The sequence below is a fragment of the Notothenia rossii genome (assembly GCF_949606895.1).
Source record: "Notothenia rossii genome assembly, chromosome: 1".
NCBI lineage: Eukaryota > Metazoa > Chordata > Actinopteri > Perciformes > Nototheniidae > Notothenia > Notothenia rossii.
The window spans coordinates 5109166-5374931 of record NC_136912.1 but is presented as its reverse complement, the minus strand read 5'-3'; the positions used below and the strand labels follow the sequence as shown (position 1 = coordinate 5374931).

General features: G+C 39.1%; 9 protein-coding genes and 3 long non-coding RNA genes across 17 annotated transcripts in view; 6 read left to right on the top strand and 6 right to left on the bottom strand.

The window, feature by feature from the left end:
* Nucleotides 1–35814, bottom strand: part of slit1b (slit homolog 1b) — a 59930-nt gene extending 24116 nt beyond the window's left edge. Inside the window, exons 1-5 of the mRNA XM_079690903.1 lie at nucleotides 34467–35814; nucleotides 33349–33546; nucleotides 13087–13158; nucleotides 10412–10483; nucleotides 10247–10318 (exon numbers count right to left, since the gene is read on the bottom strand). Coding sequence (XP_079547029.1) covers nucleotides 10247–10318; nucleotides 10412–10483; nucleotides 13087–13158; nucleotides 33349–33546; nucleotides 34467–34468 — 416 coding nt within the window. The 5' untranslated portion in view covers nucleotides 34469–35814. The remainder of the gene's footprint in view (nucleotides 1–10246; nucleotides 10319–10411; nucleotides 10484–13086; nucleotides 13159–33348; nucleotides 33547–34466) is intronic.
* A 2512-nt stretch (nucleotides 35815–38326) lies between these two features.
* Nucleotides 38327–52179, bottom strand: arhgap19 (Rho GTPase activating protein 19). 4 transcript variants are annotated; one of them, XR_013803852.1, is made up of 13 exons: nucleotides 52081–52179; nucleotides 50909–51186; nucleotides 48964–49044; nucleotides 48463–48672; nucleotides 46412–46638; nucleotides 45453–45539; nucleotides 45270–45335; nucleotides 44806–45000; nucleotides 44475–44582; nucleotides 43501–43614; nucleotides 43208–43306; nucleotides 41173–41403; nucleotides 38327–39470 (listed from the first exon to the last, which is right to left on the bottom strand). XR_013803852.1 is itself a non-coding variant. In XM_079658009.1 (12 exons), exons 1-12 carry the CDS (start codon nucleotides 52122–52124, stop codon nucleotides 41344–41346), a joined length of 1569 nt encoding a protein of 522 aa, XP_079514135.1. In that variant the 5' UTR covers nucleotides 52125–52179; the 3' UTR covers nucleotides 38327–41343. The 4 variants fall into 4 exon arrangements, 3 of the variants coding, with proteins under 3 accessions (XP_079514135.1, XP_079514136.1, XP_079514137.1); XM_079658009.1 differs by having other exon boundaries at nucleotides 38327–41403; XM_079658010.1 differs by having other exon boundaries at nucleotides 38327–41400.
* Nucleotides 52180–53256: 1077 nt separating this feature from the next.
* LOC307045315 (B-cell receptor CD22-like) lies at nucleotides 53257–60210 on the top strand. The gene is made up of 10 exons (XM_079690889.1): nucleotides 53257–53312; nucleotides 54260–54610; nucleotides 54894–55124; nucleotides 57083–57352; nucleotides 57628–57888; nucleotides 57983–58243; nucleotides 59198–59285; nucleotides 59371–59428; nucleotides 59649–59746; nucleotides 59841–60210. Exons 1-9 carry the CDS (start codon nucleotides 53258–53260, stop codon nucleotides 59742–59744), a joined length of 1671 nt encoding a protein of 556 aa, XP_079547015.1. The 5' UTR covers nucleotide 53257; the 3' UTR covers nucleotides 59745–59746; nucleotides 59841–60210.
* LOC307040860 (lysozyme g-like) lies at nucleotides 59933–62922 on the bottom strand. Its single transcript, XM_079684040.1, has 5 exons — nucleotides 62845–62922; nucleotides 61885–61962; nucleotides 60759–60955; nucleotides 60523–60673; nucleotides 59933–60450 (listed from the first exon to the last, which is right to left on the bottom strand). The coding sequence occupies exons 1-5, from the start codon at nucleotides 62846–62848 to the stop codon at nucleotides 60317–60319; spliced, it is 564 nt and encodes a 187-aa protein (XP_079540166.1). The 5' UTR covers nucleotides 62849–62922; the 3' UTR covers nucleotides 59933–60316.
* Nucleotides 62923–70750: 7828 nt separating this feature from the next.
* Nucleotides 70751–187191, top strand: LOC307040802 (uncharacterized protein). The gene is made up of 21 exons (XM_079683912.1): nucleotides 70751–70862; nucleotides 74875–75219; nucleotides 75337–75564; nucleotides 75709–76065; nucleotides 76267–76491; nucleotides 77475–77819; nucleotides 77938–78165; nucleotides 78309–78665; nucleotides 78867–79091; nucleotides 82837–83106; nucleotides 90273–90539; nucleotides 90814–91083; nucleotides 93947–94216; nucleotides 96179–96439; nucleotides 110748–111017; nucleotides 114090–114350; nucleotides 184763–185023; nucleotides 185284–185365; nucleotides 185472–185532; nucleotides 185826–186007; nucleotides 186116–187191. The coding sequence occupies exons 1-21, from the start codon at nucleotides 70808–70810 to the stop codon at nucleotides 186168–186170; spliced, it is 4875 nt and encodes a 1624-aa protein (XP_079540038.1). The 5' UTR covers nucleotides 70751–70807; the 3' UTR covers nucleotides 186171–187191.
* On the top strand, nucleotides 121748–145450 carry LOC307040824 (B-cell receptor CD22-like). 2 transcript variants are annotated; one of them, XM_079683971.1, is made up of 16 exons: nucleotides 121748–121885; nucleotides 123063–123410; nucleotides 123528–123752; nucleotides 123896–124249; nucleotides 124450–124659; nucleotides 125074–125328; nucleotides 125580–125840; nucleotides 126973–127233; nucleotides 128574–128670; nucleotides 128752–128797; nucleotides 139449–139554; nucleotides 139725–139814; nucleotides 140273–140356; nucleotides 142272–142352; nucleotides 142533–142680; nucleotides 144258–145450. In XM_079683971.1, exons 1-16 carry the CDS (start codon nucleotides 121831–121833, stop codon nucleotides 144400–144402), a joined length of 2766 nt encoding a protein of 921 aa, XP_079540097.1. In that variant the 5' UTR covers nucleotides 121748–121830; the 3' UTR covers nucleotides 144403–145450. The 2 variants fall into 2 exon arrangements, with proteins under 2 accessions (XP_079540097.1, XP_079540098.1); XM_079683972.1 differs by lacking the exons at nucleotides 139449–139554; nucleotides 139725–139814; nucleotides 140273–140356; ... (1 more) ...; nucleotides 142533–142680; nucleotides 144258–145450 and adding exons at nucleotides 130277–130476; nucleotides 130844–131632.
* LOC307040878 (uncharacterized protein) lies at nucleotides 148588–153694 on the top strand. Its single transcript, XM_079684087.1, has 5 exons — nucleotides 148588–148720; nucleotides 149062–150823; nucleotides 150930–150990; nucleotides 151350–151525; nucleotides 151645–153694. The coding sequence occupies exons 2-5, from the start codon at nucleotides 150705–150707 to the stop codon at nucleotides 151709–151711; spliced, it is 423 nt and encodes a 140-aa protein (XP_079540213.1). The 5' UTR covers nucleotides 148588–148720; nucleotides 149062–150704; the 3' UTR covers nucleotides 151712–153694.
* On the top strand, nucleotides 155807–156662 carry LOC307040911. Its single transcript, XR_013808633.1, has 2 exons — nucleotides 155807–156342; nucleotides 156560–156662. It is a non-coding gene; the product is annotated as an uncharacterized lncRNA (long non-coding RNA).
* LOC307040888 lies at nucleotides 156855–158884 on the bottom strand. Its single transcript, XR_013808626.1, has 2 exons — nucleotides 158435–158884; nucleotides 156855–157565 (listed from the first exon to the last, which is right to left on the bottom strand). It is a non-coding gene; the product is annotated as an uncharacterized lncRNA (long non-coding RNA).
* On the top strand, nucleotides 161895–167543 carry LOC307044841 (sialic acid-binding Ig-like lectin 10; the record flags this gene model as incomplete). The annotated part of the gene is made up of 8 exons (XM_079690254.1): nucleotides 161895–161964; nucleotides 162915–163292; nucleotides 163386–163595; nucleotides 164339–164599; nucleotides 166045–166305; nucleotides 166480–166567; nucleotides 166666–166720; nucleotides 166960–167543. The coding sequence occupies 8 exons, from the start codon at nucleotides 161895–161897 to the stop codon at nucleotides 167041–167043; spliced, it is 1407 nt and encodes a 468-aa protein (XP_079546380.1). The 3' UTR covers nucleotides 167044–167543.
* A 5273-nt stretch (nucleotides 187192–192464) lies between the features above and the next one.
* On the bottom strand, nucleotides 192465–202747 carry LOC307038824 (B-cell receptor CD22-like). Of its 2 annotated transcripts, none has more exons than XM_079680502.1 (10): nucleotides 202632–202747; nucleotides 196846–197196; nucleotides 196512–196724; nucleotides 195080–195421; nucleotides 194779–194988; nucleotides 193937–194197; nucleotides 193680–193767; nucleotides 193510–193567; nucleotides 192827–192892; nucleotides 192465–192729 (listed from the first exon to the last, which is right to left on the bottom strand). In XM_079680502.1, the coding sequence occupies exons 1-10, from the start codon at nucleotides 202678–202680 to the stop codon at nucleotides 192718–192720; spliced, it is 1650 nt and encodes a 549-aa protein (XP_079536628.1). In that variant the 5' UTR covers nucleotides 202681–202747; the 3' UTR covers nucleotides 192465–192717. The 2 variants fall into 2 exon arrangements, with proteins under 2 accessions (XP_079536628.1, XP_079536627.1); XM_079680501.1 differs by lacking the exon at nucleotides 202632–202747 and adding an exon at nucleotides 200854–201238.
* A 25236-nt stretch (nucleotides 202748–227983) lies between these two features.
* On the bottom strand, nucleotides 227984–231018 carry LOC307040883. Its single transcript, XR_013808625.1, has 3 exons — nucleotides 230818–231018; nucleotides 229129–229265; nucleotides 227984–229034 (listed from the first exon to the last, which is right to left on the bottom strand). It is a non-coding gene; the product is annotated as an uncharacterized lncRNA (long non-coding RNA).
* Nucleotides 231019–265766: the final 34748 nt, after the last annotated feature.

Here is a 265766-nt window from a genome sequence, read left to right as displayed (position 1 = left end):
AACTGTCAACTCCATGATTTATTTCTCTTTCCATCATCCATCTACAGGGGAGCAGAGCGCTTCATTGAAAAAGGACAAAACAATGGAGAAATAAAATAAAAATTCAACATGGTGATGTTTGACTGTGATCGTCCGTTTTCTCTCACTAATGTCTGTCCTAGTATCAATCTAAGTTTAGTGCCTGACTATTTGAGCAGTTTTTCTTCCCATAATGCTTTTCTGTCTCTCTCACTTGCCTCAAATCAGTTACTTCCTTTAAGCCGGCGTCACACTGTCCTGAAATTGACACAAGATGGACACACGATAAACGAAATGTTAAAATTCGGCTCTGATCGTAACAACATCGGGCCATTCGTGAGGGCATGTTAAGCCATCGTATGACCGCCGGTGGAGTTTCTCAGGCTCCGGCAGCAACTTTGTTAGCGGTGGCAAAATCTTTGGCATGCCAAAAAATTGCAGAAGGAACTTGCGAAGGTTAATTTTCGTGTTGAATTTGTGTGTTCTTTTTGCCCTTCGTAAGGCACCCGTGAGGGCATCTTGTCAAATCGTGTCATCTTCGTCTTTACTTCGGGTGATCTTCGGTGCCATCGGGCATTTTTCGCCTCACCAAGACAAAACGAAGGAAACAAGAAGCTGCCCGATTGTCTTAGGAAGGCAACACGACAACGTGAAGCCCTCGCAATGCCGTCATGTAGCCATCGTATTATAGTACAATGTGTTCTTTGAAACTGAAAAGGATACTACATTGTTTTTGTTACTTTCGTTGCAGTTCTATATCTTAAATGTCATTTACGTTAACTTCCTGTTTTATTTAGATGCTTTTATTTTTGAAGGCGAGTTTACGCTGTTGACAGGAAATTGTTGTTGCTATGGAAACAACATGACGGAGTGTGTGGTTCGGGTGCCATCGTGTGGCCTTCTGTAGGCATCGTAATTGCTTTGGCTGTTGATTGGCTGTTGACCAAATTCGGGGCCATCTTTGTGCGAAATTCACAATTCCATATTCTTGTGTCCATCTGGTGTCAATTTCAGGACAGTGTGACGCCAGCCTTAGTAACCTACCATCGCACAGCGGTACCAAATCATTACTGACGGCTCAATTGATCCTATAAATTAATGCAGGCTTCTTTTCGACATCAATGTAGTGGTACGTTACTTAAATTGTGAACAAAAACTGGTGTGATTGTGGTGTGTCCACCAGAGCAACCAAAATCGCTAATCGTTGCACAAATTCCATCATGTAACCCAGATGAAAAAAAATCTAAGGTACAGAAATGATTTGAGACATTACATTACATTGCATTTAGCAATTTACACTTTTATCCAAAGCGACTTACAATAAGTGCATTCGACCAAGAAGATACAAACTTGAAGAAAACAGAATCATATAAGTACATCAGGTTTCATAGAGCCAAACATTTCAAGTGCTACTAACTCAACTGGCTTTAGATAAGCCAGCCCTTTATTAGTATATAAGTGCTTTGTTAGTAATTCTATCGCGGGAAGTGGAGATGAGTTTTCAGTCTGCGCCTGAAGATGTGTAAGCTTTCTGCTGTCCTGATTTCAATGGGGAGCTCATTCCACCATTTCGGAGCCAGGATAGCAAACCCACGTGTTTTTGCTGATGGGAACTTGGGTCCCCCTCGCAGTGCGGGTGCAGCGAGCCGTTTGGCTGATGCAGAGCGGAGTGCACGTGCTGGGGTGTACGGTTTAACCTTGTCCTGGATGTAGGAAGGGCCAGATCCATTCACAGCATGGTACGCAAGTACCATTGTCTTGAAGTGGATTGCAGACATCCACTGAGAGATGTCAGCTAGACAAGCAGAGATGCGTGCGACGACCTGGGTCTCTGAGCGGGGAAAGGACAGAATGAATTGGGTGTCGTCAGCGTAGCAGTGGTATGAAAAACCATGCGGGCTAATGACTGATCCAAGCGAGTTTGTGTACAGAGAGAAGAGGAGGGGACCAAGAACAGAGCTCTGAGGGACCCCTGTAGTTAATTGACAAGGGTCAGACTCTGACCCTCTCCAAGTTACCCTGTAGGTGCGGTCTTTGAGGTATGAGGTGAGGAGGGAAAGTGCAGTGCCTGAAACTCCAAGTTCTTGGAGAGTGCGAAGGAGGATCTGATGGTTCACCGTGTCGAATGCAGCAGACAGGTCCAGAAGGATGATGACAGAGGAGAGGGAGGCTGCTTTAGCTGTGTGCAGTTCCTCAGAGACAGCGAGGAGGGCAGTTTCTGCTGAGTGACCTGCCTTAAAACCAGACTGGTGCGGATCCAGAAGGTTGTTCTGATGGAGATAACAGGAGAGTTGTTTAAAGACAGCGCGTTCAAGTGTTTTAGACAGGAACGGGAGGAGAGAGACAGGTCTGTAGTTTATAACATCAGACGGGTTGAGAGTGGGTTTCTTTAGGAGAGGGTTTACTCTTGCCTCCTTGAGACTGTTTGGAAAGTGACCAGAAGTTAGAGAAGTGTTGATGAAATGGGTGAGAAACGGTAGAATATCAGGAGCGATAGTCTGAAGGAGGTTTGAGGGGATAGGGTCCAGAGGACAGGTGGTAGGACGGGCAGAGGTAATGATGGTAAGAACCTCACTTGGAGAGAGAGGGGAGAAGGAGGTCAGTGTGTGGGTGAAGGGAGGGTCTGGTGACCCAGTGGTGAGTAACGGCCCGTCCACACGGCGGTGTGCGTTGAAGCTTCAACGCTTCTGCCCATTCACTTTGAATGGGGTGACGTCACTCTTTGCCGGACTGCATTGTGGGAGCGTTGCTTCGCTTTGCTCGCGTTGCTCGCTTCAAAAGTTGAGCAATGTTCAACTTTTGAAGCGTCAGCCAATCAAATCATATGCCAGTACAAGCTCTAGCCAATCAAACCGCGTGCTTGTGTGTCCGGGGCGGGAGATTCATGTGATTGGTTGTTGGTCGAGCTTCCGACACGCCCGCCGGCAAGCTTTAACGCACACCGCCGTGTGGACGCTGCGTAATGGTGAGTCGGAAAAAGAAGAGCGATATCATCAACCTTTTTTTCAAAGTAGTTAACAAAGTCGCTTGGAAGAAGGGAGGAGGGGGAGGGGGCTTTGGGGGGGTCCAAGAGGGTGGAGAAGATAGAAAATAGTTTTTGGGGATTGGAATAGGAAGAATAGATCTTATCTTGAAAGAAAGTGCTTTTTGCCTGAAAGATTGAAGATGAGAAAGAGGAGAGGAGAGCCTGATAGGTTAGGAGGACGTCACAGTGTTTGGATTTCCACCATTTCTGCTCAGCTGCCCGTAGGATGGTTCTGTTAGCACGCAGTGCGTCATTTAGCCAGGGAGCAGGAGGGGAATGACGAGCCTGCCGAGATGTGAGAGGACAGAGAGAGTCCAGAGAGGATGAAAGCGTCGAGAGGAGACAAAGCTAATCGGTCGTCTTTACTTTGGACAGACATAACAGGGAAGATCACTGTTGCTGGTCTAACATACCAAAACACACCCACCCACCCACCCACCCACCCACCCACCCACACACACACACACACACACACACACACACACACACACACACACACACACACACACACACACACACACACACACACACACACACACACACACACACACACACACACACACACACACACACACACACACACACACACACACACACACACACACACACACACACACACACACACACACACACACACAGGGCTGTAGAATAACAGCTGAGCAGGTTTTTTCGGAGGGGAGAGAGGTGTCTTTCCTCGCCACAGATCCTGTTATCCAGCGTGAAGCTGTTGCCGCACGCAGCAGGGAGCGTCCTGCATTCCCAGCTTTGGGAAAACAAAAATTCCGGGGAAAATCCTGCTCCTGTGTGTTCAGGGATGGCGGATTTGAGCCCTGGAGATAATGTAAATATAGAAACGCATGCATGTGCAAATGGCCTGAACACACGCAGGCATATCTGCTGTCGGCTGGAACAAGCTCTTTCTGTTTGTAAGGTTATAGCACGTGAAGCACTATTTGGGATGAAGTACATTTGAAAATACCACAATGAAACATAACATCTTGCATGTTTCTTTTTCTTTTTTGTATTTACCCTGAACCAAATGGCCACACGTGTTGTAAAGAGATGACACAGAAACGTATCCCCAACTCTATTGAGATTGTTGGCACTCTCAGCGCTTTGCTTTGATGGCACATATATTGTATTGCATGTGCACTTTCATCAACCTTGTTTTTTATCTGCACCATGCAACTGATTCATCCACGGTACACTACCTGCCGACTATCTAGTTAACTGAGGTGCAAGCATCTAGTAGTGCTCTTCAATATGTCAGTGAAAACACTTTAAGGGAGCATGAATGGAGTCCTGACATCTGATACGGATTCATGAAGTTATAAAAAAAAATGAAAATACAAGAAGAGATGAAGACATTTCACACGCCTGTTAACCTTTCTGCAGATGCTTTTTATTAACATCCCAAACATCAGGTTGTGATAACGGCTGCCCGACATGTTGTTTCAGCATCGACATATGGCAAAATGGGCGATAGTCATATTGCAGGGCGTGCAATGTCAAGTAAGGTTCATTAATGCATCACTAAGATGTTCTTTACAGAGTATACGTGGTGGCTACTAATTTATACATCCAGTTAGTGTATGTGCTTTGGAATTAATTATTAAAAGCTTACATTTGACTGCTCTTCAGGTTTAAGCAGAGGACACAATCAGACACTGCAAATATCTAAATGCATCCAATCATCTCACAACACAGTGAGACAGCAGACACTTATTACAACTGCAACAATGCAATAATGGCCCCCAGGAACACACAAAAATGTTAAATGCATATGGACGGACATTCTTTGTTCTCACTTTATCTCACACACAGACAGCAGACACTATAAATAACCATCTAACCTAATCACATACTAAAAAATATAGCTGGACAGATGTTAATGTAAGTAATTAGCATGTGTAAATGCAGTCACACAGACACACAACAACTGAAAATGATACTGCAAATGTAAGCAATTATCACACACACACACACATGCTCACACACACACACACACACACACACACGCTCACACACACATGCTCACACACACACGCTCACACACACACACACACACACACACACACACACACACACACACAAATAATCCTCCAGCGTGCTCTTCCCCTCTCTCACAGATACAAACAGACAGGCACACACACACACACACACACACACACACACACACACACACACACACACACACACACACACACACACACACACACACACACACACACACATGCTCACACACACACACACACACACACACACGCTCACACACACATGCTCACACACACACGCTCACACACACACACACACACACACAAATAATCCTCCAGCGTGCTCTTCCCCTCTCTCACAGATACAAACAGACAGGCACACACACACACACACACACACACACACACACACACACACACACACACACACACACACACACACACACACACACACACACACACACACACACACACACACACACACACACACACACACACACACACACACACACACACACACACACACACACACACACACACACACACACACACACACACACACACACACACACACACACACACACCTCCATCGTGCTCCTCTGCTCACACAGTAAATTAGTCGGGTAAACGGCGAGGTCACGTTCCGGGTTAGCCTGTATACAGCCGCCGCTAATTAGCCTCTCAGATGCCAATCAACTGCTCTAATGAGGACAGCTCTGAATGTGTGCCTAACGAGAGAAACTCTTCAAGTGTCTGATGGGAAAGTTACTGTAACCGCACGGACACACTCGAAAAAACACATTAAATCAAACCTGCACTGAATTTCCAAGTACACTGTCACGGTGGATTGGAATCAGAGAGGTCTTGTTAGAGTATATGATGTTCAAACAACAAAAGAAATGTAGATACTGGACGCTTTGACTTGATTTTTTTAAATATTTCATAACGTGTACTTTTTCACCAAAATAGGGTTAAAAAAACTGCTACCATTGATACATTTTTTGAATTGGATATGTTTGCTGATTTGTTATATTATTCGACACAAACCAGCAACAGCAAGCCATTCAAGCTAAAAAACTGAAGCTCCACATTAAGCAGAAATGTCATAATAGAACGTATTAAAGATGTCAGAAAAAAACAGATACTAATTCTGGAGTAGAGTTAAAAAATGACATTATTAGGTTATAGTTTTTCTTTTACAGTGACTTGGGTACTTTCAGAGACAGAACTAAGAGCATCTCGTCTTCCCAGGCAAGGTAGAAAAATGTATTTCGGACATCGTTAACTCACTTGTGGCACACCCATTGATGATGCCACGTGTGATCAACACATTTGTGACGAAATTGGCTGAAGGGAAGCAATTTGATGATAGTTGCTAAGTGTTATTAGCCAGTAGTATTTGAAGTGCACAATAAAAAAAAATCCTGGCGCTTTTCTCGTCCAAAGCATTTCCAACATGCTCGTGCATTTCCCATCATACAGTACATATTTAAAAACATTGCTCCATAGTTTCTAATAGAGGTTAATAATTCGACATGGCACTTTAAGAACATTTCACACGGGATCACATTAAGATGTTTGCAGCTTAAACATCAATATGTCAGATCACCGCTTTGCATGGGGCACTGTTTATCCAGCATACATTGACATTAACTTTTATTTTACATGTTAGCATTATTTCTCCTTAAAAAACTAAATTGACAGGAAGTAGCATGAGTCCAACAAACTGTGTGTCTGAAGGAGTAAATCCCATTAGCGCAGCGTTCACTAGCTGAGCAGACAGTTCACCTCCAGGTCAAGGTGAGTGTGTGTGTGAGTGAGACATTAAAACTACACTCCCATAATTCTTGCGCTCCCCTGGGCTAAAGGGAGGGGGCACTTCACACATCCAGGCAGCCTCTGGGTATCATCAAACACACAAAGGGCTGTTACAGGGTGTGGAGAGAACCCTTCACAAAAACAGAGGCGTAAGGAGAAGAGGCAAAGAGGGATGGAACATTGAAAAGCTGACAGTAAAAAACGTGAGTGTGTGTTGCCTGTATGTACATGTTACATGATGCAAATGAAGGAAAGCCATTACAGGAATGCACTAGTGATTTTGAAATGTTTTCCTTCTGTAAATGAAACTGCATTTCGTTGAGAAACCCTCTGACCCAAAATCACGATAAATGTATGATCTGAAATTCAGCTAACTATTGAAGAAGGGAAGCGTAAATTGGCCAATGAGTAAATAAATAAATCAAACAAGCGATCCAAAATATTTTCTGGAGATAAATGAGGAAATGGTGAAACTCCCTTCCCTTTACAAGACAGTACATCAATCCTGAGGAGGAAGCTTTGATCATGGTGACGGAAGAAACATTGAGCAGATGTTGATTAAACTGTTAAACCTGACTTATGACTGTATGAAGAAATTCAACATGATATAGGATCTTTAAATACAGCGGAGCATACAGTAGTCCCCTTTAATAGTACATGGCTATGACCTTTGCCACACAGTTATTCACCAGGACCACTGTACATACGGGCAGCAGAGGACATTTACAGTGAACCGTTGCAGCCACTCACACGCAGCAACCAACATATGATCGTTAGATGTGTGAGTACATAAAATAGGATTAAAAGTCTGAACTCCCAAGAAATACAATTCTATGAACACACTCGACTATCAAAACACAAGAAAGATAGATTTGACTATAAGCAACTAATTGATATGTAGGGCGAAGAATGTAAATTGAAGTATGAGAGGTAATTTGGCTGAAGAGAGAAAAATGCACAGAAACAAAAATAAGCTGTGTGTGTGTGTGTGTGTGTGTGTGTGTGTGTGTGTGTGTGTGTGTGTGTGTGTGTGTGTGTGTGTGTGTGTGTGTGTGTGTGTGTGTGTGTGTGTGTGTGTGTGTGTGTGTGTGTGTGTGTGTGTTTCCGAGGCACACCAGGCTTTATAGAGTCCATCAACACAGCGGGAGGAGAATAAATCACTCCTGGTGGAGGAAGTGCTAATGGCTCTGAACTGCTTTGTGTGTGTGTGAGTGTGAGTGTGAGTGTGAGTGTGAGTGTGAGTGTGAGTGTGAGTGTGTGTGTGTGTGTGTGTGTGTGTGTGTGTGTGTGTGTGTGTGTGCTGATTGATCGAACATGCCAAGTCCATCTCGGCATTCCCTGATGGGAGCCAGAGTGTGAAATTGCCAAAAAGGCAAACAGCAAATAATCAGGACAGACACACACATCTACAAATGGACCAACACACACACACACACACACACACACACACACACACACACACACACACACACACACACACACACACACACACACACACACACACACACACACACACACACACACACACACACACTTTCGTTTATGTATCGCTCTCAGACCTTGTCTTTATCTCTCTATCTCATACAAACACATCCACTTGTTCATCCGCCCCTTGCTTCTGTAATTAGTTGTACTTTCCAAAGCTGTTATCCACTTTACTCCCTTTGAGGAAAAGCAAGAGTGTGTCTTCGTAACTGCACATTTTTCTGTCAACCACTTCAATGAAAACACTTACAAACACACACACAGGTCCAAAAAGACATCAGTGTCATAAATGAATCAATCATTGAGAAAAGTTAATTAAAGAGTGTTTGTTTTTCTTTCCCTCTCTGCAGCCGTGTTTGTGTGTGTGTATCCCGGCGTCTCCAGGCAGTAGCAGATACATTCCCCGTGCTGCACTACAAACACACACTCACAACAAAGACTAGAGAGCAGCGTGTGTGTGAGCAGCGTGTGTGTGAGCAGCGTGTGTGTGAGGGACGTTTAGCCGCATAGTAACCAACTGCTTCCAAGCTTGCAGTTATTAAAGCTCTGTGTGTGTGTGTGTGTGTGTGTGTGTGTGTGTGTGTGTGTGTGTGTGTGTGTGTGTGTGTGTGTGTGTGTGTGTGTGTGTGTGTGTGTGTGTTTAGTTGTCAAATTAAAGTGTTTAGCTGCGCCTCCCGCTCCTGTGGGATTGTGGGAAGTATTTGCGGTGCCTCTGCTGTCCAAAGGGAGACTATGTGAAGAGTTTTCTAGGTGAGAGAAATGGGTCAATGTTTGATCTGAAAACTGGCAAGCACTAAAGCATCAAAAACAGTCTCTTCTGTACATGACATGCTTTTTGACTAATTTCAGTAGTTACAAAATATAAATATATGAGCTACTTTAGCGCCAGGGTATATAGAGTGTATAGACTGTAAGGTGTAAGATTATTGTGGGTTTATCGGGTTTTGGTTCTCTTAGAATTCAGATTGAATGTACCGTTTTAGAAAAATCATTTGGTACAGTTTCTGATCTTCTGCTACATTTCGTCCCCAAAGTCAAAACTAAACATGGAGAAGCTGCGTTTGCTGTTTATGCTCCAAATATCTGGAGCAAACTCCAGGAGAACTGCTGCCTTTTATTGAATCTAATAACTATTCATATCCTTTACTACACAGTAGCTTTAAATCATGTGTTTTAAACATGTCAGATTTAGCTTGTTTAAATGCTTTTAACGTGTCATTTTGAATTGCGTTGTTTTTTAAATACACTTGACTTGCCTTAAATTTACACACAAAACAAAGTGGTTGAAATATGTAAAGAAATGGAGAAAATGCATTATGGCCTTCTTCCCCATCTGCGTGCTTTTTAAAAATATATATTTATACAAATACCCTCCACCTATCTGCTGACACAACAAACATAAACATGCTATTCCTCACCAGAGTAGAGCAACCGCAGTTCAGGCTTCAAGGGGCGTCACATAGTCCTCCTAAATCCAATAAACTAAATTGGCTACTTCCCGTGTTCTAAAATTAGCCCCCGCTCCTCTCCAAACGACAGTAAAAATCCATGTTGGCAAATAAAATAAATGAGGTCAACGGCCCTTTGGCAGGTTGCTGAGATAGACCTACTTCACCACAAAACACAGAGCCACTGGCAGATAAACCTAAAAGTTCATTTAGGACCCTGTTACTCCATCAGCCATGGCATTATATGTTTAGTTTGAACTGTGAGAATCAAATATATGTATTTTAAATTAGAGCATGCAGCAACTCGAACACCAAGCACAGAAATAATTGTTATTCCAGCTATCAACAAAAACTGGCCAAATGCATGTTGATGCTAACTTCGGGTCGGTCTACAGAAATGCGTCATCACTGCAGGACTTTAAAAGGTTGAGAGTTAAGCAGAGATGTTGGACACTTACAGTCGAGAGAGGAGTTCGTTCTTCTGAAACAGCAGCTCTGGAAATTGGCTGAGATGGTTTTTATTGAGGCGACTGGAGGGACAAAGAAAACACAATCGATAAGTTAATGTTAAAGTCTGTTCAGTGGACATGCATGCACATTAATGTGAGTGTGTGTTCTCTCACAGTCTCTCCAGCTCCTTCAGCTCATCAAAAGCTCCTCTCTCCACGTTACTGATCTGGTTCTCCATCAGATGACTGCAATCAAAAAAAAACATTTTAAAAACAAATATTAAAATGACACTAAAACACATTGAGAAGAAATGCAATTTGGAGAACATCACAATCAATGTGTTAGTTATTATTATTATTATGTATTATATTTTGTCATTCTTAATGTATTATTGTGTTTTTAATGGAATAGCTATTTGTCAAATTATAACTTTGTTCCTTTTATAATAATATCAAATCAAATCAAGTTTTATTTATATAGCACGGTTTTTGGTGGAGCCAAAGTGCTGTACAGTAAAAATACTTTGCAATAAGGACACTTTACAACAATTATATATATAATAGCTGAATGGTTTGCCATTACATAATTGTCCTATTCAAAGACTTTAAGCTAAGTATAACATCAGGATATATTACAACAGACATCAGTGTATATAGGAAGGTAGGAACATGTGAAGTGTGAAAAAAGGATATGGACTCGAATTCCAAAGATGTAACATTTTTCCCACTTTTCGAATTTTCGATCTTAAAATGCCGGGTCGATTATCTTCCCTGGAATAAAACAGTGTTTGGTTGCATCTGTTAATAACATGTTTCTTATTGAGTTTAAAATAAATCCCTGCAGGAATGCACTACAGCTTCTTCTTCTGCTTAGTCATCTTTTCCCTTCTGTAGTAAAAATGTATTTTTTTTATTTCCAATCAAGAATATTTAATTCTTGATTTGACAAAATGCTACTTATTATGTAAAAACGTCGTAGCAGCATCTAGCTATATTGGGGTGTTACAGGGCCGGCCCTGACCAATTTGCTGCCCTAGGCAAGATTTTAGCTGCCCCCCCCCCCCAAAATGCAGACACTCACTATGACCTGCGCATGCATGCACGGTTGTGGCATGACCACCAAAACAGGAATATATGGACACAAGATGTGTGTAAATGTATTTAGTATCCTATCCATTTGAACATGATTTAAGTGAGGGGTGGACCTAACCTCCTCTTGGGGGGTCCGGGGGCATGCATCTTCCCCTGGGAAGATTTTTTTTTTTAATATTGAAGTTAAAAGCATCAATCTGGTGCACTTTGAGAGCAACATTAAGAGATCTATGGATACATCTCTCAACACCCAGATGAAACAGAACTGTCAGCAGATTTTATTTTTATTTATGGTTATTTTACAAATCACTCCCCTTTTAAACTGTATTCTATCAATAACAACTTTTTTTTACTGTCATATAGTATTTTATACTATAAGAGAATAGATGAAAATCTATTCTCTTATTTTTGTATAACTATAATGATCATTTAAAGGTGTGCCTTTACCTCACTGAGCTGAGGTTATCAGAGCCTCTCAGTCTTTCAGGAGAGAGCTCTCTAAAGCTCTCCCCCCCCGCGGCCGCTTACACAGTAAATTCCAGTGTTAATAAAAGCTGTATACGTTTTTTGGGAGTTTGATTTATTTTAAATTAACACAAATACAAAATGAAAACCTATAATTGCACACTAAAACCATGATTTCAAAAAAAGAACTATTTCACATAAACCTCTGGTTTTTACTGGGGCTGGGGCGGTTCAACTTGATTTGGGGGGGGGGGTGCGCCATAGTGTATGGGCGCTGTACACAATATAGGCGTAGTTCTGTTAGTATAAGATAATAAGATGGACTTTGTTGATCCAAAATCGGGAAATTGTGTTGTTATGAAATAGAAAATATAAAAAATTTTTTTTAATTTCTAACTTTTTATTTTTTATTTTCGGCGCCCCTCATTGATTGATGCGCCCTTATTATTCGCCTATACTGCCTATGCCAAGGGCCGGCCCTGGGGTGTTATAATAGACAAAAAAAGGTGATTTCTGACACCTTGCAAAAAAAAAACTGAAACTAAAACTCTGCTTAAAAATACATCTTTACCCTCCTATTAATCAAACTGGAAACCCAAATCCCCATCACTCATTGTGTCTCCCACTGTGTCCGCTGGGATCTGTACGTTTGGTAAAAGCCCTCTGCAGACTTCCACATTATAAACCTCTGGTGTAACACTCAATCCCCTCCTGACAGAAACGACCCGGGGCTCCCAGCATGCTGATAATCTGCTCTGAGCCTCAGGAGATGTCATTACTTCCCGGCATGTCATCCTTTCTCCACCTTAATGTCCCTCCCTGACACCCAGGTAAACACAGTAAACTCCCATCACTGCTGCCCCTCCCTCAGGGCACTGTGTTTCCAGGTGAAAAGGTCACAGATAAACCCCTCCCTGTTGTAAATCAGACTGACACTGACACCCGGCAAGCGCCTCTGGGTGGCTCGGGTGTGACTGCAGAGCTCTGTTCCCTCTGGCTGCTGATGGTGCCACCACAGCCAGGATTCCCACATTCCTCACACATAAAACTAGCAAAGAATTGTGGGAAAGAATCTGCTGAATACATGCAAGCTGCTGCACCGTCAACAAAGACCCTGACAGCTGTGAAAGAAGCTTACAGCTCTTTATTTTACAGATATAAGAGTGTTACGAACCAAACGTAGATAAGTAAAAGGCACATTTTGAATTAAAAGACGTTGATTTAAAGATGTTATTGATACTATGGGCATGTAAAAGACGCAAATGTATATGTAGGTGAATGAGTAAACTTACAGGACTCTGAGGTGTTTGAGACCAGAGAAGTCTGCCTTGGTGATCGCTGTCAGGTTGTTCCCGTTCAGATCCCTGAAATAAACAAACAAGAAAACAGATTAGAGAACAGGCAGTGCACGGAGGACTGAGGTACTTTGAAATTAGCAATAGGCGCTTTCACACCGGAGTACTTTTCCCGTTTAGTTCCGACAGTTCCTGGGATTTTGCGTTCACACCAAAAAGAGAACTTAGTTCATGAGAACTTCTACCCCCTTTTCAGTGCCTGATAGAGAGCTGGTACTTTCCTGGGGAGAAAAAAGCTCCAATTTCTGATTGGCTGGGCGGATTGAAAACCACGTCCCGTAAAACTCTGAAAAGTTTTGTGAAGCCGCCATTGTATTTGCTGGCATAGCATTATTAGCATTAGCATTAGCCCAACGCACCAACGGAGAGAGACTAACTTATGGCAACACAAAAGAAAACATGGGAGCGATGGAGATGAGGAGGTGTCGGCGTTCTGGCGATTTACTCGGAAGGCTTCAGTAGAAGCTGCTGGGAGTCCCAGGGAACTTATTACGGTGTGAACGCGATCTGTACTTAGTTCCATGGGGGAACTAAGTGCTGGGAACTAAGTACGGCAAAGTACTTGGTGTGAAAGCGGCTAATGGCATATGCAGAGTAAAGTCCAAAAAGTCATATCCAATAATACAAACGACATATAGGTTCATATTTTAAAGAAATGTTGACTTACAAAATGTACAAAAGTTCAATTAAATGAATGAATTGTGTATGAAATGTCTATAAATTAAAGCACATTGCAGACACAGTCACATGTTTTAGGTTAAGGTTTGTGTTAACATTTTAAAGCTGCTGTACGTGTTGGTGGGAAATTCAAAATGGCAGAACATCCGAATATGCCTATCCGAACTACCATCGCCAGCTCTTTAAAAGAACAAAGGACGTAATAAAGTCAAATTTCCCTGCTTGATTGGTATATCTCAGTTGCAATGAATATCTTTAACCTCTCATAGAGTGCCACAGTGACGCGTCCTAAAACCCCGAAGTAAACTTCTTCCGGTTCCTTCCACAACAAACCAATGCAATTTTTCCATAGGATTTTGGAAAATAGCTGGAAATAAGGTCTGTGGTTGAAACACATTTAAGAGACGGATCACGTTTTGTTCAGCCGGATAATCTCCACATGTCTACCCTATTTTTATAATTTTCTAATCATAAATCTAGTCGCCAGAAGCAAAATGCTAACGTTATGCTATAAACGAACTACAGCAGGGTCGCTGCTTCAACGTCACGCCAACTTAAAGGTGGGGTAGGTAATTTTGGAGAAACCAGCTCGAGTGCGCTAGAATTTGAAAATACACAAAATCTGCCACTTCCTTACAGAGCCCCTCCTCCAACAAACACGAACGCGCACATGACCAATGAGGGCACGAAATAAGTTTGTGCACAGATGGAAGGCTGACAGGCAGGTAGGCCATCCAGTTACTTTAGCCGGGCCGGCTCAGATGATTGGTCGTGCTTTTTACAGTACAACGGCTTCCACAGATGAAATGTATGTATTTATTGTCAAAGCATTTCATATATTCATTGCTATCGGGATGTTAAGAGCATTCCATGGAATATAACAAAAAGTGTTTCTGAAATAAATGACATACCCCACCTTTAAGATCCATATTCAAACATACAGATTCTAAATGGTACAAGTTGAAGCGTTTGTTTGAACAGTCTGCAGGAGGCAGGGACTTGCTTTCAAGCAGAACAGGGCAAACAAACTTAGAGGAGTGTTTACGTGTTCGGTGTAATGACGTACAACGTCCTCGACAACTTCTGTAGTCCTATTCAGCCACTTGGTAACAACCATCGTTTTTCAGACACGTAAACTCTTCAGAAATCACCAGTGGGGTCACTGCTGATGTGTTTAATGTCGTAGAACAAAACGTGATCCGTCTCTTCAATGTGTCTCAACCACAGACCTTATTTCAGCTACTTTCCTAAACCCTATGGAGAAAATCCCATTGCTTTTTTGTCGAAGGAACCGGAAGTGGTAAAATGTTAACTTACTTCCGGTTTTTAGGACGCGTCACTGTGGCACTTTATTGGTCTACTAGGGAACTTGTTTTACTGAACCATTCTTCTGTCTGTCTTCAATTTTGAGATTGTTCCTGGCCAGCTATGAAATAATAGCAAAGTTATATCAAAAATGTTTAAATGGTTAGTATTCCCTTAAACAACTCAATTGGATGTCAAAGCTTTCAAGCCAAACAAGCGGTAAATCTGCATTAATTAATGAAAGCAGCACATTCCTCTCCACTGGAAGTCCCTGTCTGCTAGCACAGCACTCATTAAAGTATTCAACTCTTTCAAGTGAGATCTTTCCTCAAGGATATTTACTATGAATACACACTGTATAAATATCCCTCTACTGTACGGCACATTGTTTCTGCCCTTTGAAGTTATTTTCACTCAGTGTGTAGAGCAGGAGGACTTCAGTGGGAGTTCATTTTGAGGACGAGACGCATTTTTTTCAATGTTTGTTTTACTGTAAATCAGCCAACGTCAGCTTAGAGTTGCCAGAAACAGTTTCTCTGCAAAGTTTTTTAGACGTACAGTAAAGATTCCTTACAAAATGAGCAGGCTTGTAGAGTAACAGACTACGTGTAACAGGATTACGTGTAACGGATTACGTGTAACGGGATCACGTGTAACGGACTACGTGTAACGGGATTATGTGTAACGGACTACGTGTAACGGGATTACGTGTAACGGGATTACGTGTAACGGACTACGTGTAACGGGATTACGTGTAACGGACTACGTGTAACGGATTACGTGTAAAGGATTACGTGTAACGGATTACGTGTAACGGACTACGTGTAACGGACTACGTGTAACGGATTACGTGTAACGGACTACGTGTAAGGGATTACGTGTAACGGGATTACGTGTAACGGGATTACGTGTAACGGACTACGTGTAACGGGATTACGTGTAACGGACTACGTGTAACGGGATTACGTGTAACGGACTACGTGTAACGAGATTACGTGTAACGGACTACGTGTAACAGACTACGTGTAACGGATTACGTGTAACGGGATTACGTGCAACGGGATTAATCAGGATACTAATCAGATAACTGTTACATTTCTAAAAATGGTGGATTACAAGCAGGATGTTAAAAGAGCATATAGTGTTTGTTATGAGAGGATCAGATGTTATCTCTTCTCTGTAAGCTGTTCTGTTCTGTAGGATAATACTTTAATCTATACTTCTACTGCCTGAATCTGCTTCATGGTTTTCACTTTCTTTGCTTCATTTGTTCTGCTTTTGATTTAGTAGGTGAAGCTATAAATTCATAAAATAGTGTGTGTGTGCTTAACTGTGTGTATCTCAGATTCTTCCATAAGTGGGTCAAAAAGAATAATATGTGTTTTTATGCCATTTTTGTTAAGAAAAAAATCACTTGTATAATATTTGGTATTATATTTTGATTCACACTAGAAATATTTTATATTTAATTTTTCACTATTTATAATTTTAGACGTTTTTTTTTACATTTAAAAAAAAAGACGTTTTGAACATATTGTCCCAAAGATCTCCGCTATTCTGAGACCCTCACAGTATTCCAGTCCCTTTTCAAAACTCATCTCTTCTCCTCTTGTCTACTCATAGCCCACCCCCCATCAATCCATGCCGGTTGATCAAGTTTCCCCATAACGATGTTGTTTAACAACCGGCGTAAACGGACCTCCGCGCGCTATCAAGCAGTGAGCGTGCGATGTCCTGTTCAGATGGCGTCAAACCCAACGGGATGCCATAAATAAACTACACAGAATCACACTCCACACCTACGCAATGATTACATTCAGGCAGACTGTAGAATACAACCTCTTTGGACAATTTATATACTTATTGAAAACAAGCTACAAAATATAATACCTTGGAGAATGCCCTTTAATACTTTTTAATAGCCTTCATTGTCGCTAAATTGATTTATCAACTTTTAATACTTTATAAGAACCCACGGACACCCTGTTATTATTATTATTATCATTATTTAAGTAGGTATTATTTAGTAGTATTATTTATCGTAAGGTATCAGATCTTGCTGTGTAAAATAATCTTCCTGAGAGGTGTCACTTGTGATGTATTCTGTGTGTCCTACAGTGAATGTATTCCTGACAGCAACAGGTGATAAGAATCAAAGGTTCCCATTGGATCCCATAGAAAATGCATGCGGGTCATTTTTGACCCACTTATGGAAGCTTGGGGTAGAAATACCAAAACTACAAAAAAAATGTATTTAAATTTAAAATGTGAATGGCATGATATCCAAAACATGTTTTTTGAGGAATAGCTGGAATATGAAATGATAAAAAAAAGTTTTTCTCTTGGGTTTATTCGCATTGCATTTGATATTGAGGTTATCCAAAAGTGGCGGGGAGCAATAGCTTACATTTAAATTATATTGTGAAACTCAGATTAGATTTTTACTGGTAACTAGCATTTTTACGAATAAATACCTCTTTTTTTTTAAAACCCTCCCAACACAGAAAATGACCCAGTTTCTGTTTTAGTATAATGTTCATTACATTTTTTAACAGCTATCTAAAAAACGACTCCCATTGCACTCATTCCAAGTCACTCACTGTAGAGGCTTCAGACATTTTGAACACATACTTTATGTAAAAAATGTTAGTGTCAGTGTGTGTAATGTGATATTCCACTTAGACATGCTCTCTTTTCAACACAGTGGAACAGGCTGCTCCATCAGGAGAGATTTAACCCTTCAACCTCATTGTCTGCTTTGATTGACAGCTGCGGAGAAAGAGAGGGGATGATGTCATTCTTCCCACGAGGCTTTGTAGAAAGAGAGGTAACTGAACCCTGTGTGCGTACCTGTGTGTGTGTGTGTGTGTGTGTGTGTGTGTGTGTGTGTGTGTGTGTGTGTGTGTGTGTGTGTGTGTGTGTGTGTGTGTGTGTGTGTGTGGAGTGTCATGTTCCTGTACTACTGTAAAGGGTGGAGCAGAGTGTGACCTTGTCCTTGTATAAAGGAGAGAGAGAAAGAGACGGAGAGAGAGTGCATGCTGTGGTTTGGGTGTGTGAACAGGATCTGTGCAAAGAAAACACCTGACAAAGAAGATTTTGGCATTCAATAAATACTTTCCCCCTATGTTCCCATTTCTCTTTAATTAATTTGAGGTAAAGGCTAAGGTTCACAATGTATCAATGATTCTAGTACAATAAAAATGTAACCGTTTGAACCTTGAAAGATATTATATATTTCTATTTAAGACAAATTATGCTGGGACAAATCCACAGTTAGTGAGAAAAATAAATGTTTGGCTGACGATAACTTTCGAGTAAAAATTAAATGTTTAACCTTTAACCTACCCCAAGTTTTTCCAATCATTGTTTCTGTGCATGGCTACTTTACAGGGTATATGCAGGAATCCTGAAGTCAAACGTAATTCCTTTTTTAAAGCCCTTTCCATACATTTTAAGACCTCATCGCCACTTGGAGTTTTAACCGGTTACCTTGACGACACACTTCACCTCACATTGACTATATACAGTATTGATTGTCCTTCCTCCTTATCTTCCAACCATTTGGACGCAGACTTGCATTTCCCCATAACGATGTTGTTTAACAACCGGCGTAAACGGACCTGCGCGCGCTATCAAGCAGTGAGCGTGCGATGTCCTGTTCAGATGACGTCAAATCCAACGGGATGCCATAAATAAACTCCACAGAATCACACTACACACCTACGCAATGATTACATTCAGGCACACTGTAGAATACAACCTCTTTGGACAATTGATATACTTATTGAAAACAAGCTACAACATTTAATACCTTGGAAAATGCTGTTTAATACTTTTTAATAGCCTTCATTTTCGCTAAATCGATTTATCAACTTTTAATACTTTTTAAGACCCCGCGGACCCCCTGATTTAGAGCAAGGAGGTGATTTTGTGCTAAAAAAAACGAATTTGACCACCTGAGAGTGTGTCTGCACAGTTTGTGTGTGTACTAGAAAGCCAATTTGGGTCAAATCCGCACCACAAAGTCCCCCTGAGAAGTTCCCATTTCGCTAGGAAGGCAATTAAAAATACATTTAACGTAATGAATTCATTTCCTATTATTTGGTGTTGGAAAACACTTAACTTCTCATTATACTTTTTTATGTTGAACAGCTTTGTATTTGTTTCTTTCTGGACCTGATAAGCTGCTCCCACCCTTGGGTTTGACTGTATTTTACAAACCAGTTGTGCTCAATTCACCAAACCAATGCACTAAATAAATACAGGTAGATACAAAAAGGATACACAGTAAGTAAAAGTAGTGAGGTTTATCAGAGCCTAGAACTAGAATAGTAAAGACTATACCTTGGGTAAATCTGACTTTAATTTGGATTAACCTGCCATCTCCTCCTTCGTATGAGGAATGAGCTACATAGGAGAGTTAAGTAGCACAACGAGAAGTCACTACTCAACAGTATAATAGGTACTTATTGATTGGCAATGGACTCATGTAATCCTGCCCAGTGTGTCTACCAAAAGTGTTCAATCTAGTTGAAGTTTGGCATAGAGAATCATGGCATGGTTTGCTTTGGCTCTCACTTCAAGTAATGGCCTTGTTCTGCACAATGTAACTCGCACTGGCACGGCAGATTGCTCCTCTACAGTCGATACAAAGACATTTGGGAATGGAAAATGTTTCAAGGTAAAATCATTTCATCCCACTGGGAAAAAAATAACATATGTGGAAGTCTTACAGTCTGAAGCTGGTAGAAGAGGTTAGAGACTAAGGGGGAGCAGAAGCAGGCGATTGGCTGGGATCGAGGGAGGGAAGGATGGATGGAGACAGGTCGTCGCGGGGGGTCCAGAATCACTGCTTGGATGTGTGTGAAATTACACTGACAGTTAGACCGCTTAGGCAAAAAAAGCCAGAGCAGGGAGAGAGGTATAAAGCGAGCGATGGCCATATTGTCACACACTATCAAAGCAACCCTCGGACACACACTAAGTCAGGAGAATATCAGCCACTTATTGCAGAATCCTCATGACATTGGTCTGAGGGGAAGAGAGGAGACACGAGGCGGAGGGTGAACACAAACACAGCGCTGATGAGGCGTGGTTAATCGAGTTTTGTGCAGCATGGCGGGGTCAGGGGGTCAGCTGAGCGACAGACTCCCCTCGAGTGGCGACTCTGCCAAACAATAGCTCATTAAAGCAGAACGCGTCTCACTCACACACACACACACACACACACACACACACACACACACACACACACACACACACACACACACACACACACACACACACACACACACACACACACACACACACACACACACACACACACACACACACACACACACACACACACACACACACACACACACACACACAGTGGGCAGCGAGGCAGTTGATCCGCTCGGCTCTCCACTGTTAGATCGGACATGGAGGGAGAACAGGAGGGGGCCACGGAGGAAGATGATGAGTTACGTGGTGTGGTTAGAGAGAGAGAAATAAAGATAAGAGACAGACAGAGAGTAGAAGCACTGATTCAGGACAAGAGACGGGTATCTAAACTCAACCCGGTAGCAACAGAAATGTGTCAAAAGGGTTGAGTAAGTATCATAAATGGCAATGCCTGGTGAAATGTCAAGTCTGTAACCCTAACCCTATATTTTAAATATTTTTGTGTCAATATAGCGCTAAAAAATGTATGCATATTTTTCTGAATACAACAAGTGGGGTTTGTAGGAAAGCATGTTAATGGTCCTCATAAGTAATGAACTGAAAGTAGAAGTCATTTCACAAGAGGAAGTCAAGGCTTAGCAAAACATGTTTACAACATTTTGCAACACTCAAAGACAGGATTGTACAACTGTAAACAGATATTATGGCAAAAAAAATCTTTCACCAAAGCAGATGTGAGCCCTCTGTCATCGCATAAATGAATGAGGTGCTTACGTCTTTTCAAACGCTCGGTCTTAATTCAACCTGAATATCATCATAGCCTATAGATCAGGGGTGTCAAACTCAAGGCCCGTGGGCCAAATCCGGACCCCGACTTCATTTGATTTGGCCCGCAAGAGCAAAATATATAATATGTTTACTATAAGGTTTCATGCCACTTTAGAGAAGCACGATGTCCATAAACGACTTGCCCCACAATGCATCTCATTTTGTGACATGCGCACTGAAGAGATTTGCAATTATTTGCCCCAGACTTCTGCTCTCAGACGTAGTTAATTATGAAGTTATTCCCCTATCCGATAATAATCCAATGCAGAGGCAATAATGTAATATAAACCATTATTTTATTTGTATATTTATATAGGCGTGTGGCGCAGTGGGCTAGTGCGTTGGTGTTGGGATCAGAGGAGCACAGGTTCAAACCCCACTGCAGTCAGCATGTCGTTGTGTCCCTGAGACACTTCACCCCAAATTGCTCGTGTGGGGATTGTCCACAGTATTGAGTATGTAAATCGCTTTGGATACAAGTGTCATGTACTGTATCTAGTCTTAAAGCTACAACCGGCCCTTTGAGTGCAACCTTAATGCTGATGTGGCCCGCGATGAAATTGAGTTAGACACCCCTGCTGTAGATATTGTACGTCTGCAGGTCTCAAATGCTGCTTCTCTTACTTGATTATTGGTGGTGCAGTTTGGCAGGTATAGAGCTGGTCTGACAAAGGACTGTGAGTGAAATCTTGAATCTAAAAACCTTGTTTATGTAGTTGGTTTGGATTCAGTCCTGACAGAACCATGATCCAGATCACATCCTGTCAGGGTAGTGAAACCCCAGTATTAAAATGGCAGTTCTCAAACAAAGTCAAACACACCATAAGGACAAAAAACGATTAAGTCCATGGTAACTGCTCCAAACCCACTAACCCTTCTCAATACATATTCAGAGCCATTCTGGGCAACTCCGGGGTGGTTGGTTCCTTTGTTTGGTCACATGAGAAGAGAGCAATCAGTACAAGATGTGACCGAGCGGGAGGGTTTGTAAATGGTGCTTCGTTTGGACCGACATCTGACCATGGCCAACATCCCTCCAGGACACAGCAGATACCCTCCTGCTCTGAACGGAGTCATTTCCTGACCAGCAAAGAGAACTCCTGTAACGTGCTGTGTGAAATATTACCGAGTCAACACAAGGCTGCAGTGCAGATGTAAAAGCAATCTTCCTTTCCTCCTCCCCTCCCTTTCTCCTCCAACACCTCTTTCCTATTATCATCACCAGTTCTCTTCTTTATGTTCACCCCTCGTCTTCCTCATTTCCCCCCCTGATAGCCTCAAACAACTCTTCCTTCCCCTCCGCCTCCTCCTCCTTTTCCTTTTCTTTGCGTTCTCCTGATGCAGCACAGTGGATGTGACTGATATTAGAGACCACACACACACACATTCAGGTCTAATGGCACTTCATTAGCGGCGTCTTCCCCACTGAGAGGCTGCAGGGGAAATGGTGAGATGATTACAAGAGAGAGATGGACAGAGAGAGAGAGAGAGAGAGAGAGAGAGAGAGATGGGAGCGAGAGGCCGAGGTGGCAGTAATTGCTAATGGAACTGGGAAACAAGTGTGTGTGTGTGTGTGTGTGTGTGTGTGTGTGTGTGTGTGTGTGTGTGTGTGTGTGTGTGTGTGTGTGTGTGTGTGTGTGTGTGTGTGTGTGTGTGTGTGTGTGTGTGAGACTGAGAGAGAAAGGGAGACGAGGACTAGCGAGCGATAGAGAAACAAAAGACAATTATTTAGCTACTTCACAACTAACAAATGTGGAAAAGTATTCTACCAATTAGTACTGGCGTTTCCCCACTTCTACTAAATGATTTCAAGGAATCTTAGTTTCAATTTGTTGAGCTTTAAAGAAATGTAAACCATGTCTTTCTATTAAAACAATGTCCAGGTTTCTCAGGGTAGTTCACAGATCTGACCGTTGATGGTTAACGATGAAAGACATTCACATCTGTGGATCATCTTGAGCAAAATGGCCGTTTCATGAAGTTCTGTTTCCGTTTTGTTTTTCAAATTCATTTTTAGTAGTGCTTTGAGTAGAATTCAGAGCATACCTAAGACTGAGGGATTGCCTCCTCACAGTTCTCATGATGGAGGTGTAGCTGACCCGGTGGCTAGCAGCTAGCATTGCTAACAGTGACAAAGAAATACAACGCTGACATAAGTGTGTACATCTTTAACCTCAGAAGGGCTTTAAGGGGTGGCCGCTACATTTTGGGGACAACACCATCAGTCGGGAAAACGTTTTTATCAGTAACTGCAACATCACATTGCATTTAGCTGACGCTTTTATCCAAAGTGATTTACAATAAGTGCGTTCGACCAACAAGATACAAACTTGAAGAAAACAGAATCATATAAGTACATCAGGTTTCATAGAGCCAAAACATTTCAAGTGCTACTCAACTGGATTGAGATAAGCCAGTCCTTTGTTAGTATACAAGTGCTTAGTTACTATCTAAGTGCTTTGTTTAGAAATTCTTTGTTAGTAATTCTATCGCTCGAAGTGGAGCCGAAAAAGATGAGTGTTTAGTCTGCGCCGGAAGACGTGTAAGCTTTCTGCTGTCCTGATGTCAATGGGGAGCTCATTCCACCATTTTGGAGCCAGGATAGCAAACCCACGAGTTTTTGCTGATGGGAACTTGGGTCCCCCTCACAGTGCGGGTGCAACGAGCCGTTTGGCCGATGCAGAGCGGAGTGCAGATGTACAGTTTAACATAGTGTAACGGCCCGTCCACACAGCAGCGTTAAAAACATCTTGAAAATCTTGGAGGTGGGCGTGTCTGAAAGCTTGGGGATTTTTTGCGAGTAACGCGACCAACAACCAATCACATCAATATCCCGCCCCCGACATACAAAGCAAAAAAACCCGGGGATTTTATGCGAGCAATATATATATATATATATATATATATATATAAATATATATATAAAATCCCCAAACAGGGGAAAACCTACCAGTTTCACCCACTGTCTCTGCCACCTCCCTCCATGCCTGGTTCCTCCGGTTTGTATCCCGGTAAATAGTTCTGGTCGTAAAGAACCGGGTGATTTGCTACCGTAATTTCTCGTTTGGAATATGAGGAAATGAACTGCGGTCTGGCTCTCCCAGCTTACACGCAGTTTGATTGGCTAGCGCTTGAACTGTCAGATTTACATAAACGGGATTTGATTGGCTGACGCTTCCACCTCAGCTTCAGAAGTTGAACATTGCTCAACTTTTGAATCCTGAAAATTCTGGAAATCTTCGCTTTGCTTCCCACAATGCAGTTCGGCGAGAAGCGAGGCAACGTGACGTCATCCCATTCAAAGTGAATGGGCAGAAGCGTTGGAAGATTTTTTAACGCTGCTGTGTGGACGGGCCGTAAGAGTGGGAGAGTGGCGACCATTAGCTCTACATTGGAGCCAACACACATGGACTCGCATGCATACATGGCTATATTAATGGCTATATTAACCGAGCACATAAAAACTCGGATTACAATACCCAGAGAGAGAAAGACTTCAATCTCTACTCAAAAGGACATTACTATATCTTTAAATTGCGAATAGTTGTTGGGCTTTAATAAACCAGGTGACGTCAACAAATGAACCACTTGTTGATTGCCAGTACTTAGTTAGTCCAGTAATTAGTTGCCTCATTGGCGGCTAAATATATATAATGGAACCCAACACAAACACACATGTAGCTTCATAAATACTTTTCTAATGAGGCGTATAGGAAAATAAATAGAGAGCGTTTGAGTGTGTTTTTTCAGTTTGCAGTGTGTGACTGACTGCTGTGTGTAGCTCTGATTCACGCTGCTTCAGATATTTATGTTTGAGGTGTGAGTTTCCAGGAACTCTGCATTGATGGAGCACACACACCTCTCTCTCCCTTAGATACAGGAAGATAAAAGATCAGAGTCCGACACAGACCTCGACCTGCACTTGCTCACACTTTCAGAGGCAGACACAAGTCGACAGTCTGTTTAAACATTTCCTGTCCATGTCCTACATTCAGAGTCAAGCAGTAGGAGGTCAAACGGGAAACGCTTGAGTCTCAAAAATGTACATATGTGTTTATTTAATATCACATCGAATAAACTGTTCACTTTATACATTACTTTATAAATATTGAACTGCTTAATCCAACGAAGCATTGAAAGTGTTGACCTTAAAATTCTATGACGTGAAACAAATCTATTGTGCATCAAGAAAAGCAGTAGTGCAAGTCATGCACGCCCATATAGTCTAATCATTAATATATGAGGCTAATACTACTACTTCCTAAACCCAAGCAAACCACAGGAGATTTTAAAAGTATATACTGTATTTCCCAGAACACCAAGTAGTAATAATTGTAGTAAACTTTTGACTTATTTAAAACTGCAGGAAATGTCTTCTTGGTATAAGAATAGTTTACTTTTATAATAAACAAATATATCATCGCAAAGGTCCAGGCGACAATCAAATGTAACTTTTTCTACCTGAACGTTTTTTTTGGTCCTATGGTAGTCAACTATATAAACAGGTTAAGAGTGTGGTCTCTGAGCAGGAGACATAATATCTGGGTGAAAAAAGGTTAAACGAGTCTGGGTTTTATTCCAAAACTTCCTAGCAATGATAAATGTATGATTTTTCATGAGTTCAACATAAAGGATTGATATGTAATTGAGAAGAAACGTTGGCTTGAAGTCCATTCTTTCCTCGAATACCAGTGCGCTCACTTCACAGATTCTCTCACACTCCCTTTCTCACACACTTTCCCCTTTTTCTCGGCTCAAATAACCATGCTCATCATGGCCCAAAGGGGCATCCATTTTTCAGTGTTGCCATGACAATCCAACGAGGAGGGGGTGTTTGGTTTGACTGCAGTCACCTTGACAAACGACCCTCTTATTGCTGCCCGTCTCCCAGGGAATACTGTACACACACTCCGTTTCTCCCCCTCTCTCACACACACACCACTTGCTCTCCTTCCCCCAGTGGCTAGCTGTCCAGCTGACACACACACTCAGATCACTTTACATGCTAATTGGGAGACAAGCCCTCTAACAAATAGCTATTTAATGAGTTACTGCAGGGCAGAGGCAGTCTGAGTCTGCAGGATGGTAGACCGCCTGAGCAGAGGTCACACTGGCTGTGTTCACATGCACGGAGTAACCCGTCATTGGCCATTTGCTCATGTAGGACTTGTACTTTTAAAAGGGTCAGTTTACACACACATCGCAATGGGAAGGTTTTTGAGATAACTGTCTCGGAAATGTCTGTTGCCATCCCAATACCATGGGGTTAAAACGGAATTCCAATGCTGCAGGAATAAGTCTTAAAACCCGGAGATGATTTAGTGTTTTGTCACTTCTGCTCTATTGTTGGTTAGTTGGTTGAAATAAGGTCTGTGGTTAACGCAAGCTGAAGAGATGTTAACGTTTTGTTCTACAACATATACTATACTTCATTAAATATCCCGCTGGTGGTTGCTAACAAGTGTCTAAATGTCATCAAGATGAACATGAGTCCGCCTTTAGCTCAGCGGTGGTGACTTGGAAGTCATGTGATCTAGACGTAGGTCATAGTGTTTATAACGTCACCTGATGACTGCATTTACATTTGAAAATACACAAAGTGGTTTTCACATGTGGAGATTATTCTGCTTAACAGATGTGCAATGCAGCGTCCACACAGCGGCGTGCGTTGAAGCTTGCCGGTGAGCGTGTCTGAAACTCGACCAACAACCAATCACATGAATCTCCCGCCCCTGACACACAAGCACGCGGTTTGATTGGCAAGAGCTTGTACTGGCATATGATTCGATTGGCTGACGCTTCCGCCGAAGCTTCAAAAGTTGAACATTGCTCAACTTTTGAAGCGAGCAAAGCGAAGCAACGCTCCCACAATGCAGTTCGGCAAAGCGTGACGTCACCCCATTCAAAGTGAATGGGCAGAAGCGTTGAAGCTTCAACGCACGCCGCCGTGTGGACGGGCCGTAAGTATCATGAAAGTGTGTTTGCCAAAGAGCTTATTTTCTGCAATATTCAATGGAACGGAAGATTCCCATTGGACTTATGAGGCAGCCATCACTGCACTGTCAAAGCACTGAAAAACTTTCCAGAAACAATGGGTCTGTTTCTTTTAGACAGTTCACAGATCTCACTACGAGTTTACTTTGGAAGTACTTTCTGCCATAGCCTTTTGACAAATGTAGAACATGTGTTATGTAGATTATTAAGAAGACTAGAGACATGGTTTCCGGAGGACCAGCTTCTGATCCGTGGGAAGTGTTTTTGCAATATTTGGAGCATACTAATTCAGGCCCCTTGTATAAGGAGGGAGGCTGAGTTGTCTCCGAACCTTTATGACTAAATTCAAAAAATATCTGAATGTCTAGATAACACCGAAGAAGCTTGAAAATATATTTTCGGTGTACTTCAATGTAGTCACTACTCCAGTTTATCCGACAGCAATCCCTCAAATTCCTGCCATAGTTATTGACGGCGTTTCCGGCAGGGGGGCGTGTTGCCGTCATTTTTATGCTCTTATTCAGCTCGGAACGCCTGACGTCCAGAAAAAAAAAAAATTGAGAGAAGATCGAGAGTTCTTATCGCTTGAAATGACGAAAAGGAAAAAGGACAAGGATTATTTTCGCCGCCAGCAAAGCGCGTTCCTGTGACGGAAAAAAACAAAACACCGCCGCATCTTCCAAGGACCATGCAAGGAGGGGTGTCCCTGTCGGCATGGAGACGTAAAGAGATAGTATAAGGGACAGCACGATTCAAAATGGTGTGTGTGTGCATATGTAAAAAGATAGTAGCCTATCTATAAGGGACGGCTCAATTCAAAAGTCAAGTCACGTGACACGAAGTGACGTCCCCGTCCCCCCCGCTCTCGGGGTGGACGCCCTCTCAGCCCTGGTCTGGCGGAAACACTGTTTATTGACATACAAAAGGTCACACTGCAGCACAGGCCAATCATTGCTTGTGATGTTCACAGGTGAAGAAGTAGGATGGGACTTCCGTGATCACGAATGTCAACAAAAATGGTGCCAAATGCTAACAGTTGTCAACTAGGAAGGGGAAAGCAACAATTCTGGTGTGCAAGTCTTTCCATTTGGGACTCAAAGTGTGTCCTCAATGTTTTTTTTTTTAAATAAAGTCTCATGCCAGATGCTAATTTCTGCCCGATTGGAGTCTGATTACACACTTGTTGGATCCAGCCAGTACTGTGCTGGTATGGATCCTGACATATCGAATGTTATGATTTAACTTTGATGTTATTAACGGAAATGTCCCCTTTCTGCTCTGCTAAATGAAACTGGAGCTACATGTATGCCAGTTAGACTTATGTCAGCAGATGAAACTAGAAATGCAACGGTATTTTTTTCAGTTTTTCAATTCGTTAGTTTTCTTTTGGCTGTACAGAAAGAAAACCTTTAGCGTAGGAACAGGTACATCTCAGCGATATAATAAAAGACAAACGAGCGGGTGGGTTTGCAGGCTCAGAGTTTTTTCCAGGCCATTTCTCTTTGACCAGGGGGGGCCTGAGCCCTCTTCCCTGGTCATAAAGCTATCAGCCTCAGAGGGGAAAACATCCTCCACGCTCAGGATAATGTATCTCTGCCGGCACCCTCTGACTATCATCAATTATTTACACACAGGCACTCGAGAACCTGAAGTAAACACACTACACTCACAACGTACAAACACATACATGCACCGACAGCCCCCATGCAGTACATTTATAGAGGGACAGAAACAGATGAAGTGTTTACTTTTTTATATATAAGTCAACTCTGCAAGTCTTTAGGTTTTTTTTATAGGAGAGCACAGTTGTTGAAGTGAAATCTCCAATATATTGGTGACGTGCATTGCAGTTCTGGAATTATTTTTGGATGCATTTGGTCTGTTTTCTGTGCCGAAAACAAAACATGGAGAAGCAGTTTTTTTATTCTCAATATCTGGAACAAAATCCCAAAAATCTGCAGGTCTGCTGCAACTCCAATCAAAGCAACGGCACTCCGCTTAAGATGTTTTTTTTGGGAAGATTTTTCTCTTTCTTCACTTGCCTTTTATTAAATCAAATAACTTCATATCTTACACTGCCCTATAACATGTATTATTGTTCTTTAAAACTGTCTTGTCCGTTTTAAGCTAATTTTATTTCTATTCTATTGGCTTTATCTGACGTATTCAGATTTGATTATATTATCGGTTTCTGTTGCAGAATATATCGTAAAGCTCTTTGAACTGCCTTATTGTTGAAACAAGCTTTATTAGTGAACTTGCCTTGCCTTTCGTTTGCTTGGACATACTTGTGAAAAAGGTAGATAACAGACCCTAATGCCACACCTAAATATGTCAGTCGGCTACAGCGGAGTTTCAGAGCAGAGATAGTCCAAAAAGCGTCAAGCTAGCGAGGGCTAATGTCTAGCCCCCGATGTGCACCAACACTTAGCTCTTACATAAAGAATAATGTGCAGCATTGTATCATCGAGGAAATATATGTAACTTTCAACATGTATAAACCGGAAAAATGCATTTGTTTCGTGCTGCTTCTCTGGCAGCTTTAGGCAGTTTTGGACACCTCCTACTGAGACAGAGCAGCTGGTGTAACTGCAAAGATGATCCAAGCGCTAGTTTCAGTGAGAGTCAGTGATGATTCCTGGACGTTTCATCCAAATGAAATCAGTAGGGCAGCAATGACAGGCGTTCAAAGTTATAAATAGGGATCTAGTGAATATAGCAACACGTCTCATTCTCACCAAACTGGCGTGAAATTGCATGGACAGCGCCTCAGACTGGTTATCTAGTTCAAAATGTTGACTTGTATCATTAACCTAAAACGCAAACCAATCTGATTGTAACATCCCAAATGGCTGTCTGGACTGTATAGGGTTGCCGTAATGGGAAAGTATAGAATGGAGAGAAGAGAGAAAAGTGATGCCATCAGACGTTAAAATGTAAGACAAATCAACCAACTGATTTTTGTCATTGACGCTAGGTTCCTCCATTCGACAGAGAGTCTCAACCATATGAACAGCTAGACATATGTAGTTGTATTGTAGGGTATCTTAGGCTTAACCGCAACGTCAGGGAAAAACATCCACAAAAACCTGAATGAATGTTTGCAGTTATTCTATATAAGCTGAAAGTAGATTCATAGATTTGACCAGTGTGTGTGTGTGTGTGTGTGTGTGTGTGTGTGTGTGTGTGTGTGTGTGTGTGTGTGTGTGTGTGTGTGTGTGTGTGTGTGTGTGTGTGTGTGTGTGTGTGTGTGTGTGTGTTATGAAGTTAACCAGACTGCTGGTAAAAGGAGCTGTAAGGAGCATGGCACTGAGTCAAACCAGGCATTTGTATGTGTGTGTATTTGCACACACACACAAATATGTAAAATCAGCCGCACTGATAATAAAATGTAGCACTTCTGACTCATTTTCCCCTACATACAACACATATCCATCAGATACATGCATGATTGATGATACGTGTGAGGACCTTCACACCCTAATCTATAAACCGAAGTTTAACATGATCCTGAATAATCCTGGAAAATGTTGGAAAGCCATAAAATCGATATCCACCGGTGATATCCGTAATGAGCTACCTCCGTGCATTACCACAGCATCTGGCTCTATATCGGACAGGTTGATTTTGTCACTAACTCTGCTTCTGTGAACACCACAGTCTGTGACTCTGAACAATGTGTTTTGGAAAACCCTTTTAGTTTTACTCCTTTTACTGTTGATGTTGTTCGTGAAGCTTTAACTAAGTTAGATCCAAAGAAACCGGCTGGCCCGGACAACTTAGAACCTTTCTTTTTGAAGATAGCTGCAGATTTTATTGCTCCACCTCTCACTATTCTTTTTAACCTCTCCCTCAGCACAAACACAATTCCAAAATTGTGGAAGTCAGCGTATGTCCTGCCTCTACTAAAAGGTGGGGAGGCCACTTTATTAAATAATTATAGGCCCATCTCTAAATGATCAGTTCTGGCTAAGGTGCTCAAACGCCTAGTGAGTGAACAAGTAAAGGTGTTGTTATGTACAAATGATATCCTGTCTAAACATCAGGCTTCAGAAAGCAACATAGCACCATCACTGCCACAATGAAGTGGTGAATGACATTACGAGTATTTGAGATAATAAGCAGAGTTGTGCAGCTCTATTTATTGACCTGTCCAAAGCGTTTGATACCGTCGATCCTCGCATCTTAAAGCAGAGGCTACTCAGTATTGGTACATCCAGCCATGCAGTGGGGTGGTTTGTGAACTACCTCTCTGAAAGGTCCCAATGTGTTCATTTTGATGGGCTGTCTTCTGAGTGGTTAAACATTACTAATGGTGTTCCTCAAGGTTCCGTTTTAGGTCCACTTTTATTCTCCATCTACATCAATAGTTTAGGTGCAAATGTCGAAGGAGCAACCTTATATTTTTATGCGGACGATACCGTGATGTACTGTTCAGGTCCCTGCTTTAAGGAGGCTGTTGTTAAATTACAAGCTGTTTTTAACATTATTCAGACTCAGCTCTCTGAACTAAAGCTTCTTTTAAATGTTGATAAAACCAAGGTAATGCTCTTTTCAAAAGCCACAAAGACACCAGAGCCTGTTGTAGATATTGTAACTACGTAAGGAATATAAATTGAAGTGGTTACCTGTTAAAAACACCTAGGTATCTGGCTTGGTGATTGTCTCACTTTTAAACGTCATGTCAATAACCTGCTTAAAAAACTGAGGGTTAGGCTAGGTTTCTTCTACAGGAACAAGTCCTGTTTCTCACTTGAGGCCAGGAAAAGGCTAGTCACTGTGACCTTTTGACCTGTGCTGGACTATGGTGATTTGATGTATATGAATGCACCTGCAAATTGCCTGGTCAAGTTAGATGCTGCCTATCACAGCGCACTGAGATGTGTGACAAACTGTAAAGCATTAACCCATCACTGTACCCTGTATGCAAGAGCTGGTTTGCCTTCGCTAACTGTAGGGAAACTTCCATCTTATATCTGCTCCCTGATCTCACGGCGAATTGTAATTGGCTACTGCCTGAGATCGACTGCCAACTGCTAGGACTGTCTTAGGGATAGCATTTAGATGTGCAGCTCCTCTGTCTTTGAATAGTCTGCACCTGAAAAGGAAACTGAGCGATCTGGTGCCACTAAATGTTTTTAAAGCTCGGTTGGATGCTACTCAGTCGGAAGCTGTTGGTACCTGTTCATGTGGATAGTTATGTCAATTGTAATCCCTGTCATGATGCTGTAAGATGTCCTTTTGTTGTTCTGTTTTTTATGTTTCATGTGGAACCTACTTGAGCAGGTCTCCCTTGAAAAACAGATCAATGATCTCAATGGGATACACCTGGATAAATAAAGGTTTGAAATGAAATGAATCCTAATCTGAGGTTAGAAATGTAATGATGAGCAATATGCCCACTCTGAGGCATTCCCTTCATCTATGCGAGATGCTGTGTCAGTGGCTCAAAGGACTCGTATTGCCCGTTTTCTTTCCATTTCTGAGGTTTCTATAAATATATGTTTATTCTATTCGAGTGCATCTGACTCGAAACCTAATTTACCCTGGGATTGATAACGTTTCTTAGAAGTACACTAAAACTGAGATTTACTTGCTAGGTGCAAAAGTGGATTTTAAATATTAGTATATTTCTGTTTTTAGGTACTCATCTGCATTTCACACTAAAATGTCTGTCTTTGTAAGTAAGTTTTACTCAGTATTGTATGTTTTCACTTAAACTACCTCTGCACTTAAATGTTTACCTTTTTAGGGTGATTTTTCATTTGCTATACTTTACTTTTATTCCATAAACATTTAAGTAATATTAACAAATTGTTTCTTCTACACTTCTCTATCATGCATTTGTTTAATCATGATCATCATAATCAGAGACAGCCGCTCTGCAGAAGCTTTTTTTAAAAACAGCTGAAGACCCATCTGTTTACATTGGCTTGTATTTCTATTTGAGATGTGTTCTGTTCTCATGTGTGTTCCTTTCAGGACTCCACGTGGTCTGTGTTTTGTTTTTATGTTGAACTTACATTTCTGCCTCATGTTGTTATTGTATTTATGTTTCTGTGACCTTCATTTTATTTCTGTGAAAGGTGCTATGCTGCTAAATAAACGTATCATCATCATCATCATCATCATCATCATCATCATCACCACCACCATACGTTCTGCACAAACCCTACTGTAAAAAAACGTCTGACCACACACGTTGTGAGTGAGTGTATGACTACTCACAGCCTCTCGGTGCCTCTGGGGATGTTTCTGGGTATGGAGTGGATCCCCAGGCCGTGGCAGTCCACCGTGTTCCCCAGGCAGCTGCAGGGGGTCGGGCAGGCCTCCACGGACCCCCATCCTGCCACCAGCACCAGGACGCCCCACACCATCATCGCCCCGCAGCCTCCTGACCCGGCCGCATCCCTGCTTCCTGGCATCCTGCGGCACACTGCAGATCAGAAACCTGCCTGCAGAAACCTCTGCCGTACTACCCTTCCCTCAGGGGGTGATTGAGCACCAGCAGCTGCAGCACAAGCCCCTCCAAAAGTGAGTCAAAAGGCTTAAAGAGGCTGAGACCAGGTGAAGTTGAGCTCGGCTGCCACTTGATGCCAAAGTGGCTTTTCAGAGAGAGAGAAAGGACAGAAAGAGACAAGTATATCCACTTCTTCTTCTCCTTCTTCTTCTTCTCCCCGGCTATAGAGCTCCTTCCAATTGGCTTCTCTTCTTCTACTCTCCTGTGTGTTCTCTGCTCTCCCTCTCCTCTCTCGTGCAGCCGTACAGTGTTTGCCTCTCCCCTCCACTTTTCATTGAGTCATTGTGCAGTGAACAGTGAGGAAAAAAAAGCAAAGAAAGGGGGGTCTCCCTCACTCACTCCCTCTATCTCCCACACACACAGAGCAATCATCCATCAAAAGCTTTTACAAATAACAGCAGAGACTCCTCCCACACACACACACCCCCCCCAGTTACACACACACACACACACCCCCAGTTACACACACACACACACCCCCAGTTACACGCACATGTACACACACCCCCAGTTACACACACATGTACACACACACACCCCCCCAGTCACACACACACACCCCCCCAGTCACACACACACACACACACACACACACACACACACACACACACACACACACACACACACACACACACACACACACACACACACACACACACACACACACACACACACACACACACACACACACACACACACACACACACACACACACACACACACACACACACACACACACACACACACACACACACACACACACACACACACACACACACACACACACACACACACACAGCAGCAGCAGCACCCGGAGTGAACTCACATCTATTCAGTGACTGCAGAAGCAGCAGCAGCCACCTCCAGTGACGGCAGCCCTATTCTCCCTCTCTTCCCCTTTTTCCTTGTTTCTGTCTATTTCTCTCGCCCACATGCGCTCTCCTCCCTTGGGGGAGAACAAGAGCCCGAAGGCTGCAAGGACATGATGAGAGGAGAGGAAGGAAGAGAGGAGATCGTGATCACTGTGGCGCATCCGACCGGGAAGCTCCATAAGAGACGGAGAAACAATTTGAAGAAGCAAACAATTGTAAATGTGAAATGGAAACGGGGAGTTCTGCTTTTGATGTGATGATATTTGTGTACGAAGGCTCAGTGCCAAGACAGCGCACAGGAAGTTGTTTTTGGGGGGAGAGGGGGGGTTTCTTGAGAGATTGGCATAACTGGAATGCCATAAGCTGCCACAGAGCTTACTCAGGAGTCTATGAGGAATTCAATGGCTCTGAAATTCAAACGGAGCGTGGCTGAGGTTTTTTTTTTTTTTGTGGTTAATCTCCAAAAGAAGCACTGGCTTCAGCTTTGCCATTTTACCGAGGGAAAGAGAAGAGAATCTGAATGATAAGAAGTGTGGAGAAGAAAAAGACATGAGAGCTACATTTACCACTGAAAGAGAAAAACAACTAAAACTGTAGGACTGAAAATATTGTTTTTCTCTTTATCATTAAGCTGCTTTTATCCCAAAAGATAAGGCTATTAATGGTAAGCAACCCATTTTCCAGAGCCCAAAGATTAAACCTGTCGAACCAATTATTAAAAAATAATAAGAATCTGAAGCCTGCAAATATTTGGATTCGTTGCATCATCACTGAATTTAGTAGTTATTGAAAGTATAGTGGCATTGGAGGTCTTCAGTAATCAGGAAAAAGGCAGAATGTAATGATTTGGTTGTTTGTAGTAATGTCTTATACCATCAGGGATTTCTACGATATAGATGGGGTTATGTGGAGTATAATACCATTTGTTTTTAATAACAGATTTGATTTAGTATCTGTTTGAAGTATGACAATCTAAAATGTGATATTGTGCTCAAAATGAAACCAGGTTTTGTCTAACTAACACAAATATATTAAACTTACACCAATACAAAACAAAGGAAATCAGCAGAAAGTTATATTTGGGAATCTGAACGCTGCAAATGTTACTAATTGTGTTTTAAAAAATTACTGATGTATTGGAAAGTATATTAGAGGTACTTAGAAATAAATGTGTAATGGACTTGTTGTTTCCTGTCATATTATCCCATCAGGGATTTATGGAACATATGATGGGGTTATGGAGTATAATTAGATTTGATTTGATTTAGCGGCGTGACGACCAACAACTAGAGGGCACAGTTTACCCAGCTTTTTATTTACCTCCTCACATGAGTGATTATTGCTGGCGGCCTCACTTTGTCTCCTCCCTGCGGACTCGCTATGTCTCCTCCTTGCGGACTCGCTATGCCTCCTCCCTGCGCCTCCTCCTTGCGGACTCGCTACGCCTCCTCCCTGCGGACTCGCTACGTCTCCTTCTGCGGACTCGCTATGCCTCCTCCTTGCGGACTCGCTACGCCTCCTCCCTGCGGACTCGCTATGCCTCCTCCCTGCGGACTCGCTATGTCTCCTCCCTACGGACTCGCTATGCCTCCTCCCTGCGGACTCGCTATGCCTCCTCCCTGCGGACTCGCTATGCCTCCTCCCTGCGGACTCGCTATGTCTCCTCCCTGCGGACTCGCTATGACGGGGTAATTTAACCAGGCGCTCCTCACAAGTGATGGAAAACAAATTGGCCACAGGCAGCGCCCGCCTGCAACTGAATTGAATGAGTCATTCGGGTGATAATCTGCAACAAAGGGAGGGAAGACATGTTGACATCTCCATGGGGGAGGACCCCTCGTTTCTGGGGACCATAATAGCTTTCTGAAGCAGGGGTGAGGTGGGGGGGTTACTCCAGACGCGTCTGAATTGATTTCTGAAACGACAGAGCAGATGCTTTTGTCTCTAACGCGTCAATTCACAACACCTTCAGATCAGGTCCCTGCTTTTTATATCATTTGGCAAAAAGAAAACCTTTTGATCCAACGAACAAACAAGAGGAGGACTTTTCTGTTAGCAATGCAGATAACTGAATCATTTGATTGATTTGATCAAAGTAGACTTCAGATCTAAATGGGAACAATTTAGCTGATTTTTCTTTTTTTTAAAGAAACGGTTGGAGCATGGAAAAACAATATTTACACATGGACTGTTTTGAATGCAGGTTAGGAGATACTGCTTATGTTCTAGCATGGCAACTAGATGTAACAAATGTCTAATGCCAAGAGAAGTAGTCGATTCATCAACTTGATATTCACACATTCAAGTGCATATGTTTAAGAAAACGAGCCAACTATGACTTAGTTCAGATTCAATGACGTGAGGATGTATTCGTCTCCGTTACACAATAGAACATTTCGTGTTTGAGTATTGGTTGGAATGAAAGCAATTTGAAGAGGTCACCATGGATTGTGGTACATTCTGACTATAGCATAGACTTTCTGACATTTGATACAAAAAATAAAAAAAGCAATGAAAGGATTAGATCATTAAGAAAGCCTTTAACATTTACTCTGCACTTCTAATCCTTGCGACCAACGACACAGGTTCAAGTATGATGTGGTCCTTTCTGTTCAGACTTAAGTGTAAACCTCAAAGACATAACTAACCAAAGGAGAATATTGAATAAAGTGGATATCACATATGTATGCACCACATATACAAACTCGTATGTGTAAACCTACTTGGTGATAAAAAACGATTCTGATATCAATATATTCACAAGGAAGTCAACTGTTCTTTAACTGTGTACCTTTCTCCAAATCTTTGTATATATTCATCCAATTAATGTTCCTTTGGGCTCGTCATTAGATCATCATTTCAAAGTACACTGGTCATTTAGTAACAGGAGTTTCTTTGGTCATGTAGATGTTTTACTAAGCAATGCATTGACTTGAATAAAGCATTCAAACTGTTTTAGGGGAGACCTAATACCCAGACCTCATTAAGGTACCTGTCATATCAAAATTCCTTTCCAAACATATCGATTTAATAAGATATAGACCGTGTAACTCATCGTACTTAAACCTTCCTCAACTGATCCCATCGTGTTCTGTTCTCTAGAGATGTGTATTCTTTTAATACATCACAAGTTGAAGTAGGTTGGGAGGAAGCTTAAGGCTGCTATCTAACCCTGAGACTCACTCTGCCTGCACTGCTGAATCCCTACCAGCTGGGACACTTCACTGCCTGACCTCTGACCTCTGAGCTTCCTGCAGGAGAAAGAAAGAGTTTCTCAAATGGGAAACGACGAACATTTAATATAACAATATTTTAAATGGTGATAAATAGTAGCTGTCAAGATGGGCAACAGAGTAAATGATAACTAAAACTTAATCAAAATAGCAAAACAAGCAAAGTATATTCTGTACCTTTGGAAATGGCTTTAAATTCATGATGAATAACGGAATATATTTGTGTTAATGCAATGTGAAATCCATCTTATTGACAGTTTAAATTAATAAAACTGAATCAAAAAGCAAAGCTATAGTTTCACATCTACTTGTGATGGCTTTCGTGACACAAGAAAGAACTACATTAACATAGATTAAACTAATTTAAAAACATTTTTGCAATATTTTTCCTTCAACTTTCTCCTCCGTGTTATCTGACAGCACCCTCTAGTGGCCACACGACACATTGAAGGAACGTCAGTTACAGTTGGCTGCTATACGACTACTTCTGGGCATTTATTTCCCCATACCAACTTTATAATGCATTATAAAAATTAAGAAATAAACATAATCAGTGAAAAAATAATTCAAACATGACAGACTTTGTTTATGAAAGATAAAAAAAGTTTTAATCCGAAGCGGCGGGTTCACCAGGGAATCCAATGCACTGTACAAGGTTAACTTATTTTACAATAAAATACAAATAAAAAAAGGTTACCACAGTTTAAACCAGGCGGAACAAAAGTCACAGATAGTTCATTATCACACTGGAAGAACAGAGCATTGACACATTTGAATAACAGTGTTTTTGATGAACCCATAAAACTCGTAACAGTGACATATCTCCTGTCTCTATGAACCTCCTTAACATACAATCATTTAGGTACCTTACACAACATGTATTCCCCCTACTTGTGTCATATCATGCTATTCTGTTGTTCTCAGTGTTAAACAAACTTATCAGTGACCATGTACAGATAGAAAGTAGAAATCAGTAACTAAAGGTTTCACATTTATGTATAGAGAAAAACAAACGAGACAGACTTAAAACAGGAAGGCTCCGGAGACTTCTGTGTTACAAATAAAACAGCATATCCACATCATACAGAAGGCAACTGCTCTCATCTGCTTGACAAGGTCACAAAAAGAAAAATGTAAGTACCTTAAATCTGGCCCAAAGACTTGTTTCCCAAAAGGCAATAAATAAAATACAATTCTCTCCCTTCAAATAAAAACATGTTGGTAGAACTGCAGCCTAGAGAACTGAAAAGGACTTCATGAAGAAAACATGACGTCCAGAGATCCCAGTTCAGTTTCAAAAGGCTGCCGAGATGAATTCAGTCAGGGTTATTTAGAAATCAAAAAAGTTATTGAGAAAACCAGAGTACAAAGTGACCTTCAGAATATGACAATTAACAAAAGGAGGTAATGTCTTCGAGTGTCCATCTGACATGTCATGCACGTTCAATCGCCTTCAACAAACCCATCGTTTCAACACCCACAACTCTTTCAAAGCAGGATGCACCAGTATCAGATTCCTATGTATGTCCAATTAGACCATGAAGCAACAACACATGAAAAACTTGAGGATTTCTCCTTGGCATGTCCAGATTCTATGAACACAATGTAGCACAGGAGGAGGCTAGTGAAGTAGTTGGAGAAGTCCACAGTTGCTTCCTGAAGGGCAGCACCGTTTTCAAAAGTTATTTAGTTGTAGAAATGTTGATACCGGTGCATGCGTACTCCCTATACAACGAAATGAGCAGATGTCAGTCAAATCAAGCCATGACAAGTAAAGCTGGAGGAACATACATAGGAAGTGTACATACAAAATGGCCGACCCACAAAATGTAGAAAAGGGGCTTTAAGTACGTAACATTTTCTGCAAAATAAACAATTATGCACGTGTCATTTTAATATCTAAGTACCTTAATCTGTTTTCAACAACAGGGCCTTCATCAGGTATAAGTGCTTCTTGAGTGTTGCCCAAATATACCCAGATACTGGCCATCACATTAGGGCTGGGCAATATATTAACATGTATCCATATCGTCAGATTGTGTTAGATTTGGGATATCGTAAAATAGTGTTTCTTGGCTTAGATGAGATTTGATTTTCTACATCTATTAGTTGTAATTACGAATGATTATTTATCAAAAAGCACCATCAGTACACCTTACAATTGTCAAAATATCTGTATATTTGGTAAGGAATATTGTGATATACTCTATATAACCCAGCCTTACAGTACACGCTCATGTTAAAAAGATCAGACTGTAACATTACTGCTCATTTCAACCTTCTCAAAATCGTACAAAAACTTTCTTTCGACTTTCCTTTAAACCACCACCATATCATACCACCCTCACCACGTCACACTTCCATCATCCAGCTGACCAAAAAGTTAAAAAAAAAGTAAAGTATTTAAAGTCCCGTTAGACTGTAACATTTCATATTTGACGGATTCGTTAAGAGTGGGTATTTTCACAGTCTGTGAGAGTAGTGATTATCAAATGAACGCTATTTTTCATATCCGGATTTAAAAACATTTGAAATATAAAAGTGACCTGCTCACTGACTCGGCATCAGCGGCACAACAAAGAGAGAACATCACCCAAAAATATCATCCGTTAACCAACATATCGTACCGTATCACATCTCCCAGTTCAACACACGTTATAAAAAACACACACACTTACAAACACACTGTACAAAATATATACATATCCTACACTTACTAGTGGTCATAGAGTTTGATACAGTAGCTACAAATACAAGTTTCAATAAGCAGGTCTGAGCCAGTGGAGCCAAAGCAAAGAAACAGGAAGAGCTAAACAATAACGTGTAGTGGTTATTCAAAACAGAGCAGCATGCAATGTGACGAGCGTTCATGCTTTTACATTTAAACTGATCTCTGAGCAGATCTTATAATGCAGACTTGTTGATAAATCCATTCAAAAAGTCACAATGGAATTTGAATAATTCAGAGTCAAATGCATAACTTTGATAGCTGATCAATGTAACAACATTATTGAAACCTGACAAATAAGTGGTATAAAAACTAAATTAAGAATGTTACAATAAGTTCGCATAGACTCTAATATTAAAACAAACTAATTATCCGTGCACCCAGTTCAACTTAAAGTGTTTCTCGTCATCATTACTTTATTCCGTTTATTTCAGATATGATTACTAAACTAAATCACGCTCAAAGAAATACTGTCCAACCTGATGCACCATTATCTGAATACTACAAGTACGAGAAATCTGGGACTTGTCTGAAGTATTTCTGAAAGTAAAAAAGGGGGTTTGAGCTTCAGATATCACGTATTGAGGTCATAACTGTTTTGCATGTTTGGAAGCAAAGTCATTTTTTCCCCATTAGGCATCTTTACATTAAGGGTATCTAAGAGGGGGAGGGTTGAAATCAACTGGAAGTACCACTCACGTCTAGTTGTCTGTCCAGCAGTGATTTCCTGGCTCTGGCTGAGGCTGAATGCTGCTTTATATTAGTCACAGTTAAAAGAGACTGACTACGATGAAAACATGATGACAAGCAAGAGGAATATGAATACTGCTCGAGTCCTGTCAGAGACAAGGAGGAGGAGCTGTTGGGTTTTTACAGCGAGATCTCCTGAGCGGGAGAGAAACACATCCGGGTCACAGAGGAGGAGTTCTGCTGGAGAGGGAGGAGGAGGGGAGGAGAGGAGGAGAGGAGGGGAGGAGGATGGATGGATGGATAGATGGGGAGATTCATAAATACAGTTTACGCTAAGAAGTATCACATTTGTCCAACATGTTAAACTAAATGAGGATGTGGTGGAGCAGTTTCCCACTAAACCGTTTCTACATTTGAAAATATATATATTTTTTAAAAACAGCTTTAAAAAGATCTTCACCGTATAGTTCTGCCAGATTCCATTTCATTATGATAGCCCCTTATTATTATTATTAAAGTCACAGGAAACTTCTGTGCATGACTGGTATAATAATAGTCTATAATAATGTATAGAGTGCCACAGTGACGCGTCCTAAAAAACGGAAGTAAGTTAGCATTTCACCACTTCCGTATCCTTCGACAAAAAGCAATGCAATCTCTCCATAGGGTTTAGGAGAATAGCTGAACTCAGGTCTGTGGTTGAGACACGTTGAAGAGACGGATCACGTTTTGTTCTACGACATTAAATCCATCAGCAGTGACCCCACTGGTGATTTCTGAAGAGTTGATGTGTCTGAAAAACGATGGTTGTTACCAAGTGGCTGAATGGCTTGATACAGAAGTTGTCGAGGACGTCATTACGCCGAACACGTAAACACTCCTCTAAGTTTGTTTCTGTTCTGCTTGAAAGCAAGTACCTGCCTCCTGCAGACTGTTCAAACAAACGCTTCAACTCGTTCCATTTAGAATCTGTATGTTTGAATATGGATCTTAAGTTGGCGTGACGTTGAAGCAGAGACCCTGCTGTAGTTCGTTTATAGCATGACGTTAGCATTTTGCTTCTGGCGACTAGCTTTATGATTAGAAAATGATAAAAGTAGGAGACATGTGGAGATTATCCGGCTGAACAAAACGTCCCTTAAATGTGTTTCAACCACAGACCTTATTTCCAGCTATTTTCCTAAATCCTATGGAGAAATTGCATTGCGTTTTTGTGGAAGGAACCGGAAGAAGCTTACTTCGGGGTTTTAGGGCGCGTCACTCCATTATCATAGGTATTTAAATGATAACCAACATTGATCTTCACAGCTGACCTGTTTCTCAAAAGTTGAAATAGCTTTTTTCGGGGTCGGTGTGTAGCGTGCTGCAGCAGCAGTCTGCTCTGCACGCAGGCTTCCTCCAAGTTTACAGTAAAACAAACTGGTGGTGTGACCAATGGCCATTTACAATTATTAATACTATTATTAGCATTAGTCTATATTTTGGTTGAAACTAAGCCAGAAAAAATAATAAATAAAAAAATATATAAATAAAATTGATTTTTAAAAATAATATTCGATTATGGAGACTGTAACGAATATTCCAATAATCACTGGCATCCCTAGTTGGTACACAATAGAATAAACCGTTCATGCTCTTAAAAAGGTAGGGTAAGTAATTCACTTCAGAAACACTTTTTGTTATATTCCATGGAATGCTCTTAACATCCCGATAGCAATGAATACATTAAATGCTTTGACAATAAATACATCAATAAATGTCATCTGTAAAAAGCACGACCAATCATCTGAGCCGGCTCGGCTAAAGTAACTGGATGGCCTACCTGCCTGTCAGCCTTCCATCTGTGCACAAACTTATCTCGTGCCCTCATTGGTCATGTGCGCGTTCGTGTGTGTTGGAGGAGGGGCTCTGTAAGGAAGTCTGAAGGAAGGGGCTTTTAAACTCAAGCGCAATCGAGCTGGTTTCTCCATTCTTACCTACCCTACCTTTAATGTATGAGCATTATTTGGACAGTGATTTGCTTTGTTTGGAAGCCGTGTCATACCTTGGAAACCTTCAGAACTCTGTCCTTAAAAGAAAAGTCCGGGTTCTTGACTATCAGCCCCCCCTTCCCCAACATGTGACCATTTAATGGGCTGTTCACCTGTACACACAAACAAGAATATTATTACTTTTTTTAAAACAAGATTACACTTCTGGGTGATTTGCTTATTTTTGGCAGATAGAAGAAAAAAATAAAACTCTTAGAGAAAAGAATAGAAAGTACAACAAAAATACAAAATGCATTAGATAGTAATCCTAAGACAATTTCTAAAACAAAAGAATACCAAGTCTTACCGCCTGTAGGATGACGTTCTCTTTACCAGCTTTTCTTCCCGACTTGGAGTCGATATCTGGGGAGATTTGTCGGAGCCGCCTCTCCCCCGTCAGCTGCTCACCGCGAGCTTTGCGCTGTTACCAAAAGTATCAGGTGGAGAGAAAACAGTTATAAGTTTAGTTAAAAAAAATATAAGTCATGTTTCTGAAATATTCGACACAAAGAGATGCATGGGTTTATTTAAGGACTCCAATCACAGTTAGACCACCTGTTGGACCGTGCAAATGTAAGCAAGCGTTTGTTTTAGATGTGTTTAACTTGCAAGTGTTAAGAAGAAATTAAAACAACTTGTAATAAATGTTCAGGCACATTTGAAGCTTGCAACTTGTTGACTAAAAGGTATACTCAGTATCACCGGAATCACTATCGGCCGATACGCACAACTCTTACCCCCAGATTCCACCAGGTCCGTCTGCGTCGCGTTACGGCTGTACCGCGGTGTCCGCAATGATCGAGGCCACTCTAGTCAATGGGTGCTATTCCACCAGACGCCCTGCGTTACGGCTCAGAAGCGTCTCGCCGCTGGGCTCCGCTCAAAATAGGATTGAAGTCTATTTTTCGACGCGACGCGTTGCATAGTGCCGGGCAGGAAGTGGACCGGTCAGAGCATCCGGCCCATCCCCAAAATAAACTAATTTTGCAGACCCTATCCCTCCGTAGTCTTTCAAGTAGGAGGAGAAATGCCAGCGTTCTCCTCCGGTTTACAGGCACTGTGTACATTATATATAGAATAATTATGATGATGAATGCATTTTTTTACCACTAAAATACAGCAACACATCTTTGATTCATGTCGTTTATAACTGGGATATTACAATTATTATGATCTTGGTTCCATATAACATAATGCTGATAAAAAATTAAAATCATATATTTTTTGTTGTGCTTAGTCTTGTTCTTCTTGTCATTGTGAGTTTCCCGGATGGTTAAGTACCTTGATGAGGCCTCCAAAGGAGCGGGAACGTGGGTGTTTCTTGCTGGCAGTGGGGGGGAGCTGAAGCCGGTCGTCCGTAGGCGTCCCTGAGGTTGTCTGTTTGACTAACTGCACATAGAAAGAAGAACACTTAATATCACATTTCACACACACACGCACTGAATCATAGTGACATGCAAGCTGTCTTTGGCTCTTTCAGGCTGTAACAAAATGTAAATGTCCGCTCTGTGGGAAGAATAAAGGTATTCTGATTCTGATGCATTCAGGATACACATGTTTTCAGTTCATCTAGCAGAGCTTTAAGACGGTAAAATAAGACCCCAAGTTGAACCTGTCGGACGAGTTTCTTCTTCTTGGCGGAGTCGGGCATGCTGTGGTTGACGTGTCTGAAGAGGTCCTTCAAAGCCTCCTCTGTGTACTGCTGGGCCGGGGACTGGCATTGCTCCTGGGGGGGAGCCGACCTCTTTAGGGGCAACACGGTCCGCTGAGCAGGAGATCTGCTGGCTGCAAATAGCTCCAGATCATCCTGAGAGAGAGGGGGGGGGGGGGACTTTGAGGATGGAACTGCTGTGTTGATATTTGATTCAGACACTTGTTTGCAATTGTACCGTTTCAGGTACCGCTCAAAAACACACCCGTTTTCTAGTGGCTCTTAAATGGTGGAATTTGACATCAGGACAGCAGCAACTCTGCATGTCTTCTGACGCAAACTGAAAACCCATCTGTTTCAATTGTACCTTCTCGTGTACCCCTAGGGGTCCACATACCCCAGGTTGGGAACCACTGTTTACTAACCTTGGTCTGCAGAGCCTTGGTGCCAGTGAAGTGCATTCTGGCGTATTCCCGCAGGTAGACTGGAGCCTGAACAACATGCAGCAAACAGTCACTCATCCACAGGGTAAACATTTAACCCGTCACATGTTACGTTTCTAAAGCCACATGTGTTTCTGTGCTTGAGTAAAGGAGAATAATAATCACCCTGAAGAGCTTCTGTGAGTGTTTGATGAGGAAGGCCATGCTGTTGTTCAGTTTCTTCAGATTGTCTTTCAGGTCACAAGCGGTCATCTACAGCAGGAGAGAAAACGGAAGACATGAAGTGCTATTCAGAGATTTGTACCACAATCTTGTTTTAAGTATGTTTCACCAACAGATAGCAGGGCAGCACATATGAGTTATTTTCTTTATAAAGAATAGGATTGCTTTATTCCGGTTCAGGTTTATTTGTACTACCAACTGCTTCTAAATTCGACACAGAGTAGCTTTAAAGACAATGTTTAAATGGCCGTTTTCATGTAATGTATGAATATTATACTTTACTCTGTTTCCCACATATTGTGTAAATATTGTATTTATTTTTTCATTTGTCAAAATTGTCTTTAAATCGTTTTGTTTATAGCTTTTGTAATAGTAATGCAATTTGTTTTGCTACATATTCTGCTTTCTGTATGCACCATTTATAATAGGGCTGCTCGATTATGGCAAAAATCATAATCTCGATTATTTGGGTCAATAATTGATATCACGATTATTAAAAAAGATTATTATTATTATTACTTTGAAAACATCCATTTATTGAAAAGAAAATGTGAACAGTATGTTTTTAACAGTTGATTACCCTGAACTTTAAGTAGAATTCAACTGAAAAACCAATAAAAAAATTGAATCTTTTTATTTCGATTACGTTGTTTTCATAATCGTTGCAAGCCAAAATCGTAATTACGATTAAAATACGATTAATTGAGCAGCCCTAATTTATACCAAAGTAGATTCCTCATATGCGTAAACCTACTTTGTAATAAAACAGAATCTGATTTGTGTTAAATAAGTCTGATCCCAAATCGAACAAAAATAAAAGATGCCTAGATCTACGATTTCGGTCAATGTGAAGCCCCTTGGTCCTTGAACCCATGCCATGTAGTTCCAATGATAAATCTTACGTTTCTGGGCCAGACGACGTGCGGCGCGAACATGAGGGCCAGGTTGAAGGCGGACATCTTGTTCTTGTCCTGCTGCTTGGCGGTGTGGTAGAGCAGGTCCAGGAGCAGTTTGAGCAGGGACCGGCTGGCCTGAGGTAACAGCAGGAAGAGGAGCTGCAGGGCTTCTATCTGGCGCTCCTTGTTGGGCAACGCAGTCTTGTTCCCGAGTTCGTCAAACAGAGTCAGATCTGGAGGGGAAAGAAGTAAAGTCATGAATGAGTTTTAAAAAAAAATTTTTTTTAAAAACTCTATTGAGGGGAGCAGGGGTCGGAAGGTAAGTTTGGCCCAGATTCTGAGCCACTAGATGGCGGGCCATTACATAATCAAAGGCTAATTTAAAGTGGACCTATCATGCTATATTTGATTAATATAGTGTAGGACCATACCTATATAAGGCATATTTATACTTTTTATTTTTCAAAATACCAAACAGATCATGCATTTTATCCATTCCTCATTTCGCTCAATTTAACACTGTCTTTGCATCATGGGCTGATTCTGTGAGAACAGCACCATCTGGTGGCCTGAAATATGTACTACAGCGTCTCCAGCGCTTTCGAACGGCAATGTCCGTGGCTGTCTCCTCCTGATTGGTGGAGTTGGCCCAATAGCCGTAGCGCCACCGTCCTGACGTCAGGACAGTGTTCAAATCTGGATCAGTCTGTATCAGATCCGTTGCAGCCCCTTTTTAAGAGATTTGGGTACGGAGGAAAATAGAGACGGTTGTGTTTTCTGATACTTGGTGAGGTCCCTGGAACACCGGGGACACATAGTCATGTATAAAAGACGTACAAAAGTGCATTTTGCATGATAGGTCCCCTTTAAGTAATTGATTGTTAAAATCGCTGCAGTTATTATCCAGTGGAAAGCCCTTACCTACTGGCAGACCCCCACTAAGAAAAATAAATATATACACACATAAGGTCATCATCTTAACAGTTGTTTATGCTCATCGAGTCATGCGTGAGCAGAGCATCAAGCTGGCATGTCTGTAACAGCTGAATGCGGCGATTACTATCTTGTTCAGCAAAACGCCTCACAAACGTATTAAGATCCAAAGCTTTAGTGCGTTTTGATTCAATACAGCCAAACTTCACAGTTTCTTCTCTGTCAGTAACAGCTGAATGCGGCGATTACTATCTTGTTCAGCAAAACGCCTCACAAACGTATTAAGATCCAAAGCTTTAGTGCGTTTTGATTCAATACAGCCAAACTTCACAGTCTCTTCTCTGTCACCGTCCCGTTCAAATGAAATCGCCGCCAATCACATTTCCAAGCTCGCGCCAGGGGGAGGGGTTACAAGGATCGAGTCTTGCGCTGCATTCACTTGCACTCGGACATTAGGGATTTTCTCTCATAAATGTCCGATGAGCCAAAATGTCTCTAATTCAGATAATTTTCCGGGCCAAATATTATTGCTGGCGAGCCAACAATAGGCCGTGGGCCGCCTGTTGCCGACCCATGGAGTACAGTATCACAAAATGCAACCAGGGAAGAGATAAAGTCACCCCAGAAGATGAAAAAATGTGTACTCTCTGTGGGCTCATTTTGATTAATGTTGGGTTGATTTGGAGGATCTGGACCATTTGTGTTGGACAGATTGCTTTTGAAAACATAATTGTCCATAGTTGAGATAATTGTCATCTTGTGCTCTCTATAACAACTACTCATGGTAGTCAAAAGATCAGCCCACTGAGTACAAATATTGCCACTTTCTGGTTAAAACTGCCATTTGTGATCCTGAACATTTCAGAAATGGACTCCGCATCCTCAATAAACCCCAAAACCACAACATTTTTCCAAATCGGCAAAGTGATTATTAACTATTGGTTACATAGGCTATAAGGCCATTCATTTTAATTAAGACAACTTATGTTAATTGCCCAATATATGCAAGTTAGCATCCAGCAGTTTATATGTGCTGGGGACCCAGAATATACATTTCTAACATAAAATGGTTCAGTATTCTGGAAACGAGACTAAAATGTGATTGCATGTTTGTGTATTCATACCGGCTATCTTGAGGTGTGCGTGAAAGTGTCTTTGTGTGAGCAGGGGCTCGGGCAGCTCTCCCAGGAAAGTCTTGAGCAGCGTGGCCACATCATTGGGGTGAAAGTCTCCAGACTCCAGGTCCACATCCACCCCGCTGTTCAGGAGCTCCTTCAGCGTCTGCTGCCGGACGCTGTTCCCCGGCACCCGAAACAGACCCTCCACGTGCAGATCTGAGTGAGTAAGAGCAGGTCAAAACCTAAAACATCTGATCAATTATTTCTGTTTTTTTTTTATTTCAAAGCTAGGTAGGACAAACGGAAAACATGCCACCCACACAATTTTAAAACAAAGAGAAGGAAATGCTGTCCGGGTTGATCACTGGTGCTGAATTACTGCATTACTGTATTATCTATTATGTGTAAAAAAAAAAAAACATATTTTTTCAGGAAGTTGTTCTCTTTAAACATCACTAAGCAGTTACTGATAAACTTGTATTCATGTATTTATTCAAAATAACTTACTTTTGCTGAGGTACTCAATGAGCTGGTAGATCTGGGCAATGCAGATTTCTGTTAGCGGGGTTCCAAACACAACCCCTTTATCTGGGAACGTGACAGAGACATGAGTGATCATATTATATCCAGGGTTCATACACTTTTTCACCAATGATTTTCAATGACTTCTCCATGACTTCTCCAGGACCTTCACCTAATTTTCCATGACCAAAAAAGTACTCTTTTTCAGCGGTACCACTGAAAATGCTTTATTTTAACATGGAACAGGAAAATAAGCTCTGCATATGAAACATGTTGTGCCTATCTCAAACAAATCAAATATTAGGCTTACTAGCTTCTACACGCTAAAGCAGGGGTATTCAAATAAAATTCAACAAGATCCAGTTAGAGAAAATCTCCCTGTGCAAAGGTCCGGAACATCAAAATGTCTAACTTGCTTTATGAATGAATGTGATATATATTGAAGTAGCCTGTAGCTTTATCAACGTCTGCATGTAATCAACAACTGACTGCCAATCAAATAAAGAAAGTACAATTCATAAACAACAACATTTATTGTCAATTAACATTGACCTATACAGATATACAGTAAATACTGTGGATATGTGTCGTTTTAATTTTGATCCTGGTGGACCGATCATATGAGACTGCTTATTTTTTGTGACCTCAGTTCTGACTTGAGGGAATGTTTGGTCGAACACTTTGTGTTTTGGCACTTTTAATGAGCGCCACGGTCTCTGAACAAATGAGACACACTGGTTCTGTGCTCCCAGTGGGCAGGATGAACATGAATGAGTCCACTCCGGGTTAAAAGCTCTGTTCTCACTGTCCACTTTCCTCTTCTTGGAGAGCGCCATGTGTCATTATTTGTCTCTCCCTGCCTGCCGCTAACACGCCTGTTCACTCTCCTCTCCTCTCCCTGTATCGCTAATTATTCTCTTCACTCACTTTCCTCTCCGCTTCTCTCTGCCGCTCTCTCGTCTCTTCTTCTTTGTTTCTCTCCCTGTATCGCTCACTCGTCTCTTTCGCCCCCTGTCGGCGGCGGTTAGAATAGAATCGCCCGTCAAAATTTAAATCCCCTATTAATGTATTGATTATAGGTCCGGGTCCGTATAGGTCGGCGTCTGGGTCCGGATCGCGGTCCGCCTGTTGCCGACCCCTGCGCTAAAGCAACTCAAATCTCTCACCAGCAAAACACCTCGTCAGTTAAATGCCATTTTACATTTCATTACTATACGATACAGTATTTATTATCATTATAGTATTACTATTTCGGCGATTTGGTAAAATATAAATTATATTTGATGCAACTTTAGTTATATTTCCATGACTTTTCCAAAACTTTGGGGAAAATATTGTTTTCCATAACTTTTCCAGGACCTGGAATTAGCATTTTGAATTTCCATGACTTTTCCATTGACTGCGTCGACTTTTTAATGACCGTAACCCTGTATAAGTTAATAAAATAGTTATTCTATTTCTGGTACAAAGACAACACAAAGGCCCCCATCACATACAAGCTGGTTAAAGCAGCTGACCTTAACACCAATGACCATCTCATCTATACATCCCATTGAAGGACAGATTAGTAGATGACATTTGATAGACTTTATTCACAGCAAATTGGGAATTTTATGAATGGTTGTGAGGGAAATAATGCAAAAAAGGGCTTGAAAGCTTGCATGAAAAGTAAAGATGATTCGCTTGTTTGTTAAGCAGCTGTTGAACTAAACATTTGTTTGACATTTTCCCTTCATTATAGGTAAATGTTAAAACTAAGAACAACGAACCAACAATTACTAGTTTACAACTGTTGGGAGGGTTTTCAGATTACAACAGCTCTTATAAAAAGTTCTGTAAATATCAAATTGGGAGTAGAAAAACAGAGAGGGGCTTTCACAGTTCCTATTGCAAGAGTTAATTTCTAGAGGTCACATAGTTGACCTTTTACCTTTGCGTTTCAGGAAGTTGAAAGAGCGAAAGAAGCCTCCATTTCCACCTGTTGGGGTCTTCGGGCCCGCCTCCTCACCAAGGAGCTGTGCAAACTCTGTCCCGGGAAGATCTATGAGGCGAGTGATGTTACTTAGTACCAGCTCCAAGAATATATCCGGGTTCTCATGACGGAGTTTCTCCACAAAAAAGTCTGGGTTGAATATGACTGGAGGTCGGCTGGGACGAGAGCCACCAGGTGATTCTTCATGATTGATCACCATACTGCTCACTGGACCTCTGAGGGGAGACACGGGAAATAGGTTAGAAACTGAGTATTCCTACACTCTGGTACTTCTACATTTACTAAAGTACAAGATCTGAGTATTACTTCCACCTCTTTAACTCAATTAACTTTTAGTTACTTTGCAGATATGGATGACTAATGTGAAATATAATCAAGTGTTAAATCAGACTTTAGTTCCACTTGGAGTAAATTCACAAGATACCCTGCAGTATACAAAGTCATTCAAAGTAGCTGCACCTTTACCAGCTTTGAGAACACTTTCATGATCAATCATTATAAAACATATCATATCTATTATTCTGAAATGGACCAATCTGCACAATGACTACTTTTACTGTCGCTACTTTAACTATATTTTGATGAGAATACTTTTCTACTTTCACTTGAGGAACATTTTTGAATGCAGGACTTTTACTGAAACAGAGTATTCCTACACTGGTACTTCTACTTTTACTCAAGTACTTCTCTGGTCTGCACACAATGCTTAAAACTAGCTAACCTACATTGTATTTAGCTAACGGGTATAGTCAGTTGGTAACGACAACAGTGCTAACGTTAGCTAATACAAGCTAAACATTCCCACCAACGTTGCTCAACTTATTTCCAAAGTAAACAGTTGAATAAATAGCAACAATGTATTGCCACAAGGTTGTATTTGACCAAACTGATTGTCATTTTGTTTACGGTACGTTGAACAGCTAACGTTAGCTAGCTAGCAAACAAATGACTTTGTTGACGGCTAACGTTCGAGATTGACAGCCCTTTGTTATCAGTGTCACACACGTATGTTCCCCACTTTAAAATGTCTCAAGTTTATTTTAGCCCTTGAGTAAAGCTGCGTTAATGCAGATAACATTATAATATTAATGTTTGTGTTTTTTTCTTACCTTCTATTTTGTGTGTTTTCATCGACATCCTTGCCCGCAGCCATGTTCGGTTTGAATCCTCCGCTGTTATCGTGTAGGCCCCGCCCTCCTAGTGGCCGATTGGTCAGTTGCCGGATGTGGGCGTGACGTAACGGGTCTGATTTGCATGTTCCTCACTGTGATTGGTCGGTTTGAATTCGGAAGCTTTATAAAGAGGACAACAGCTTCTTCTTCTGCATGTAACATCCTTATAAAGACAGTCTATCTATTGTAACATCTACCTAAATGCTATTCATGAATAAAATAAAAAAACTGCAGTTATATTTACATGCTAAATCGCAATTCCTTACTGTATTTCAGTTGAAGGGTTATTTGGGGAATGTCACACACATATCTAAATCTCCTTAATAATCATGTTGTCTCCTACTTTTGTTGGGGCACATTTGGAAAAAGGGGTAGAAAAATTATCAAGTTAAGTACAATGCAGAGAAACAGACAGTAGTGGTGGTAAAAACGACATTTACTCAAGAACTTTACTTAAGTATTATCGTATTAAGTACAAGTTAGAGGTCCTTGTACTTCATTGAGTATTTTGATTGTGTACTACATTCTACTTTAATTTATACAGTCTATGCTTTTACTCCCTATACTTTTTATAGGGACATATTGTCAATTTTGACACCTAGGCCTACATTCATTTCAGAGTTTAGTTGAGAGATACTTTGCTTTTTCTTTTTTAGATAGATGGATAGATAGATAGTTGAATAAAAGATGACAAAGTTAAAGACCTACAAAACAAAAAAGAATAGAAAAATAAGAATTTAAAACAAAAATATTAACATAATGTCAATATTAAGCAATTATTTAGAAAAGCAAGTCAAGTATATGTTTATTTTATGGAACGTTTTTTGATTGAAACCATCAAGACAACACTCTTAGCATGTAGGGCCCAAGGATCATTTCTTCTTTCTACGTGGGGATTAACATGCATCCACCTGTTCATGCACATTTATAACGTAAAGGGGAAGAAAGCCTGGCCAGTTTTAAACAGTTTCTTTTTTAACGCAGTCGAAAAAGAAACTTCAAAGACCACATCCTCCTTTTGAATATAGAAAGGTTTTTTGGTGACTTACTTACATACAGTGTTTCTTATGTGCTTGATCTACCAGCTGATTTATTAGAGACGTGAGGAGCAGCTATGAGTTTAACTGCAGCAACGAGAGGATTTGTCGTCTTCCTGCTCTCTGTGCAAGGTAATGTACATCTACACTGTATACAAAGATTTGATCAATAATTTATCGTTATTTTTTTCTTTAAGTTACTTTCACTTCATATAACAATTATTCAATTTCTACTGAATTCCATACGTTGTTATTATTTCAACTCAGCTTTAAAAGCCAGTTCAAGGACTTATAAATTGCAGTGTATGTTTTCAACTTAGCACAACAAGAATTGGGGTCTTTCAGTTTTCAAGAACATGTTTTTTTCAACACAAGCAGCATCTTTGTACGCTTCACTCTCTATAAAGTCAAGTATTGTGCACCTTTAAAGGTAATAAAACTGTGTTGGTGTGGATGAAAGTAATGATTGTAAATAGCTTCATTAACAGAAAAAATAACCAACTAAATAAATTCATCGTTCAGTGGAACTTCCTCCATCTACCTGCGGTCATTAACTCATCTTAAAGGCAGTGTTTTTTAGATCTCTGATTTATAATGATTAATAATACATTAAACATAAAATACATTAAAAATAAAATAATGCAATAAAACACAAAAGATAGAGATTTCTTATTGCAGAAGATGCAGATTAATGAGATTAGCGTGGTGTTCAAGTAATCTTTACTTTTTTTGTAGATTCAATTTCAGACACAGATTTTTTAGGTTTGAGTAGAGCAAAATTACAATTCTGTGTTTAGGGTTCACACAAATAGTTATCATTAATCTTAATTGTATGTTTGCGATGACTTCTGAAAGCCATTACCAGTTAAATGCTTACAAATATACAGGTACAATTTACGTCAATGCAGGACACAGCATTCATTTTAAGTTAAAAACAGATAGTTGCATCACCAAAGTTAGAGAAGGCAGTCTCAATAAATTGCTGTTCCTTTAGTTCCCCACACACACACACACACACACACACACACACACTGTTGTTATGAGTCTGATTCTAGTTTCTGATGTGCTCTGTGTTTCAGTGGTTCAGGGCCAGTATGTCTGGGGAGTGACTTACACTTCCACTGAGATCTGTGCAGTGAAAGGATCAACAGTGGAAATAGGCTGCAGCTACACATACCCATCTAGATCGTATTCCAGTTTTAAAAAAGAAATCTGGTTTACTAAAATGAATAATGGTGAATTTGTAGATCTTAGTTCAGACTCAGACTATGCAGGTCGTGTGCGGTACATTTATAACAACAACAAAGACTGCACTCTGAGAATCTCCGACCTGAGAAAGAGCGACTCAGCCGAGTACAAGTTCAGGATTGAATCAATGCAAGAAGCTTTAAAATATACCGGTTCACCTGGAGTCACTTTGTCTGTTACAGGTAACATTTTCATTTATGTTAATTATTTCCAAATGTTTATTTATTTATTTATTTATTTTTTCGAGCGTGTAAAACCAAAGAAAATACAAATGAAACAAAAGATGATACAGACATGATACAGTACTATACAAATGAATGCAATAACAAAACGAAATATTTAATTAATAATTGAATAATCTGTAGTATCATTGTCTGATATCAATAAACAATAAAGCTTTTGCTAATTACACGTCCGAAAAGGACATAGAAACATAACATTCCTGTTTTCTCTTCATGAATCCAGGTGTCATGGTGCATGTGCCTGTGGAAGTCCAGAGTAGACAACGTTTCGTCAAGCCAGAGCTGAAGTGTCAAAGCAGTTGTCGTCTACCTGATAGTTCTTCCTACGTCTGGTACGAGAACGAGAGAGTTCAGAATGGAAGGACATCTTCTTCTTATTCAATTTACTATAATGCTGGAGACAACTATTCCTGTGCTGTAAACGGACATGAGAACCACCGTTCTCCTTCAGTGTGTAAGTACACTCAGTACGGACACATTTTCACACAGTACAATCACAATAAGACAGAGTCATTTCAATTGACTTTCCAAACTTTAATGTAGACACGGCAGCATTAAGTATTACAACAAAAAGCTAAATTACCAAAAGAAATGCAATATTGAGATACACGTTGTGATGTGCTGCAGAGAAGCTGAACAATGACACGAAACTGGTCGGTAACATTTGCAAACAGCAAGTGATGCAACAGGAATTTTGACAGGGTATTTGTTGCATTTTTCAAATTAATTGCAAGAGCCCAACGAAAATATTAACGAGAACCTTTTTCCAAATCAACCTTAAGGTTTACTGTGCATCCTGTTACGGATTGTGAAGGAAGCAGGACCCAAATGCAGATATAAACTGAAAAAACTCCGTTATTTCAAGGCTATGATATAAGCAAAGACAAAACAGAACACTCACCGCAGAACTAGTCAAGGCAAAAGACGAACCGACAAAGACAGAAAACCCAGAACTTAAATACACAAAAGACTAATCACACAAAAAGACACAGGTGAGGAGGAAATACAGGGGCCACAGGTGAACACAATCAGAGAAAGAACTACCAGTATGGCGCATTGGCGCATAGTCCAGAATTATTTTTGCAAGATATCACTCAGACTCAACAATCATATTTACAGATGGCTCCAAAGATCCAGAGACAGGGCGTGCTGGGGCAGCAGTATACATCCCAGTGAGTAATACACATATCAAGAAAAGGGTAACAGACCATGTGTCAGTATACACCACAGAGTTGTTGGCATTGGTACTGTCATTGAAATGGATAGAGGAGAAAGGAATACATAATAGTGTAATTGCATCTGACAGCTATTCAGCTTTATCGAGTATACGATCAGGCAGATCTTCATTTAGAATGGACATAATAAATGAAATATATCTAATTTTATATCAAATGCAAATCAAAGGCATAGCAACTCGTTTCATCTGGGTTCCTGCTCATGTTGGTGTGGAGGGTAATGAACAGGTGGATATTCTGGCCAAACAAACACTCAGAAGTATGAACATAGATATAGAAGTTCCACTCAGTAAAGCAGAGGTTAAAACATTCATACAGAAATATGCAAAAACAACATGGCAAGATCATTGGGACCTTAGTGATACAGGAAGACATCTTTATAAAATTCAAAGGTATGTGGGGGATGGAAGGAAGGTGGGGTTTAAAAGAAGGGAGGAAAATGTCATTTCTCTGATAAGAATAGGTCATACAGGTCTCAATCATACTTTAAGTATAATAGGAAAGCATCCAACCGGAAAGTGTATGCACTGCAGCCAGCCAGAAACTGTTGAGCATGTTTTACTGCTTTGCAGGAAATATAGTACTCAGAGAAATGTGCTTTTCCAGACACTGAAGAAAGCAAAATTCCATGACTTGTCGCTATCAGGACTGTTAGGGAAAACATCAGGCAATATATATTGTGAGATTATTAAATTTCTAAGAGAAATTGATACATTTAAAATAATCTAGAGTTTTGGTTCTTTGATTTGTTTCTTTTGTTTCTTGTTTTCTGCTTAGTCTCTTGTCCACACTTCAGTCCAGTTGGTGGCGGTAATGCACCTACAAGTTGGTTTGCCAACCGCCAATAAACACGAAAGAAGAAGAAAAAGATGAACATAATCAGACAACTAGACACACCAGGGAAACTAACGACAGATGAAAAAAACACAGGGAAAAGGACCAGACAATAAACAGGAGGAAAACATGACAGGGAAAACAGCAAAACACCCAAACCTAGACATAGAACGTGACATAACCCAAACATACAAAACTACCAACGTGACATGAGCCTAGGAGTGTGACACATCCCCCAATAGACTTTAATCACATGTTTTCGGGTCTAAGATGTGATGGGTCCAGGATCTGCACTTTCAAACACACTAACCTGGAAAAATGTATGTTATTATTTCTCCTCCAGATGCTCCAAAGCTCCCCTCTGTGTCAGTGAGTCCCTCTGCTGAGGTAGAGGAGGGCAGTTCAGTGACTCTGACCTGTAGCAGTGATGCTAACCCAGCAGCTAAATACACCTGGAACAAGTGGATTGGCACGCCAATCCTTACTCCTTTCAAGAAAAGACCACAGCTTGTCTTCAGCTCCATCCATTCCTCTGACTCTGGACAGTATTACTGTACAGCTCAAAACAATCTGGGGATGAAGTCATCTAAAGATATCTTTATTCATGTGAAATGTGAGTGCAGTTTTAATCTCTCCAGTGTTTGCAGAAGAAGATTCTAATAAGTATAACTTCTTTCTTGAACTCTGCTTGTTTTACACATGCACAGTCTGCTGTAATTCTCTGAGCAGCTTCTACAGATTCCAGGTGTTTTGGGATCAAACATTCAATTGTCAGACCAGCTTCTAAATCTAAATTGCAGCTAAACTAAGCTCATCACAGTTTGTAAGACCACATGTACTGTAAAACAACCTAAACTTAAAATAACCTTTGTAGCACTTCTCCTGCAGATCCTCCAAAGCCTCCCTCTGTGTCAGTGAGTCCCTCTGCTGAGATAGAGGAGGGCAGTTCAGTGACTCTGACCTGTAGCAGTGATGCTAACCCAGCAGCTAACTACACCTGGTACAAGGAGAACAGAAAAGTGTTTCTGGGAGCAGTAGGAAGTTATCATTTCACCTCCATCAGCTCTGAGGACAGAGGGAACTACTACTGCAGGGCTGAGAATCAATATGGAGAGGTCAACTCTACGTCTCTATTTGTAAATGTCCAGTGTGAGTAAAAAAAATAAGTGAGTTTTCCTGTAGGGGGCACTAAAGACAACCTAGCCTGCCTTAAATATAACTATTTGTACACCCTTTCTTCCAGATCCTCCAAAGCCTCCCTCTGTGTCAGTGAGTCCCTCTGCTGAGAGAGAGGAGGGCAGTTCAGTGACTCTGACCTGTAGCAGTGATGCTAACCCAGCAGCTAACTACACCTGGTACAAGGAGGATGAAGACTCTCCAAAAGCTTCAGGACAGATCTTCAACATCTCTGACTTCAGAGCTGAACACAGTGGGAGTTATTCCTGTGGAGCCCAGAACAAGTTAGGACGTAGTAACTCCACTTTACATCAGATTATTTTGGCAGGTAAATTCTCCACCTGACTTTTTGATTGGATGATTAACAGATCGCATCACCCAGCAAACTAGGGAAGAGATTCTCAGATCCTCTGGAAACACCTACCACCTTTAACCAGTGGTGGAAAGTAACCTAGTTCATTTCTTTAAGAACAGTACATTTTAGGAAAGGTATTAACTTTACTTGAGAATAAACGTAAATTGAGTATAAACTTTATTTTAGTATTTGTATTTTCTGTAGCTGTACAGTTTACATCACATTAATTGTACATCTTGAGAAACTCACTACTTTACAGATTTTGAAAATCAACACAAAAAAAGATGTAAGGGATAATGTGTAGCGAGCCGGTCATTCATGAACAAAGAAAACCAACAGGTAGATCAGGAACATGATGCGAAGTGGTTTAATACATGGCTACGTACTGAATAAGCAATGATTCACAAAATAGTTATAAAACTGATCGTATGGCCTCCGCTACGAAAAAAAGTGTTTGTTTACTTCCTGTCTGTCTTCTTCTGCTGTTCCCTTTAGTGTTTACTTCCTGTCTGTCTTCTTCTATTGATATCTCTGTTATCCAGCGCCCTGTGTCTTTAAACCGCTTTCCTTCTCTTGCGCTACTTTTTTTTACTCGGGACAGTTTAGCCATGTTGAATCTAAAGTGTTGTGCCCTCCACAAAAATACTAATGATTATTCAAAAAGTACTCCATAGTGATTTCTGATGGACAAAATGTTTGGTGTCCACAGCTAATGTTAAATTGACCAGTGAACTTTCTGTGGATTCATATGTCCGCACATAGTCCCTTATCATCGGTCTGTTCTCCTTAGAAAGAGTCTCTTAGCAAAAATAGCAGATATTTGGAATGTCCAAATTGGCCAATCAGAATTGAGTATTTAACCTACACGTGAAATTCAGTAGGTAAATAACAGTACAGTATCTCACAACTGTTTCTCTCCATGTCTAGATAAATCCATAATGATCATGAACATCACCAGGTTGACTCTGATGGTTGTGATGCTGATTCTTCTTCTTCTTTTCTGTCTCTTGATGAGGTGAGAAAAAAACCTTAAAATATTTACTTACTTTTAGAGTTTTTCGATGAAATGTTTTGATGTTTTTGTTTTTTATTTAATTCAGGAAGGAGAAAGCTGTGAGCTTCAACACTGAACTGAATGAACCCATAGAGACTTGGGAGGTGGGAGAGAGACTTGTGCACTTATTCTGTCCTTAATGTTTATGGTCATAAAGAGAATTGAAATGTAACTTGATGAGTAACACCTTTCTTAATAGATGCACCATTGTGTATTTACCTTTTAAAGATTGTCCAACTAGATGTTGTAGCAGAAAGCAATTTAAGGAAACAGTTTGAAAAAACAGTTTGGCCTCTGACTCTCCTCTCGTTGTCTCTCCATCAGTTAGACCCTTGTTCTGTGTATGAGAACGTTTCAGACCTGAACATGGTCTCTGCAGAACAGACAGAAGAACCAGAGGAGCAGGAGGACCTGGTGTGAAGGTCAGCAAGCTCTCACTCAGCTGTATTTATGAAAAAAAAAAAAAAAAAACTTCCTGAGAAATAACTCACCAGAACTTTATGTGATTTATTTTAGACGCATCAAACCAGAGGGAGACTCACCTGGATGAAACAGCAATTAGAAGTAGTGGGAGGAGTTTGCAGTAAAAGTCAGAAACAATCAGAGAATATAATTATAATGCTTTATTTAACTTGATGTCCAACATGCTTTTTCATTCAGATTTTAATGAAATAAATTGCTTTTAAACCATTTTTTGTGTCATCTTAAATGGAGTTTATATGATATTCAAAATCAATGAAAATGTAATCACAGTTTCTCTTCTTCTTTATTTCCTCTTCCATCAAACAATTGTAATTCTAGTTTTGGCATCAGGAGTAAGAAAACTATGATTTATAAATGTTTGTGACCCCTGTAACATCTCTGTAATAAACCTACAGTATTTCAAGTTTTTATCACATTTGGATTTTACTGACAGGCATTGTTATTGTGAGTCTTTAATAACATGATGCAAGTAAAACAGGAGAATTTCTATTTGTTGGCAGCTTCCGTGTTTAAAAGCCATTGTTTTTATACCACTGAGCTCTGGCAACAACATCGTTGGAGTAGTCTCCACCAGTTGTGTTGGCATCCACGCTATCGTAGGAGTGGACATTTCCATCACCCATATTGTAGGCTGCGATCCCTCCTGTAAAGATAAACACAAATGAGAAACACAGCAGAAAATTGTGACGAGAATTTCTGATCCAGTGAAACCAACCTTTCAGCTTCTGCTCGCTGCTCCAGCTCGGAAATTTCTTACTGATCCGATCGATAAAATTAACCAATATTCCCGTGGCTTGGCTGAGGTGCTCCACACTGTCCCAACTACCGCGTGCAGTGTGCCCACCTCCATTTGGATTCACATCAACCTAAAGTAATGGAAACGTTTTTATTTTTATTGAAATGTGAAGCTCTACTAAGACGATGCGATAAAAAACAAGAAGTTCTAACAACCTGCATCAGTCCCCAGGCGTTACCATTGTCTCCCCAGCCATTCTTTAATGCATTTCCAGCCCTGGACTCTCTGGAGATGATGGCAGCGATGAGAGCTGGCTCAATTCCAGATTGACCTCCCACACTGTTGATTTTAGACCTGTATTTTGCCATTCTTCCACTATCAGTTTGTGCCATGGTGTGAGATGCCGCCACACCTTTAGAAAGAAACCAAAATATGCCCTTAGTGCAACACATCTATTTCCATGTGAACATACAGAAAAGTTTATACTATGTTCAGCCCTGAGCCTGTTTTTTCAGGTCTCAGGCTCGAAAAAATGACATTCTCAGAACAAATGACTATATCTTCATTTCTAAAAGGGATGAATTAATCATATTTTTTATCAAAGCAATGATAAACCTATGAGTTGGATGTAGAAAAGTCAGAATCAATATAGAATTTTTTTATTTTAAAGCAAATTGAGATTGAACATATTTAAAAAAAATGTAAATGATAGTGTCCGTCCAAAAAAAAACATTACTTATAGTGAAAACCACCCTTGAATGATGGGATAGTAGACTAAAAGCTTGTTACGCTCTGAAAACTGAAAACTGAAACCTAGGCTTAGGCCATAAATATGAAGATGGATTATCAGTAATAATTTCAAAGTGACAGACACATTGGATTAACCTATGGATTAACCTTCAGCAGCGTTTTTATCGTTTTAATGCCATTGAACACAACTTTTGATCAGAAAAACAGCAAAGGTAAGACATATTGCCATTTTGGCTACCTAAAGCTACGTTGTGTGGTGTCTTGATTTGCTTTTGCTGCGGTGAGTTTTGATCGCACAGTGATGATACTTATACCTATAGAATCTGTGGAATCTCAGCTTTAATCAGATATATTATTTGTGCAGATCCGATAAGTTCAGAGGCTTGGTTTTAGAGTTGTGTTTTGTTTCGGTAAAAATGGTTCATATCGTCAGTTAGCAGAGTTTCTTCCCGTTAAGTGGGCATGACACATTATTAGGTTGTTAAATGTTAAGAAGCCAAAAAGCAGACTACGATCCCCTTAAGATGGAGATATATGATAACTTTTTATAGAATTTCTGATTATTCAGCTTGTGTGTTTTGTAGTGATTACCTGAATATCCAAGTTTGTCCTGCTGAGATGTTGACCAGGAAGCCCCACTAGTTTCAACACGCATTACGCTGGCGTAACCTGGTAATGACACGCTTATTAGATCAGTTTTCATTCACATAAGCATGGTTGGAGGAAGAGTTTAAAAGCTTTTACTTAAGTTATAGTACTAATACTACACAGTATAAATTCATTCTTACATTTAAAATGTTAAATTATAAGTACAAAAAGCTAAATCTACTCAAAGTATTACAAGACATTTTTTTTTCAAAAGCAAGATTAAAACTCGATAATCATTCAAAAATAAACAAGACAATTATTTGATTGTTTAAAGATGGAAAATCATTTCCTGTCTGTTTATAATATATAATATTATGATGTTTAAATAAAACATCAAAACAATATATTGTAAACAACAATCTAAATGTCTAAAGTAACTAGAGCTGTTAAAAAAGTAGTCGAGTACAAATTTCAATATTTCTTTTGAATTGCAGCGACGTAAAAGTCCATAAGTAAAGGAAATACTCAAATAAAGTACGATTACCTCACATTTGTACTGCATATGCAAGTTAATTGCATTCCACCACTGGACACATTGACTTGAGGGGACTTTTCAGCGGTATGGGAATATAATACATTTACTCCAGTACTTAAATAGAATTTTGAGGTAATTACTTTGCTATTTTATACTTTACAGGTTCAGAATATGAGCTAATACTAAATATACATGAAGTACTAAATCACAATTTACATATGATTATAATGAAGTTATCCAACAATCATAATCCAGTTCTTTATAACTCTTTAAGTGAATATCTACTGTGAACCACTTCCTTTGCATAGTAAGTACAATATACGAAGTACAAATGAAACAATTATAAAAGACAGGTGCAGTCGAGGTCTGTGTTACTATATTACACTTTTTGAATGAAGTTGTACAGAAAAGTATATATTAGCACTCACCCATTTTGCTTGTTATCTCTTCTGATGGTTTCCTTGAAATTGGAAAGTGAGTGAAGAACACTGAGCTCCCTCTGAGCTTTTATTCAAGCTCACAGAAAGTGAAAGCAAAGCAGCCAATCACACGAGAGCAGCTGATTTACAAGAAACAGTCCACAGTTACTGTAACAAGGGCAGGGAAAGACATAGTGCTGCCCATTATGTAGTTGATTGGAGGATGCTGTGAACCAGTTAACAGGAAATGTAATTTTCAGAAAGCATGCTGCATGAATCATACATATTCCAAGAGGAAAGTCCCAATAATTTGAGGAACTTAGAGAATTGCAAGTTCAATATTTACTCCTTGCTGTGTCTCACATAGATACTGCAGGTCCTTCCTTCCTGCAGTGGTCATACTTTAATGAGCACCATGGCACCTGGTAGACCACCACACAATACAGACTGTTACAATGTTTTAATATAAATAAGAATCTGAATCAGAAACCGGTTTATTGCCAAGTAGGTTAACACATATGAGGAATTTAACATGGTTTATTTGGTGCATACATAAACACAGTTAAAGAAGATACATTGTAAGAAAAGGACCATCAAATAAAACAATGATAAAACTATGTTAAGAAAACTAAAATAACATTAAAATATAGCAATATTTACATTGAATATGGATGAAATATAGATATACCCGTGTGCAGTTACAATGGGCAAAATTCGAAGGGTTGGGCAGTACTGACTGTGATAAGATGAACGAGATAAAATAAGCCTCTTCTGCAGTTACATAAATAGTGCAATAATGACTGTTATGTGCAAAACATACATTTTTAACATTCACCTTTATATGTTTACGTAGCCTTGAAATGCTGGTACTAATGTCCAAACATGTATGTGTACTTAGTTGTCTGTATTTGTATTTCTACTAACATGTGCTTCTCTATATTGAATATGTTAGCTTTTTGCCTTTTATCTGCAATATCACTTTTGCTGTAATGCTGTAAAAATACCCTGTGATTAAAATGTGATTTCTGGTTTCTGAGTAACTCATTTTTGTTAGTTCAAACATTAATAACATTTGACTATTTGTTAAGCCAACATAAGTCTCACAAGACACACAATGCAAAAAAAAATGTTAGGCTGTAAAATAACCTCACAAGCCATAACACCAAAGAACTTAAAGGAGTTATAGTCATAAAGTTGAGATGAGACACAGCTGTTTTCAGTTTCAGTTTTAGCTGGCTGATAAAAACGTCTATGAGTTGTTGCTTGGACTTTGAGACAAGAAACAGAAACCCTGTTTTAATATACTAAAAATAAAATGTGCGTTATGCTAACCAAAAGTCTTTTATCAGGTGAAACTCTTGAGATACAAACTGTCACAATCTGCAAAGTGTAACCTAAAAATGTGGATTTAGAGGAACCAAACACTACTCACAGGAAACAGTGTTTAGCCAGAACAACAAGGGGTAAAACATACTATTAAATAAAACTGGACCAAAGAAGAAATTCAAGACAATATTGCACATTTTTCCAGGAATGAAATGAGGCTTATTTTGTCATTATTCAATATGAGTCAGACTCATGTGCTGCATATGAAACGCCTCAGACTTTGACACTGCAGCATACTCCGAACACACAATCTTTATTGCTTGGATGTATAGAACCATTCATTATTGAATAGTAAGAACACTTCTAAACAGGGTCAACACACTTTATTATCAGTTTCACTATATCGAACAAAGTTGTGTAAGGGTTTGGGACTCCTGACCTCAGGAGACGCCTCTATAATCACCGTTACTTTCCATTCCAGTCAGTTCTTCCTACCTGGCACTTGGATCTTGTTCCATTCTTTTTGTTTTTGGATTTTAATGAAAGGTGAAACTAAACAACTACAATAAGACACACTGCATTAATACAATTATTCAAGAAGAATATCAAATGACTCTAAACGATTACAACCAGAATAAAATAAGATAGAAGAGATGAAGAAATGGCCGCAAAGATATTCAAAAGATGAAATCCACCCCTCATTTCCGTGTAAAATGACCTTTTACAAGTCTGTTTCCAGGGGCCCATTATCCCATAATCCATTCATAAGCATAAGGACCTGAATGTTATTTAAGTCAGCAGGAGCTACATAATTACTTGAAACAGATGTCAGTATATTTTAGAGATATTATTATGAGCCTTATTCGATAACCATTAGGCAACAAGGCTGTGTCAGGTCGAAGAATACATGTTCAAAATTAAGTAATTGGTCATATGATTAGGGTGACATAAGAAACAGCTTTAGATAAACAATTTTGTTTCATTTTCAGTTTTAGCTGGCTGTTTGTGAAATATGACCTGTTGCTTGGACTTCGGGACCAGAATGAAATGAATGAATAAAATATTCTGACCATGAAATGTGCTTAAAGAACTTACTTAAAAGACTAGAATCTGAAAAGAGTAACCTAAAAATGTGGGTTAGGAACAAAACCCTACTGGGAAGCATATTTGTATAAGAACAAAGTCATATTTCAGTTCCTGTGTACAGTATATGACATCATCAGAATGTGCCTGAGTGTGAAAGAAATGTGGTGATGCTAATGAGCATGCGCAGATGCAATAAACGGTCAGTTCTCCAGGCCAAACTCAGCGCGATGTGGTCGTGTGTTTTGTCTGTCCGTTACAATAACCATGGAGGTCCACCGGAAGGGGAGGGACTTCGCCACAAGTGGTGCAGTGACGCGTCCTTAAACCCGGAAGTAAGCCGCGCTCGGATTCCCTCGACAGAAAGCAATGGGATTTCTCCATAGGATTTTGGAAAATAGCTCGAAATAAGGTCTTCGGAAAACGAACCTGTTTGATAAATGCACGTTTTGTTCAGCCGGATAATATCCACATGTCTTCCCTACTTTTATTATTTTCGAATCCTAAATCTAATCGATAGATTTATGATCGATAGATTTATGATTAGCATAAGTTCGTTCATGATGGCTCACTTCAGTGATAGTGATGACATCGTTGCGAAATTATTAACCGAGTCATTTTCAAGATTGAGTTACAATGATAAACTGGAGTGGCAAAGGATCAGCTGAATGACCCGCAAGTGCTTCATCCAAAAGGACAGGAGGATGGACTTTGTGTTTAAGGGATCTGATCATCAAAGGTCATTTTCAATGTGGGCCGCCGTGCCGACTTAATTCATTTGTAATTGTTAATTGGCTGTGGGTGCCATGATAGGTGTTTATATAAATGGTGTTGTTTTGTGTGGTAGAGGGTCGCTGTCATTGATGCGTTTTGCACCAAGGGCCGCTGTTTTGATATTCCGCTGAAGTATACGCTGTGACGCAGGGGCGGATCTAGAAAAATATTCATGGGGTGGCAAGAGGGTGGCAGGAAAATTTCAGGGGTGGCATCCCCTGGCAGAAGCATATGCTGATCTAATCACAGTCATATCAATCAACGTTAACTTGGAAAGCCACAATATTGATATTTTAACTTAATAACATTAGGTGACATTATTGTGGCACATCAGTAAAGCCTTAAATATAAATATATAAGGTGGCACACGTAATTTAATGAATTTTAACTGAATGAGTTGGTTTAACTCTTAGACCAGCAGGGGTACCAAATATGCAGACTGCTGCAATAAGTACATTAATTAACTGTCTCATCGATGTGTGTCTGTATGAATATGATAATATTAACAATCATATTATTCCTATCAGCTGTCAATCACTGTTATGATTCACATATTCAGTGTTATTATTAAATAAACTATTTTTTTTGGAGGAGTTAATGATGAACGTTCCTCAAGATGCTTGCTCACCCTCCTTCAAATTTGAAAGACCAGTAATTACTATCATAATTCAAAAGAATCAAAGGAACAGTTCAGCGCCCCACGACTTCATTGCAAACAGTTACAACCTTGACTTTACATCAGAAAGAACAAACATTAAAGAAATGACTAACTGCATCAGTTAGGGTTAAAAAACGTGTATTCAGCTAAAGCATACATCGCTGCAGTTATTATCCAGTGGAATGCCCGTACCTACTGGCCTAGTTAAATCAAAGTGGTTACTTTTTTTTGGCTGGGCAGTGAAGTTTTAGACACCGTCTTATTTGGCTTTCTCAGGACTTGAAACTGTTTTTTGGGGGCAGACCCCCACAAAGAAGAAAAATATATTTAAACATGTAAGGTCATCTTCTTAAACAGTTTATTATTCTCATCGACTCATCCGTGAGCAGAGCATCAAGTTGGCATGCCTATAACAGCTGAATTTGGTGATTACCATCTTGATCAGCAAAACGCCTCTCAAACTTATTAAGATTTAAAGCTCTGGTGCATTTTGATTCAATGCTGAGTACAGCCAAACTTGACAGGCTCTTCTCTGTCATAGTAGACCGCAAACAGTTGCGGCGCCAGAGTATTTGTGTTGGGTAATCTATGGTAGGGCTAACCCATACAGTGGTGGGGCTCAAGTCAGTATTTGCAATGTAATTACATACACGCCCCCCTTGACAGTGAAACGCCACGCGTGAGGTTTAGATTATTTCCCTGTCTCAATCCAAATTAAACTGTATGAAATAAAAAGGCACATTTGTCTTGTAGTAAATAAAAAGGGCGACCTGGAGCGAATCCTGACATTTCCCCACAGGTGAAAGAGTTGACATGCTGAAAACCCAACCCCTGCAGGGGGGTCTGGGGGGATTCTCCCTCAGGAGATTTTTTGAAATACTAACATGAAATACACATTCTGGTGCTCTCTTGAGAAGAAAAATAAATACATCTATTACTCCACGACAAATGAATGCCATTTTAGTTTTTTGTTACTTTGTTCTGAAAGCTGAACCTGCTGCTCCTCACAGAGAGGAGAGGAAAGAGGCTGTGAATTACTTTACTTTGTGGATAAGGGTGGATAGCCCCCATTGTTCTGTGTGTCAAAATGAAAGACAGCCCACACACCTATCAATCATCAAACCGTGGGGTCTTATTTCATTACGTGTTGATTTCTATCAACACGTAATGTTGTACCGATGTATATAGAGATGTACTACAGCAAAAGTATTCTCCGTCGGGACTTCCTGCAACAACGCCACGCCGTTATCGTGATTCTGATTGGCCAGAAGACATTATCAAAGAATAGTTCTATTGAGAAGACGATCACTACGTGACAAAAGGTTTCAAAACCGTTTCTAGTCTTCGGTATTTCCAGACAAGTGGCTACTGAAATCAATCTTACTAACTGCTGTCTGTGCAATTTACTCCGCGCGAGTTGGCAGACTTTATTTTGCTTACTTTAACATCATGTTTCATGGTGGGGCTAAGCCATTTATTGGTATGGCTGTAGCCTACCCCAGCCATACCCTGACCGCAAATACCTCATTCCTTCTGTCTACTTGTATCCGAAATGCTTCTCGTTTTTCGCTGTCCTCCCGTTCAAATGAAATCGCCGCCAATCATATTTCCAAGCTCGCGCCAGGGGGGGGGAGGGGTTACAAGGCTCGCGTCTTGTGCTGCATTCACTTGCACTCGGACATTAGAGATTTTCTCTCATAAATGTCCAATGAGCCACAACTTTTCTTTCAAAACAAAGCTGCCAACTGGGGTGGCAAGTCATTTTTCTGAGGTGGCAGCTGCCACCCCGTACCACCCCGTAGAACCGCCACTGTGACGTAATATCTCTTTTTTGTAAGAGGGAAGGGGGAGGGTCAGAGGGCCTAGGTATAAAGGTCACGGCTCGCCACTGCTAGTGAGATACATTTAAATTCAACTAGTGAACTAGTGAGGCTTAAAATGTTCACTAGTAGTACTAGTGGGTCCCAAATGTGCACTAGTCACACTAGTCACACAGATTGCTAATGAGGAGGAGGGGAAATAATGCATCGAGGTCTCCTGTTGGCCATAAGCTATAGAGCGCCACCCAGCCCAAATAGTTTCTTTAAGAGCTTAAATACACTGTGTCTTAAAATACAGTCATATGACCATATACAAAAATATCCAAAAGGTATTTTTGTAATTATGATCATATGACTGTTTATCAAATTAGGTAAGAACATAGAAGATTTTGTTAAAATTAGAAAGTTGCTTAAATAAAAATATGTAATAAATCTAAATCCAGGAAGAAGAAAACTCTGGACTCCCCAAATGAAGCGAATGACCCTGTGCACAGTGTGAAGGTTAGAGAATCATGAAAGATGGTTTATTAAACGTATAACACATTTTTAGATCAAATCTAACAGAAAGCCTGTTTTAAATTGAGTCATCAGCAGCACAGACTGAAGACTCTGAGCGACAGGAAGAGCTAATGTGAAGCATCACATTTTACAGCATGCACTGTTAAAAGTTATTGTAAACATTTCAAAGACACCTCACCAGATGGAAAACTTTAGATGTTGCAGTGGCTGATTGGAAGAAACGGAGAGCTTTCCTAATAACTTGTGTTAGTTCGAACATCATTTCAGTCCCCTTTCACTCCTGCAGGAGGCGCCACTGTGCAGAAAGACAAAATGTTTCTGAACAGGTAAATATATTTGGCAAGCAGAAAACACTGAGAGTGAACAACACAGCTTTCACAGGTTGGAGAGGAAAGAGCAGAATAGGTGTTAGGAGATGGAGACAAATCATCTTCAGAGTCACAGTATGACTCGAAAACGTTGTACAGTGCTGTGGAGTTAGCTGAATACTAATCTTGCCATGAGACTAATATTTGAAAGCTTTTATATTGTCCATAATAGTAATTTGATGCAACCTAGGTCTGGTCTGCACTGTAAGCCATTGACTCACTGTGCGTTTGCATATTTTCATTTGAGTTGTTATATAAAAACATTGAATATGTGAATATTTCTATTTATATGTCGCCCTTGGCTGAATGTGTCGTCTGTATGAATTATGATGCTATCAGTACTAGAACTCTATAGAATAAAGCATCTTAAATCATCCACGTGATGTTTTAACACTCTGTAAATCATCTTTAAAATAATATATATTTATAAATAAATTACAAATTGATGTGCTGATGATCAGTAATTTCTTCCCCCACATGCAGTTCCTTAAAATCAGAACCTGAATCCTTCAATGTTGAATAATTACCCATCTCTATTACTCCCTTTATATTATGAAGCTGATTTAAAAAAGCTCAATAACTTTTGAGCATAAATGACATTTTATACATGTAATAATCTGGCTTCAGACTCGTCATGGTTCTGAAGTGAAGACTCCTGTGAAACGAGCTCATCATTATTTGCTATTTATTACATCTGTGTTTAACTCATGCCTAAACCCTGCACCTTGTATGTGTATACAGTACATGTACATCTAAATCTGCACCCAATTATCCAAAGTTACTTAATTATATTTAAACATTTATGTACATTACTTCAACACTGTTATGTGAATTTACCGAACCTCATTCACTGAATGCATACATTTTGTTGTACTCATGTGCAATGACATTAAAGTTGAATCTAATCTAATCTAATTATCTGTACGTGGACGGCATCTTCACATTCAGTGAGGCACCAGGAGTTCGTTATTTCCCAATTATTAAAATATAGGATTTCTCACACATCATTACAAAGGTTTGACTGTAGAGGGCAGGGGAACATCTTTGAAAAATATATTCTGAATATAGTTTATCATGTGCTCTGTGTTTGTGAAAAAGGACCCAAAGTGATAAATTAGTGTTCTGTTGGCAATGTTGAGCTGTCAATCACCCGTTTTCATACTGTATAAGTTTACAAGTTAATGCATTGTTTGCAAAAACCAAAGAGTTCTTCATTTGAACTATGTTTACCGTCTCTTGTATCTTGTAACTGTTAAGAGGAAGGAAGCAGTTTTCAACATGTTGATATATTTTTAACACAGCTGCACGAGTGACAGAGAAAAACCCCTACTCGATGTACAAACGTTTTTGATGACTCACTGACAAACAGTATTTCTCCTGCATGTGATCTACCTGATGGTTTATCAGAGACGTGAGGAGCAGCTATGAGTCTACCAGCAGCAGCGAGAGGATTTCTCGTCTTCCTTCTCGTTGTACAAGGTACTGTACATCTACATTTATATTGTAAGATAGTTGATGCAGCTCAGAAATAGGGTTGCAAAATTCCGGGAATTTTCAAAGATGGAAACTTTCCACGGGAATTTATGGGAATAAACTGTGAATTTTCCAAATTGAAGGTTGGCTCTTCATAGGGAACTTCAATATAGTTGGGGAAAGTATATTTTAGCATAATCTTGACTAAAACAAACAGATGCCATTCAAGTACACTTGAATATCCATGCCATAGCACACTGCTTACTGCATGGCTATGGAGACCACACAAAGGTTCGCAACAGGCTCACAAATGTGAGAGTGGAAAAACTGGTTGGCATTCGGGCAAACCTAAGTCTCTTTGAGCGTGACACAGAGCTATCCTCAACAAGGCTGGACAGTGACACTGAAGAGGAAGACTCAGAGTGTGATGTTGATGAGGCCCAGGAAGAGCCCGTTGACTGAAAGGCTTTAGCAAAAATGCAGAGGATTGCTTGAAGGAACATTTGCATGTTTAATGGGACTTTTTGGAGGGAGAGGGGCTCTTTTCATTTAACATTTTGAATGGGACTTTGTGGGGATTTTTGGATGTGGGTGCATTTTTGTTCATTTTTTATTGAGTGGGGTTGGGGGGGATGAGTAACATTTAACTCAACATTCCTGTTTTCATTCTTCAATGAAACAAATAATTGTTCAGTAAAATAATTAAAACTTGTTCTGTTCTACTTTTTTTTTTAAAAATCTAAAAAAATCTGTTGAAATGTCCTGTTTTTTTGTTTAATTTTGCATCGAATATTTCCAAAATTCCCCAGCTTAACTTCCCATGGAAACTTTCCGGAAATGTACCGGAAACTTTCCGCCCCTTTGCAACCCTACTCAGAAATACAGAGTGTTTGCACCATTTGGCATGGTACAACTATGTCTGTGTTGATGGAAATAATGACAAAATATACAAAACATCACTTTTTTAAATTTAAATAATTGTTAATTAAGATGAATTGCTCTGTTGAACTTCCTCTTTCATCCTGCAGTCCTCACCACTTAACTTTAGCAATTTGTGTATTTGATAATTTAATTAATATAAGAAATTTACGGTAGGAGTTGCAACGTGGATAAAAAGTCACAAATGAATAATCATCTGACTTCAATCATCTCATCTTTTAGCGTATTGTTTTTCTTTTATTGCCAACAACTTTACTGTTTGTAGCTGCGTGCAGCAACGGATCGCTCTTTCTCTCTTTATGGTGTCAACAGTTTTGGCCCTAGGAGCCCGACATTTTGCATGCAGGTCAAGTGTGTGTGAAGCTGTGTGCCCGTGAATGCATGAACGTCAGTTTGCATGCATGTACATGATCGTAGCTTTTGCATTTTCGTCATTTCTTGCCTCCATTGGACGGTGAAAAGTGTAAAGACTTACTGGAAACAGGAAGAGAGATCTGGGTATGACATGCAAAAAAGGAACCGGGGCGATCACAGTAACAAGTTAGCGCTGTAACTCCCGATCAACGCAAAGTGCTATATGCAGCTTTTTTCAATTAAAAGCCTCTCAAAGCTCTACACTTCAGACATCACCGAAATAAGGATAGACAAAGTTACTGCAGCATGAAGATGGGGACATAGCAGTATTTATCTGACTAAACAAGACTGAACATTGGATTTATGTTAAGAGTCATTTAGAAACATGACTTTATATAAATACTCATGGGGTTTAGTGGATATTGTTGCTTTGATAAATATCTAATTTCTGCAGAGAAGTCAGATGCTTTCTTTTAACTGACGATGAGGAGACCTAGGTGCAACATGCAACGTTTGTGTTAACCTTTGTAAGCAATTAGCAGTCCAATAATTAGAAATAAACTCTCTGTCAGTCATTTGTTATCTTAATATCACACGCCTCAATGTTCTGCTTTTCTTAGAAGTTTCCATTCACGCCCTGCAGCAGCCTGATCACTGAGAGAAAAGCAAGCCAGAAAGAGGACTCATTGTTATGATCCACACCCTCTGATATTTGATTCTCATATTTTTCTAAGGTTTGAAATCTAAGTATGTATCTTCAGGGTGTCCGCGGGGTCTTAAAGTCCTTATCTTACATTAAAAACTTTTTTTGGCAGTTGATTTCTGGGGGGTGTATGCAACAGATATTCAATGTATGTTTCTTTATTTCATACTGAATAATATGTAAAAAAAGGAAAAATATTAGGTCCAATAAAAAAACTTTGCTTCTGGAAGCAGGCCATTTCGTGACGTCACGTGTGGTTCCCGGCTGCCGCTGTCTGGCTCCCTGCTGCCGTCCGGATCGCACAAATCGCTCCCATTTCTCCCGTAAAACCTTCTCTTTCGGGAACAAATGAACGGTAAAACCATCCCGATTGGTGTTGCTACACCCGCCAACGACACACCTCTTCACCATGATCCGGAAAAAACAAGACAAACTCGGAGATAAACACTGATACACAAAGTTGACATGCGGCTATACCAGCAATGCTACACTGTGTGATGCTGGGACGGGCTGAACTCACCAGGATTCGCGGAACCACACGTGACGTCACGACACAGCACCAAGCAGCGGCAAGTTTGAATCCAGACTTTTCTGGATACCTCTGAATTTGACCCATTTTCCCGATATTAACAAGTGATTTACAGCAAATAGGAAACGATATTCGATCTATATCACGTGTTACTGGAATAAGACCCAACAAGTTAATGCATTTTGAAACAGTTCTATGATCTTTCAGCTACAGTAAATTACGCAAGATAAGGACTTTAAAAAGTATTAAAAGTTGATAAATCAATTTAGCGAAAATTAAGGCTATTAAAAAGTATTAAACGGCATTTTCCAAGGTATTAAGAAGGTTCACAGCAACAACAACATGAAACACCCTTTAATTTACTGAAACGACATGTCGGGGAAACCCCACAAGGCGGCCCCATGCATAGCGCGCCGTAAAATGCTGCTTATTATTTTAAGTTTCGTTGCCTTGCTCCGCTCTGTGTGTGTGGGAGGGGGGGGGGGGGGGGGAATAAACGACTACGGTAACGGGTCCCAAGGTGGGTAGACCGGCATACGCAACGCTCTGGGGGTCCAACGGCTCCGTGTGTGCCCTATATGATCATTTTCTGATAATGATGAAATAGCCCGCCTCCCTCTCCCCACGTCTCCTGCTGCTGCTGGGCTGTCAGAAGAGGGGGAGGAAAGGAGAGGCAGGCACCGTTTATTAAATATTATTATATTATTATACAGAGAACAGAGTCGTTATCAATTTGTTTTAAAGCTCAATAAATAACAAAGAAGACTTCTGACCGGCACTTTCCTAATTTTGTACGGAAGATTTAAACTTTAACGGACATGTTGACCGGCGGAACATTTTTTTTACGGAAACTGCCGCACGGTCCCCTCGTTCCTTGGAAGAAGCAGAGAGGTGGGTCTTTTTCATCTGCTGGTGGACTACCTGAGAGATACAGCAGGAGAACACGCCGTCCACCGCGGAGAATAAACAGAAGGGCAACCATGGCAACCATGCTCCGGGGTCTTCTTCGCTGCTTTTGGTGTATTTCGGGCGGCAGCAGCGCCACTTACAGGCCTGACATATGTACTACATCGTTTCCAGCATTTCCAGCGGTCTAGTGTGAACGGACACGTTAATGAATCGAATGCGTGTGAACGGAAGCCTTTTTAGGCGCTTGCGTATGCGTTTTACCGTGTGGGGCCGGGGTCTAAGCCATAATCATTTGTATTTTTCGTCAGAATGTATTATGGCAACCCTGTCTCCTAAAGATACGCTCCCACAGAACTAAACTGCATTCTCAATTACGTTTAGCTAGAAACGTATTTTCTCCCACGTTACGTTCGTTATGAACGAATCTCAAATACGTTTATTTTCTACATATCTTTGCCATTTATTGTCTTGCTTATAATAATGATAATAGTCATTTATAAATATCATTTTAGAGCACACATTTGAAATCGACAATCGACCAAAAATGAGTCTAATGAAGGTTTCTGATGTTCTCTGTGTTTCAGTGGTTCAGGGTCAGGATGGCTGGGGAGTGACTTTCTCTTCTACTGAGATCTGTGCAGTGAAAGGATCAACAGTGGAGATAAGATGCAGCTACACATACCCATCTACATGGAGAGGCAGAGTTAACAGAGTTAAGAAAACATTCTGGTTTAAACAGAAAGATGGTGAACCTGTAGATCTGACCACAGACTCAGAGTATAGAGGTCGTGTAGAGAATCTCTGTGAAAACAACACCTGCACTCTGAGAATCAGAAACCTGAGAGAGAGAGACTCAGCTGAGTACAGGTTCAGGATCAACACAAACCAAGACGTTTATGCTAGTGAACCAGTCACTCTGTCTGTCACAGGTAAGACTTTGTTTGTAAGTTAGCTCAACATTTGGTCAACACTGCAGTGAATGTCAGTGCATCTACTACACGTACAATGACAGTTCAGTTTAACATGTTTGTTCCGTACAAATCCAGGTCTCCAGGTGAAGGTGAACAAAACAGGTTCCTGCATAGGAAGCTGTATATATGCAGACCTGGAGTGTCTCAGCAGTTGTCCTCCAACTTCTCGTCCTTCCTACATCTGGTACAAGAATGGACTGAAATCGCCAAAACAAGGAGATTCTTTCAATTACTATTTCTATCCTGAAGAAAGCTTTGCCTGTGCTGTTAAAGGATATGAGAATTCCCCCTCTCCTTCAGTGTGTGAGTTCACTTACAGTCTTCCACCAACATGATGCCATACCTTATTACATAAAAGGGAGACACTGTCCACATTAATTCATTCAGCCCCGAGTTAAGGCAATTACATTTTTTATAATAATTAACCAAAGATATTTCATTTTTCAGGTGTTCATGGTCAAACCTGCAATACAGTGGCTTACAGTGAAAGAAGCATCTGCGCCCCCAAAGGATCCTCAGTGAACATTTCCTGCACGTACAGCAGCTTTGAAGACAATGTTAAATCTAAGTTCTGGTTCAGTCCTGAACGTAGTCATCAGGGACAGAATCCCTCTCAACCTGAGGACCTTAGTGAAGACTCCCAGTATGCAGGTCGTGTTCAGATCCTTGAGACAGAGAGAGGACGCTCCACTCTGAGGATCTCTGACCTGAGAGACTCAGATTCAGCTCAGTATCTCTTCACATTCAAAACACCAAGCTTTGAATGGAGGAGTGATTTACCTGGAACAACTCTGACTGTCACAGGTACTGATCAACACACTGATGTATACTGTATACACCAACACATTACAATTAGAGAATACTGGAAGTTGAGTTTGTGTGATTAATGTTGGATGAGTTTATTTGTTCAGCTACTTTAGAATGTTGTGTTAATGGTTATATATATTTATCATCAGTTTCATTTTAGACCTTGCTTATAATATTGTTTATTTTTCTCATATCCAGCTCTGCAGGTGCAGGTGATCACAGCAACAGTCCAGCAGTCTGATACCTCAGCAGAGCTGAAGTGTCACAGCAGCTGCAGTCCAGCTGGTGTTTCCTACGTCTGGTTCAAGAACGACGAGAAAATCCTGACGACGGTGACATCTTCTTATAAAGGCTTGTTTCACCACGCAGACAGGATCTCATGTGCTCTGGAAGGACATGTAGGCTTCCCCTCTCCTGCAGTGTGTGAGTTTACTCACACACACACACACACACACACTGACATTACATACTTCTGTCTGCATTCAGTCTTCTGAATCTGACTACAGATGCCACAGTTATATCGAAAATGAAAGCTTAACTACAGCCAGTAAAAAAGCCATTTTAGGTAAAGAGATATACAGATGACATGGATTTTGGTGGAGACCTCATTTTGAATAGAGAAGAGTTACAAACAAAACTAAATATCAACAATAACAGAAAATCATTTAGGCACCAAGATACCCCACAAAGAAAGATATCACAAATTAGGTCATTCAAGGTTGCTGGTCCAAGATGTGAACATTTAGATTTTGCAAGCACCTGCAACATAATGTAATCATGATGAGAGCCCACAAGATCATTTAAGGAGGTGAAAAAACAAAAGCAGCAGCTATGAGCTTAACTCAACCTGATCTCACCAGAATGCGTGACTCCACCACGACTCCTTAACACCGCAGTACGTGGTGGAGTCACAAACTTTGCTACATTTACGTGTCTGCACCCCGCCAACAACCCCAATGTAAAGTGAATGAGGCTCCTTTGTCGTGGTGCACACACGCATTTCTTCAACGTCCAGCAGTGAGCTTTTATTCTATAAAACGTTTTTCAAAATCTACTTTATAGCTTGAAGTAACTCACGGGAGGCTTCTTTTATTTTATTTGTATTCATAATCATTTGTATTTTTCGTCAGAATGTATTATGGCAACCCTGTCTCCTGAAGATACGCTCCCACAGAACTAAACTGCATTCTCAATTACGTTTAGCTAGAAACGTATTTTCTCCCACGTTACGTTCGTTATGAACGTATCTCAAATACGTTTATTTTCTACATATCTTTGCCATTTATTGTCTTGCTTATAATAATGATAATAGTCATTTATAAATATCATTTTAGAGCACACATTTGAAATCGACAATCGACCAAAAATGAGTCTAATGAAGGTTTCTGATGTTCTCTGTGTTTCAGTGGTTCAGGGTCAGGATGACTGGGGAGTGACTTTCTCTTCTACTGAGATCTGTGCAGAGAAAGGATCAACAGTGGAGATAAGATGCAGCTACACATACCCATCTACATGGAGAGGCAGAGTTAACACAGTTAAGAAAACATTCTGGTTTAAACAGAAAGATGGTGAACCTGTAGATCTGACCACAGCCTCAGAGTATAGAGGTCGTGTAGAGAATCTCTGTGAAAACAGCACCTGCACTCTGAGAATCAGAAACCTGAGAGAGAGCGACTCAGCTGAGTACAGGTTCAGGATCGAAACAAACCAAGACGTTTATGCTAGTGAACCAGTCACTCTGTCTGTCACAGGTAAGACTTTGTTTGTAAGTTAGCTCAACATTTGGTCAACACTGCAGTGAATGTCAGTGCATCTACTACACGTACAATGACAGTTCAGTTTAACATGTTTGTTTCCTCACAAATCCAGGTCTCCAGGTGAAGGTGAACAAAACAGGTTCCTGCATAGGAAGCTGTATATATGCAACCCTGGAGTGTCTCAGCAGTTGTCCTCCAACTTCTCGTCCTTCCTTCATCTGGTACAAGAATGGACTGAAATCGCCAAAACAAGGAGATTCTTTCAATTACTATTTCTATCCTGAAGAAAGCTTTGCCTGTGCTGTTAAAGGATATGAGAATTCCCCCTCTCCTTCAGTTTGTGAGTTAACTTACAGTCTTCCACCAACATGATGCTATACCTTATGACATAAAAGGGAGACACTGTCCACAGCAATACATTCAGCCCCGAGTTAAGGCAATTACATTTTCATAATAATTAACCAAAGATATTTCATTTTTCAGGTGTTAATGGTCAAGCCTGCAATACAGTGGCTTACAGTGAAAGAAGCATCTGTGCCTTCAAAGGATCCTCAGTGAACATTTCCTGCACGTACAGCAGTTATAAAGACGATGTTAAATCTAAGTTCTGGTTCAGTCCTGAGCGTAGTCATCAGGGACAGAATCCCTCTCAACCTGAGGACCTTAGTGAAGACTCCCAGTATGCAGGTCGTGTTCAGATCCTTGAGACAGAGAGAGGACGCTCCACTCTGAGGATCTCTGACCTGAGAGACTCAGATTCAGCTCAGTATCTCTTCAAATTCAAAACACTAAGCTTTGAATGGAGGAGTGATTTACCTGGAACCACTCTGACTGTCACAGGTACTGATCAACACTCTGATGTATTCTGTACACACCAACACATTACAATTAGAGAATACTGGAAGTTGAGTTTGTGTGATTAATGTTGGATGAGTTTATTTGTTCAGCTACTTTAGAATGTTGTGTTAATGGTTATATATATTTATCATCAGTTTCATTTTAGACCTTGGTGATAATATTGTTTATTTTTCTCATATCCAGCTCTGCAGGTGCAGGTGATCACAGCAACAGTCCAGCAGTCTGATACCTTAGCAGAGCTGAAGTGTCACAGCAGCTGCAGTCCAGCTGGTGTTTCCTATTTCTGGTTCAAGAACGAAGAGAAAATCCTGACGACGGTGACATCTTCTTATAAAGGCTTGTTTCACCACGCAGACAGGATCTCATGTGCTCTGGAAGGACATGTAGGCTTCCCCTCTCCTGCAGTGTGTGAGTTTACTCACACACACACACACACACACACACACACACACACACACACACACACACACACACACACACACACACACACACACACACACACACACACACACACACACACACACACACTGACATTACATACTTCTGTCTGCATTCAGTCTTCTGAATCTGACTACAGATGGCGCAGTTATATCGAAAATGAAAGCTTAACTACAGCCAGTAAAAAAGCCATTTTAGGTAAAGAGATATACAGATGACATGGATTTTGGTGGAGACCTAATTTTGAATAGAGAAGAGTTACAAACAAAACTAAATATCAACAATAACAGAAAATCATTTAGGCACCAAGATACCCCACAAAGAAAGATATCACATATTAGGTCATTCAAGGTTGCTAGTCCAAGATGTGAATATTTAGATATTCTATACCTCAGACACTATGGCATAACATGGAAACAGCACTAAAGTTATATTCACAATACATTTAACCCATTAAGGTAAATTATTATAATATGAACAATGTAAGAAAAACCTTTAATAGTGAGTTTTGTAGAGTTTCCCCAAGCTCCTCAACCCAAATACAGGTTAAGGAGGTGAACAAACAATAAGATAATTAAAAATAAATAAAACAAGGTTCTCATACAGAGAGATGTACAACATTATAATAATCTTCAATAATACATTTTAGTTCGTAGTGATTAACATCACAGTCTTCATTCGTTGCGCTGTATAGACTAAAAATGAAGTGTACCTTATTGTAGCCTAAAGTTTCAATGTTGTGCACCTTTTGGACAAAGGTTAAATCCGTCCAACAAGCATTTTGTCAAACCATGTTCGAAGTCCAAAATAAAGCAACAGTTCATTCAGCGTTCAATAATGTAGATACCCTTTGTGCTAATCTGTGTAGGAGTCAGCACACACTCAACCACATTATAAAGTTTTCTGATGACACAGCCATACTTAGTCTACTGACTAGAGACTCAGACATTTCTATTTATAAACTTGAGATTGAAGAGGAACAAAGGAAATGATCTTTGACCCCAAGTCAGAAGGTGATCACAGCCCAGTCCTTATCAACAGGGAGGGAGTTGAGCAGGTTACAAGTTTTAAATATTTGGGGATTTATTTTGATGCTCAGTTAGGCTGGGCCCATCAGGTGGATCAGGTATGCTCAAAGATAAGCCAGCGCCTGCATTTTCTGCGTAGGCTCAGGGTTCATGGAGTGGATACATGTCCTCCTCACCCTGGTTCACACCCGCACTGCGTAAAATGAAGCAGCGAGGCCGCCAACTTGAACGTCTTTCAAATAAATCATCCCTCACAGTCCATTACATAAGCTACAAACTCCATCTCAATGCATACAGAGATGCTCTTATTGCCGCTAAATCTGCCTACCTCTCCACCATCTTCACTGACCCCTCCCGTAACCCTAGGACCCTCTTCTCCACAGTTAACAAGCTCTTCAAACCTCGTGCTGATAACCTCCCTACTTCTACTTCCGCTACTTGCAGCTCATTCCTCCAGTTTTTCGCAGACAAAATTAACGCCATTAACCACTCCTTCTCAGCTCCATCTGATATACAAGCATCTCCCCCAACCTCCACCGCTACCATTTCTCCCCCCATCTCCCTTGACCTCCTGACTCCTCCTCCGCAGCGCCGCCTTTCCCAGTTTAACCTCGTTACCCCACTTGAAATACTCCATCTGATTGGTTCCTCAAATCCCACAACCTGCTCCCTTGACCCTCTACCCACTCCTCTCCTGAAGTCCTGCCTCCCCGTCCTCTGCCCCTATCTTGCTAACCTTTTCAACTCCTCGCTGTCCCATGGAACCGTCCCCTCTGCCTTCAAAACTGCTGCCGTTACTCCAATCCTCAAAAAACCTGGTCTTGATCCCCCTCTGCCACAGCTTCAGTCACCCAAGGCGTTCCTCAAGGATCAGTACTTGGACCCCTCTTCTTCATCATTTACATCCTGCCCCTCGGTCAGATACTCCGCCACTTCAACCTGGACTTCCACTGCTATGCTGATGACACTCAGATCTACCTCAGCACCAAATCCCTCCATAACCCACCCCTTACCCACATCGATTCCTGTCTGACAGCTATTAAAACTTGGATGCAACATAACCTCCTCAAACTGAACAGCAACAAAACAGAACTCCTCCTAATTGGCTCCAAATCCACCCTCAGCAAGGTCACTAACATAACACTCACCATCGATGGCACCATTGTTTCCCCCTCCAATCAGGCACGCAACCTTGGCGTAATCTTTGACCCCACCCTCTCCCTCGAACCTCACATCCGCCAAACAGTCAAAACCTCATTTTTCCACCTCCGCAATATTGCAAAAAATCCTACCGTCTCTCACCCGCCCCGTAGCCGAACGACTAATCCATGCCTTCATTTCCTCCCGCCTTGACTACTGCAACTCACTTCTTTACGGCATCAGCACTACATCCCTCAACAGACTCCAACGGGTTCAAAATGCAGCTGCACGTCTCCTCACGCATACCAAATCATGGCATCACATCACCCCAGTCCTCAAAGACCTCCACTGGCTTCCTGTCTCCCATCGCATCAATTACAAAATGATGGTCCTCACCTACAAAGCACTCCACCATTTGGCCCCCCCTTATCTCACAAACCTTCTCACTCCTTATCAACCCCCACGGTCCCTCAGATCCACCGCAGCCGGACTCCTATCCATTCCCACATCCACACTGTGCAGCTTTGGGGACAGAGCCTTCTCAGTGGCAGCTCCTAGGCTCTGGAACTCCCTTCCCCAAGATCTCCGTGTCTCTGAGTCCCTCACAGTCTTTCAGTCCCGCCTCAAAACACATCTTTTCAACTCTGTCTACCCATAAGCCCCCCTCCTCTCAATCAATTTCCTCTTGACTGCCTTTTTATTTATTTTACTATACTTACTTGTTTGCCTGTCCTTGTTTGTCTACCCTCCCTCATATTGTAAAGCGTCTTTGAGTTGTGAAAAGCGCTATATAAATAAAATGCATTATTATTATTATGTATCATGTTAATGTTCTACAAGGCAGCAATTGAGTCTGTTATTCGTTATGGCATCAAAACATGGTTTGGTAACTTTTCAGTTAAATCTAAATCACAACTCCAGAGCTTGATAAAAAGGGCTGGAAAAAGAATTGGCTTGCTTCCACCATCCTCTCTTCAGGAGATATTTGAGGAGATGGTGAGAAAGCAAGGCCGTAAAATCACATGCGACCCCAAACACATCCTGTATAGAGAGTTTGAGTTGCTGCCCTCGGGCAGAAGGTATAGATTACCAAACTGTAAATTGAACAGGTAGAAGTTTTCCTTTGTTCCGCTGTCAATCAAGCTGCTGAACAGTCAGCAACAATTGTGATTATGCTGTGTTAGGAGTTGTTGGGAGATGCAATGTTTACAGTGTAGTATGTGCAATCGAGAAGGTTAAATAGGGGAAGTGCATTATGTGTAAATAGGTATGGACACAAAAGGGATATGTGCAATTTGACGGACACTATGCATAGGTGCAATAGGGAAAGTGCTGTACCTGTATGTTTCTTTTTTGTTTCTTTGCCATGTGATATGTGATCTCTGTTCTGTATCTATGACTGATTGACCTGAATGTTTTATGTGTATTATCTCGATGCCCAAGACACATTTCTCCTAAGGGAGACAATAAAGCTCTATCTTATCTTATCTTATCTTATCTAGTGAGAAACACATTCTCAATATTTTCTCTTCACACATCTCCTCCAGATGCTCCAAAGCCTCCCTCTGTGTCAGTGAGTCCCTCTGCTGAGATAAAGGAGGGCCGTTCAGTGACTCTGACCTGTAGCAGTGATGCTAACCCAGCAGCTAACTACACCTGGTACAAGAGGAATAGAAATGCAGACGTTCCTCTTCTCAGTGAACGACCACAGCTTTTCTTCAGCTCCATCCAGTCCTCTGACTCTGGACAGTATTTCTGTAGAGCTGAGAACAAGCTGGGGAGGAGCACATCTGCAAACACCTTTATTGACGTGAAATGTGAGTAAGACAGTTTATTTAAAGATAACAAGCTTATATCTGTCTAGTTGTTTCTAGAGAAGATGTTACTTATCATCACTACTTTCTTCAGCTCAGCTTGCTTTACATTACATGGGATCCAGGGAACAAGTGGGTAATGAAAAGTGAACTGGCAGTATCTTCAAATCACATTTTATAGAGTTGCTAATGATGACATCATTGAGAAACGACTGTTAAATATTGTTATATTTAACTAATATTTACTGGTATTAACAAGGCTATCTCTAAATCCTTAAATTCCATCACTCAATTAATTGTTTTGACTTGATTATGTAATACACAAAACGGCATTTAACAAATGTCAAATCATTACTTTATTATGAATAATAACAATTCAGAAATACCCATGAACAATTATTTATAGTAGATATGAATTCATTTACATAATATCTAACGGTTGTTTCTTTAAAATATATTCCTTAGCTACAGTGAAAAAACTGAAACGTTGACTTTAATTAAATGTATTATGTCAACAAATTACACATAATTGTATTAGGTTGGTTGAAAGCAATAATATACATTTGAAATGAAAAATATTAGGTTCAACTTAATATTATTGCTTTCAACTAACCTAATCCAAAACATAGTTTTTTATTGAAATTATACATTTAATTAAAGTCAATGTTTTGGATTGTTCAGTGTACTCTACAAAATGTGATTAGTAAATACTCAACAACTGTCCTTCAAGTTATGGTTATTTTGGAATTAGTTCCTCATTCAATGGTCTGTAATGACTCGAAATGCAGCTTCATTCAGTGTGTGGTGTTATTGTGCTGTGTGTGTGTGTGTGTGTTAGCCAATAGTAGTGAAGCATTACGGGCACGGTTCAGTGACATCATAGGGAGACGAGATGTTATGGTAACGGGGCATGTGAGCTAGGAGTGTTCTAGCATGTGGGCTGCCAATAAAGAGACACGTAATTGTGTCAGTTGAACTCAGGTGTATTATTAAATAACACGACATGGTGTCAGAAGTCCTGTTGACATTACGTGGAGTCTGACCGGACAAAGTATTATTTGGAGCCAATTGACGGTGAAAAGGAAGGAAAGTGGACATGGCAGACGAGAATGCTAACAGAGATGCAGCGCGACCCGGGGCGGGGCCGATTGCTACGTTTAGCCTCCAGCCACCGGAGTCTTTCGACTTTTCAAGACCGCAGGAATGGGCCAAATGGATACGGCGGTTCGAGAGATTTCGCCCGGCAAGTAATCTGAACAGTAGCTCAGAAGAAAATCAAGTCAACACATTGATATACTGCATGGGAGATGAAGCAGATGATATTTTACGTGGATTGACTCTCACTGCAGCTCAGAGAGACACTTATGGCCCGTCCACACTACAGCTTCGACAGCTTCAAAAACGGCCCGTCCACACTACAGCTTCGACAGCTTCAAAAACGGCCCGTCCACACTACACCTTCGACAGCTTCAAAAACGGTTTCCAACGTTTCCAACATTCACTTTGAATGGGGTGACGTCACGTTGCCTCGCTTTTCGCCGAACTGAATTGTGGGTAGCAGAGCGGAGCTTTCCTGGCGTTTCAGGCTGCAAAAGTTGAACAATGTTCAACTTCTGAAGCCGGAGACGCCGGAGTAGCCAGCGTCAGCCAATCAAATCCCGTTTATGCAAATCTGACAGTTCAATCATTACATTACATTACATTACATTGCATTTAGCTGACGCTTTTATCCAAAGCGACTTACAATAAGTGCATTCGACCAGGAAGATACAACCTTTAAGAAAACAGAATCATATAAGTACATCAGGTTTCATAGAGCCAAACATTTCAAGTGCTACTCAACTGGCATTTAGAAAGCCAGCCCTTTATTAGTATATAAGTGCTTTGTTAGTAATTCTATCGCTCGAAGTGGAGTCTAAAGAGATGAGTTTTCAGTTTGCGTCGGAAGATGTGTAAGGTATCTGCTGTCCTGATTACAATGGGGAGCTCATTCCACCATTTTGGAGCCAGGATAGCAAACCCACGTGTTTTTGCTGACGGGAACTTGGGTCCCCCTCGCAGTGCGGGTGCAGCGAGCTGTTTGGCTGATGCAGAGCGGAGTGCAATCAAACCGCGTGCAAGCTGGGAGAGCCAGACCGCAGTTCATTTCCTGATATTCCAAACGAGAAATTACGGTAGCAAATCACCCGGTTCTTTACGACCAGAACTATTTACTGGGATACAAACCGGAGGAACCAGGCATGGAGGGAGGTGGCAGAGACAAAAATATCCGGGGTTTTTTGCTTTGTATGCCGGGGGCGGGACATTCATGTGATTGGTTGTTGGTCGCGGTGCTCGAATAAAATCCCCAAGCTTCAGACACGCCCAGCTCCAAGCTTTTTTTGAAGCTATAGTGTGGACGGGCCGTTACCAAGGTGTGCGGGATGGCTTTCAAGGCTTCTTCGTTGTCAAGAAAAATGTCATATATGCGCAGACAGGGAGAAGGTGAACCAGTGGACTCGTTCGTCACAGCTCTATATGCACTAGCGGAGCATTGTAGCTACGGCGTGCTACATGATGAACTCATTCGAGACAGGCTTGTTGTCGGATTGACGGATAAGTGACTGTCTGAACGGATGCAACTGGACTCAGACCGTACCTTGGGAGAAGCTATTACCATGGCTCGGCAGAGTGAAGAGGTGAAACGGCAACAATCTTGCAGAGTGTTTAAGAGCAGTAGCAAATATGCTAAAAACAAAGCTCAATCTGCTAATAGCTGCCAAGCCACAATACAACAAGGGTAATGATGCAAAGTGTAATAACTGTGGTTGTTCTCCTTCACATGCAAAGACTGAGTGTCCAGCCAAGGATGTAAAATGCCATGCATGTGGGAAAATGGGACATTATATGCGCGTGTGTGTAAAACAGCTAAAAGCGTGCATGAGATCAATGAAGAAGAGGAAAGTTTGTTCTGAGGCAGCATTGAGGCCGACAATGATCCGTGGATGGCAGACATTGACATTAACAACAAAAGCGTGCAGTTCAAAATTGACACTGGGGCTGATGTTACAGTCATTCCTCACTCCGTGTTTAAAGAGGTCTATAAGCACAAAGCTCCACCAGCTCTTCAAAAGCCAAGGAAGCCACTTTGGGGTCCAGGGAAAAATCCTTTAGACATAGGGGGCTTTGCTAGTATGCTGCTGAAGAAAGGAGAGAGAGAACTTATGGAGGATGTGTATGTCATTCGACGCTTGCAAACAGCATTGCTCGGGAGGCCTGCCAGTGTAGCGCTGAAGCTAGTGGCACGACTAGACAACGTCATTATGGACACGCTAAAGACTAATTACCCAACAGTATGCAGCGGTCTTAGAGATGTGCGGCAGCCATATGCCATTAAGCTGAAACCAGGGGCCCAACCGTTTTCTCTGAAGACGCCTAGAAGGATTCCACTGCCACTGATGGACAAAGTCAAAGAGGAACTGTCCCGCATGGAAGACCTGGGGGTGATCAGCAGAGTTGAGGAGCCTACAGATTGGTGCGCTGGCATGGTGGTGGCGCCTAAAAAGACAGGGGCTGTTCGCATATGTGTGGATCTAACAAAACTGAATAAGTCTGTGTGTCGAGAAAAGTACATTCTACCTTCAGTGGAAGAAACACTGGGAAAGCTGGCTGGAGCCAAAATATTCAGCAAGTTAGATGCAAACATGGGGTTTTGGCAAATACCTCTAACAAAAGGCTCAGCCAAGTACACAACGTTCATCACACCCTTTGGCCGATACCACTTCAATCGGCTACCTTTCGGCATAGCCTCAGCCCCTGAGCATTTCCAAAACAGGATGACAACTGAGGTAACTGAGGGACTAGTGGGGGTTGTCTGTCACATGGACGATGTACTGGTGTGGGGCCAAACACAGGAGGAGCACGACGCTCGTCTGTATGCTGTGCTGGAGAAGATCCAAAAGGCAGGAATCACCTTGAATGTGGAAAAGTGTGACATATCCAAACAGGAGGTGACATACCTGGGCCATGTGATCACTGCTAGCGGCATTAGACCAGACCCGAGCAAGACAGAGGCGGTAAGGAAAGTGAAAGAGCCGAAAAGTGTGAGCGAGCTGAGGAGCTTTCTAGGCATGGTCAACCAGCTGGGGAAGCTCATACCGCAGCTAGCAGAGTGAGACAAGCCACTTCGAGACCTGCTCTCCAAAAAGAACTGCTGGCTGTGGGGCATCGATCAGGCCAGAGCCTTCCAAGATCTGATAGACTCTCTGATATCTCCACCAGTGCTAGCCATGTATGACACAAACAGAGAAACCAAAGTCTCGGCAGACGCATCATCATACGGCTTGGGGTGTGTGCTTCTGCAGAAGTGGGAAGAGTATTGGAGACCGGTAGCCTATATGTCACGTTCTCTCACACAGACGGAGCAGAGATACGCACAGGTAGAAGAGGAAGCTTTAGGCTTAACCTGGGCGTGTGAAAGGATCATAAACCTCTACTGAGTCTCCTGGGCCCAGGAGTTCAAAACTTTTAATCCCTATCTGATCAGATCAGATTTGGATTTTGGGGAGTTCAAAACCAAAAAACAGGATTAGGATCACTTTGATATCCGATCAGATCAGGAAATCCAATCCAAGCTTTAATCTGGATCAAATCTTCAAAACGGGTAGTTCAAACCAACAACACAGGATTGGGATCAGTTTGATCCCAACAAACTGGATTATCCTGATCCCACCAGAGGGGTGGATTTCCAGTGGATTACCAGAGCAAAATGTACTGTACAATTTATTTTAAAATATGTTTCAATTGAAATAAGATGGCAACGTTTGTTAACTGAAATAATACACAATTTTTAGCCTTCATGGGAAATCAATTTTATTTTTCATTTTTTGGTCACGTTTGTGGTGGCCTATTTTGTTTTCAACCAAATGTTGATGACATAAATGTTTATGCTCATAAAAGTATCACAGCAAAGATTGTCAATCACAAATGTAATTTAGATTAAAGAAATAATATCTTCAACAAAAATAATGTCCATTAATTTGTCATCACCTTTCAAAAGTAATTGCCGTCAACTGATGTCTCTGCAATGTGGTCTCTTGTCTTCCTTGTATTATTTTTCATGTCCACTAGATGGCGATCGGTAGGATTAAAGCACTGATATTCAGGATCAAATCATCTTGAAAAATCGTCATCTGGAACAGGCTGATCCTATCCTGAATTGCTTTGAACTCCAGGGACAAAATTTGTCCGACTTGTCTGATCCTGGATCACAAAAAAATGGGATTTCAAAATCTGATCAGATCTGATTGAGATGAAAAGTTTTGAACTCCTGGGCCCTGGGGTCTCAGGCATTGGATGCGCTTCCCCCACGGATTCGACTTTTCCGGATGCGCCTTATGCGTTATCTCTACTCAATCACACATGTGCCAGGGAAAAGCCTGTGGACGGTCGAGACACTGTCACGTGCACCTGTGAAAAGAGACTCCACACCAGATGAAAAAGAGTTCCTCGAGAGCACGAATATCTATGTGGACATGATTATCGATAGTTTGCCAGCAAGCACAGCTTACCTGGAAGAGCTAAAAGAGCAGTTGGCAAAGGACAGTGTGTGCGGAAGAGTGATGCAGCTGTATGAAGAGAAATGGCCAGAATGCCGCAGCTGCGCTCCTACATTCTTTAGGGACCTCATGGGACAGTCCGGCGTAATCGCCATCATCTCATCCCCATGTACTCCTCGTCAGAGCAGAGCGGCAGGGATGCAGCTGAGCAGCATTCAGGAGGTGTTCCAGAGCAGCGTATTGCAGATCCTCCGGAGCCCAGTGCTCAAGATCTGCCACCTACCCCGAGAACCAGGTCTGGGAGAGCCGTGGTGAGACCGGCTAGGTTGGACTTGTAAACAAACCAGAAGCCGAAGAGATATGATATAGAGTTTTATAAGAGAGTTAAAAAAAATTGTTATTATTAATGTTGTGCATTAATGTTGTGTAATACACAAAATATCATAGGGTTACATATAGTTCATGAAGGTCTGGAGTTATCTATTATTTTATATCTGGTTCAGATAGGAACAGACCTTCCACCCGACAGAGGCAGAATAATCCTCTAAGGTCTGTCATAGGGAGACGAGATGTTATGGTAACGGGGCAAGTGAGCTAGGAGTGTTCTAGTATGTGGGCTACCAACAAAGAGACACGTAATTTAGACCCTCCAGAAAAACGCGTGCAAAAATCCTTGATTATGCGGGCTAAAATCCTTGATTATGTGGGCTAAAATCCTTGATTATGCGATTAAACATGCAGGGTTTTTATGTGATTTTATGCGGTGAAATTGCGGGAAGTTGCGAAATATGCGGAAAGTTGCGAAATATGCTAAATATGCGGGGAAAAAGAATAAATGTTTTTTAAAATATTGGGCTGTCTTATTTATTCTCTCTCACACACAACCTGCCACTAACGTTAAACCCCTTTACTATTCAATTAAACACATTCAATGCTTATTTATTGTAAAAGCAATTGGGCTATTTTAATCTCACACACCCCCCCAACACACACACACACACACTTCTCCGCCTCATTCTGTTTTCATTTACTCGTTCGTTATCTAACCAGCTTCAATCTTGTAGGCTACCCACTTCGTTTCTTGTAGCCCTCGAAAGGGTTTTGGAGGTTGATGTTCACTGTCGATTTTCTCTTTTGCTCCAACCAATATACAGTCTATGGCTCCAACATACAGTTGCACGGGGTGCAGAATAGTTTCCCCCCACATTTTGCCCGGTCTTTAGTAGAAATGTTCGTCTGTAAATGAGAGGGATTAGATTTTTTCATCTTGGTGTTTTCTCTATCTTGTGGGCTCCACACGTATACAGTGTTGTTTACATTCTGTGATGCGCGAGCTGATGACGTCAAGACGAGTTAACTTTTTTTTTCCTCAATTTTGTGTGGAAAAATGCGGGGATTATGAGGCCTTTTGATAAATATGCGGCCTTTTAAAAATCTGCGCCATTTTGCTGATTATGCGGTAAATTCTGCGATCGCAGAATCGCGTTTTTCTGGAGGGTCTAGTAATTGTGACAGTTGAACTCACGTGTATTATTGAATAACAAGACACAGCGTTCAATAATGTAGATACACTTTGTGCTAATCTAGTGAGAGACACATTCTTAATATTTACTGTTATCACATGTCTTCCAGATGCTCCGAGGCTCCCTTCCTTGTCAAAATCCTCTGGTGAGATAAAGGAGGGCCGTTCAGTGACTCTGACCTGTAGCAGTGATGCTAACCCAGCAGCTAACTACACCTGGTACAAGAAGAATGGAAATGTAAACGTTCTTCTTCTCAGTGAAGGAACACAATTTGTCTTCAGCTCTATCCAGTCCTCTGACTCTGGACAGTATTACTGTAGAGCTGAGAACGAGCTGGGGAATAGCACATCTGTAAACACCTTTATTAATGTGAAATGTGAGTAATCATAACTTCTTTCTTACATCTACTTGATTTATATTTACAGTCTGCTGTAAAAGACTGAGCAGCTTCAGGAGATAACAGAGGCTTAGTGTAGTTTAAGGACCTAGATTTAAATCGTGAACCACCCATTGGTCAGACCACCTTCAAATTATACAATGCAGTTACACATAGCTTCTCACATTTTGTGATTTAGAATATCCTGAACAACATGTAATGTTAAAACACTAATTTAAACCTAGAAAATTATTTGTTTTCGCATCTCCTGCAGATGCTCCAAATCTTCCCTCTGTGTCAGTGAGACCCTCTGCTGAGATAGAGGAGGGCAGTTCAGTGACTCTGACCTGTAGCAGTGATGCTAACCCAGCAGCTAACTACACCTGGTACAAGAGGAATACAACATCAGGCCTTCCTCCTCTCAGTGATAAACCACAGCTTGTCTTCAGCTCCATCAACTCCTCTGATTCTGGACAGTACTACTGTTCAGCTGAGAACAAGCTGGGAAGGAAGACATCTAAAGACATCTCTATTGATGTGAAATGTGAGTATCGGTTATTATCGATGTAATTTACAGGCAGTTGTAATTCAGCTTACATCTGTCTTGTTCTGCATGAGAAGATTTGAATGGTCATAAATACTCTGTAACAACTGTCCGTTAAGATCCGGATATCCAACCCAGTCTCACAAAAAAACGTGAATTAACTACGTTGGTCCACAACTTGGGACGTAGTATTTCTACAAAAACGCCTCTGAAATTGTAGGATCCCTACATTTTTTATCACCATTCATTCCACTGGCTGGCGTCTATGTCACGTGATCTTCAAATTTCTCCCTGCAGAAAAAAAAAACATGGCCGACCATCGTTTTATTCTCGGTGGAAAATGCCTATTTTAAAGTTAGTTTGGCCATTAAAATGCGTTTTGATGTCATTTGATGCGAGAAATATGAGTTGTTATTTCAGATTATGTGTGCAGTGGATGTACATGATCTTTAGTTTGCTAGTTATTGCGAAGATTACTTCAGGAAATTGTGTCTATACAACATTTTCATTGTTACCAAGGTGGTTGCTAGGGACGCTGCTATCGATATTATTTCTGTTATGTTGTGTAACTGTTTAATGGTGTTATCTTTATTGCTACCCCCTTCCCCGTCAATGTATAGTGTTGGTCCACAGCGCAAACGTATTAGTTTAACAAAATCCGCATCTAAAATTGTGGCATAGATAGGTTATTTTATTATTGGTAATCTTTGTTAACACATGTTCTCCTCAAGAACTGGAGCAGAACTTTCCCATAACTGGGTTAAAGTGTAAATCCAAGAAAAACTAATGCACAGTACTGCCCCCATGGAAGAGGGCTTCTCATCCTCTTTTGACCTGAGGCTTCAGTAAAACTGACTATTGCCACTCAACATCACCTGGGATTGACCCAACTGGGTTTAACTGATTGGACGCGTGTAATCTCCATGTACGACGAAGTTTAGCTTTCAATATCTTTTATTTTCCAAGAAAACAGCGTGTTCACAGACACGACAGACACGCTCTAAAAATTATTGCTCTCCCAGTCACAATCAATGCACCTGTGCCTGGAGATCACTTATATGCTGCTGACCCATTACGCCATCTAGTGTTCAAATAACAAAACATATAAACCATTCCAATGGGCGCAACACATTATGTTAATCAGGCATGTCTTATAAATATCCAAGCATACAGTATACTAATACTACAAATGCAAATACTGTGATTCTGGCATAACATGGGCTATGGACTAGTGCTTACATTTAATATGTGCTATAGATGAATATTCATCCTGACCGTGGCCACTCAACAACTCATTATTTCAATGTATATTTGGAAATGTGTCTTTCTTATATCTTTCCAGTTGTGTGTATAAAACCGCAGGAGGTCAGTCTCCTAACTGACCAAGCTTGAATCCATGTTGACACATTTAATGCCACTGGTGCGGTGTAAAAACATGTGAAGTACATGCAGCGTCTTTCTAAGTAAAGCCATAACAAATTGCAGTCACTTTTGTTATTGCAACATTTGAGGTCCCTGAGGCACATTGCTACACAAACTGTGGAGAAACGTTGTTTGTCTAGACTCTAGAGTGTGAGAAGATTTTGAGTCACTTAACATTGTTGTGATGCATCTTCCTCAAAAAGAGGACATGAAGAGAAAACTTGACCAATTTCATCATCAGGTCCATCAGGAAATATTTTAATCTGCCATCTTTGCAGATGTTATAACACCCTGTGTTTCTCAATCGCGAGTATACGCTTGCTTGGTAGCACATGTCTTCCGAGCGTCTTGCTTCAGAAGCGAGGCAAGAATCCTTCCTGGCATTCGGAAAACGAAGAGTGGAACAGGCGAGCAAGTGTGCAGGTGTGCGTCATATGAGAGGCCCTGTCTTACATTTTCCGCCACAGATTTGGGGAAATTGGTCCGTGCGCAAAGCATTGTGGGGATTTTAAGACCGCGGAGTAGTAGTGCAGATATCACTGTAAAATCAATCGACAGTAAGGGGAATACTTACTTCCGGGTGTACAATTCTCCGTTATCCAATGGGAATGGACGCTCACATTGCCTTTTAAGGGCAGCCGACACAAACGAATGCCGTGCTTCCATGAGCGTCAAATCCCGCCGCAGATGGGAAAACATTGCAATCAGTTGAAAGCTATTTACGTTCCTTTATAAAGCTGAAGGAGCCTAGGAGCGTCACAACTGCACGCCACGGGACCCTGACCAAACGTCGCTCCTGGACGATTATGGAGTGAGAGTGTGTTGGAATATACTGTAGTCAACTTCATTAAAACGTTATTAACGTGCCTAAACTCAGTAATTCACCATTTCTACGCATGACAACACACTTTGTCCGTGTTTGGCTCTCCCGCCGCACAGTGAAGCGTTCCCGCATTGACGTCACTTCCGGCTTCCAACAAAACTTCAAAATGAGTCGAAGGAATTTCACCGCGATGTTCGAAATTATTGATATTTATCGGAACAGTATCGCACCTTCTTTTTTAAACTGACGGTTCGAGATGACTAGTAGCCCAATATTTCATTGCACAACAGTTGTTGGGAGGCTGTCACAGGCTCTTTAAGTGATACTCTAAACAGCATTTAACCAATGACAAATCATTACTTTATTATGACTAAAGAATTCATAAATACCCATGAACAATTATTTACAGTACATATTAATTCATTTACATAATATTTAACAGTTGTTTCTCTATAATGTAATCATTAGCTACACTGAAATATGTGATTAGGAAATACTCAACAACTGTCTGTCGAGTAGTGATTAAATTCAAGTGTACTTTATTGGATACCCTTTTTGCTATCTAGTGAGCAACACATTCTTAACTTTGAATATTTTCTGTTAACACATCTCCTCCAGCTGCTCCGAAGATTACTTCTTTGTCAGTGAGACCCTCTGCTGAGATAAAGGAAGGCAGTTCAGTGACTCTGACCTGTAGCAGTGATGCTAACCCAGCAGCTAACTACACCTGGTACAAGAGGAATGGAAATGCAGACCTTCCTCTTCTCAGTAAAGAAGCACAGCTTGTCTTCAGCTCCATCCAGTCCTCTGACTCTGGACAGTATTGCTGTTCAGCTGAGAACAAGCTGGGGACGAAGGAATCTAATTACATCTCTATTGATGTGAAATGTGAGTAATTGTAGTGAGTTTCTTATATATATATAGATGCTTTACATTCACAGTCTGGTGTAATAACTGAGAAGCTTCAAGAGATTATAGAAGCTTTGTTCCGTCTAAAGTCCCAGAATCAAAAAATGACCCATCCATTTGTCACTCCACCTTCAAAGTCTAAAATGCATCTACACAGAGCTATTCACATGTTGTGATTTAAATACCCTGTACAACATGTACTACATGAGAAACAACATCACCTAGGGTCATCTTTGTTAACACATTTCTCCTCAAGAACTGGAGCAGAACTTTCCCATAACTGGGCTAAAGTGTAGATCCAAGAAAGATCAATGCACAGTCCTGCCCCCATGGAAGAAAGGCTGAATATATTATTAGCAGAAGAAAGTCCGAATGAGCAGCTGCAGTGGGGCAAGCCTCAGTAACATCAGTAATCATAGGAGGGCTTCTCATCCTCTTTTGACCTGAGGCTTCAGTAAAACTCCGGTCTGTGTGTAAGGACAGCTCTGTCGGATGTCTTATTATGGTGTCAGTTATTTCAGTATTTACAGTGGGTGTCAGTTAATTCATTATGTGGTGACTATTGCCACTCAACATCACCTGGGATTGACCCAACTGGGTTTAACTAATTGGACGTGTGTAATCTCCATGTACGACGAAGTTTAGCTTTCAATATCTTTTATTTTCAAAGAAAACAGCGTGTTCACAAACACGACAGACACACTCAAAAAACGATTGCTCTCCCAGTCACAATCAATGCACCTGTGCCTGGAGACTACTTATATGCTGTTGACCCATTACGCCATCTAGTGTTCAAATAACAAAACATATAAACCATTCTAATGGGCGCAACACATTATGTTAATCAGGCATGTCTGATAAATATCCAAGCATACAGTATACTAATACTACAAATGCAAATTACTGTGATTCTGGCATAACATGGGCTATGGACTAGTGCTTACATTTGAAATGTGCTATAGAGGAATATTCATCCTGACCGTGGCCACTCTACAACTCATTATTTCAATGTACATTAGGAAATGTGTCTTTCTTATATCTTTCCAGTTGTGTGTATAAAACCGCAGGAGGTCAGTCTCCTAACTGACCAAACTTGAATCCATGTTGACACATTTAATGCCACTGGTGCGGTGTTAAAACATGTGAAGTACATGCAGCGTCTTTCTAAGTAAAGCCATAACAAATTGCAGTCACTTTTGTTATTGCAACATTTGAGGTCCCTGAGGGACATTGCTACACAAACTGTGGAGAAACGTTGTTTGTCTAGACTCTAGAGTGTGAGAAGATTTTGAGTCACTTAACATTGTTGTGATGCATCTTCCTCAAAAAGAAGAGGACATGAAGAGAAAACATGTGACCAAATGTCATCATCAGGTCCATCAGGAACTATTTTAATCTGCCATCTTTGCAGATGTTATAACACCCTGTGTTTCTCAATCGCGAGTATACGCTTGCTTGGTAGCACATGTCTTCCGAGCGTCTTGCTTCAGAAGCGAGGCAAGAATACTTCCTGGCATTCGGAAAACGAAGAGTGGAACAGGCTAGCAAGTGTGCAGGTGTGCGTCATATGAGGGGCCCCGCCTTACATTTTCCGCCACAGATTTGGGGAAATTGGTCCGTGCGCAAAGCATTGTGGGAATTTTAAGACCGCGGAGTCTACACATGTGCAGCCTCGACATTTCTCCAAACGGATTACGCCGGGCTCGATAGAATTCCAAGTATGCTGGACATTGGAACAGTACTTCGGCGGCACTCGATTACGTATATGCTTGAAATAGTGGCTCTGGAGCAGCTTTACTCGACACTGAGAAACACCCCCTGTCTCATGAAGCAGGGTTTCTATTGCAGATGGAAGTGAAGTGAGCTTAATCATTGTGTTGCTGCTTCTGGTTTGTTGTAGCCATATGCCCAAACAACTGGTTTCTCTCTTTTGTCCTCCAGATGCTCCAAAGACTTCCTCTGTGTCAGCGAGTCCCTCTGCTGAGATAGAGATTGGCAAATCATTGCAGCTGACCTGTAAAGGTGGCGCTAATCCAGCAGCTAACTACACCTGGTACAAGGACAACCAAACACTGCCTTGGGCGTCAAATGACATTCATCAACTCGCCTCCATCACCTTAGAGGACAAAGGGAACTACCACTGTGCATCGAAGAATAAGTACGGCCAGATCAACTCTACATCAGTACACATAGATGTCCAATGTAAGTCCAACACATCAACAAGTCACCTAATATACATGTGTTGAGTAGAGATAGTGAATGTTAACATGTGATGATCTTTCCCTGGTTAAAACATTATCTGAAATAAATTCATAGAGGACGTCTATCACCTTCAACATATTCACATGCCATGTGTACGTTAAATAAAGGTTTGTGATCCCTTGACTCCTTCCTCCAGTCCATGCCAGCTTGGAAGCAATACCTCTAAAAAGAGTTGGATTTCATGTAATGCTAATATGTTACTGTTACTTCTAAGGTTTCATTTGTTTTAGTCCAAAATGCCTCTGTGTTTGATAAAGGGATGACTCTTTATTGGCTGCAGCTGAAGGATTTGGGCCATTCGTGACATGAGCTCTCCATAAGTTACTCCGTGATTCGCCTACTTGGCTTTCTTTATGTAAATCTTAGGGATGAACACATTTTTTAGAATTTTTCAAGCAGCTAGTTTTAATCATTCGGTCCACTTATATCTGCTGAGAGAGTAAACCAACGTATCAATCAAAGAAACAGTGGCTTTCAACTTAGGATACGACTCGAGCTAAGTGGCACAATCTCAATACATTGGTTTTAACAAGCCAACATTTTGCTTTGCAGGAACAATGTACACATCGTGGGATCAAGAACATGTGTTTGCTGCTAATAGATTGATTGACCAACGATCTTATCAATCTCCTAAAATATTGCATGGTACACAATCTTAATTGCAGTGCTCAGGTCACAAGCAAGGCCACAGGGGGATATGTCCACTTTGTTTCCCCTTCCGCACACCTTGATGATATCAAGTGGGGAATTAGTAGATCTACTTTACTAAAGATTCACTTCTGCACATTCTCCTTCAGATGCTCCAAAGCTTTCCTCTGTGTCAGTGAGTCCCTCTGCTGAGATAGAGGAGGGCAGTTCAGTGACTCTGACCTGTAGCAGTGATGCTAACCCAGCAGCTAACTACACCTGGTACAAGGAGGATGAAGACTCTCCAAAAGCTTCAGGACAGATCTTCAACATCACTGACTTCAGAGCTGAACACAGTGGGAGTTATTCCTGTGGAGCCCAGAACAAGTTAGGACGTAGTCACTCCACCTTTCATCTGATTGTTGGGGCAGGTAAATCATTTCGCACCACAGGACCTCCCAAGAGGCAAAGCAACTTCCAAGTTCATATCATGCATGTAGAAAAGTCTCCGAACAACTACAGTTCTTTGAAGAGCCAAGATGCAATTTACTGTTACACTCTCTGGACAGAATTTCTACAACACTCCCTCCTTCACATTCACAATCTGCTGCAGCTTTAGGAGATGTTAGCAGTTTGAATGCAGCTTTTGGACCCAGATTCAAACCTTAAAACATCCATTAGTCAGGACATCTTCAAAGTCTAAAATACAGCTTCACAAAGCCATAACCAATTTGTTATTTAAATTAGTAGAGATTAAATAGGACAAGATAAACTCCACATCCATACATATCAACACAAATGTGCAAATCTCTTCAACATACAGTGAGTTTAACTTGAATTGAGGGAAACTGTTATAAATATTTTCTTTATATTTCATTACGTTTAGCTCACACTTTGTCCAAGTGCAATCAACCCTGAGGATATAACAACATACAAGTATCTGACAAAGACTCACAGGAGACCAGGACTTAAATACTAACATAATGTTGAATCTTCTTCAAAAACACAAAGGTAGCAGGTTAAATAATCAGGATGGGGCGGACAAACACACAGGCGGGAAAACACAAAGCCAGGAAGTGAAAACTAAAAAAGTTGACCAAAATGGGAAGTTTAAAGAATGTCATGTCCTAGGTTCAGTGGACACAGATTTGGTTTTCAGTCTATGACTTTCTGCTGTTCTGATAGCAATGGGGAACTCCTTCTACCAGTGTGGAGCCAGGATAGCAAACAGGCGTGTGTTTGTTGAGGGGTTCCTGGATCCCACTCACAGTTAAAGTATCTGACAACTGTTTACCTCCTTTTCTAGATACATCCCCAATGATGGTGAACATCACCAGGTTCTCTGTGGTGGTTCTGATGCTGATTCCTCTGCTCCTTGTCTGTCTCTGGATGAGGTGAGACTATTCAACTTCCGCATTGACATTTATCATTTGGGGTACTTAGAGAAACACTTTTACTTATTGATCTGACTATGATTGAACACAATTCAGGAAGAAGAAGGCTGTGAGCTCCACCACTGAAGCGAATGAACCCATAGAGACTGTGGAGGTGAGATCCAACTCCAGCAAAGTGATATTACAGAATTGTTAATAATTGTGTTCACAAGGAGAATGTAATAATTCCTTGCTTCTTGATATACAATGACCAATATGTACTAATCCTCCTGTCATTCGAATCAAAAGAGAAATATATAAAACAGTCTTTCCGTTATTGAAAGGTTTAATTGTATCCAAATGACTTGAACGTTCATCTTTTCTTGTCTCGACTCTTCAGTTGGACCCTTTTTCTGTGAATGAGAACGTCTCAGACCTGAACATGGTCTCTGCAGAACAGTCCGAAGAACAAGAGGAGCAGGAGGACCTGGTGTGAAGGTCAGCCAGCTATCAGTCAGCAGCATGGGGTGTTGAGTCATCTTTTAGTTAATTCCTATCTATTTGTGTAGACACATATGTTCAAACTTTAGAGGTTATAGGTCTTTCAAAACTCCTTAATGCTTAATACCAACGTTTTCCGACAGAGGAAAACATGTACTTTTTGTCCATTGCTGACGTTAAATTGACCGGACTTCCATCGGCGGATTGATTTGACGGCACTTAGTCCCTTGATCAGAGCGACCAAAGCAAAAAAAGAGCAGAACTCAGAATGTTTAAAAGTGTCCAATCAGCATAGAGTATTCAACAAAGCCAGTTTATTTATATAGCACCTTTCAACAAAAGGCAATTCAGAGTGCTTTACAAAAATGAAAAACATTAAGAGCATTCAGAAATAGTGAATCAGAAACACATTCAAAATACTCATTAAAAAGCAAAGAGAATTAAAAACAACAATAGCAGTTTAGTCACATGACCAAATTTGACCCAACATGCCTCCTGTAATTCCAGCAAGGACTTTAACACGAATGGAATGGCAGTAAAAAGGCCAATAAGAAGCTACATGTCGAAAAACAAACTCAAAACAACTACTCAGGTCCATTACTGAGAAATAACTCACTAACATTCGCTCATGCTTTTCTTCTGCTGCTTTAAACCAGAGGGAGACTGACCTGGATGGAAACAGAAGGAAGTGAAACATTGAAGAGGAAACATTTACCTTCAATTATGAGAGTTTTCATTGTTAGCGGCAGGTAGGAGTCAGCAGTCACAAACAGCAGGAGATTTACAGGCATGAGTAGATTGCAACTAGTTATACTGTAAATATAAACACATGTTACTACAGTAATGTGCATGTGCTAACGTCCACCATCCTGAATGCCTATCATATTTACAGCATTCCTTCATTGTGTATACATGTCATAGTCAAAAGGTTATAATATTAGTGAAGTTGGGAAAATATAAAATAATAAAGAGATAACAAAGGAAAATAAATGAGATGATCTTTTTCTAAAGAAGGTGTATAAAAACTTGTTCAAATTTACATTTTCTTAATTTTTTTTTGTATATGTTATTGTTTCTGGTTCTAAATTTATGTTCACATTTGACCTCTTGTTGTTAAATGATGGTTGAGTTGTAATCAGTTAATTTTTCTTAGCTCTACTTCTTTATAAATAACTGTAACATGTTTCTTCCTCTTTCAACAGAGTCTTAACCTCAGCCTCTTGTCCTTCAGCGTACCACAAGCCTTATTTTATGTGTTTTTGGAAATGTTATTATTATTTGTCCTTATGAAACATGTTTAATCATAGATCTTGTAAAGGGGTATGCTCTTGGTTGCTTTCTCTTTTTTAAATTGTTAAAGTCTTTTTTTAATTTGTGAATTGTCTTTTAATTCTGAATGAGTATTTGTAAATACATTTGCAGTCCTTTTGAACAAACCTTTGTCACATTGTCATTATTATACATTTATGTTTTCATATTGAGTTGTGTCAGGGGTTCCCAAACGTTGCCATGCCAAGGACCCCCATATAGCATTATCCTCTGGCGGGGACCCCCCTGTTGCAATTGTCTTTTTAAATGATGAGTACATTCTGATGGAAAATATGACAAATTAATCATACAGCTTAATACATTTTTTTAATATATATTTGTGTTCATAATTAATAATCAGTTATTCTTTTAAACATTTTTTGTGTTTATCTTTTGTCTGTCAATCAATACATTCATAGTGTCTTCTGTTATAAACATTCTTAAAACAATATTAAACAGTGATATCAACAGTAAACATATTTTTAAAGCATTTTTAAAGTGATTTCTGTCTTTATAATATTATATAATTTTGAACAGTAATATGAACAATTAACATTTATTTTTAGAATTTTTGAAAGCTACTTATGCCTTAATAATATTATATATAGTATTCAACAGTAATATTAACAATAAACATATTTATATTCATATATATAAACAACAATATTTGCTACATCCATGATCTCATCCAGCTGCAGAGCGAAATATTCACTTGCTCTCACTTGCTCCAAAAGCTGAGCAGATACTCAGTTTCACTCTCAGTAGCGGCAGCTCGATTCTGATTGGCTTGAAGGGCGGTTGTCTGATTTAAATCTTTTTTTTTTTTTTTTTTAAAGATTGGCATCAAATGACACATTGATAGATATGCAGTTATTAATTACATACAAAAACTATGCGTGACCCCCCTGGCGCCCCCCCCCCCCCCCCCGGGGGGTCGGGGCCCCCACTTTGAAAAACACTGGTATAGAGTATGTCTATTCCCTCTGTTTTGCCCTTTCGAGTGTGCAATGTCTTTTCTATCATAGAGCGCTTAGCTGTTATCATTACTCCATTGTATTGCCTATGTGTTTGGTATATGAAATAAAGAAGTTAAAGGAAAGACCTTTTTAAAGTGTATTTATTTATAAACCATCAAACCTTTTCACTGGTAACCCCCCCAGTGTCAGACTCTACCAACCAGCATTAGTCTCAGTTAACTCCATGTCCCAATGAGGCGTGTAGTAAAATGCGAATATTATTGACCTCTGCTGGTGACCAGCAGGTGTTACAACATCAAACAGACTAGTTAGTCTAAGCAACTCTGGTTTAGGCCTTCAAGTCCCTATTAGAAAAACCAAATAATTAAACATTTGTTCTACTAATGTCTTACCTTTGAAACAAAGCAGTGTGGGGAGAAGTACTCACATCCTCTACTTAAGACAAAGTAGATTTACTATGAACTTGATTACAAGTTAAAGTTAGGAATTGAAAATGAGACTTGAGTAGAAGTACAGAAGAATCAGTTAATTGTAATTAAAATAAAAGTAGTCATATTGCAGAATTGTCCTTTAACAGTATTGAATCAGCAAAGTATTTTAGAATATTATAATTGGGTTTTCATCCCCAGTGTACTATTTCAATGTTAAGCAATTTTAAAAGTACTCTTGTCGCCAAGTAGCACAGTACTGTATCATGTCATATCAAGTGTTTATATGTAAATAGAAGCTAAAACTGATAAATAAATGTTGTTAAATAAAAGTAAAGGTAGCATAAAATGGATGCTCTCAAAATGAAGACAAGCATGTGTCAACATAGTGCTTGAGTACAATACGTCAGTAAATGTATTCAATTACATTCCACCGCCGGAACGATGTTATTTTAACAATTTGTTAGCCGAGATTGTCCCTGTTTTGTCACATGTTAGCGTGTGTAATGCAATATACAACAGGCCTATACTTATCTTAAGCTATTAATTGTGGTAACTGCTATACAGTATACCAAATACTAGCCAGCTAACACGTTAAAATGAATTGTTAAACGTGGTAAACAATAAGCCTACTAACCACCAGGATGGCAGCATTGTCATTGTGAGTATGTTAGCATGCTGATGTTAGCATTTAGCTTTAAAGGTCTACTGTTATACAATTTGTAGACATATATTATAGGTCTCAGATATAATAAAATATATATGAAGTGTTTTGCTCAAGATACCAAACAGATCACCCATTCTAGTCATGCCTCATATCCATACTTGCCAACCTTTAGACCTCAGAAATCGGGAGCATTTCAAAATGCAAAATTGGGGGGGGGGGGGGGGTGCTAGTGGATCGCCGGAGCTGTTAGATTAACATTAACATGCTTGTTGTAGTTGTAAATGCACTGCCTTGCGGCCTGTAGCACCGTCCTTGATGGAGCATATGTTTGGGCTGGACCTGTATTTTACAGGAAAGGAGAGAGTAGAGTAGTTGTCGATTCTTGTTCTGTTTTCTGTGAATATCTGCCTCACCCTCTCAGACTTTGAGTTGCGCGCGCTTCTAAAGAGACGTGTTACCATGGAAACCAAACAATGGTGTAGCTGTATTCAAGTCCGAGTGGAAACAGTCGTGTGTAAATCTGATTTTGTCAGAAATCGGTAGAAATGCGGGAGAAATATGACCCCGGGAGGAAACCGGGAGAGGGCAATGAAATCGGGAGTCTCCCGCGAAAATCGGGAGGGTTGACAAGTATGATCATATCCCTCTATTTCAGCTATTTAAGTTAGCATTTAGCTTTAAAGGTCTACTGTTATACAATTTGTAGACATATATTATAGGTCTCAGATATATAATAACATGTCTATGAAGTGTTTTGCTCAAGATACCAAACAGATCACCCAGTCTAGTCATGCCTCATATCCCTCTATTTCAGCCCTGTTAGAGAACGGCTGATTCTGTGTCCGTATAGCTTTAAAAAGAAATAGGGTAGAGCTCATGCAGGAGAGTTCTTCCCAGATTCTCAGCTAAATGCTGCCGTGATATAACGCCATATTATGATCCAAACCACATCAAAGATTATTTCTGAAACAGTATGGAGCTCAAATGCTTTCTCTCTCTCAGGTTAACCACAAGGTGAGCTGTTCCAGTTCCTTTAACATCCTGCTTCTTCACACATGCTCTCTCCAGTACAGGTTAGCTCTGAGTGTTAGCGATGCTAATGTAAACAAAGAGCATATTACTTCAAAAACACGACGCACATTGTTTCTGATAGCGACGTTTCTGATAGGGCCGTGGGCGTAAAGCCAGCCCACATTTTTAGTAATGTCGTCATGACCGCAGCAAATCTGGATCAGCTCCATCGTACCCCCGTTTTTAGAGATGTGGGTCAGGAGGAAAAGAGAGGGTTGTATTTTCAGACACTTTGTGAGTCTCCTGTCACCAGCGGCACATATTTATGTGTAAAAGACATCAAAAGGTGCATTGTGCTTGATAGGCAACCTTTAAGCTCTACTGTTGAGTAACCCCACAGAGCACATTTGTATCAGGTGGTTTGTTTAATACTACTGGATCATCTATCAACAAGGATTTGTCATGTTGACAGATAGTACGTTTCTCACTTTGTAACTTCTTTCTCCTTATTCAGTCGTTTTATCTCAGTATCTATACAACGATGCAACTATTTTGATGGCGTTGTTCTCGAGGGACACGTCTGTCTGTAGTAATGATGGTAGCAGGTGAGTTGTTAGAGTACACCTCCCACCTCAGCTGTGACCTCCCACCTCAGCCGTGACCTCTCACCTCAGCTGTGACCTCCCACCTCAGCTGTGACCTCCCACCTCAGCCGTGACCTCCCACCTCAGCTGTGACCTCCCTCCCACCTCAGCTGTGACCTCCCGCCTCAGCTGTGACCTCTCACCTCAGCTGTGACCTCTCACCTCAGCTGTGACCTCTCACCTCAGCTGTGACTTCCCACCTCAGCTGTGACCTCCCACCTCAGCTGTGACTTCCCACCTCAGCCATGACCTCTCACCTCAGCTGTGACCTCCCACCTCAGCCATGACCTCCCACCTCAGCCATGACCTCCCACCTCAGCCATGACCTCTCACCTCAGCTGTGACCTCCCTCCTCAGCCATGACCTCTCACCTCAGCTGTGACCTCCCGCCTCAGCTGTGACCTCTCACCTCAGCTGTGACCTCTCACCTCAGCTGTGACTTCCCACCTCAGCTGTGACCTCTCACCTCAGCTGTGACTTCCCACCTCAGCAGTGACTTCCCACCTCAGCTGTGACCTCCCACCTCAGCTGTGACTTCCCACCTCAGCTGTGACCTCTCACCTCAGCTGTGACTTCCCACCTCAGCAGTGACTTCCCACCTCAGCTGTGACCTCTCACCTCAGCTGTGACTTCCCACCTCAGCTGTGACCTCCCACCTCAGCAGTGACTTCCCACCTCAGCTGTGACCTCTCACCTCAGCTGTGACTTCCCACCTCAGCTGTGACCTCCCACCTCAGCTGTTCCTTTTCTAAAAACCACAACCACAAGTCTTTCTGAAACTCTAACAGGAAGCTCTGATGATGTATAGACGCAAACCACATCCAAACGTCTGCTCTCAAACATTCTCTCTACAACGTGCACTCTGTCTACCGCCTTAATGTTAACATTGAGAAAGCCATGAGGTATAAATAAAGTAAATGTGGTTGTCTTTTACTTTACACGTACACTCAGACTACAATGGCCGTCAGGCTTCATGTTTATGGCACGAATATCTTTTGTACCTGGGTTTTAAATACACTGATCCTTACTTTTAATAGAAGGTAAAAAGAGATACATTAGGGGTTAACCTTGTTCTTTTATATCCTTAAGAGAATTGTGAGATGCCCTTGAGGGGACAAAAGGAGTCCCTGCTTGTCATTCCCATTAACTTAATTTTTATTTGGGGATTTACAGTAATCCATGTGCTCATATATATTAATAATGTAAAGAGGAAGGAAACCAGGCTGGCTTTAAACAGCAGACGCAGAAGGAACACACTGTCTTCAAAGACCACATCCTCCTGTAGAAATGTTTCTGGTGATATACTGATAGAGTATCTCTCATGTGTGATCTACCTGCAAATCTAACAGAGACCTGAGGAGCAGCTATGAGGTTAAATGCAGCAGCGAGTGCATTGGTGGTCTTCCTTCTCTCTGTGCAAGGTACAGTACATCTACATTGATATAAGTCAGTTAACGCACCTCGGACAAACTGAGTGTTTCTCTGTGGATAGAAATGATGACTGTTCATAATAATTGCATTAGCAAACAAAACATGCTTTGAATAATTGCAAATTAGAATTCATCGCCCTGTTGAACTTCCTCTGTCGTCCTGCAGTCCTCAACACTTAACTTTAGCGAGTCGTTCTCCGCATTAGAATACATTTAGAACTATTTGATCATGTAATAAATCAGAAACATATCATGAGCTTGTGTCATGTCTTTAGTGTTTTAAGAGATAACTTATGGTGGGAGTTGCAACGTGGGTAAAAAGCTTCACTAATGAATAATCTTGAAATGAACAATGAGTCAAAGGAATGAGGGTCTGCTTGTAGAAATGAAAACACAATAATAATCACCTCACTAAAGTTTACGCTTCTTTTAGAGTACTGTTTGCTTTTATGGCCAAAAACTCTGTTTTTCAGCTGCGCCCTGCAACTGAACGCTCTTTCTCTCTTTTATGCAGGCCAGTTTTAGCCCTGCAGGTCAAGTGTGTGTGAAGGTGTGTGTCCGTGAATGCATGAACGTCAGTTTGCATGCATGTACGTGATCGTAGCTTTTGCATTTTATTCATTTCTGGCCTCCATTGGACGGTGAAAAGTGTAAAGAGTTACTGAAAACAGGAAGAGAGTTCTGGGTATGACATGCTAAAAAGGAACCGGGGCGATCACAGTAACAAGTAACTCACTATCAACGCAAGGTACTATGCAGCTTTCTTCAATTAAAAGCCTCTCAAAGCTCTACACTTCAGACATCACCAAAATAAGGATAGACAAAGTTACAGCAGCATGAAGATGGGGACACATACTCATGTGGTTTAGTGGATATTGTTGCTTTGATGAATATCTAATTTCTGCAGAGAAGCCAGATGCTTTCTTTTACCTGACAATGAGGGGTTTGTGTTAACCTTTGTAAGCAATTAGCAGTCCAATAATTATAAATAAATAAACTCTCTGTCAGTTATTTGTTATCTTAATATCAGACGCCTCAATGTTCTGCTTTTCTTAGAAGTTTCCATTCACGCCCTGCAGCAGCCTGATCACTGAGAGAAAAGCAAGCCAGAAAGAGGACTCATTGTTATGATCCACATCCTCTGATATGTTATTCTCATCTTTTTCTAAGGTTTGAAATCTAAGTATGTATCTTAGTATTTATCAGGTAAACACTGCGTTAAAGGTTAAATAAGCTGCAGCATGATGTCCTACGTCAACATTATATATGTTTTCCTGCCTCTGTTCACTGGAAACAACATTAAAACTTTTTAAAAGTATAAACCCAGTTTGAAACAAACATCAAAACATTCCTCTGTATGTAAATTAATATAATATGAAATGGTAAAAAGATGTGTTTGATAATGCTAACAAAGTCTAATGAGTCTAATGAAGGTTTCTGATGTGCTCTGTGTTTCAGTGGTTCAGGGTCAGGATGACTGGGGAGTGACTTACTCTCCTACTGAGATCTGTGCAGTGACAGGATCAACAGTGGAGATAAGATGCAGCTACACCTACCCAAAAAGCAGTGCTACCACAGTTGAGAAAACATTGTGGTTTAAACAGAAAGATGGTGAACCTGTAGATCTGACCACAGACTCAGAGTATAGAGGTCGTGTAGAGAATCTCTGTGAAAACCACATCTGCACTCTGAGAATCAGAAACCTGAGAGAGAGAGACTCAGCTGAGTACAGGTTCAGGATCAAAACAAACCAAGCAGGAGGAAGATATAGTGGTTCACCTGGAGTCACTTTGTCTGTCACAGGTAACACCAATCAGTTCCAAATGTTCAACATTAAGAAAAACAATAATATAAATGTGATGTGTTTTTATATTCATGAATGTTGAGAGTTTATTCTTAAATAACCTTCCTGTTCCTTCTTCACAAATACAGATCTCTCGGTGCAGGTGGAAAGCAAATATCTTAGCAGTGCTAACCTGAAGTGTCAGAGCAGTTGTGATTTACCTGGTAATGATTACGTCTGGTACAAGAACGGAGGAAACACTCTGTCAGGAACATCTTCTCTTCTAGTCGACTTTAATTATCTAGACAGCTATTCCTGTGCCTTGAAAGGATTTGAGAACTCTCCCTCCCCTTCAGTGTGTGAGTTCACTTCACTACCTTATTCTAACTTAACACCATCTAGTGGAAGCCTTAGCTAACTGTATGGTTTTGTGACTTCTCATCAACTCTGGTAAAACAATGGTTTAAAAATGAGTTTAAATGTTTCAGGTGTCACTGGTCGAGACCGCAACACGGTGACTCACATTAAAGGAAGTATCTGCGCCCCCAAAGGATCATCAGTGGACATTTCCTGCACGTACAGCAGTAATGACTGTATTACATCTAACTTCTGGTTCAGACCTGAGCGTAGTCATCAGGGACAGAATCCCTCTCAACCTGAGGACCTTAGTGAAGACTCCCAGTATGCAGGTCGTGTTCAGATCCTTGAGACAGAGAGAGGACGCTCCACTCTGAGGATCTCTGACCTGAGAGACTCAGATTCAGCTCAGTATCTCTTCACATTCAAAACACCAAGCTTTGAATGGAGGAGTGATTTACCTGGAACAACTCTGACTGTCACAGGTACTGATCAACACACACTGATGTATACTTTATAAACCAACACATTACAATGAAACATACTGGAAGTTGAGTTTGTGTGATTCCTGTTGGATGAGTTTATTTGTTCACCTACTTTAGACTGTTGTGTTAAAGTTAAGTTCATTTATCATCAGTTTCATTTGAGACATTTTAAATTATTCTTTTTCTCATATCCAGCTCTGCAGGTGCAGGTGATCACAGAGAAGTACGAGCATTCCTATACCTTAGCAGAGCTGAAGTGTCTCAGCAGCTGCAGTCCAGCTGGTGTTTCCTACGTCTGGTTCAAGAACAACGAGAAAATACGAGACCAGACAAGATCTTCTTACAAAGGCTGGATTCAACTTGCAGACAGGATCTCTTGTGCTTTTGAAGGACATGAGAAGTTCCCCTCTCCTGCAGTGTGTGAGTTCACAGAAAGCTGAACTACAGCCAGTAAATAAGCCATCTTAGGTGAAGCAACATACAGATACAATAGATTTGAGTAGAAACCTCATTTAAAAAGAAAAAAAGTAAAACAATAACAGAAAATCCTTTAGGCACCAAGAACCATCACAGAAGAGAAATATCATAAATGAGTTTAGTCTAATTTTGTTCTTCCTGTTATTTAAGGTTGCAGCAGAAAGATGGGAAAAACTTGATTTATAAATAAAACAAGGTTCTCATGCAGATGTTCAACATTATAATAATCTTCAATAATACATTTTAGTTCGTAGTGATTAACATCACAGTCTTCATTCGTTGCTCTGTATCGACAAAAAATCAAGTGTACCTTATTGAGGTGTAAAGTTTCAATGTTGTGCACCTTTTGGACAAAGGTTAAATCCGTCAAACATGCATTTTGTCAAACCGTGTTCAAAGTCCAAAATGCAGCTACAGTTCATTCAGCGTTCAATAATGTAGATACTCTTTGAGCTAATCGAGTGAGAAACACATTCTAAATATTTACTGTTAACACATGTCTTTCAGATGCTCCGAGGACTCCTTCCTTGTCAAGACCCTCTGGTGAGATAAAGGAGGGCAGTTCAGTGACTCTGACCTGTAGCAGTGATGCTAACCCAGCAGCTAACTACACCTGGTACAAGAAGAATGGAAATGTAAACGTTCCTCTTCTCAGTGAAGGACCACAGCTTGTCTTCAGCTCCATCCAGTCCTCTGACTCTGGACAGTATTACTGTAGAGCTGAGAACGAGCTGGGGAGGAGCACATCTGAAAACACCTTCATTAATATGAAATGTGAGTAATCATAACTTCTTTCTTACATCTACGTGCTTTATATTTACTGTCTGCTGTAAAAGACTGAGCAGCTTCAGGAGATAACAGAGGCTTAGTGTAGTTTAAGGACCTAGATTTAAATCGTGAACCATCCATTGGTCAGACCACCTTCAAAGTACACGATGCAGTTACACATAGCTTCTCACATTTTGTGATTTAAAATATCCTGTACAACATGTAATGTTAAAACACTCATTTAAACCTAGAAAATGATTTGTTTTTGCATCTTCTGCAGATGCTCCAAAACTCCCCTCTGTGTCAGTGAGACCCTCTGCTGAGATAGAGGAGGGCCGTTCAGTGACTCTGACCTGTAGCAGTGATGCTAACCCAGCAGCTAAATACACCTGGTACAAGAAGAATAGAAATCCTAACGTTCCTCTTCCCAGTACAGGACGAGAGCTTGTCTTCAGATCCATCCAGTCCTCTGACTCTGGACAGTATTTCTGTAGAGCTGAGAACGAGCTGGGGAGGAGGACATCTGAAACCATCCGTATTGATGTGAAATGTGAGTAAGACAGTTTATCTAAAGATAACAAGCTTATATCTGTCTAGTTGTTTCAAGAGAAGATGTTACTTATCATCACTACTTTCTTCAGCTCAGCTTGCTTTACATTACATGGGATCCAGGGAACAAGCGGGTAATGAAAAGTGAACTGGCAGTATCTTCTAATCACATTTTATAGAGTTGCTAATGATGACATCATTGAGAAACGACTGTTCAATAGTTTTATATTTAACTAATATTTACTGGTATTAACAAGGCTATCTCTAAATCCTTAAATTCCATGACTCAATTCATAGTTGTGGCTTGATTAAGTGATACACTAAACGGCTTTTAACCAATGACAAATCATTACTTTATTATGACTAATAACAATTCAGAAATACCCATGAACAATTATTTACAGTACAGTATATTTTAATTCATTTACATAATATCTAACGGTTGTAATCATTAGCTACACTGAAAAATGTGATCAGGAAATACTCAACTACTGTCTGTCAAGTCGTGGTTAAATTCGAGTTTACCTTATTGGATTATAAAAGTGACATTTGATGCACCTTTTGGACAAAATGCAGCTACATTCTGCTTTCAACTCACCTAATGCAAAACAATGCATTTATTGACATAATACATTTCATTAAAGTCAATGTTTTAGTGTTTTCAGTGTACTCTACAAAATGTGATTAGTAAATACTCAACAACTGTCCTTCAAGTTAGGGTTCTTTTGAAATGAGTTCCTCATTCAATGCTCTGTAATGACTCAACATGCAGCTTCATTCAGCGTTCAATAATGTAGATACCCTTTGAGCTAATGCAGTGAGAAACACATTCTAAATATTTACTGTTCACACATCTCCTCCAGATGCTCCAAAGCTCCCCTCTGTGTCAGTGAGACCCTCTGCTGAGATAGAGGAGGGCAGCTCAGTGACTCTGACCTGTAGCAGTGATGCTAACCCAGCAGCTAAATACACCTGGTACAAGGAGGATGGATATCGTAACGTTCCTCTTCTCAGTGAAGGACCACAGCTTGTCTTCAGCTCCATCCAGTCCTCTGACTCTGGACAGTATCACTGTGCAGCTGAGAACAGGCTGGGGAGGAGGAAATCTAATTACATCTCTTTTGATGTGAAATGTGAGTATTGGTTATTATCGATGTAATTTACAGTCTGCTGCAATTCACTGGGCAACTCTAGGAGATAGAAGCTTTGTGCAGTTAAAGGTCCCAGATTAAAACCATGACCAATCCATCTGGATAGTATTACTGCAAAGCTATGCCTGAGCTGGCGTGCGGTGCATCTAAAAACATCTTTAATGATTTGAAATATGAGTAAAACAGTTTATTTAAAGGTAATGAGATTCAATCGGTCTAGTTTTTGCATGAGAAGATTTGAATGGTCATAAATACTCTATACAACTCCACCTGCTTCACATTGCATGGAATCGAGAAAACAAATGGGTAACAAATTGTTTACAGACCGTAACTTCTGATCAGATCATCTTTACTTGATTGCGAAACACCTAATGAATATTTAGTAAATTAACTAATATTTACTTTAATTAATAGGGATCTCAAATTCCTTCCTTCATAACCTGCTTTCACCATTATCATTTTTTAAGACCCAACAATTGTTTATATATTTGTCTTATTGGTGGTAACATACTCAGTAACAACCAACAAGTCAGTACTGTGCACCATTTGACTGGAGGAGAGGGAAATACAAAATAAATAGTGGTTCATCATAAAGTCAGGATTTGTTATTGGTTAGGAGCTGTTTAGTGCAGTACACGGAAGCAATTGAGAACTATGCATTTCTCAGGGGATACTCAACAACTGAGATTAAGATCCGGATATCTATGAGCAGTGGGTTCCTCACTTCTTTCCTTTTAAAAACTAAACATTTAGTGCTATGTATCGTGGTTTAAGGGTGACATTTTATGCAGATTTGGGACCCAGATTTAAACCGTCAAACATGCATCCCGGGAAGATCTGGTGCACTTTGAGAGCAAAATGAAGAGATCTATGGATACATCTCAACACCCATATGAAACAGAACTGTAAACAGATTAACTTTTTCTTTATGGATATTTTACAAATCACTCCCCTTTTAAGACCGAAATGTCATGCATAGCAGAAGATGGCATCTTTTTTACAGGAATATTCCAGCCAATCTCTGCTTTGAAACCATGATCTGCAAAATGAGCGCCTTACCCCACTGTACAGGCGAGTTGAATACTTTTTTAAATATACCTGGGCAGGCTCTGTTTTGCCGAGGTCCTCTGTCCTCTGGGGTGGCGGCGGTGTTTGGGGCAACGAAGACGGCTGCGGCTGCTTCGCCTCCGTGGGCGAGGAGGACGTTAGTGTCCACGACAGTGGCCGCGGGTAACGTAATGTCCCCATGATCTGAACTGTTATTACCTGCAGTAGATGCAGTGTTACTGCTGGCGATAAGGGCTGGTTGTTTTAACCATTTTCTGATGTCCATCACTGACTGCTGTGTAAGCACTTTGCAAATGACGAACGCGCAGAGGCACAGGTCCCGCGCACCTGACATAATAACGTTACTTACCGTTTAAATTGACCAAATACATGCAGCAGACAATGTTATTTAACCACAATTACAATTTATTTTATTTCAACTATATTCTTCTCATTATTATTATTATTATTATTATTATTATTATTATTATTATTATTATTATTATTATTATTATTATTATTATTATTATTATTATCTATTGTTATTATATATGTCATATTTTTCACTTTTAATATATATTTTTTAATTTCTTTATTTTTTCCACTTTTAATTTTTCAAATGAGGGTGCATAACGACTCAACTGAGGGTGCAATGCACCCTTATGCACCCCCGTAGAACCGGGTCTGTTGTCTTGGAATAATCTCTGTTATCACATCTCCTCCAGATGCTCCGAGGGTTCCTTCTGTTTCAGTGAGTCCCTCAGATGACATAAAGGAAGGCAGTTTAGTGACTCTGACCTGTAGCAGTGATGCTAACCCAGCAGCTAACTACACCTGGTACAAGAAGATAAATGCAGATATGTTCTCAAAATAAGACAAAAGCTTGTCTTCAGCTCCATCAGTTCCTCTGATTCTGGTCAGTATTGCTGTACAGATGGGAACGAGCTGAGGGCGAAGGCATCTGAAGACATCTCTATTGACACTTATTTCAGTATTTACAGTGGGTGTCAGTTAATTCATTATGTGGTGACTATTGCCACTCAACATCACCTGGGATTGACCCAACTGGGTTTAACTAATTGGACGTGTGTAATCTCCATGTACGACAAAGTTTAGCTTTCAATGTCTTTAATTTTCAAAGAAAACAGCGTGTTCACAGACACGACAGACACGCTCAAAAAACGATTGCTCTCCCAGTCACAATCAATGCACCTGTGCCTGGAGACCACTTATATGCTGCTGACCCATTACGCCATCTAGTGTTCAAATAACAAAACATATAAACCATTCTAATGGACGCAACACATGTTAATCAGTCATGTCTGATAAATATCCAAGCATACAGTATACTAATACTACAAATGCAAATACTGTGACTCTGGCATAACATGGGCTATGGACTAGTGCTTACATTTTAAATGTGCTATAGATGAATATTCATCCTGACCGTGGCCACTCTACAACTCATTATTTCAATGTACATTTGGAAATGTGTCTTTCTTATATCTTTCCAGTTGTGTGTATAAAACCGCAGGAGGTCAGTCTCCTAACTGACCAAACTTGAATCCATGTTGACACATTTAATGCCACTGGTGCGGTGTTAAAACATGTGAAGTACATGCAGCGTCTTTCTAAGTAAAGCCATAACAAATTGCTGTCACTTTTGTTATTGCAACATTTGAGGTCCCTGAGGCACATTGCTACACAAACTGTGGAGAAACGTTGTTTGTCTAGACTCTAGTGTGAGAAGATTTTGAGTCACTTAACATTGTTGTGATTTATCTTCTTCAAAAAGAAGAGTCCATGAAGAGAAAACTTGCAGCCAATTTTCATCATCAGGTCCATCAGGAACTATTTTAATCTGCCATCTTTGCAGAGGTGATAACACCCTGTCTCATGGAGCATGTATTGCAGATGGAAGTGAAGTGAGCTTAATCATTGTGTTGCTGCTTCTGGTTTGTTGTAGCCATATGCCCAAACAACTGGTTTCTCTCTTTTGTCCTCCAGATGCTCCAAAGACTTCCTCTGTGTCAGTGAGTCCCTCTGCTGAGATAGAGATTGGCAAATCATTGCAGCTGACCTGTAAAGGTGGCGCTAATCCAGCAGCTAACTACACCTGGTACAAGGACAACCAAACACTGCCTTGGGGGTCAAAAGACATTCATCAACTCGCCTCCATCACCTTAGAGGACAAAGGGAACTACCACTGTGCATCGAAGAATAAGTACGGCCAGATCAACTCTACATCAGTACACATCGATGTCCAATGTAAGTCTGAAACATCAACAAGTCACCTAATATACATGTGTTGAGTAGAGATAGTGAATGTTAACATGTGATGATCTTTCCCTGGTTAAAACATTATCTGAAATAAATTCATAAAGCCCCTGTCACACTGTCCCGAAATTGATACCCGATGGACAGACGAATATGGAATTGTGAATTTCGCACGAAGATGGCCCCGAACCACACACGAAGGCAACATTTACATTACATTTAAGACATACAACTGCAACGAAAGTAACAAAATCGATTATGTTAAAGTACTCTGATACTGTACTGATATTTTCAGACTTTGTTCTTTACTTTCTCCGTCTTTATATGTAGAAGATATTAAGTTTTCTCCGTCATGTTGTTTCCATAGCAACAACAACTTCCTCGCCTTCAAAATAATATATTATATGCTTTTTAGTTTCACAGAACACAAATTGGGTTATTTACATAATATGTTTACATGATTTTGTTGTGCAATAAAACAACCAGATGGACACACGATAAAGGAAATGTGGGCCATTGGTGAGGGCATCTTAAGCCATCGTATGACCGTCATACGATGGCTTAAGATGCCCTCACCAATGGCCCGATGTTGCTACGATCAGAGCCGAATTTGAACATTTCCTTAATCGTGTGTCCATCTGGTGTTAATTTCGGGACAGTGTGACAGGGGCTTTAAGGACGTCTATCACCTTTTGATGTCTAACATATTCACATGCCATTTGTACGTTAAAAGAAGGTTTGTGATCCCTTGACTCCTTCCTCCAGTCCATGCCAGCTTGGAACCAATACCTCTAAAAAGAGTTGGATTTAATGTAATGCCAATGTGTCACTGTTACTTCTAAGGTTTCATTTGTTTTAGTACAAAATGCCTCTGTGTTTGATAAAGGGATGACTCTTTATTAGCTGCAGCTGAAGGATTTGTGCCATTCATGACATGAGCTCTCCATATGTTACTCCGTGATTTGCCTACTTGGCTTTCTTTATGTAAATCTTAGGGATGAATGTTTTTTCATTTTTCTAGTTTTATTTTGTTTGGTCCACTTCCACAAACCAACGTTTCAATCAAATAAACTGTGGTTTTCAACTAAGGATACGACTCGAGCTAAGTGGCACAATCTTTGCAGGACCAAAGTACACATCGTAGGATCAAGAACATGTGTTTGCTGCTAATAGATTGATTGACTAACGATCTTCTCAATCTCCTAAAATATTTCATGGTAACAATCTAAATTGCAGTGCTCAGGTCACAAGCAAGGCCTCAGGGCATATTTCCATATGTTGGCTTTTTTGCCGTAGATGGTAGTTTACACTGCCAAGTTGGGCCCCTTCCGCACACCTTGATGATATCAAGTGGGGAATTAGTAGATCTACTTTACTAAAGATACACTTCTACACATTCTCCTCCAGATGGTCCAAAGCTTCCCTCTGTGTCAGCGAGTCCCTCTGCTGAGATAGAGGAGGGCAGTTCAGTGACTCTGACCTGTAGCAGTGATGCTAACCCAGCAGCTAACTACACCTGGTACAAGGAGGATGAAGACTCTCCAAAAGCTTCAGGACAGATCTTCACCATCACTGACTTCAGAGCTGCTGAACACAGTGGGAGTTATTCCTGTGGAGCCCAGAACAAAATAGGACGTCTTAACTCTACCTTTCATCTGACTGTTGTGGCAGGTAAGTCATTTCGCACCACAGGACCTCCCAAGAGGCAAAGCAACTTCAAAGTTCATATCACACATGTGGAAAAGTCTCTGAACCACTGCAGTTCTTTGAAGAGCCAAGATGCAATTTACTGTTACACTCTCTGGACAGAATTTGTATTTTGTTTTCTAAATCTGAGGTTTGCTGCTCAAAGTTGCCGGACTTTTTGTGATACCCCGATCATTTCAAGCACACACATAGTCTACTTCCCCTCTCTGCTAGGCCACAGGCATCGTCCACAACCTCTGCATTACTCTGTGTTGGGTTGTCAACCATTACAACCAATCAATAAAGTGTTTGGCCTTACCCCTTGTCTTTTTGACTACTTGCAAGTCTTCCAACACTCTCTGCTCTCACAGTCGAGGTCAGCACTTCGTCACTTTTGACAAGATGCTAGGAAAGGTCTTGCCTCCCTTTTTTTTCAGTCACCTGACAGATTGCCAGAATATCTTCGAGTCCCTCTCTTTGGCATCGAAAACTATAGTTTCCCAAACTTTCCATGAAATATGTATTTGGAGTGGGCAGCATTCCTGATAAGGTGATTAACCTCATCACTAAGTTAGGATCAGCTGACTGCTCTGCTAAAGAATCCAAGACAGAGATTTAAACATTTGAGTAAGGCAAGGCAAGGCAAGTGTATTTATATAGCACTTTTCAACACAAGGCAATTCAAAGTGCTTTACAAAAAATGAAAGACATTAAGAAAATGGCATTTAAAATCAGTCATTACAAAGAAAAGTTAATAAAATAAACATTAAAAGAAAAAAGACATGGATAAAAGTTACAGTGCAGTCTAAGATATGAATAGTTCAATTAAAAGCAGCGACAAAAAGAAAAGTCTTCAACCTGGATTTAAAAGTAGTCAGAGTTGCAGCGGACCTGCAGGTTTCTGGGAGTTTGTTCCAGATATTTGGACCATAATAACTGAACGCTGCTTTACCATGTTTAGTTCTGACTCTGGAGACAGAAAGCTGACCCGTCCCTGAAGACCTGAGAGATCTGGATGGTTCATAATTTAGCAGGAGGTCAGAAATGTATTTTGGACCTAAACCATTCAGTGCTTTATTAACCAGCAGCAGTATTTTGAAATATATTCTTTGACACACAGGAAGCCAGTGTAAAGACTTCAGAACAGGAGTGATGTGATCCACTTTCTTGAAGTTAGTGAGGAACAAGAGTAAAGACTTCAGAACAGGAGTGATGTGATCCACTTTCTTAGTGTTAGTGAGGACTCGAGCAGCAGCGTTCTGAATCAGCTGCAGCTTTCTAATAGATGTTTTAGTGAGACCTGTGAAGACACCATTGCAGTAGTCCAGTCTACTGAAGAAAAAAGCATGGACAAGTTTTTCCAAATCCTGCTGTGACATTAGTCTTTTTATCCTAGATATGTTCTTTTGGTGATAGTAAGCTGGTTTAGTAACTGTTTTAATGTGACTGTTGAAACTCAGGTCAGACTCCATGACTACACCTAGATTTCTGGCATTATCTGTTGTTTTGAGCATTGCAGACTGAAGCTCAGCGCTAACTTTTATACCTTCTGCCTTGGCTCCAAAAATCATTACCTCAGTTGTATCTTTGTTTAATTGGAGAAAGTTCTGACACATCCAGTCATTGATTTGTTCAATGCACTTACTCAGTGTTTTAACTGGAGCATAGTCTCCTGGTGAAATGGTTACGTAAATGTGTGTGTCATCTGCATAACTATGGTAACTTATTTTGTTGTTCTTCATTATCTGAGCCAGTGGTAGCATGTAGACGTTAAAGAGAAGAGGCCCCAAGATGGAGCCTTGAGGAACCCCACATGTCAATGATTAATCTTTAGTCTGAGGAGCAAGGCTTGCCACAATCAGACCCTCAATTGTCAAAGCATTAGGGACCACCAATACCAATGGTTGTTCCCGGTTTGAAAACAGCCTTGTGCTGTTGATCATTTATGGGACGCAAAAGCAAAAAAAACTGTCACGAGTATTTTAAATGCTTCTCTCTTAAGATCTCAGATGTAATGACTTATCATCACATGTTAATGAACTCAAAAATAGCTGTAATAGAAAAGCTAATTGTCACTGTTTCCCAGGTGTAATGAAATCAGTCGCTGCTGGATCAATAACTGCTGTTATTATGGGTATCATATTCCTCATTGCCTTTCTGTTGATTAGGTAAGCAGTTCAGTTTTACTTTGATTACGTTCAGTAAGGCCACAGTTAATACATTTTAAGATTCATTTCTTTGTTAATTCACTTTGTTTTCCAGAAGAAAGAGGTCCTCGAAACCAACCACGGAAGCTGGAGAGAGACCAGACAACGACGCTCAGGTGAGAAAGAAGATTTCAGGTATCACTTAGGGTCAACCTTCACCTGCAAACTCATTTGTACAGTGCATCATGTCCCGGTTTGGAAACGTCCTTTTCCCAAACTAAATATTTTACCTTAGGGAAACGTGACTCAGGAGGTAGAGTGAGTCATCCATTAATCACAGCGTTGGGGCTTTGGTCCCCGTCTGTGTGTTTAAAGACCAAAATAAACGTAATCAAGATGCTCTTCATGGGCCATGTAGTACTTCTTCTGTGAAGCTTTGTCGCCATCTGTGTGTGAGTTTGGTGAATGGGTGAATGAGAGGCCTTTTTGCAGTCCTTACCAGTGTGCAGGCGATTCCCATTCCTGTCCCTATCATACTTTCTTTTTTCCTTCTGTTAAATTCAATCTGATAAATCCATAGCTATGCTTTTGTCATACCTTAGTTTGCCTTTCCTCCGTCATTCTGCGGTTATCAACATTATGTGTAAGGCGTCTTTGGTCTTTCCGTTGCTTGGGATGTAAACCTTTCCATACATGTAAGCATTTTTTAAATATCGGGGGATACAATGACAATAACAGAAGTGATCTCAAAGCAAGCAGCCACCTCAGGTCTGAAAGATGAAGCCAATGCCAAAGTGCCTTAAGGCTGCATTCTTTCCAACGGCCAGCAGAGAGCGAACCCACTGGCTATAACACAGAATCTGATTGTGTAGAATTCTATGAGAAAATGACCCTACTTTTAACATGATTGATGACCTGAGTAAAACAACTCCTGATGAGTTTATAGTCTTTCTTGCTGGTTTAAAGTCTTCTCTAATCTTGGGCAACTTGTTATCAAAAAAAGTAATGTTGTCCACATTGTTTTCTTTGTACAACTTGAACCAATTTGCAGTCCTAAATATAGTTTTTTCAACATGTTTTTTATTCTTTGCTAAACCTTTTCATGTCACTAACAGAACATTGAGGTGGCAGTGGGCAAAATACCAAATTCAAGGCTTCAACACCATAATTAGCCAAATTAATATTGATCATGTCAACTTCTTAAATACAGTCTATGCCTCAAACCTTTTAATCACTTTTAGGCTTTGAAAATTCAGCTTGACCCTAAAAGATGAGGACATTTAATAAATCGAGGAGTTTTTGGTGCCTGATTTGGAATTTTTTTAAAGTACTGAAATTGCAAAGAAGCTCTTTTCCTTAAACAGTGCAAAAGCAATTTTGTCTTAAAGGCCAATCTAAACAACTACAAATATATGTTGTGTTTGTCTTTGTGATGTTTCCTTCAGGTACGCATGTATGACCGCCCTTCAGCTGCAGTACGGGGTGCAACACCAGAGCCGGAGGCCGAGGTTTGCTATGCCAGCGTGAGATTCATTCAAAAGCAGGAAGATGCTCTCTACTCCAACATCAAGCCCGCTCATCTCCGCAGACACAAGAAGGACGAGAAGGACATGGAGGAAGATGTTGTGTACTCTACTGTCATGTTTAAAAGTCACAGTGCTACTGCAGAGTGAGTAAAAGATCATTTTCCTTTGCTACATAAAGTTATTCCGGCTGTTTCATCCTTCTTTACAAAAACATGTTCTGAGTCAGTAATGTGAGTTTATATTTTGCTTTATCAACAGATCAGAGCATCATGAGGCTGCGGAGGATCCATCTGCGTTGTACAGCGTAGTTAACAAAAAACCAAGAGTATTGAAATAACATCTGTGTTCTCTTCAACAGTGTTCAAACTGTTTAAACACACATGTATAAATATAAGGTCTGCTAGATTACTATTATCATGTAGCTAACGTATGCTGAAGCTTGTAATTTATAAATTCCAAGACAGAAAAGTATTTGAAGCTTGTCAAAGTAGCCTACATTTCTCTATGTACAATATATATGTACCACAATCTTTTTCTGCTCTGATGTTCAGATTAATTGCCGTTTTATTGTTTAACATTTTGATAATATTCCTTTTATTCATATTTAACTTCTGCTTCATTATAATCATAAGTTAGTGTTTTGTTAAAGTACTCATCCCATAACTTAACATTGATTTGTTTGTAATTTGTAAAACTGATTTGATTTCACTGATTTGTATTGTTTGTAAGTAACCATATCATTAAATAAAGTTATTCAGTTAATTACCTGTTACTGATTGTCAACATTTCTAAGCCAGGTGTTTAATGTTTAAGTGACGAGGGAGCCAGAGGGACATCCTAATAGTTTCATAAGGGGCTTCATCTCAAAACAGTGTATTATTATGAACTCCTAATGTGGCTATGACTACATTGGTGAGAGCTATGGCTCATGGATGTCTATAAATCAAAGGATCAGAGGTTCAGTCCCCTGCAGTCAACATGTCAAACTGTCCTTCGGCAAGATGTATAAGCCACATTGGGTCCTGCATGTCTACCGTATTGAAGTGTAGGTTGCTTTGGATACAAGTGTCAGCTAAATTACATTTAACGTAAGTAATACTAACAGTATTGGCATCACAGTATACTTGAAGAACGAAATAAAAAGTTCTGTACTTAGGGGAGAGTTGGGTAATATGAGCCAATGTTTTACTTATATTGTCCTCTAGGCAAGGAATAATTTGATTAAAGTAAAATGAAAACAACTGCCTACTCAACTCCCTCAGCATTTACATCCTCAGCTTCCTCGGCCTCAACTCCCTCAAAATGTACAGATAAAAACTTCAAATTACACTCTAATAATATAAGTATATTGATTTACAGCCCAGAAAGTTACTGCACATGAAGTACTTTCAAAAGCAACAGTAGCAGTAACTGTATGAATTGTAGTTCAAATATAGCCAGTGATTCATGACGTCCACTTTAGTGGACTGATGATTAATCATAATTTCCTCCCAACATAAAATCACTTCTTTGACATGTTATGCATTATATGATTCCTTAGTTGTTACTTGATGTCACAAACATTTGTATACCTCCAAGGGTAGCTTTCCATTGAAGGATTTGCAAGATATTGATGAGTGACTGGGTCAGTCATCAATAGGGTCTGGCTGTCTGTCGACTATCTTGGTTTTGATAAATGGATCCTGCACTTACAGCGACTTGCCACTGAGTGGCAGTGTATGGGATGATGCCATAGCGTCCACTGTAGTGGCTGATGCAACTATACCATCAAAACCCATGCATATACAAGAAAACATCTTTTGAATATCTGTCCACTGTAGTGACCTCTATCCGTAAAGGGCTAGAATAAGCCAGTAACTGTATGGAAAGTTTGCAAAAAAACATAATTTCATCATTTCAACTTGGGGATTCCCAGCATCCAGCATACTAATGAAGTAAAGAGGAAGGAAGCCAGGCCTTCTTCTATCATCTGTCTAGTAATGTCACCAGATAACAGAAGTTTTGTTTCAACACCACATCCTTCTCTGTTCTGAGTAGAGCAGATTTCCATAACAGGTAACACACAGTGCCTTCTGACATGTTTATACACACAAAGAGAGGAGTTGAGCAGCGATGAGTCTAACAGCAGCAGTGCGTGGGTGTATTCTCCTTCTTATCTCTCTACAAGGTACAGTACATCTTCATTTGTATTTTTAAAGATCTATTCTACAGGACTTGTTGTTCCTTTTTCATATGGTACATTTACCTTAATTAAAGGACCGTGAGGTTAGTTAGATTTAAGCTGAGAAAGGTTGAGTGATTACCCGTAATGAGTCACTGGAGCCCCTATAGATTTGAACATCCATTTGATCTTAACCTTTAAAATCAAGCAACACAACACAATCGTTTAAAAATGAACTTATTTGAATTGTATGTATCTTAGTGGAGGAAGTGATCAGTTTTGGTTGTTTAGAAACAAATTACAATTCCATTAGTATAAAGCAACATGTCTCTTTAGCTTAGATCTAGTTTGGGTCTGCCACGCTCACACGGAGAAGGAACAACATGTGTTCATAGACAAAAGGCTCAAAACAAAAGGCTTCAAAAATGTAAAATGCTGATTTAAAAAAGAAGTGCTTGAAAGGCAGACAATCCAGACAGTGCCATTGACCTCATTGAGCCATTTATGCTCCCCTAATAAGACATTATATTAAAAAGATTACGGGCAGTAAAAGTTTCACATCTCTTTTTGTTGCATGTCTCTTTTCTTTTGCTGCTATGACACGCCACGCCCCACTGACAACTCATTCTCTGCTTCTTCTTTTCTGAAAAGCACTTTCCTGTTAACTCACTGATCCTTCAAACACTATGATGCCCTGTTTCATTGTTACTCAGATAAATAACTGAAGAAATGCACGATGCTTAAAGGAATACTTTAAATGGAAATGAGCATTTGTATATCAATGTAAAGTCAGGTAAAATGGAAGTGAATGGGGGGCTGCGTTTAACAAAAGACAAAACTGAATAAAAACATTGATTTATAAGCTTCAGACAACTCGTGCATTATAATCAAAGTTTATTCATTTGGGTGCTCACTACTTCCAAAAAGCTTGTATACTTGACTCTTAATCACACTTCTGCAAAAACATTCACGCTTGAGCCGATGTGCAACAGTCCATAGTAAGAAAAGAGTGTTTTAGAGAGCAGTGAGCATAGAACCTTTTTTAGAGTAAGTGTATCAAAGAGCTGTGACGATGTGAACAATATTCTGTTTTCTTTTATTAAGCTCAAATACCTGCACATATTACAGTCAAATGATATTGTTCTGAGTCTGATTGTAGTTTCTGATGTGCTCTGTGTTACAGTGGTTCAGAGTCAGGATGTCTGGGGAGTGACTTTCACTTCTAGGTGGATCTGTGCAGTGAAAGGATCAACAGTGGAGATAAGCTGCGGTTACAGATACCCATCCAGATGGAAAGATAAGGAAAACAGAGTAGAGAAAACATTCTGGTTTGTTGAAAAGGAAGGTGGTGAACCTGTAGATCTGACCACAGACTCAGAGTATTCAGGTCGTGTAGAGGATCGCTGTGAAAACAACGTCTGTACTCTGAGAATCAAAAACCTGAGAGAGAGCGACTCAGCTGAGTACATGTTCAGGATCATAACAAACCAAGACGTTTATGCTAGTGGACCAGTCACTCTGTCTGTCACAGGTAAGATTTTGTTTGTAAGTTAGCTCAACATTTGGTCAACACTAGAGTGAATGTCAGTGCATCTACTACACGTACAATGACAGTTCAGTTTAACATGTTTGTTCCGTACAAATCCAGGTCTCCAGGTGAAGGTGAGCAACATACATGTCTACACAGGCTCTATATGGGCAACCCTGGAGTGTCTCAGCAGTTGTCCTCGAGCTTCTCGTCCTTCCTACATCTGGTACAAGAATGGACTGAAATCGACAGAAACAAGAAAATCTTTTAATGAATTTTTCTATCCTGAAGAAAGCTTTGCCTGTGCTGTTAAAGGATATGAGAATTCCCCCTCTCCTTCAGTTTGTGAGTTCACTTACAGTCTTCCACCAACATGATGCCATACCTTATTACATAAAAGGGAGACACTGTCCACAGCAATACATTCAGCCCCGAGTTAAGGCAATTACATTTTCATAATAATTAACCAAAGATATTTCATTTTTCAGGTGTTAATGGTCAATACTGCAATACAGTGGCTTACAGTGAAAGAAGCATCTGCGCCTTCAAAGGATCATCAGTGAACATTTCCTGCACGTACAGCAGTAATGAATACAATGTTCAATCTAAATTCTGGTTCAGTCCTGAGCGTAGTCATCAGGGACAGAATCCCTCTCAACCTGAGGACCTTAGTAAAGACTCCCAGTATTCAGGTCGTGTTGTGGTTCTTTCACCATGGAGAGAATCCACTCTGAGGATCTCTGGCCTGAGAGACTCAGATTCAGCTCAGTATCGCTTCAAATTCAAAACACCAAGCTTTGAATGGAGGAGTGATTTACCTGGTACCACTCTGACTGTCACAGGTACTGACCAACACACACTGATAATGTTGTTAATATAGCAGAATTACATTTGTTGTTAAAATATATGTATTTGTCAGGGAAAGATATTCCTAAGAGTGCTTCTGTGTTTTAGACCATGTTTAGATCATGTGTCTTTAGGAAAGTGTTAATATGATTTATTCAATGATCTAAAAAAAAGAATCCCTGTCTCTTCTTCACAGAACGAGAATTAGAGGTGAAAGTGATCAAGTCTTCCTCTGGTCCAAAGCTGGTTTGTCTCAGCAGCTGTCTTCTTACTGGTCATCCTACATTCGTTTGGTACAAGAATGAAACGGAGATTCAGGGAGAAACGTCTGCTTCTTACGGCAAATACGTTGATTCTGCAAACAATTATTCCTGTGCCTATGACGGTCACCGCTCTCGCCTAGTGTGTGAGTTTTACTCCACGTTATCACAAACTAAATCTCATCTGGTGAAGTACAAATACCCTAAAGTCCGCTCAATATTTAGGGATAATGTCCTTATTGTCTCTCACAGCTATAGAACTGCAGCACAGTAAACTAAAAGCAACATTTAAAGGCACTCTATGGAGATTTTGACCACTTGGCGCAATGGAGCATTGTTATTTTTACGAGTGATTTTGTGAACATGCATTCAGGCTTCTCAATTAACACACTGCTGTTGAATTCATTCTGATACCACTGATCAACGCTTGGCTGTGGTAATGCTGAAAAAAGCTTAAATATGTGACAGCATAGAGAATGAAACACATGGATGTAGTTTGTACTATTGGTGTTTGTAAGTGTATGACTAACACTCACTATTGTTCATTTGATCTCCTCCAGATGCTCCAAAGCTTCCCTTGGTGTTGGTGAGTCCCTCTGGTGATATTATGGAGGGGAGTTCAGTGACTCTGAACTGTAGCAGTGATGCTAACCCAGCAGCTAACTACACCTGGTATAAGAGGAACCAACAACTGTTCATTGAGATACCACAGCTTGTCTTTAGCTCCATCAATTCCTCTGAATCTGGGCAGTATTTCTGTACAGCTGAGAACAAGCTGGGGAGGACATCTAAAAGCTTCTTTATTGATGTGAAATGTGAGTTAAAAAACGTATTTTAAAAGGCTTTACTCTCTCAAATGTTTTGCATCTAGATCACAAAGGACAGGTTTAGCAGATTTTGGCTGTTCTCTTTATATTCACAGTAGCTGTCGTTCATTGATAAGTTCCAGTAGAAGTTGAAGACTGCACTGTTCAGGGAATTAAATCGTCTTTTTCCTCACAAGCCCTTGTCCAAAGTTTCAAATACTGCTATATGAATTCATAAGAATCTAACTATTCTCCCCCAGATGCTCCAAAGCTTCCCTCTGTGTCAGTGAGTCCCTCTGCTGAGATAGACGAGGGCAGTTCAGTGACTCTGACCTGTAGCAGTGATGCTAACCCAGCAGCTACATACACCTGGTACAAGGCGAACCAAACAGTGTTTCAGGGACCAGAAGGGAGATACAATTTCACCTCCATCAGCTCTGGGGACAGAGGGATCTACTACTGCAAGTCTGAGAATCAATATGGAGAGAACAAGTCATCTCCTCTATCAGTAGATGTCCAGTGTGAGTACAGAACATAAGCTAATCAGACATTCCTGTGACCCATAAACAAACGATGTTAGCCTTGTAGCTCAGTTTTCCTGAAAAATCTATTGAAAATCACCAGAGAAATGAGAATGTAATGTTAGTGTCTCGATAGATAGATAGGTAGGTAGGTAGGTAGGTAGGTAGGTAGGTAGGTAGGTAGGTAGGTAGGTAGGTACTTTATTGATCCCAAATTGGGAAATTATTTTGTCACAGTAGCAGCAGTGTGTTCATGCATTAAAAAACCTTAAAGGTGAGGTAGGTAAGTTTCAGAAACCGGCTCGAGTGCACTAAAATGTGAAAATACGCAGCCAAAAAGAATCCGCCCCTTCCTTCAGACTTCCTTACAGAGCACCTCCTCCGCGAGAGCAGGCTGCAGTAACGTTACATATCAGGCAAAGCTAAACACATCTATAGGTTAGCAATACTACACAGCCAAAGCAACTCCGATATTGACTCTGGTTTGACTTCTCCTAGTTTCCACTTTCTTTTTGTTCTTAATTTGCTCAGTTACATTTTTTTTCTTTTGCGACCAGTCGACGATGTTGAACCTAACTGTGCCATGGTAAAAGTGGCCGCCTGTTGCTGGCGAGTCATTGAAGTACTGCTGCAATGCACGACCAATGAGGGCACGACATACATTTGTGCGAGCACGAGATGGAAGGCTGACAGACAGGGCGGCAATCCAATCAGTTTAGCCGGGCCGGCCGGATTGGTTGTAGTTTTTACAGTATTACGGCTTCCACAGATGACATTTTTTAATGGATTTTTTGTCAAAGCACTTAAGATATTCATTGCTATCGGGATGTTAAGAGCATTCCATGGAATATAACAAAAAGTGTATCTCGAGCCGGTTTCTGAAACTTACCTAGCCCACCTTTAAAGACGGAAAAAAGGTATAAACTTAATTAAATACAATTAAAAACAATAAACAGCATCAGTATATATACAAATATACAGTAGCAAGGACTCAATACTTTAGTGTATATAAATGTTCTCGATAAGTTAAACAAAATATATAACCTTAGTCCAAAATGAGCGTTGTTTGCAAAGTAATGTTAACATTTAAAACGTACTTCACCATCTGATCTGGGTTTCTCTGAATCTGCAGATGCTCCAAAGCTCCCCTCTGTGTCCGTGAGTCCCTCTGCTGAGATAGAGGAGGGCAGTTCAGTGACTCTGACCTGTAGCAGTGATGCTAACCCAGCAGCTAACTACACCTGGTACAAGGAGGATGAAGACTCTCCAAAAGCTTCAGGACAGATCTACAACATCACGGTCGTCAGAGCTGAACACAGTGGGAGTTATTCCTGTGGAGCCCAGAACAAGTTAGGACGTCGAAACTCCTCCTTACTTATACTTTTTTGGAAAGGTAAGATATTTGAATGTATCTATATACACCTCTTTACTACAGATGTATCTGTGACAGGTGGTTGCAGAAACCCCTCTCACATCCTTTCCCTTAAACCAGGAGTATCTAAACTACGGCCCGCGGGCCAAATGCGGCCCGCAGAACATTTTAAATCAGCCCTCAGCTAATTGTAAAAGTATAATGTAATACGGCCCCTAAATGAAACTTGTGCTTGTCTTATATTGTACTTCTTAAATATATATGTAACAAATATATTACACAGTAGTATTCATGTGTTAATAAGACCACTTTTCAAATAAATTCAGTCAATACAAATTGGTAACATTTTCTAACATATCTTAGTTGATAAAAAAGGCCCAATAACTTATTTACCAAACAAGCTTGAAATACACCCATATTTCAGCAAACTGAGGAATGCGCTGCCAACAAAATAAATGAAACCCTCTGGAGAGCTGTGATATAGGCTGTTAAGCATAATTGACCTACATTTGATGAATTTTGCTGACTTATAACTTAACTTATGAGGCAATATACTTCGTCTCTAGTGAGTGGCCCAGCCCTTCGTATATTTTTCTGTATGTGGCCCTCGGTGAGAAAAAAGTTTAGACACCCCTGCCTAAACCTGTAGTACCATTTATGAACCTAGACTGTTTTTATGTGAAGCGTTGAATGTTGAAGCTATTAACCAAGTAAATGTGTCTGCCTACGCTCAAATTAAATGCAAACAGATTCAACTTAGCTTGCTCAAAGTGGCAAAAAGATACATGTGAAAAAACACAATCATGACCCGTCTAGTGAAGATAATTCGCAGACCTTGTTGCGAGCATGTTCGTTTAGGAACTACTTTCTTGTTATCATATTTCCGTGAAGAGGAAGAGTACATCTACAAACCTAGATAACATTACAGCTCAGTCGAAGAGGAAGCAACTCATTTTGAACTCTCATTCATACCACCAACAGCAGGAGCGTCATCCATGTGTAGATGCACGCTTCTTTTTCTGCAGTGACTCGGTTGGTGGATGTAGAAAGACAAATATACTCTCATCAAAGTCTACCGAGGTGTCTTTCTTCTGCGGAGAAATATTGATGTTGATTTTTTCAAATGTTGGTTTTGCTGCTTTGAGCATCACAAGCTTTTAGAAAAGGCCGACTTCCCTACGGTAGATATTTACAACACTCTGCAAAAGGCACCTAACAACTGTCTATTCAATCAAAGTAAAATAACGTCCTGGGAAAAACCAATGTAAATTAATTTCTTTGCAACACTTTTAGACAATCTTGGTGCAATGTAATGAGTTGTCAATACTCAAACGTCTTGTAATTTCCTTCACTATTTTCAGAATTTGAATATTCAGGTGCATGGAAATCAGCAGCTACAGGAACAATCACTGTTGTCCTCCTGGCTATCATCCTCATCGCTGTCTTCCTATGGTTTAAGTAAGCAATTTTCTCTCACTATGATTGTGGTCTCTAATGCAGTTGTAGTTAATTAATTTGATTACTCATCCTATTATCCAGGAGAAATAAGTCTAATGGTGGAGAGAAGCCCGACAACAATGCACAGGTGAGAAAACACACACTTTCTGTACCTCTTATGGCTTATCAATAATAACCCACCCTCTCAGTACTGGGGTTCATTTCATAAAAGATGATTAGTAGTTCAAAGTTATTTCAGTTAAATAATGTTACCAACTCACTATTTGAATATTTTCTGGTCGAGATTTTGAGCAGCGGTGACACATTTAATTGTGGTTCATTGAATTGAATATACTAAGACTAATACTTAAATTAATATTAATACTAGTAATAATAGAAAAGTACCAATATAAAAAAAAAATGATAATGAATATGATTTAGATAACAGTTCTTAAAAATACTGCAATATTTATGGGGGTTCTTAAGAAAAAAATCATAGTAAAATATATATTTCCCCAAAACTAATAAAGCACTTACATGTAAAGCAGGCTGGCAAAAGTTTTAATGTACATGTACTTTAAATTGTTCAATATATTAAAACTGTGTTCTGTGGATTATAATTTGGTTTCTGGAGAGGTTTATTAACCCTTTCAGCATCACAATCATAATCACAGTCAACTCCATTGCTTTGACTGAATTATGAATGTGCAGACCGTCAAGGCTAAGATAATTGACTTTAAAATGTCTCACTTTTTTGGATTCATTGAACTGAGTTGTGGTTTCTTCTCTGGGAGGCATGTGGTGCAGTGGGTTTTGCGTTGGTGTTGGGATCAGGGGGTCACAGGTTCAAACCCCACTGCAGTCAGCATGTCGTTGTGTCCATGGGCAAGACATTTCACCCCAAAGTGCTCCTGTGGGGATTGCCCACAGTATTGAGTATGTAAGTTGCTTTGGATATACAGTAGGATAAATAAAAAGCCCCCACCTTCAGCTTACCTTTCCCCTTCTGGAAAATAAAACATGTTTTAATAAATTAAATTACATGATTTTTGCTCCAGATTTCACTTCACAGCGGTTCGCAAACACCATTTCAAGGCGGACCAGAGACTTAGGTAGAAATAGTAAAGAATTCAAGAACAGCCTTAATCCCACCGTGAATCCAACAGGTTGTGCTTTTTATGTGCCGCAATTATGAGTCAATGTTGCTTATGTGCTGACATTGTGCTCATGACTTTTCTGTGCTTATGTGCTCTTGAACGTTTTCTTTCAATGACATCAACCTGCCAGGGACATTTATCTCAAATAACAGTTACTTACATAAGTGAAAAATACTGTTCTTTATGTGTATCAAGTAAGTTAATGGCCAAACCATGAGACAATTATGGTGGAAATACCTTTTTTATTGATGCAAAATGAGGATCTTACAGACAGAAATTGTGACCTTGAAACACCTGAACAGATAAACTGGCACATGCTACCCTCTTGTGGTGAAATACTGTAGAGCAAAGCAAATATTAACATACATTAGATGACATATATTTAAGCATGATTAATGACAACGTAAGGTTATTCTGTGCCACAGCAATAAAAACTGCATTTTTGCTTGCGGTCTGTTTTTCCCCGTCAGCTAAACATGGGCCCGGTGCATGACGTCCCTTCAGATACAGCACAACCAGCAGAAGAGCAGCATGACCTTCACTACTCCAGCATCCGCTTCCCTCAGAACCAGGAAGAAGCTCTGTACTCTAACATCGGGAGAGTGCAACCCCACAGACAAACAGAGGAAGATGAGGATATGAATGAGTACACTGTTGTCAAAACTCCAGGGTGAGCATCTTCATTTCATTTGATTTTTGCCGTTCATGGTATCCAAAACTTAATGTATAATAATTGTTAACAAAACATGTCTCTGTAAACACACCATTGACCGAAAAGGAGCAGGAATAAGAAAATAATGTTATATGACCAGCCCCTTTCTAAAAAAAAAAAAAAAATAGATGGTCTGTCCTTCATAGTTCACACCCAAACGTAGTCACAGCCAAACATGACAGTATCTTAGGATAATAAGAGATAGACAAAAAATACTTATTTCCCACTTGACAATTAACGGAAAGAAACAAAACAAAACAATCTCTACATGATTAAGGATATACACATTTGGTTGGACATTATTGTTTTATTTTTCTCTTCACAGCCTGAGACGTCAAGAAGATGGGGAGGATTCATTTGCACTGTACAGCACTGTCAATAAATGAAAATGGATCTGTCACCGGTTATTTATTGAACTGAGTTACAAATATATATATATCAGGAATCAGTCTAATTGTAGCATTTGTGCACCCATAAAAAATATGAATTGTAAATATCTGTTTGCTTGGTTATAGTTTCTGCAAGGATTTCTTGAACCAAATTACAGAAAAATAGTAGTGGGTTTATTTTACTGTATTCAATGTATGCACATTCATATCTTAACTAATCTTAATTAATCTTTACATTGCCATGTAAAGTAATTTAGTACATTGGCAAGTACTGTACAGTACTTCAGTACAATCTTGAGGGGCTTGTACTGTCATGAAATTTAGTTTTGTCTGTTTAGTCATGGCTTTATTTTAAAGTTCTGTTCTCCCTGTCTCTGGTCTTCCTTCCTGTGTTTGCCCTCCTGTGTCTGATTTTCTCATTGTGCTCACATGTTGTGTTTGTGCCTCCCCTGCCCAGCGGTGTATTCTTCTATGATTACCCTCTTGTATATTTAGTCTTGCTTGCCCTTGTGTCCCTTGTCAATATATTGTTGTATGACAGTGGTTTGGTTCCTGTTCCTGTTCCTGGTGTTCTGGATTTCTGGATTTCCCTGTTCTGCCCTCCTATGGTCCTGGTTTGTTTGTTTGTTTGTTACTTTCTCATTTGTTCCCCCTTGCCTGCTCCAGTTGTTTTTGTATTGTAACAGCTTTTATTTAATTAAAAGATCTTAATTTACATCCCCAAACCTGCCTCCTTATTTATACTGCTTTTGGGTCCGCAATATTGCCAAAATCGGACATGTACTTTATTCTGAAAAAAACGGAAGTTCACACAAACTATTAACTTAACACTTTTATTCTGAAAATTCTTCATTTCCGGTTAGCATTAGCATGTGGCTAACGTTTTGAAAACCGTGAATTGAAGGTGAAATGTGATGTTGCACACTAAACACACCGGGATTAACACTCATTTATTGACGCTGAAATAACGTCAGGGAATTTTTAAATAACCACAGACATCAGAATTATATATATATATTAATAATATAAGATATATGTTACTTTTGTGACTGGGTAAGTACAAAACTAGGGAGTCGGGACGTCACGTGCCTCAAAGGTTGAGAAGGAGGGGCGTCCCGTCACGTGTCTCAAAGGTTGAGAAGGAAGGGCCATCTTGAGGTTGAGAAAGGAGGGGCGTCGAGGTACTGCGCACTGCAGTGAGGGGTAATACTTTGTTTTTGTGTAGCTAACCCCCGCCACCAAGTGTTCAAAAATAATATTGCAATATAAATATAAATTAAAAAAACGGACATGCCAACAACACCCATAAAATGGCTCCTGCACTTAAATGCATCACTAATTATAAATATCAAAAATATCTAATATGTATTATTCTGTAATGTGCCAATTTGCATAAACACTACTTCTACTTTTGGTACTTTAAGTATATTTTGATGCCAATCATTTTGTACTTTAATTTGAGAAACATTTTTAATGCAGGACTTTTACTTGTAACAGAGTATTCCTACACTCTGGTACTTCTACTTTTACTTCTACTCACTTTCTGAGTAATTTTTCCACCTCAAAATATAAAAATAACACACAAGTAAAAAGTGTAAGGTAAAGAGACAGGACCAAATACCACATATATAAAAAAGTAGAATAAAACGTGTAGACATCTGTATATTTTTGTTGCGACGCACGAATTTCCGAGCTTCCCTGAACTACCCAGTGCGATGATTTCGCTAGTTTAAAAAAAAATGTTTTTACTGTCCAGACACTGCGTATGGTAGGAGACGAATATGCACACATGCAGCTAATAAAACGTTAGCTGTCCATATCAGTACTTTTAACTGTTATTACTGTAGTGAGAGAAACTGTGTGCAGGTGAGTGTTTGCGCCTGAGAGGATGAACGAATGTGCACCTTTGCCCGAACGGGGGGCTGGGGGGATTGGGGTCGTCGTTGGGTAAATGCTAAACTAAGCTATCTGCACTTAGCATTGGAGACCACGCAGCGCGACAGCAGGCCTACTGGAGAACAGAAGAACTGAGGTAAGCCACGTTTTTTTTCTTCATACTTTATTACTTTGAAATCATTTGCCAATACATTTTATTTTTTAAGAGCTGCAATGATTAGCTTAATTCGTATTGGGTGAATCTTTTGAGAATAGTCTAAGGCTAATCTTTTATTCAAACATAGCAGAAAATGCAGTTTTTTGCAATATGGAAATGTTATCTTTACATTACATAAAAGGGATTTGCCTTTTTAAGCTGTGGTGTACATCTTTCACACTTTCTCATACTTAATAGCAAAATAATTAATTCAGATGAATATGCAGATTAAAATGCAAAGTGTAGTTCTGAGCAACTTGCTCCAAAGAAATATGAGGCAGTGTTTTACTTCTACCAATGGGTTCATACAATTTAAACTACTATGTTTTTTTAATAAGTTATTAAATAAAAACAGTCTTTTATTGCCTAATCAGTTATTAAATAGAACTTGTGCTACAGTAGGTCATTCTTAAATGTAGTTAGTAGTATGGCTTGTATTTCTGCCTACTTTGAATTAAATAATATTATTGAAGTGTATTCCTAATATTGTGTATTGTACTATATAGTTAGATTTTTCTCTCTTCTAGTGTTGATATATTTACTGTTTACTTTTTACTGATAGTTTATTGTCCTCCACATGCCCTATGTGGAGTATTAATACAAATGGATCTGCAGATCTAAAAACATAACAAAAAATAAGCTCCTTTTTTAGAAGTTTTAAATAGTTTTGATGTGCCCAGGGCTATTATATTCTACACACCCAAATACTCTTATAAAATAGTTTGCGGCACTAAACTCGTAGTATTGCCTCGTGTCTGCTGGAAGGGTAAGTAAGCAATTATTTATAATGCCTTTTGTGTTTTTACGGTGATTCAACAGTGGTGTCTTGTAAGCTAGTTGTTGCGCTACTAAGGATCCAAACATAACATGAGTAAAATGTATTTTTTGGTTATTGTAAATATAGCCTTTAAAGGATTGTTATGACCTTAAGCTTTAGAACTGTCTATAGAATATGCATTTAGTTAAAGAAGAGAAACATGGAGGGGACATAATGTAATTTTCTGATGTAGTTGTGGTTTTTTAATGCTGCTGCAAGATAGTGGTAAAGAGCCACATTTGCTTAGTAGATACTAGTACGTCTAGTACATTTCTGTCACCTACTGATGGGTACATTGTAGTTCAGCATAAATCTGTTGCTCTAAATTAAAAAAGAGTATTGAAATGTAGTCCTTATATGGTGTATTGTACTATTTTAGCTATAGTATTCTCTCTTCTAGAGTCAATATTTTTACTGTGTATTCCTCACTCCTGATTCATTTATTTTTGCCTGTCTGTTGGTAAGTAGGCACGACTGTTGCCTACCAGCAACAGTCATGCCTTCTGACCAATACTAGTTTGTATTATCAGTCCTGGCACTCTATATTTCTGCAGTACTACCGCAACCCCCCCAAGGAACAAAGTCATGATGGTCCTTCGGTAAAGACAACTAGGAAAGGGTAAGTGTATTTTTATTGCACATTATATTGCACAAGGGAACTCAAAGAGCTTTATCAAAACACATTAAAAGCATTAAGATATAGTGCAACAAACACATTGTAAAGTAACTTGACTTACAGTTATTCAATTCCACAAGAGGACTTGCATATGTCACCTTAAAGTCAACATCTCTTGGGTTTGGTCTATAAAAACATGACAAAGAAGCTAGTACTTAAATGTTTTGCACTTTTGTTCTATAACTTTATTTAAATTAATCTAGAAAAAAGAATCTGTAGATTAAACACGCAAAGGAAATCGTCCCGCACACACTCACGTTAAAAAGAAAAGATGGCGTCTTTGCGCATTCAATCTTGCTACAGAGCGTAAGAATGGCCTGCTCTACTATTTTAAAACGGAATTGCAGTTTTATTGCTTATAGATTATCAGAACATTTCAAAGGGGGACACAGCCACATTGGATATTAACCTATGGATTAAATACATCATCGTTGTTATCGTTTTAATGCCATTGAAGACCAGTTTTGACCAGACAAAACCAAGGTAAGCCGTGTTAGCGTTGTGGGCTACCTAGCGCCACTTGTTTTGATGTACATTTTTGTTGATAACGTCGCGAGTTTGTATCTTTCAGTGTTGAGGTGGGTACCATTAGATTCTGTGTCTTTACGATCATAAACAATGTGTTGGATGTGCAGCTAGGATAAGTAATAAGGGAGCTAGGAGTGATTTTCGGTGCAGTAATAGGTTAGCATTTTTCGCTCGGGGCTAATTCAGAGGCTCACTGTTAGCATTGTGTTTTTTTAAGAAAAATATCAGTTAAATGAGTTTTTTCTCGTTATATGGATATAAAATATTCATAGTTTATTAAATATTAAGGTTCCTTAGACGTTGTTTCCTGCAAATGACGCAATTTCGGCCCCGGAACCGTGTCCGTGGGGCTTAAGAGGGAAAAATGGGAGAAACCTCAGGGAGAGCAACAGAGGAGAGATCCCTCTCCCAGGACGGACAGATGTGCTATAGATGCCGTGTGTTAATAAATAATGATGCCAGAATTAAAACAGGAGAATGGAACGGTGTTTGGCAATTAGGCCCCGGTTTGCAGGATCATCATTCAGGAGGGGAAGAACCGCTCCGAAGAAACCCCCAAAAGATGTGAAGTATGACAAACTGAGATGTAATGAGTTTCTTACCTTGTGGGCTGACTGTGGTGAACTATGGATGAAAAGATTGATTAACATGTGGATTAAACAAAACGGCCGGAATCACTGCTGGGCTTACTGTACATCATAAGATGCTGACCCGAAGGTCGACGGCCGGAATTAGCGCCGGGCTTACGTACTACCACTAAACAACGGCCGGAGTCGCTGCCAGGCTTTTACTGTACATCATGAGAAGCTGACCCGAAGGTCGACGGCCGGAATCAGTGCCGGGCTTACGTGAACACTACCACTAAACAAACGGCCGGAATCACTGCCGGGCTTACTGTACATCATGAGATGCTGACCCGAAGGTCGACGGCCAAAATCAGTGCCGGGCTTACGTGAACACTACCACTAAACATCACTGACGCGATGGTCGATGACCTGCGATGCAGGGTTAAACATTAACACAGATGAACACTACCACTAAAATGCATAAATACCAGTTTAGGGTTTGAGAGATCTTTGGATGGTCGAATGTAGGATGTGAAGGCAGAGGAGGACCACCGTCCAAGTTGTTGTAGGGATAAGGAATAAATACCTTGATTGGCGGCAGGGTTGGCTGCACCTATCCTGAACGAACGCCCTGAAATGCTTTTAAGACACCACCAGTTATATGCATATTTACCATAGGTAAGCTGGAGAGATCTTGGATTTCCGGCACGAGTCAATGTCCGGGCGAAGTGGGAGATGTAGACAATGTAATGCATGAGAGCTGTTAGCTTGAGTACAGTGATGCATGAATATCATAACCTGGCTTATCAGCAAGCCATGTGAGCATGAAACCAAAATATAAATGAAGTGCAATATGCGTAGCATAAGACCCATGGATATAGGACTAGCTTAATTAGCAGTTTAATTACGCCACGGTGATACATAGATGCTGATATGCTTGATTGGGTGATTAAGACTGTCTTCTATCATTTTACGTGAACTTCTCTTTCTCCCTGAAAGAAACCCCCCAAAACCAACGGATGGGGCAGCATCCGTGACTGTTGAAGCTTGAAACTGCGTTACTGAGCATTGTAACGGGTAGTAGTTACCCAAACTGCATTAGTGATGCGTTACGTTACTTCGTACGGCAAAGTAATACGTTACTGAAACTCCATACTGTAACACGTTACACCCTACACTGCCTGGAACTCACCTTAACCTTGAACTAAAGGCAGCGATGCATTGAACGAACATCTCGTGAATTTGTTCCAAACTCCCTCTTGCCAGCGCTACCCTGATGCCTGTTTTAGAGGTGTGGCGCAGGGAAAAGAGGCGAGAGCCTGGGCTGTGCAATGAACCTGCTTGACGCCTATGACACACTTAGTGTCCAGTGCTGGCTACTGAGCCGGGAGGAGAAGTAGCTTCAATGGGATGTAGCTTAAAAACCCTGTGAAGTGTGCACCTGTGCATGATCTGTTATGTTAATACGTATAGTAATGACCAAAATTGTCCATTGGAACCCATATCAAAAGATGTTGGAATAGCAACGAATTTGACGAGTTTTGAATTTTCCGGGGAAATCTGCAGTCGACCTTCGCCTTCGTGGGCGTGGCTTGCGATCTACTGCGTGACGTCACGAGATGGACGCCGCCGCACTGTTTACATTCACCACCGTTCGTTTTTTCTCTTTTTCAAAGTCCAATTTCTCAACGTTTTTGAGCTAGTATTTTCCTGGAAAGTGTGTCGGAGTCGACTGGAAGTGATTGCCAATCGAGAAAACCTGACAATGGAGGCGACAGTGAAGAAAGAGGGATGAAAAACACAGGGGAAACGATGCATTGCCGCTGGCTGTAGTAATGTCAAGTCTGCCGAAGTGGCGATGTTTCTGTTCCCAAAAGATGAAGGTGAGCCTGGCTGGTGTCATTGTTTCGTAGATTCTTTGATTGATCATGATAAATAAGGGCCACTGGTCGATTCGAGAGAGAGAGAAAGAGAGACTGAGAGAGTTACAGGGTTGTTGTTAGCATCTGGTGCTAGCTCGGAGCTAACGGAGATTAGCTGTTTCAACAATAAGGAGAGGGAGAGTGCTCTCCTGTGGGACTGAGAGAGATAACGTCAGCTCAGGGAGGTAAACTGTAGCCTAAGTTATCTCAGTGGGTTTGGTCATCTATGTAAACAAATATTTCCATCTATGTAATATTAGTTGTATAAAATAGGTTAAGAAATCCTTCCAATGTTTTTTGATTATTGAAATATATGTTTCATATGAGTGTTGAGAGCTGTATCCATAAATCTCTTAATGTTGCCCTCAAAGTGCACCAGATTGATCACTTTCCTCATCTATCCTGTCCGAAAAGCTGTCCAAATCAATCATTTCTCTCACACTAGTATCACTTTCCAGAGTCTCCGCCATGTTTACAATCGCAACTGGGTACATCTTGTGACGTCACAGCCACTATCGTCTGCAACTTCCGTTAGGCTCAGACGGCAAAATTAATAATTCATTAATTATGAATTATTAAAAATTATTTTAGCCATGAACAGGCACAATGATATGTAAGGAATGAAACTGCCATTTCATTTTGGTGCAAAAACATGCACTTCACTGGGCCTTTAAGGCGAGACACCCCAGGTGAATACGGTAATTTTTTTAACTTAAAGGTATCAGCTAGAAATTTCTCCAGTTAATTACTTACAATAAGGCAATTGTCTTTTGTATTACAAGTTTTCTGAAATAGCATGTTTAAATATGCAAATTAGCCATTATGTCATCAAATATGTGCATATTTTAACACATTTCAGGAATCGAAATCTGAACTTTGGATAAAGCCAGGTTCAAAATTCTTGTTTCATTTTGTAGTCATATTAGTATCTAAGGCTTTTACTGAAGGGATTTTGGATATCTCTTTTTATCACTCCATAAATCAGAAAATACTGTCAACAGCCCTAAAATATAAATGTTTGCCATGTTTTTAGATATACAATGTTGTATAATTCAGGCTATGAATGATATATGAACAAACCCTTCTGTAAAAGCCTTCATAATATTGATAAGAATATAACTGGAAGGTTTGGTGTAAGTGCTACTGAAGTTAAGATTTCGAACTCAAGAGTAGGAGAAAAAACTCATTTGGAGAAAACGACCTTTAAAGATTGCAGTGAGGCGCTAGCTAAACCCTCCTGTTCTCTGGATGACAGCTTGCGCCTCGACGCACTCCGTGAAGGTATTTCATGTTCGGGGTCATTTGTTTTTTGTATAATCTTGCTTCGTGCAAGGGATAATTGTTGTCATCTTCTCTGTAAACCTTTTTTTCGCCGTTCTTTTGCCATTTTGAGATTTCAATTTCTAGCGGAAAGCTAACAAGGAAGTGTTTTAGCACACCACGTGACGCATCTGAACGAATCACGTTGTCTGAAATTGACACCAGCCGATTTCGTTTCTTGGTTTAAGACCCCTTTGTGCTTTCCCGATTGGTTGCTGATACAAAGGAAATGACCATATTTGGATCCGATGAGATTGTGCAGGAGAGACACAGCTTTCTAACGATATCTCTGATGACATGGTGCACACAGCAGTCGCGGTACTTTATGTTACGTTAGAAAGCTAACTTTTGGTGCATTTAGGAGAAATCTACTGACGCAAATAGACAAACTATAGTCAAATAAACACTTAAATGTGTATTTTGTACGTTTTCCTTCCAAAAGCCTGAAAGAAAACATGTTATAGAATCAAAATAGCACAAGATCTCAAAATTGACCAGTGCTTGAAAAACAATGTTTTTGCCTGCCGTGTCTCGCCTTAAGCTTGCTAACTTGTCTCTAATGTTTGTGTATCTTCTCTGTTGCACTAAATTATCTTTCTCCTGCTCTCTCCTCGTGGCAGATGTATCACAAAGAGCCAGAGATCCTGATCTTCAGGCTGCAGCAGGGGTTCAAAGTGGGCCTCCTGCAGCCGTCCTCAGTCACCGTCTACGATTTTTACAACCCAGGTAACATCCTGACCAGAACAGATTACATCCAACTACTGCAGAACTCACAATACATCCTCTGTTCTTTAAATATTGTTTTGTTTATAACATCTCTGGAATGGAGTAAAACATATAATATGACCCTTTTCAAGTTTAGAACATATATTTAAAATGTCTCTGCTCTCTGTCAGATCACCGCTGCACTCACACCTACACTCCCAGGGAGGACCGAGAGGAGCTCACTCAGATCTGCAGAGCCAACGTCTGCCGCTGCACGCAGGGTGAAGTGTGAATGAGTGCTCTATCTCTAGACAAAATGCTATTTTTTCATCTGTAGTGCCCTTTACAGATGTTGTAAGTCACCCTAAAAAACTAAAAACGTTTAAGATAACAATCAAGTAAATATAATCAGTGAAAACATGCAACAATACTGGAAACGCTAATACAAATGCAATAAAAGAAAACTGGGTCTGTTTTTTTAAATTGCGTTACGTCTTGTAATTGCGTTGTTGAGGAATCTGTGACCCAAGCTTGTCATTCATTACACACTGCACCGTAGTTGTGTGTATGAAATGACAATAAACCTTTGAATCTTGACATAGCAAGAAGATAGCAACAGGTTAAGGCACAGGCAGTGCAAGAGATTGCTTCCGTGTCGACAGAGCTGATTCCTCACATGTTTTTTGTGTGTGTGTTTATGGTGTCCATTTAAATGTTTTAAAATGATCATAATATCCAGGTGACTGCTGCACTCCAAAAAGCGACAGTGAAAACTTCCTGGACAAAGAAAGAGAGACACTTGCCTGCACGACTCTCCACCACGGTGAGATGGCTCACACACACACACACACACACACACACACACACACACACACACACACACACACACACACACACACACACACACACACACACACACACACACACACACACACACACACACACACACACACACACACACACACACACACACACACACACACACACACACACACACACACACACACACACACACACACACATCACTTCAGGGGACATTACATTGACTTACATGCATTTCCTGGAGACTTATCCTAACCTTAACCATAACCAACACATGCCTAACCCTAACCCTTAACCTTACCCTTACCCTAAACCTAATCAAGTCTTCCCCCTAAAATTAATGATTCCCTTATGGGGACCTCCAATTTGTCTCCATAAGGGAAGCGAGTCCCCACAGGTGACTGTGTAAACAGATTTAGGTCCCCACAAGTATAGTAATGCTAGAACACACACACACACACACACACACACACACACACACACACACACACTGCTAACTTTGGTCAGAACAAGTCTCAAGTCTTCATTGCGTTGCAGTCAAAAGCTTTTACAATATTGCAATTAAGGGTCTAAAACCCAATTTATATTTGTTCAATTGAAAAACTGGAGCATTAAACCTACCTATTTTGACAATATTATTGATTCACCCTAAATGTGTTGTCTTGATCAATTACAGTATTTTAAATTAGAGGATAATAGAGTGGACAGTGACGCGTCCTAAAACCCGGAAGTACTTTTATAATTTTCCAATCATAAAAATATCCATCATAAATCTATCGATTATATTTATGATTAGAAAATTATAAAAGTAGGGTAGACATGTGGATATTATCCGGCTGAACAAAACCCGCATTCATCTAACAGGTTCGTTTTCCACAGACCTTATTTCGAGCTATTTTCCAAAACCCTATGGAGAAATCCCATTGCCTTTTTCCCGAGGGAACCCATGCGCGGCTTACTTCCGGGTTTTAGGACGCGTCACTGCACCACTCAATACGAGATTGACGAAATACAGAAAAAAGTATCAATAATATTCTTCAATTAAAAAAAAAGAAGATTAATAGCTCTTGATTGAACAATGGCTGTATCTAGCATGTATACAAGTTTAACCATTTAAATTTGTAGGTGTTACAATCTCAAGCTACTAATGTGTGTTCAATTAGTTTTTGGCTAGTATAATGGTGTGTTCACTCCCGCCGCTAAGCGAAACCCTTACCTCTTGTCACTCAAACAGACGCATTGGCAAGGAGGCGGAGCTTATCTCCATGTAGCTAAAACAATGTTTAAAAGCCATGGCCAAATCTCCACGTTTTCTGCCTTGTACATAGAGTTGAAGTCACAGATACTTCAGGAAGCCATGCTGCCTGAGTTCATTAGTCATGTGCTCAATGAGAGGTGTGATCCCTTTCTAAAGCGAGTCACAAGTAACCTGAATCAGTCTTGTCTTCTACAGGTGTAGGAACACTAAATTAAGTCATTTAGCATTGATTTGATTGCAATACACGTATTAAAACGATGCTAAAATAATTACATGAATGAAACACATTTTTAAAAACATGAATTTTGCCTCACTCGTGTCATTTGCCCCATCCAGGGATTTTGGCGACTTTCCATTGGCTTGTAATCTCGCAGCGCTGAACGTTCACTTCTTTCCCTCTGTGAACGCACAACTAGTACAATTATTTGTTGCAGCATTTATAATTAGGCTGTGGAAAGTAGAAATGTATGATGTGCTTTTTGGGATGCATTATTTCCTGTATACTTTTGACAACTTCCACCCTACTGTCAGGAGAAGGTTATATATTAGGGGAAAACATAACGAACGGTCCACAAATGGGACAAACAGATGTATTGGCATCGCTGTGAAAGGCGTAATTATAAATAGGGAAACATTAACACCTTATTATTGTGTACAGTTTTCCAGGTGAAGGTGCTGAATGTCACCCAGAGTTACTACGACAAATACGAGATGGAGATCACAAAAGTTATCAAGCTGGGTGAGTCTGCATCTTTCAACAGCTCTGTTGGTTAAATTAGGGATTCTGAGCAACAAATAACAGAAGGACACAACTAATTAAAATACTTAGGGTTATGTCACCCAAATAAGACGATTTCTATATAGTTTTATGTAACAATGCCGCTTCATTTGATCTAAACCTCTTCCCCCTTCCCTCCAGATGTGGAGTCTGGGGTGGAGGTGGGTCAGAAGAGGGTCTTCATGTCTCACGGAGGCTGCAGAGATGACCTGAACCTGCAGCAGGGCTCCCAGTACCTCGTCATGGGGCCCAAAGAGGACCAGTGGAACATCGACAATGACACCAACAGGTGAGAAAAACATTGCATAAAATATGTGTAGCTACTCAACTTCTAACAAAGGAAGTCACTAAGAGTGTAAGTTTGTCTCATCACTTTGACACGTCCGTCCAGAAGTTGAGGTTCTGTGATGTTTTATTATGAAAAAAGTAATATACTATAAAAGTCATGTAAACCTAAATACCAAATGTGATGCAATAAATAACAATAAGATGTTTTTTACTAAGTGTATTATGTTAGACAACAGAACTTAGAAAAGAAGAAACCAAGATATTTAGGATCAGTATAATTGTATTGATGGGAAAACCTGCCTTCCATTCAGCATATTCAGCCAGCAGCTTATACACCAACGCTGAAACACATAAGCACATACTAGTTTATTAAGCTCACGCGGACTATGAACATATGGGTTCACCTGCTGAATTAAAAACAGAACAAATGAAGCAAAGAAAGTGAAAACCATAAAGAAGATTCAGGCAGTAGAAGATTAGATTCACACTTAAAGTATGAGCCTACAGAACGGTACAGCTAACAGAAGACGTAACATCTGATCCACTTTGAATTTTTCCCCAAAAAAAGGAATAATTATATAAAAAGTCAGGAATAAAAAAAAAAAGGTGAGATTTTGGGAAAAAATCTGAATTCTATAAAGAAGTCAGAAATATGTTAAATGTCAGGAATTTTAACATAAAAGTGAGATTTCTGAAAAATTAGTCAGAATTTGTATAAATCAGAAAAAGCAAGAATTATATAAAAAGTCAGGAATAAAAAAAAAAAGGTGAGATTTTGAGAAAAAATCTGAATCAGAATTCTATAAAAAAAAGTTTTGTAAAGAAGTCAGAAATATGTTAAAGGTCAGGAATTTGAGAAAAGTGAGATTTCTGAGAAAAAAAGGAGATTTTTGAAAAAGAAGACAGAATTTGTATAAATCAGAAAAAGTTAGAATCATGAAAAAAGTCAGGAATTTGAAGCAAAATCTGAATTTAGAAGAAGTCAGAATCTCAAGAATTTGTTTTTTGAATTTTGAAAGAAATATCAAAAGAAAAAAATACATCTGGATTCTGAGAATATTTAATAGAAGATGATTAGGGCCAAGTGTAACAAAAAAAAAAAAAATCTCATAAAGCAGATTCAGGCAGTAGTCGTATAGATTCAAACTTAAAGTATGAGCCTACAGAACAGTACAGCTTTCAGAGAAGAGACCCTTTAGCAACAAACACTATATGATCTTTTTAATCCTGCTAGTTTTAGGAATCTTTCAGTAATCTGATTACATCTCTATTTATGCAATTGTAAGAGAATACAGTTAATTTATTTTTGTATCCTGATTATCCCGTTAAAATCAATCCGTTACTCCCCAAGCCTGCTCAGACATTACAAAACATTTCATACATTTCCTGGTAGAGTTTTAGGTTTTAGGGTCAAATATTCAGGGGTGTGTTTCAGACGGTCTTCTAACAATGGTTATACGTCCTACTTGAGCTATTTGTAGCAGATCATTTCCCAATTTTTTGCACATCTTCTAACTTCAAGCTCAGGGAGTAAAAACTAAACTGTGTGAACTCGTCTCCTTCCTCCCTGTCCGTCAGGTTCATCTACATGTTGGGGAAGGACACCTGGGTGGAGCGCTGGCCGACGCCTGCAGAGTGCTCCAGCCGTCCTGAACTGCAAGCTAAATGCAAGAGCCTCCATGATACTGCAGAGGAACTGTCTGTCAACGCCTGCAGGCTGTAGAGCTGTGTGAGAGGCAGCTGCACACCTTTAACTGGACCACTGTGATGCAACTGTATACATAAGGTGTTTTTCTTTACTGTAATGATATCATGAATGTCAGGGAATAATTGTCCATACATGTTTACCTTTTGCCCTCTGACGCAGGTGACCAACCTTGGCAGCTGTTATCTCCCTTAAGGAGGGGGCTGCCTTAGCCATTTGTTGTTGTTACCAGTCTATGACTGGGCAACTCTCGGTCAGAGATAGTTTACTGTTATGGGGACATATGGAACACTTCCTTCTCGGGGTTTGATGAACCCAAGGTGTGAAATCTTCGAGGCCCTGCAAGTAATTCAGTGTCCCCAGCTGTTTAGTCTATCTAGTGAATAATGTTGGTTACCCTGAGCAAACTAGTTTAAAACATCTACCAGAGGAAGTTTTCTTCAGAATTGATTGTAACCGTGACCCTTTGACATGTCTTGTGAATTCTCCGGCCGAAGCTCCAAATAAACCGTCAGTGTTTGCCATCAAAGCTCCAGCTCTCCTCGTGTCTCTCTGAGTCCTGTCTCCAAATGCTTCAGAAGTTTCCCCCACAATGAAAGGAAAGACTAAATACGACTAGCTGCCACAAATTAATAAAACATCACCAAGACAGGCAGCTGCACACCTTTTCCGGCAAACAACTGTCCACACAGAGATGCATGGATTATTTTATAGCTAAAGCATGTGCAATAAAGGACAACACAGTTTTGTTTCCTATTCCATTGATATCAAAGAATGAGGAAGAATGAAGTTCCACAGGCAGCAGCAAAGTAATAGCATGCCACTAAACAGCCTCTTTAAGGGTATTATAGCTTTTTTCAAATGGATAACGGCCCGTCCACACACAGGCATGAAAAAAATCTTTCAAAGCTTCGCCCATTCACTTGAAAGGGGTGACGTAGAAGATTTGTAATCTTCGCCGAACTGCATTGTGGGGAGCGGAGCATGGCTTTGCAAACATTGTGAGCATCGAAAGTTGAGCAATGTTCAACTTTTGATGCTCCCAATGCTTGCGAAGCTTGCATCAGCCAATCAAATCCCGCCAGTGCAAGCGCTAACCAATCAAACCGCGTGCAAGCTGGGAGAGCCAGACCGCAGTTCATTTCCTCATATTCCAAACGAGAAATTACGGTAGCAAATCACCCGGTTCTTTACGACCAGAACTATTTACCGGGATACAAACCGGAGGAACCAGGCATGGAGGGAGGTGGCAGAGACAGTGGGGGAAACGGGTAGGTTTTTCGCCTGTTTGGGGAGTTTATATCCACTTTACTTCGTTTTAACATTGCTATTGCTTTGTATGTCGGGGGGGGGGGGGGGAGATTCATGTGATTGGTTGTTGGTCGCGTTGCTCGCCAAAAATCGCCAAGCTTCAGACACGCCCAGCATCAAGATTTTTCAAGATTTTTTTCATGCCTGTGTCTGAACGGGCCGTAACAAATAGAGAAACTGATATCATACTGATATCTGTGACATGAGCTAAAGTGAAACGTGTTGTTGATAAAGTTCTACCAATCCTTTTTATTATGTGTGTGATGTGTGTGTTCATGTTGGGTTGCCACTAACAGGCATGCCAGTTTCTCACGTCTCAGAGTTCTGCATTTCTCTGCAAACAGAAGCAACCTGACCGCAGAGAGAACAGAGAAGAAACAAACAAAGAGAAATACAAGCAAAATAGGTTTCAAACCAAAAGTTTATTATTTAAAAGAAAACGTTATTGTGTAGTGGGTGTTACTGGCATGTGTCCCATCATGCATATTAATCGTCTAAAGAGGAAGTCAATCTTCTAACAGCCTGATATCCGTCTTCTGCTCATTGCTAAAGAGGAAAGGCATCTTTGAACACATGGTTCCTCCTTCACTGTGAGTAGAAACAGTTTATTGATGTAATGATTCTGTATACCTCCTGTGAACATTATTTAATCTGACATGTTTTATAGTCTCACAGAGATGAGAGGAGCAGCTATGAGTCTAACTGCAGCAGCGAGTGGATTAGTTGTCTTCCTGCTCTCTGTGTCAGGTACTGTACATCTACACTTACATTCATCACATGAACAGAGGGGATTCTGGGAAATGTGGGACTTGTAAAAGTAGATAATGTGCGGAAATAAGTAGTTCTGAGTTTTGTGGAATGCAAACTTCCCAGAAACAATCCTTTCAAATTGTGTATAGAATTTGTAAACACCTAGAAATATTCAGGTTTTTTTTTACACTTGACGATCTTTCCTTGTGTTTATTTTGGTATGTTGCATAAAGTTACTGTGTACAAATTACTCTTAACCTCTCTCATGTCGCCATACGTCTGCACCAAACGCTTTTATAGTTCCTTCTCTGCTCTCTGACCTCAGTGTAGTATTTCCACTCTGAGTTACAGAAAACTTCTTCTTGTTTTTATCTGTATATCAGACGGAAGCTGATCACACCTCAGTGTTCTGTATTTATTTATTTTAATTCAGGAATAGCTTTAAAAAGTCTTCAAAGTATAATTTGCAGCGGTTATACGTGGATAAGAAGGAATTACATTTTCAGCTTCTGCTATATCTGAGAAAAGTGTGCTTAATGTATCTTTCTGAAATGTATTAGGAACTATTCAATTTCTGAAACAAAATGTTGATTAAAATGAGCACATTCTTAACATGAAGCAATTATTCCTACGTCTCAAAATTGATTAACTTTGATAGATATCTATTATAGTTCAGTTCTACGGCAGCTATATGCTGTAGTGTAGATGCATGATGACAACGTTTGTATGGCGAGTAATGCTGATTATCGAGGACCTTGAAACCGTCTAAGTTACTTTTCCCTCAAATGATATCAGTATTACGATCCACTATGTCTCATTAGCTCAGAGTTAACTTAAGTTTTTTAATTTTCATTGTGGTGTCGGGTGTGCTCTATGTTTCAGTGGTTCAGGGTCAGCGTGTCTGGAGAGTGACTTACTCTTCTACTAAGATCTGTGCAGTGAAAGGATCAACAGTGGAAATAAGATGCAGCTACAGATACCCATCTACATGGAGAGGCAGAGTTAACAAAGTACAGAAAACTTTCTGGTTCACTAAACAGAAAGGTGGTGAACGTGTAGATCTGACCACAGACTCAGAGTATGCAGGTCGTGTAGAGGATTTCTGTAAAAACAACATCTGCACTCTGAGAATCAGAAACCTGAGAGAGAGCGACTCAGCTGAGTACAAGTTCAGGATCAAAACAAACCAAGATGTATACTGGGGTTATCCAGGAACCACTCTGTCTGTTACAGGTAACATTCACACTGGGTTTATAACAATAACTGATTTATAACAATTCATTTCTTAACTTCAACTTCTTGCAAATAGTTTGAATGTTTTGATTTATATTTATGTATGAACATAATGACAGTTTTGTTAATTCTAGCTTTATTCAGATCTCCAGGTGCAGGTGAGCAGATCAGGATCGTCTGTTTACCTTCAGTGTCTCAGCAGTTGTCCACCTGGTCATACTTCTTACATCTGGTCTAAGAACAGACAGGAAGTGAAGGAAGACACGTCTCCTTATGCAGACTTCAGATATGAGTCAGCAGACAGTTATTCCTGTGCTTTAAAGGGATATGAGGACTTCCCCTCTCCTTCAGTGTGTGAGTTTACTCAAAGTCTTCCACTAACATAACATGATTGCACTAATTGTCTTGTTTACCCACCAGAGGGCATCAGCAGACTTGTCAGTGTCCAAACACTGAACCAGGCTCATATCCTGTTTTCTATCTACAACACTGAGACACTTTCTCCTCGTGAATCTGAATTGTACATACTTTATGTTTTATGTATAATGGGAAGAATATACTCTTACTAGAAGAGCTGCTGTCAAGAATATAAAGTACAAATGAGAATTATGAAGGACACTTCTTCCATTACATAGAAGATGTCAACGTTTTTTAATTTATGATAAAGGATGAAATCAAGGTAACCACCCACTTTGTATTCCATTACAAATATTGTCCACTTAAAGTACCTTAAATATTCATTAAATGGGAAATGAGTTTATCTTTTCTCCTCCAGACTCTCCAGAGCTCCCCTCTGTGTCAGTGAGTCCCTCTGCTGAGAGAGAGGAGGGCAGTTCAGTGACTCTGACCTGTAGCAGTGATGCTAACCCAGCAGCTAACTACACCTGGTGGAAAGATCCAAATGCGCACCTTTCTTCTGTCAATGAAGGACCACGTCTTGTCCTCAGCTCCATCCAGTCCTCTGACTGTGGACAGTATTACTGCAGAGCTGAGAATCTGCTGGGGAGTAGAAGATCTGAATCCATCTCTATTGATGTGACATGTGAGTAAAACCCAGATGATTTAAAAAGCATCAACCAATGAGAACTTTGTTCACAGTCTGCTGCTGTAGGTCAATGAGATGGAGAGCAGCTACAGTCGATGATGAAAATTAAGTTTTGTTAACAATTGGCTCCCAAATCTGCACGTATGTTCAGACTATTCAAACCAGAAGGAATACAGAAAATGAAATTTGTATACAACATAATTGTTGTCTTTAGCTCTACTGTATACCTGTCAAAAAACACTTCTAAATGCAGATTCTCACACAGATAACTATTTTTCATTTATATTCAACATGATGTATTTTTACTCATTTTTGTTGATTTATTCTATTCCTTCCAGATGGTCCAAAGCTTCCCTCTGTGTCAGTGAGTCCCTCTGCTGAGATAGAGGAGGGCAGTTTAGTGACTCTGACCTGTAGCAGTGATGCTAACCCAGCAGCTAACTACACCTGGTACAAGGAGGATGAAGACTCTCCAAAAGCTTCAGGACAGATCTTCACCATCACTGACTTCAGAGCTGAACACAGTGGGAGTTATTCCTGTGGAGCCCAGAACAAGTTAGGACGTAGTAACTCCACCTTTCATCTGAGTGTTGTGGCAGGTAAGTTTTATGCATTCATCCACTACTACACACTTGTCAGCTTGTTTGTTTTTAAACACACTTGAGGCATAAAACAATGTGGGTTACGGCCCGTCTACACTACAGGCATCGAAAAATGCTTTCAACGCTTCGCCCATTCACTTGAATGGGGTGACGTAGAAGATTTTTAATCTTCGCCGAACTGCATTGTGGGGAGCATGGCATGGCTTTGCAAGCATCACGAGCATCTATCGGCATCAAAAGTTGAACAATGTTCAACTTTTGAGGCTCGATGCTTGGCATCAGCCAATCAAGTCCCGTTTATGCAAATCCCGCCAGTGCAAGCTCAGCCAATCAAACCGCGTGCAAGCTGGGAGAGCCAGACCGCAGTTCATTTCCTCATATTCCAAACGAGAAATTACGGTAGCAAATCACCCGGTTCTTTACGACCAGAACTATTTACCGGGATACAAACCGGAGGAACCAGGCATGGAGGGAGGGGGCAGAGACAGTGGGTGAAACGGGTAGGTTTTCGCCTGTTTGGAGAGTTTATATCCAGTTTACTTTGTTTTAACATTGCTATTGCTTTGTATGTCGGGGGCGGGAGATTCATGTGATTGGTTGTTGGTCGCAAAAAATCGCCAAGCTTCAGACACGCCCAGCTTCAAGATTTTTTGATGCCTGTAGTGTAGACGGGCCGTACAGATGTCATTCTTGGTTGGGGATAGGGGTCAGGATGTTTTCTCTCTGTAACATAACTGAGGGCTCATCGTAATTTATTGCAGTTTGGGGCTCAGTCTTTCCGTCTATACTCACGGTGAGAGTTGCGTTTGTTTTGTGAAGTTAAGTCAAGCAAACCCAATGTTGATGGAAGGTTTGTCTTGCCTACATGAGAACAGAATAGTATGGTCAAGCCAAAGTATGTTGAGTGCCCATTTATTGTGACATTAGAGTAGATGGAAAGGTCTCTGTTTGCAGATGGAGTTGCCCTGTTCAAAACATTTTGACAACCATTATTTTTAAATGTGATGAGACCTTAGTAATGCAGGTCTTTGTATTCAACATTAAGTTGAGATTTGTCAGGGCATATTCAAGATTCTTTTTCTGAGCAGGGGATGGTGTCTGGATAGGGGAGATAATTCTCGTTAGTGAGATAATGTTTTCTTACTATCTATTTAAAAAGGGTTACTTATTTACCTTATTTTGTTGTACTTAATATAGTATCATTATTTTAGGAATTAGATGGTTGAAACACACTATACAGAATACACATGCACATGCATCTGGAGAGGGCCAGAGCGAAGAGGCTGCCAGTTTAGCCGGCACCAGGGAACAGTTGGGGATTTGGTGCCTTGCTCAAGGGCACCTCGGCAGGGCCCAGGAGGTGAACTGGCACCTCCCTAATGACCTGTCTGCTCTCTGTTGATCTCTGTTTCTCAGGATCACAGAGGCTACTACCTTCGGTAACAATCCCTGTTGTTCTCCTGGCTGTCATTTCTCTCTCTGTCTTCCTGTGGATCAGGTGAGCAGATCTGATCAACTTAATCGTTGTTTGTTAAATCACTGAAAGTGAGGTTGTCCGAACTAAAATATTTCATAATTTATTTGTAATAAACTCTCCTACCCAGAAAAAAGAGGGCTTGCAGGGACACTGCTGAACCTGAAGAGCGACCGGACAACAGGGAAGAGGTGAGAGTAGATATGTGATACATTTAGTACAAAAGAAAACACATTACATTAAATGTATACAGAGGAGTATTTCATGGTCTTTAAGTGCTTCTAGAAAATTGATCTGACAGAGAACGACCTCTTGATGCTCTTTTTACATCCTTCTATAAAAAGTATATTTCAATAACAATCTCTTTGATTCCCCTCTGATCTTTGATTTGAATAAATTCCTTGTACAACCACACCTTTTATCCTTTAATCTTTTCTGTCATAAAGCATCAAGTTGATGAAGCAGAGATATGTTTCCATCATTTCCACAGCTCTGTAAATTCAACACTAAATGTGAAAATGTGTATCTGAAAGTGTTTTCCTCCCTGCAGTGTGTACCTGATCAGCCGGAGCAGCAGGAGGACCTTCAGTATGCCAGCGTTCACTTCTCCAACAACCGGGCAGACCCTATTTACTCCAACATGAGAGAAGCTCAGCCCCTCAGACACACGGGGCAACAGGAAGTCCCGGAGTACGCTGCAGTCAAGTTCAGCAGTGCTGCCCCGAGGTGAGCAGATCCTCACACAGGAACATTACCCTCATTACAAGATTAAAGTTACATAACTTTTAAATCAATTCATTAATTTAGCATGAGTATTATTAAGACATATATTATGCATTTCTCAGGACCAGAGGGCCGGACCCTGAAGAGGATCCAGCTGCATTGTACAGCACGGTCAACGAATCCCGATAAACACAGCAGGCGGGATCTTTTTTGTATTTCTATTCATTTCTTGATAGTATGTATGATCTTAAATAACACAGTTAATTTGGATATTTAAAAAATACACACAGGATGTGATATATTAGAAAAAGTTACATGTATTTATAATTTCAACAGTTTTCAGCTTGTTTTACTCTGATTGGGTCAGCTGTATTTAACATTGAATATAAAGTGTGTTCTATTTAAAATATTTTCAGAAACATATTATACTTTCATCATTTTAGGAACTATGCAAAACTATTTTATTCTTCAATTAGGATGAAAAACACATCTCCAAAGTCCCCCCTAGGGGTCAGTATTTCACAACTTAATGCATTGCATTGTAAATATAACTTGCAAAGAGCGATTGTTGGTAGCTTTAGCCGCAACAAGGGACCTGATCCCTCACTGGCTTCCCACTGCCGTCTGTATTTGCCGGGTAGCTTTATGCATTAGTAAAGAGTTATATTTTATTCATCATAAACTATTTACATCGTTCTTCAAGTTCATTTCTGTCCTTTCTATCTACAATATTTCTTCACCATGTTCTTCTTCTTGTCCTGACATAGAAATATCTCAACAAGTACTTGATAGATTGCCATTAAATGTTGTGCACATACATTACTTGTATATAGACTCTGATTGCACTATTTCTATTATATTTTATTAGTTTTTATTCATATTTACTTGCACTATTCTGTTCTATTGTGCTGCTGTGTTGGAGGAGCCTGTGACCTAAGACTTTCATCGACATAACTACAATGTAACACATGACAATAAAAGCCTTGAATTCTTGATTCATACTTTTAAAGAGTTTTCTTTTGTGTTTTTATGATTTCACAACTTTTGGATGGACTGTCTTAAAATTTGTTTCAAATATTGGTTCCTCAAAAAGAATGATTTGAAGGATGACCTTTCATTCGAAATGTCTCAACTTCTATTGGATTGAGTGCCATACATCTCCCACAGGATAAAATAACATGCTTTAACCTGAAGATTAATAAGTATAGTATGTTTTAAGTTATCTTTTAAATATTTGTATTCATATTTCTACCAATATATGAACATGTTGCTATTGAAAAGCACATTGGGGTAATGGTAGTAAACATGCATTAGCTTTTCTAAGAGCAGTTTCATACTGCTGCCACTAGGCTTCAGTAAAAAGCTGTATTTGACTTTGACTTTCCCAGAGTAAGGTACGTTCATTCAACCACATTCTTTGTTTGCCATATTTATTTTTCTCTTGTGTTTGTGTTATTGTTAATTATATAGCCTCCAGAGCTGGTTACAATTTTCTATCTTGCTTCATGTGTTTACACCTGTTGCAATTCATCTTCTCTTTGTTCTGTATTTCACGTATTTACCTTTTTTCTTGTTCTGTTCTGTATTGGTTTTAGTTAATAAAAGAGACTCACCACAGCTCTTGTCCATACTAATGCCATAACAGGTGATGATAAATGTTGGGACCATACTGAATGTTCCGTCTATATCAGAGTAGCACATGATAGCAGAGGCCCTACGTAGCTGTGTACGTAGCCGGATGTCTGACTACATGGATGACGCTCATGAGACACTGATGGAGTTATGATAGCTATGCTCCTCAGATTGGCATGATGACACAGCCCCCAGAGAGATAGGCATATGACAGTCATGTGTATTGCTTACGCAGGCTTTAGCTAATCTGAACTAATGTCAGTGTAGCGGTGATCGCTCATCAAAAAAGGCCACTCATGGAGGTTAGCAGTCAAGACTTCCCAACGCGTGTTGTGGTGAAGGATGAGGTCCACCATGAAGTAATGTGTAATGCTTTATTTATTTGTCCAAGGTTAAAATGTTTTTCTACGACTCTAAAATCTTGTTTAAAACATAACGATCACGCACACGCTCAGACACAAACAATCACGGTCAACACGGTTGAAAAACGTGTGGCTTCCTCTCTAACCTCTCATCCCAGCTGATCCCCTGTGTCCACATATATAGAGAGGCGAAGTCACGCCCATCTACTTCCGTTCCATGGGACCCCGGAAGCGAAAAATTATACATTGAATTCAATGGAGAGAGAAAACGTATCTTTTGATCCCGTTTGAATTGTGCCACGAACTACACATATGATGTTTGTCAATCTTAAACAATCATTTCCATGTCAAAAAAGTCACATTTTGTCGTAAAACTGTTGAAATATAAGACTATGAAAAATATGCGACTACAAAGACTACAAATCCCAAATCCCATTCTGGGTCGCGCATGTGATGTCACAGGCGATAATGCTCCAAGTGGTTGCGACTCGTAATTAAAGCGAAAAAGAAGATTTCATAACTGATTTATTCCCTACAATAAATATAAGAGATTGTTCCAATAAATTCACTTTTACAAGATGCCTGTGTGCTTTTGTACCATGTTGTAATCACAAAAGTGATCATACCACTTGCTCGTTCTATCGCTTCCCGTCTTATGAAAGGACCAGGAGTCGCTGGATCAGACATATCAGGTAATATCATAGGTAATATACAGGACTGTCTCAGAAAATTAGAATATTGTGATAAAGTTCTTTATTTTCTGTAATGCAATTAAAAAAACTAAAATGTCATACATTCTGGATTCATTACAAATCAACTGAAATATTGCAAGCCTTTTATTATTTTAATATTGCTGATTATGGCATACAGCTTAAGAAAACTCAAATATCCTATCTCTAAATATTAGAATATCATGAAAAAGTATACTAGTAGGGTGTTCAACGAATCACTTGAATCGTCTAATTAACTCGAAACACCTGCAAGGGTTTCCTGAGCCTTGAAAAACACTCAGCTTGGTTCAGTAAACTAAATCACAAGTATGGGGAAGACTGCTGATCTGACTGCTGTCCAGAGGACCGTCATTGACACCCTCCATCAGGAGGGTAAGACACAAAAAGAAATTTCTCAAAGAGCAAGCTGTTCACAGAGTGCAGTTTCAAAGCACATCCACAAAAAGTCTGTTGGAAGGGGGAAATGTGGCAGGAAACGCTGCACAACCAAGAGAGATGACCGCAGCCTTAACAGCATTGTGAAGAAGAGTCGCTTCCAGAATTTGGGGGAGCTTCAAAGACAGTGGACTGAAGCTGGAGTCCAGGTATCAAAAGTCACTGTTCACAGACGTGTCCGGGAAATGGGCTACAATAGCCGTATTCCCATGGTCAAGCCACTTCTGAACTCAAGACAACGGAAGAGGCGTCTGACTTGGGCTAAGGAAAAGAAGCACTGGACAGTTGCACAGTGGTCCAAAGTCCTCTTTTCAGACGAAAGCAAGTTTTGTATTTCATTTGGAAGTCAAGGCGCCAGAGTCTGGAGAAAGGCTGGAGAGGAGCAAAATCCAAGTTGCTTGAAATCCAGTGTGAAGTTCCCACAGTCAGCGATGGTTTGGGGAGCCATGTCAGCTGCTGGTGTTGGTCCACTGTGTTTCATCAAGCCCAGAGTAAATGCAGCTGTGTACCAAGAGATTTTAGAGCACTACATGCTTCCGTCTGCTGAAAAGCTCTATGGAGATGAGGAATTCATTTTCCAGCATGATCTGGCACCTGCCCACAGTGCCAAAACCACCAGTAACTGGTGTACTGACCATGGCATTACTGTCCTCGATTGGCCTGCAAATTCCCCTGACCTGAACCCCATAGAGAATATGTGGGGTATTGTGAAGAAGAAGCTGAAAGACACCAGACCCAACAATGCTAATGAGCTAAAGGCCGCTATTGAAGCATCCTGGGCATCCATAACACCTCAGCAATGCCACAGGCTGATTGCCTCCATGCCACGCCGCATTGATGCAGTAATCCGTGCAAAAGGATTCCCAACCAAGTACTGAGTGCATTAATGGACATTTTCAAATATTTGATAGTGTGTCGCTGTTATAAATCTTTTTTTTTTACTTGGTCTGAGGAACTATTCTAATTTTTTGAGATAGGATTTTTGAGTTTTCTTAAGCTGTATGCCATAATCAGCAATATTAAAATAATAAAAGGCTTGCAATATTTCAGTTGATTTGTAATGAATCCAGAATGTATGACATTTTTGTTTTTTTAATTGCATTACAGAAAATAAAGAACTTTATCACAATATTCTAATTTTCTGAGACAGTCCTGTACATGTTGTGCATACCTAGCTAGTAGCGACGAGTAGCGAGCACGTTAGTTAGCATTACATTACTTAGCCTTGTCATTTTTAGTAGCCTTACCATGAAGTTATTATTTTATTACATGAAGTACACCAAAATGTTAAACAGTAAGAGTAGTCATCATGGTAAGTATTTCGTGAAACATTTGAAGAGTAGCCTACTGCGCCCTCCACCGGGTGCTAAGGAAGCAGTTCAGGGAGAGTCGAAGGAAGGCAGGCAGGCAGGGAGCTTTGCATGACATTCTTCTGGACATGTGTCATTGTGATGACAGTGAGGGTGAGTCAAGCTGTTTGTTGGAAAGACAGTAGTTGAGTGATTACTGAGAGAAAATTATTAAAATAGATAATTATTCAGTGTTGTTCCTTTAAAGTGTTGTTACTGACCGTTTTCTCTTATTGTCTTTACCTCACCTGTAACTGCTGAGACCCTGAGGAACATGCACACTGACCTGCTCTGGCAACCTGATTTCCACTGTACGTAATAGTATTTGGTTATGGTATATTATTTATATACATCAAAGGCACAATGCACCCCCCAGAGAGACACATGTATTGAGTGTGATATTTTGCATAGGTCATGTGAAATTATCTTTACATACTAGAAAACTGTAGGAGCGGCAACTTGTTTTGAAATTGAATTAATATCCGATAATAAAGTTGATCTGTTTTCTTTATTCTTCTCTCTTCCCAGCTCCATCCATCACCGTTCTCTGTTCCTGCAGGTCCTGCTTGCTAATAAATGCTTTATTTTTTTACACAATTACAAATAAAGTCAATGTATTGTATGACATGAAGTTGTGCTTCATTCTGAGTCAATAATAAATTCATTCTGCCTTCAACTGCAAAATGATTGTGGACTGCACCGACATCCATGTAGCTGCCCCCCAGTAAGATGAACCAAGCAAAGCTGACACAAAGCTGTGCTCTTAAGTTGACATGAAGAATTTGTGAAATATTGGTAATTATTTGGAAAAAATGACTGACAATGCAGAAAACTTTTTTTATTTAGGAACAGTGGTCAGGTGAAGCATTTATCACTACATATGTGTCACACTTAAAAGGCCAAACACACCTCGTTTACAACTCCCCAGTTGACAGCCATGACTCCGTCTAAATTGTACCCCCCAAGCACCCTCTTCATGAGGGACGCGCATGGAGTGGATGAAAGTCCCGACCTCAGCACAGCACCAAAATTGCTGGCTGTCAACCTGCCCTGCCTGTGTAACTGCCACTGAGGATTTGTCTGCTGTCCTACGGTGGCTGTCTGGATGGCAGCTTAATGGTCTCTGCTCAGTCGCATTGAGGCAAGAATTGCCTCAAGCCCCCGACCCCCATGCTCCTTCACCAGCTCCGGCACGTTGAAAATGGCCTGATGTTGAGGCTGCAGCTCTGGCTCAGGTGACAAAAGCCATGCCATGCCACGCTGCGCCCCTCAGTGCAGACCTAAACCAGTCTACTTCCTCAGTGGCGATGTCTCTGGCCAGTGGGTTGTATGTCTCCTCTTGCGGTTGGTAGAGTTGAGACACCGGCTGGACTACTTTTGAAGTGCCAGGCTTCCTCCACTGGCACTCAACTTCTGTGGAGCTGATCTGCCACATGGCAAATATTGCCAATGCTGCAGCGTGGCTGCATTTGTACATCCCCCGTGCACAACCACAGACAGCGCTCTGCATCGCGCCATCCTCTCCCATGTAGATCTGTACAAATAAAGTAAGTACCATGTTTGTTAACATGCTATAATAGATTGAATGAGCAATACAAGGATGGTCCAGATCTGGGGGTGGGAGGGTTTATTTTTCCATTGTTTTGTCCTCTTGTCTGATTGTTGTTATTGTTTGTTTTTTCTGAAGTTTTTGTAATTTGTGTTGTATTGGTTGTGATTGTACATTGTATTTTTTTTTAAATGTGTATTACATTTTTGAAAAACATTTGATCAACAAAAAAGGATTTGGTCAGGATCTAGACTCAGTGTGTAGTTTATGAATTAATCAATGCTCTCTACATTAGGAAAACACATACCAGTGTACCAGAGGGAGTCACACACAGCTGTGCCTAGATAACCAAACAAATTGACAAGATAACCAAAATCCTTGAATCTACACACAGCAAATAAACTCAAATGACACAACGAGATGTAAAAAGGAGATCACACATATAGTCGATATAAAACTGGCCGCTTCAATCTGAAGAGCAACTAAAACAAAACACGGGAGTATACCTTGTTCTTGTGAACACTAATGTTATCCACAGCATACACACCCGTATACAGTACACCCGTTCTAGGTTCTGATTGGCTCTCTAGGTTGGCATTCTAGCTTCTGACTGGCTGTCCAGGTTGTCAATCACAGCCGTGGTTCATATTATGCTAGTCGACTCGTAACATTGCTAAACTTTTTTTCTTGACGGTTTTCTCAGTCAACTAATGCTATTGATAACAGTAACATAAATTAACACAGCCCTGCACACTGCAGTCATTATATGCCGGGTCTGTGGTTCATCATCTTCTTTTTCATTCTCCTCCTTATTGACTGACATTAACGTTAAACATTGCACTCATGTTACTCACCGAAACCTTGTAAAGCCGGTCCCGCATGCTGGCTCTTACAGAACCGACTAACTCCCCTTTCGTGTATGTACAGCTCTCAACGGGCCCAGACTTGTAGTGATTTTCACCTCGTTTTATACTTGTATTCTCATTCTGAAAGAATGAGGTGAAATGTGCCAATGTGACGGTCATCTTTGTGTTGGTGACGCGTATTGTGCGGGACCAGAGACATGTAGTTCACTGAGCGGCTTAACATAAAAAAATGTGTTACTTCACAGTTTTATGACACATTTTAATTTTTTTGACTTGCAAAATGTTCTTTTAAATTGACAAACATCATATGTGTCATTCGTGGCACAATTCAAACGGGATCAAAAGATACGTTTTCTCTCTCCATTGAATTCAATGTATAATTTTCCGCTTCCGGGGTCCCATGGAGGCTCCCGGAAGGGGAGGGACTTCGCCTCTCTATAGCTTAAATACGTCCCGTGCTCCCAGGTGCACAGACGATGACACGTTCACACACACCTAGACAAACCCCGTGCACAACCCAAAGCAAATTGGCTCCAACAGCCAGAATACTGCTTTGAACCAGTATTCTTCCATCTTGTTGACTGTAACACACTCTTATACGCATATCAAGATCTCTACTCTGGGAACTATGTGTCACGATCTGTCTGTGTTGTTGGTCTGTTTTCCCTCCTACCTGATTACCCGATTGTGTTCTTCTTCTTCTTCTTCTTCTTCTTCTCTTTAATGGCGAATCGCTTCCACTTGGAGCATATATCGCCACCTACTGTTGAGTTATTAAATGTTCATATTAAATCCTTGTCCTCAGACCAGTGCTTTTGAGGAATTTGAAGATCAACCCGATTGTGTTCACCTGGTGCCCCTGTGTTTTCTCCTCCCTCCTCACCTTTGTCTTGTTTGTGTGATTAGTCTTGTGTTAATTTAAGTTCTGGTTTTTCTGTCTGTCATTGTCGGTTCATTGTTTGTCTTTGACTGTGTTCACGGGTTAGTGTTCTGTTTGGTCTTTAAAATCTTGAAATAAAGGTATTTTTTCAGTTTATTCTGCATTTGGGTCCTGACTGCTTAAATCGACCCTAACACTATTTCAATCAGGAGAGACGTGATGTATGAAATACATGTTTATTATCGGATCACATTATATAAATGAAACATAATGATGACAGTTTATAACAAGTGAATGAAATGGTGTTTGGCGATTAGGCCCAGGTTTTGTAGGATATCATTCGGGAAGGGAAAGAACCGTTTCCGATGAACCCCCCCGGGTCTAGACACTGGTGGTGGTGATAAGTGGTTAGGTCCGGTTGGAAGGGAGAAGGTTAAGCTTGGTCCTGAGTTGGAAGCAGGAGGCGAAGGGGTGGAGGAGGGTTGCGCGTTGACACCTGGAAGACAGCTGATGGAAAAGGGGAGAGCATATATAGAGGGATTAACAGGTGCGATGATTAGGCTTGTGAATGGAGGGAAGTGATAGGTTAGCTGAGGAGTGGCGCTCCCTATCATTTAGTGAAGGGAGCGAGTATTGCCATGACGCGCAATACGAAGTGATAGGTCTTCCTGCCTGAACTTGCGCTGAGCTTCATGTGTCCCATGCAGCTCTTTGTGTGAGACTTCTATTCTTGCAAGGATAATAAAGACATGTGTCCTGATATTGAAGACCAAGCCGGTGACGAGTGATATTTTTCGAACAATAAAATAGTTGGAATTGCATGCGTGTGCTCGATAAGAAAACACTGCAAACAGATGAAAAAAGAATGAAAGTCCGTTATTTGCCAACAAGGTGAAAACAGGCAGACTTAAATATTGAGGTGCCCCATCACTGAGTGAGTAAAGTGTGTGACCACAGCACAGCCACAGTCCTGCTCGTCAGTGATGGAAATAGTTTTGGTAAAGCTACAATCTATGCTGCAGTCTTGATGTATATCAAATGTGTTTCAGGGTCCTGATTCAGTATCTGATGTTTCACTGTCCTCTAGCATGGACTCATAACTGTGGCACACTCAGGCTTCATCCCTCCGTGTCACTCCACCGTCTGTGTGGTGGCGTTTTAATCCTTGTCTTAATAGCCACCTCTATCGGGGTTGTGGTTTCTGACGCGCCTGTCTTTGTTTTCAAACAAATTAAGCGGAGATCGTGGTTGAATTAGATGAGCTTTATTGATTGGTACAGACGGCATATAATCAGGAGGACACATTTCTTCGCTTCATACTTAATAAAAGTGTCAGTCTCCAACAGAACAAAAAGAGCTACTTTCCCCCCCGCCTCTCAGCTGTGTCCTATCAACCTACCATATATAGGCATAGCCATGCACGTGATACTGACGCACATATAACAAATAATAAGTGAGCCTTAAATTAATTCATTTTAAATCATAATGTGACTCACAAAAATACCCGATAATTTAGAGTTTAATTTAATTTATATTATTATTAAGCCTAACATTCAGACAATAATAACAAAACGAAAATGACTCTAACAGTCTGCTTTAAAAGATCAGTTAACCCAAACTACAGACATACTTATTTCCTGTCCTACCTCCATTGGTATCTAAACATGCAGATCATTGATATTAAAGTTTGCTGCATGTTGTGGGGTCGTTTTATTTCAATTTAAAATATAGGACATATCTGCTTGCATTTTATTTAACTTATCAACCCCAACAAGCCGAAGTCATTTAAAATTGTCTTTCTAATTAACATCAACATATTGTCTTTCTAATTAACATCAACATATTGTCTTTCTAATTAACATCATCATATTGTCTTTCTAATTAACATCAACATATCCCCATAATGTGTCTTAACCATACCAGTTCACTTGATTATGTGGTGACATGTTCATGTTGGTTTGCCACTACGTTTTTTGTCAGAGTTCTGCATTTCTTAGAAGCAACCTGATCGCAGAGATAAGAATCAAACCAAGAAAAAATGATATTTAATTTTCCATTCTCTCTTATAATTAATACAGTTCTCTTCATCCTCTTCAGTTAAACTGCCTCGTGGGTTCACAGGCTAATGCATTCCTGTTCCTTCACTACACCTGCAGACTGTGTGACGTCCTCAGTGCTCATAGAGATCAACTGTTTTACCCGTATCATTTTAAATGCTCTTTCCTGGTATTAGTGGAATATTGGCAGAAAGTGTTTTTTCTTGTGATTTTAGTCTGTTTCGTTATGTTTTGAGCGTGCAAGATAAACCCAACTTTCCTATGTGATGGGTGTTACTGGCATTTGGCTCATCATGCATATTAATCTATCTTAATCATATTATCTGAAGAGGAAGGAAATGTGGTTATTAACCAGCCGGATATCCATCTTCTGCTCATTGCTTCAGAGGAAAGGCATCTTTGAACACATGGTTCCTCCTTCACTGTGAGTAGAAACAGTTTATTGATGTAATGATTCTGTATACCTCCTGTGAACATTATTTCATCTGACATGTGTTATAGTCTCACAGAGATGAGAGGAGCAGCTATGAGTCTAACTGCAGCAGCGAGTGGATTAGTTGTCTTCCTGCTCTCTGTGTCAGGTACTGTACATCTACACTTACATTCAAAGGAAATTATGTGTGTAAATGAGTAGATCTGAGTTTTGTGAAATTCAAACACAGAGAAATGTTCAGTTTTTTTTTAACACTTGTAATGGATATTGGGAAGATCTTTCCCTGTGTTGGTCGATGTACTTTTCTGTTGTATTTTGCATGAATTAACTGAGTTCAAATTCCTTAAGACATTACGTCCTGTCTCTCAACCTGCCTTATGTCGCCATACCTCTGCACAACATGCTGTTCGTTCATTCTCTAATCTCTGACATCAATCAATCAATCAATGTTTATTTATATAGCCCAATATCACAAATGTTACATTTGTCTCAGTGGACTTCACAGTTTGTACAGAATATCAGTATGACAATACGACATCAGTGTTTTATTTCCTCACTCTGAGTTGATTGCAGTCCTCAGCTTTTGTCTTATCTGTATATCAGAGAGAAGCAGCTCACTCAGTGTTCTGCATTTACATTTACTTTGAACACGTAAGTCCTCAGCACCCTGAACACAGAGTGAACAAGGAGGAAACTGAACAAGAAAAGCAAAGACCTGTATAATTAATATGATCCCTGAACATGCATTGATGATGTCAATTCAAAAGGAAAGGGGTCTTCTGTTCCCTGCAGTGTGTTCTATAGGTTTGTGTGCATGTAAATGGTCTGCAAAGGCTCAAATCCATGTGTTCCCTTCAGAAGGAGTTTCTCTTTCCCACACGCAACATGTACCTCCTCTATTCTATCCTTAGGTATTCCTGCATCCCTCCAATGATAAACTGATAAATATCTCATACAATTCTCATTTTCAGTTCAGCTATAACTGCTGATACTCGGAGATGTAAAAGCTTCTGGTTACATTTACCCCAAATCTATTTTCATAATTGTATCCACTTTGTGTCCATTACTAATTGTTAACTTAATTAACTTTGATTCTAGTTTCTGATGTGCTCTGTGTTTCAGTGGTTCAGGGTCAGGGTGGCTGGGGAGTGGCTTACTCTCCTACTGAGATCTGTGCAGTGAAAGGATCAGCAGTGGAGATAAGATGCAGCTTCACATACCCATCTACATGGAGAGGCAGAGTTAACACAGTAGAGAAAACATTCTGGTTTAAACAGAAAGATGGTGAACCTGTAGATCTGACCACAGACTCAGAGTATGCAGGTCGTGTAGAGAATCTCTGTGAAAACAACATCTGCACTCTGAGAATCAGAAACCTGAGAGAGAGAGACTCAGCTGAGTACAAGTTCAGGATCAAAACAAACCAAGCAGGAGGAAAATATAGTGGTTCACCTGGAGTCACTTTGTCCGTCACAGGTATCTGAAAATGTCCTCAAACATTTACCGTTTTATTTTAATTTCTATACATAAACATGATTGATCTTTTTTTATATTTCTACCTTTATTCAGCTCTCAAGTTGCAGGCGAGCAAATCAGGATTTTCTACTTACCTTGAATGTCTCAGCAGTTGTTCAGCTGGTCCTATTTCCTACATCTGGTTCCAGAACAGACAGGAAGTGAAGGAAAAGACATCTTCTTATGCATACTTCAGTTATGATCCAGCAGACAGTTATGCCTGTGCTTTGAAGGGATATGAAGACTTCCCCTCTCCTTCAGTGTGTGAGTTTACTCACAGTCTTTCACTGACATTAAATGATTGCACTCGTTTTTTATTATTTAGCCACCAGAGGTCGCCAGCGGACCTGTCAGTCTCCAAAGATCCCGGTTCAGTGTCTTCATTTCCTGTGTCTTCTGAATTCTATTACATTATGTTTATGGGCTTTAGATTTTGTTCAGTTTGATTTAAAATATAGATAATAAGATATATTTCAACAATAACAGCTGCAGTCTACAGAATAAAAAAGGAAAAATGTGTTAAATGACATGAAGATTATCGCTCTCCTTCTAAATATGTGTAGTGACCAATGTGTGCACTGATTATCTTTTGATAGTAATGTTTTGTTGACTGAATCGCATGTATGCTTAAGTATTATGAACACAATGCCAGTTGTCTTTCAGCAAAACGTCAAGCAGTCAAAAAACGGTTTGCTCTCCACACACACATGATTCTTATTACCTGAAGCTTACCTTTATGCAAATCCTACATAAAGGCTCCAACCTCTGGTCAAAGTCAAAGCTGCATGTGTTTACATTCACCATGAGTTTTAGTCAAGGAGAAAATATTCATAAATAAAAACAATATCAAGCATTCAACAATATATTAACTCTTCTTCGTCAGTTTTTAATACAAAAGTAAATCAAGTTCCACCTGCCACTTTCTAACGAACTATTATTAATTACAAATTAACTTCCACTGTGAAAACTCATTTTGAAATTAAATGTGATTATGTTTTCTCCCACAGACGGTCCAAAGCTCCCCTCTGTGTCAGTGAGTCCCTCTGCTGAGGTAGAGGAGGGCAGTTCAGTGACTCTGACCTGTAGCAGTGATGCTAACCCAGCAGCTAACTACACCTGGTACAAGGATACTAAAAAAGTGTTTCAGGGAGCAGGAGGAAGTTATAATTTCCCCTCCATCAGGTCTGAGGACAGAGGGATTTACTACTGCAAGTCTGAGAATCAATATGGAGAGAACAAGTTTTCTTTTCTCTCTGTAGATGTCCAGTGTGAGTATAAAACATCAGCAGTTCTGATGAGACAGCGACCCAGCAGTAAGGGATGCATGCCATGTAGCCGGAGAGTTCCTGGGTCACTTGTTACTCTTTATTTGTTGACAACAATGAAATAAATAGTTTAATATTCATTTGGCGTTTCGCGTCGGGCCAAACCACGCCCCTTAGCTGTGATATAATGAGCATATACCACGGCCTGTCGTGAGCTATTGCTTTTATAAAACGGTTACCAAGTGTGGCAATATGAAAGAAAAATACACTCTAATTTAAATAGTTTTTATTAGTAAATGATGATGTTTAAAATAAAATAGTCCCTCCGTTGCCTTCTGCACAAAAGGTGGTTGCTATGCAACAACACTAACAACAAGCGAACATATTAGACAGAGAGCGTTGATCCATTATTTGGCTGTTTATTTACATTAATGTGTATGTTGCTGTTTATTGTGCATCCACTGAAAAACTGTCCAGGATCAGTAGCATGGCTTACGTGGTCACTTGTATAGGTTGAGGTTGTTCGAGGCTGTTGCTTGGCATGGCGAGAATATTGCTCCACTTTCTCCGGTCCCCGAGATTGGGCTTCCAGTAGCTCTGGAGAGAGCTTTCGCACCTGTGGCCACTAACGGTCATAATTTCTCTGCTTTGTTTCAAGACCCGCATCAGAAACCTTTTGAATGGTGATACTTTTCCAGTTGGTCTACCTGCTCTTCACGTAGCTCTGCTTGTCGTAGTTTAGGTGCTTTTTTTTCTGGAGATAGGCACTGCTCAATCCACTCCTCCATAGTAAGACCCCCCCGGAGGTCGAAGTTAATCTTAAATGTTTCCATTTTATGCTTTGTACGTTTGTTTCGTAACGGAAGAAATTTAAATATATTTATAAAACTGACAAGTCAAATCAAGCAATCTGATTGGTCGATAGCGTTTTTGCCGACCTCTTTGATTACAGATTTGAAAACATCGTTGCTTGCTTTAAAAGTAGCACAATTCATTATGTTAAACCTTCAAAAGTATCTAGATATCCCTGCCCTAATGCCAAAGGAACTGCACACTGAATATCTTTTGCCGTTTGATGTCTATATCTGGACCGCTGCGTCAAAAAGGAGGGCTTCTGCCCCGTTACTTCTCCGCTGCTTTCTTGTTGCAGTATGAAAAGCCCAACGGTATACTGTTTTTCTCAGACGCGGAGGGATACTGACTTGTTGTGAAAAGTAACTTACAATTCTACCCGTGGTATACGCTCAGTATATCACGGCTAAGAACCAATCAGATTGCTTGATTTGACTTGTCCGTTTTATAATAACAATAAATTATAGTATTGGAAAGTGTTGCTCCACAAAGTGCAGGCCATAACTCAAAAATGCAACATGTTACAAAGCCATCTTAACATTTGAAACATACATCACATCCTGTTGTGAATGACCCGGGTCTCTCTGAATCTCCAGATCCTCCAAAGCTCCCCTCTGTGTCAGTGAGTCCCTCTGCTGAGATAGAGGAGGTCAGTTCAGTGACTCTGACCTGTAGCAGTGATGCTAACCCAGCAGCTAGCTACACCTGGTACAAGGAGGATGAAGACTCTCCAAAAGCTTCAGGACAGATCTTCACCATCACTGACTTCAGAGCTGAACACAGTGGGAGTTATTCCTGTGGAGCCCAGAACAAGTTAGGACGTAGTAACTCCACCTTTCATCTGAGTGTTGGAACAGGTAAGTTCTCTACATTCACCAGACCTGATTCACTTTGTAATATGAAGCAACCCAAGCTTATTCAAAATGTCAGTGTTCAGGGAGGATCCTCCATGGTGTCAGAAGTGGATCACACTGACTGAAGGGATATATAAATCTACTACTGAGGTGTATCATATGTGTTCATGTTTCTAGGGAATTCAACAATAAAAGTGAATATCATCAGGACGACTCTGGGGGTCTTGATGCTGATTCTTGCGCTTCTCCTGAGTCTGTGGACGAGGTACAGCAATATAAATTCATCAGTTTAAACATCCTTCTTTCGTGTTTTAGTTTACTGTTATGAAATACATTCTGTATTTGTTGTTGCCCTTAATCCAGGAAGAAGAAAGCTCTGCGCTCCACCACTGAAGCACCTGAACCTGAAGAGATAGAGGTGAGAGAGAGCGGACCTATTGACAACATCTCCCCTTCCTCAAAGCTATACTGTGGCTCATGAATGCAATGCGAAGAGAACTTGTGATTAAAGACAACTTCCTGAGTTAAAACCAGGAATGAATTTATCCAATAAATAATTAGCATCAACTTTAAAATATGAAAAATGTTTTATAAAATCTTAAAGTATAGCAGGTTTCATGAACGAGGGTCTAATTGTGTATTCTCTCTCTTCATCAGTTGGACTCTGATCCTGAGTATCAGAACGTCTCACACACTGCAGCACAGACAGAAGACACAGAGGAGCAGGGAGACATGGTGTGAAGTCCACTCAGGTTAGAGCCTCCTGCATCAGATCAAACAGGCCCACTCCACATTTAGAGTCACAGTTCCAGCTGTAACTTTACACAAAGTCTCTGTGATGTTCTTCAGATGCTCACCTGATGGAAACAAAGAAGAAGGACGTTGAAATGTCCCTGTGGAGAGCGAGGCTGTGCAGGATGTGTGCAAAGTGGATATATTTACATTTATATATTTACTCTCAAAGTTTGTATTGTCAGTTTTCAGTAGCAGCAGCAGGTTGGAGTCAACAGCATGTACAGGTTTAGAAGAATGAGATGCTGACAGCTTGAACTGAATCATGTCGAGGTGTCAAACATGATTTGTTGTTAAGGTCAGCTGATGGTCAGGTGCTTTAACTTACTGCTTTAAATATGCATGCTGATTTTTTATTTGTGGAATTTGTGAATATACAGAAGTATAGGATAAGAGTTCTTGTGGACATTTTGTATTTTGTATTTCATAATAAATAACCTTTGAAAAATCCTGATCGAGTCTTGTTTTGCCTGAAAGCATCTATTCTATTTCATGTACATTGTAGTTCAACAGGAAGTAAATCTAGTCTCTTAACAGCCTGATATCCGTCTTCTGCTCATTGCTACAGAGGAAAGGCATCTTTGAACACATGGTTCCTCCTTCACTGTGAGTAGAAACAGTTTATTGATGTAATGATTCTGTATACCTCCTGTGAACATTATTTAATCTGACATGTTTTATAGTCTCACAGAGATGAGAGGAGCAGCTATGAGTCTAACTGCAGCAGCGAGTGGATTAGTTGTCTTCCTGCTCTCTGTGTCAGGTACTCTACATCTACACTTACATTCATCACATTCATATTTATTCTCCATATTTAAGTTTTCATATTACTTGTATACCATTTTTAAATATAAAAATCTGTCTGTATTATGTTGGGTCTGCTTCTGTCATGGTTATGTCTTCTGGTACTACCTCAACTTCTCTCATGTCGCCATACCTCTGCACCAAACGCTTCTAGTTCCTTCTCTCCTCTCCGACCTCAGTGTTATATTCCCACACTGAGTTAAAAGCAGTCTTCTTCTTTTTCTTATCTGTATATCAGACAGAAGCTGCTCTCACCTCAGTGTTCTGCATTTATTGATATTGTTCACACTTACCTCAGCAGCAACCTGACCACAGAGCGAACAGAGAGGACACAGGACAAGAGAGTCACACACATTCAACACATTACATTCTCAAAAATATGATCACTAATATTTGAGTGTTTCTGTTATAAAGGCATTTTCAAGAGTCTTTCAATCTTCAGTTTGATTCAGACATTACTCTTACCTAATGAGTGTGTGCATCTTCTTAAATTATGTGTTGACTTATGAACTGAATTATTTTTCAAGCAATTAAAAAAAAATGGTCTCATTAACTTTTTGTTAAATCAAGCCATTCAGTCAAGTCATTCATTTAGATGGTAGTTTCTGATGTGCTCTGTGTTACAGTGGTACAGGGTCAATAAGGCTGGGGAGTGGCTTACTCTTCTACTGAGATCTGTGCAGTGACAGGATCAACAGTGGAGATAAGATGCAGCTTCACATACCCATCCACATGAATAATTGCATATGGGCATAGATATGTCTCATAATTATTTGTGTGAACATAAAAATAATGTGTGTATACAAATGTGATTTGTAAATGTAAAACACCATTCACAAATGCATTTAAAAGATTTGCAAACTCACAAATAAATGTGCAAATGTAAAACGGGTCTGCAAATACACAAAATATTTTCACAAATAAAAAAAAGATCTTTGAATATCTCTTTAACATTTGCAACTTTCGATCAGGCATTTGTGAATCAATTTTGTATTTGTCGACCAAAAATGCGCTCGTGGATCACAAATCTCTGCTTGTAGATCGTCTTTTTACACACAGAGTTTTGAGATAAACTTTCCGCCGGTCTCGGCTAAAATCTACTCGTGTCACTCGTTGTTGTTTTTTTAAAAACACGTGATGGCTTGCTGATGACGACATTTCCGCATGGTTTTCAAAGTAAGAGCATGTTGGTTTGTTTAATGCGCTGTTTTTGTATTTTAATGAACAGCGGAACGTTGGATGCGTTCTTTAACACTATCATCATCATCATCATCATCATCATCATCATCATCATCATGTTATAGTGATACAGTTAGTTTGTGTTAGTTTATTTGTTCAATACAGCATATATCGAGCACATTCATATATATTAGCCGCTTTCACACCAAGTACTTTGCCGTACTTAGTGCCGGCACTTATTACCCCAGGGCACTAAGTACCAATCACGTTCACACCGGAGTACTTTTCCTTCAGGGAAGATTACGCAAATGAGCCGCTGACGTCACTTCTTCTTCTTCTGCTTTGGGTTTATTGGCAGGCCGCAAACAACTTCACGGCATATACTGCCGCCCGAAGGCCCCGGCCGGAAGTCCCCGGAGTTGGGGACTGGCTTCAGTAGAAGCTGCTGGGACTCCCAGCAGCTTCTACTGAAGCCTTCCGAGTAAATCGTCAGAAAGCCGACACCTCCTCATCTCCACCGCTCCCATGTTTCTTTTTGTGTTGCCATAAGTTAGTCTCTCTGCGTTTCTACGCTGGGCTAATGCTAATGCTAATAATGCTAATAATGATGATGCGAGGATAATAAAATGGCGGCTTCACAAAACTTTGTGGGAGTTTTACGGGGTGTGGTTTGCAATTCGCCCAGCCAATATAAATTGGTACTTTTTTGATACCACCTCTCTAGCAGGTACTGAAAATGGGGGTAAAAGTTCCCGGCACTAAGTACTCTTTTTGGTGTGAACGCAACGTCAGGGGTACTAACGGAACTAAACGGGAAAAGTAAGGGGTAAAAGTACTCCGGTGTGAACGCGCCCATTGATGTTGAGGTACAGGCTACGCCACTTTCGGGTCCTGGGGGGAGCAGCTGGCAGCGAAGCAGCCCAGAGATAACTCTTTTTTCATTGTTTTTTGTGAATTCAGTCAAGCGGGTCAAAGTTACAAAGTACTACACATCTTATTAATCGGCCTAGTTTTACCTTACCAGTGCAGTGGTAAGGTATTCTGTGGAAAAGCACCGTATTTAGGTTAGCCTTCACAGTAAGGCAACATTCAATGTTATAATATTCATCGTGTCCTTTCTACTGTATATGCATATATTCCTGTCTATTGCTTTCATTTGTATTTAATGTTATTATGTTTATACTTGTTTCCACACATTTCACAATTTGTGGGTGGATGGATGGATGGATGGATGAATGGATGGATGGATGGATGGATGGCTGGATAGATATATAGATGGATAGACGGATAGACAGACAGATAGACAGATAGATGGATAGATAGATAGATGGATGGAGAGATAGATAGATAGATAGATAGATAGATAGATAGATAGATAGATGGATAGATGGATATTTAATTCATCCCAAATTGTGAAATTTGTGGAAACATTGGGGCACTATAATTGGGGGGGTTGACTTCACATCCTCTAAGGGGGTCCGGGGGTATCCTCCCGGGAAGATTTTTTTAACATTTTAAAGTAAAATACTTAAATCTGGGACACTTTGAGCGCCCAATTACTAGAGACTGATCTAGGGGATACAACTCTAAACACCCATGTGAAAAAGATCGGTTTGTATGTGAACATAACCGATAACCTACCATAGCCAATAACAAATAAATGTAGGCTAACTTGTTTTATTTTTGTGGTTCATTTATATCTTATTTTACCAGTTAATGTATTTATTTATTTATGCATATTTTTAAATCTCTCCAGTTTTAAACAATATTTTTGGTTTGCTGTCCTATAGTATACATTGGAATGATTTCAAACCTGTTTTTATTTATCCTAATAATTATAAAGGTGTCCCTTTGAAGTATTTGCTTACATAAATTGTGATCAAAACGTTTGAGACCCACTGAGATAACTTAGACTAAAGTGAACTATCTGAACACTCAGTCCTTTACCTCACTGAGCCTCTCAGTCTGACAGGATAGAACTCTCTCTCCACATTATTGTAGAAACAGCTTCTTATATCCGTTAGCGCAGCAGAAGCTAACAACAATCCCCGCCGGTACCGGTGCACCCCCCCTCTCTATCTATCTATCTATCTATCTATCTATCTATCTATCTATCTATCTATCTATCTATTTATCTCTCTCTCTCACTTTGGCTGTGAGCTGTGGGCGCCCGATAAGCCAACATTCCTCACTTTCATCACTTACAGCGCCCATCGTACAGGGCAAATGGAAAATGTAACCGGGGTGAAAAGGGTGTTATCTTTACTTAATTATGAATGTTGTTACATCAAGGCTGAAAATTCGTTTTTTTTGTATTATATCTTGTGGAAGTGCAGATCCCCTGTCCTCCACCAGGGGGTGCTGCAGCACCCTCAGCACCCCTACTTCCCACGGCCCTGTATGTTGACCCACATTTTTCCTTTTACAAATATTGCACCTGCTGCGATTTGAAAATTGTTGGAGGCAATATTGCAGTCTCGATAACATTTTGATTGATTGTTCAGCCCTATTAAATGGCCACTTTAACCTAATGAATCACCTTTTGCATATTCAGTCACTTCAAAGAAAACATGTATGACAGTATAGTGTATCTCAACACCGATTCACATGTTTTGACAGGATGTGAGCAAAGAATTCGTCAGAGAGGACTATGCTGAGCACGTCATGAAAATCACTGTCCTCCGTGGAAGTGCAGCACACGAAGGCCCTGCCGATGTGTCCATCATCATCGAGGGAAGTGAGGTTCTTGATGACTGAAGATATGTGGGAGGCGTGTGGCGCAGTGGAATAGTGCGTTGGTGTTGGGGTCAGGGGGTCACAGGTTCAAACCCCACTGCAGTCAGCATGTCGTTGTGTCCCTGAGACACTTCACCCCAAATTGCTCCTGTGGGGATTGCCCACAGTATTGAGTATGTAAATCGCTTTGTATTAAAGCGTCTAACAAGTGACATGTAATGTAATGTGTGTCAAAGGCTTGCCTTCTGCTCACGGGCTTCGTATATGCAATGAACTTAAGTTATCCACCGAAGAGGAAATACACTTTTGAAGTATTTCAGAAGCTCTTTCTTGAAATAAATGTCCCGAAGATGTCTCCAAAAGTCCATGCTGTGTGCAACAAACGTGAAGCCTAAGTGTAAACAAACTTGTTTCTTCAACTTGCAGTTCAGAGAAAATACTTGGTAGTTATGGTTTCTAGCAACAGTGACCTTTTCATATGTTTTGCCTGAGCCCACTTTGTCCAACTACATGTTTTGTATATTGTTAAGATAATGTTTCAAAACCTTGTTGAGGGGGTTCTTGACACAGCACTTTTTAGTGTCCCCTGGAAACAGTTTCATTTGTTGTCCTTTGAGTATTTGCAGCTCAGTGCTGCACATGTTGTCAAATTGGTGAAGATTTTTTCAAAAAAGACTTCCAGAGCTGGTTACAACTGATTATCTTGCTTAGTTGTTTCCACCTGTTGCAATTAATCTTCTCTATGTTCTGCATTTCACGAGTCTATATTTTTCTTGTTCTGTTCATGTTTTCGTGAATAAAAGAGACTCACCACAACTCTTGTCCATACTAATGCCATAACATGTGATGATCAAATAGTGTAAGAAAACACTGCAAACAGATGAAAAAATAATGAATTCCATTATTTGCCAACAAGGTGAAAACAGGCAGACTTAGATATTGAATGCCTCTTTACTGAGTGAGTAGAGTGTGTGACCAGCGCACAGCCACAGTCCTGCTCGTCACTAACGGAAATACTTAAGGTTAAGCTACAATCTATGCTGCAGTCTTGATGGATGTAAAATGTTGTTCCAGCGTCCTGATTCAGTTTCTGATGTTTCACTGTCCTCTAGTGGGGGATCTTAAGTATGACACATTCAGTCTTCATCACCCAGAGAGCTCCCTCCACTGTCTGCTTTAAAGGGTCAGGAGGACACCTAAACTACAAACATACTTATTTCCTCTCTTACCTCCAGTGGTATCTAAACATGCAGATAGTAAGTGATTTAGCTGCATGCTCTGAGGTACATTTTGTATTCACTTAAAAGTTTCTGTCAAACTTAAGACACCTCTGCACACTGCTTTTCTAACTGATCCACCTAAACAAGCCAAAGTAATTTAAACTATTGTGTATTAATTAACATCATATCAAACATTGTCTGTCCTTCCAGTCCATGTGAGAGTGGTTCATGAGAGGCATGTACGTTTCCCACGTCTCCAAGTTCTGCATTTCTCTGCAAGCAAATGCAACCTGACCACAGAGATAAGAAATACCAAGAATAAAAAATGTAATTTTCCATTCTCTCTTATAATTAATACAGTTCTCTTCATCCTGTTCAGTTAAACTGCCTCGTGGGTTCACAGGTCAATGCCTTCCTGTTCCTTCACTACACCTGCAGACTGTGTGACGTCCTCAGTGCTCGGAGAGATGAACTTTTATTCTGTTCTTAATTTGAATGCTCTTTTCTGGTGTCAGTGGAATATCGGCAGAAAGTGTTTTTTCTTGTGACTTTAGTCTGTTTCGTTATGTTTTGAGCGTGCAAGACAAACCCAACTTTCCTATGTGATGGCATTTGGCTCATCATGCATATTAATTATCTAAAGAGGAAGGAAATGTGGTTGTTAACCAGCCTGATATCCATCTTCTGCTCATTGCTTCAGAGGCAAGGCATCTTTGAACACATGGTTCCTCCTTCACTGTGAGTAGAAACAGTTTATTGATGTAATGATTCTGTATACCTCCTGTGAACATTATTTAATCTGACATGTTTTATAGTCTCACAGAGATGAGAGGAGCAGCTATGAGTCTAACTGCAGCAGCGAGTGGATTAGTTGTCTTCCTGCTCTCTGTGTCAGGTACTGTACATCTACACTTACATTCATCACATTCATATTTATTCTCCATATTTAAGTTTTCATATTACTTGTATACCATTTTTAAATATAAAAATCTGTCTGTATTATGTTGGGTCTGCTTCTGTCATGGTTATGTCTTCTGGTACTACCTCAACTTCTCTCATGTCGCCATACCTCTGCACCAAACGCTTCTAGTTCCTTCTCTCCTCTCTGACCTCAGTGTTATATTCCCACACTGAGTTAAAAGCAGTCTTCTTCTTTTTCTTATCTGTATATCAGACAGAAGCTGCTCTCACCTCAGTGTTCTGCATTTATTGATATTGTTCACACTTACCTCAGCAGCAACCTGACCACAGAGCGAACAGAGAGGACACAGGACAAGAGAGTCACACACATTCAACACATTACATTCTCAAAAATATGATCACTAATATTTGAGTGTTTCTGTTATAAAGGCATTTTCAAGAGTCTTTCAATCTTCAGTTTGATTCAGACATTACTCTTACCTAATGAGTGTGTGCATCTTCTTAAATTATGTGTTGACTTATGAACTGAATTATTTTTCAAGCAATTAAAAAAAAATGGTCTCATTAACTTTTTGTTAAATCAAGCCATTCAGTCAAGTCATTCATTTAGATGGTAGTTTCTGATGTGCTCTGTGTTACAGTGGTACAGGGTCAATAAGGCTGGGGAGTGGCTTACTCTTCTACTGAGATCTGTGCAGTGACAGGATCAACAGTGGAGATAAGATGCAGCTTCACATACCCATCCACATGAATAATTGCATATGGGCATAGATATGTCTCATAATTATTTGTGTGAACATAAAAATAATGTGTGTATACAAATGTGATTTGTAAATGTAAAACACCATTCACAAATGCATTTAAAAGATTTGCAAACTCACAAATAAATGTGCAAATGTAAAACGGGTCTGCAAATACACAAAATATTTTCACAAATAAAAAAAAGATCTTTGAATATCTCTTTAACATTTGCAACTTTCGATCAGGCATTTGTGAATCAATTTTGTATTTGTCGACCAAAAATGCGCTCGTGGATCACAAATCTCTGCTTGTAGATCGTCTTTTTACACACAGAGTTTTGAGATAAACTTTCCGCCGGTCTCGGCTAAAATCTACTCGTGTCACTCGTTGTTGTTTTTTTAAAAACACGTGATGGCTTGCTGATGACGACATTTCCGCATGGTTTTCAAAGTAAGAGCATGTTGGTTTGTTTAATGCGCTGTTTTTGTATTTGAATGAACAGCGGAACGTTGGATGTGTTCTTTAACACTATCATCATCATCATGTTATAGTGATACAGTTAGTTTGTGTTAGTTTATTTGTTCAATACAGCATATATCGAGCACATTCATATATATTAGCCGCTTTCACACCAAGTACTTTGCCGTACTTAGTGCCGGCACTTATTACCCCAGGGCACTAAGTACCAATCACGTTCACACCGGAGTACTTTTCCTTCAGGGAAGATTACGCAAATGAGCCGCTGACGTCACTTCTTCTTCTTCTGCTTTGGGTTTATTGGCAGGCCGCAAACAACTTCACGGCATATAGAGCCGCCCGAAGGCCCCGACCGGAAGTCCCCGGAGTTGGGGACTGGCTTCAGTTGAAGCTGCTGGGACTCCCAGCAGCTTCAACTGAAGCCTTCCGAGTAAATCGTCAGAAAGCCGACACCTCCTCATCTCCACCGCTCCCATGTTTCTTTTTGTGTTGCCATAAGTTAGTCTCTCTGCGTTTCTGCGCTGGGCTAATGCTAATGCTAATAATGATAATAATGATGATGCGAGGATAATAAAATGGCGGTTTCACAAAACTTTGTGGGAGTTTTACGGGGTGTGGTTTGCAATTCACCCAGCCAATAGAAATTGGTACTTTTTTGGTACTTTTTTGATACCACCTCTCTGGCAGGCACTGAAAATGGGGGTAAAAGTTCCCGGCACTAAGTACTCTTTTTGGTGTGAACGCAACATCAGGGGCACTAACGGAACTAAACGGGAAAAGTACGGGGTAAAAGTACTCCGGTGTGAACGCGCCCATTGATGTTGAGGTACAGGCTACGCCACTTTCGGGTCCTTGGGGGAGCAGCTGGCAGCGAAGCAGCCCAGAGAGAACTCTTTCTTCATTGTTTTTTGTGTATTCAGTCAAGCGGGTCAAAGTTTCAAAGTACTTCACATCTTATTAATCGGCCTAGTTTTACCTTACCAGTGCAGTGGTAAGGTATTCTGTGGAAAAGCACCGTATTTAGGTTAGCCTTCACAGAAAGGCAACATTCAATGTTATAATATTCATCGTGTCCTTTCTACTGTATATGCATATATTCCTGTCTATTGCTTTCATTTGTATTTAATGTTATTATGTTTATACTTGTTTCCACACATTTCACAATTTGTGGGTGGATGGATGAATGGATGGATGAAAGGATGGATGGATGGATGGATGGATGGATGGATGGATAGATAGATATATAGATGGATAGACTGATAGATAGGTAGATGGATAGATGGATATTTAATTCATCCCAAATTGTGAAATTTGTGGAAACAGTAAAAAAAAACAAAGCAATGCTTTTTGCTCCCAAGTCAGCGTCCTCTCTTCTCTCCATTGACACCCTTGATGAGTTGAGTTTGTCGATACCTACAAATATCTTGGATTTTGGTTGGACAGTAATCTGAACTTCAAACACCATATTGAAGTTCTAACAAATAAATTGAAATTCACTCTTGGCTTCCTTTACAGACTTAAATGTTGTTTTTCCACTTCATCCCGTAAAAGGTTGGTCTCTGGCTTATTCCTGTCCCAGCTGGACTACGGTGATACCATTTATAGATTTGCCTGTCCCACTCTTTTGGCCAAACTTGACCCACTCTACCATGCTGCACTGCGTTATATATCAAATGCACCCTATAGGACTCATCATTGCAAACTGTATAGCCTAACTGGATGGTCCTCTTACTATGCGCAGGATGCAGCATTGGTTTTTATTAATGTATAAAGCCATCTTAGGAAAGCTTCCACTGCACATATGAGCCAGATTTGCTCCAGTTTGTGACTCTTACAACCTCAGATCTATGAATAAAATAGATGGACAAGTGCTACTGACAGTTAATCGTCTTAAATGTATAATGTTTAGCATGATATTTAATCACGTATCTTTTGTGCTTTGGTACAACACAAAGAAAATTATAGTAAAAAATACTCTGTAGCCACAGACCACTTCACCAGGCTGTATCTCACCATTTCGTGTTTATAATTAAAAAACACAATTATTAGAAATGCATATGTGCCAGCGTGTCAACTCTGAGCAGCAAAGTGGTGTTGACAGTGTATTATTTCAACTTAAGACTATATGTGTAAGGACATATTTCCAGAATAAATGATCACAGATAATGTTCCAGCTTTTTTGTAATGTGTCCTTTGACAAACTACTTTTATAAATGGCTATGAGCCAGATGTTCACAGTTGTGATAAAGGGTCCAGTTTAGTAATGCATCCTGTCTATTAAAATGTAGTGATACCTTTACTAAAATTGAAAAAACACAATGAGGTTAAGAAGCTATGGATAAAGCAGTTATGAAGAACCTGAGGTCTGTCATAGTATTGAAAGTTTGTATTTTGGATAAAAGTATTATTGTTAAGTTATTTTTTCTTTGCGTATTGATTAGCCTTGAATGCAGTGACAAGTTCTATGTATACATGTGTGATAGAATTATTTTTTGAATTACATTTCACATGAGAAAAATTGCTCTGAATGTATATTGTTGTGTTCATATTTAAGCAATAAATTGCAAGACATAGGTTCTGTAATTTACATAATTAATTTCTAATGTACTTTCTATATATTTCACAGGTTACCAAGGGAAATTGAGTCATTTAGCAATTTCGTCTTCGACAGCTAATGCAGAGTAAGTTGATCAACTCAGTACTGTTAGAAGTTTAAGTTGACATATAAATGTTTTTGTAAGATGTTTTAGTTTCAAGAGGTTTAAAGATTTAATTTATTTGTGTTTTTTTCAGATTCCACCAGATGGGTGTGCAAAATATGTAGCTTTAAATCGAACAAAAGGATAGGATTGTTAAAGCACTAAAGGCTAAAACATGTAAATGTTGGCCGCTGCCACTCAGTCCTTTGTCTTTATACAGATTGCCCTTGTTCGTTTAAAACATGTAATGCCCTTCGTGCCCATTTGTCCCGACAGCACACAGAGTCAGTAACACCAGGGGCCTCATATACGGTATAACGCCGTGCGTAGGATTCACGTGGGAAGGTTGCTTACGTAGTAGAAATCCGAAAAATAGGTCAATACATTTTCCGATTCACCGAACATTGCGTACCGGTGAGGAAAGTGCGTACAGCACTTCCTACTCCGGTTTCCCTTATAAATCACAATCGACTCGAAATGCGGTGCAGCTTTTGCGGGCTTCACGTAACGCCCATATTTGCCTATAAATAGTCAAAGAAACGCCTTTTCATTCATTCATTTTGACTGACAGCATGGAGGTCGGATCGTCACCAAAATAAATAAATAAGTGGTCCGAAAAAGGTTAATGACAGAAAGAATACACATAGCCTTCCTCAGGCAGTGTGTTTGTACCGGGGACAGGAGACCCCCCCTTGATGAGAAACTCTAAGAAATGATCGGGGGATACCTCCGGAGTGGAGTCATGACGACTGGATCTGAATTATTTGTTTGTATTTGGTAGTTTGTGTTCCAGCTTTCGATCAGCAACTATCCATAATCCACCAGTTAAAGGAAATACAATGTGTTGTGTTATATTAGCTGTACAATTGACCACATGGTGTTCTTAGCTTCCATACCTCCTGTGTTTTACGAGTGACTTATCAAGTCTCGGCAAACGGCATAAAACACGATTAAACGTGAAAGTATATAAAACCGTGCTCGTATCTACAACCTATAGAAATACAAAACGGCGTCAGTTTAGACGTAATTCTGTCCTCCTGCTTACCGCATCATTTATGAAAAAACATTTCATAACATTAACACAACATATTTGAGGTGGTTTTAAATAACATATCCATATTTATTTATTTCTCTAAGTTATGTTTTTGTGTGCACTGAGGAGTCTCAAACAGGCGTTTGTTTAATCATTTTAAGATTGGCTTTAATCAATGTTTGAAAAGGAATTCTTCATATATGATAAATTAGAGGTAACATTTTATTTATGGTATTATTTCCACATATTTCTCTCCATTCTTCCTTCTGCCAACGGTGTCGCAGTTTTTCGTCTCTCCCGTTTTTGTGCTTAGTATGTACGTAGTACGTAGTTATGGTTTCTAGCAACAGTGACCTTTTCATATGTTTTGCCTGAGCCCACTTTGTCCAACTACATGTTTTGTATATTGTTAAGATAATGTTTCAAAACCTTGTTGAGGGGGTTCTTGACACAGCACTTTTTAGTGTCCCCTGGAAACAGTTTCATTTGTTGTCCTTTGAGTATTTGCAGCTCAATGCTGCACATTTTGTCAAATTGGTGAAGATTTTTTCAAAAAAGACTTCCAGAGCTGGTTACAACTGATTATCTTGCTTCGTTGTTTCCACCTGTTGCAATTAATCTTCTCTATGTTCTGCATTTCACGTGTTTATATTTTTCTTGTTCTGTTAATGTTTTCGTGAATAAAAGAGACTCACCACAACTCTTGTCCATACTAATGCCATAACATGTGATGATCAAATAGTGTAAGAAAACACTGCAAACAGATGAAAAAATAATGAATTCCATTATTTGCCAACAAGGTGAAAACAGGCAGACTTAAATATTGAATGCCTCTTTACTGAGTGAGTAGAGTGTGTGACCAGCGCACAGCCACAGTCCTGCTCGTCACTGACGGAAATACTTAAGGTTAAGCTACAATCTATGCTGCAGTCTTGATGGATCTAAAATGTTGTTCCAGCGTCCTGATTCAGTTTCTGATGTTTCACTGTCCTCTAGTGGGGGATCTTAAGTATGACACATTCAGTCTTCATCACCCAGAGAGCTCCCTCCACTGTCTGCTTTAAAGGGTCAGGACACCTAAACTACAAACATACTTATTTCCTCTCTTACCTCCAGTGGTATCTAAACATGCAGATAGTAAGTGATTTAGCTGCATGCTCTGAGGTACATTTTGTATTCACTTAAAAGTTTCTGTCAAACTTAAGACACCTCTGCACACTGCTTTTCTAACTGATCCACCTAAACAAGCCAAAGTAATTTAAACTATTGTGTATTAATCAACATCATATCAAACATTGTCTGTCCTTCCAGTCCATGTGAGAGTGGTTCATGAGAGGCATGTACGTTTCCCACGTCTCCAAGTTCTGCATTTCTCTGCAAGCAAATGCAACCTGACCACAGAGATAAGAAATACCAAGAATAAAAAATGTAATTTTCCATTCTCTCTTATAATTAATACAGTTCTCTTCATCCTGTTCAGTTAAACTGCCTCGTGGGTTCACAGGTCAATTCCTTCCTGTTCCTTCACTACACCTGCAGACTGTGTGACTTCCTCAGTGCTCAGAGAGATGAACTTTTATTCTGTTCTTAATTTGAATGCTCTTTTCTGGTGTTAGTGGAATATCGGCAGAAAGTGTTTTTTCTTGTGACTTTAGTCTGTTTCGTTATGTTTTGAGCGTGCAAGACAAACCCAACTTTCCTATGTGATGGGTGTTACTGGCATTTGGCTCATCATGCATTTTAATTATCTAAAGAGGAAGGAAATGTGGTTGTTAACCAGCCTGATATCCGTCTTCTGCTCATTGCTTCAGAGGCAAGGCATCTTTGAACACATGGTTCCTCCTTCACTGTGAGTAGAAACAGTTTATTGATGTAATGATTCTGTATACCTCCTGTGAACATTATTTAATCTGACATGTTTTATAGTCTCACAGAGATGAGAGGAGCAGCTATGAGTCTAACTGCAGCAGCGAGTGGATTAGTTGTCTTCCTGCTCTCTGTGTCAGGTACTGTACATCTACACTTACATTCAAAGGAAATCATGTGTGTAAATGAGTAGATCTGAGTTTTGTGAAATTCAAACTTCCCAAAAGCAAATCAATTAAATTGTGTATAGAATTTGGAAACACCGAGAAATGTTCAGTTTTTTTGTGACACTTGTAATGGATATTGGGAAGATCTTTCCCTGTGTTGGTCGATGCACTTTTCTGTTGTATTTTGCATGAATTAACTGAGTTCAAATTCCTTAAGACATTACGTCCTGTCTCTCAACCTCCCTTATGTCGCCATACCTCTGCACAACATGCTGTTCGTTCATTCTCTAATCTCTGACATCAGTGTTTTATTTCCTCACTCTGAGTTGATTGCAGTCCTCAGCTTTTGTCTTATCTGTATATCAGAGAGAAGCAGCTCACTCAGTGTTCTGCATTTACATTTACTTTGAACACGTAAGTCCTCAGCACCCTGAACACAGAGTGAACAAGGAGGAAACTGAACAAGAAAAGCAAAGGCCTGTATAATTAATATGATCCCTGAACATGCATTGATGATGTCAATTCAAAAGGAAAGGGGTCTTCTGTTCCCTGCAGTGTGTTCTATAGGTTTGTGTGCATGTCAATGGTCTGCAAAGGCTCAAATCCATGTGTTCCCTTCAGAAGGAGTTTCTCTTTCCCACACGCAACATGTACCTCCTCTATCTGTCATGGATTGCGAGTCCTGGATCTTGAGTCGTGGCTGCGGTCCTGGATCATAAGTCCTGGATGGATATCCTCGTGGATTCATCTTCTTATTATACACACATGCATTTCAAAACATTTGGACTACCTATGTTGCAAATGTATTATCTTTTCAATTTACACACGGCATCTATTGCACGTCTGTCCGTCCTGGGAGAGGGATCCCTCCTCTGTTGCTCTCCCTGAGGTTTCTCCCATTTTTCCCTTTAAACTCTGGGGTTTTCTCTGGAAGTTTTTCCTTGTACGATGTGAGGGTCTAAGGACAGAGGGTGTCGTATTGTCATACTGATATTCTGTACAAACTGTGAAGTCCACTGAGACAAATGTAACATTTGTGATATTGGGCTCTATAAATAAACATTGATTGATTGATTGATATTCTATCCTTAGGTATTCCTGCAGCCCTCCAATGATAAACTCTGATAAATATCTCGTACAATTCTCATTTTCAGTTCAGCTATAGTTATAGTTAGATGTTATGATAATAACTGCTGATACTCGGAGATGTAAAAGCTTCTCCTGGTTACATTTACCCCAAATCTATTTTCATAATTGTATCCACTTTGTGTCCATTGCTAATTGTTAACTTAATTAACTTTGATTCTAGTTTCTGGTGTGCTCTGTGTTTCAGTGGTTCAGGGTCAGGATGGCTGGGGAGTGGCTTACTCTTCTACTGAGATCTGTGCAGTGAAAGGATCAACAGAGGAGATAAGATGCAGCTTCACATACCCATCCACATGGGATGAAGGTGAAAACACAGTAGAGAAAACATTCTGGTTTAAACAGAAAGATGGTGAACCTGTAGATCTGACCACAGACTCAGAGTATTCAGGTCGTGTAGAGAATCTCTGTGAAAACAGCACCTGCACTCTGAGAATCAGAAACCTGAGAGAGAGAGACTCAGCTGAGTACAAGTTCAGGATCAAAACAACCCGAGATGCATACTCGGGTCCTACAGTCACTTTGTCCGTCACAGGTATCTGAAAATGTCCTCAAACATTTAACATTTTATGTTAATTTCTAAACATAAACATGATTGATCTTTTTTTTAATATTTCTACCTTTTATTCAGATCTCCAGGTGCAGGCGGCCAGATTAGGATCATCTACCTACCTTCAGTGTCTCAGCAATTGTTCATCTGGTCATACTTCCTACATCTGGTTCAAGAACAGACAGGAAGTCAAGGAAAAGACAAATGAGTATGCATACTTCAGATATGATTCAGCAGACAGTTATGCCTGTGCTTTGAAGGGATATGAAGACTTCCCCTCTCCTTCAGTGTGTGAGTTTACTCAAAGTCTTTCACTGACATTAAATGATTGCACTCGTTTTTTATTATTTACCCACCAGAGGTCGCCAGCGGACCTGTCAGTCTCCAAAGATCCCGGTTCAGTGTCTTCATTTCCTGTGTCTTCTGAATTCTATTACATGATGTTTATGGGCTTTAGATTTTGTTCAGTTTGATTTAAAATATAGATAATAAGATATATGTCAACAATAACAGCTGCAGTCTACAGAATAAAAAAGGAAAAATGTGTTAAATGACATGAAGATTATCGCTCTCCTTCTAAATATGTGTAGTGTTCAATGTGTGCACTGATTATCTTTTGATAGTAATGTTTTGTTGACTGAATCGCATGTATGCTTAAGTATTATGAACACAATGCCAGTTGTCTTTCAGCAAAACGTCAAGCAGTCAAAAAACGGTTTGCTCTCCACACACACATGATTCTTATTACCTGAAGCTTACCTTTATGCAAATCCTAAATAAAGGCTCCAACCTCTGGTCAAAGTCAAAGCTGCATGTGTTTACATTCACCATGAGTTTTAGTCAAGGAGAAAATATTCATAAATAAAAACAATATTAATCATTCAACAATATATTAACTCTTCTTCGTCGGTTTTTAATACAAAAGTAAATCAAGTTCCACCTGCCACTTTCTAACGAACTATTATTAATTACAAATTAACTTCCACTGTGAAAACTCATTTTGAAATTAAATGTGATTATGTTTTCTCCCACAGACGGTCCAAAGCTCCCCTCTGTGTCAGTGAGTCCCTCTGCTGAGGTAGAGGAGGGCAGTTCAGTGACTCTGACCTGTAGCAGTGATGCTAACCCAGCAGCTACATACACCTGGTGGAAAGATCAAAATGCACACCTTTCTTCTGTCAATGAAGGACCAAAGCTTGTCTTCAGCTCCATCCAGTCCTCTGACTCTGGAGAGTATTACTGCAGAGCTGAGAATCTGGTTGGGAGTATAAAATCTGAATCCATCTCTATTGATGTGAAATGTGAGTAAAACCCAGATGATTTAAAAAGCATCATTCAACCAATGACTACTTTGTTCACAGTGTGCTGCTGTTGGTCAATGAGATGGAGAGCAGCTACAGTAAATGAAGTTTTGTTTATAATTGGCTCCCAAATCTGCACGTATGTTCAGGGTATTCAAACCAGCAGTAATACAGAAAACTAAATATATATATACAACATAATTGCTTTCTTTAGCTCTATCAACACAATATATTTTTACTCATTTTTGTTAATTTATTTTTATTTCCTCTAGATGGTCCAAAGCTCCCCTCTGTGTCAGTGAGTCCCTCTGCTGAGATAGAGGAGGGCAGTTCAGTGACTCTGACCTGTAGCAGTGATGCTAACCCAGCAGCTAAATACACCTGGTACAAGGATACTAAAAAAGTGTTTCAGGGAGCAGGAGGAAGTTATAATTTCCCCTCCATCAGGTCTGAGGACAGAGGGATCTACTACTGCAAGTCTGATAATCAATATGGAGAGATCAAGTCTTCTTCTCTCTCTGTAGATGTCCAGTGTGAGTATAAAACATCAGCAGTTCTGATGAGACAGCGACCCAGCAGTAAGGGATGCATGCCATGTAGCCGGAGAGTTCCTGGGTCACTTGTGACTCTTTATTTGTTGACAACAATGAAATAAATAGTTTCATATTCATTTGGTGTTGTATATTTAACAATAAATTATAGTATTGGAAAGTGTTGCTCCACAAAGTGCAGGCCATAACTCAAAAATGCAACATGTGACAAAGCCATCTTAACATTTGAAACATACATCACATCCTGTTGTGAATGACCCGGGTCTCTCTGAATCTCCAGATGCTCCAAAGTCTCCCTCTGTGTCAGTGAGTCCCTCTGCTGAGATAGAGGAGGGCAGTTCAGTGACTCTGACCTGTAGCAGTGATGCTAACCCAGCAGCTAACTACACCTGGTACAAGGAGGATGAAGACTCTCCAAAAGCTTCAGGACAGATCTTCACCATCACTGACTTCAGAGCTGAACACAGTGGGAGTTATTCCTGTGGAGCCCAGAACAAGTTAGGACGTAGTAACTCCACCTTACATCAGATTGTTGTGACAGGTACATTGTATGCATTCAGCTACAACCACAAAGCGTGCTTGTTTTCACATCTGCATTTGTTGCAGCACTCTGACATTGAATATAAAATGTTTTTTATTAACAGTTTTGAATACATTTTGTATGTAACATTTATCATTCAAGAAAAATAAACCTCACACACCCCCTGCAGTACTCCAAAGCACCACTCTGCATACGCATATCCCCATTAGAGAAACATTGCTGTATTAACTGTCTGTTCTCCGTTGATCTCTGTTTCTCAGGATCACAGAATCTACTACCTTTTGTATCAATCCCTGTTGTTCTCCTGGCTGTCATTTCTCTCTCTTTCTTCCTGTCGATCAGGTGAGCAGATCTGATCATCTTAATCATTGTTTGGTAAATCATTGAAAATGAATTTGTCAGAACTAAAACTTTTGATCATTTATTTTTTATATAATCTGCTAACCAGAAAAAAGAGGGCTTCCAGAGACTCGTCTGAGCCCGGGGAGAGACCAGGCAACAGGGGAGAGGTGAGATGAGATACATGTCATAAATTAGTCATAAAATAAACATGTTCATCTCACAATCTCTTCAACTCTTTCTTGGATGTAAATACATTCTTTGTACATTCCAAAGTGTTCCTACTTTTTGCCCTTTAATCTTTTCTGTCAAACAACATCATGTTGATGAAGAAGGGACATGTCTCCACCATTACCACAGCTGCTGTTGCTTTGGCCTTTTTCTGTCTGGATGAATTCCTCTGTGAAATAAATACCTATTATTTTGTAAAAATGTGTAGCTAAAAGTGTTTTTAACCCGGCAGCCTCTACCGGATCAGGGACAGCGGGAGCAGCAGGATGACCTTCAGTATGCCACCGTCCACTTCTCCAACAACCGAGCAGAACCTCTTTACTCCAACATGAGAGCAGGTCAACACCTCGGACACACGGAGCAACAGGAAGCAACGGAGTACGCTGCCGTCAAGTTCAAAAGTCGTGCCCCGAGGTGAGCAGCTCCTCACACAGGAACATTACCCCATGTCATAACTTTGAAATATATTCACTGATTTTGTATGCCTATTGTCATTAAGAGATATTATCATGTATTTCTCAGGAGCAGACCAGAGGACCCAGCTGAATTGTACAGCGTGATCACCAAAATCCACTGAACACAGCAGGCTTTGCATTTGAACTGTGATACTTCTGTTCCTAATCAATAATGTATTTACGCAGGTTAATATACATTTCTCAAACATATTTCTCAGGATGAGCCTCTCCAAGAATGTGCCATAGAGACAATTTAATATCTTAGAGAAACTTAAATTGTATTATATTAAGTGTTCAGCTTTTCTTTTTGTTTTACTCTGAATGGGTAAGCTGTTATTCATTTCAAGTATTTCAAGACTATATGGCCTGCTTTTTAAATATAACTTGTGTTACATTGTTTAAAAAAAAATTAATAGCTAACCGGCTTATGTACATACCTTTCATTTCACTGGACAATATGTATTCATGTTGTTCTTGTACTGACTGAAATACGTTCTTCTGAAATGTTGGTTTTATTTTGCCCTAACCCTTTAAATGGATTGTTATATCATTTGGTACAGATATGTAAACCCTAATGATTTTTATGATTACTTCACCTTTCATCTGAAATGTCGCAACTAATTGGATGGAATGCCTTGAAATATGGCACATCCATATATCCATATAATATAAATGACCATGTTAAAGAAACTTAGTGAACATGAAGAAGGTATGGATTGATACCCCCAAATAAAAAATGAAAAAGTGTACCTGCTAAACATCACAATCAAAAACAAAATACAATTAATTCTAGGACCCATCTGTAACGACGCTGCTCCTTAACGCTAACGTACAGTATTCAACAACTCCCCAGGTTAGATGTAAAATGTGTGTACTGTTTTCAATATTCTAATAAACATTTTTTATAATCACAAGATACGTTTAGCTATTTATATTACACTGGGTGTTTCAGAGGAATAAGCATTAGTTGATCTAGTTGCAGTTTCATGCTTCTACCACTGGGTTATAGTGAATAGCCGTATTTTACTGGTGTAAACCACCCCCACCCTGACATATACATTTATTTTATGTGTGTATAAACACTTTTCTCCCATATTATTTCTATTATATCCTTTCTTTTTGATTAAACATTTCCACTGTTAAGATTAGTATGTTTGTACTTTGGGTGAACTGGCCCTTTAAAGCAGACAATGGAGTGATGAAGCCTGAATGTGCCACACTTAAGATTCCCCACGAGAGGACAGTGAAACATCAGATACTGAATCAGGACCTCGCAATGTTTAGTCGTTCACCCTGGGCATTTGGTATGTTTTGGATTGTACACTTTTTCCACTGATGAAGTCACAGACATGTTCCCAAAGAATGTATTTATTTGAAAACAATGTGTTTTACCCAAGCGGCAAACTCTGGGGAAGAGCCGGGACGCTAATACGGAAGTGCCTCAAACTGCAGTTCATCTAGTGGCCAGTAGGAGCAGTCTGCAGAAGGGAAAAATGTCCATAGACCCCCATGTTAAAATGCCCAACTTTACAGCAGAAATAAACATGTTTACATTGTGGTTCAAAAAAACATTCTCTGTATAGTTAGATCCCCCCTTCATGAATATGGATTGGGGGGGGTGAATTTTTTCTCAACTCATCTGTTTAATTAATATTAAGCCTTAAAGCTTTTGCATAAATTAGGGCGTGGTCACTTTGATGGACATGTACATGCCTCACTGCCAGCTAACAGCAACAGGAATGCATTAACCTGTGAACCCACGAGGCAGTTTAACTGAACAGGATGAAGAGAACCAAATTAATTATCAGAGAGCATGGACAATGCCATATATTTTCTCTTGGTTTGTTTCTTCTCTGTTCTCTCTGCAGTCAGGTTGCTTCTGTTTGCAGAGAGATGCAGAAAACTGAGAAGTGAGAAACTCACATGCCTGTTCTGTAAGTGTCAACCCAACATGAAACAGACACATCACACTCATAATCACACTATAGTTAAAGAACGCCTTTGCTATGTTTACTGACTCCTGAAAAGAAGCATGAAAAATAATTCTGTTCTCTCTGCGGTCAGGTTGCTTCGATTTGCAAAGAGATGCAGAACACTAAGTCTTTAACCTGTTGAACCCCATCCCTGTTTTTCAGGTCTCAGGCTAGAAAATGACATTCCCAGAACAAATGACCATAACTACACTTCTAAAAGGGGAAAATTAATAATCTTTTTTCTCAAAGTAATGATAAACCTGTGAGTTGGATGTAGAAGAGTCAAAATCAATATAGATGTTTTTTATTTTAAAGAAAATTCAGATTGAACATAGTAAAAATAGTAAAAAGCCCCTAGTTTTGCTGATATAGGCTTAGTTTGTCGGGGGACATCTTACTTCTTCCTTCTCTCTGTCTATACCTGTGTACTCTCATGTTCCGATTAACCCAGCTTCCCCAAATTTCTTTCCTTTTGGTGTCTATATACGCCGGGATCCGGAGTCATGGATGATCCTGCGGTCCTGTGTCATGGATTGCGAGTCCTGGATCTTGAGTCGTGGCTGTGGTCCTGGATCATAAGTCCTGGATAGATATACTCATGGATTCATCTTCCTATTATACACACATGCATTTTCCAAACATTTGGACTACCTATGTTGTAAATGTATTATCTTTTCAATTTACACACGGCATCTATTGCACGTCTGTCCGTCCTGGGAGAGGGATCCCTCCTCTGTTGCTCTCCCTGAGGTTTCTCCCATTTTTCCCTTTAAACTGTGGGGTTTTCTCTGGAAGTGTTTCCTTGTACGATGTGAGGGTCTAAGGACAGAGGGTGTCGTATTGTCATACTGATATTCTGTACAAACTGTGAAGTCCACTGAGACAAATGTAACATTTGTGATATTGGGCTATATAAATAAACATTGATTGATTGATTGAGTAAAAAACTGTAAATTATAGTGTCCGTCCAAAGATTCTTTTTTACTGATAGTAAAAACCACCCTTGGATGATGGGTTAGTAGGTTAAAAGCTTTAGGAATCCAAAGTACAACATATAATAAGTACCCTGTATCAAGATTGATGCAAAACAAGTGAAATTTGACCTTTTTAGAAAGGTTTAGTAAAAGAAACTCCACCTCTGAGGTGATTTGGGTGGAAATGGGCGTTTTTGCCGTTTCTTTGGAACCCATTGGTCGATTTTGGTGATTGACATCTCTTTTTAACCGTTGGAGATAATAGAATCGAAGGGGGATTTCCACATACAAACGTTAACAAAAAAAAGTGGGGGCGTCGCGCACTCAGTTTTGGCCAGAGCGAACCTATCTCTCACTCTGACATCTGAAAAAGGAAAAGTCGGTTTATTGCTTATGGATTATCAGAAATCATTTCAAAGGGACACAGACACCTATGAATTAACCTTCAGCCGCGTTTTTTTATCGTTTGAATGCCATTGAAGACCACTTTTGACCAGACAACGACAAAGGAAAGCCATTTTGCCGTTTTAGCTACCTAGTGCCACATGTTTTAATGTCTATTTTTGTTTATAAAGTCGCAAGTTCTTATCATGGAGTGATAATGTAGGTACCGATCGATTCTGTGTCTTCTCATGATGCTAATCGATGGGTTGGACGTGCAGCTACGATAAGTAATAAGGGTGTTATGACTTATGAGTGAGTTTCTGTGCAGTAATGCGTTAGCATTTTTTCGCTTGTGGCTAATTTAGAGGCTCAGCGCTAGCTTTGTGGGTTCAAAAATATCAGTTAGCTGAGTTTCTTCCCGTGACATGGATATAAAACATTCATACTTTATTAAATATTAAGAAGCCCTCAGACGCTGTTTCCTGCAGATGATGCGTTTTTCCGCCCGGGGGCGGGGGGATGGGGTTCAACAGGTTAAATACTGTCCGTTGCCTGTACATGACAACCCAACATGAACTGTCAGGTGATGGTAAGGCTGCGGGACCCAAACACAGTCCAAAGAAAGGGGAGGAGGATAGGGAAACAATCAAAAGGCTAGCTTTTATTAAAAAGCCGATACAAAAGGGGGACCAGACCAGGTAATGCAAAATACATAAAACAGGGCAGGGAATCTGGGGCAGGTGGCCGGGGGGCAAGGCAGAGGCTGAGCATTAGCAGAGTTTCTAGCAGGGGAACTCTGGGGGTCTGAGACAGGGGCGAAGGCAGCGGTGGGGAAACTCTGGGGGACGGGAGTGGACCAGGGAGCAAGAGCCGACAGGAGAGGGAAAAGGAGTGAGGGACCCCGACGGGAAAGGATCTGGTGCCAGTTGGACCCCCGACGGAGCTGGAGTCGGCAGAATCAGAATCAGGTTTATTACCAGGTAGGTTTACACGCAAGAGGAATTTCAATCGGTGTCGGGGTGCATAAAAACAAGAATTAAAAACACAGGTAGAGAACAAGAAAAATAATAAAAAATATAAAGGACAATGCAGAGGTGTGGACTCGAGTCACATGACTTGGACTCGAGTCAGGCTCGAGTCATCAATTTTATGACTTGAGACTCGACTTGACAAAATCACAAAACACTTGACTTGGACTTGACCCGACTTGGACTTGAACACCAATGACTTGGGACTTGACTTGGACTTGAGCCTTCTGACTTGAGGTGACTTGATCATTTAATTCAGGGGTCTCCAACACGCCGAGATGCCGCTAGAAGAGCAGACTCCCGTCGGGGAGAGCAGCATCTCCAGCCACTGCAACTCTTGCTGAGAATCCTTGCAAGCAGGGGCGGGACTTTATTTAGCTGGGCCACCATGCGGCCAATCATATGCGAGGACACACTAGGATCATACCATTATGTGAAAGAAGGGTGGGGGGCACAGCAGGTGTAGTGGTACAGGCCAGCTGCACAGAGCGACGGGAGCCGGATTTAAATGCAAGCGCGTCGGACAAAGTCAAGAAATGAGAGAAAACCGAAAAAATAAGCAGCATCTGGCTGCATTTCAATTATATTGGAGAAAGCAAAGCTGAGTGCAGGATTTGTCAAATGAAAATAACCTTCAGAGCAGGTTTTTTTTTTGGCACTCAGGATTTAATGTCAGAGGTGGGAGAAGTTTAGATTGAGTAAAAGTACCAGAGTGTAATACTCGGTTACAATAAAAAGTCCTGCATTAAAAAATGTTAGAAGTAAAAGTACAAAAGTATTAGCATCAAAATATACTAAAAGTACCAACTGCAGAGGGATCTAGATGCAGGTGTTCTTTTCCCCATAGAGACCGCCTCGCTGCACATTATCCCTTGCATAAAGATAGATTGTGGGTCCCTTATAACATGTTGTACACATGTTGACATTCTGGTCACCTTAACATCAGGGATCTTAGCCATTAAACTCCTTCTGAATCAAACCTTCACGGTAGCCTAACCTTACTGATCCCTCTTAAATTAGAAAAAAACACGTTACTTTACCAGCAGAGAGAAAATTGATTATTAAATTATTAATGTGACTAATAAAGAGCAGTTGGATTATTAAGTATTGTTCTGTTGATCGATGTCATTACATTTGGTGAAAAGCACATAATGACATGTTTATGACTCGTTTTGTCAAAGTTTAGGACTTGGACTTGACTTGAACTTGCCCATCCTGACTTGAGACTTGACTTGGACTAGATCGCAAAGACTTGAGACTTGACTCTGACTTGCAAAACAATGACTTGGTCCCACCTCTGGTACAATGTAAGAGTATTTACATTGCAATGGAATCAAATAGAGGAATAAAATATGGAATAAAAATCAGCTGTAATACAACATAATGATGTTCATTGTGTGCTAGGGGTGGGAATCACCAGGCTCTCCACCATACGATACTATCGCAATACTTAAGCCACGAAACGATAGTATTGTGATTCTACGATATGCTAAGTATTGCGATACGATATATAGCGATATTGCAAATCACATGGGTCATATCCATGTCCGTCTTCCCTTCCTGGTTAAAAAATGTATTTGCAATATGAATAGTTTATGTAAATAACACAATTTGTGTTCTTTGAACCTGAAAAGGAGATGGCATTGTTTTTGTTACTTTCATTGCAATTGTATTAACGTAACTTCCTGTTTTATATACTGTATGACCATTTCTTTTTTTTATCACTGCTTGCAGCTTTAATTTTTTATTTTAGTCTTCAGTTAATGAATTTCTTGATGAAAAGTTAGATTAAGAGCAAAAGAGAAGCTGATATCTAAACCTTTCTGAACACAAATGCTGGCTTTTATTTCAATGTAACACAAGAATACTTGAGAAATGGAAGATTTAGCAAATTGTTGCTAGAAGTGAGCTTCTGTTCTTATTTGATTAAAATGTGCGAAAATCAAAATTGTACATGGAGTACAATGTGATGCTTCCAGGGAAACCAAGACGCTGACCAGGATTTTTCCAAAGTTATTTATTATGAAGAAATTCAAAAAAAAATATTGCATAAGAACTCTTAAGCTTGACTTCTGTGTTATCACTTACTCTACCAATAAAAAAAAAGCAGGCATAGTTGAAGCAGTAATATAGAGCAGCTGACCATCAGCTGATCCTAATAATACATCATGTTTGACACCTCGTCATGATTCAGTGCAAGCTGCCGGCAGCACAGTCTTCTAGACGTACATCCTGCCGACTCATCCGTCCACATCCTGCACAGCCTCGCTCTCCACAGGGATTTTTCAATGTCCTTTTTCTTTGTTTCCATCATGTGAGCATCTGAAGAAAATCAAAAAGACTTTGTGTAAAGTTACAGCTGGAACTGTGACTATAAAAATGTGGAGTGGGCCTGATATCTGATGCAGGAGGCTCTAACCTGACTGGACTTCACACCATGTGCTGCAGTGACTCTGAAGTTCTCATACACAGGATCAGAGTCCAACTGATGAAGAGAGAAGACAACATACTGTAAGGCTTTATGGACCTCATTCATCAAACCTGTTTATAATTTAACATTTTAGCAAACGTGTTTTCACTAGATTATAAAACACAAGTTCACTTTCCAGAGCATTTACAAGCAGTGGTGTAAAGCACATTTAAAGTATTGTTATATGAACAAAACTATGAAAGACTTGTAATTTACTTACAATTGCAGTTCAGAGGTAAATTGTGTACTTTTACCCCACTCCATGTATTTAATACATTTAGTCACTTTGCAGATTTGGATGAATGAATTGAAATATAAACAACTCTTAAATCAGACTTTAGTTCCACCTGGAGTAAATTCACAAGCTACCCTGCAGTGGACCACATGGACCAATCTGCACAATGACTACTTTTACTACTTTTGGTATATTTTGATGCTAATACTTTTGTACTTTTATTTTAGTAACATGTTGAAGACAGGAATTATACTTTTAACAGAGTATTACTACACTCTGATACTTCTACTTTTACTCAAGTTCAAGAGAGTACTTCTACTTTTACTCAAGTACAAGATCTGAGTACTTCTTCCACCTCTGTCCATGAGTCAATTTATAACCAGGTCCTCTCTTTCACCTCTATCTCTTCAGGTTCATGTGCTTCAGTGGTGGGGTGAGAAATAGTTTTCTTCTTCCTGGAGTTGGTACAATAATATCAAATAAAGACTTTATGACAGTGAAACGTAGGGTTGATAGAAGATTTAAAAATTAAATGGTGGGAGAACTGATGGATTTAATTTGTTGTACCTCATCCACAGACCCACGAGGAACACAGGAATCAGAATCAAGACCACCGGAGTCGTCCTGATGATATTCGCAATCATTGTTGAACTCCCTAGAAACATGAACACATATGATACTTCTAACTAGATTAGTAGATTGATACATCTCTTTGTCAGTGTCATCCACATCTGACACCATAAAGGGTCCTCCTTGAAGACTGACATTTTTTACTATGAATGTAAATTAGGGTGAATCAGGTCTGGTGAATGTAGAGAACTTACCTGCTACAACAGTCAGATGAAAGGTGGAGTTACTACGTCCTAACTTGTTCTGGGCTCCACAGGAATAACTCCCACTGTGTTCAGCTCTGAAGTCAGAGATGGTGAAGATCTGTCCTGAAGCTTTTGGAGAGTCTTCATCCTCCTTGTACCAGGTGTAGTTAGCTGCTGGGTTAGCATCACTGCTACAGGTCAGAGTCACTGAACTGCCCTCCTCTATCTCAGCAGAGGGACTCACTGACACAGAGGGGAGCTTTGGAGGATCTGAAGTAGAAATAATAAATACATTTTAATATTACATTTGACGATCAGTTCTCACAGTGGAAGATACTTTTAATTGACAAAAGGTCAGAAAAAACTAAGTGGGTGTTGGAGCTTGATATCCTTCTGTATAATACACTGTTACTGACACAGTGGAGTCAACACATTGTTGGAGCCATGATGATGTTTTTAGATTATCAACAAACAAAGGTAAATGGAGCGTTGACAGTGACCACAGGGTTGAGCCTCAATGCAGGAAGTGGTAAACCCTAGGTGACTGGGATTGTTTGTGAACAGTTTTTTTGTGAGGGACATTGTGTAAGCATGATGTTGATTGATTGTGTACATAATGGTATGGTAAGCATTTATGTTAATCTGTAAATTAATGCATTTTCAGCACATTTTTCAGGTGGATTGTTTTTCTTATAGAAATGTCCAAAAGAAGTTCCCCTGTTTGCCTACAGGAAAAGTTACTGGTGCAGTGTCTTTGGACACAGCCATGTCTACTGGCTACCTCTGGCGTGTGAATACGATAAATAAAGTGTAATAATGTTTTGTCAGTTGAAGACTGTAAGTGAACTCACACACTGAAGGAGAGGGGAAGTCCTCATATCCCGTTAAAGCACAGGTATAACTGTCTGTAGTATCATAACTGAAGTCTGCATAAAGAGATGTGTCTTCCTTCACTTCCTGTCCATTCTTGAACCAGATGTAGGAAGTATGACCAAGTGGACAACTGCTGAGACACTGAAGGTTAACATCCGATCCTGATCTGCTCACCTCCACCTGCAGATCTGAATAAAGGTAGAATGAACAGACTGTCACTATTTTTCTAAGTTTTTACATTTAGACATGAATAGTTATAATTTCCAGGGTAAATGTTACCTGTGACGGACAAAGTGACTGGAAGACCCGTGTATTTATCGTTGCTTGTTGTGAACCAGAACTTGTACTCAGCTGAGTCGCTCTCTCTCAGGTTTTTGATTCTCAGAGTGCAGATGTGGTTTTCACAGCGATCCTCTACACGACCTGCATACTCTGATTCTGTGGTCAGATCTACGTGTTTACCATATTTATTTTTAGTAAACCAGATTATTTTCTGAACTGTAATAAATCCACCTTTCCATCTGGATGGGTATGTGTAGCTGCAGCTTATTTCCACGGTTGATCCTTTTACTGCACAGATCTTAGTAGAAGTGTAAGTCACTCCCCAGCCACCATGTACCACTGTAACACAGAGCACATCAGAGACTATAATCAACAGTCATTAAGTTAACAAACTAAAAGTGGATCATACTACCAATATGATTTGGGGTTACTAAAGTTAGGAAATGTTCCGTTATCTCCAATAATTAGCTGTCATGGTCATTACAAACTGGAACTGAGCTGAAAGTATCATATTTACAGGTCTCTCATAACTTATTCAAGTTGAGATGCAAGATTATTTCCTATTACTCATTCTTAAAACTAGTTTTATGGAATTTTCTAACTGGCTCAAATAATAACAGAACAGAAGTATAACACAACGTGTTTGCTCAGTTCTATATGTTCAGTGCAAAGGGAGAGAAAGATTGCCATGACACACGACTCATTCATAGGTTAATAATATAGCTAACTCCACAACTTCACAACTATGTTCTCATGTAACAATCCTGGTCAACCCTTTTGTTTTTAGTTAGAGTAAAATTGGCACAAACATATTTTAACAGAATATAAACATGAGGTTTGCTTTCATATACTGAAGCTGCTCAGTGAACTACAGCAGCAGACTGAATAAAGTTACTTGAGAAATATTACAATAGTTTTCTATACATTTGCACCAACATGTTTTTATCCAATGAGACAACAAGAAGGTGGGGAACTCAAATGAGTCAGACATTGACAAGCTAAAAAGCTGGTGGGATGCTTAGGAATGTTGTTTGAGAATTAAATTAAAGATTCAAGTTAATAACACTGACGTGTTGAAGTGGGAGGTAGAAGTTGATTTACTTCTAACACAATGGAATAAACACATTGTTAAATGTTTAATGACATGTTCTTTATTTTTAATTTTCAACCTCATCTCAAACCAAAGTTAATGAATTCACATGCAGCTCAGACATTGACCACAGGGTGGAGCGTCATCATTTTCCTTACATTAATCAAACAGAAAACCTGAACTTCAGATACGTACAGTTCAGCAGTGCTGAATTCAGGTGAGAGGAAATGATCCTGGTTCAGTGTCTTTGGACACTGTCATGTCTGCTGATGGCCTCTGGTGGGTAAACACGATAAATGAATGCAATAGTGTTATGTTAGTGGAAGTAAGTAAACTCACACACTGAAGGAGAGGGGAAGTCTTCATATCCCTTTACAGCACAGGAATAACCATCTACAGAATCATAACTGATTTCTGCATAAGGAGATGTGTCTTCCTTTATTTTCTGTCCATTCTTGAACCAGATGTAAGAAGTGTTAAAAGGTAGACGACAACTGCTGAGACACTGAAGGCGAGTATTCGGTCGCGATCTGCTCACATGCACCTGGAGATCTGAATGTAGGTAGAACAAAAAAACGAATATATATGTTCATATACGTAGATGATAACATGCAGAGTGTTTGCAAGAATTTTGACTTCTAAACATGAATATAATTTCAAGTGAAAAAGTTACCTGTCACAAACAAAGTGACTCCAGGTTCACCCAAATATTTATCTTGCTTTGTTTCGATCCTGAACCTGTACTCAGCTGAGTCGCTCTCTCTCAGGTTTCTGATTCTCAGAGTGCAGATGTTGTTTTCACAGAGATCCTCTACACGACCTGCATACTCTGAGTCTGTGGTCAGATCTCCAGGTTCACCATCTTTGTTCTCAGTGAACCAGAATGTTTTTCCTACTGTGTTAACAGCGTCTTTCCATGTAGATGGGTATGTGTAGCTGCATCTTATCTCCACTGTTGATCCTTTCACTGCACAGATCTCAGTAGAAGAGCAAGTCACTCCCCAGTCATCCTGACCCTGAACCACTGAAACACAGAGCACATCAGAAACCACACTCAAAGTTAATGACTTAAGTTAACAATTAGTAAATAAGACACTTGGCATCAAACTAAAAACGTATTTATGGGGTTGATGTAACAAGAACAAACTTCAATATCTCCAATTATCAGCAGACAATATTATAAAACCATTCCCTGAAAATGAATCTAACTAAAACAAAAAATCGACTATTTATCATAGTTGAGTTTCTAAAATGTAAAAACACCAGCCCACTCTCTTCAGTCTGCGTACAAATGACACGACTTTGCAAAGGCGTGCAATAGATACGCAGAAGTCCGATTTTGCGTGCATATGATACTCCCACGTTACGTTTGTTATGAAAGTATCTTAAATGCGTTTATTTTCTACGTATCTTTGCCATTTATTTAACCCTAACCCTAACCCAATAAGCTGCTGTGTCGTTTATTGCACCGCAAAAATTGAAACTGTCATTGGAACGGCGATCAAGCCCGAAGCCACAGAGCTCTTTGTTTTAATGTTTGAGGTGCACTATCAGAGTATCATATGCACGCAAAATCGGACTTCTGCGTATCTATTGCACGCCTTTGCAAAGTCGTGTCATTTGTACGCAGACTGTGAGAGTGTGTTGAAAAACATGACACACTCGAGAATTGGAGCACATGTACATTACCTGTTACCGTTTTTTTCAATCGCTAAAACAATTTATTTTGAAAGCAGGGCTTATTTTCTCAAAACACTAAACAAAATTCACTAAACCACACACACAAAGTTTAAAACCCCTCATATATCCTGCAAAATGAAGCACTGCACCCAAAACTACAGAAACTCTTACCAAAACCAAACTTTTGCACCAAATGGCACAGACTTCCTTTATAGTACAAGACATGTTGTCCAACCACGGAGCCCTGCAGGGTTCATAGAGAGACAATTAAATAAAACGTGACCACGTTTTACTTTCTCGTGCGCACGAGTTAATAAAGCGTGCGCACGAGTTAATAAAGCATGGCCTCGTTTTATTTAAATTGAGGGATTCCTGTCCGTGACTCACAGTATCTGCTGTCCACAGTTGTTTTATTGAAGGAAAACTTCCTTCACTTTATGAAATCTCTGCGGCACCAGTGGCCTGTACTACGAAGCAGGATTTGCTATTTACTATTCATTCATGAAGTATGACGCTGCGCTGTCAGCACGCGTCTCCATGTTTGTGATTGGTCAAATTTGGCTAACCCCGTCGCTTTCACGTGAACGCGCTCTCAGCCGGACAGAGAAACCCTGGTTGATTTACTGAGTTGATAACCAGCTTCGTAGGGCTGCTTAGCGACATCGCGTGTGTTAGGGTTAGTTAAGCCGGGTAAATCAAACATATCCAGGGTCTGTTGAACTGGCTTCGTCGCACAGGGCACTGGAGGCAGTAACGTGTAACTCAGCAGATCTGAGAAGAGAAGCACCAGCTGCAAAGAGCTGTGCCTTTTACTGTTTACTTCACTGTGTTTCCCTTCATTAGAACCGCTGAATAGATATCGAGGCTGCCACGTTTAACCACACACACATCGAACTACCAGAGTATTCCCCCTCGTTTTATGAAGGAGATGTCCTGTCACCGGGGCGCACGGTGTGTGTGTGTGTGTGTGTGTGTGTGTGTGTGTGTGTGTGTGTGTGTGTGTGTGTGTGTGTGTGTGTGTGTGTGTGTGTGTGTGTGCTCAGCTCCGCTCTGCGTGTGTTCGGTGTGTTTGTGTGTGTCTGACACTTCCGGCATCTGTTTTCAAATTACCACGAACAGTAATTTACACAAATCTGGTTCTCCATAGTGTATTCCCAAGTGAAAGACATTTGTTTATGTCTATGTGCTATAATCCTGCCGGAGTGCACCGGAACGAACGATACTATCATAATCAAATACACACACACACACACACACACACACACACACACACACACACACACACACACACACACACACACACACACACACACACACACACACACACACACACACACACACACACACACACACACACACACACACACACACACACACACACACACATTCTTCATAAAACTAACCACGCTAACCAAAGCGTGGCCTCAATTTAAATAAAACGAGGCCAAGCTTTATTAACTCGTGCGAGAAGTTATCTCGTGCGAACGAGAAAGTAAAACGTGGCCACGTTTTTTTTTTTTTTTTCTCTATGAACCCTCCAGGGGGGTATACTACGAAGCAGGATTTTCGCTTAGCCGGCTAACTTCAGGGAAAACTCGGCGTTTCCGGTCCTAAGAAGCTGGTTCTTATTTTAGCAGGCTACATCTCCATGGTAACTTATACTGTGCGGCTAACCTGCCCGGGAGCAGGTTAGGTTGCAGGCTAAGAGATCAACTCAGTGAAAGCACTGCCGGCTAACCAATCAGAGCTCAGTGTGCGGAGCTTAAAGCGATCAAGTCATATTACAGGAGAAAGGAAATACAGAAAAGCTGCCGTTGCAGGAAAGACGGCCGGCAAAAATCACCGACTGTGTGAACGTGAACATTATTTAATAGAATATCACCTCCCATCTTCAGAGCAATCTGACTATTATAACATTAGCGTTAAGAAAGCTTACTTAAATATCTGCCACAACATAAGTAACCGGATCAGAGTAACATTAAAGAGCATCTTGCAGGTTTTTATTTATTCTACATTTATGCTTAAACTTGCTTGAAAATTACAATTAAAAAAGTGAATGCAGGATTTGATATGTTTTACGAGACATAAGGGCAGGAATTCAGAGGGAAAGGAGCAATTTTGAGCTCTGCTCTTAAAAACGGCTTTTTTTTAAGGTCATACATCAAACGCGTCATATTACATCACGCAGGGGACACATCTCCGCTCTCTGACCGCCGGTATAGTAGAGTTGCGTTGAGTAGAGCGGTTGTGTTTTAAGGAGCTGGTATTTTTCGGTAGTTTTACATTGTATTTCACCATTTGTAATCGGTGCAGTATTGTGTTTGTGCAGGTTGCACAAATACCAGCCTGTCAGGACATCGAGTCCACAGTAAAAAGGACCGGAGCTAGCGTTCGTTCTTGGGTGCGTTGTGCATCCACCTCCCTGCAGCACATACTCTCCACAGCTTTATCAGGAAACCGTATTACTTCTCTCTCCCCTCCGGTATACGGCACCGGAAGACATAGTGTGGAGTTGCATTAGGTAACGCTGTGTTGGCTGTACTGCTCCAGCCGTCTCCTTTGTGTTTGTTTGTTTCCCCCTGTCTGTGTTATTTGTGTGTGCGTGGTGGCTGTCACTCCTGGCTCCCGGCTCAACCTCCACTCACCTGCTGCAATCAGCTGTGCACCCTCCCCGACTACACACCTGCTTTCCATCAAGCCATTTACAACGACATATCAACGGAGGCTCCACAACCTTTCTCCTCCAGATCGTCAAGTATCAGCCGTATCTCGCGTCTCTCCTCCGGTACACAGCACCGTAGTGTGGAGTTGCATTAGGTAACGCGAGATACGGCTGATACTTGCGCATTAGTTTCTGTTATGGATCAGTATTAACAGTCCTGCCAGTAACGTTACTATATTATCAATACTACTTTAGTTATAGCCTGATATATGATAGCTAACTTCACAATGTTGTGATGTGACGTTAGCTAACATTCTGTAGCTAACGCCGGTCACTCACCAAGATAGCTGCCCGGTTCTCCACTGGTTCTCCTCACACCACAGCTCAATTTCTCTCCGATGGCCGTTATTTCTTCTAATCCTTGGCTGTTCCTGGTCTCTTGGACGCCTAGCAGGCTCATAATTATAAGGTTGTGGTCCGTCATATGCATTCGAATATTCATGTTCAACTTCTTCTGTGTCGAAACTAGCATTGGGATCCATGTTTATTAATACGTTACACCGGCCGCTCTCCCCCTTGTGTCCCCCGTGTTACGTCACACGCGGGAGGTCACGTGCCGAGGCTTTTTTATGCGGAAGTGAACATTTCTTACAAAAACGACGCCAGATGTCACTGTAGTGTATATTTCTGTATATTTCTTTGAAAATCTAGTGTATTCATCATTTTCCTACACTTTTATTCACAGGTGTTTTTAACCTGGAAGTTGGTCTTTAAGTACAGTCCGCGGCATATCACATCATAATGTATCATATATTTCCTTATCTGAGTCAGCTGAGCCGTATCTGGCCGTGCAACACTCACAGTGTCACATACTGTGGGCAGAAGTATTATTTTAAGCAACACATTAAGTTGACGAAACACAAATGCAATTAAAGTCAGATCCACTCGTGTCTTAGACGGGGCAGTGATATCATAAACCTGTTAATGTACGCATTCAAACACTTGTTCTTTTACCAGCTGTATTCACCTTGCAGGTGCATCTATGTGGCTTTGATCCTGGATAAAGTGTTTAAGTCATGGATGTTTAAAGTTTAACTTCTTCATATGTCTAATATTATAGTTCACTTTTCATTCAGGAACTATGACGCTGCGCTTTCAGTACGCTTCTCCATGTTTGTGATTGGTCGAATGCTCCAAATACCACCCCTTTCATGTGAACGCGCACCTAACTAGATAGGACACAGCTGGCTTGAGCGATCCACTTGATAACCCGCGTCGTAGTACCGTTTAGCGAGAGCGCGTATGTTTTGGATTAGGCCAGCCGGCTAACTCAAACATATCCAGGTTAGGTTAAACCAGCTTCGTAGTAAAGGCCTCTGGGCTCCGTACCGACCAACTACACACTGTGGTGCGCAATCTAAAGCATAGGCTACTCATCTTTTATGGTGTTATGTATTTAGAGAATTCTGCATATAAAGATTTTTCAAGTCCACAATATATGTGCAGAAACACAAATATACAGTTGTTATACTTATATTTTTCTCAAAAACACATATTTACAGTAGTTTAAACACAAACGATGTCACTGCCAAATACAGTAAATGGAAAGGAAAACTTTGAGGAAAAATAAATACAGATACATTTTTCAGCTGTTAACACACAACAATCTCACATTAAGCGTAATTATTTTAACTTACACTCAAAGAGCAAAACCTGAACTCAAATCTCCAAAAGCTTAAACACATTTTCAGCTCTGCACCCAATTTGCAATTCACGAGTCACTTTTTGCAAAAGACTGCACACGGTTCTCTAAGTAAGCCACAGCAATCTGACATATTCACTTGTTTGCCTTTTTCAAAACACTGCCATTAAAAATGCTACACTCAACAAATACCCATGCCCATAAAAACTGCTTCATTGTTGACTCGTCGATCAGGATGGAAGCACTAGAAAAAGGCTTCACGTAAGAAATGTATAAAAACAACAACATCTTGTTATTTCACTAATCCAGGCCTGTGTAAATTTGCTGTATGCTTGCATGGAATATTTATGTTGTAAAGTGTCCGAGTGTTTAGAAAAGCTACAATTATTATATTGAATATGTGGATGTACATTACCTGGCATAGAGAGAAGGAAGACAACAAATCCACCCGCTGTTAAACTCATAGCTGCTCCTCTCGTCTCTGTTTGTCTTCTTCAATAAAGTAGATTGATGTACACAAGAAAAACCTTCATCATTAAAATAAAGGGAGTTCTCACAAACCTTAACGCCCCCCTGTGGGCTTGAAAGTAGAAAGGAGACAGAAAGAAGGGGGTTTAAAACACCACTTCCTTCCTCTTCACATTATTGCTTTACATGGTTTGTTGTTCTGCAGAGAGAGACCAGTTTGTGGTAAACAGAGCACCTCTCCTCACTGACAAGAGAACACACATCCTAATGTCTTCCATTATTATAAAAGCAGCCAAACTTCAAGATCTAAAACCATGTTCAGTGAATACAAATCAACAATGCAAATTACACAAACTACTAATGCAAATTAACATCACTTGATATTATTTCATAATGTGTACAGAAAGTCACATCTCAACATTTGTTCATTGAGGTATAGCTTGGGTTTTACATTTAATAATATTCATTCAAGCCAAACTCAAACCAAACTACAACAAGCAGCACGAGCTGAAGGTTAGCTATCAGTGTTTCTGTCTGTGAAGAGCAGGACTGTGGCTGTGCTTTGGTCACACACTCACACACTTCACTCACTCACACACTTCACTCACACACTTACTTCTCTCACTCACACACTTCTCTCACACACTTACTTCTTTCACTCACACTTCTCTCACTCACACACTTCTCTCTCTCAGTGTGACAGTCTCCCTTCACTGTGTTCTTTATACCTTCTGATGTATCCTCACAAACTCTGCACTTTCATCACTGTAGCTTGTTTTGTTTAATATTGTTTCCAGTGTTTTTATTTTAAGCGAACACGTGCAATTATTCTATTTTGAAACGACAGATTAGTGACACTCATGCTATCATTAGCATTAGTGTGGACAAGAGTTATGGCAATTTCAACCTTTATTGATTAACTCAAACCAGAACAGAACAGAAGGAGAGAAAGGTAAACACATGAAGTACAGAGCAAAAGACTAGGGTCAGAATAACAGGTTTAACAACAAAGCAAAATAGACAAATGCAATGAGTTGTGATGGTTATGAACTTAAAGAGTAACAAAGAAATGAACTATTTTAATTGGTGATAATGGAACTTTTATATTTACATAAAAAAATGTCAGAATAAGAATGTGTGAACATTAAGGCCGTACACACACCAAAGATAAATGTACTGTACAGGCTCTTGGTAATGGTTTTCCATCAGTGAAATACGGCTCTTTACTGAAACCTAGTGGCAGCAGAATGAAACTGCACCGACATCAGCAAACGCATGTTCCTCTCCAATATCCCAACGTGCTTTTCAAAAACAACATTGATTTTGGAATGGATAAAAAATAACACAAACAAGTAGTTGTTGATATTTCAGTGTAGACAAGAAGAAGAACATTGTAAAGAAATATTATTTGAATAAAGTTCATAAATGTACAAAACAATGGAAATGGTTTGTTATCAGTAAATTATTTAACTCTTTAGTAATATCCACATTTCCCAACAAGCCAGCAGTTAGGGATCAGATCTCTTGTTGCAACATCTTTACATTTTGTAATTTTTTTTGGTGGTAGAAATCATGCCATTCAGATTAATAAAAACTAGGCTGAAAACTCATCGCCTCATTCTTGGAGAGGTTCGACCTGAGAAATATATTTAAAAATCCACATCACCCTGTGTAGATAGAATGTGATTGTAAAAAACAGAAGTATCATCCTTCAAAGTCAACGCCTGCTGTGTTTATCTGGATTTGTTGACCGTGCTGATCAATGCAGCTGGATCCTCTCCAGAGTCCTGACCTCTGGTCCTGAGAGATCAATGATGTATTTCTTAGTGGTAATAATAATGCAAAAGGAATTAAACGATGTATGAATAATGTTCCTGTGTGAGGAGCTGCTCACCTCGGGGCAGCACTGCTGAACTTGACGGCAGCGTACTCCGTGACTTCCTGTGGCTCCGTCTGTCCGAGTTGTTGAGCTTCTCTCATGTTGGAGTGAAGAGGATTCGCCCGGTTGTTGGAAAAGTGGACGGTGGCATACTAGACAATAAAAATAATAATACATTTTATTTGGGGATGCCCTGTAGGACATCTTTCAATGCATAAAACAAATGATCGAATAAGAAAAACAGCAAATCCTGAACCAAACACAAACAGGTGTTACGTGCCAGGCAGGCTGTACTTCTGGGGTTTAGGGTACAGAGAAGCAATCAATGATTAGGCTCGGGGGAGTAAAGGTTTGCGGAAAGGTTGGTTTTAGTGAGTTCATCATCGGCATAGCAGGGAAAGTGGACAACATGGTTAGAGGTAGATGATGACGCTGCCCCCTCTCTCTGGAACTCACTCCCCAAACACATCCGTGACTGCCCCGATCTCACCATGTTCAAATGACCAATCAAAACTCACCTCTTCAGAACTGCTTTTAATCTGTAATTAATGTTGTGTTTTATATATTTTAATTGTGTTGTTTCAATGACGTTTTTGTGATTGTTTTACTTTGTAAAGTGACTTTGAGTTTCTAGAAAAGCGCTCCATAAATAAAATGCATTATTATTATTATTATGAACAAGAGTGGACCCAGTACTGACACCTGGAGGACAACTCGTGAAACAGCAGAGCACCCTGACCTGTGACTGCTCATTTGGACATGTTGTTGTCTGACATTGGGATCAGCTGTACATTTGAATGTTATTTGGTTTATAGTTTTTCAAAGGATTGCAGCCAGGACAGAAAACTCAAATGTGGTTTGATGGAAAAATTATCCCTGCTTCATCAACATCATGCTGTATGACAGAAAAGATTAAGGACGTTTCAAGACATTATCAATAGAACAGATTTTTTGGGACTAGATAAACAGTATCTGTTATAAACATATTCTCACCTCTTCTGTGTGTTCCGGTCTCTCTTCAGGTTCAGCAGAGTCCCTGGAAGCCCTCTTTTTTCTGGTTACAAAAAGTGATAAAGTTCTAACAAACACATTTTCAATGATTTAACAAACAACGATTAAGTTGAACAGATCTGCTCACCTGATCCACAGGAAGACAGAGAGAGATATGACAGCCAGGAGAACAACAGGGATTGTTACCAAAGGTAGTAGATTCCATGATACTGGGAAACAGAGATCAACAGAGAACAGACAGTTAATACAGCAGTGTTTCTCTAATGGGGATACTTTTTACTCCGTGAATACTGTTTTTCCTTCCCTTTGAGTCTCCTGGTGCTCCCAGAGCAGCTGGACAGCTAACCAGCCCAGTAAGTCTAGGGTTTGTCTCCAAACTTTCTCCTGCTCAGTTGCACCCAGAAAGTCCTTAATGTGCCCTTAATCATCAACTTAATTTTGAATACAAATACCTGCATTACGGTCATTAAGGTCTTATCAGTTTTAGGCACACTGGTGATCAAGGGCTATCGAAAAGGACTCTTTCATCTTCAAACAGTGAAATTAGCATCTAGTGTCCCAATAAATGGGCACTGCATGGACCTTGGATTACTTTTCTGTTCTTATGTAGGCAAGAAGAACCCTTTATTCACATTGGGTGTGCTTAACGTAACCCCAACATTCTTCGAAACACGGCAACAATACAATTAAATGAGCCTGTTGCAATGTAACAGAAAGAAAACGTTCTTACACCCTTTCCCACATCAAGGAAGAAAACTGCATCACACAGACTTTGTTCTGCCTCCTATATGACTGAAAACACACAAGCTGATAAGCGTGTGGTAGGAGATGAATGCATAACAATTACCTGCCACAGCATTCAGATGAAAGGTGGAGTTACTACGTCCTAACTTGTTCTGGGCTCCACAGGAATAACTCCCACTGTGTTCAGCTCTGAAGTCAGTGATGATGAAGATCTGTCCTGAAGCTTTTGGAGAGTCTTCATCCTCCTTGTACCAGGTGTAGTTAGCTGCTGGGTTAGCATCACTGCTACAGGTCAGAGTCACTGAACTGCCCTCCTCTATCTCAGCAGAGGGACTCACTGACACAGAGGGAGGCTTTGGAGAGTCTGAAAGAAATGCAATAAATTTACAGAAATTAGTAAAAATACTGAATATTTACATGGCTTTCTCAGATGTTGCATTTTGGATTAATCGATACATTTTTAGGTAATTATTGTCATAAATATCCTTTAAAAAACATCTTTAAGTATCTTAAAATCACCTTAAGCTATTAAGAGCATTACAGCAGACTTTGAATTAGAAGCTATAGAGCTGAAGAAAGTAGTGAAGATCATATAAATATTCTCCAGCAAAGGAAGGACAGATTAAAGCTTTAAAATAATGTTTCACTCACATCTCACATCAACAAATATGTCTTTAGATGTCTTCTCCCCCAGCTTGTTCTCAACTGTACAGAAATACTGTCCAGAGTCAGAGGACTGGATGGAGCTGAAGACAAGACGTGTTCCTTCATTGAGAAGAGGAACGTTTGCATTTCCATCCTCCTTGTACCAGGTGTAGTTAGCTGCTGGGTTAGCATCACTGCTACAGGTCAGAGTCACTGAGCTGCCCTCCTCTATCTCAGCAGAGGGACTCACTGACACAGAGGGGAGCTTTGGAGCATCTGGAGGAGATGTGTGAACAGTACATATTTAGAATGTGTTTCTCACTGCATTAGCTCAAAGGGTATCTACATTATTGAACGCTGAATGTAGCTGCATTTCGAGTCATTACAGAGCATTGAATGAGGAACTCATTCCAAAAGAACCCTAACTTGAAGGACAGTTGTTGAGTATTTACTAATCACAGTTTGTAGAGTACACTGAAAACACTAAAACATTGACTTTCATTAAATGTATTGTGTCAATAAATTAAACGTTTTTGCATTAGGTGAGTTGAAAGCAATAATATTAAGTTGAACCTAATATTTTTTATTTCAAATGTATATTATTGCTTTCAACCAACCTAATACAATTATGTGTAATTTGTTGACATAATACATTTAATTAAAGTCAACGTTTCAGTTTTTTCAGTTTAGCTAAGGAATATATTTGAGAGAAACAACCGTTAGATATTATGTAAATGAATTAATATATACTATAAATAATTGTTCATGGGTATTTCTGAATTCTTATAGGTCATAATAAAGTAATGATTTGTCATTGGTTAAATGCCGTTTAGTGTATCACTTAATCAAGTCACAACTATTAATGGAGTGATGGAATTTAAGGATTTAGAGATAGCCTTCTAAAGTTAATACCAGTAAATATGAGTAAAATATAAAACTATTTAACAGTCGTTTCTCAGTGATGTCATCATTAGCAACTCTATAAAATGTGATTAGAAGATACTGCCAGTTCACTTTTCATTACCCACTTGTTCCCTGGATCCCATGTAATGTAAAGCAAGCTGAGCTGAAGAAAGTAGTGATGATAAGTAACATCTTCTCTTGAAACAACTAGACAGATATAAGCTTGTTATCTTTAGATAAACTGTCTTACTCACATTTCACGTCAATAAGGATGTTTGCAGATGTCCTCCCCAGCTCATTTGTAGCTGAACAGAAATACTGTCCAGAGTCAGAGGACTTGATGGAGCTGAAGACAAGCTCTCGTCCTTCATTGAAATAAGTAAAGTCTGCATATCCATTCTTCTTGTACCAGGTGTATGTAGCTGCTGGGTTAGCATCACTGCTACAGGTCAGAGTCACTGAACTGCCCTCCTTTATCTCAGCAGAGGGACTCACTGATACAGAGGCAAGCTTTGGAGGATCTGGAGGAGAAGTGTGAACAGTAAATATTTAGAATCTGTTGCTCACTAGATTAGCTCAAAGAGTATCTACATTATTGAACGCTGAATGAACTGTAGCTGCATTTTGGACTTCGAACATTATTTGACAAAATGCATGTAGGATGGATTGAATCTTTTTCCAAAAGGTGAATAGAATTTAAGTTGTATTATGTAAACTAATGAATATGTTCTGTAAATAATTGTTCACGTGTATTTATTAATTGTTATTAGTCATAATAAAGTAATGATTTGTCATTGGTTAAATCCCGTTTAGTGTATCACTTAATCAAAACTATTAATGGAGTCATGGAATTTAAGGATTTAGAGATAGCCTTGTTAATAACAGTAAATATTAGTTAAATATAACAATATTTAACAGTCGTTTCTCAATGATGTCATCATTAGCAACTCTATAAAATGTGATTAGAAGATACTGCCAGTTCACTTTTCATTACCCACTTGTTCCCTGGATCCCATGTAATGTAAAGCAAGCTGAGCTGAAGAAAGTAGTGATGATAAGTAACATCTTCTCTAGAAACAACTAGACAGATATAAGCTTGTTATCTTTAGATAAACTGTCTTACTCACATTTCACGTCAATAAAGGTGTTTGCAGATGTGCTACTCCCCAGATCATTTGAAGCTGAACAGAAATACTGTCCAGAGTGAGAGGACTGGATGGAGCTGAAGACAAACTGATGTTCTTCATTCAGAATAGAAGAGTATGAAGTTTCATCCTTGTACCAGGTGTAGTTAGCTGCTGGGTTAGCATCACTGCTACAGGTCAGAGTCACTGAACTGCCCTCCTCTATCTCAGCAGAGGGACTCACTGACACAGAGGGGAGCTTTGGAGAGTCTGGAGGAGAAGTGTTTAAAGTTATTAACATGGAAGGGTAGACATAATGGCAACTTGCAAATGTCCTGAGACACAAAGCAGGAAATGCAAATACTGTTTAAGCTTTGGAGCATCTGGAGGAGATAACATTTCACAACACATTTCACATTTAATTCCACAGTGGAAGATATTTTGATGAATAATAGTTTAATAAAACACAGAGTGGGTGGTTCACTTGATTCCATCTTTTATCAGAAATCTAAACACTTTGAGGGAAAGTGTTCATCTTTATGTCATGGAAGAAGTTTCCTTCATAATTCTCGTTTATTCTTCTTTCTAGTAGCATCCCTCGTAGCAAGATTATATTTGATCTATTTTAAAATCAAACAGAAAGCCTAGAGCCCTGGTTCAGTGTCTTTGGACACTGCCATGTCTGCTGGCGACCTCTGGTGGGTAAAAATGCTCCCATTTTTCATGAGATGAACTCAAAGATCTAAAACATTTTCTATATACACAAAATAACCATTTCTCTCAAATATTGTTCACAAATCTGAAAAAAATCTGTGATAGTGAGCACTTCTCCTTTGCCGAGATAATCCATCCCACCTCACAGGTGTGGCATATCAAGATGCTGATTAGACAGCATGATTATTGCACAGGTGTGCCTTAGGCTGGCCACAATAAAAGGCCTCTCTGAAACGTGCAGTTTTGCTTTATTGGGGGGGTCTGGGGGGGGGCCGAAAACCCTAGGGTTAAACCCTAACCCTAACCCCAACCCCAACCCTAACCCTAACATGTCACCCATTGAGCATGTTTGGGATGCTCTGGATCGGCGTATACGACAGCGTGTTCCAGTTCCTGCCAATATCCAGCAACTTGGCACAGCCATTGAAGAGGAGTGGACCAACATTCCACAGGCCACAATCAACAACCTGATCAACTCTATGCCAAGGAGATGGGTGACATGTTAGGGTTAGGGTTTAACACTAGGGTTTTCGGACCCCCCCAATAAAGCAAAGCTGCACGTTTCAGAGTGGCCTTTTATTGTGGCCAGCCTAAGGCACACCTGTGCAATAATCATGCTGTCTAATCAGCATCTTGATATGCCACACCTGTGAGGTGGGATGGATTATCTCGGCAAAGGAGAAGTGCTCACTATCACAGATTTTTTCAGATTTGTGAACAATATTTGAGAGAAATTGTTATTTTGTGTATATAGAAAATGTTTTAGATCTTTGAGTTCATCTCATGAAAAATGGGAGCAAAAACAAAAGTGTTGCATTTATATTTTTGTTCAGTGTAGATAAATGAGTGCAATGATGATATATGTTATACTGTATGTTAATGTTATTATGTTAGTGGAAGACTTTGAGTAAACTCACACACTGAAGGAGAGGGGAAGTCCTCATATCCCTTTAAAGCACAGGAATAACTGTCTGCTGACTCATATCTGAAGTCTGCATAAGGAGATGTGTCTTCCTTCACTTCCTGTCCGTTCTTAAACCAGATGTAAGAAGTATGACCAGGTAGACAACTGCTGAGACACTGAAGCAGAGTAGACGATCCTGATCCGCTCACCTGCACCTGGAGATCTGAATAAAGGTAGAATTGACAAAAAAAACATCAATCATGTTTATGTATAGAAATTCAAATAAAATGTTACATTTTGTAGGAGATTTTTTCAGATACCTGTGATGGACAAAGTGACTTGAAGGCCCGAGTATGTATCTTGATTTGTTTTGAACCTGAACCAGTAAACAGCTGAGTCTCTCTCTCTAAGGTTTCTGATTCTCAGAGTGCAGATGTTGTTTTCACAGAAATCCTCTACACGACCTGCATACTCTGAGACTGTTCTCAGATCTACAGATTCACCATCTTTCTGTTTGAACCACAATGTTTTCTCCACTGTGGTAACACCACCATCCCATGTAGATGGGTATTCGTAGCTGCATCTTATCTCAACTGTTGATCCTTTCACTGCACAGATCTTAGTAGAAGAGTAAGTCCCTCCCCAGCCATCCTGACCCTGAACCCCTGAAACACAGAGCACATCAGAAACTAGAATCAAAGTTAATCTATAAATTGTTGAAAAATTGCCTGATCAGCACTTTCAACAAAGAATGTAAAAATAAACATTTTACAAACTTTACTGGGATAGAGCAGAAAAACACATGTGAATTCCTTCTTAGGCACTTTGAAACCAATGATACTCTTTGACTTTGTTGTTTCTTAATCAAACCAGGTAGAACAGAAGTCTACGCAAAAAGTGTATGGTCAGTTTTACAGTCAGGGCAAAGGAAGATTGGAAAATGCCTTCATATAAATGAACAGTGAATGATTAGCGATCACATTAATTAGAATAGTGTGAGATTCTCTGAACAGTTTCCTCTCTGTTCGCTCTGTGGTCAGGTTGCTGCTGAGGTAAGTGTGAACAATATCAATAAAGGCAGAACACTGAGGTGAGAGCAGCTTCTGTCTGATATACAGATAAGAAAAAGAAGAAGACTTTTTTTAACCCAGAGTGTGGGAATATAACTCTGAGAGGTCAGAGAGGAGAGAAGGAACTAGAAGGGTTTGGTGCAGAGGTGTGATCCTTAAGAGTTGAGTCAATATGTTAAGACTTAGAATAAGAATATCTCTCTAAATCACTTCAACTTAATAAAAACAGAGCTGGAGATTCTTGAAGTCGTCTTAAGAAAAAAACAAAGCAACATGTTTTCACAGAGAGAGAGGATGGAACAGTTATGCAGACACTATATTCTCATTTTAACGCTTGTAAAAGTGATAAGCAATCTGATATTTGATGCAGATGATTGGAGCAAAGGAAAGTGGCAACGCACGACAAGGTCTTCAGAATATCCATCAGAAAAACTAGTAACGTCTTTGAGTTTCTAAAATTCTACACAAATACATTTAACATGTTTCTGCTAGGTTTGCCTTTTACACAAATCCATCCCACTTATTCCCACATGTGACCTGATTTTACAAGTCCCACATTTCCCAGAATCCCCTCTGTTCATGTGATGAATGTAAGTGTAGATGTACAGTACCTGACACAGAGAGCAGGAAGATAACTAATCCACTCGCTGCTGCAGTTAGACTCATAGCTGCTCCTCTCATCTCTGTGAGACTATAAAACATGTCAGATTAAATAATGTTCACAGGAGGTATACAGAATCATTACATCAATAAACTGTTTCTACTCACAGTGAAGGAGGAACCATGTGTTTAAAGATGCCTTTCCTCTGAAGCAATGAGCAGAAGACGGAAATCAGGCTGTTAAGAGACTAGATTTACTTCCTCTTTAGACGATTAATATGCATGATGAGCCAAACCCCAGTAACACCCACTACACAGTAAAGTTTGGTTGTTTAACAAACAATACACTTTTCTTAAACTAAATAAACTCTGGTTAAAGACCCGTTTAGCTACCTTTACTGACTCCTGAAAAAAGCATTAGAAAGGATTTAAAATGATAAGGGTGAAACAGTTGATCTCTCTGAGCACTGAGGACGTCACACAGTCTGCAGGTGTAGTGAATGAACAGGAATGCATTAACCTGTGAACCCACGAGGCAGGGATTTGTTGTTTATGTGATGTGAAATCTGAAAACGTTTTTTAAAAATCAAATAGTACTTTATTCCCAGTGTGCTTGCTTTTCTCTTTGAAAGTCATCACATAACGGCATTGTAATACAGGGTTCGGCTGCATTAAATATTACATGTCTGCCGTAGCTCTCTATTTATCTATCTATTTGCCTACGTCTGTTTCCGGTTTCGTTTATGACCGATGTATTTTGTTATACACACATTCCTTCACATTTACATTTTAATTTGCATTAAAGTATTTCGTGAGGCCTTCTAAAATGTTTTTAAATATAACTACGGTTGTAGTTGAAGAGTTTGTAAATGAACATGAACCGAAGCTGTTGCCTGGCTACGCAATCGCACAACGTCACGTCCGTTAATTCCACAACCACACGCATGGATTAACATCGATTTAATACATGAATGTAGCCTTTGTTTCTGCTAAAAGAGGTGTCGACCAGCTGGGGCAAAAAGAAAACCGGTGTAATCGAGTGTGACTATTAAAAAATAAATCATTACGTCGGGGTAGCATTTGCTTGGCATTTCCGGTTATTTCTCGACTGGTTAACATGGGTTAACAATACCATGTAACTGTCACGTTTGAAGGGACGAAATCATGACATCTTCACGTCTCCCAGCATGGTACATCGTCACATGTTCACGTCTTGCCGTAATATCGGGTTGGGCAAGAGAGGACATCAGTACTTTAGTAGTTTGGGTGAACTGACCCTTTAAAGCAGACAGTGGAGGGAGCTCTCTGAGCGATGAAGCCTGAATGTGTCTCACTTAAGATCTCCCAGTAGAGGACAGTGAAACGACAGAAACTGAATCAGGACCCGGAAACAATGCACAGTTTCATATTTAACACTGATTGTTTTTGCACATTTTAATTTACTTTTTCGTCGTTATCAATCAATCAATCAATCAATCAATCAATCAATCAATCAATCAATCAATCAATTAATCAATCAATCAATGTTTATTTATATAGCCCAATATCACAAATGTTACATTTGTCTCAGTGGACTTCACAGTTTGTACAGAATATCAGTATGACAATATGACACCCTCTGTCCTTAGACCCTCACATCGTACAAGGAAAAACTTCCGGAGAAAACCCACAGTTTAAAGGGGAACATGGGAGAAACCTCAGGGAGAGCAACAGAGGAGGGATCCCTCTCCCAGGACGGACAGACGTGCAATAGATGCCGTGTGTAAATTGAAGAGATAATACATTTGCAGCATAGGTAGTCCAAATGTTTGGAAATGCAAGTGTGTATAATAGGAAGATGAATCCACGAGGATATCCATCCAGGACTTATGATCCAGGACCACAGCCACGACTCAAGATCCAGGACTCTTGATCCATGACACAGGACCGCAGGATCATCCATGAGTCCGGATCCCGGCGTATATAGACACCAAAAAGAAAGACATTTGGGGAAGCTGGGTTAATCGGAACATGAGAGTACACAGGTATAGACAGAGAGAAGGAAGAAGTAAGATGTCCCCCGACAAACTAAGCCTATATCAGCAAAACTAGGGGCTGAATCTAATCAGCCCTAACTATAAGCTTTATCAAAAAGAAAAGTCTTAAGCGCACTCTTAAAAACTGATTGGGTGTCTGCCGCCCGAACACAAACTGGAAGCTGATTCCACAAAAGTGGAGCTTGATAAGAAAAGGCTCTGGCTCCCATTGTACTTTTAGAGGCTCAAGGAACAACCAACAGGACAATAGGGTATAATGAGTTCTTTAAGGTAAGATGGCGCCTGCCCATTAAGGGCTTTGTAGGCGAGAAGAAGAATTTTAAATTCTATCCTGTGTTCTATAGGGAGCCAGTGTAAGGCAGCCAGAACAGGAGTAATATGGTCCCTTTTCCTAACTCTGGTTAGTACACGAGCTGCAGCATTATGAATCAGCTGAAGCAACTTGACTGACTTCTTGGTACACCCTGATAATAAGGAGTTACAATAATCCAGCCTTGAAGTAACAAATGCATGGACTAGTTTCTCTGCATCGTTTTGAGGCAAGATATGCCTGATTTTTGCAATGTTACGTAGATGGAAGTAGGCGGTCCTTGAAATTGATTTTATTTGGGTGTTAAAGGATAAATCCTGATCAAATATAACACCAAGATTCCTTACAGTCTCACTGGAGGCCAAATTAATGCCATCCATAGTTAGTATATCTTTAGATAATTCGTTTCGTAGATTCTTCGGGCCAAGTACAATAACTTCAGTTTTGGTCGTGTTTAACATCAAAACATTTAAGGTCATCCACATTTTTAAGTCCTTGAGGCAGTCTTGAATTTTATTTAGATGATTAATTTCATCAGGCTTGATTGATAAATATAGTTGAGTATCATCCGCATAACAATGAAAGTTTACAGAATGATTCCTTATAATATTGCCTAACGGAAGCATATATAGTGTGAACAAAATAGGTCCAAGCACTGAGCCCTGTGGCACTCCATGGCTAACTTCGGTTTGCATGGAAGATTCATCGTTGACACGTACAAACTGAGAGCGTTCAGATAGATAGGACCTAAACCAGCCTAAAGCAGTTCCCTGTATGCCAACTAAGTGCTCTAGTCTTTGCAATAGGATATCATGGTCGATAGTATCAAATGCAGCACTAAGATCGAGCAAGACAAGAATAGAGACAAGTCCGTTGTCTGAGGCTATTAGAATGTCATTTGTGACTTTAACCAGAGCTGTCTCTGTGCTATGATGTGTTCTAAAGCCAGACTGAAAATCTTCAAATAAATCATAGTTTTTTAAGTAATCACACAGCTGTTTTGTGACTGCTTTCTCAATAATTTTTGAGAGGAACGGAAGATTAGAAATAGGTCTATAGTTGGCTAAAACCTCTGGATCGAGTTTGTGCTTTTTAAGAAGCGGTTTTATCACTGCTACTTTGAATGATTGTGGAACATAGCCTGATAATAAAGACATATTCATAATATTTAATAAAGAAGTGCTAATTAATGGAAAAACTTCTTTTAACAGCTTAGTTGGAATCGGGTCTAAGATACACCTTGATGGTTTAGAAGAGAGAATCATTGAATTTAATTGTTCAAAGTTTATGGCTGAAAAGCATTCTAGTTTACTATCTAGTGTAATATTAGAACTTACATTTCCGGGAGCTGTTGAGAATACTATACTGGTCAAAGGCAAGAGGTAGTTGATTTTGTTTCTAAGAGTAACAATTTTATCGTTAAAAAAGCACATAAAATCATTACTACTGAGTGCTATGGGAATAGAAGGCTCAGTCGAGCTGTGGCTCTCTGTCAGCCTGGCTAAAAGAAATCTTGCATTATTCTTATTCTCATCTATTAATCAAGAGTAGTAGGCTGCTCTCGCTTTACGCAGTGGTTTCTTATATTCATTGAGAGTAATATGCCAAATTAAACGAGATTCTTCAAGTTTAGTGGAACGCCATATCCTTTCAAGTTGTCTCGACTTTTGCTTTATTTTGCGGGTTTCGGCATTATGCCATGGAGCTAATCTCTGTTGTTTTATTTTCTTCTTTTTCAAAGGAGCAACAGAGTCTAATTTTATTCGCAGTGCATCTGTAGCACTATCAACAACATGATCAATTTGGGGTGGTGTACATTTTGTATAAGTTTCCTCCCTTACATGCAGACATGCTATCGAGTTCAGTATTGGTGGAATCTCTTCCTTAAATTTGGCTATAGCACAAAAAGATAGGTTTCTGCTGCAGGAGCTTTTGGCTAATGCTTTGTAGTCTAGTAACAGTACTTCCAAAGTTACTAAGAAATGGTCGGATAAAGCAGGATTATGCGGTTCGACTAATAGTTGCTCAATTTCAATACCATAAGTCAGAACAAGGTCGAGAGTGTGATTATTCCTATGGATGACTGCCTAGGAGAGAGCGCAGAGAAGTGTGTAAGACTGCGACTCTGCCTCCTGGTCTCAACTCCAGTTTGTCATGGATTAAGTCCACAAAGCCCTGAAATGTTTGCCGAAATGAGATTTGCACCTTCCAAAGTAGGATGAATGCCGTCTCTCTTAATCAGACCAGGTTTTCCCCAGAAGGCTGTCCAATTATTTACGAAGCCCACATTGTTTGCTGGGCACCACCAAGACAACCAGCACTGAAATGATGACATGCGGCTATACATGTCATCATTGATCAGATTGGGGAGGGGACCAGAGAAGATTACGGTGTCCGACATTGTTTTAGCATAACTACACACCGACGCCACATTAAGTTTGGTGCATTCTGATTGGCGTAAACGAACATCATTACCACCGACGTGAATAACAATCCTACTGTATTTACGTTTACTTTTAGCCAGCAGTCTAAGATGCGCCTCAACGTCGCCCGCTCTGGCCCCCGGAATGCATGTGACTGTGGAGGCTTCGGTCTCTAAATTCACGTGTCTCATAATAGAGCTACCAATAACCAGAGTTGGCTTCTCAGCGGGTGTCTCGCTGAGTGGGGAATATCTGTTAGATACGTGAACGGGTTGGTGGGTATGTCTGGACCGCTGCGTAAAACGGAGGGTTTCTGCCCCGTTACTTCTCCGCTGCTTTCTTGTTCCAGTATGAAAGCCCAACGGTATACTGTTTTTCTTAGACGCGGAGGGATACTGACTTGTTGTGAAAAGTAACTTACAATTCTACCCGTGGTATACGCTCAGTATATCACGGCTAAGAACCAATCAGATTGCTTGATTTGACTTGTCCGTTTTATAAAGCATATTAGACAACAAGTTCACACTGGTGACCAACCCCATTGACATGTTGCATCAGCATTAAACTCTTTTGAACAATCTGAATCAGAATCAGGTTTATTGCTAGGTAGGTTTACACGTACGAGGAATTTGACTTGGTGTCATGGTGCATACAAATAAGAATTAAAAACACAGGTAGAGAACTAGAAAAATAATAAAAACTAGAGAATGCAATTCCTGAAGAAATTGCTAGTGGGAATGCTTTAGGCTGAAAATCTGACGCTAAAGTGCTATGCTGAAATGTAATGTGTAAGAAGAAAGTGAAGAATTTAGATTGAAATGATACATGAACACTGGGGGCTTGAATGTGTGATGAGAGAAGAAAATAAAGTAAAAAGGCTTGGAAAAGCAGTAGAATATTCGAGCTGCAAACTTCTGGACTAACTTGACGGCGAATGATCTGTCGCCATGCCAACGGCATTTGATGACATCCCATAATACGCTTAGATACGTTGATGGCTGCATCGTTACCAAACCTGTGAAGTTCTGGGCTGTTTGGAGTATTTTCACTGAAGTTATGAGAAAACCGTGTTTCAAGGCGAGCATTGTGTTGCCATGGCAACGACATTTGAAGAAATCTCAAAACTGTCCCGTAGATGTCTTCACGGCTGGACTGTTTGCACACTGCTATCTGAAGTCTGCTGCTCTGAGCATGTCAGTTGGAGTGATGACATCATCGTGTTCCATTGAGCAGGTGTTTATAGTTGAGCTAACGAGCTCTGTAGAGATCAGAGGCTTCATTGTTCTGAATGAGAGATAAACCTCTTACATGTGAACGTTTTGTGGAAGAACCGTAACAGATATCTGTGAAATTTCAAAACGTGAAGCATGTCAAGGAAGTTGAGTATCTGAAGTGAAATATTTGTGTAGTTTCAGGTTAATAATGTGGCCTTTTTGGCAGTTTAACTAAAAGGTGTGCGGCTGCTACCGTGAGGAAATATCAGCCTGAAATTACAATGGGGTTTAATGGAGGAATGTTGAACGTTTTTGTCACTTCATGTGTCACGATTCTCATGTTTCTATGTCTAGGTTTGGGTGTTTTTGCTGTTATCTCCATCATGTTTTCCTCCTGGGTTATTGTCTGGTCCTTTTCCCTGTGTTTTTCCTCTTGTCGTTAGTCTCCTTGGTGTGTCTAGTTATCTGATTGTGTTCACCTGTGGCCCTTGTGTTTGTCCTCCCCTGCCCGGCTGTTTCTCATCTTGTGATTACCCCTCCCTGTATTTAGTCTTGTCTCTTTCTGTGTTCAGCGTTGGTGCTTCTTTTGTTTGTGACCTAGTTCACCGTAGAGTGTTTTGTTTGTCCAAGTATAATTAAGTCCTCGAAATAAAGGTATTATCAAGTGTTATCTGCGTTTGGGTCCTGCTTCACTCTGCGTATCATCATGCCCTCAAGAGGCATTTTGTTTAATTATTTTTGCTTTATTATTTTTCAAGCTACGAGATGTTTTCCATCTGTTAACAGTGTTCCCACTAAAATAGAGTAAAATATAACAGTATTTATAACGACTCCTAATCAAGGTGTTGCACAAGCTTTTACCAATGGACTTTTCTCTAGCAAGGACCAGGTCTCAAGTATGGGTCAGTTAGAGACGTTAAGCACTGAAGAATGTAAAGGTAAAATGGTAAAGACACTTAAGGGATGTTGTCTGTTAGGCTGAGGACGTCTTGAAGTCCAGGCAGAGCGAGACTCATTTTAGGGGTTTCATCTCAGGTGTGTTTCTGCCTGCTCTGAATATGAGCCCCTGAATGAGATACAAGTATGATCCAGATTAAAAAGAAAGAGTTGAGGGGAGACGGGAAGAGAGGATGAAGGGATGTCAAAATGAAGGGATGAATGGAAATGGGAGTGAGGGTTTTTAATTGATGAGAGAGAAAGGAATGAAGGGATGAATTAATGTGTCGATGAAGGTCGGATTTATGTTGGAAAAATTATATTCGAAAGGAAAACAAATCAGAAAAAACGGAAATCATAAGATTTCTGAACTCGAGCTTTGTCCTTCCCTTGTTGTCGATGCTGACTGTTGATTTGACTCTTACACAATAACACTTGGACAATTTAACATCAAGCAAATTGTTCTGATAGTGAGCTCATTCTTCATTTCAGTTCTAAACTGTACATGGAGTGAAATGTGATGCTTTCAGGTCTCTCTCAGCCAGGACAGCTATAAACCAAGACACTGATCAGGATATTTCAAAATGATTTATTATGTTGAATTTAAAAGCAACAATTTGCGTAAGACTTGTCCTAGACTTTAGTAATATCAACAACTCTACATATAACATATAAGCATGTATTGTTAAATCAGCACGTTAGAGCACATGACCATCAGCTGGTCTTAACGACACATCATGTTTGACACCTCAACATGATTCACTTCAAGCTGCCAGCAGCACATTCTTCTAAACCTCCCTTACATTTGATTTGATTTGATTTATTTCAAACTGAAGCAAGACAGGTTGATATACAAAAATATTACTGATTCTAAATTATATATAAACAAATAATCTACTTAGTTACACATCAGAAAAAGGGTGGGAAGAAGTTTACACTTATTTAATCCCACCCTTCTCCCAAAAACTAAAGTATTAACATATATATTTTTGTCTTAACGAAATACATTTGTTATTGAAAAACAAAAAAACAAAACAAAAACATAAAACAACAAATATATAAGCAGATAAATAAACAAATAAATAAATACAGAAACCTTGCTTGGTTGTGGTAAAAGCTGCTGAGTCCTTCCTGCTGCTGCTTCTGAAAACTGACAATTAAAACTTCGTACACAGCGATTTTTAGATGTCCTTCCTCTTTGTTTCCATCAGGTGAGCGTCTGAAGAACATCACAGAGACTTTGTGTGAAGTTACAGCTGGAACTGTGACTCTAAATGTGGAGTGGGCCTGTTTGATCTGATGCAGGAGGCTCTAACCTGAGTGGACTTCACACCATGTCTCCCTGCTCCTCTGTGTCTTCTGTCTGTGCTGCAGTGTGTGAGACGTTCTCATACACAGGATCAGAGTCCAACTGATGAAGAGAGAGAAGACACAATCAGACCCTCGTTCATGAAACCTGCTATACTTTAAGATTTTATAAAACTTTTTTCATATATTAAAGTGATGCCAATTATTTCTTGGCTAAATTCTTTACTGGTTTCAACTCAGGAAGTTATCTTTAATCACAAGTTCTCTTCTCATTGTATTCATGAGCCACAGTATAGCTTTGAGGAAGGGGAGATGTTGTCAATAGGTCCGCTCTTTCTCACCTCTATCTCTTCAGGTTCAGGTGCTTCAGTGGTGGAGCGCAGAGCTTTCGTCTCCCTGGATTAAGGACAACAACAAATACAGATTTTATTTCATAACAGTAAACTAAAACACGAAAGAAGGATGTTTAAACTGATGAATTTATATTGCTGTACCTCATCCACAGACTCAGGAGAAACACAAGAATCAGAATCAAGACCCCCAGAGTCGTCCTGATGATATTCACCATCATTGTTGAACTCCCTAGAAACATGAACACATATGTGATACTTCTAACTATAGATTGATGAATCACATAGTCAGTGTGATCCACCTCTGACACCATGGAGGATCCTCCCTGAACACTGACATTTTGAATATACTTGGGTTGCTTCATATTACAAAGTGAATCAGGTCTGGTGAATGGAGAGAACTTACCTGTTCCAACACTCAGATGAAAGGTGGAGTTACTACGTCCTAACTTGTTCTGGGCTCCACAGGAATAACTCCCATTGTGTTCAGCTCTGAAGTCAGTGATGGTGAAGATCTGTCCTGAAGCTTTTGGAGAGTCTTCATCCTCCTTGTACCAGGTGTAGTTAGCTGCTGGGTTAGCATCACTGCTACAGGTCAGAGTCACTGAACTGCCCTCCTCTATCTCAGCAGAGGGACTCACTGACACAGAGGGGAGCTTTGGAGAGTCTGGAGATTCAGAGAGACCCGGGTCATTCACAACAGGAGGTTTTAAATATTAACATGGCTTTCTCAGATGTTGCATTTTGGATTAATGGATCAATTTGAACATCTTTTAGTATCTTAAAATCACCTTAAGCTATTAAGAGCATTACAGCAGACTGTGAATGTAAAGCTATAGAGCTGAAGGAAGAAGTAAAGATCATATAAATATTCTCCAGCAAAGAAAGGACAGATTAAAGCTTTAAAACAATGTTTCACTCACATTTCACATCAACAAATATGTCTTTAGATGTGTTCGCCCCCACCAAGTTCTCAGCTCTACAGAAATACTGTCCAGCGTCAGAGGACTGGATGGATCTGAAGACAAGCTGTGGTCCTTCATTGAAATAAGAAAGGTGTGCATTTTGAACCCTCTTGTACCAGGTGTAGTTAGCTGCTGGGTTAGCATCACTGCTACAGTTCAGAGTCACTGAGCTGCCCTCCTCTATCTCAGCAGAGGGACTCACTGACACAGAGGGGAGCTTTGGAGCATCTGGAGGAGATGTGTTAACAGTAAATATTAAGAATGTGTTGCTCACTAGATTAGCTCAAAGAGTATCTACATTATTGAACGCTGAATGAACTGTAGCTGCATTTTGGACTTTGAACATGGTTTGAAAAAATGCTTGTTGGGCGGATTGAATCTTTGTCCAAAAGGTGAATAGAATATAAGTTGTATTATGTTAATGAATTAATATCTACTGTAAATAATTGTTCATGGGTATTTCTGAATTGTTATAGCTCATAATAAAGTAATGAATTGTCATTGGTTAAAAGCCGTTTAGTGTATCACTTAATCAAGTCACAACTATGAATTGAGTGATGGAATTTAAGGATTTAGAGATAGCCTTGTAAAGTTAATACCAGTAAATATTAGTTAAATATAACAATATTGAACAGTCATTTCTCAATGATGTCATCATTAGCAACTCTATAAAATGTGATTTGAAGATACTGCCAGTTCACTTTTCATTACCCACTTGTTCCCTGGATCCCATGTAATGTAAAGCAAGCTGAGCTGAAGAAAGTAGTGATGATAAGTAACATCTTCTCTAGAAACAACTAGACAGATATAAGCTTGTTATCTTTAAATAAACTGTCTTACTCACATTTCACGTCAATAAAGGTGTTTACAGATCTCCTCCTCCCCAGCTTGTTCTCAGCTCTACAGAAATACTGTCCAGAGTCAGAGGACTGGATGGAGCTGAAGACAAGCTGATGTTCTTCATTCAGAATAGAAGAGTATGAAGTTTCATCCTTGTACCAGGTGTATTTAGCTGCTGGGTTAGCATCACTGCTACAGGTCAGAGTCACTGAACTGCCCTCCTCTATCTCAGCAGAGGGACTCACTGACACAGAGGGGAGCTTTGGAGCATCTGGAGGAGAAGTGTTTAAAGTTATTAACATTAAAGGGTAGATATAATGGCAACTTGCAAATGTCCAGAGACACAAAGCAGGAAACGTTTTTTTCAAAAACACAATGCAACACATTTTTAAAGCTTTGGAGCATCTGGAGGAGATAACATGAACACATTTCACATTTAATTCCACAGTGTGACACTTTTTAAATGAACAATAGTTTAATAAAACACAGAGTGGGTGGTTCACTTTATTCCATCCTTTATCAGAAATCTAAACACTTTGAGGGAAAGTGTTCATCTTTATGTCATGGAAGAAGTTTCCTTCATAATTCTCCTTTATTCTTCTTTCTAGTAGCATCCCTCGTAGCAAGATTATATTTGATCTATTTTAAAATCAAACAGAAAACCTAGAGCCCTGGTTCAGTGTCTTTGCACACTGCCATGTCTGCTGGCGACCTCTGGTGGGTAAATAGATAAATGAGTGCAATGATGATATATGTTATACTGTATGTTAATGTTATTATGTTAGTGGAAGACTTTGAGTGAACTCACACACTGACGGAGAGGGGAAGTCCTCATATCCCTTCAAAGCACAGGAATAACTGTCTGCTGGATCATAACTGAAGTCTGCATAAGGAGATGTGTCTTCCTTCACTTCCTGTCTGTTCTTAAACCAGATGTAAGAAGTATGACCAGGTGGACACCTGCTGAGACACTGAAGGAGAGTAGACAATCCTGATCTGCTCACCTGCAGCTGGAGATCTGAATAAAGGTGGAATTTCACAAAAAAACATCAATCAATCAATATGTTAAATATAGAAATTAAAATAACATGTTAAATATCTCAGAAGGACATTTTCAGATACCTGTGACGGACAAACTGACTGGAATACCCCAGAATGCATCTTTGCTTGTTTTGAACCTGAACTTGTACTCAGCGGAGTCGCTCTCTGTCAGGTTTCTGATTCTCAGAGTGCAGATGTTGTTTTCACAGAGATCCTCTACACGACCTGCATACTCTGAGTCTGTGGTCAGATTTACAAGTTCACCATCTTTCTTTTTAAACCAGAAAGTTCTCTGTACTGTGTTTTCACCACCTTTCCATGTAGATGGGTATGTGTAGCTGCATCTTATCTCCACTGATGATCCGTTCACTGCACAGATCTTAGTAGAAGTGCAAGTCACTCTCCAGCCATCCTTACCCTGAACCCCTGAAACACAGAGCACACCAGAAACTAGAATCAAAGTTTATCTATAAAATGTTGAGAAATTGCCTGATCAGTACTTTCAACAAAGAATGTAAAAATAAACATTTTACAAACTTTACTGGGATAGAGCAGAAAAACACATGTGAGTTCCTTCTTAGGCACTTTGAAACCAATGATACTCTTTGACTTTGTTTCTTCATCAAACCAGGTAGAACAGAAGTCTACACAAAAAGTGTATGTTCAGTTTGACACAAGATTGGAAAATGCCTTCATATAAATGAACAGTGAATGATTAGTGATCACATTAATTAGAATAGTGTGAGATTCTCTGAACAGTTTCCTCTCTGTTCGCTCTGTGGTCAGGTTGCTGCTGAGGTAAGTGTGAACAATAACAATAAATGCAGAACACTGAGGTGAGAGCAGCTTCTGTCGGATATACAGATAAGAAAAAGAAGAAGACCGATTTTAACTCAGGGCGTGAGAATATAACTCTGAGGTCAGAGAGGAGAGAAGGAACTAGAAGGGTTTGGTGCAGAGGTATGGCGACATGAGAGAAGTTGAGACAGAAATGACTAGTGAGAAAAATATCCCTCAAACACTAAAGATTAATACAAAATGGAATTTTTTTATAATCTTAGAAATAAAACAAAGCAAAGGTTTTCACAGCGTGAGGAGGGAACAATATTCTCAGTTTGCAAATGACGTTGACCAACACAGGAAAGATCTTTTTAACAAGTAAAAACTTGGTAACATCTAAGTGTTTCAACAAAGCTATAAAGAGGAGGAGGGGAGGCGTGTGGTGCAGTGGGTTGTCTGTAGGTGTTGGGGTCAGGTTCAAACCCCACTGCAGTCAGCATGTCGTTGTGTCCCTGGCACACTTCACTCCAAATCGCTCCTGTGGGGATTCCCCACAGTATTGAGTATCTAAGTCGCTTTGGATAAAAGAGTCTAACATGTAATGTAAAACATACATTTGGAATATTTCTGGAAAGTTTGCATTTCATCCAACCCTGATCCACTTATTTCTACAAATGACCTGATTTTACAAGTCCCACATTTCCCAGAATCCCCTCTGTTCATGTGATGAATGTAAGTGTAGATGTACAGTACCTGACACAGAGAGCAGGAAGACAACTAATCCACTCGCTGCTGCAGTTAGACTCATAGCTGCTCCTCTCATCTCTGTGAGACTATAAAACATGTCAGATTAAATAATGTTCACAGGAGGTATACAGAATCATTACATCAATAAACTGTTTCTACTCACAGTGAAGGAGGAACCATGTGTTCAAAGATGCCTTTCCTCTGAAGCAATGAGCAGAAGACGGATATCAGGCTGTTAAGAGACTAGATTGACTTCCTCTTTAGATTATTAATATGCATGATGAGCCAAACCCCAGTACCACCCACTGCACAGTAAAGTTTGGTTGTTTAACAAACAATACACTTTTCTTAAACTCAATAAACTCTGGTTAAAGACCCGTTTAGCTACCTTTACTGACTCCTGAAAAAAGCATTAGAAAGGATTTAAAATGATAAGGGTGAAACAGTTCATCACTCTGAGCACTGAGGACGTCACACAGTCTGCAGGTGTGAAGGAACAGGAATGCATTAACCTGTGAACCCACGAGGCAGTTTGACTGAACAGGATGAAGAGAACCAAATTAATTATTAGAGAGAATGGAAAATGCCATATCATTTCTCTTGGTTTGTTTCTTCTCTGTTCTCTCTGCGGTCAGGCTGCTTCTGTTTCAGAGAAATGCAGAACTCTGAGACGTGAGAAACTCACATGCCTGTTAGTGTGAACCCAACATGAACACACACATCACACACATTATCAAGTGGACTGGTAGGATTTGGACACACAGTGTTTAATGATATGAAAAACACATTTTCAATGACTTTGGATGTTTAGATAGATCAGTTGAGTTAACTGTAAACATATGTCCAATGTTTACATTTATTAAAACACTTTAACTTTTGAAAAACAACCTCACAACATACAGCAAACTTTATTATGAGTGATTTGCATGTTCAGGAGGTAAGAGAGGACGTCAGTACTTTAGTAGTTTGGGTGAACTGACCCTTTAAAGTAGACAGTGGAGGGAGCTCTCTGAGTGATGAAGCCTGAATGTGTCACACTTAAGATCCCCCAGTAGAGGACAGTGAAACATCAGAAACTGAATCAGGACCCGGAAACAATGTAAAGTTTAAAATGTAACACTGATTGTTTTGGCACATTTAAATGTTCTTGTTCGTCGTTATCTCAAAGTAGCAGGATAAACTGTTCAGCCCTATCAACACGGGGCAACCTTTCTAAAGAGGGGTCAGTGTCGCTCTTACTCCCTCTTGCTCTTTGGCACGAAGGCCACTTCCGGGTTCCGTTTACGTGCTTTCTCCGCTGGCACCGGTTTGTGGTGGCTGCCGTTTGTTGTATGCTTAGCATGACAAGTACCATACATACTAAATGTTTATTGCTGGTTGTAGACCCTTGCAGGGATCCTGCAGCCCATGTCTGCTGCCGCTGTTGAACAAAGCTCTCCTGCTGTGTGTCTTAACTTAGCCTGATCGGTAGGTACGCTTTTTGCTTGTCTCATCCTTCCTGAATAATATGAATGTAGTATTATTATCGTAACATCACCTGCGCTGGAAGCCTAATACAGAAAGAGGGCTGTTTTTCCTCAACGTCTGTGCTTCAGCGATACACTGCTGCCTGGCGGGTGTTGCTCTTGGTTTGCATCGTCTGTATTGCCTCTTTGTGTCAGTGTGCATTACACTACATGACCACATTTTAAACATTGTTATAGTGGACTGTTCGATTAATTTCTGTTTATGATTAGTTATTTCATTGACCCTGTTGAGTTAAGCTTGTTTTGTTTATTTAGTTCAATATTAAGTAGATTGTTGGGTTAATTTCCGTTTCTTTCTGTTGTCTCTTTGTATTTTCTCCAAATTAATTTAATTGCATCTTGTTTGTTCACTAATATATGCCTGTGTATTTTTGCTCTATGCTTGTATGGAATGTTTTGTAAATTGTCAAAGTGTTTAGAAAAGCTAAATATAATGTGGATAACAAAATATGTGGATGTACATTACCTGGCATAGAGAGAATAACGACAACAAATCCACTCGCTGTTAAACTCATAGCTGCTCCTCTCGTCTCCGTGTGGCTTCAGTGACAATAAAATAAAGAAGAAGATTGATTTACACAAGTAAAACCTTCTATACATTAAAATAAAGGGAGTTATCACAAACCTTAACGTCCCCCTGTGGGCTTGAAGGTAGAAAGGTGACAGAAAGCAGGGGGTTTAAAACACCACTTCCTTCCTCTTCACATTATTGCTTTACATGGTTTGTTGTTCTGCAGAGAGAGACCAGTTTGTGGTAAACAGAGCACCTCTCCTCACTGACAAGAGAGCACACATCCTAATGTCTTCCTTTATTATAAAAGCAGCCAAACTTCAAGATCTAAAACCATGTTCTGTGAATAAATCTCAACAATGCAAATTAAACAAACTACTAATGCAAATTAACATCACTTGATATTATTATGAAGCTGCCTGGACAGTTTCATAATGTGTACAGAAAGTCACATCTCAACATTTGTTCATTGAGATTTAGCTTGGGTTTTACATTTTATAATATTCATTCAAGCCAAACTGAAACCAAACTACAACAAGCTGAAGGTTAGCTATCAGTGTTTCTGTCTGTGAAGAGCAGGACTGTGGCTGTGCTGTGGTCACACACTCACTCACTCACACACTGCTCTCACACACTTACTTCTTTCACTCACACACTTCTCTCTCTCAGTGTGAGTCTCCCTTCACTGTGTTCTTTATACCTTCTGATGTATCCTCACAAACTCTGCACTTTCATCACTGCAGCTTGTTTTGTTTAATATTGTTTCCAGTGTTTTTATTTTAAGCGAACACGTGCAATTATTCTATTTTGAAACGACAGATTAGTGACACTCATGCTATCATTAGCATTAGTGTGGACAAGAGTTATGGCAAATTCAACCTTTATTGATTAACTCAAACCAATACAGAACGAGAGAAAGGTAAACACATGAAGTACAGAACAAAAGACTAGGTTCAGAATAACAGGTGTAACAACAAAGCAAAAGAGACAAATGCAATGAGTTGTGATGGTTATGAACTTAAAGAGTAACAAAGAAATTAACTATTTTAATTGGTGATAATGGAACTTTTATATTTACATAAAAAGATGTCAGAATAAGAATGTGTGAACATTAAGGCCGTACACACACCAAAGATAAATGTACTGTACAGGCTCTTGGTAATGGTTTTCCATCAGTGAAATACGGCTCTTTACTGAAACCTAGTGGCAGCACAATGAAACTGCAACTACATCAGCAAACGCATGTTCCTCTCCAATATCCCAACGTGCTTTTCAAAAACAACATTGATTTTGGAATGGATAAAAAAATAACACAAACAAGTAGTTGTTGATATTTCAGTGTAGACAAGAAGAAGAACATTGTAAACAAATAGTATTTGAATAAAGTTCATAAATGTACAAAACAATGGAAATGGTTTGTTATCAGTACATTATTTAACTCTTTAGTAATATCCACATTTCCCAACAAGCCAGCAGTTAGGGATCAGATCTCTTGTTGCAGCATCTTTACATTTTGTAATTTTTTTTGGTGGTAGAAATCATGCCATTCAGATGAATAAAAACTAGGCTGAAAACTCATCGCCTCATTCTTGGAGAGGTTCGACCTGAGAAATGTATTTAAAAATCCACATCACCCTGTGTAGATAGAATGTGATTGTCAAAAAACTGAAGTATCATCCTTCAAATGCAACGCCTGCTGTGTTTATCTGGATTTGTTGACCGTGCTGTACAATGCAGCTGGATCCTCTCCAGAGTCCTGACCTCTGGTCCTGAGAGATCAATGATGTATTTCTTAGTGGTAATAATAATGCAAAAGGAATTAAACGATATATGAATAATGTTCCTGTGTGAGGATCTGCTCACCTCGGGGCAGCACTGCTGAACTTGACGGCAGCGTACTCCGTGACTTCCTGTTGCTCCGTCTGTCTGAGTTGTTGAGCTTCTCTCATGTTGGAGTAAAGAGGATTCGCTCGGTTGTTGGAAAAGTGGACGGTGGCATACTAGACAATACAAAAAAATAATACTTTTTATTTGGAGGTGCCTTGTAGGACACCAAGGACACCTTTCAATGCATAAAACAAATTATCGAATAAGAAAAACAGCAAATCCTGAACCAAACACAAACAGGGCAAACATAAAAAGAGATATTTTTAATAATAAACATCAGGGGGACAGGGTCAGCAGTATTTCATCACAGCGTACAGAATGTTTGGTGATAAGTGGGGATGGTTAGATAATCAACTGAGGATGAGTGGAAGGAGCAGGAGGGGGTATACTCATGTGAAAGAGGTCAGTGAGATGGTTGGTGGGGAGGCTGTGGAGGGCTTTGTAGGTGAGCAGAAGGTTTTATTAGTCAATGTTGGTATTGAAGAGGGAGCCAGTGTAGCTGCTTGAGAAGGGGGATGATGTGGTCAGAGCACTCTGTGCGGGTAATGATCCCAGTTCTGAATGATTTGGAGCTTGTGGAAGAGATTGGAGGACAGACCGGAGAGGGAACCCTTGCAATAGTCAATACAGGATGGGACAAATGCATGGACTAAGACTTAATCTAGAGAGGGATGGAGGGAGTCTGGAAATGTTGTGTAGGTGGAAGAATGAAGTCTGGGTGATGTTTCTTAAGGTAGGTGCAGAAGAGAGGGTGGTTCTAAGGTGACACCAAGGCTTTTGACTTGACTGGAGAAAGGTACAGAGAAGCAATCAATGATTAGGTTAGGGCAGTGGTTCTCAAACGTTTTCTTTCAGGCCCCCCTTTTGGAGAAAAAAAAAAGTCGGCCCCCCTGGACAAATAGTCACGTAATGGGCCAAGTTAACATCTATTAAAATACATCAATATGAGCGTGAGCATTTCTTTAAAAACAATAAGAAAAATCACTTTGCTAGAACAGTGATAATAAAAAAATGGTCCACAAGTCTGTGTGCTCAAAAAATAAATACTTAATACAATTGTGCAATCCCTTTGCTAGAACAATAAGTTATAACACTTTGTTCTAAACACAGAGACCCAGACGTACTTGTACTGTAGCATATTATTTTCAAGTTAATCATTTTTCAAATTATGATTTTGTTTTTTGTCATAACAATGTTTCCTCCTGGTCTCTTGTCCCCCCCCCCCCCCTCCCTGTCATGCCTCTGCACCCTCCACTTTGAGAAACACTGGGTTAGTGGGAGTGAAGGTTTGTGGCATTGAGAGGTTGGCATAGCAGTGAAAGTGGTCATCGTGGTGAAGGAGGTAGATGATGAACAAGAGTGGACCCAGTACTGACACCTGGAGGACAACTCGTGAAACAGCAGAGCACCCTGACCTGTGACTGCTCATTTGGACATATTGTTGTCTGACATTGGGATCAGCTGTACATTTGAATGTTATTTGGTTTATAGTTTTTCAAAGGATTGCAGCCAGGACATAAAACTCAAATGTGGTTTGATGGAAAAATTATCCCTGCTTCATCAACATCATGCTGTATGACAGAAAAGATTAAGGACGTTTCAAGACATTATCAATAGAACAGATTTGTTAGAACTAGACAATATTTGTTATAATAATATTCTCACCTCTTCTGTGTGTTCCGGTCTCTCTTCAGGCTCAGCAGAGTCCCTGGAAGCCCTCTTTTTTCTGGTTACAAAAAAGTGATAAAGTTCTAACAAACACGTTTTCAATGATTTAACAAACAATAGCCGCGTTCACACCGGAGTACTTTTCCCACAAAGGTTCATGAGAACTTAGTTCATCAGAACTCTTTAGTTCATCAGAACTAAGTAGTACAGATCGCGTTCACACCGGAATAATAATAATAAATCCCTGGGGGTGGATTAGGCAAATGAAGCCGCTGACGTCACTTCTTCTTCTTCCGGAAGTCCCCGGAGTTGGGGACTCAGAAGAAGCTGCTGGGACTCCCTGAAGCCTTCCGAGCTTTCCGAGTAAATCGCCAGAACGCCGACACCTCCTCATCTCCACCGCTCCCATGTTTTATTTTGTGTTGCCACAAATTAGTCTCTCTTCGTTTCTGCGCTGGGCTAATGCTAATAATGCTAATGCGAGGATAATAAAATGGTGGCTTCACAACACTTTTTTTTTGTTTTACGGGGCGTGGTTTGCAATCCGCCCAGCCAATCAGAAATATAGCTCTTTTCTCACAAGAGAGCCGCATGAGAGTCCCTGCTCTCTAGCAGGGACGGAAAAGGGGGTGAAAAGGTTCTCATGAACTAATTTTAGTTCCGGCTCTTTTTGGTGTGAACGCGACATTTCGGAACTATATCGGAACTAAAGTGGGAAAAGTACTCCCGTGTGAACGCGGCTAATGATTAAGTTGAACAGATCTGCTCACCTGATCCACAGGAAGACAGAGAGAGATATGACAGCCAGGAGAACAACAGGGATTGTTACCAAAGGTAGTAGGTTCTGTGATCCTGAGAAACAGTGATCAACAGAGAACAGACAGTTAATACAGCAGTGTTTCTCTAATGGGGATACTTTTTACTACGTGAATACTGTTTTTCCTTCCCTTTGACTCTCCTGGTGCTCCCAGAGCAGCTGGACAGCTAACCAGCCCAGTAAGTCTAGGGTTTGTCTCCAAACTTTCTCCTGCTCAGTTTTGCCCAGAAAGTCCCTAATGTGCCCTTAATCATCAACTTAATTTTGAATACAAACACTTGCATTACTGAGGTCTTATCGGTTTTAGGCCCACTGGTGCTCAAGGTCTAATTCCATTCCCACATCCACACTCTGCAGCTTTGGGGACAGAGCCTTCTCAGTGGCAGCTCCTAGGCTCTGGAAGTCCCTCCCCCAAGATCTCCGTGACTCTGAGTCCCTCACAGTCTTTCAGTCCCGCCTCAAAACACATCTTTTCAACTCTGTCTACCCATAAGCCCCCCCCCCTCTCAATCAACTTCCTCTTGACTGCCTTTTTTTGTTTATTTTATTTTAATATACTTACTTGTTTGCTTGTCCTTGTTTGTCTACCCTCCCTCATACTGTGAAGCATCTTTGAGTTGTGAAAAGCGCTATATAAATAAAATGCATTATTATTATTATTATTATTAATAATTAAAAGGACGGTATCGTCTGCAAACTGTGAAATTAGCATCTAACGTCCCAATAAATGGGCACTGCACAGACCTTGGATTCACCTTACTGTTCTGCTCTTATGTAGGCAAGAAGAACGCTTTATTCATATTGGGTGTGCTTGACTTAACTTAACAAAACTCTCACTGTAAGTATTGAGGGAAAAACTGAACGACAATCTGCAGCAGTAATCCAACAATTTGTTGAAACACAAGAGATAAGAGATTCTGGTTTATTTCTATTTCCATTTTGAGATGTTTCTATTTTAGAATTGTTTATTTCTACTCTTTGGATCTGTTATTATGTTATTCTGCTGCAAAAAAAAAAGTTCATATTATTTTATAATTAAAATCTATGAGCCGTTTTGTATGTAACAGAAAGAAAACTTTCCTACATCAACGATGAAAACTGCAACTTTCTTGTGCCTGATATGTGACTGAAAAACAAAACAAGCTGATAAGTTTGTGGTTTAAGATGAAGCCATAAAACCTACCTGCCAAAACACTCAGATGAAAGGTGGAGTTACTACGTCCTAACTTGTTCTGGGCTCCACAGGAATAACTCCCACTGTGTTCTATTTCGTATATGGCTTCGCCCTCTAAGGCTATCGCTATTGGGTAATCCCCCTGCGCCCCCACGCAGCACTGAAACACGTGTAGTCCACGCCCACCCGCAAGGTGGGCCCCACCCTCGGGCCTCCTTCCGGTATAAATAGGAAGGTGGCCCATTAATCTGCTCCCTCTTTTTTTCAGCAAACCAGCACAGTTACTGAAGCACAGCAATTGAGAATAATCATCATAAGCAACAACTGCGTCCGTGGTTGTCCCTCATGTGGCTCTGGGTTCATAATGAGTTATGACCTGCAGAGATAAAAGCAGTATGCGAATCCTGCCGGGGGTCAGAGCACGCGTACGCGGCTCTAAACCAGCAGGTAGCATGCACTGCGCTCGTCTCCCCTCGGGCGACAGGAAGCGGAGATCGGACACTCTTGCTGCTGTGGCCGAGGAGGACGATTGGCCCGTCCAGGCTTATGAGCCCGCGGACGGGGCCTCGTGTCCCTGGGGCAGAGTGCCGGGCAGGAGTCCGAAGCAACTCCTGCCCCGCCTCCCTCCCCGGTTCACCGTTCGGTTCTCCCCTCCCTCCTCTCCCCCGGACGGGGGAGACAGAGTCGGAGCAGGGTGCCAGCTTGGCGGCCGAACATGCTTTCCCCCTCTCCGTCACCACAGCGCGGCGGCGTCTGTTACGGAGACGGCCAGAAAAGTGCTACTGGACGCTCCAATCAGCCTGGACGGGCTGTTCGGACCCCAGTTCATGAAGACGGCCGCGGAACAGTAGCGGCATTCGCCAGCATGTACAGCTGGCTCCAGTTGGCTGAGCTACCACAGCGGCACCAACGCCCGCAGCAGCCGCGGCGTCCACGCCGGCCACAGGAGGCCGCAAGCGGAGAGACGCCCACAGCAACCGCCCCGGCAGCTGCAGGGGCTCCGTCCCACGTCTCCGCTCCCCCGCCACCCCGGAGACAGGGTCTCCCGGCGGCGAGTCAAAGGGGAGTGAGTCTCCCCCGCTCCTGGTCGGCTCCGCGAGAGCCTCCGAGGAAGCGGAGCCGGTAATTAAGCCAGCTGCCACTAATCCGTTGATTAAGTAGGCAGCAGGGCTCCCTGCAGAAGCCTGCTGGTTTTAACCTATCGGTTAATAAACCTGCAGAGCTCGCGGCATTCCTCTGTCCGAGATACGCCTCCTACACACGGTCATAACCCATGAGCGCCGGTATAACGCCTCATGTGGACAGCACTGCACACACCTCCACTCATCCCCTGAGCGTGTACACGCCTCATGATGACAGCCGGAGTGAAACGCAGCGTGTGGAGGTTTCCTCGCAGCCCTTTCGCCTCACGGGCAGCGGCGGCGAGGGCAATGGCGTGGCTCGTCACCATGACGACCATTACAGCACATCACAGAGAAGCCAGAACGGAGGAATGAGCAGTATTCCAGGCTGAGTACCCCCAGCGGAAGCGCCCGCAGCGCCACGGCGCCAGGGCTCGCTACAGAAGCCTGCTGGTTTTAACCTATCGGTTAATTAACTGCAGAGCTCGCTAATTAAGCCAGCTGCCGCTAATCTGTTGATTACCAGCAGGGCTCGCTGCAGAAGCCTGCCCGTTTTAACCTCGGTTAATAACCTGCAGAGCTTGCGGCATTCCTCTGTCCGAAATACGCCTCGTACACACGGCCTTAATAAACCCATGAGCGCCGTTATAACGCCTCATGTGGGCAGCACTGCACACATCTCCATCCATCCCCTGAGCGTGTACGCGCCTCATGATGAGAGTCGGAGTGAAACGCAGCGTGTGGAGGCCTCCTCGCAGCCTTTTCGCCTCACAGTTGCGGCGAGGGCAATGGCATCACAGAGAAGCCAGAACGGGGGAATGAGCAGTATTCCAGGCTGAGTTCCCCCAGCGGTAGCGCCCGCAGCACCACGGCGCCAGGGCTCGCTGCAAGAAGCCTGCTGGTTTTAACCTATCGGTTAATAACCTGCAGAGCTCGCTAATTAAGCCGGCTGCCACTAATCTGTTGATTAAGTAGACAGCAGGGCTCGCTGCAGAAGCCTGCCGGTTTTAACCTCGGTTAATAACCTGCAGAGCTCGCGGCATTCCTCTGTCCGAGATATGCCTCCTACACACGGTCATAATAAACCCATGAGCGCTGTTATAACGCCTCGTGTGGACAGCACTGCACACACCTCCATCCATCCCCTGAGCGTGTACACGCCTCATGATGAGAGCTGGAGTGAAACGCAGCGTGTGGAGAATCCCTGGCTCGTTGCCATGACGACCAAAGAACATCTCGAGCATGTGCGCCCGCTCTTAGAGTGTTTCTCAGAGTGGCAGCGCGTGTGTCTGATGGACAGATGGATGAGCAGGCTGATCAGCAGAGGATACGTCCTGCAGTTCGCCTCTCCCCCACCCCCACAGTTCAATGGGATACAGGAAACACTCCTGTCCTCCCAGAAGCTATGTCTTGCGCTCCAATCCGAGCTGCTGGAACTCCTGTTGAAAGAGGATATTTCCAGGGTTCCTCAAAGGGAGGAAAATCAGGGGTTTTCACTCCCGTTATTTTTCTAATCCCGAAAAAGACTGGGGGAATGAGACATCCTCGATCTGTCAGTATTCCACATGCTGACGATCAAACAGGTGCTGGAATGTGTTCACCAGGACGACTGGTTCACTTCCACCTGAAGGATGCATACTTCCACGTACCCATCATCCCAAAACACAGGAAATTCCTGCGTTTTCCATTCAGGGAATATCAGACCAGACAATCGTCTGCCGTTCGGATATTTCCTGGCTCCTCGCATTTGTGTAGAGAAGGCTGGAGCCACTCCACAGAGGAGGGATGAGAGTGTGGTTTTCTCTGGACGACCTGCTATTTGCTGGCTCGCCCCAGGGAGGAAGTCGCTTTACAGACGGTACATCTCGTATCGCATCTGTCAAAGCCTGGGTTTCATAATAAATTGGAAGAAGAGCTGTCCTCTTCCCTCTCAGACAATCGTTTATCTGGGAGTGGAGTTAAACTCAGCCAGCATGAGAGCGCGACTCTCGCGGCAGCGAGGGGAACAACTGACAGCTCTCCTCCGGCGTGTCACAACCCACACAGCCCTCTCCGTGACGCAGCTGCTCGGCGTTGGCGTCAGCTGGTCACGTGATGATCCCCCTGAGTCTCTTCCAACAGGGGGACACTCCAGAGGTGCTTCATTCGCTGCAGAAGCCTGCTGTTTTAACCTATTGGTTTAAAAACTGCAGAACTCGCGGCATTCCTCTGTCCCAGATATGCCTCCTACACACGGTCATCATAACCACCGTTATAAGGCCTCGTGTGGACAGCATGCACACACCTCTCATCCCCTGGGCGTGTACGCGCCTCAGGAGGAGAGACGGAGTGAAAGGCAGCGTGTGGAAACTCCCTCGCAGCCCTTTTGCCTCACGGGCAGCGGCGGCGATGGCGTGGCTCGTCACCATGACGACCATTACGGCACAAATAACATGATGAAGATAACATGATGTAGATAACAACATGATGTAGATAACATGATGTAGATAACATGATGAAGATAACAACATGATGTAGATAACATGATGTAGATAACATGATGAAGATAACAACATGATGTAGATAACATGATGTAGATAACATGATGAAGATAACAACATGATGTAGATAACATGATGTAGATAACATGATGAAGATAACAACATGATGTAGATAACATGATGAAGATAACAACATGATGAAGATAACAACATGATGTAGATAACAACATGATGTAGATAACAACATGATGTAGATAACATGATGTAGATAACAACATGATGTAGATAACATGATGTAGATAACAACATGATGTAGATAACATGATGTAGATAACATGATGAAGATAACAACATGATGTAGATAACAACATGATGTAGATAACATGATGTAGATAACATGATGTAGATAACATGATGAAGATAACAACATGATGTAGATAACATGATGTAGATAACAACATGATGTAGATAACATGATGTAGATAACATGATGTAGATAACATGATGAAGATAACAACATGATGTAGATAACATGATGTAGATAACAACATGATGTAGATAACATGATGTAGATAACATGATGAAGATAACAACATGATGTAGATAACAACATGATGTAGATAACATGATGTAGATAACAACATGATGTAGATAACAACATGATGTAGATAACATGATGTAGATAACAACATGATGTAGATAACATGATGAAGATAACAACATGATGTAGATAACATGATGTAGATAACAACATGATGTAGATAACATGATGTAGATAACATGATGTAGATAACAACATGATGTAGATAACATGATGTAGATAACATGATGTAGATAACAACATGATGTAGATAACATGATGTAGATAACAACATGATGTAGATAACATGATGTAGATAACAACATGATGTAGATAACATGATGTAGATAACAACATGATGTAGATAACATGATGTAGATAACAACATGATGTAGATAACAACATGATGTAGATAACATGATGTAGATAACATGATGTAGATAACAACATGATGTAGATAACATGATGTAGATAACAACATGATGTAGATAACATGATGTAGATAACAACATGATGTAGATAACAACATGATGTAGATAACAACATGATGTAGATAACAACATGATGTAGATAACAACATGATGTAGATAACAACATGATGTAGATAACATGATGTAGATAACAACATGATGTAGATAACATGATGTAGATAAGATGATGTAGATAACAACATGATGTAGATAACATGATGTAGATAACAACATGATGTAGATAACAACATGATGTAGATAACAACATGATGTAGATAACAACATGATGTAGATAACAACATGATGTAGATAACAACATGATGTAGATAACAACATGATGAAGATAACAACATGATGTAGATAACAACATGATGTAGATAACAACATGATGTAGATAACAACATGATGTAGACAACATGATGTAGATAACAACATGATGTAGATAACAACATGATGTAGATAACAACATGATGTAGACAACATGATGTAGATAACAACATGATGTAGATAACAACATGATGAAGATAACAACATGATGAAGATAACATGATGAAGATAACAACATGATGTAGATAACATGATGTAGATAACAACATGATGTAGATAACAACATGATGTAGATAACAACATGATGTAGATAACAACATGATGTAGATAACAACATGATGTAGATAACAACATGATGTAGATAACAACATGATGTAGATAACAACATGATGTAGACAACATGATGTAGATAACAACATGATGTAGATAACAACATGATGAAGATAACAACATGATGAAGATAACATGATGAAGATAACAACATGATGTAGATAACATGATGTAGATAACAACATGATGTAGATAACAACATGATGTAGATAACAACATGATGTAGATAACAACATGATGTAGATAACAACATGATGTAGATAACATGATGTAGATAACAACATGATGTAGATAACAACATGATGTAGATAACAACATGATGTAGATAACATGATGTAGATAACAACATGATGTAGATAACAACATGATGTAGATAACAACATGATGTAGATAACAACATGATGTAGACAACATGATGTAGATAACATGATGTAGACAACATGATGTAGACAACATGATGTAGATAACATGATGTAGACAACAACATGATGTAGATAACAACATGATGTAGACAACATGATGTAGATAACATGATGTAGACAACATGATGTAGACAACATGATGTAGACAACATGATGTAGATAACATGATGTAGACAACATGATGTAGACAACATGATGTAGACAACATGATGTAGATAACATGATGTAGACAACATGATGTAGACAACATGATGTAGACAACATGATGTAGATAACATGATGTAGACAACATGATGTAGACAACATGATGTAGACAACATGATGTAGACAACATGATGTAGACAACAACATGATGTAGACAACATGATGTAGATAACATGATGTAGACAACATGATGTAGACAACATGATGTAGACAACATGATGTAGATAACATGATGTAGATAACATGATGTAGATAACATGATGTAGATAACAACATGATGTAGATAACATGATGAAGATAACAACATGATGTAGATAACATGATGTAGATAACAACATGATGTAGATAACATGATGTAGATAACATGATGTAGATAACATGATGAAGATAACAACATGATGTAGATAACATGATGTAGATAACAACATGATGTAGATAACATGATGTAGATAACATGATGAAGATAACAACATGATGTAGATAACAACATGATGTAGATAACATGATGTAGATAACAACATGATGTAGATAACAACATGATGTAGATAACATGATGTAGATAACAACATGATGTAGATAACATGATGAAGATAACAACATGATGTAGATAACATGATGTAGATAACAACATGATGTAGATAACATGATGTAGATAACATGATGTAGATAACAACATGATGTAGATAACATGATGTAGATAACATGATGTAGATAACAACATGATGTAGATAACATGATGTAGATAACAACATGATGTAGATAACATGATGTAGATAACAACATGATGTAGATAACATGATGTAGATAACAACATGATGTAGATAACATGATGTAGATAACAACATGATGTAGATAACAACATGATGTAGATAACATGATGTAGATAACATGATGTAGATAACAACATGATGTAGATAACATGATGTAGATAACAACATGATGTAGATAACATGATGTAGATAACAACATGATGTAGATAACAACATGATGTAGATAACAACATGATGTAGATAACAACATGATGTAGATAACAACATGATGTAGATAACAACATGATGTAGATAACAACATGATGTAGATAACATGATGTAGATAAGATGATGTAGATAACAACATGATGTAGATAACATGATGTAGATAACAACATGATGTAGATAACAACATGATGTAGATAACAACATGATGTAGATAACAACATGATGTAGATAACAACATGATGTAGATAACAACATGATGTAGATAACAACATGATGAAGATAACAACATGATGTAGATAACAACATGATGTAGATAACAACATGATGTAGATAACAACATGATGTAGACAACATGATGTAGATAACAACATGATGTAGATAACAACATGATGTAGATAACAACATGATGTAGACAACATGATGTAGATAACAACATGATGTAGATAACAACATGATGAAGATAACAACATGATGAAGATAACATGATGAAGATAACAACATGATGTAGATAACATGATGTAGATAACAACATGATGTAGATAACAACATGATGTAGATAACAACATGATGTAGATAACAACATGATGTAGATAACAACATGATGTAGATAACAACATGATGTAGACAACATGATGTAGATAACAACATGATGTAGATAACAACATGATGAAGATAACAACATGATGAAGATAACATGATGAAGATAACAACATGATGTAGATAACATGATGTAGATAACAACATGATGTAGATAACAACATGATGTAGATAACAACATGATGTAGATAACAACATGATGTAGATAACAACATGATGTAGATAACATGATGTAGATAACAACATGATGTAGATAACAACATGATGTAGATAACAACATGATGTAGATAACATGATGTAGATAACAACATGATGTAGATAACAACATGATGTAGATAACAACATGATGTAGATAACAACATGATGTAGACAACATGATGTAGATAACATGATGTAGACAACATGATGTAGACAACATGATGTAGATAACATGATGTAGACAACAACATGATGTAGATAACAACATGATGTAGACAACATGATGTAGATAACATGATGTAGACAACATGATGTAGACAACATGATGTAGACAACATGATGTAGATAACATGATGTAGACAACATGATGTAGACAACATGATGTAGACAACATGATGTAGATAACATGATGTAGACAACATGATGTAGACAACATGATGTAGATAACATGATGTAGACAACATGATGTAGACAACATGATGTAGACAACATGATGTAGACAACATGATGTAGACAACAACATGATGTAGACAACATGATGTAGATAACATGATGTAGACAACATGATGTAGACAACATGATGTAGACAACATGATGTAGATAACATGATGTAGATAACATGATGTAGATAACATGATGTAGATAACATGATGTAGATAACAACATGATGTAGATAACATGATGTAGACAACATGATGTAGACAACATGATGTAGACAACAACATGATGTAGACAACATGATGTAGATAACATGATGTAGATAACATGATGTAGATAACATGATGTAGATAACAACATGATGTAGATAACATGATGTAGACAACATGATGTAGACAACATGATGTAGACAACAACATGATGTAGACAACATGATGTAGATAACATGATGTAGACAACATGATGTAGACAACATGATGTAGATAACATGATGTAGACAACATGATGTAGATAACATGATGTAGACAACATGATGTAGACAACATGATGTAGATAACATGATGTAGATAACAACATGATGTAGACAACATGATGTAGACAACATGATGTAGATAACATGATGTAGACAACATGATGTAGACAACATGATGTAGATAACATGATGTAGACAACATGATGTAGACAACATGATGTAGACAACATGATGTAGACAACATGATGTAGATAACATGATGTAGACAACATGATGTAGACAACAACATGATGTAGACAACATGATGTAGATAACATGATGTAGATAACAACATGATGTAGATAACATGATGTAGACAACATGATGTAGACAACATGATGTAGATAACATGATGTAGACAACATGATGTAGATAACATGATGTAGATAACATGATGTAGATAACATGATGTAGACAACATGATGTAGACAACATGATGTAGACAACATGATGTAGATAACATGATGTAGATAACATGATGTAGACAACATGATGTAGACAACATGATGTAGACAACATGATGTAGATAACAACATGATGATGATAACAACATGATGTAGATAACAACATGATGTAGACAACAACATGATGTAGATAACAACATGATGATGATAACAACATGATGTAGATAACAACATGATGTAGACAACATGATGTAGACAACATGATGTAGATAACATGATGTAGATAACAACATGATGTAGACAACATGATGTAGATAACATGATGTAGACAACATGATGTAGACAACATGATGTAGACAACATGATGTAGATAACATGATGTAGACAACATGATGTAGACAACATGATGTAGATAACAACATGATGTAGATAACAACATGATGATGATAACAACATGATGTAGATAACAACATGATGTAGACAACATGATGTAGATAACATGATGTAGATAACATGATGTAGACAACATGATGTAGACAACATGATGTAGATAACAACATGATGATGATAACAACATGATGTAGATAACAACATGATGTAGACAACATGATGTAGATAACATGATGTAGACAACATGATGTAGACAACATGATGTAGACAACATGATGTAGATAACAACATGATGATGATAACAACATGATGTAGATAACAACATGATGTAGACAACAACATGATGTAGATAACAACATGATGATGATAACAACATGATGTAGATAACAACATGATGTAGACAACATGATGTAGACAACATGATGTAGATAACATGATGTAGATAACAACATGATGTAGATAATAACATGATGTAGATAACAACATGATGTAGACAACATGATGTAGATAACATGATGTAGATAACATGATGTAGACAACATGATGTAGACAACATGATGTAGATAACATGATGTAGACAACATGATGTAGACAACATGATGTAGATAACAACATGATGTAGATAACAACATGATGTAGACAACATGATGTAGATAACATGATGTAGACAACATGATGTAGACAACATGATGTAGACAACATGATGTAGATAACATGATGTAGACAACATGATGTAGACAACATGATGTAGATAACAACATGATGTAGATAACATGATGTAGACAACATGATGTAGACAACATGATGTAGATAACAACATGATGTAGACAACATGATGTAGACAACATGATGTAGACAACATGATGTAGACAACATGATGTAGATAACATGATGTAGACAACATGATGTAGACAACATGATGTAGATAACAACATGATGTAGATAACAACATGATGATGATAACAACATGATGTAGATAACAACATGATGTAGACAACATGATGTAGATAACATGATGTAGATAACATGATGTAGATAACAACATGATGTAGATAATAACATGATGTAGACAAAATGATGTAGACAACATGATGTAGATAACAACATGATGTAGACAACATGATGTAGATAACATGATGTAGATAACAACATGATGTAGACAAAATGATGTAGATAACAACATGATGTAGATAACATGATGTAGACAACATGATGTAGATAACAACATGATGTAGATAACATGATGTAGACAACATGATGTAGATAACAACATGATGTAGACAACATGATGTAGATAACAACATGATGTAGATAACAACATGATGTAGATAACAACATGATGTAGATAACAACATGATGATGATAACAACATGATGTAGATAACAACATGATGAAGATAACAACATGATGTAGATAACATGATGAAGATAACAACATGATGATGATAACAACATGATGTAGATAACAACATGATGTAGATAACAACATGATGTAGATAACAACATGATGTAGACAACATGATGAAGATAACAACATGATGTAGATAACAACATGATGAAGATAACATGATGAAGATAACAACATGATGTAGATAACATGATGAAGATAACAACATGATGTAGATAACATGATGAAGATAACAACATGATGTAGATAACAACATGATGTAGATAACATGATGTAGATAACAACATGATGTAGATAACAACATGATGTAGATAACAACATGATGTAGATAACATGATGTAGATAACAACATGATGTAGATAACAACATGATGTAGATAACAACATGATGTAGATAACATGATGTAGATAACAACATGATGTAGATAACAACATGATGTAGATAATAACATGATGTAGATAACAACATGATGTAGATAACAACATGATGTAGATAACAACATGATGTAGATAACAACATGATGTAGATAACAACATGATGTAGATAACAACATGATGTAGACAATAACATGATGTAGATAATAACATGATGAAGATAACAACATGATGTAGATAACAACATGATGTAGATAACAACATGATGTAGATAACAACATGATGAAGATAACATGATGTAGATAACAACATGATGTAGATAACATGATGTAGATAACAACATGATGATGATAACAACATGATGATGTAGATAACAACATGATGTAGATAACAACATGATGTAGATAACAACATGATGTAGATAACAACATGATGTAGATAACATGATGATGATAACAACATGATGTAGATAACATGATGATGTAGATAACAACATGATGTAGATAACATGATGATGATAACAACATGATGTAGATAACATGATGTAGATAACAACATGATGAAGATAACATGATGTAGATAATAACATGATGTAGATAACAACATGATGTAGATAATAACATGATGATGATAACAACATGATGTAGATAACATGATGATGTAGATAACAACATGATGTAGATAACAACATGATGTAGATAACATGATGTAGATAATAACATGATGTAGATAACAACATGATGTAGATAATAACATGATGATGATAACAACATGATGTAGATAACATGATGATGTAGATAACAACATGATGTAGATAACATGATGTAGATAACAACATGATGTAGATAACATGATGTAGATAACAACATGATGTAGATAACATGATGTAGATAATAACATGATGTAGATAACAACATGATGTAGATAATAACATGATGATGATAACAACATGATGTAGATAACATGATGATGTAGATAATAACATGATGTAGATAACAACATGATGTAGATAATAACATGATGATGATAACAACATGATGTAGATAACATGATGATGTAGATAACAACATGATGAAGATAACATGATGTAGATAACAACATGATGAAGATAACAACATGATGTAGATAACATGATGATGTAGATAATAACATGATGTAGATAACATGATGATGTAGATAATAACATGATGTAGATAACAACATGATGTAGATAACAACATGATGTAGATAACATGATGTAGATAACATGATGTAGATAACAACATGATGTAGATAACATGATGATGTAGATAATAACATGATGAAGATAACATGATGTAGATAACAACATGATGAAGATAACAACATGATGTAGATAACATGATGATGTAGATAATAACATGATGTAGATAACATGATGATGTAGATAACAACATGATGAAGATAACATGATGTAGATAACAACATGATGAAGATAACAACATGATGTAGATAACATGATGATGTAGATAATAACATGATGTAGATAACAACATGATGATGATAACAACATGATGTAGATAACATGATGATGTAGATAACAACATGATGTAGATAACATGATGTAGATAACATGATGATGATAACAACATGATGTAGATAACATGATGATGTAGATAACAACATGATGTAGATAACATGATGTAGATAACAACATGATGTAGATAACAACATGATGTAGATAACATGATGTAGATAATAACATGATGTAGATAACAACATGATGTAGATAATAACATGATGATGATAACAACATGATGTAGATAACATGATGATGTAGATAATAACATGATGTAGATAACAACATGATGTAGATAACAACATGATGTAGATAACAACATGATGTAGATAATAACATGATGTAGATAACAACATGATGTAGATAACAACATGATGTAGATAACATGATGTAGATAACATGATGATGTAGATAACAACATGATGAAGATAACATGATGTAGATAACAACATGATGTAGATAACAACATGATGTAGATAACAACATGATGTAGATAATAACATGATGTAGATAACAACATGATGTAGATAACAACATGATGTAGATAACATGATGTAGATAACATGATGATGTAGATAACATGATGATGATAACAACATGATGTAGATAACATGATGATGTAGATAACATGATGATGATAACAACATGATGTAGATAACATGATGATGTAGATAACATGATGATGATAACAACATGATGTAGATAACATGATGATGATAACAACATGATGTAGATAATAACATGATGAAGATAACATGATGTAGATAATAACATGATGTAGATAACAACATGATGAGGATAACATGATGTAGATAATAACATGATGTAGATAACAACATGATGTAGATAACAACATGATGTAGATAACATGATGATGATAACAACATGATGTAGATAACATGATGATGTAGATAACATGATGATGTAGATAACATGATGATGATAACAACATGATGTAGATAACATGATGATGATAACAACATGATGTAGATAACATGATGATGATAACAACATGATGTAGATAACATGATGATGATAACAACATGATGTAGATAACATGATGATGTAGATAACATGATGATGATAACAACATGATGTAGATAACATGATGATGATAACAACATGATGTAGATAACATGATGATGTAGATAACATGATGATGATAACAACATGATGTAGATAACAACATGATGTAGATAACAACATGATGTAGATAACAACATGATGTAGATAACAACATGATGTAGATAACAACATGATGTAGATAACAACATGATGTAGATAACAACATGATGTAGATAATAACATGATGAAGATAACAACATGATGAAGATAACAACATGATGTAGATAACAACATGATGTAGATAACAACATGATGTAGATAACAACATGATGTAGATAACAACATGATGTAGATAACATGATGATGATAACAACATGATGTAGATAACAACATGATGAAGATAACAACATGATGTAGATAACAACATGATGTAGATAACATGATGATGATAACAACATGATGTAGATAACATGATGATGAAGATAACAACATGATGTAGATAACATGATGATGATAACAACATGATGTAGATAACAACATGATGTAGATAACAACATGATGTAGATAACAACATGATGTAGATAACAACATGATGTAGATAACAACATGATGAAGATAACATGATGTAGATAACAACATGATGTAGATAACAACATGATGTAGATAACATGATGTAGATAACAACATGATGTAGATAACAACATGATGTAGATAACAACATGATGTAGATAACAACATGATGTAGATAACATGATGTAGATAACAACATGATGTAGACAACATGATGTAGATAACAACATGATGTAGATAACAACATGATGTAGATAACAACATGATGTAGATAACAACATGATGTAGATAACAACATGATGTAGATAACATGATGTAGATAACAACATGATGTAGACAACATGATGTAGATAACAACATGATGAAGATAACAACATGATGAAGATAACATGATGTAGATAACAACATGATGTAGATAACAACATGATGTAGATAACAACATGATGTAGACAACAACATGATGTAGATAACAACATGATGTAGATAACAACATGATGTAGATAACATGATGAAGATAACAACATGATGTAGATAACATGATGTAGATAACAACATGATGTAGATAACAACATGATGTAGATAACAACATGATGTAGATAACAACATGATGTAGATAACATGATGTAGATAACAACATGATGTAGATAACAACATGATGTAGATAACAACATGATGTAGATAACAACATGATGTAGATAACAACATGATGTAGATAACAACATGATGTAGATAACAACATGATGTAGACAACAACATGATGTAGATAACAACATGATGTAGATAACAACATGATGTAGATAACATGATGAAGATAACAACATGATGTAGACAACATGATGTAGATAACAACATGATGTAGATAACAACATGATGTAGATAACAACATGATGTAGATAACAACATGATGTAGATAACATGATGAAGATAACAACATGATGTAGATAACATGATGTAGATAACAACATGATGTAGATAACAACATGATGTAGATAACAACATGATGTAGATAACAACATGATGTAGATAACAACATGATGTAGATAACAACATGATGTAGATAACAACATGATGTAGATAACAACATGATGTAGATAACATGATGATGTAGATAACATGATGAAGATAACAACATGATGTAGATAACAACATGATGTAGATAACAACATGATGTAGATAACAACATGATGTAGATAACAACATGATGTAGATAACAACATGATGTAGATAACAACATGATGTAGATAACAACATGATGTAGATAACAACATGATGTAGATAACAACATGATGTAGATAACAACATGATGTAGATAACATGATGATGTAGATAACATGATGAAGACAACAACATGATGTAGATAACAACATGATGTAGATAACAACATGATGTAGATAACATGATGAAGATAACAACATGATGTAGATAACATGATGTAGATAACAACATGATGTAGATAACAACATGATGTAGATAACAACATGATGTAGATAACAACATGATGTAGATAACATGATGTAGATAACAACATGATGTAGATAACAACATGATGTAGATAACAACATGATGTAGATAACAACATGATGTAGATAACAACATGATGTAGATAACAACATGATGTAGATAACAACATGATGTAGACAACAACATGATGTAGATAACAACATGATGTAGATAACAACATGATGTAGATAACATGATGAAGATAACAACATGATGTAGACAACATGATGTAGATAACAACATGATGTAGATAACAACATGATGTAGATAACAACATGATGTAGATAACAACATGATGTAGATAACATGATGAAGATAACAACATGATGTAGATAACATGATGTAGATAACAACATGATGTAGATAACAACATGATGTAGATAACAACATGATGTAGATAACAACATGATGTAGATAACAACATGATGAAGATAACAACATGATGTAGATAACATGATGAAGATAACAACATGATGAAGATAACAACATGATGTAGATAACATGATGAAGATAACAACATGATGTAGATAACAACATGATGTAGATAACAACATGATGTAGATAACAACATGATGAAGATAACAACATGATGTAGATAACAACATGATGTAGATAACAACATGATGTAGATAACAACATGATGTAGATAACAACATGATGTAGATAACAACATGATGATGATAACAACATGATGTAGATAACAACATGATGAAGATAACAACATGATGTAGATAACATGATGAAGATAACAACATGATGATGATAACAACATGATGTAGATAACAACATGATGAAGATAACAACATGATGTAGATAACATGATGAAGATAACAACATGATGATGATAACAACATGATGTAGATAACAACATGATGTAGATAACAACATGATGTAGATAACAACATGATGTAGACAACATGATGAAGATAACAACATGATGTAGATAACAACATGATGAAGATAACATGATGAAGATAACAACATGATGTAGATAACATGATGAAGATAACAACATGATGTAGATAACATGATGAAGATAACAACATGATGTAGATAACAACATGATGTAGATAACATGATGTAGATAACAACATGATGTAGATAACAACATGATGTAGATAACAACATGATGTAGATAACATGATGTAGATAACAACATGATGTAGATAACAACATGATGTAGATAACAACATGATGTAGATAACATGATGTAGATAACAACATGATGTAGATAACAACATGATGTAGATAATAACATGATGTAGATAACAACATGATGTAGATAACAACATGATGTAGATAACAACATGATGTAGATAACAACATGATGTAGATAACAACATGATGTAGATAACAACATGATGTAGACAATAACATGATGTAGATAATAACATGATGAAGATAACAACATGATGTAGATAACAACATGATGTAGATAACAACATGATGTAGATAACAACATGATGAAGATAACATGATGTAGATAACAACATGATGTAGATAACATGATGTAGATAACAACATGATGATGATAACAACATGATGATGTAGATAACAACATGATGTAGATAACAACATGATGTAGATAACAACATGATGTAGATAACAACATGATGTAGATAACATGATGATGATAACAACATGATGTAGATAACATGATGATGTAGATAACAACATGATGTAGATAACATGATGATGATAACAACATGATGTAGATAACATGATGTAGATAACAACATGATGAAGATAACATGATGTAGATAATAACATGATGTAGATAACAACATGATGTAGATAATAACATGATGATGATAACAACATGATGTAGATAACATGATGATGTAGATAACAACATGATGTAGATAACAACATGATGTAGATAATAACATGATGTAGATAATAACATGATGTAGATAATAACATGATGTAGATAACAACATGATGTAGATAATAACATGATGATGATAACAACATGATGTAGATAACAACATGATGTAGATAACATGATGATGTAGATAACAACATGATGTAGATAACAACATGATGTAGATAATAACATGATGTAGATAATAACATGATGTAGATAACAACATGATGTAGATAATAACATGATGATGATAACAACATGATGTAGATAACATGATGATGTAGATAACAACATGATGTAGATAACATGATGTAGATAACAACATGATGTAGATAACATGATGTAGATAACAACATGATGTAGATAACATGATGTAGATAATAACATGATGTAGATAACAACATGATGTAGATAATAACATGATGATGATAACAACATGATGTAGATAACATGATGATGTAGATAATAACATGATGTAGATAACAACATGATGTAGATAATAACATGATGATGATAACAACATGATGTAGATAACATGATGATGTAGATAACAACATGATGAAGATAACATGATGTAGATAACAACATGATGAAGATAACAACATGATGTAGATAACATGATGATGTAGATAATAACATGATGTAGATAACATGATGATGTAGATAATAACATGATGTAGATAACAACATGATGTAGATAACAACATGATGTAGATAACATGATGTAGATAACATGATGTAGATAACAACATGATGTAGATAACATGATGATGTAGATAATAACATGATGAAGATAACATGATGTAGATAACAACATGATGAAGATAACAACATGATGTAGATAACATGATGATGTAGATAATAACATGATGTAGATAACATGATGATGTAGATAACAACATGATGAAGATAACATGATGTAGATAACAACATGATGAAGATAACAACATGATGTAGATAACATGATGATGTAGATAATAACATGATGTAGATAACATGATGATGTAGATAATAACATGATGTAGATAACAACATGATGATGATAACAACATGATGTAGATAACATGATGATGTAGATAACAACATGATGTAGATAACATGATGTAGATAACATGATGATGATAACAACATGATGTAGATAACATGATGATGTAGATAACAACATGATGTAGATAACATGATGTAGATAACAACATGATGTAGATAACAACATGATGTAGATAACATGATGTAGATAATAACATGATGTAGATAACAACATGATGTAGATAATAACATGATGATGATAACAACATGATGTAGATAACATGATGATGTAGATAATAACATGATGTAGATAACAACATGATGTAGATAACAACATGATGTAGATAACAACATGATGTAGATAATAACATGATGTAGATAACAACATGATGTAGATAACAACATGATGTAGATAACATGATGTAGATAACATGATGATGTAGATAACAACATGATGAAGATAACATGATGTAGATAACAACATGATGTAGATAACAACATGATGTAGATAACAACATGATGTAGATAATAACATGATGTAGATAACAACATGATGTAGATAACAACATGATGTAGATAACATGATGTAGATAACATGATGATGTAGATAACATGATGATGATAACAACATGATGTAGATAACATGATGATGTAGATAACATGATGATGATAACAACATGATGTAGATAACATGATGATGTAGATAACATGATGATGATAACAACATGATGTAGATAACATGATGATGATAACAACATGATGTAGATAATAACATGATGAAGATAACATGATGTAGATAATAACATGATGTAGATAACAACATGATGAGGATAACATGATGTAGATAATAACATGATGTAGATAACAACATGATGTAGATAACAACATGATGTAGATAACATGATGATGATAACAACATGATGTAGATAACATGATGATGTAGATAACATGATGATGTAGATAACATGATGATGATAACAACATGATGTAGATAACATGATGATGATAACAACATGATGTAGATAACATGATGATGTAGATAACATGATGATGATAACAACATGATGTAGATAACATGATGATGATAACAACATGATGTAGATAACATGATGATGTAGATAACATGATGATGATAACAACATGATGTAGATAACAACATGATGTAGATAACAACATGATGTAGATAACAACATGATGTAGATAACAACATGATGTAGATAACAACATGATGTAGATAACAACATGATGTAGATAACAACATGATGTAGATAATAACATGATGAAGATAACAACATGATGAAGATAACAACATGATGTAGATAACAACATGATGTAGATAACAACATGATGTAGATAACAACATGATGTAGATAACAACATGATGTAGATAACATGATGATGATAACAACATGATGTAGATAACAACATGATGAAGATAACAACATGATGTAGATAACAACATGATGTAGATAACATGATGATGATAACAACATGATGTAGATAACATGATGATGAAGATAACAACATGATGTAGATAACATGATGATGATAACAACATGATGTAGATAACAACATGATGTAGATAACAACATGATGTAGATAACAACATGATGTAGATAACAACATGATGTAGATAACAACATGATGAAGATAACATGATGTAGATAACAACATGATGTAGATAACAACATGATGTAGATAACATGATGTAGATAACAACATGATGTAGATAACAACATGATGTAGATAACAACATGATGTAGATAACAACATGATGTAGATAACATGATGTAGATAACAACATGATGTAGACAACATGATGTAGATAACAACATGATGTAGATAACAACATGATGTAGATAACAACATGATGTAGATAACAACATGATGTAGATAACAACATGATGTAGATAACATGATGTAGATAACAACATGATGTAGACAACATGATGTAGATAACAACATGATGAAGATAACAACATGATGAAGATAACATGATGTAGATAACAACATGATGTAGATAACAACATGATGTAGATAACAACATGATGTAGACAACAACATGATGTAGATAACAACATGATGTAGATAACAACATGATGTAGATAACATGATGAAGATAACAACATGATGTAGATAACATGATGTAGATAACAACATGATGTAGATAACAACATGATGTAGATAACAACATGATGTAGATAACAACATGATGTAGATAACATGATGTAGATAACAACATGATGTAGATAACAACATGATGTAGATAACAACATGATGTAGATAACAACATGATGTAGATAACAACATGATGTAGATAACAACATGATGTAGATAACAACATGATGTAGACAACAACATGATGTAGATAACAACATGATGTAGATAACAACATGATGTAGATAACATGATGAAGATAACAACATGATGTAGACAACATGATGTAGATAACAACATGATGTAGATAACAACATGATGTAGATAACAACATGATGTAGATAACAACATGATGTAGATAACATGATGAAGATAACAACATGATGTAGATAACATGATGTAGATAACAACATGATGTAGATAACAACATGATGTAGATAACAACATGATGTAGATAACAACATGATGTAGATAACAACATGATGTAGATAACAACATGATGTAGATAACAACATGATGTAGATAACAACATGATGTAGATAACATGATGATGTAGATAACATGATGAAGATAACAACATGATGTAGATAACAACATGATGTAGATAACAACATGATGTAGATAACAACATGATGTAGATAACAACATGATGTAGATAACAACATGATGTAGATAACAACATGATGTAGATAACAACATGATGTAGATAACAACATGATGTAGATAACAACATGATGTAGATAACAACATGATGTAGATAACATGATGATGTAGATAACATGATGAAGACAACAACATGATGTAGATAACAACATGATGTAGATAACAACATGATGTAGATAACATGATGAAGATAACAACATGATGTAGATAACATGATGTAGATAACAACATGATGTAGATAACAACATGATGTAGATAACAACATGATGTAGATAACAACATGATGTAGATAACATGATGTAGATAACAACATGATGTAGATAACAACATGATGTAGATAACAACATGATGTAGATAACAACATGATGTAGATAACAACATGATGTAGATAACAACATGATGTAGATAACAACATGATGTAGACAACAACATGATGTAGATAACAACATGATGTAGATAACAACATGATGTAGATAACATGATGAAGATAACAACATGATGTAGACAACATGATGTAGATAACAACATGATGTAGATAACAACATGATGTAGATAACAACATGATGTAGATAACAACATGATGTAGATAACATGATGAAGATAACAACATGATGTAGATAACATGATGTAGATAACAACATGATGTAGATAACAACATGATGTAGATAACAACATGATGTAGATAACAACATGATGTAGATAACAACATGATGAAGATAACAACATGATGTAGATAACATGATGAAGATAACAACATGATGAAGATAACAACATGATGTAGATAACATGATGAAGATAACAACATGATGTAGATAACAACATGATGTAGATAACAACATGATGTAGATAACAACATGATGAAGATAACAACATGATGTAGATAACAACATGATGTAGATAACAACATGATGTAGATAACAACATGATGAAGATAACAACATGATGTAGATAACATGATGTAGATGACAACATGATGTAGATAACATGATGAAGATAACAACATGATGTAGATAACAACATGATGTAGATAACAACATGATGAAGATAACAACATGATGTAGATAACATGATGAAGATAACAACATGATGTAGATAACATGATGTAGATAACAACATGATGTAGATAACATGATGTAGATAACAACATGATGAAGATAACAACATGATGAAGATAACAACATGATGTAGACAACATGATGTAGATAACAACATGATGTAGATAACAACATGATGTAGATAATAACATGATGAAGATAACAACATGATGAAGATAACAACATGATGTAGATAACAACATGATGTAGATAACAACATGATGTAGATAACAACATGATGTAGATAACAACATGATGTAGATAATAACATGATGAAGATAACAACATGATGAAGATAACAACATGATGTAGATAACAACATGATGTAGATAACAACATGATGAAGATAACAACATGATGAAGATAACATGATGTAGATAACAACATGATGTAGATAACAACATGATGAAGATAACAACATGATGTAGATAACATGATGTAGATAACAACATGATGTAGATAACAACATGATGTAGATAACAACATGATGTAGATAACAACATGATGATGATAACAACATGATGTAGATAACAACATGATGTAGATAACAACATGATGTAGATAACAACATGATGTAGATAACATGATGTAGATAACAACATGATGTAGATAACAACATGATGTAGATAACAACATGATGTAGATAACATGATGTAGATAACAACATGATGTAGATAACAACATGATGTAGATAACAACATGATGTAGATAACAACATGATGAAGATAACAACATGATGTAGATAACAACATGATGAAGATAACAACATGATGTAGATAACAACATGATGTAGATAACAACATGATGTAGATAACAACATGATGTAGATAACAACATGATGTAGATAACATGATGAAGATAACAACATGATGTAGATAACAACATGATGAAGATAACATGATGTAGATAACAACATGATGTAGATAACATGATGAAGATAACAACATGATGATGATAACAACATGATGTAGATAACAACATGATGTAGATAACAACATGATGTAGATAACAACATGATGTAGATAACAACATGATGAAGATAACAACATGATGTAGATAACATGATGTAGATAACAACATGATGTAGATAACAACATGATGTAGATAACAACATGATGTAGATAACAACATGATGTAGATAACAACATGATGTAGATAACAACATGATGTAGATAACATGATGTAGATAACAACATGATGTAGATAACAACATGATGTAGATAACAACATGATGTAGATAACAACATGATGTAGATAACATGATGTAGATAACAACATGATGTAGATAACAACATGATGAAGATAACAACATGATGTAGATAACAACATGATGTAGATAACATGATGTAGATAACAACATGATGTAGATAACAACATGATGAAGATAACAACATGATGTAGATAACATGATGTAGATAACAACATGATGTAGATAACATGATGTAGATAACAACATGATGAAGATAACAACATGATGTAGATAACATGATGTAGATAACAACATGATGTAGATAACATGATGTAGATAACAACATGATGTAGATAACAACATGATGTAGATAACATGATGTAGATAACAACATGATGTAGATAACAACATGATGAAGATAACAACATGATGTAGATAACAACATGATGTAGATAACATGATGTAGATAACAACATGATGTAGATAACAACATGATGAAGATAACAACATGATGTAGATAACATGATGTAGATAACAACATGATGTAGATAACAACATGATGTAGATAACAACATGATGTAGATAACAACATGATGATGATAACAACATGATGTAGATAACAACATGATGTAGATAACAACATGATGTAGATAACAACATGATGTAGATAACATGATGTAGATAACAACATGATGTAGATAACAACATGATGTAGATAACAACATGATGTAGATAACATGATGTAGATAACAACATGATGTAGATAACAACATGATGTAGATAACAACATGATGTAGATAACAACATGATGTAGATAACAACATGATGAAGATAACAACATGATGTAGATAACAACATGATGTAGATAACAACATGATGAAGATAACAACATGATGTAGATAACAACATGATGTAGATAACAACATGATGTAGATAACAACATGATGTAGATAACAATGATGAAGATAACAACATGATGTAGATAACAACATGATGAAGATAACATGATGTAGATAACAACATGATGTAGATAACATGATGAAGATAACAACATGATGTAGATAACAACATGATGTAGATAACAACATGATGTAGATAACAACATGATGAAGATAACAACATGATGAAGATAACATGATGTAGATAACAACATGATGTAGATAACAACATGATGAAGATAACAACATGATGTAGATAACAACATGATGTAGATAACAACATGATGTAGACAACAACATGATGAAGATAACATGATGTAGATAACAACATGATGTAGATAACAACATGATGTAGATAACAACATGATGAAGATAACAACATGATGTAGATAACAACATGATGTAGATAACAACATGATGTAGATAACAACATGATGAAGATAACATGATGTAGATAACAACATGATGTAGATAACAACATGATGAAGATAACAACATGATGTAGATAACAACATGATGTAGATAACAACATGATGTAGATAACAACATGATGAAGATAACAACATGATGAAGATAACATGATGTAGATAACAACATGATGTAGATAACAACATGATGAAGATAACAACATGATGTAGATAACATGATGTAGATAACAACATGATGTAGATAACATGATGATGATAACAACATGATGTAGATAACAACATGATGTAGATAACAACATGATGAAGATAACAACATGATGAAGATAACATGATGTAGATAACAACATGATGTAGATAACAACATGATGAAGATAACAACATGATGTAGATAACAACATGATGTAGATAACAACATGATGTAGATAACAACATGATGAAGATAACAACATGATGAAGATAACATGATGTAGATAACAACATGATGTAGATAACAACATGATGTAGATAACAACATGATGTAGATAACAACATGATGAAGATAACAACATGATGTAGATAACATGATGTAGATAACAACATGATGTAGATAACAACATGATGTAGATAACAACATGATGAAGATAACAACATGATGAAGATAACATGATGATGATAACAACATGATGTAGATAACAACATGATGTAGATAACAACATGATGAAGATAACAACATGATGAAGATAACATGATGTAGATAACAACATGATGTAGATAACAACATGATGAAGATAACAACATGATGTAGATAACAACATGATGTAGATAACAACATGATGAAGATAACAACATGATGAAGATAACATGATGTAGATAACAACATGATGTAGATAACACATGATGAAGATAACAACATGATGTAGATAACAACATGATGTAGATAACAACATGATGTAGATAACAACATGATGAAGATAACAACATGATGTAGATAACAACATGATGTAGATAACAACATGATGTAGATAACAACATGATGAAGATAACAACATGATGTAGATAACAACATGATGTAGATAACAACATGATGTAGATAACAACATGATGTAGATAACAACATGATGTAGATAACAACATGATGTAGATAACAACATGATGTAGATAACAACATGATGTAGATAACAACATGATGTAGATAACATGATGAAGATAACAACATGATGTAGATAACATGATGTAGATAACATGATGTAGATAACAACATGATGTAGATAACAACATGATGTAGATAACAACATGATGTAGATAACAACATGATGTAGATAACAACATGATGTAGATAACAACATGATGTAGATAACAACATGATGTAGATAACAACATGATGTAGATAACACATGATGTAGATAACAACATGATGTAGATAACATGATGAAGATAACAACATGATGTAGATAACATGATGTAGATAACAACATGATGTAGATAACAACATGATGTAGATAACAACATGATGTAGATAACATGATGAAGATAACAACATGATGAAGATAACAACATGATGTAGATAACATGATGAAGATAACAACATGATGTAGATAACAACATGATGTAGATAACAACATGATGTAGATGACAACATGATGTAGATAACATGATGAAGATAACAACATGATGTAGATAACAACATGATGTAGATAACAACATGATGAAGATAACAACATGATGTAGATAACAACATGATGTAGATAACATGATGAAGATAACAACATGATGTAGATAACATGATGTAGATAACAACATGATGTAGATAACATGATGTAGATAACAACATGATGAAGATAACAACATGATGAAGATAACAACATGATGTAGACAACATGATGTAGATAACAACATGATGTAGATAACAACATGATGTAGATAACAACATGATGTAGATAACAACATGATGTAGATAACAACATGATGTAGATAACAACATGATGTAGATAACAACATGATGTAGATAACAACATGATGTAGATAACATGATGAAGATAACAACATGATGAAGATAACAACATGATGTAGATAACATGATGAAGATAACAACATGATGTAGACAACAACATGATGTAGATAACAACATGATGTAGATAACAACATGATGTAGATGACAACATGATGTAGATAACATGATGAAGATAACAACATGATGAAGATAACAACATGATGTAGATAATAACATGATGAAGATAACAACATGATGAAGATAACAACATGATGTAGATAATAACATGATGAAGATAACAACATGATGTAGATAACAACATGATGTAGATAACAACATGATGTAGATAACAACATGATGTAGATAACATGATGAAGATAACAACATGATGTAGATAATAACATGATGAAGATAACAACATGATGTAGATAACAACATGATGTAGATAACAACATGATGTAGATAACAACATGATGTAGATGACAACATGATGTAGATAACATGATGAAGATAACAACATGATGAAGATAACAACATGATGTAGATAATAACATGATGAAGATAACAACATGATGTAGATAACAACATGATGTAGATAACAACATGATGTAGATAACAACATGATGTAGATAACATGATGAAGATAACAACATGATGTAGATAATAACATGATGAAGATAACAACATGATGTAGATAACAACATGATGTAGATAACAACATGATGTAGATAACAACATGATGTAGATAATAACATGATGAAGATAACAACATGATGAAGATAACAACATGATGTAGATAACAACATGATGTAGATAACAACATGATGTAGATAACAACATGATGTAGATAACAACATGATGTAGATAACAACATGATGAAGATAACAACATGATGAAGATAACATGATGTAGATAACAACATGATGTAGATAACAACATGATGAAGATAACAACATGATGTAGATAACATGATGTAGATAACAACATGATGTAGATAACAACATGATGTAGATAACAACATGATGTAGATAACAACATGATGATGATAACAACATGATGTAGATAACAACATGATGTAGATAACAACATGATGTAGATAACAACATGATGTAGATAACATGATGTAGATAACAACATGATGTAGATAACAACATGATGTAGATAACAACATGATGAAGATAACAACATGATGTAGATAACAACATGATGTAGATAACAACATGATGTAGATAACAACATGATGAAGATAACAACATGATGTAGATAACAACATGATGTAGATAACAACATGATGAAGATAACAACATGATGTAGATAACAACATGATGTAGATAACAACATGATGAAGATAACAACATGATGTAGATAACAACATGATGTAGATAACAACATGATGAAGATAACAACATGATGTAGATAACAACATGATGTAGATAACAACATGATGTAGATAACAACATGATGTAGATAACATGATGAAGATAACAACATGATGTAGATAACAACATGATGAAGATAACATGATGTAGATAACAACATGATGTAGATAACAACATGATGTAGATAACAACATGATGTAGATAACAACATGATGTAGATAACAACATGATGTAGATAACAACATGATGTAGATAACAACATGATGTAGATAACATGATGTAGATAACAACATGATGTAGATAACAACATGATGTAGATAACAACATGATGTAGATAACATGATGTAGATAACAACATGATGTAGATAACAACATGATGTAGATAACAACATGATGTAGATAACAACATGATGTAGATAACAACATGATGTAGATAACAACATGATGTAGATAACAACATGATGTAGATAACATGATGTAGATAACAACATGATGTAGATAACAACATGATGTAGATAACAACATGATGTAGATAACAACATGATGTAGATAACATGATGTAGATAACAACATGATGTAGATAACAACATGATGAAGATAACAACATGATGTAGATAACAACATGATGTAGATAACAACATGATGTAGATAACAACATGATGTAGATAACAACATGATGTAGATAACATGATGTAGATAACAACATGATGTAGATAACATGATGTAGATAACAACATGATGTAGATAACAACATGATGAAGATAACAACATGATGTAGATAACAACATGATGTAGATAACAACATGATGTAGATAACAACATGATGTAGATAACAACATGATGTAGATAACAACATGATGTAGATAACAACATGATGTAGACAACATGATGTAGATAACAACATGATGTAGATAACAACATGATGTAGATAACATGATGTAGATAACAACATGATGAAGATAACAACATGATGTAGATAACATGATGTAGATAACAACATGATGTAGATAACATGATGTAGATAACAACATGATGTAGATAACATGATGTAGATAACAACATGATGTAGATAACAACATGATGTAGATAACAACATGATGTAGATAACAACATGATGTAGATAACAACATGATGTAGATAACAACATGATGAAGATAACAACATGATGTAGATAACAACATGATGTAGATAACAACATGATGTAGATAACAACATGATGTAGATAACAACATGATGTAGATAACATGATGTAGATAACAACATGATGTAGATAACAACATGATGTAGATAACAACATGATGTAGATAACATGATGTAGATAACAACATGATGTAGATAACAACATGATGTAGATAACAACATGATGAAGATAACAACATGATGTAGATAACAACATGATGTAGATAACAACATGATGTAGATAACAACATGATGTAGATAACATGATGTAGATAACAACATGATGTAGATAACAACATGATGAAGATAACAACATGATGTAGATAACAACATGATGTAGATAACAACATGATGTAGATAACAACATGATGTAGATAACATGATGTAGATAACAACATGATGTAGATAACAACATGATGTAGATAACAACATGATGTAGATAACAACATGATGTAGATAACAACATGATGTAGATAACAACATGATGAAGATAACAACATGATGTAGATAACAACATGATGTAGATAACAACATGATGTAGATAACAACATGATGTAGATAACAACATGATGTAGATAACATGATGTAGATAACAACATGATGTAGATAACAACATGATGTAGATAACAACATGATGTAGATAACATGATGTAGATAACAACATGATGAAGATAACAACATGATGTAGATAACATGATGTAGATAACAACATGATGTAGATAACATGATGTAGATAACAACATGATGTAGATAACAACATGATGTAGATAACATGATGTAGATAACAACATGATGTAGATAACATGATGTAGATAACAACATGATGTAGATAACAACATGATGAAGATAACAACATGATGTAGATAACATGATGAAGATAACAACATGATGTAGATAACATGATGTAGATAACAACATGATGTAGATAACAACATGATGTAGATAACAACATGATGTAGATAACAACATGATGTAGATAACAACATGATGTAGATAACATGATGTAGATAACAACATGATGTAGATAACATGATGTAGATAACATGATGTAGATAACATGACGTAGATAACAACATGATGTAGATAACATGATGTAGATAACAACATGATGTAGATAACATGATGTAGATAACAACATGATGTAGATAACAACATGATGTAGATAACAACATGATGTAGATAACAACATGATGAAGATAACAACATGATGTAGATAACAACATGATGTAGACAACATGATGTAGATAACAACATGATGTAGATAACATGATGTAGATAACATGATGTAGATAACATGACGTAGATAACAACATGATGTAGATAACAACATGATGTAGATAACAACATGATGTAGATAACAACATGATGTAGATAACAACATGATGTAGATAACATGATGTAGATAACAACATGATGTAGACAACAACATAATGTAGATAACATGATGTAGATAACAACATGATGTAGATAACAACATGATGAAGATAACAACATGATGTAGATAACAACATGATGTAGATAACATGATGTAGATAACAACATGATGTAGACAACAACATGATGTAGATAACAACATGATGTAGATAACATGATGTAGATAACAACATGATGTAGATAACATGATGTAGATAACATGATGAAGATAACATGATGTAGATAACAACATAATGTAGATAACATGATGTAGATAACAACATGATGTAGATAACATGATGTAGATAACATGATGAAGATAACAACATGATGTAGATAACAACATGATGTAGATAACATGATGTAGATAACAACATGATGTAGACAACAACATGATGTAGATAACATGATGTAGATAACAACATGATGTAGATAACATGATGTAGATAACATGATGAAGATAACAACATGATGTAGATAACAACATGATGTAGATAACATGATGTAGATAACAACATGATGTAGATAACATGATGTAGATAACATGATGAAGATAACAACATGATGTAGATAACAACATGATGTAGATAACATGATGTAGATAACAACATGATGTAGACAACAACATGATGTAGATAACATGATGAAGATAACAACATGATGTAGATAACATGATGTAGATAACAACATGATGTAGATAACATGATGTAGATAACAACATGATGTAGATAACAACATGATGTAGATAACATGATGTAGATAACAACATGATGAAGATAACAACATGATGTAGATAACAACATGATGTAGATAACATGATGTAGATAACAACATGATGTAGATAACATGATGTAGATAACAACATGATGTAGATAACATGATGTAGATAACAACATGATGTAGATAACAACATGATGTAGATAACAACATGATGTAGATACACATGATGTAGATAACAACATGATGTAGATAACAACATGATGTAGATAACAACATGATGTAGATAACAACATGATGTAGATAACAACATGATGTAGATAACATGATGTAGATAACATGATGTAGATAACAACATGATGTAGATAACAACATGATGTAGATAATAACATGATGTAGATAACAACATGATGTAGATAACATGATGTAGATAACAACATGATGTAGATAACAACATGATGTAGATAACAACATGATGTAGATAACAACATGATGTAGATAACAACATGATGTAGATAACAACATGATGTAGATAACAACATGATGTAGATAACATGATGTAGATAACATGATGTAGATAACAACATGATGTAGATAACAACATGATGTAGATAACAACATGATGAAGATAACATGATGTAGATAACATGATGTAGATAACAACATGATGTAGATAACAACATGATGAAGATAACATGATGTAGATAACATGATGTAGATAACAACATGATGTAGATAACAACATGATGTAGATAACAACATGATGTAGATAACATGATGTAGACAACAACATAATGTAGATAACATGATGTAGATAACAACATAATGTAGATAACAACATGATGTAGATAACAACATGATGTAGATAACAACATGATGAAGACAACATGATGTAGATAACATGATGTAGATAACAACATGATGTAGATAACAACATGATGTAGATAACAACATGATGTAGACAACATGATGTAGATAACATGATGTAGATAACAACATGATGTAGATAACAACATGATGTAGATAACAACATG

Excerpts from the sequence above, each read along its gene's own strand:
- arhgap19 (XM_079658009.1), bottom strand. The coding sequence starts at position 52,124 with ATGGCTGCGGGCAAGGATGTCGATGAAAACACACAAAATAGAAG. Across the intron at positions 49,045-50,908 it reads CAACTTCCTGAAACGCAAAG|ATAAAGGGGTTGTGTTTGGA; the intron begins GTAAAAGGTCAA and ends TCACGTTCCCAG. Across the intron at positions 41,404-43,207 it reads GAGTTCTGAAGGTTTCCAAG|CAGAACTCCTCCTCTGTGAC; the intron begins GTATGACACGGC and ends CTCCCTCTCCAG.
- LOC307045315 (XM_079690889.1), top strand. The coding sequence starts at position 53,258 with ATGAGTTTAACTGCAGCAACGAGAGGATTTGTCGTCTTCCTGCTCTCT. Across the intron at positions 57,889-57,982 it reads TCTATTTGTAAATGTCCAGT|ATCCTCCAAAGCCTCCCTCT; the intron begins GTGAGTAAAAAA and ends CCTTTCTTCCAG. Across the intron at positions 59,286-59,370 it reads CTTTTCTGTCTCTTGATGAG|GAAGGAGAAAGCTGTGAGCT; the intron begins GTGAGAAAAAAA and ends TATTTAATTCAG.
- LOC307040860 (XM_079684040.1), bottom strand. Across the intron at positions 60,956-61,884 it reads GGACAAACTTGGATATTCAG|GTGTGGCGGCATCTCACACC; the intron begins GTAATCACTACA and ends TTCTTTCTAAAG. Across the intron at positions 60,451-60,522 it reads CAGCGAGCAGAAGCTGAAAG|GAGGGATCGCAGCCTACAAT; the intron begins GTTGGTTTCACT and ends TTATCTTTACAG.
- LOC307040802 (XM_079683912.1), top strand. The coding sequence starts at position 70,808 with ATGAGTCTACCAGCAGCAGCGAGAGGATTTCTCGTCTTCCTTCTCGTT. Across the intron at positions 114,351-184,762 it reads AGTACACATCGATGTCCAAT|ATGCTCCAAAGTCTCCCTCT; the intron begins GTAAGTCTGAAA and ends CTGAATCTCCAG. Across the intron at positions 186,008-186,115 it reads TTCAAAAGTCGTGCCCCGAG|GAGCAGACCAGAGGACCCAG; the intron begins GTGAGCAGCTCC and ends TGTATTTCTCAG.
- LOC307040824 (XM_079683971.1), top strand. The coding sequence starts at position 121,831 with ATGAGTCTAACAGCAGCAGTGCGTGGGTGTATTCTCCTTCTTATCTCT. Across the intron at positions 124,250-124,449 it reads TACCACTCTGACTGTCACAG|AACGAGAATTAGAGGTGAAA; the intron begins GTACTGACCAAC and ends TCTTCTTCACAG. Across the intron at positions 139,815-140,272 it reads CGTCTGCCGCTGCACGCAGG|GTGACTGCTGCACTCCAAAA; the intron begins GTGAAGTGTGAA and ends CATAATATCCAG.
- LOC307040878 (XM_079684087.1), top strand. The coding sequence starts at position 150,705 with ATGACCTGTCTGCTCTCTGTTGATCTCTGTTTCTCAGGATCACAGAGG. Across the intron at positions 150,824-150,929 it reads TCTGTCTTCCTGTGGATCAG|AAAAAAGAGGGCTTGCAGGG; the intron begins GTGAGCAGATCT and ends TCTCCTACCCAG. Across the intron at positions 150,991-151,349 it reads GACCGGACAACAGGGAAGAG|TGTGTACCTGATCAGCCGGA; the intron begins GTGAGAGTAGAT and ends TCCTCCCTGCAG.
- LOC307038824 (XM_079680501.1), bottom strand. The coding sequence starts at position 201,046 with ATGCTAGTTTCGACACAGAAGAAGTTGAACATGAATATTCGAATGCAT. Across the intron at positions 196,725-196,845 it reads AGTCACTTTGTTTGTGACAG|ATCTCCAGGTGCATGTGAGC; the intron begins GTAACTTTTTCA and ends ACCTACATTCAG. Across the intron at positions 194,989-195,079 it reads AGTCACTTTGTCCGTCACAG|ATCTGCAGGTGGAGGTGAGC; the intron begins GTAACATTTACC and ends ACCTTTATTCAG.